The 288,358-nt window shown below is 39.8% G+C and overlaps 2 protein-coding genes across 2 annotated transcripts; one reads left to right on the top strand and one right to left on the bottom strand.

Moving 5' to 3' along the window:
• Positions 1-2,245: 2,245 nt before the first annotated feature.
• On the bottom strand, positions 2,246-182,083 carry LOC124155935 (histamine H3 receptor). Its single transcript, XM_046530166.1, has 3 exons — positions 181,442-182,083; positions 21,336-21,639; positions 2,246-6,177 (listed from the first exon to the last, which is right to left on the bottom strand). Exons 2-3 carry the CDS (start codon positions 21,482-21,484, stop codon positions 4,491-4,493), a joined length of 1,836 nt encoding a protein of 611 aa, XP_046386122.1. The 5' UTR covers positions 21,485-21,639; positions 181,442-182,083; the 3' UTR covers positions 2,246-4,490.
• Positions 182,084-183,017: 934 nt separating this feature from the next.
• LOC124155936 (piggyBac transposable element-derived protein 4-like) lies at positions 183,018-185,698 on the top strand. The gene is made up of 3 exons (XM_046530167.1): positions 183,018-183,264; positions 183,341-183,424; positions 183,527-185,698. The coding sequence occupies exons 1-3, from the start codon at positions 183,204-183,206 to the stop codon at positions 185,275-185,277; spliced, it is 1,896 nt and encodes a 631-aa protein (XP_046386123.1). The 5' UTR covers positions 183,018-183,203; the 3' UTR covers positions 185,278-185,698.
• The last annotated feature ends 102,660 nt before the right edge of the window (positions 185,699-288,358 follow it).

Here is a 288,358-nt window from a genome sequence, read left to right on the forward strand (position 1 = left end):
TACAGATGTTGTGAATTGAATTCTATAATTTATTACCTCGAAACGACTCGTTTATTTCACTTGCACGTTTAATGCTAAGATCATTGCTAGCTAATTTAGGTTGTTTTGATAACTACGAGCGTTTTATTGGTGGTTTTTCTGTCGTTGAAATATTGGTTGCGGAAATGGAATAAGCAGCGTAAGATGGAGGACACACAATCCTATAAGTTTACTTAATTTAAAATCATGAGAGTTCGAAAACAAATAATAGAATTTATTAATTAATCACGAAATCAATTAATATCAAAATTTAACTAATTAATAACTTGAACATGATGAAATTTGACCAATGATGCCCAAAAAGATGATGAAGAAAAAATGTGACCTCTGAAATCAACCCATGTTCTCGCAAATCGAATGATATAACGCGTTTTGATTTTGGTTTAAATGTACATTCCTTGCACTTGTCACTTGAATGTAACCTGTATAGGTGTATTTGATGATCAAGAGGAATCTAAGCAGCCTATGATACTAACAGTATAGAACGTTGATATTTCAATTGGCCCAGCTTATACCTCGGTGACTTTTGCCCGAGAAACCCCTTGGAGGTCATCCAGTTTACGTTAACCAGCGATGGACCTCACCTTTAAATTAGAAGTCCTAAAAATAGCCATTGTGCGGAATGTTGGCTGTCACCTTGGTTTTGCTCAATCTTCAACAACCTTCGGCATCTGCGTAAACATTGAAGGTCAAATAGTGGGAAAATGGAAGCAATTACATCGTCATTGTCTTTGGCACCTTCAAAAGCCAATGACTGACCATATTTAGTTGCCTACGTAGCCGAATGCATACCTCAATCACGTTTGACCACCACACAACCCCTGGTGGTCAATTGTTACCTTAAGTTATCTAATAACATCGCCATTTACTTTTTCAATCTTCCACACCTAGGGATTGTACCTTGGTTGTCCAGAAACCGTCTCATATTTCGGTGACTTTTAACCTCTGTCTAGCCCTTGAGGTCCATTGGTAGAGAAGGACCTTGCCAATGTCTTTTAAAACCTTAAAACCCAATGGTATGGTATGCTGGTGGTCCAGATGACGCGGAACAAACTCAGAGATATTCGACCCTTGCATTATCCTGAAGGTCAACAAGTTGACAATACGGGTATGCGGATTGTACCAGTGAATTGAGCACCCTTGGTAAATCAGGGTTCGACACTTTGGTACCCAAGCTTCTCTTTTTTCACCCATTTAACCTCGGTGGTGACTACTCATGTGACATTACAAGTGCCACGGTGGAATACGAAAAAAGGATTCTTAAGACTACTGGCAGAGAATTTTTGTCATTAATTTCATAGCTTTTCTCGAGGTCAATTATTTACTGATACATCCCTGTAAACTGCAAATGTATACTGGCACTACTAAGGGATTATTCATTTTGATTATATATCTTGCAAATGATGGAAAAAATGAAAATAAAACTGTATCGTCACTTAAAGAGGAATTCTGGCAAACCTTTATCACAGCATTTTTATACAAAGGTTCTTTTGAATTAAACCGGCTTCGATTGCATGATAAACTTTCAATTAGCTTGCCATTTTAAAATGCTAAAATTTCAGTAGGTTAAGCTATAGATTCCAAGCTGAAGAACTTTAAACGGTTCAAAATATTTTCTCTAACAACATACACAATGATTATAAAATTAAATCTAATAATAATGTAAGAGGGAAAGAATAGAAATAAATAGTATACAGGTTTTATTTGGAATTATTAGTTTATTAAAAACACAGGATGAATTGCAGTTATGAATCATTGAATAAACATCAATTATTTTAAAAATAACGGTTCCTCAAAGGAATGCGTTAGACATAAAACAATTGAAGCATAGTATCTCATGATACAAAAGCAGTTTTAATGAGTCTCAAATAAACTAAGACAATTAAAATAATCACAGCGTAGCCAAAAGGCTTATTAATTCACGCAACAACTGCGTAAAATAGCACAGAATTAAAATTGTACCCTCTGAGTTGAAAAGTACATACAACTTTTATACTGAAACACATATCATATCAATCTATTACACAAAATGTCACTCACTCAGATTTGTTTACATGCACGCAAATGTAAGAGAGACTCCATCGGTCGACGAATCCGGCAAGAAATCAAAACAACTAGGGGGAAAAAAGCCTTCCTCGAGGCTTTTTAAACCATTTCATTATTCATCACCAGCCAGCGGAAGCGCCTGCTTTTTTTTAACGAGTCATGCCCTCTTATATTCTCAGTCATACGCTCACATTAAAACTCTCTTTAAACTCCAATTTAATATAAAGAGGAGGAGAAAAGACTAGCAAGTGATCGTTGCAATGAGACGCGGCTCATGGTTCATTTAAAGGGGCGGGCGCGGCGGGAAATGTAGTAATAACTTAATCGAACATATGAGTTCTTAATTCTAAGGGAATGATTAGGAATGCCTGCGTTGCAACTCAATGATGAAGGAGTTTGATGATAGTGAAATTGTTATTACATTTACGGTTGACGGTCAAGTATTTCCCGGTGGTTGCTCGTGTCTGAATGACATAGACGCTAAAATGCACGAGAGATTTTAATAATTGAGAGGTTCAGTGGGGAAATGATTTGACAGTTTGAAGACCAGATATATATGCATTGTACTTATTTTAACCTCAGGTACGAAGTTTAGTCCATCCTAAAACTTTTGGGAGTTACTTCGTAATGAAATGAATTGATTACAAATATTGATTTTTTGAAAAAGCTTAGTTCATTCGGGTACATATGGTCCATCAAAACATAATACTCAGAAAGGAATCAACCACTAGGGAAGAGTGAACTAGGTGGGAAAATTCAATGATAACAGAATAGTGTAGGCTTCTAATTCGTGACAAGTTTCCAAAGATTTCGCTTCAAGTTAACTTCTGTTCATCATTTGGTTTGCAAAACAAATTCCGGACATAATGTACGTGGGATACATATAACATGTTGGGGTGTACGATAAACGGTGTATTTTTCTCGATAAAACCTGGAAAACATTAACTGATTTTGGACAAAAGTCGCGATATAATTGAAGAAAGCTTCAAACGTTACTTGCGATTGGAAAACATTCAACTTACTTTAAAAAAAGGCACTTATTCGAGAAAGACGAATTCACTTGTAGAGATGAGACTCTTACGAAATTTTCCTCCAACCCCGGAAGATTTTCGAAAGCTCCTAACCATCTCAAAGCGATTCTTTGTCGAAAAAGGAAGACTTGCTGGAGGCCGTCACATGAAGAGGGATGAGGTGAGAAATTCACCACGAATACTCGACCAACACAGCATTTATTATACATGGCCCGAAAATTTGAGACTCGTCACGAAAACATTCTGTCTCTAATCAGTCTCACTATTACTGGCGTCCACATAATATAGAATAAAGACATCCCTCAAACGTGGAATTAATTATGGAAGGATACAGTGATTAAACATTTGAACATTTATCTTTAAAATACACAAAAAATACTTTCGCGGTTGTTCGACAACTAGGAACCAATGATTTAAAGGCCTGAGCCCATTTAATTTTTCACAGTTCACTTCCAAAAAATATATGTCTACCTATATTTATATATATTTTTAACCACTCCGGGCAACAGCACCACTTATCACAAAAACCTCAAAATGGTTCTCACTATAAGCCGGTTAATAACGTCATCATCACCGGAGCACAAGTCAAAGACAAGTTTTCCTCTCCCTTCCAAAGTCCAATGGAGATCACGAAGAGGACGAACAGCATTGTTCTTTAGGTGGGTAATGCATCCTTATTGAGTTCACACGCACAATTTCGGCACCCCCCGAAGGAAATATTCAGATAAAATCACCCGCAGCCGACGAAAACAGCAAGAACGTCAAACTTTCCTACATTTCTCGGGAGACTTTTTGGTCGAAAAAACTCATCCACTTGGAAGATGCACAAAAAGTCTAACTGGAGTAACTGGTTCGAGCAGGGAACCTGCTTTCGGAGGGAGCGATTGGCTACGGAGTCCTCGGATGAGAGAGCGAATTGACTACATAAAAAAATTCCGCACACATGATTTGATGTCCGGATGTCGGACTCCGTATAACCACAGGTGGAAGAATTAATAAACGCAGCATTTTCAGTCAAGTATCGGCATGCCAACCGTTTATTTCCCTTCACTTTTTTTCCTTTGAGCGCGGCTACGAAGAGAGAAATCAGAGAAGATGAAGAGGAGGAGGAGGTGGGTTGGGCACAGATTGAAAGAGACTTAGAGTGGTAGGTACTCATTAGTTCATCCGCTTGGACAGTCCTCAATTTAACATCCAGCAAATGCGGGCGTTCAACACATTAGGTCGCTTTCCACTCGAGGTGTTGAATTTAGCGCAGGAAAAATCAGCGCACCCTTGATGAGAGCCTCGAGGGACAATCCCACGTTTAAAAAAATAAAAAAATATAAAAACACGCGTTTAAGGCTCACTGGCCCTCCTCCTCGGTAGTTTTCCTCACTCCTCCACGTTATCGGTGGAAGACGTTCCCTGCGTCGTACCACTCGAGAACGAAGAACGACAAGTGTCCACGTTCAGCGCACTCTCGGGCACGAACTCGCAAGTGGCCTTCTCCGAAGACTTGCTGCTCCACCTCGACCTTCCGTAAACCGTCACCAAAAACTTCTTTCCGGTGCACTGGCCACCCGAGGGCGGGGGCATCGTGGGAAGCGGCAGACAGCCGTCCTTCCTCTTCTTCGTCTCGGGCAAGTCGACGCCGATATGCGACTCGGCCGCCGACACCGCCACCGCCTTGCTCTCCGTCAGACTCGAGAAGAGCTCCAGCGCCGTGTTGCTGTAATTGGCGGGGAGGCGGTTGGCGTTGTGCATGGAAGCACCCCCGTTCAGAAAGGTGCCGTTGTGGTGGGTTGTGTTCGATTGGCGGGTTCCGGCCCTCTGCTTGATCCCTCGCCTCAGCCCCAGAAGCTTCCTCACTTCCCGCTGAAGCCTTCGGTTGCGGTAGGCGAAGAGGCAAGGCGAGACCAGGGAGCCCGCGGAGAGCAGCGTCAGGCTGACTGCGTCCATGTAATGCGGGGACGAGGTCTCCGGTGGGACTGGCAGACTCCTGTTCGAGGAGAAGATGCCAGAGTGCAGCACCAGAGCGGCCGTGTAAGGGAACCAGCACACCAGGGCCATAACAACGACCAGAGCCGAGACCCTGGCCGCTCTGGCTTCCTCCCTGTACCTGAACAGGCTCGCGTTGGATATGCGATACTTGAGCGAGTTGACGAACTGCGAGGAGGTGCTCCGCACGCTTGCCGCCCGGGACGGGGTCCTGGAGGGAGCCCTGGACGCCTGCGGGGGCGTCGGCGGGGTGACCTTCACCGATTCGTTCTGCGGGGTGGACGGAAGGGAGGGCGGCGTGGACGGCGGGGAGCAGGGGGATGGGGACAGCGTGGGGGGAGTGGCGGCCGCGCCCGTCGGCGTGGGCGGCGTTATCGAGATGGTGGTGGTCGGGTGCGGAGGCAAGAGCGGCTGGGCGACGGCCTGTGCGCTCGGTGCCGACGATTCGGCTTCGAAGTGCGACTGTGGGATGGGACAGAGGGGACCGGATCCGGTCCTCCGAGTCCTCTGGCTGTTCCGGTGGGCGGCCGCGTATATGCGGAGGTATATGCAGCAGAGGGCGACCACTGGGATGGCGAAGACCAAGATGGCGTAGACGCCAGCGAAGACGGCGCGGTAAGTCGAGATCGGGGCCGCCGGAGACTTCAACGCCTGGCCGCTGGCGACCGCCTCGCCTCCGAAGACATGCTCCAGCGGGTGGGAAGTGTCGGTAGCCGCCCCCGCGCCGCAGGAGTGCCACAGGGAGCCCCCGGCGTCTCCCCGCGCGAGGAGCAGGGGCGTGCCGGCTCCGAGGAGGCCCAGGAACGTCGCCGATATCCAGGCGGTGGCTATCATGGCGGCGGACCGGGGAGCGTTGATCCGCATGTGGTAGTGCAGCGGGTCGACGACGGCCAGGAACTGGTCGACGGCGACGAGAAGCACGGCGAGGACGGAGGCGGCGCAGATGGCGGCGGCCACCCCCTCGCTGACGGCGCACAGCGCTGGGGAAGTGTCTCCATGGCCTCGGACGTTGTCCGCGAAAACGAGCGGAAGAAGTATGCAGCAGGCCAGTAGGTTGGTGGCCAACAGATTGATGACGAACCTGAGTAAAAGTGAAGAGAAAAAGAGTAAAGATTAATGATTGCGACAGGGATATCAGAAAAGGACAACAGATATGAAGAATTTATGACTAATATAATATGAAAAAGGAAACGACCAGGAAAAATAGCAAATTAAAGAGCATAGCGTATTTTTAGGGTGAGTTAATAAGTAAAACTATCAATGAGAGAGGACATCAATCTGCTGCTATAAACATGTAATTTTGTGAAAGGATAATTGGATTAATTAAAAAACTTTATGGTTTTATTTGCAATTATTAGATTAGGTACCATAACGCAAGCTGAATTGCACTAATCGGTCGTAGAGTAAAAATCAATTATTTAAAACATAACGGTTCATCAAAAGATAACGTCAAATATGAAGCATAGAAATCATGAAATCTAATACAAGTATCATAGCTAAGCCAAAAGTAGTTGTTCACAATGGAAAAAGCAGACTCAGTGGATACCCTGAATGTGGGTCGAGAGAAGAATCCGGAAATATTTCGATCGTGTTAGATAAAAAGACAGAAGTAAAAATAAGTGGACGCAGTACAATCATGTATAATTGATGAATATCAAAAGATAAATCCGCCAATGCATGTAAGGCAGTGCTCAAAAATAGCTCGTTAAATGGTTATTGCTATAAATAACCGGCACGATAAAACAGGGCCATTCATGAAAGCAATAGGCATAAACTCATTTCAAGATTCACAAAAGCACACGTAAAATCACGTCAGAGAAAAAATACAAAAGAACTCCCCAACCTGTCCTCATTTTTGCAGGGGAGGCAATTTTACTTTACTCCTCTGAGTCACGAAAGGATACCCTGGCAGCGCACAAACAATTTATGGGCACAAATAGCCCTACGCCTGTTGATGTTATTCTCAGAATTCTTTGGAGAGATCAAAAAGTTCATAGCTAAATTTACCGTATGTTTTTGACTTTACTAGATCAACGAAAATCTTCTCTCCCTCGAGGGCTCAACACAAAATCGACGCTATTATCAAATATTACTCTAACAAACAGTCACCTGTTTTATAAGTTTCTCCTTCAATTTTGAAGGCTCAACACTAAATCGGAGCTATTATCAAATATTACTCTAACAAACAGTCACCTGTTTTATATGTTTCTCCTTCAAGTTTGAAGGCTCAACACTAAATCGACGCTATTATCAAATATTACTCTAACAAACAGTCACCTGTTTTATATGTTTCTCCTTCAGGTCGTAAAGCCTGAGAAAAGCTACATCATAAAACCTTTTCCGTCACTTAGGTTTATTGAGGTACCTTAATTCCAAGCCATAAGACGACAAACCATAAATCCATAACCGTAATGTATTCAAAGGCACGGGTCTTTAACCGGGGGAGAGAATGCTAAAATCACCAAATTTAGTCATGATATTGCTAACGTTCCGCCCACTTTAAAAACGCGGGCGTGAAGAAAATCCATTTCTGTAGAATATAATCGAAAATAAAATGAATAAACTCGATACGAGCTGCGTGTGAAGAGAAGACACGCAAGTCCGTTGGGAGAACCACAAAAACACGAGTGGTTTTCAAAACGGAAGGAATTGAGACATAGCGGGGTCTTTATTTCGGAAAGAATCCTAATCGTTGAAATTAAAATAACATGAAGGTTACGACCCGCAAGGCCACAATAATAGCTTTGATACGTCAAAATCGGAAATCGTTGACACTTTGACGTAAAGGAAATAAACAAACTCACGACTGAGAATCCCGCCGTATCATTACCAAACGAAGTCTATTCAGCCATATTGGGAAGGGCCAAGAGCCTCATTTCATTGAAGGACTTATTAGGTAAATGAAAACTAGTCGCATAATCAGCAGAAAAAACATCATAGTTAGTAAGCATTTCCCATTTATTCATACAAATGTTTCGTCTCGTTTTCGGCGGTTCTATGTAAGATGTCCAGATGCGAAAATTTCTATATTTACTAACGGAAAGGGTGTCGTCATTCCATTGGGCGGAGTCTGTATATGTTTTCTTCATGATATCATTGCTAAAGCAGAAAATTTCGCTGTATTTAGAGTGTGGAACGGAAGCTCGAGTAAAATTGCTTTGAAAAAAATCTGCTTCCTGGGATACAATGGTTTCAATGGAGAATTAAATATCCACGCATAAAGTTACGAATGCTCATAACTGTTAAGAGTCATTTAAGTAGCTCTTCCGTCATTAAGTACTGCGTTGGATAATTTTATTGCATGGAGCCCCAGATTTTCACAAATTTTGAAGCTTCCCAATCGGTTGCCCTTAGTTACGATGGCCTAAGTGATCGGGTAATAAGATCGAGTATTCTATTCAAAGGGTAGGCAAGCAAAAGCGGCACGCGTGGTGGATTCGCATCGAACTGCAATTGGTCGAATCCACGCCAAGGCGGCGGGAGGGGTGGACATCTTGCTGCCAGGGGTCAACAACATGGGAAGGCCATTAACGCCCGTCTCCGCGTCAATTTCCATACTTCCCTCTTGTCCCTCCCACGCGACCCGCGATCTTCCCATTTCATCCTCCATTCTCCCCATCATACAGCCAAAGTTCCCATCCTTCCATCACTTCCTTCTCACTTTTTCGGTGTCGCGGAAAAAGAGATAAGCGAAGAAAGCGCACATTTAACCCTTTTGGAGTTACAAACGGAATCCAGCCCCAATCTCCCAATAGATAAGGAATGTACTCAGAAAATAAAAGGTTTATATTATTTGTGGTAACGCCTCTGGATATTTCAACAATTTATTAATCGTTGAGTTGCTTAGTTTCTCATTCCCATCACACTCTTACCAGGCTTCCGACTTAGCGCTGCCACTACAGTTAAAATATGAGAAATAGGTAGGGTACTGATCTTGATTTCGGATGGGTAACTTTTACGCTGCTACACTTGCCTTTGTGCGCTTTCTTAGATAGAAAGATTATTTATTATTCTAGGACTGATGTCCTCTAAGAACAAAACAATTTAGCACATATTTATACGTGCGCTTTATCTGCTGTGCGCTTTATTAGCATAATCTTTGTTTTGCAGTCCTTGACCTTTCCTCTCTCCACTCCTCTCCTTCCTCTTAACCCTTACTCCTTCGCCGTTCGACACCTCAAGCATTTTGCAATAGCCGCATACCCTGACATGAGACCGCAGGACGGCCCAATGCGATCGCGCTTTCGATTGGTTTGTATCCGGCGCTATGCGTTCCACGTACGCGGCCGCAGGCGGCATAAGCCACGTGCCCGGAGTGCTGATGCCAACGGAACTCGGGCATTAATGGAAGGGGCTTAAAAGAGTGAGAGACTCAACGGACAATCGCATCGCGCCGAGAGTTTAGAGAGATAAGAGCGCTAGATGGAGTGAGTGCTGACAATCCGGGAATTTTATGCAAACACTGCCACAGCTAAGGGTGAAGGGAGTTATGATTGCGTTTAGCGGTGGTCAGCAGCATCGGGTGTGGATTTGGAGGGTAGAAAATTCTTCTCATGACTCACTAATAGATAGAAATTCAGCAGACCGCTTGTATTCTGCAGCACGAAAACCAAACACTGCCCAGGCTATTTTTGATCGGAATAGCGGAGCCATAGGAATGAATTTGAATGCAAGGCGTTAAATATTGACTGGAAAGAAAGGTATCCCTTATACGAATCAAAGGTATCTCGTATTTTAATGCCTGATCTCGTTCGATATTCATATAATCTAAATCGATTCTAATTTTAGCATATTATGCTTCTTACTAAAGGAATGGCTTCTCTCTGCTATTGTGCAGATCAATTATTGTCCTATATTCCACAAAATTCACTGAAGGGAGAATAAAAACAGAAGTATGCATCCCTCGATGAGGATTTAATGATCATCAATTGCTGGCGATTATTTTATTATTAACCAATGAAGATAAAAGATACACAGTTACAATCTCAAGTTACAATAGTGCCTATCAGGAGGTTACCTACATATCACATTTTTCGAAGAGGATAGTTCAAATTCTGCCATTCTAAGAATTTTTGTAGACACTCCGTTACCATTAATAACACTTCGCCACCACGATATGGGAAGTCTTAGAATCACTCTGCTACTTCAGTTAAAAAGATTCTTTCCATAACCCAAAGTTGTGCTTTCAAATGTTACTGCACGAGAAAATATATAAGGGAAACGGTTTCTTGTTATCTGACGCGATATGAGTGTCAGACAATAAACTTCCTTAGCAAGCCAATCAGACCTTGAGGTTCGATGATCTCAACTCTCACCACTTTATCTTGCCTGTAAACTCCTCTCCATGGTACGTGGCTTCAATTGCTATGTTGCCATAATAAAAATATTTCGAGATAAGCTATAATAAGTTACTTCAATGACAATACTGACATAAGAAGCAATTAACTTTATGCTAGGAGTAATGTGATACGAATGGGTTCCACTAGCATCGAGTGGTTCCATCCTGTTGACTTCTTGTTCAAATAGTATATGTAAATATTTTTTTGCCCACAACTGGCATGAAAAACTTCTCCTTTTCACTGCTTAATTTCATGATTTTAAAAAATGATGAAGATGATGTTGATTTTAAAGTTACATTTTGTAACTCAAGGGATTGTGTTGTTCCTCAGCTACTCAAACTCAATGGATTTGTTTCAACCAAATTCATCAAAACCAAATAGGCGCAGAAAAATAGCTGTAAGCCAGATATATGGGCAACTAATTCGAAATATTTATATCGTTCAGACCGCACAGGGTAGTAATTGCAGAATAAGGGAGGTCAAGCATTGGCCGAGGGGTGAGACAAGTCTGTCCATGGTCGTCCATGCTATTTAACGTTTATGCTGAGAAGATGGTACGGAAAATGTGGGAAGAGCTAGGCGTCGGGATAAACTTGGGGAGATTAATGTGAAATCATTAAAGTTCGCGGATGATATGAAATTGATTAGCCAGTCGACGGAAGAATAACAGGCACACGCAGATGTGATAAGTACCTAAACAGCGCGAGGAATATGAAAATAAAGACATCACGAAATGACCAAGTCATCCAGTTTCGTAAACCTTTGTAAGAAATGAGGCTAAACATAAGGTCGCAAACTTGAAGAGGTGGAACAATCTCGCTGTTAGGACGGTAATTTCGGTGAAAAGAAAATTTGTCACTAAATAGGAAAATAATTTCTTATCCAAAACCCTAATATGAAGGCAAAATTAGCTGTGTGGGCTTACGGGAGATTAACAGGCCAGCAATCCTGGGAAGCAGTGGAGTCATGGCAAATTTAGCATTTCCGAAACGCACTTATAGTACAGCAATTCACCCAAGCACCCATTTTTTCATCAAATAAAGAATAAAAAAATCGAAAAAATGTTTTGGTTATGAATTTATACTTTTAAAATTTTGTGGAAGCAAAACTTTAAAAGTTTTATTTGACATTATATATTTTCTTAAACAGAGGTGGAGCGACAGCACTAAAAAATTTGTTTTGGTTCGCATAAGAAATTTTGTGGCACCAAAATTGATAAATGCTATTTGAATATTATGTCTTTTCTTAACCAGTGGCGGAACGGCGTTCCGGCACCATGACAGCACTGCTGGGAAGTGAATCTGCATCTCTTTTAAGCATCAAGCTCCGTGGATCATTCTCTATATCGGTTAGCAACAAAGGGACGGAGGAAAGGGGAGAGGGATAAGTCTAAGAATCCACGCACGAGGATCGAAGTGGATGCACGCAGGGAGGGGAGGGGCGTGCGTGGACACGTCCACACGCACGTGCTCGTCCACCAGTCCGCCCACGTCCCGGCATTCCACGCCCGTGCCTTTCCACCTGCCCCCGGATCACACGATCACTTTTCACGAGCAAGTCAAGGGATCATTGGGCATAAAATTTACAGCACTTCAGGCCTCACTTCGTGGAAGTCGTTCTCATTCATTATTGAACAAATGATAAAGTGATTTTCAACAATTTACTTAGTGATACCCAAAGACGATGAATGAGTAAGTGCAATTATGTTTTTAAGAAATACCTATCTTCCATATGATATCTTCAATTATGGGCAATTGGAGTCACTATTTCACCAATGACACAGTTATTTGACGTTGCTGGGCTCATTTCTGGACCCGTCACTCAATTTAATACATTTATTTTTTCATTAACGTGATCCGGTGTATTGCATATCACAGTCTTGAATTGATCGAACGCTCATATTTAGGGGTATACGCTCAGCGACATCAAGATGTTGGAGTCAGTTGTCCTGATGATGAGGCTAAGGCATAGAAACGCGCCGAAATAAATGTTAGATTTCGGAGGGCATGATATCTTACTCATTCTAATAACATGATGTTCCACCATACATCGTCAGATGCCATTGGATTCTTTTCGGGAGATGTCAATAAATCAAACATTTGGAGGGTAACTACACCATCATTTCCCAAGATCAATTTCAACACCGTGCTCACCAAGTCGCAAAAGATAGGATAATTATAGGCTTAGTAATAAATGAAAGTAAACCTGTAGCAATTAATAGAGTAGAAACAGAAATTTCGGGGGAAGCGAGATGAAAGTTTATTTAGAGTCAACTTAAAGAATGGAAGGAAAAGAGATGAGGAGCTATAAAAAATAGCAGCATCGTGGGCAAAGATAAATACTTGGGAAACGTCAAAGACACAAGCGGAGGCGAAACAGTGTGAAGAGGTTGGAGTTGGACAATTCAGCCATTATGTGCAGCTGAGACCGCTGAAGAATTGAAGAGGCAATCCAATATTCTCGCGAGAGTTTACTCCGTTCCAGACCCCGCCTCCGGTGCGCCGAAGCGGGTGAAAGGAGTTCGCTGGCTCTCATGACAGTCAAAAAGTCGTAGTCTGCGGGAAAAAATTGAATGTCTGGCTTTGCCACGACCCTAGGGTCACAGGAAGACATTTCAAATTCGTTTTTCTTTCTCTAACTTCCCTACCCCTAGGCGTTCCAGAGATCGGATTTCTTTATCATTATTTTATGCGCGAAGTATACGGGCAAGAATGACAAAAAATAGAAGGAATGTGGTTGTGGCGAAGAATGGAGAAGGTGAAGTGGACGGAGAGGACGAGGAACGACGAAGTGCTGGACATGGTGGGTGAGGAGAGGCAGCTTTTAGATGAGATACGGATGAGACAGAAGGTATGGACGGAGCGAGTACTTAGCGGGGAGGGGAAGTTGAAAACAGTGCTAGAGGGTAGAATGTCAGGTAAACGAGGAAATGATATGAAGAGAATAGGATTTTTTAGATTGAATAAAAGGGGGTAGGCCTTATTGAGAATTGAAGCGTGAAATACATGAAGGAGGGGGAGGCTCCCAGAATGCTTCTTAAGTACTCCATGGAAACCTAACTTAATTGGTAGAATACTTTAATAATAAGAAAAATAATCTGACTCTTAAAGAATACGCGAAGAAGCCCAGGCTAGAAAAAAAATTCTGAGCTTCGTGTAAGAATCACGACTTGGATAGAGAGAAAGAATTTACGTCTTACAGAGTGAGAGTTAGGGGTTGCTTTCGCCAGATAGGACTGGATACGAGTCAGCAGTTTTTATTTCAAGTGATTAAACGAGCGTAGCATCATCTGACACATCCGTCCGAAATTTTTACGGCGAGTGAAAATGGAATTATTTGATTTTGGAAAAAAGGATGTTTCTAAAATACAGATTACAGGCAAAAGAAACCTATTTTACCTTATTCTGTATGGCACTGCGTATCAGAAGTCATAAAGCACAAGAATATGTGGACCAAGCTTTTAGGACTTAATACATTCTATCGATGCAGATCCATAGGAATTCATACATTTCAGACAAAAATACCAAGCAGGATAACAGTTATGATATGATAGTTGAAAAAAATCCATATTGACCCTCATGAGACTAAGAAATTCTAATTAACTAGCTCCTTTTTTCAGGACACCCATGCATGCAAAAGCAAGTACATTGATTTATAAAAAGGGCTGGAAAAGATACCACGCTAATAGAGAGTTTTCCACTCGAGGATATAGGCATGCAAGAATTCAAAGTATCGGAGATGGGCTCATTTTGACCATAGAATTTTTACAGAAGACCAATTAGAAACATTGTTATTTTAATAAAAAGCGAACAAGTTAAAAAATAATTCTTTAAATGACAGGACAGTGCAGAAAGAGCAGGAAAATAGTGATGAAAATTCCAGGGTAAAATATACAGTGAATTGAAAAGTCAACGTGATGCGGTTGGAAAGGGAAAATAAAGTGAACCGATTGAGGATTAGGGAGGATTTCGGTGAGGGAGTCAAGAGGAGATTCGTAAGTTGCGCAAACAGAGCGAGGGGATGAATGAAGAGGGGCAATCAAGGAGACGATGTGTTGGGATAGGGTAAAAGCAACGGGGGAAAAATTTTTCCGAGGTCGAAAATGGACTGGGAAACTACTTAGCGGTTTGAATTGGGGATTTGGTAGTGAGTAAAGCCGTCTCCCGACTCTTAACTTCATGCCACAGAAGATGCGAAGAGGGAAAGGCTTGGGGTGACTTGTTGATAATAACACAGTTTCTATGGGTTCATTATTTGTTTTTATTCAAGCCGTTACGAAATATAAAATAAATTTGATCACGTTTTGAGTGGAATTTAAAACTACAAACATACCGATTACAGCTAGACATTGACTGCCTTAAAATGTAAAACGTGGAGAACCAGTTGGGTCAGACGTAAAAATTCTGAAATAAGCGTTTTTTGATTTATTTTGTGGTCGGTGCGATGAAAAACCAATGAATTAGGAAAAAAGATAAAATAAAACAAAGTGATTAAGAAGGTCTTTGAAATAATACATCAAAAATTCAACCAAATACCTGTATATTGAGGTTAATTTCATGTTAGCTGGTCAAGTCTATCACGTATAATTATGTCATTCAATTAGAATCATGAAATCGCGGTTTGTACTCACTAAAATAATGTGTGAAATATAATTTGTGCAATATTTTCTATCAAAACTATTTCACCAGGCAAACAAAGAATTGATTAGCCTAGAGGTCCAGACATGCTTTCCAGTAGACTTGATGGACCATATTTTTTAACGCTACGACATATAAACTTGTCACACTTAGACGTCATAACCACGTTTGTTTTTTTTTGTGACAAAATAATCTGTTGAATAAAATAATTGCAATAATTTCGATCAAAAATAAATATAAAAAACAAATATTTCAACATATCAAACGATTCATTAGTTCTGCAGCCGACTGCATACCTTCCGGTGAACTTACGAAACAAAAGATGTTAGATAACCAACACAAAGGAAGAGAGACATTCACTTCCCTTCATTGACGGCACTGGAAATGCTTTCCGCCCTGCCAATAGACTCGTGCCCGGACGCGCGGTCCTCCCACCCAATTAAGGTGTCAGGCACGCCAGCCCCGCGCTTCCAATTTGGACGGCGACGCAATCAGGAGATAAATATGATCCTAATTCGTTCCGGTGCGCCGGAGTGAGTAGGGGCGCTGCATGCAGATTGTGCAGGGAGGCCCAGGCTTAAGAGCAAACGGCTTGCTTTACCGACGACAGCGAAGGCAGGGGCTTGCTAGCTTTGCATGGCGGATGAATGTCAAAGCTATTCGAGCGGCGAGACTGCTGTCTCTCGCAATATTGGTTGGGATTCCACGAAAGGCCATCCCTCCCCGCTTGTGCTCGGATGGGATGGGGAGGCCGAAGGGGTTATATAGACGTCCTGGAGAGTGTTGTGCTTACTGTCGGCCGGCTGGAAGGGGTTCTCAGTCGGTGGTGGACCGGAGCACCTGATGTGCCCGTCGGGATCCGCATTGCGTCGGTGAGACCAACTTGCGAGCGCTGTGCAGGAGGCAGCTGTTTCAATTTGCGGGTGGGACCGAAGGACGCAAAATGGCTGGATCTAATAATAGCCGAGACTCGCACTTTGTGGCAAGAGCCTGTCGGATATAAATATTCCTCCCAGTTCGAAATTAAAATAAACGAAACAAAGCTAACAAAATTATCAGATATCAGATGGTCAATTAACATTTACTGCCTTTTTTTCCACAAATAATTTAATTTTCCTCTCACGACAGGCTTCAACACATTTCGTATAATCTTCAAGTGTTGATAGAAGTGAAGACCTGAGAGCAATAAAAATATTTGGTTGAAACCGGTTGCGAAAGGAAAGGTAAAGTATTTCATGAAAATTCCCAGTTACTTTCAATTTGCTAATATGTTAGCATTTCTCCTGATCAAACCTGAAACAACTCTACGCCAGCAGATCTCACTGACATGTTTCCTTTATCTATCGAGTTATTATAGGCCCATTTTTAGGCCCTACGAAAGACTTCAGATGGCATCAATTGATGAAAAATAGACGCAAATAAATGTAATTTAATTTGTCCATGCAAATAAAAAAATGGAAGAAAATCGTTACATGCGCGAAGGAAATATCAGAGCTATGCGAACGATTTGGTAGTACTTAAAAAATAAAGTGGAAGACAATTTCAAACTCAAGGTTGTAGCAATCGATACTGGGTGAGACCCATCGCATGAAATATAGAAGGGATGGGCACAATGGTGGAGATGTATTCAGAGCTTAAAAAGATTGAGTGCTATCGCATTAGGGTCGGAATAACAACGCTGGTGATTTTATCCACCATCCCTCGTCGCCGTGTGATGAGAGGGACGAGAAGAGCATAAAATTCGGATCGTCTCTCGAGGCATCGTGAGGCGCCATCGCACGAACAGGAAATGAACTTCTTGGTTATGCGAGGTGGCTTTTGTTGCGGGGTCGTTTTACACTAGCCTCAGAATTTCCGCGAAGGTATCCTTAGCTTAGAAATGAGTGGGAACAGAGGGAGGGCCTAGAGTAAAAGGGCAGAAAAAAATACGCATCAATGGCGTTTTATTTTCGTATCAGTCTTTGAGATGAAAAAAATTACCCGTACTTTAATATTTTTACGGGAACATGTGAAGATATTTGTGATGGCGTAATGTATCAATCTCATTAGAGTCCCCAAAAAATTAAAATTTCTAATTCCACAATATAATTACAGGAGCAATTAATTATGCATAGAGTGATAACGTACAAGTCCTCATCGTACTACTGCATTTATGAATGTCTCCTTACATCTTACTGGCGAAAAAAGCAGCCATTCCCCGGTGACGCAAGATAAAATGTCTAATCCTGATATATGATTCAAGAATAAATGTGATTCTTCAAAATAGGAGACATTTTGAAGTAAAGGCTCATCATTTACATGCCACTTTAAAACTGTATATGAAGATTAATGAGTCAAATATCTGACGAGAATCTCCAGACTTTATCTAGCAAAATTAAAATAAGGCTGTCAGGTTTTTAATTTACATTTAGAAACTTGTGGTGAAACTCTCAAAAAATGGTATTTTATAATGAAAATGAAAAAGCTGAATTCTTCCCAATGACTACCTAGGGCCCTTAGAAAAATGTGAGATAAATCCAGCTGTTTCATGGCAAGTTGAACGAATTGGCCTATTTAGAATTATAATCAGCGACAAAATGTAACGCTAAAATGAACAGGAATATTAAAGTTTTTCCATATCGGTTTGTTGATGCTTCGTTTCAGATTAAACATTAAGTGCGTAACTTAAACTTGCTGATAATTTTTGAGCGTTGCTTTCGTGGGTGCAAATATTTTTATTTAAAGCAGAACCTTTATTTCGTCCTACAAACATTTAATTTCCCAATGTAAATAAAAAAATAGTTGAAGGACAAAAAAACGGTTCTGCCAGGAACAAAAATATTTGCACCCACGAGAGCGACGCAAAAAAAAGCGGAAAGTATTAGTTATCTCTATTTGTCGACATTCCCTCTGTTAAGAGCTTTAAAAATGGAAATAAAGAATTTTTTGCGACAAAATAAATTTTCTTCCAAGAATATATACATTTTCACGCAGGAGGGCGACGCGCAAAAATTTTCAGTATGTATTAACTTTTGCACATTATCGATATTTCCACTGTTAAGTGCTTTTAAAATGGAAATGAAGAATTTTTTAACAAAATAATATTTCTTCCAATCATAAATGAATTTGCATCCCCGAAGGCGCCGCAAAAATCACACGCCAAGATCAAGCATTGCTGGGTAATGGATGCTGAAGAAGCCGAACCACTCAATGGCAATCATCGCCGATCACTTTCCACCACATTCTTTTCCGTCACATCTCCGTCCTACGAACCGAAGTGCTCTCATTTCTCCGCCATCGCGTAATAACGTCCGCCACCTCTTCTCAGACCCCTCTAACCCCATTACCCCCTCAACCAGGCCCATGAGTACGCCCACCTCTCGAGTATAGTGCACTCATCTTGAGTCCACATCATTCTCTTCTCCTTCAAACACACACCATCTTCTCCTCAAGATCCATCCATCCCTCTTCTCCAGGCGCAAACAGGAGCAATCGAGTGTCAAGGCATTCATTACCCACCTCCCGGCAAGGAGGAGAGGAGATATCTCTGTAAATGGGCCGCATGGCTTGACTTGCGACGAAAGAGAAGAGATCCATTTATAGTGGAGATGAAAGGGGATGATTGGGAGAAAGAGGGCAGGCCGTGGGGTTGGCGAAGGAGTATTAAGGTAGAGAGCTCGCGCTTGTTTAAAATCGGAAAAAGCTGGTCAAAATTACGAGGGTCACGTGAAAAGTAAGGTCTCCAAATTTTTAATAACGTCATCTTTGTTTCCCAACTTTGTAACTATGACGGTCATTTCATCACTTTCACGATTCCATTAATATGATTTTGAAATTAATTTTTCAGTATCTCTGGGCTTAAAAATTTCATCCGGCTAATATAATTGAAACAATTTTAGAAAATCTTACCAGGAAATTCGTAGGCATTATCCGATATTTCAGCCTTAATTTTTGAACCTAAAACAAAATTATTTTTATGAAATATAAACAAATTTAGGTTTGAAAAATCTATGGAAATGCTGTGAAAATGGAACGGACTAGATTCTCATCTCCGACTATCAACGTAGCTCCATAGCTACCCAAATTGGGCTGAAATTAAGGGTGATAGAAAGCAAGAAAGAATGAAGAAAATTAAGGGATCACAGAGGATATCAGCGAGTGGAAAAAATACACGCAAAAATTAAAGGGGTTTTCCAAGAGGTAATTGGGGAGGTAGGAGCGTAAGGAAAGTCATCGGAGAGGGCAGGATAAACGAAGCCATAGAAACGGGGTTGACTCAGGGGGAAGATGACGGTCTGCACGGGAGAGGGATGTCATCAAACGGACCAACAATGCCCGTTCCCTTGGTAAGGTCGAAGTGTCGACGGAGGCTTTATTGTTGGGAGGGCTAGTACGTACTTGGAGCTGAACCGAGAAAATGGACGTCTGTTTTTTTTTTTAGTTGCTCCTTACAGGTGGGCGTGGGGTACTTGGAAACACAATGGCCTCACGAGTTTAAGTGCCCGCCGTACATTAGCGGTCCCAAGGGTTTCCCGTGTAGCCGTGTAGCGCGTGCTTCCCAGCGTTTCATGAGAGGTTTCATGATACATTTCGAAGTTTGAAAATGGGATCCTTTCATGATGCGATGGTCAGTTTAATCAAGTCAAAGTTTAATCAGTCGCTTGGCTTCCCTCACGACGTATTCAAGAATGTACACAGGTCGAGAGTTTGAATATCGCTAAATTCGTCGTCTCTTAGAAAAGCATTATTTTGGCACAAGTCAAGCATTTTGGATTTTCTACGACCTTTCCATGCTTTTTGAGGGGTAACTATCAAAACATCATTTACGATTCATATTTACTTAATTTTGGCACGGTAACTTGATTCCATCACCCTGGTGGTACCAAAGGATTATATCTGTATATTTTTAATATTTCGAAATACATCGATATACAGATTTGCACATCTGTATATTATACCTATTTTATACATGGCTGATGATCCATAGTCCTTGATGTATACCAGAATCTTTAAAATATACAAATAATATCCTTACGGCGTAACCAGGGATCATCAGACATGCATAAGATATGTATAATATTTACAGATTTATGCAGATTTACGACGAGTTATACGTATTTAATCTATTAAAAATCCATATTATGGCAGCAGATATAATACGTATAATATCTGTATATTATCTGCGTGGTAGAGGACATTTGCATGTATTTTATACAGATATAATATGTATACTATGTATTTACGACGAGTTATACGTATTTCATATATATATAATCCATATTATGGCAGCAGATATAATACGTATAATATCTGTATATTATCTGCGTGGTAGAGGACATTTGTATGTATTTTATACAGATATAATATGTATAGTGTATACTACGATACGTATTAAATTTAGATATAATCCATTTGGTGCTACTAGGGCAACTTCTGTCACCGTTGTGAGACTCACATTTCCTCGGATCACATTCTTCGCAATGTTTTAAAATCAGGTAGCATTATGAAGTATCTACATTTTTGGTCCGTTTGAGCTCAATGAATAATCAAAATCTCACTCTGTACACATGGGAGTACCTTGCGAGGGGCAAAGGAGCAAAGGTTGGGGCAGCTGCTCCCCCAAAAAGCAAATAAATGAATTGTTATACAGATAAGGGCAACTTTTCTCCCAGCCAAAAAAGGGGATATTAGGGAAAAGCATTTAAATAGAATAAAAATAATTTTTTTAAATCAAATATTCGCAGTAATAAAAAAGCGCTTTTATGAATACGTTCACTTGTCTTTAAATTTATAATTTAATACTCTTTTTACGAGCTGAAATTTCGTAGCATGTATCAAAATTTAAAAGCTGTTAATTTCTCTCCCTAGTTTTCATCGTGGGTACGCCCGTGTCTGTGTACTTTATTTATTGAGTGTCTTCATCTCCCACTCACGGATCCATGGGCGTACCCAGCAAGGGGCAGGGTCAATAGAAGCAAAATTCGCAGAAGTCTTTAAGCAAAATCAGAACTGAATTGAAACGAAAGTATTCAACAAATTTTATTTAAACCCACGAAAAATGATATGCATTAGCATAAGATATGTACCTAAAATAAAACTATTTTTTCAAGGAAATAATCGAATAAACAAATAACGCGCTGTTATAATTTTCTTAAAATATTGGTTTCATTCAACTTTTCCATGCTAAAATGTCACAATTTGTCTTGCCCCCTCCCCTAGACCATGGCTTGCCCCCCTAGTTATGATCCTGGGTACGCCCTTGCGCGGATCAATGGTTTGCTTACCTGTTGGACAATGTTCTAAGGCCGGGTCTCCTGTAGAACACGAGCAGGACGATGAAGTTAGACGCTGTCCCCAAGAGGAAGACAATGACGAGGACGATGTCGCAGACGACTAGCACCGACGTCTCGACGATCTTCCCGTGTGGATCCATCTCTTGGCTGAGAGGCGGGGTCCAGGGGCGGTTGCGTCAACCCTCCCCTTTTCCCGGTCGGCGGCAGGGGCCAAGTCAGCGTCGATGTTCCAGCCAAAGCACGGAATACCAAAGAGGCTCACTCCGACTGCCAAAGGCAAGGCGGCGACAGAGATCTGAAACAAATCCAGAAAAAAAATATGGTCATAACTAATTGGAAGTGGCACATTTGAAAATCACTCATTAGCTAGAATGCATATACATACACCAAATGACGAGAATGTTATTTTTTTGGTATTGTTTCAGGGTAAACGTATGACAGAGGGCGCATCGGCTTTTGGGCTTGAGACTTAATTGAAACGGCAATAAAAACCTAGGTCTCGTGAAGGATTTCATTCGTCTGATTGGCTGACCACAACTGTGGCGTTGATTTTCATGTTGTTTATCTCGATTGGAAAGTCAATTTCCATTACATTTGACACTCACAAGGAAGTAAAAGTATTTGAATTTCAACAAAAGCGAAGAACTTGTCTTCTTTGGTAATCGTTTCTATTTCCCACAGTTCCAAAGTTGGCCTCAGCTTTTGGCTACCATGCAGCCATTATGTACGCTCATATACATATGTCATCTGATGTTGCAACACAGTGGCGAATCCACGAGAGGGGGGGGGGTTTACGGGTTACAACCCCTCCATGAGCCTTTAAAAGATTTTACTTCATAAAAGTTATGTACTTTATTTTAATAAATACTGGTGCAAAATTACCATTTCTTAAATCTAAAAATCACGTTTTCAACATCAAAAACCTCAAAATTTTCGGGGGAGGAACCCAGGTTCCCCTTTGCCCTGGGATGTTTTCCATACACCCCGGAAAGGCTCCGAAATCTCCGGTATTTCAAAATTCTGGCCACGCTACTGGTGCAACACAGTTTTCAACAATGTATAACCAAAATCGAAAGAAATTATTGGTAAATGTTTTAAACGTTTCAGTTTCCTTTCCATTCCAGGCGCCTGGCGGTGAGGTCGCAATAAAATTTAGGCTATCATAACTTTTCAGCCTTATTGAAAAAAGGATGCATTCCCATTTTTTCTCAGGCTCATCGGCCGAATCCACAACAAACTTTGGTACTAAAAATCCCAGAATTCCTTGCGCTGACAAAATTAAAGTCACCTCGGCGAGGAACGGAATGACCAGCCTCTGTGCATTTCGTCTCCGAGTAAACAGCATTCAAGACGATTCCAATTTCGCAAATCCAGGGCAAGTGAAAATCCAATACATTTTCGACGGGAGGACCGCCGCTCGTCGGTGGCCTCGTAATTTCCGCCTCACTGAGAGCCAATCAATCGAGAAAAAAGGAGAATAAAAAAATAACACCATAAAGTTCGAGGAAGTGAGTGGTTCCTTGCGACACGAGACATCCATCGGTCACGTCCTTCGACCGCTTCGATCTCTTCTCGCCTCCTCGTCCAAGACACGCTTTCTACGTCAATTTCACTTCCATCTGCTGGATGTAGATGGCAGGACCGGAGATTGTGGCCGAGGAAAAGGTTAAGGCGGTGGGGGAGAAAGACGTTTCCAAATGGAAGCGGGAGCAAACGAAAGTAAACATTAGGCATCGGGAACAAGAAATTACGCGCGAGATGTTCGGTGTTCCGACAGAGATGCTCATTGCCTAACGCAACGCAAGCTTTTTCGTCGGTCTATGAGGTAAAAACAAGACGAAATTTCCTGAGGCAGCCGTGAAAGAAATTCCAAAGGAATGGAAAATTTGATGAGAAACTAGCTAGAGTTATTTTTTTTCAAACGCCTTCTCCGTGATTAATATCCATTTTTTGTAATCAAAGGTCCATTAAGATGGCTCTGCATGCCGCTTAAGGATTATTAAGATGCATACTTGCATAATAATTAAGATGCATGCCGCTGAAGGATGGTTAAATTTTGTTTCACGGAATCGATTGTACTAAATATTGTTTAAAGAAGAATGTCTCGCTTTCAGCGAACGGCCAGAGATTGTAGTCTTTCTTGTACTAACAATTGCAATGGCTGGTATGTAAAGCAGTTCCCGTTTAGGACCATCTGGGACGCATGTTATGAGGAAAAATAATATCCGATAAATTTAAATTATAAGGTTAGTTTAAAAAAAAATTAACTTAAATGGCAAAAAATATTGCAATGCCATGGGTAAATGCAATTATTAATGACAGCTAAACTAGAAGCATCATTAAAATATGTACTAATTTATGAAGAAGTGTTTTTCTCTGAAGATGTATTTCCAATAAATCACATTAAAATCATACCAAAAGATGTAGGAAAAAAGGCATTATGTAAGGATTAAAAAAACTTATTTTTTAATAATGAGGAAATATAGCTCCTAGATGTGGCCACTGCGGTTGGAGATACTAGCTTTGTTACCATCGAGATTGACGGAAAGCTTTAATTCACTTCGGCGAGAACCCATTACACGTGGGTGGTCAAGACTGGCGATCGTTTGTGAAGTCATACAACTGCCCTCGCAGTCAAGAGTGACCCCGACGGCCCTTAATTTTTTTTACCTTTTCCATCGAACTGGAAGCGCCTCGACACCATGACCATTGTTGCGACGTCTCGCACACACGACTACGCAACAATTCATGTCGTCTGGCGTGACTGCGTTATTGATTGTCGAGATTCGAGTCGGATTGTTAAGGGCAGGAGGTGGAGGAGAAGACGAGGGAGAAATGTTTGGAGAGGATGGGGCAGCGGGTGGATTGTGTGACCGTCGCTCGGGCTCCGAGTCAGTCCGACCAGTGCATGCATTCCCAAACGGGGGAGGTTCAAGGGCAGGGTCGCGAGGGACGCAGCGGAGTGGCGAGAGATGACAATGAAACCGCTCGGAAAGGATAGGCTGATCGATGGAAGCGGAGACGGGAGACCCTCACGATTTCCACTGGGAATGGAAAGAGCTGCGCAAGGTCGATTTGCAGGTAAGTTGGAGGAGAAGAGAAACTCATTGTTGTGAGATCATCCAAATAAAAGATACACGCATACTAGGAAGGAAGAGTGAAAGGAGTTTCGGAACTCAAGCTGATGCTTGAAGCGTACCACGCAAATGGATTAGGGAGACGAGTTTCTGAAAGAGAGTAAATATATTTTTATAGCAAAATTTGCTGCGCGGAAGTATGTAAAATTACAGATATTTACATTTATATGCCATGATAATGATACAATTAGTGGTTAAAACCTTTTTTACCTGGGTAATTGAGTGAAAAGAAACTTTATTGTTCAAAAATTTCATACGTCATTTCACTGACAATGAGTGACACATTAATCATGAGCTTGAATTGTCAAAACATGAGTTTAAGAACTAATGTCGTCAAAAATCGTGCATACACTCTCGAGAATAATAGTCTTAATCTTAACTGGACAAAGAAACTTCGGGAGGGAATTTAAAAAAACAATAACTTCACATATTTTATTCTCAAGGTTCGAAACCTGTATAAAATTCTGCCCGCGTTGCTTGCGGGGATGATTTTTAAAAGCAAGGAAACAAAGGCTGGGATACACGTGCGACTGTTTCGAAGCACTTAAGATGCGGATAAGAGAAACGAAAAAAGCCACACGGTGATCGCGTAAAGCATAAATTTCAGTACATCGGCCTCTGAAGTACACCTAGGGTGCGAAACTGGAGTGAGGACGAAAAAAATAAGTAAAAAAACACTGAGCTAATCAAAGTTTTCAAATAATCTGTAGAAATGGGCCATATGAAATTACTGGAAATTGATTTATTGTTTCACCGTTTTACGTTAGAGTTCAGAGGTTAATTTCATGGGTTTAACGCTTGATGACGCGCGAAATCCGATCAATGAGGGAGCATTTTAAAGTGCGCCGTGCGTCTTTGACGCAAAACTAGCGGAACTTAAGGGTAAATAAACACTCATATGACGGGAGATTTATTCCTTTCGTATGCTATTCCTGGTTCATTGCTAAGCAACAGATTTAGGTGACGTGAATGACGATTATGTTCCAATATACTGATGTACTGAGAACTCCAGATGATAGGTGAGTCTGCCGCACGTATTCCACCAGCCATTATCTCGGAAACCGATAAGGAAATAAATATACATAAGCTTATTCGACAATGGGGGATAATGAGGGGAGTTGAGAAAGAAGACTGATCGAGGTGCTGCCGTCAGGGTGAACGACGTAAACCTCTAACTTCAGGAGATTAAGAGGATAAAAATTGCATTGATGACAACGACGGTCAGTAGTTTGTAAAACCGACTCCTCCGCAGGAAAATGCTTTGCGAGATTCACAAGGGTGGTTCGCAATTATCAGCAAGCTCTCGTTTCATTCTCCTTCCGCGATGAAAACTTCACTTCCTCCTCAAGTCAACGGGAAATATTTCTGAAGTCGGGGTAACGTGATAGATAAAAGCGTTTTGAATACGATATTTGCTTTCCGACTACGTCCGGTACGTTAAAGAGAGGATTTGCACTTGCAGGCATTTTTCATCACAGCATAATGTGAATCAGTACCTCCAACTTTCCTTTCACAATTCCCAAGGATTAGGAAAATATGGTCCGAAGGGACATTGGAATTTTATTCAATAATAAACAAACAATGAAAACATTATAATATATATGAAAATATTTCATGTGTTAACGCGAAATCAAATATTTTACGTTAATTGAAAGTGCACTACTATGCTTAAATCAGAATAGTCTGGAAGAAACTTGTCCTTTTTCATCGTGGCTACTCAAGGGTTGCGTGGATTTAAAAGGATTACCTCCTTTTTTAATCAATATGGATAGATGTCACACCTAGACAAACAGCACAGTTACTTTCGTTCCTTCTGGAACCAATTGACGAAAAAAGGCCGCAAGAAGCACCAAGAGTTAACGAAGTTTGACAAAACCTTTCATTCAAACGTTAACTCCCACTGAAAATTGACCCGAAAAGAACCGATAATTGAGGATGTAAGAATGATGGAGAGTAGGAGCACGATAAGAAAAGGCTAGAGGAACCCGGTCACTCGCAGCACCAAGAAAAAACATAATACACACCCCCTCTCAGTATTTCGTAACTCATTTTGTGAGAGACCGCGTGAAAGCCAGTTGAGGCGTTCTTGGCTCGCCGCGTGTCCAGAGAGAAGAGTCCCATTTTCGCACGCGAGCACGCGTCGTGTCATGGCCTCCGGTGACGGGAGTATGGAGGAAGAAGCGGCGAATGAAAAAAAATTGAAGGGTTTGTGGTATGGGGAACGCTGGGAAGCTGCATTGCGGAGTGGGATGGGCGTCAGGGAAGACGGGACGCGGAAAGAGACAATGGACGCGCGTCCGCGCGGCTTTCACTCGGTTTCGGTCGTTGAGAAATCGACCATCGGTGGTCAGATAGGAGCGCGACCCTTTTACCTAGACCGAGAGACTAAGATCTTCAGCCCAATGGGTTCCCTGCGGTGAAGCTCACGATATGCCCGCGGTAAAGTAGGTGGATGGATCAACAAGATAAACCTAAAGACGTCGGGGAGTAACACGAATGATAGCATTATTTTAGCCTTAAATTTATATTAAACTACAGATATATAAGTCAAAATCATAGAAAAATTTCGTACTTTACATTCGAAAATATATCATCAGTCTCTTTATCCAACGAAAGGAACCTAAGAAGATGTGTCGACGCGATAAAAAACGAGGGAGTCGGGTAATTTAGGAGTAACGCGTATTTTAGCATAATTAAAGCCTCACTAGCTCCTTTTCAAGGTGATATATATGATAAGAAATTTTTAATTCCAGCAGTGGAAAACTTGAAAATGATTACAAATAGACGAGTGGCGAAAACTCAGGCCACTTTTTCCTCTACTTCTGCCACGGAATCAGTCTTTCTCTTTTTCCAAGGAGGGAATATATCCTTCAACTTAGGTTGATGCGATAAAAACTCAGCAAGAGCTAAAAATAACGCTTCTGTTTTATTGGAGGGTGGAGTACATAATTTTATCTCGACTGATCTATTAGGGTGGGGCCATTACAGCTGTCAATTTCGAATAACTCAAAATCATTGAAGCTGTAGCATAAATTTGGGACTCGCTTTAATGTTGGCGCTCATGCCCGTGACAAGCTCAAGATGAACGAAGCGATTTGCCCCACTACGATTAAAAATACCTGCAGAAACCCGATGAGGCCAATGAGTCGGAATCGATGCGTAATTTGTGATGAGAATCAGACCAAATGCTTGGAAAAACCCAGGCTGTAAGAAAATTTTTAATAACCCCTTCACGACTGACGCGAGTTATCGATGGTATGATGTGTAGAAATAGAATTTTATGGGAAGTCATGGATAGGAAAAAAATTAATAAAGCCAAAAGATAGGCTTACCAGATGAAAAGTAAATTAAAAATGATACTTCTTACTTTGTCAAAAGGAACCCTTCCAGGAAGGAACGCCTTCTATTAGCCAAGACATAGAATATTTCGCTCTTTTCTTTGCTTTAACATTCACATACTAGAAGGATGACCAAGCAAAGATGAATTATTTGCTTATTCAGCAACTTCGTCAATTTACTCAGCGTTATCCACTCATTTCCATGTTTAAACATGTAATGAAAGATGAATGGCCATTTCTTGCTGATATGGCAATTTTCCTCGTATTGTAGTACCTCTATTTAGATAAAAGTGTCTTTGCTCGGCAGGTGGGAAGGAATCTGGGCATATAGCGAAAAAGAGACTTCACAATCTAAAACCACCCTCACGCTAATCAAGGAGTCATAAAACTTGGAGGGGGACAAAACATAATTATTTTTAAACTTTCGTGAGGGAAAACAATTTTTAGATTCTCAGAAAAGTTTCCTGGCAAATTTTTTCCCTGTTTTAGAGACTTTCCAGAAAGCTAAGAGATATAAAATTCTGAAGATAAGACACGTGTCCTCGTCTTTAACGTTCACTAAAATTAATTTGCACTTAGAGTTAAGGGCATAAAAATATTAATTATAAATATTAATTCCTCACTTCAACGGAGGACTTCACTTCACGTTCAAACAATATAGTGCTGCGATGGGTTGGACTGCCGTCTGAGTGTGGCGCCACATGAAGCATGCAACTGTTTTGAGCCCATTCCGCACCCCAGTTTTGGGTAAAATCAAGTGGGATGTGGCACACGTGACAATGTTTCCTTTTTAGGGGACGACGATCATCTGAGTTCCATCCTTGGCATTGGCCTCGAATGTAGATGGCCGAATAGATTGTCTCTAGCAGTGCGGTGGGGATGAGGTGGACGGGAGTTGGGCAGCGAAAAGGGTGCGGGCGTGGAGTACGCATTTAAATAATGAGAAAGAGAGAGACAGTCCATATTCCGCACAATTCCCATTGTGTCCGCCGGGTAGGTATCTCCTTCTATCTCCGACGCGGAGAACATTGAGTCGGGCAGGTCGTCCTCGATTGTGCGAATATTACGAAACAATAGCCTTATACGCTGAGTGCTTAGCTCGGTGGGACTAACGGGGCCCCATTTACATTTAGAAACCCTGACATTCGTGAAGAAAATAAGGGTACTCGTACAAAAGCGGGGACGGCCGCAAATTCATGCATGAAAATTATGTTGTGGGCATTACAGAAATTTGGGGAAGTATTCTGTCTCGCCAACCAACCTTAAGCAGTGGCGTGGACACCCTCCCCCTTTGAGCCTTTATCACTTTATTTCATACATTATATTTTATGTTTATTTTTATTATTTTTATATTTTTATTGTTTATGTTTATTTAATTAAAAAAAAATCCACCACAAAAAAACGACTGTCGATCTCTAAACTTAGGAATGTGCTTCTTATTCCCTGAGATATTCCTTCGTGTATTAGTATTCCTTGAAAATGCCATTATTTAATAAAAAATTAATAAAAAATAACTCAGGTGCAGATTATTTTAGTACAGAATGAAAATTTCCCGTGGAGTGACATAAATATATGAATGAGATAGATATAAGGACGAGGGTCATCATTTCGCCATCCTAGGTTTACGCTACTAATATCGCTCCACAAATCCTGTCTCTCAGCGCTGGGATACAGTTTCATGTTATGAAACACATTTCAGCGAAACGCAACTAATGAACACCAGAAGGGTTGCCAGATTAATGCCCTTCGGCACTCAATACGTTCGTTCCCTCGTAGCTTAAGTTCGACAGAGAAAGATGAATTGTCTCCCTGATAGAGATAATTCGTTATCCGAACATTTTCTTTAGGGAGATAAGCAGCATGGAAAATTTCCATAACAAGGGCAACGTCAGATAGTGTACAAAGAGCCAGTGACCATCCTTGCAACTCATTTCGCATGAGCCACTATAAACTCATTCACCATACGCTCAGAGATGTGATTACATACCGAAATTTTTGATAATTTCACTCCGTTGTTGTAGCCATAATCAAAGCGCATAGAAATAACTCGACGAAAACATTTATTTTTTTTTCTTCCATAAAAATAAATATCGTTTCTTTAGCTGCGCACGTGCATTCATTTACACATAAAAATTGCTGGAAAAAAATAAGTAGATGAACATTCAAAAGTGACATATAGAATAAACTTGGCAGTAGTAACTTTCTCTATTTGTACGTTGCGAGAGAAAAAAGACTATGAGGTATGGATGAAAAATTTATTTCATTCCAAGTTTGAAATATGAAATTAATCTCCGAGGTGCTCAAAGTTTGCCTTCGTCTAGCTTAGGGGAAACTAGAGAAAAACTAACTTGACATATTTTCCAAAGCAAAATAAATTTTTGGAACCACTGAAAAGTGAGGGGGAAATATTGGCTTCTCTAGCCCCGACGGTGAAGAAATATTCCGTTATACAAACAGAGAGAGTAAAGGAATGAAAGCAAACCAACAACGAAAAATGTTCCAACGACAACAAGCTCACGAATGAAGCATGGCTCAAGATCAAATTGAACTAATGACGTGGGCGGCTGAACAATAAATGGCGCAAATTTGACCGAATGATAAGGATAGGTCCTATCCTCTGGCGACGACAATACAATGGCCTCGGCTATCAAGGAATGTATTGACGGGTCATTAGGCCTCCATAGAAATTCCAGAGACTCCAGGTGACGGAAACATCAACCGCATGCTCCCAAGGATAACCACACGCCTTTATTTGGACACAAGTGGGCATCTAACATTATCGCGGCGATCAAATGAAGCGGAAGAATGCTGACGGAAGGGGGGGGGGGGGGAAGAGGCACTGGTTTCAGGGATGAAAACTATGGCAGGGATGAATGAGGAGGGTGAGCAGAGATTGGAGGAGTGAGTAAGGTTATGGCGAGTTGAAGCCACTGGATAAACATCAACAAGAGCGCTCGACTTGAATGCCCATTAACCTGAGGGCAGCGTTGATAACTCGTTACCTAGGGGACTGCATAGAGGAAGCCCAATTCTATCCCATAGAAGGCTGATTTCTATTGCCACTTAGGTCGCATTTTAATCGGCTTTCAAAAATTCCAACTTTCCGCGGTGATGAGTGCATTGCGATCCACATTTTTCCAATATTTTGCAGTAAGGTCTTTGAAAATGCGAGCAACAGTATTGGAGAGTATATTATATAGGTTATACAAATATATTACAAATACAAATATATTATATATTTTATAGGTTAGACAAATCATATTATAAATAATGAAAATTTCGGTACACACTCCTAATTGCACCTTATTTCGCCGTGAAACTCGGACCAATTTTTCCGTCAGCGACGGGAGTGGCAACTTCTGCAGACCCATTTAAAAGCGCGGTGGGTGACAACACAGAAAGAGGTCGACTTGAGGATCTTCTTTTATAATATTCATGCTCGTGACTTAGAAAAATGACTACATCATTACGAAAACTCGAATATGTAAGCAAATAAATTAACTGAAAATTATATTTAAGTGGAGTGAAAGTAATATTTAAGTAAAAATTCTCTTTTTTTTTAACTTTCCGTGTCCCTGAAAAAAGATAAAATTCATAGCCACTGACACCTCCTACGTTGAGTCATAAACTATATAGAAACTACTTAAACCCATTTATAAACAACCGAACTTGGCGAAAAATTGTGACGCAGACAACCCTATAGCATCTCCGATTATAATCATTCGATCACGGCACATAACGAGAATCAATATTGAAATTAATTTTGGAGGACTTGTAATAGTTTTTGCATCGTTCTATGGAGAGAAATATCTTCCTTCTAGTAGTTAATTTCAAGATGAAGTCAAGCTTTTCCTAATTAATGACTAACCAAGGTGAAAATTTCAGTTGGTGTTAATATACAGACGCTCTTTTTATAGTTTTAAACTACATAGTTTCATAAGTTTTTTTTTAAAAAAAGCTTACAATTATGAACTCACCGCAAATAAATCACCTCACCGATTTAACTGAAACAATGTTATGCACGGGATTAACAAATCAGCGGCTTTTCCTGTCACAAAACCGTCTGGGTAGCGGGTTTGGGGACCGCGTCAGTTCGTGAATATCCTTTCTCAACCTTGGCCAGACACTCCGAAGCCAAAAATCGCTCTTTCCTACCCTGATTCCGACGCGAGACCTGCTATCGTCACTATAATAGTGCAAAACAAATAACCCCGGAGTAGCGGTGTGCTGAAGGGACTGAGCGGCTACCATAAAATCTGGCGCGGCTCGGCGCTCTTTAACGACTAATTTATTTTCGGCTTATGGTCCCTTTGCGAAGTTAGAGCCTCTCAACGAGTTGTACGCTTATATAGCCGGCGCTCATTATAAATTTGAGAGTGACGGATTGAGTGAATGATGCTCGGCAAGAAAAATGGCTTCTTCTCTTTTCCTTGGGCACACTCCCCGACGGCGGCGCTCTCATCGCCTAATTTATAGTAACTGATTTAAACGCCTTTTCGGGGCCAACAGGATATGAATGGGAAATACAAGGTAAGAATCGACTCAGCGGCTATAAACGATTAAGGAACCTTGGAGGTAAACCCGGAAGGTCAATCAATGTCAAGTTAAAATGAGCATAATGAGTAGTAGTGATCAAAGGAAATTGAGTCAAAGGCGATGAAGTCAATTTATGCTTCGTAGGCAGGAAAAAATTAAGATTTTGGCTGATTTATCTCTTTATTGTCACTCGGTGCCATAGCGAAGGCATAGGACTTCTTGTCCGTCAAAAAACATCACTGAGAATCTTTTTTAACCTCATAGAAAAATAGGAAATGAAATAATAAACTTTGCTAGGTTCTCTAATATATTTGAAAAAGCATGACCAGGGTTTCATAACATAGTAACATCGTCAGGTGATATTTTAATAAACCTAACAAAGTTTATTAGTCCATTTACATAATGGAAAGGTTTCATACAGTTAAGCCTGCAGTAATCAGTTATTCTCATAAAAAAAGCTTATCCACAAAATTTTTACATGGTTGTTGATAATAAAAATCAGGGAGTGCGTCCATACAAATCACAGCGGAGGAAGAAGCTTTTCGATATAAAAATATATATAATCCCCTTAGAGAGCATTAAAAATACGAAACAATTCAGCGTAAATTTTATTTTTGGAGCTGTTCGTTACCGAATTCATTTCGGTGCCAAACTAAGTTCGCAAACTTCGGTGACGAGATTGGCGAGACTTCAGAGAGATGGGACGACGAATCATAAAAAGGAAGATATCGAGGCATAAAATAAAAAAAAATGAAGCGAGGATTTGCTGGATCGCATCTCTTGGACGTTGAAAACGGTTTAGTTTTTGCGGTCCGCGACGTAAATGGCCACATTTCTCCTCCCACGAGCTCGGCAAACGCCGACGGATAAAAGAGTTCTGGCGGAAAGTTCAACCTTTTTGGCTCTAATATATCTGGAGAAAAAGAAAGAAGGGGTGGGACAGAGAATGGCGAGGAAAAAAACTCCGCCGTCGAATAGCTTAAGGGATAACATGGTACGAGACAAAAGGATTGGGATAATTCACACGCGAAAGAAAAAAAATTGCGAACGTTTCACGAATGTGGAGAACAAAGAGTTGAGTGAGATATGACAAAAACTCAGCGTAAACCGATTGGAGCGAAAACAACGAAAAAAAAAACAATTTATACCGAGTTTCTTCGCAATGTTCAAAGCATCCTCGTACCTAATGCCCAGATTAACGCGTCACAAAATAGCCCGAGGGAGGAAACAAAATTCAGGCGTTAATTGAATCATCTACAATTCCAAGAGAATCCTCGGCAACGGTGAACACACGTAAAAAGTTCGTGAAACTAGAAAGATATCAGCCTTGCATGCGACACGTTCACGCCATGCTTGTAAATCTCAGTCTCTTTTTAAAGCAATTATTTTAGTACCTTCCCGGAGGAAGGACATCAAGATTTACCGCACCAAATGGCAAAAACGATTTGCAAACGACATCCGAAAAAAATTATTTGATTAAAGCAACAGGACGCATTCATTTTATGAAATACGACGATAAATTTTATGACATTTCTTGCCTTCAATTAATAGCACATGCACGTCTTATGTCACCTATTTATTTTACTCGTTGCATTATTGCTTATTGCATTACACCATAAAAAGTGTTGGGTATGAAGGCTCATGAACACGTAGCCAATGAGCTTTCTTTATGGGAGTTTAACATCACGATATAAACATAAAAACATTTTTAGCATTATAACGAATCTAGCGAATAATATAATACTAGGTTTAAAAGGAAAATATTACGTAAATTACGGTGAATTTTAACTACTGCTGTAACAGTCGCAGAACAAATGCCGCTCATTCACGTGTGTAATGGGATCAAAAAACGATTACCCAGCTTTGGCTCGTACCATTGATTCAAATTAACGCGCCAGCAATCCTTTTTTTCCGAATTGTTTTTCTCGGTGTAGAGCCAAGAAAGCTTAATTACACGCGCGTTTAACGCTTTCTTTGTTTTCTTTTTCATTCGTCCAAATGGCTCGAAAATTTACTTTCCTGAGCGATTTCTTATGTCCCTCGAGTCCAACCCGCTTGGCTTGATGTCCCGCGCTCGTTTTAACGACCACATTGCAGCTTGAGGTCACGGTTCGAGTTTGATTGAACACGTGTCGCATGAAGAACACGTGCTGTCATAAGGTTTCTCTCCACGACGATCAAACGATAACGTTGGGAAGGACTTGAAGGAAGTGGGGAACTGCATGATGTTCATGCCCACTCGTCTTAGAGCGTCGAAGGCTTTGCGATCGCACGAAAAAAAAGGACCCCATACCCTTACGGCGACGACGCGGAAGATGGGACCGATATTAGGTTACCGATTCAGGCCCTCTTACGCCGATACTCAAAGAGAGAGAGAGAGATCGTACAAATGAGATTATGCCCGAAGGTTGGGTAGGTAGGCAGGCATTTTCAGCCGATTGGATTTTCAGGGCAGGGGTTGGAGCTTGAGTACACACTTGCATGCGTTTTGATAATGGATAGGCGCGGTCCGTGTGGGTGGTCTGGTGTCGGCAGTTTGCACCCCTGTCGACGTATACTTAAAAAAAAAAGAGAGAAGGCTGCTCAAATAACGAATTATTTTTTTTACTCCCTCAAAGTAGTTCCAAAAGATGCGTAAAATGCGTTGTTAATGGCTACTGGCTTCGTTAATCGCGTCATAATATATTCACGAGATGGTAAAAATACCGAAAATACTGAATCAGACTCTCAGACGTTGAAAATAGCTTAGCTAAAACTAGTGGCTTTTAAAACTGTTGCTAGGGAGTATTTTTCGGACATCGCGGAAGGGTATGGTCATTCATCTTTAAAAAATATCACATCTACCGGAGCAATTCTTTCAGGAGCTGGTTTTTTCATTCATTAGATCGGAAGCCATTGATCCTTCCACTTAAAAGAGATATTGCCTCTCTTTTGTCGCATTGCTTGGAAAAATAGTAACTTAATTTCACTTCCCCCGTTCCATACTTATTTCAACTCCCACCTCACGGTTTTATATCCGAGGGTATAAATCGAGTAATCGGAAGCTATATCGGAGATAGGGTCGTTGTTCACAAACGACCTCTTTTCGACGGGAAAGCAAGATGCTGTTTCTAGGGAATTATCTCTGCAGATGAAACGACTTTTTGAGCCATTCCGCGGAGTACCACACCGATTCCGGTACTTTTGACGTACAAGACCATATCGGAAGAAGAATCGGAAAGATTATACACCTTTTTTTCCGATGGACTGAAGCTCTAAAGTGGCTTATAAAATAATAATGACATAAGTCATCCACGTTCCTCGTAATCCCTTCCCAGCGGCAAGTGACATGTTGTATGGTCAAGAAAAATGAGGCAAAGAATATTTTGCAAAATTCATCATTTAGTATAGCTATTTTTAGTTTCAAAATTATAAAAATTGGCAAAAAAGATTTAAGAAAAATACCATGTACCATAAACGGTTTTCGGCTAAAATACGGAGGTTCAGTTTGATCAAATACTGACAAAGAGAAATGACTGACAAAGGAAAATTTATGCGGTTAAAATGATCGATATTAGGTATATATATATATGATATCTAATATCGATTTATATATTAGACAAATAAAATATATTAACTCTAGGTATTATAATGTTAAATTTAGGTTTTTATGGTTTAATAATTTCGGGCTGTACTCGTTCTCAACACTAAATTTCCTTCTTCAGGAAAAAGAAAAGAAAAATGCATCTCACACGGATTTCCAACCGCGTGAGTTACTACCTAGCTCTTCGTTTTCAGGGTGAGATACATCCAGATAATGCATCACGCAAGAACAATCATAGACACCACGTAATAAACAAAGCATGATGTACCTTTAGGATGCTGAACTTTCATTCATTTGAACGTATGCTCCATGGCTTGTCACGCATGGACATTCCTACATCTCCTCTGACATTGGAAATGCAAGATGGAGCTTCTCGACTGCTTTGAGACGGTATCTCACGGCTCTTTGGATACTCCACTGTGGAGACGAGGCAGTGCTGAAGTAGAGATGTCGGAATTTCTTCGCGCGGCTTGGATCAATCCCTCGCACCGACGGATTCCCTGAAAATCCCCGCACACACTTTGCGAGCCGCAACCTAGTATGCAGCAGTTTCCTACTCTCGCGTAAGAACGAATAAATTATTCCTCAACGTGGGAATTGTTACTACTCGTGGGATATTGAGGAGCAGGAGGGGAAAGTGTGGGAAAAAATTCAATAGGGAAGTCTAATACGCCTTGAGCTGCACAATAAAAAAAAAGATTCTCCAATTTTGCCTCGAGAAAGTCAACTTTTTGCGGACAGGTATCGTGGAACAACATATCTAATGATCAAATAAGATATAGTATTTCCAACTAATTTTATTATAACAGCTTACTGCTCGTGTTTCGATTGTTACACAATCATCATCAGGTACCCCACAGTACAGGATGATTGTGTAACAATTGAAGTACCAGTAGTAACCTCTTATAATACAATTTGTTCACAGTACGATGTCTTAGTCGATCATGTGCCTCAAGAGTTTAACCCAATTAACCTACCCACACCACTCCCGAATGTCTATGAGTGAAGAAGTAAGATCCTGGTTCAAACTCGCGCGAAGGTAGATGATTTTTCCATCAGGAATTTCCGCACTGCATTCTTGGGTGAATCACAAAGAAACATTCATCTTTAATTTCCTTAAATATGCAAAATAACGCCTAGCCTGAAGGCTTGCCGCAAAGCTTCGCAACTATAAAAATTGGTATTGCTCTCATAAACATACAAAGATATAGAAAAAGAACCGAGCGGACATTTGCGCACAAGAGAATATACCAAAAAAGAATCCATAAAAAAGTTAAAAATGTTAAGAAATGAGTAAATATTCAGTCAATGAAACCACATGGGGTGAAATTTTGGGGATTTATATGGAATATTTGTACATAATGTGAGACAAAAAAGCAGGAAAATTTTGTGAATGAGAGCGGTAACTTGATGTAAAAAAATACGGCAAAGGAAGCCATGGTGCGAACCTGCTCCGAAATATCACCCCTACGGCCGTCAACCCCGTCCCTCTCGAAACGATAAAAAAAAGAACTTTGCCCGTAAGACACTATCCCCCTCACACCGATCCACACGAGGGAAGCCTCCTTGCTCTTCCACCCTTTAATAGCCCAAGTCACCCGATCCTTCCCTCAATCAGGACCCCTTTGTCTACCGGGCGATGGGAGAACAAAAGGCGACCGACACGCGGCATTAATTGCCCGTCTTCCAACGGGCGCCCCCCTTCATAACACCGCGTCTCACTCCGGCACAAACAAGAGAACGCGGATCCACGCAACACACTCTCCCACAGCTAAGCAAACGCCTCCAATTTCCAGTCGACGCTAATGCATTTGCTCTGCCCGCACCGATATATTAACCACGTACTGCCGACTCCAGCTATAGGTCAACGCTCAAAAAACTTGCCTTTCCTCTCGCGTATATCTCCCCACTCTATTTATGCACGGTATTTCCATTCTAATATCATTACGTGCATTACTTCCTCCCCGACGCGATGCTCAAGTGGAAGGAAGGGTGGGAACTTGTGGACAGAAGGGCCCGGACATTTCCATGCGTCGACTGCTCCTCTTGTAGCTAGAGGAGCGGCAGAGAGGAGGAATGGAGAGAGGCAGTTATAAATAGTCGTGGGGGGGGGGAGAAGTTGGAAGTAAATTAGGTTGAGTGTTTTCAGAAGAGTTCATCGACTGGTCCCCGTTAAGTTTCATCGTGGAAATCGTAACTTTTTATAGGCAACAACCCTAAAAAGCGTCAGAAAGCTCCTCGGCTTCAATGAAAGTAAACTTAATGGAGGCCTACACTAAAAACCTTAATTATCCTCACAATTCTCGTAAATGTACGCAGAAAAAAACATGATTTTGCTTGATTAAAAAATCTATTACGCAGCCTACAAACCATGGGCCATGCAAACGTATTAAAAAAAATATCATATCTAAAATTAACTTTTTCTCGCAACATAATTCAGACATGGAAATTTCAATTTTGGTGAGGGTTGGAGGATATTTAAATCCAGAATCTATTTAGAACCAATTAAGCATACAAACATATAGCTTCCTAATGCTGTTTGGATGAATATCATGGAGCAAAAATATCACCTTCTTCCGAAGTCGGTGTCTTAAATAACTCCCATTTCCTACTTACTGCTCCGAAATTAGTTTCAGGACCTATGAATGCTCGTCGGGAATTTCAGTTCCGCAATCAAAAGATAAAGCTATTCCAAACGCCTAATCTCATTCCCTTTCTAACCCACTTCATTCAGCAAATCCAGCCACTCTAACTCAATACGAGTCACAAGTTCCTAGACTGCCTCAACTCCTCCCATTTTTCCGAGAGAACGTCCGAAGTCATCGGTTCGCTCACCTTGCAACGAAGGTTGAAAGAATTCCTACGGAAAGAATTAAAGATCAAGATAAGAAAGATTTCGAGCTACCCTGAACTGATGAATAGGCTCTCGAATCAGTTCAAATCATTCGTTTTCTCTCATTACGCTTCAGTAATTTCTCCGTAATCCCGTTCCCCTTCACCGCGAGAAGGTCTTTTCGGATGATCAAAGATAAATTCGATTGAAAAATGCCCCCTCCACCTTTTCCCCTCAAGCCTTCCCGCATATAATTCCTCCTTCACTGACCTTGCGAATCTCCGATCACTTTAACCTCCCCTCCCCAAATCCCCTTTCACCATACCACTTCGCAGCCACCTCCGGCCGATAATTTAGACCCCTTGAAGCCCATCCCCAACAACTCTTTTCCGCCCCACCCGTCGCTTCAGCCATCCTCGCAGCTTCCTCCAGCAGTGGCGGCGGCAGCAGCGAAGATCAGAATTAACGCCCAAGTTCATTATCTCGTTTTGTCTCTTCCCTCCAAGGTTGGCTCCCTCCGGGAGCAAGAGGAGAAGCCGCCCCGGCAGCTGCAGGGCCAAGCGGAGAGTTCACCTCCGCGGGACACAGATTATCACACCCCTTAACCCTCCTAACCCCCCACAGAAAAGTCAATCCGCAACCTCCCCGCGGGGCATCTTGGGAGAAATTATCCCTCACGTAGGAAGGAAGTTGTAGGCAGGTTCTCCTAATGGTTGACACGACGTCGTCTCTCGCCAGTATCTCCTGGGGATGGATGGGGTTATTAATTAACAAGCAATCGCACACATGCTCCTTCGGTACGGCGTCTCCGTGGGGTCTCATGAGTACGCGAGATGACGGCGACATTTTTCGGGTCCTGGATAACTCGCTCCGAAGCGGTGAGTGGGTAGATGTGGGTCGGGTCAATTCTGAGACTGTGCGACAGCACCAAGGTGCCTAATTGATTGAGACGATGAGCGTCGGGGTTAAGAGGTGACGAGGTCATCATGTGTGCGAGCGCTCAAGATGACGGAGTAACATCAAACCTTGGGTCAAAATAATTACAATTACAAAATTTCTACACATTTCGATGATGATGTCGAGGGAGCTCGCGTGACTTCCTATCCCATTCGAATCATTTGAACTCCCTCGAGATCGTCATCAAAGAGTGTAGAAATTTTGAAGTTGTAAGGCGTAATTTTCCACGTAAGAATTTTTTCAATCAGGTTTTAACGTTACAACGTCATTTTCGGGGTACAAATGGTGATTAAAGTGGCTAGTTTCTACGAATTTCTCTCCACTACCATCTATTACTGTCGCCTTACTCGGACTTTCCCATTTTCTTATCATCCTCTCCTCCCGTAACCCTGCAATCCAGGTAGCATTAAAAGATACTTTTGTGACAAATTGCACATATTATTATTTCAATATGAACAAAGTCACTCGAATATTCTGATTAGATAATTTATTAAATTATTCTTTCAACACACCTGATATTTTCTCTGATATTCTTGTTATCAACTCATAGATAAGCATTTTACATGTACGAAAACATAATTGCATATACATATACAACTGCACGAATTGACACATTGGAATCGGCAGAGTATTTTTGGACATCAGCCATTTGGAAGAAAACGAGAGGAGAAAAAGTGAATGAAGTATTTTTATAAATCTCAACTTTTGCTATTCTCAACACGTGATGAAAAAATAGATTCTCGTGATCATCTGTTTGGCAGTATACCTGCCCATTTTGACACACATTTGTCCCGTTCAATATCCCTCCCCAAATCCCGAAAATGTATCGTGCTGTTATGTTCGCAGTCCGCCTCACGTAGTATTCGTGGAATACTATAGAATGCCCAGTCATTCCAAGTGGATGTATAAGTCATCCGATTGCTTTTCAATTCATTCTCGGGCTTTTGCTCTGAATTCGGTGATGCTATGGATATCAGAATTTGGGACGTGGTGATGCATGTATTTGACCTAAATCTCAGGTGAGCGAACTCAATGAACTCCTTTCGGAACTGTGAGTTATAGAAGCTACATTATTAAAATTCTACATTATTGGTTTAGTATAATTGGTTCAATACATTAAAATGAAACTTTCGTTTTGTTACCGCTGAACGATAAATGCGATATGACTTGGACGATATAATGGAAAAACATTACATTGGCGGGAAATCTAAGTCAGATCCCATGGTGATGTCAAAAGGTAAACAACGGTCTGCAGTTGAAGGCAAACAGGGGTTGGAGAGACACGTCAGCCAGCTTTCTTACGTATTTTCTTTGAACGACGTTTCCCTAATCCTTACTGGGACTCTTTCGCAACTCCATTCGCTGGACAGCTCTGATTGTACTGAAAAGCATTTTACCGGGCAAATGCTCATATAGCTTGATGATTATTTCCCGCAACTTGGAGAGAAACTACACTGCACGTATATAATCGGATTTGAAGGGAAAAATGTTTTTTGCTTAACACACTTTCTCCATTTCTGGGTGGCGTAAGTGTTTGTAATTGAGCTATCACGTTAGGATGCAATTAAAATTACATTCCGAGTGAGAATTTCCTAGGCTACGTCGATGCATTCCTAAAAGCATGTATAATATAAGTCACAGAATTAATTCATTGTCTCACTTCAACATTAAAATGTGTTTACTACCACCCAGAGGCACATTATAGATCAACTTTCTCAGTAAAGTTGCCGCAAGAATTCTTTATAATTCCCACTTAGATGTCTTTATATAATTTTGTGCATGTACATCGGCTTGCATGGATTTATGCATGTTTATATCTGCATTAGCGCTAATTACTGCATTATGCAACCTCTAGGAATGCGGAATGGAATTCTGCTGAGATTCACCATTTAAGTTCCTGTCATTGCGAAACTCGCTATATAACGCTAAGATGTATGGAACACAAATCATTCTTACGTGCGGTCCTGAGTCACGAGACCGGCGAATCCAAAGCCTAAATTTTAAATCGTAACGACCTTGTGTGAGTTATTGATGGCAGCAGTCAACAAGGCAGTGAAGGATAATGTCGACGGAAAAATGAAAGCTCAATCATTGCCTCCTTACGGCAGCTGAAAGACACGCCTAGATGTCACCGATATATCTCAGCAACTCTTTTAAGGAAGTGTGACATTGATTTGAACCACAAAATATTTTCCGGCAATCACAAAGAGGAAAGCAATGCCATTTATCTTCCAATTATATCTCATTGACTGACGGCCGACGGTTACAAAAAATAGGGATTCTTTAACTGGAAATTTGATTGAAAAAATATATTGTTTCACAGATTTTTATGCCAACTTGTCAATGACATTTGTCAAAACAAAGAATAATGTTGATCACAGCTAGAACACATGCACCAATTAACAAAAAACTATTATCATAATCGTTATACCACAAGAACCTAAATGAAAATAAAATGTAATCAAATAATTGCACTCGTACATGAATTATTCGCAAATGAAAGATAGCTGTTAAGACTGGCGCTTAAGTTGGATCTAATACGGGCAAGATATATTACTATACAGCCAAAAAAGGATTGAAATATATGAATTCCTAATCTCTCGCTATTTAACCTCATGTTTGTCGTCTATTATGGCTTAAATTTTTTCAAATAACATGCGCGAAAAGAATTTGTTCTTTGATCCCTCCAATCGCGACGGTAGTTAGTACATGAAACTAGCGCTCGGGTTGGCTATAACGAACGGAAAAACCACGACTGGAAAAAATAAGGGTCCTATTATCCACATCCTCAGATGCCGAATCCGGAATTTTTTTACCTCGATGTTTGATGTATATGGTGGCTTAAATTTTTGATAAATAGCACGGACGAAAAAATGTTTGCATCGAATGGCGCAGTTGCGATCCTTAAGACGCGATTAGGAAGAGAGCTGTGTCAATCGAAAAGCCACATTACGTATATTAAATGCGTGGAGAGGCGAGAGGCTACGATAACGAGAGCGCTAAGCTCGCGCGGGACATAAGTGAGGCGGATCGACGAGCGGAAAGTGGAACACTTCCGGTTCGTAGTGTATGCGGGCACGCAGAGGGGCGTTTATATGGGATGTCGTGTTACGCTCCAAGAGACGGCGGGCGGCCGCCGCCACTGGGGAAATCGCGGACCACTGGGATGAGGGACTGGGGGAGTGGGGAACTGAAGGGAAAGGTTGGGGGTATCGGGAGAGAAAGGAGCGAGTGGATTAATTAATCCATAATGGGAAGGTGGCTTCCCCGTTGTTACCTTATTCGCATAGTGCATCGGATCGGAGTGCACATGCTGCGGCTAGAGTAATCCCGACCTCCTATCCATAGTCCCCGGTTCGAATCCCGGAAGTGGGGTACGTACGGGGTTCAGGAGAGAAAGGGGGTGAGTGGATTAATTAATCCATAATGGGAAGGTGGCTTCCCCTTTGATTCCTTATTCGCCCAGTGCATCGGATTGGAGTGCACACACTGCGGCTAGAGTAATCGCGACCTCCTGTCTATAGTCCCCGGTTCGACTCCCGGAAGTGCAGTACGTTTTCCATTGGATTTGTGTTCGATTTGAACGATTCAAACTCGACTGAGTGAAATTTGACGGTTTATTCGTGTTTTATATTGAATAAAAACGTAGACACAAAGGCTAGTGCCTGGGACAATTGAGATTTAACTGAACATCGATAAGAAACAAACTGGCTTATTCTCTATTTTGAGTCAGATGTGACTAAAAATATACTACGAGTTGATATTCTATGCATTTCGATGAAGCTAATAAATAACCTAACGTGATGCTAAACTTGGGGAAACGAGAAAAAAGTTCAGATCCAACGTGACAACAGCATTGAGTCAAAAAAAATCCAAAGAGTCCAACAGGACACCCAAATTATTGAAATATCCAACCTCTATTTTCAATTCATCTTATGGAATAACATTGAAGAGGCTCGGTTAATTTTCATTTTAGAAAGATGACTATTCGGAGAGTCATCTAGATTGCCTAACAATAACTTTTAGTGAGGGAGTAGTTTTGAGAACGACCATCCAGTGGACTCTTGATTATTGGTTTCTCTCGATTAACTGGTTACCGTTATTGGTAACTCCGACTAATTCCTCTTAATTTTTGTCACATGATTTTGGATGTCTGAACTCTGAAATTTTTTTATATGTTCGCAATGGTGTCCGGAGCAAATGACCACCGTTTTCGGTCAATCTTCAGCCACAACAAAGTAACCTGTCGACTTGCTTCTTTGGTCAGGGAATATGCTTTTGAGACGATCGTGACGAGAAAGCGAAGAGATCACCGAACTCGGATGGGTAGATTAGAGCGAGGGAGAAATAATTCATGAAGATAAAAGGACACGCGCATGAGCAAGGGAGTGAGTGATCCCGTCTCTCGAAAAGATTATCCGCGACCGCCGCGTCGGGAAGCGAACAATTTTGTAAGTCGTCCTTGGAGAAAGCCGTGTGAGCCACCGTCGATACCGCAGTCACTGAATATGAGCGAGGGTACGTGGATAATGATCGCATTATGCATTCAGTCTCTATATTTATCCGAGTACAAGTCTCAAGAGTTCCGTAACGCAGGATCGGAGTGAATAGGAAAGATAATTGGCAATAAAACCTTTTCTTAATGCTATTTTACAAACACTCTTAGAAAATGATTTAAAAGTTACAACAATATGAGCATAATAACGTAAATCGGTTTAATTTAGGAAAAATTTGAATTCAACGCAAGTTTACACCGTAAGAAAAAATATACACAGCAAGTCACCTCAACAAGGATCATGGACACCGATTTGATATTCGTCTCTTCAGGTTCAGGATAGCTGAGCCAATTTAAATTTTTTGGTTTTTATTTTCATGAATACTAAAGTTAAAAAATAAAGTAAAATTCATGATGATTGGAAAAAAATGGTGCAGTGAAGAGGCGTAATTTATGTTAAATGATTTAATGCATTTACATTAATTTTTAACGATTTTTAGAAATTTTAAAAATGTGTTCTTAATAAATATATAAAACGTTGAAAAGTAAAGTCCTAAGCTTTTATAGCTTTGCTTTCATATTCATCACATTGAATAAATTAATCGATTCATTAAAAACAGCAGTTAGTGAAGTTAACTAGGTTCAATCTTCATCCAAGGTGTTAGGTACGCATCAGTTAAAATTAATTGACTGCGGTCTAATAAAATCGATTGATGGATAAAAACTCGGAGAATTTGTGAGGTTTGCCTGAGTTTGATGGTGCGCGATCAGTTCTATAACTCCAGGCTACGTCATGGAGAAGAGTAATTAAATTTTAAGTGGAAGTAATTAACGTTTCATCAGATCGCTATTGATGATGTTTACGTTCGGACTTAATTGATACTAGGATAATAGTTATCAAGCGCTGCATTAAATGAATTTAACTGTATAAATCGTGTTTTCAGGAAAGTTTTTCCTAAAAACACTTTGACCTTTGTGACTCATTGGAGTATGAATACTATTTATCAAACTCGTAAGCGTCGAAAAATTTTATGAGGCATAAATCATAAACTGTTTAGCGAGAGCAAGTGCATTCAGAACATCACCTTGAATTTTAAGAAGCCAGAGCGAAGTTCCTTAATGGTTTAAAAAATTTTTTACTCGCAATTAATCCTAAAGCTTCGGTTTATGTTCACCACCAGTAAAACCACACTTTTCATGACCAAATGAGCTGGACACTGATTAATGCGTCGGCATCCATTAATGATTTTCAAATTCACTGCGCCAGTTGACGTAAACGGATTTCTCTAATGAAGATTGTAATAGTATAATGTAATAACACATTTAATAATATTTTTCGAGATTGATTGTTTATAAAATTGCTATTGAATATAAAAATATGCAAAAATATAGCAATACTATTATATTATTGTAAAATACTATTATAAAATTATTATATTTTCGAAAAAAGATATTAAAAAGCTATCGAAAAAAACGTTCGAGAAGATTTATTGTACTTGGTTTTTAATTGTGCATATTTTATGCTGTTTATATTGCATAAATAATTGTTGCATTTAGCAAATTGTGTCTCAAAGTATTTCTTTAATTTTAATTGTAAAAAATATCATTCTTTGTTAAGCATTTGGACACATGAAATTATACTGAAGTGTTTTGCAGGGACTGCAACTTGCAAATATGAGGATTAAGTCTAACTCTATTAATATAATTGGATAACCCCAAAAAAATATAATTTCTTAAGGGGAATCAAGTTCCGATTTGGACTTGTAAATTGTAATAATCGTTTCATTTGTGCAACAAAATGGTTGAATAAAGTATGAATAATTAAAAAAATTCAAACTGTCTGCCAAGCACAAACTTGACACCTTTTCAGCAGATTTAATCTTTTTGGATTCGATTCCGGAGAAGAATCAGGTACCAAAAATCGTCGCCGATTTCTTTTTCGTACTCTTGAACAAGAACGTTTTTCATTCGACAGTAGACAACATTCCCATTCAAGCTCGGCGTCGCTCAGCCAGTAAACACGCATGATTTCGAGGAGGGAAGGAGAGACTGGACTACTCCCAAGGACGACTACGGAGGCCTGCAAACCATATCGAATAGGTGGTAGCGAGCAATTGATCTCGGGGCCCACCCATAACGCGCGCGGGGCTCTCGGATTCAAAGAGGAGGACGGGAACAGACGTGGGAGAGAGAGGGAGAGTGGGGGCAAAGCAGTTTTCCTTAATTGACCCGGTTTACACACGATATCACGAGGCGACGTTAGAGAATCTCCTTAAACAGCGATATGCGCACGGTTCTTGTCTCCTTTGTCGCGCAAGAGACAAACGAGATTGACGTGCACTGGCAACTGCGAGACTTGCCACGCGTTTTCGCTCGCGATCACCCACGGGGCTGAAACAATTAGATTCGCAGTCGTGTCCCCAACGCGACGAACGGAAACGATATCCGAGAACACAAAGAGTGTCACTCAACGTTTACCGCTTGATGCGTATCGAACGAGAGACGGCGTCGGTCGGAAGCGAGTCCCAAGGATGATGCATGCGGTCTTGTCAAACATCGATTCACGGTCGAAAGATCGCGATCAGTGGATTGAGAGGAATGGGATTTAATCGAATGATGCGGTGATAATAAACAGTTGATAAACAAAATTTAACGCTTTCACGCATAAATTTCATTTCATAAACAGATTTACGAAGCGTTGCCGCTCATAAGTTCATTAAGCGTTGCCGCCAACTGGGGGAAAAGATATAAAAAGAATTTTACCGGGAAATACGAAGTGTATTGGAGAAATTTATCTGTACAAATATTTATGGATAAAAATGATAAAGATAGATTACAGAAAGACACCCATAAGAAAGTCACAGTTCATTATTCCATAGCTAAACTAAGGATGTAACTTAAAGACTGGATAAGAAGGTGCATATCTTTTACACATTGAACGAAGAATTACATTGAGCGCACATACCGGGAAGCAAATATAAAGTGACTTAAATGGTTATGCTAGCTAGGAATAATTATAAATTACTTTAAATGCCAAATATGACCGACTTGCAATACCATGTAAAAAAATCACTTCAGAAACGTTGCGTAACTTGGGAAAAAACAGCGTTAAGTTTCGCGAGAGTGAGAAACTAAGAGTTGTTGGTATATTGGTCATGCAAATTCGCGTCTTCTGTGCTATTTGTGTTTAGTTCTCTCCCTTCTGACGCAATATTTTGTTTCTACTGAAGGAACCGTTTCCTTTAGGATTCCACCCGAGCCATTTTCTGCTTTACGTGCACAAATGTTGATGGAAATCCCGGAAGGATTTCGAGAATTCCAAGAGGTACGGCTACACGGGAACGAAGCTTTGTTTATTTTTCGGAAGAGGAAACAAAAATATTTCAGCGCTAAAGGAGACGCTGCCCTTTTATGAGAAAGCTGGTGCCAGTGCCTCGCTTTAACTGCGCGCCTGGTTTCGTGGGTTCAAACATGGGAGTATTTTGAGTGAATTTTCACACACCCGTTCCTAAGACGGAGGGGAAGGAGAATAACCTGATATGGATGTGTAAATACCTCCGTTGTGGAGTAGATATTGCAATAATGAGAAATAAAAGCTAAGTAGATTTCTTCACATTAAAAGCTGTGAAGAGAGGGTTAATTAGGCAATGATTGCCGGTATGATTTGTCCCAGAAAATACGCCGATAGGCGTAGAAATATTTCCGCTTGCAGGGAAAAAAGAGATAACTACTTTCAATCTTCAGAAAATGTAGAAGTATTACTCTTAACTGTTCCTCAACACAATTGAATTTAAACTATATTAGCAGGATAAGTACAAGAAAAGAAACCACTTTGAAAACGGAAGAAACAATGAAATAGCAAAAGAAAATAACAACAACTTGATGTTAAAAATATTATAAGTGGGGTGAAACATTATGACATACTGAATTTACATATAATTGAGGACAAAATGCGAGCTCAATTATTTAATGCCATGAATTTTGTACGCCACACTTTAAATAGCTACGTGAGCATTGGAGGTACATTTACGGTAGGATAATTGTAGCCGGTTCAGATATCACCACTCAGTCATTATAAAAATCAATCCCACGAAAGCATGCCCAATGCAAGGTGAAGGGAATGTTACAGACGGCCAAATATAGTAACATTATATTAGTTTCGGGGTCGTAAATTATCATCTTGGTAGGTATTTTCCGGCGACTGCCGAAAAGTAGGGCTTAAGATAATCGAAATTGGCTCAATCTAAAGAAGATGGCCTTTTAGAGGCATTAACGTACAGAAATGGAGAATCTTAAAGAATGAGACTACCAAAACGTTCATGCATCACTCTGTATTTCTTCGCCAATCAAATCGTTTACGAGGACTGGGGAGAATTTCCTACGAAAAGATATAATTTAAGATCCTAAACGAGACTCTTATTATTTAAAAACTTATTTCCTGCAGCCGACTTTTATTCCGTGCGGCGCAATCGCTTGGCTTCATCCTCAAACATTCTTCATTGGAGACGTTAAATGCCACCAATTTTGGAACAAAATTTGGAATAATAAGACTTGATGGCGAGGAAGAAATATGCTTAAACGGTGGAGAGCATCCACTCTACATAATTACGGGCCCTTAAATATGAGTGAAAAATTCACCACGACCGCTGAATGATGCAAAATGCAAACGATGAACCATTACGTTGCGACGTAATAGATCACGATAACCATATTAATGTAGATTTCTAATCAATATTAGAAGTCATTCAAGGCTACATCAGGATCACTGTTCCAACATGTCATCTCCATAAACAAGATCTCTAATCCTGCAAGCCTACAGTAATTCAAAATATTTTTATAAATTTAGTATACCTAAATAAAATAAATAATCCTCCAACCGTGGCTATGTATCGTATGGCTCACTCACTCTGATATATTGATATATATCTTGCTTCTTCTTTAAATATTTGGTGAGGAACATGATACCAAATATTTGTTACGCCGTCTCTAGCATCGACAGGAAAATGCTCTGCATCTACGTGACAGAGATGGGCGCACACGCGAATCAAGTTTGCACTGAACAAAAGAACTCCCTGATTGCCCTTCAGAACATACGTACATTTTAAAATCGAATCCTTCACGAGTCGAATGCGAGCATGATCAGAATTGCAGAATGACGCACTTTGACGTCATTCCATGGGTACCGTCATTAAGAGGGAGGAGTTGAGGAAAGGGTCAGAGGTCAACACTGGGTCACACTCCGTCATGGTCCTTTAAACGGGCAATGAGGTTACAACGGACCAACCAATTATGCTCTCTGTCTTAAATAAATATGTCTACTGTGAGAATTGTGCAAAAGGCAGCCGCGCTAAAATTGGTAACTTTGCTGATTCCGTCAAGCTAAGACCGTTTCGTTGCTAACATTTTGATTAGGCCCAGCACTCTTCATCAAATAGTCGTTATTAGTCCTAATCGATATTCATGATTCAGTACCAGTGTAAGGACCCGAATGTAAAGATAAAAGGGTACATGAATTTACGAGTGAACGGAGCCGAAAGTCTACCGTCCAGTGTATACAAATGTCTTTCCTAGCCTCAAGAGGGTAAGTTATTATAAGTATTGTTCATATAATTGTTTTTTTTTCCATTAAGCTGGAATTGGTAACCGGTGTAAAAAATAGTTCCGATTGCATACACGATGAAACTATTTCTTTTCTACTGGCTTAGTCGGTAATTCAATATTCCCTTATCGCGTTAATTAGGATATTATATTTTAGAAAGTATATCAGATTAATTTTTACCATTCCAAATACCTTAGGACCTTATTGCATTCCTAAGGATTGAATTAGGCAAAGGACAATGCCATCTATTTAATGATCAGAGAAACTACCTTAGTTGGAAATCAGCCATGAAATAATCATTTAAATTATTTAGACCAGTATTAAATTGCAGATATTAGAATTGGTGGTACAGGGCAGAAATTACCTATTATTTATCAACTGCCAACTTTTTCAGAGTAATATTTATTAGGGTCCACATTTACTAAGGTTAAAGTGGATTAGATTAACAAGGTACGAGAACCGAGATTCCTGGACCGTTCGTATGGTTTTATAAACCAAATTTCTTCCTTCGTTAACGCTAATAAAGCAAAAAAAGGCAAAATCAAAACATTATAACAACCAGTACCACAAACCATAGAGAAATGGATACATCATAGAAAGTAGAACGGAATACGTGAAATCAGTGGCGTAAAAAAAGCAATGCGGATGATTAAAAAGCGAGGATATTCAAAGGAGTCAACTAATCCCACTTCGGAAATGGAAGTCAAAAGAGATACGGTCTAAATACTCTGTCGACTTGATTCACGGCCAAGAGGATTCGCAGCCGATGTGGGCGTGGACGTTAAAATTAATACCCAGTCGTTTTTGACAGGCGATTTTTTTTAAAAGGCGTTCAAAGACCGATATCGGATACTCGGCTCCCCATCCAATGACGCTTCATGCGCGGAATTATCGACACTAATCATCGAGGAATAGAGCATGTTTGACATAAAGGCTAACAGCTCCTCGCCACAGAATTTGGCGCGGGGTTCAATCTGCTTTAACCAATGGATGTGGAGGTTCTAGAGAGATTCATTGCGAGAGATTCTGTGCCCTTGGCGTCCATCAACGGGGGCAACGCATGAGAGATAGGACTTCCTTGAAAGCATAACCATGACTGAACCGTTAATGCTGCGCTTACGGTAATTTTAACGCGCATTTTTTTAAAATAACGTCAACCTTCTGCACGAAATGCCGTGAATCTCGATTAAAAAATTATTTAAACGAGGAACAATTCACCAGAACCGGGATTCACAGCAAGGATTTCTACTTTAAACAACTTTCAACAACTACAACTGCGCAATCGAGAATGTCAAATTCTCTGGCAATTTTACTGAGGTTTATAATTAATTTATTTTGAGTATTTATTCCCATACCTCAGGAAACAACTCAATTCGGCTTTTACATCGGGATTTTTCAACAAGTTAACAATTACACGGGCACATACAACCATGCCAACGAAAACCTACACAGACTTGACCGTGGTTTGCCCGAACGCGCGACGTCTTGTTTGGCAGGCGAGGACTTTATCCTGCCGCCACCCAGGCCGGCAAATAGTAATAATTGTAGTTTTCATGCCCTTTAGATAATCCAGGTTTTCAATGCAGGGGAGTAGAACATGAAATAGATCTTTCGAAGAAGTATTTAATAAAAATTCGAATCCTGTAACACCAGCTAATAGGATGGCGTTTTATAAGTATCCCTCATCAATGAGGGATTTCGAGATAGCACGCACAAACGCAACTTTCCGCAAGCACACGCATACTTACGCGTACGATGCAATGTGATTTACGCTTCAACTTGATGAGGCATCCAAGTTGAAAAAAATAAACAATATCCCGCATGACCAAATTCGAACGTTATCCACCGTTTAAGGAAGTGGAGAGCCCGAAAGCATACAGCCTTGAAACGACAGGTGAGTTTTATTTTTTTTTATTTTTTTTAGCGAATGCGCCCGCCCCAACGCCCTTCGATGTGGGCTCCGACTCTCCAAAACACATCATTCTCTCTCTTTCTTCCTCCTCTAACACACTCTCGTAGAGTCATTTCGTCATTCTTTTTTTTTCTCGCTGCCAACTCGAACAGCACCTCCCGGAGGGGTCGCGTGTGTCGTCCAGCATATAGGAGGCGCACACATAAATCCACTCCGAGATCAGCAGCGCTGTGCGTGTGTGTGTGTGTGTTGTTGTTGGGAGAAGAACATGCCACACGGAAACGGTGCCGAACGGCGTCGTCTCAATTATGCTTAATAGTGTTCGTATTAGGAGAGAGTGGTTTTCGGGAACTTTCCGGCGAGGCGGAAATTAAGTCGACGCAGAAAAATGAAACTCCAGCAAAAGATAAAATTGAATGCTCGACAAGCCAACTACATGGAATACTATTGTAGAGAATGGATTATCCCAAAACATATATTAGTAGTCAATTCTTTCCTCCTTTCTAGGCCACTACCAATGGATAGAACGCAATAATCTTTTTTTTACTTTTCACGCATAATATTTCGTCAATGTTATCAAGAGCTGCATTATTCTACACATTGATAAAAAGAGATCTTAACAAGGACACTTTTTCTACATTGCCCGTATAGTTTCATAAAATAACATTGGCATTCAGATCCCAAACATAACTCTCGCGATGTCTCTTTGGGAGCATTTTGAAAATCTCCTCGCCTGACCCCCTCCCACAATGAACTTCTTTCTTCAATTCCCAGTTAAGCCTAATTCCCTTTAATTTTAACTATAACTAGTAGCTCTATTAAGGGGGCCCAGGTTAAATAGCATATGCAAGAAGCAAGCACATAAGACTTCGAAAAGGTTAAAGTGCACGTAATTAGAAATACTCCTTGGATTCTTTCATTTATTTACTTTTTATGTACCATACCAGCGATAGCAGCACATTCATGTCGGAGTTTTTGTAAAAACACAACATTTAATGGTTCACTTACATTCGTGTCGAGGATAAGGGCAACCTACCGAGGCGGTACTCGAACCCGCGATATTCGGTTTGGCAGGCGAAGACTTTATCCCTGAGCCCTGGCATTCATATAATGTAACGCAAATGCCCCAGGAACTTTTCACCTTTGACCTCCATGCTACAAAGGGCGAGAAGCACTGGGACACCGATCGCCCTTATGTGCCGATTCCGATAATAATCCGTCCCATCACCTTTTCGGTAAACTTTCCCGCGCATAATCCCCCCGCCAAAGCCAATGCTCTAAAAATAGCTCCACCGGAATGGCTCGCCAGAGATGTGTCTCAGATCCATCAACCTACGTCACTAACGTCACAACTGCTGTCGTCCCCTGTCGCTCTCCGGGAATTTCATCCGCTGTCCCCGAGCTTTCCGCAGTTTTGACTTCTTCCCACTCACTTTGAGCCTTTCCCAAGTTCCCTGAGTCCATGACTCTTGAGTTTATTTCTGCTGTGGGAAGAGCTGGTCATTCTGAAGGTTACGTTGAATGATTTTTGATCGTTGAGCGCCTACTTGGAGTTGTACTGTAGTATCTCTAAAATTTAATAAACTCAGCTGTGTTCGCGGAGCACAAAGTTTTTTTCACATTTTCCTGCATAAGCACGTCGTGTCATTTTATCTCTCATTCCGTGTCTAAAATTCGTGCCTTTTTTCTATCAATGAAATATGATCATTTCCCAAGTTCCCCAAGAAGAAACGACTCCGGGTTTATTTCTGCTGAGGGGAGAGCTGGTGATCCTGAAAGTTAGAATGATTTTTCGCTGAGCTGAGCGCCTACTTGGATCCATTATTGGATCCATGCCGTAGTATCTCTAAAATTTAATAAACTCAGCTGTATCAATTCTTCTTGCATTGGGACAGCGTTCCATTTTATCCATCATTCCGTACCTAAAATTCGTGTCTTATTCCGAAAAAAAATATGATCAACGACATAAAATCAACTACTTTGCAACTACTGTATCCCGCGTATTTCTCTGAAATGATAATGGTCATGAGGTTATAAACTTCCATATAAATGTGAAGGTAGTATTACGGTTCTCGTCCAGCGGTTTATAGTCGGTCAGAATAAGAACACGAAGGAAACGTAACGAAGCTGCTGTCTCCACGGATAACTTTTCGAATGTCCCCTCTTCCTTCCTCTCCCGAACGTCAACGGTCCCATCTATCTCCGATGGCTCCACAAATGCCCCATCCCGTCGCATATACTGCTTGCCGTTTTTTTTCGGTCGTTAATCTAGGGCCCTTTCAGTGCTGTTTCGGCATGTTTTTCACTCGTTTCCAGCCATCCATGCCTCCTTTCACTCACCCAGCGGCCAGAAATAAAATTCAATATCGTTTCCCTTGTCATGGCTCAGCCATTAAAAGATTTAGCTACCCCTTTATACGGCTCCATTACCTTCCTTTATACGGATCCCTTAAAAAATCCCTCATCAAAGCACCCGAACAGCCCTGACCCTCGGAAAAAGGCGATGTCCTACTTCAACGAAATTTTTCTTGCCGTCATTTCGGATATATACCCTAGGCACATACCATCTGTTCAGTGATTCGCATACGAAGGTCTAGCTGGTTCCTGATGCTCCTATTTACTTTGATCCCGAACGGATATCATAATAACCAATCGTTTAAATTATAACCTCGGATTACCCTTGAAACATGATATACGTCACACACTATCGCTCATACTTTCTTTCCTTTCACTTTCCACTCTCCATAGCAAACCTCAATCATATCTGTGGCTACTTAGATTCTTAAGGGAGAAGAGCGTGTTTAATCTATTTACACAAAATTTCTCAATGTTTTCAAATTCATTCATGCTCAAGTTTTCCATTTCAGTACATTAGACATAGCTTATTGCACAAACCGCTACGCCGTGACTGTCAGAGCTTCCGTAGCTGTATTGTTTTCGGCAGCACATACTCGATTTCAGCCACATGTCTTTTGAAGCACAACAGGCATGTTTTGAAATCATGAAAATAGGACAATGGTCGCAGTTGACTTTTTTTCTTTTCCGAATTGTGGTCGCGTTTTTTCTTGTCGCTTTATTCGCTTTTCTACCAGTCGCATTGGATTATTTCAACGTGAATAGAGGCTTTTGCGTCCAGGGAAAGACTTAGTTTTTATTCATAATCTTAATAGGAAAGTGATAATTCTTTTACTTTCAGAAAAACAATTTTCAATTTTCGCATTTCTAAAGACGGCGCTTCAAGCACTTATTTTTCAATTATTTTTATTTATACGTAGGTGTTGGCGCATATAGGTTTAGGGACACTTAGGATTGATTTGTGAAAGAGATTATCCGATGTGATCACGGAAGTCCAAAGGAAGCTTTTTAAAAATTCATTACCACGGAGAGAAGATTCAAGAATTTGTCCTAATAGCCAATTTTTAATCAAGGTCCAGTAAACAGCAAAAAAACCTACTGGCCACGCAAATACAACACGATTTTCCATTTTACAGCTGAATTGTTTTGAATTCGAACCAAAAACTTGCACTTTTTAGTGAAATCAAGATAAACTTAAATTACACAAAATGAACATATACATTAATTTAGTAATTTTTCTTTGTTAACTACCAAGGTATTCACAATCCTGCAGTTTCTACGCTAAACTACGCATTTGAAGTTATAATTTCATAATGGACCTACTAAAAACTCAAAAATCGAAAAAAATGCCTTTTTTGGAGTTTCTGTAGTAAGCGATTCAAGTGAACACATTAATCCCCGTATTTTTCAACCCATAACCCTCCCCTTTCGTTTCCCTTTACCATGGTAACTATCCTCTGGCCGGAATCCCTTCCGACTAATTCTCTCGCACGAACGCTGCTCCTTGCCTCCGCGGGCTCGCACCTTGGAGAAAGGTCCCATTTGCAAAGCGTCTGACACCCTTCACGCCACCCATATCTCATGTCTCCCTCTTCACCCCTCCTTTTCACTTTCCTCCTCGCCGAAATTCCACCTCCTTCTTACTCCCTCCAACGGTAGCACCCCCGCAAAACGAACGAAGATCGGAATGCGTCCTAAGGCAGAAAATCCATACAGTCCCTTCCGCAACTGGTGAGAACTGGCGTAATAATGCAGTGAAAGTGAACGACGAAAGACCATTGATTAACTTATCTATATTAATTTATTTATGTAGTAACATTCACTAGATTCAACCAATTCTTGCTGTATATATTATATAAATTGTAAACATCGTCATATCCTTGGTATGTTGATACTTTAAATAGTTTATTATACCGTGGTGACCTAACGGTGGTTTTACGCGTTTCCTTCCGACCTCGGGAAGGAATATTGCCTCCGCACAGGTTTTTTGATTGTCGGAGCACTCTTGCTTAGCCTAGCCCTCTGTGGGTTCACACCTGTTCTCCTCCCCATTGACAACTTCATAAGACAATAGAAAACAGGTTAGGTAGATATTTTTTCCGTCTAATTTTAATTGGCGGTTGGGTTTCCTCTCTTTGGACGTATTCACTCATACCAATTAGTGCCCCTGCTTCATTTTTCCAAAGAGATGCAACATCTTCCGCAGGCCACACCTTTCACCCAACGAGGATGGATGAAACATAGATCCCACATCGTTCATCGTAAACGAGGTCTAATGCTCTATCTGTGTTTCATAGAGCTTTCGACCGCGTAATTAAGGACTTTCATGACAGTCGTGGTCTCGAAAAAATCTTCTAACATATCGTATTTATCGACTTCGTTTCCCTGACAAACATTTTACCCAACACACTTTGAGTGATCTCTCGCATATACATGCTCGAAGAACGAAAAATAAGTCTTCTAGCGAGGCGAAAATGAGCAGGCTTGGTGCTGACGACGGAATGCAAATGACACTGCCAAAGAAACGCTATTCTCGATTTTGGACCCGTTCCATTTCCCCCAGTTTGCCTAATTAATGTCTCTGTCCGATCTTCGAGGCTAAGAATTCAACTAGTTGCTCACTATATTTTTTCACTTAGAACTTTATGTTGTCACGCTAATCGCTTCACTTTTAGCCAACAACAACGGCGGGAAATACCAACGAGAAGGTGAAGGTGATCGCGTGATACTGCGAATAAATACTTGCATGGAGTTTTCCAACCTTCGCTCAAGGGTGGGGGATACACCTCGCTTCCTCCACCATTCCGGCGCCTCCTTCTTTTCTCTCGTCGTCTGGACCCGTGGTGTCTCGTTACGGCCTCGCCACGTCCCTGCAGCACAGTCCGCGTATCTCACTCTCTCATCCCATCCGCCCACGCGACGTGTATCCTATTCTGTTTCCTGTTTCATATACTCACGTATATTAATTTTCTCCACTTCAGACTCACTCTCGGTCTCGGGGCAAGCTGCGAGGAGGCGCGGCGCTTAGCAATTGTTTTCATCTCCAGTGTTGGTAAAAGTACTGAGAAAAGGTAACCAGTGGCGAATTCATGGGGAGCGGGGCCACAGGGGCCATGACCCCTCCCAAAATGTAATCAAACATGTTTATTTTTTATCAGTTTAATAGTGTTTGTATCCTTGCGAAGGAGTGCAGGGAGTGTATCTGCAAATGCATGGCCACAAGTTCCAGAGGAAGTGAGAGAAATTAGAGTAGTGTTTATCGTAGAGAGTAGAATTCCCTGCAAAAAAAATACACGAGAGATCGTCTCTCTCTGGAATACTCCCCGGACCCAGCTCATGACCCCACGTCCCCAATTTGACGCTGAATCCGCCCCTGAAAGTAACTGGGCTAAATTACAGTTACTTCGCAAAAAATAGTAGCCAATTACGACTACAAATTACTAATTTCAAACACAAGGGGTGTCAAAGTTACTTCTCATCATAAGTGGGCAACAACACAACGGTGGCTGAACCTAAAAAAGCTAATAATGGTACTCAGGGACTCGACGTTATCTTTAGGCCTAGGTGGATAAATCAGTGAAATAATCGTCGATTACAAGCAAGTAACTTTTAAAACGAAAGTAACGATTACTCTTTCGCCGTAAGGAGTAAATTACAAATACAAATTACATTTCATAAAAAGTATCGTTAAAAGTACAAATTACTGCAAAAGTAATAGTTACAAGCAATACGATTACTTTTGCTCGATTACTTACCAACACTGTTTATCCCATTTCCCTCTGCCTATTCCCCGCATTCCTCCCACGTGTCTTCGCAAAAAGAGCTTATTATTTCGCGTCTGGAAGAAGCCGCGTCGTAAGCACAGTCCACGATTACACCTGCCCTCCGGTCGGGATACGAGACCTCTGTGTAGCGTTTGTGGAGCATCATGTGTTGTTTACCTTTTTGTGCATTTGCCGAAGTGGCACCATTGTCCTTCGTCCGTGGAAGGAGGAGGTAGCAGATATGGGGGAGAGGTGGCGGCTGAGAATTCGGAGAACAGAAAAAATAATACAATGGTGCTCCGAGAAAAGAAATGCGGGGAAGTGCGACGAAAGACCAGAAACGAGGTGCACGAAATTCTATTTGCCATTTCGCAAGGACGCTTTTTTTGACCGTAAGTCATCAACCCTCGAGTTTCACGTATAGTACTTCAAAACCCTCAATCCTTTGTCAGGAAACGTTCCTGGATATTCTAAACTTTAAACAGCAATACAACGGATCGAGGAGAGCATAAACAGATGGCTTTGATGCGTGGTTCACGAAATCATTTCTCAAAAACGAGAAGGAAGACAAGCGCTTTTGCGACACTTATGCGAATGTACAGCTTGGGTTATACATCGAACTTAATGAGCCGCTTATATCTTCTATATTTTTTTCTCTGCACAGGCATTCCGTAGAAATTATTCATAGGCAATAAATGATAAACCCCTTCCAGCCTCTGCGAAAATATCAGTATTTTTTTCTAAAATTACATTTTTATACCTTTGCTTAAGGCCGATACTATTGATACTTTATCATAACTATGAAGAACTCGATTTTGGCTTCTTAGATGATAAATTGAAACGTATTTAATCTTTAGGACCTGCGTAATTTAACCATTCATTTATCGGATGACTAAGTCCTTGATATTTTGCACGATGAATACCTCGTAATGAATAACTCTGACGCGTGGGCGTTATTTCCATTTTTTATGCCTCCTCTTTGTCTAGAATAGTGACGCGGCCATTGAATTACTACCTTCCATGCGGTGGAAACACAATAGAATTAACTTCGTTTGCATTAAAAGGGAACGAAAAAGATGCATGAGAAGTACTCAGGTGAGCAGATTAACAACACCTACGATGAAAAAAAACGCGTCAACCCATAGTCTATTTCAGAGTATAAATTTACACGCTGGAGTAAAGTCACGGAAAAAAATATTGAAATGAATTCAATCACTACAACCCATAAGCTGACTGTAAATTCAAATGCCACAATTATTATTCTTTTGTTTCCAACCTTGAAACAGGTTGCATACAGGTTACTAGAGAAAAAAAAAACAAAAAGAAAATACGGTAAAGACAGAGAAAGTATCATTTCCTTGCAGAAAAAATACGGAGAGGCCATTAAAAACCTCTTGGTCTTCCGAGTCAGCGAGTAAACAGTCGCATCTTTGGAGTGGGGAAAAGATCACGCAAATTTATTCCCCCGAAATGCGCCTCTAAAAACCGTCGGCTGACCTTACAACCCCAACCGCTTCCCTCATCTCCACAACATGAATGAAAAAAATACCCCCCTCCACCTTATGCGTCCCGCTTTGAAACCTGTTCAATCGCCTTGCGTCTCCTCCCACTAGCAACGTTTCTCCAACCACTCCTTAGTAATTCAACTATTGCCGTGGACTTTCTCCATCGTCCGAAACTTATAGATATATCTGTGACAAAGGATTTCATTAAGAAGAGACTGAATTTCAGCCTACATCAATTTACTTCACTGGTACACTTTATAAATTTACCCTGGTGCGCGGACAAAGCAGATAGTAGATGGCATAAGTAATGCTGAGTTCCCTAGTTTGAATGTGCTGCCGTTCATGCGATGCTGTATGTTTATTAAAGTTATCCTCAATAAAAGGCGATAAAGATTGTGCTTGTTTCCAATCAAAGGTACTACCCTATATTGAGGATCTTTGCTGAAGTGCAGCAATAGTTTTCAGAACAAGGCCAGATTTGAGCTCTTTCTCACACACACCACAACAATCATCACTTAATACTTTAATTTTGATCATATAAAAGTGTATCATTACAGCCGATAGAATAGATTCTATTTAAATCACCTAACAAACCATTATATTAAGGACACGCTTCATTATATTTTGGGCCATTTTTATTCATTCATAATCATAATAGGAAATATTCAAAGATGCACGAAGTACCTGCAACGCATGGAGAACTCGCTTACACACAAAGCTCGACCTCCGGTTTCTCCGGAAAATTCATCTTGGCTGCGTTACTCAAGATTCAAAGGTTGAGCGAAACCAAAACTTTGCTGTATTCTGATGAAGCATTTCCGTTCAAATTTGCAAACCAACAGTCATTGGCACACACATAACATGCTCTCGAAGTATTCAGCTAAGTCCTCTCAGTGGACAGGCCGCATAGCATTCACCGTCCAAATAAGCCAATTCATGATAAAACGGGCACAAAGAGTACCTCTGCTCATCCTGTATCGTAATTTTTATAAAAAAAAGTATTGAAACGAATCCTGAGATATTTTGCAATCCGAGTAATATGAGATTCACAGGATAGTATGAAGATAAATAGCCACAAGGAGACAGAGTTATGTTTATTTTAAGCAAGCGATTTCATAGAGTGCGCTCTTCGCAGCTTCGCAGGACCACCCGCCGTATTCTCCCCCGCCCTCAATTCGCGCCTCCGAGGACACTTACTATTCCCAAGGGCACTCACGCAGGGAGTGGGGCTTTCGGAGAGAGACTCAACGGAATGGCAAAGAGAGCGGCCCCCTTCCAATCCCACCGCACTTACCACGGCCTCATTCACTTCCTTTCATTCTTATTATCACACGAATGACCAAAGCGAGGAGTGCTACGCTCTCTGTGCCGGTGATTTTATTGTTACGTGAGATCCAAGCAGTGTACCAGCTCACCGATTTAAACTAATTAACATGATAAAGGAGAAAAAAACTAATTTTTCACCTTTATCATGTCTCTACTACTGCCTTAGAGAGTTATTTCAAACTTAATCCGGTGGAAATATAGCGTATTAGTAAATTAAAATTTTCCGAATTCCTTGCATATTAGTAAATTAACAGTTTCCGGCAAATTTCAATTTCAAAAAAATCAAAATTTCAGCCTTGATTTTACTTCACAACCAGTTTCAATACGTTTTGTAATACCGTCAGATGTTGATGAAGAAAATAATCAATACGTTTTGTTTCACCTTCTCCTGAAATAAAGAAATCACTTGAAGTAAAGTAATGTATTTGAGGAAAATTACTAGTATCTTTTAGGTGACTGTACATAATCAAAAGTTTGTCTATAGCGATGATCTGAGGTGAAAAGTTAATCATTACGACCGATATAGTTCCTACACACTAGTGGAAGGTATGTTGTTAGGTTTATTCTTGCAACCCTTGCTCAATAAATGAGTATTTGTTCGAAGTAGAGAAATCGAGGGGAATTTCCTCTAAAATGAGTTTGCGTATGAAAAATATGAAGAATGTCGATGCAAAATAAGGATTGACCGGATTTTCGACACCATTACGAAAGACGGTGGTTCGTTGTCAAATACGAATCTTACCAAAGATCCCCGAATTTCGTGACTGCCGGCAATGTAAAACCCTAAAATGACTCTTAAAACTGTTTTTTGCATATTCATCACAATAGAACTTTCATTCAAGCGCTGTTCACACTACCCCAGATTTCTATCGTGATAACGAGATGACCTATTAATCTTATATCCTTGTACTTCTATTATTTAACCTAACATCCTATCCATCTCAGCATCACCTAGGTTAGTCGGTCGCTCGTTCCAAAAGAACTGGCTTCGATTCCCCTCGCGTGTTGAGTGTCCATCTACCAAGGGCTTTCTCTCCGAGTTTAACTAGGAATGGCGGTGGTGAGCTTATGGCGATCGGATTACCACGGTGGTTTTCGTCGTCCTCGCACACCGAGGTTTCGAGCTCGATTACCGGCAGAATGAGATTATCTCAGGAGGGATCGCAAAACCTTGGTTTATTTCGTTGCGTATAAAGTATGGAGAGCAGAGCATGCCCAAGAGGCCTAGTGAACTCCCGGAGAGACCTCGTAAGAGAGACACGGAACGGCGCGGCGGTTTTGGACTCGGTGGCGCCTTCCGCTGTTTATATGCGGGATAAAGCTTCTCCTTCTCGAAAGGCCTCGACACTTGATAAGGTATCAGTTGGCCCATCCGAAATGGCGCACGTGACCTCTGTAACGGGCGCTTTTACTTGCGGTCAATGCGGAAGTCTTCCTCCACATCCTCCACCAAAATGATCCCCATCTCCAGTTACATAAAGAAGTCACAGCCTTCCCGTATTGTTGTTGTTCTCAACAACCTCGGCAAATAGGGGATCACGATTTCTCGAGCTTGATCCGCGGAGTTGGGATGAAAGAAAGAACATGCACCCGAATGAGTATTTGTAACTATCATTGTAATTGCTGAATTTATGGGTGGAAGTGCAATACCACAGAAAACAGCACATCCTGACCTTTTATATCCGGGTTTTTTCAAAAAGCTAACAATTACACGGGCACTGGCTGTATAGGAACAACTTTTTTTACATGAGTTCGATAGAATTTAGATACCTTCCACGATAGAATGCTTTGCAATAAGGTATTGACTGAAAATTAATTAAGACAGAAAGAGAAACAAGTTTTTAAAGCTGAAATTCTCTCTAGGCACCGTCGGGATTTAAAAAAAAAACATTAAACCATGCATAATCCAAAATGAGTGTTTTGGGAGATGACCATTGATTTCCGAAGATACAAATACACTTGCAGCAAAATTAAGAAAAAAATCACATTATATCATATAGATTCTTCAGTCACGACTCCCCTTTTTCCTCTCTCGTCATATGACAGAAACATCGCCTTTGTCTCAGCGACATGCCACCCCCCACAGGTCGCGAGCAAGGGCCGGAATTGGGCCCCGTCTCGCCGCGACACCTGCTGGCTGCGCCCGAAAGTTTTGAAAGATTCATGGTGTACGCTGCGCATTCTCATTCCGCCGATTGTCGACCCGAGTGACACCCGACAAACAAGACGGTGTTATTGAACTCCCCGCCCAGCTGGCAGCCTGAAATCTCAAATGATCTCTCCCTTGGAGTCACTTTTTTGGACAGCAACCTCAGGGCAGGAACTGCTCGAGAGAAGTCGACCGGCATGTAAACAATCTCATGAGCTGGATGGCTTGAGAACACACTTACGTCGAAAAGAGATAAGTGAGGATTTATGAAGACGGACTTAAACCATTTTTTAAAAGAGAGATAGGAATAGTCACTTAGAGAAATCGCAGGAAAAGAAAAAGTACTCGAAATAAAATGTGTGGCGACCGTAGGTGTTGCCATCATATTTCGTATTGCTGGCAAGGAGGTCGGGATGTACGTTTACGTATCTAAGTCAGGGACTGTGAATGTATAAGGTTCTTAATCAATAAGCACCATTAAATTAATGGTGGTACCATCAACCGTAAGTGGTGCCATTAATATATTTAGGAAATAAGGGCATATTCCTGGAATTTAAAAAATATTAATTTCTCATGATTATATCTACTTTCCAAATCCCAAGGATGCGAAATTTCTTTTTAAAAATCATTGAACAGCGAGAATTTTGGGTTTTTATTAATTTCAGTAAAGCCTCAGCCAAATGTCCTCAAACTTCACGAAAAATCAGTATGAACAAGGGGATATGACAAATTTTTCCGTTCCGGGAACCTTACCGTTGGAAAAAAGAAAATAATTCTAAGAAACGGAAGTGATTGCAACTTTTCTCCGGTGTTGATGAGAACTTAATGAAAGTTTGCTACCGGATTTTTGAAAAATTAGAGAACAGGGTGAACTTTATTTTTAGCAAAAGTTCGAAATAAGAAGACCCAAAAAATTTAGAAGATTATTCTCTTCTTAAAAAATACACTCGGAGCTCGAAAATATGAACGCTTATTTCTATCGTGAAAGAAGTATTACTTTCATCTTAATATTTCACATGAAGTTAGTCCAAGAATTTGACAAGAACATTTATGATGCATTAAAATAAAAGGCATTTGCACTTTTCCACAATTATTGTGATGAGTACGACGCCATTCAGCTCACAGAGGCATTACCTGGTAGAAGACCTTGTTACCAGATGATGGCTCTGTGAGCCGAAACGAGTCGTACACATTAAATCAATTGTGGAAATGTGCAAACACCTTTCATTTCAATAAGCCGAACTTCCACTTTATCACGCCTGAATCAGTAGAATTTATTAACGATGCAATAAGATGACGTGTATGGTCACTAGTCAATACTTTTATTTACTTTTCGGCAGTATGTCGCTAGTTCTTTCCGGTTGAGACCAGAGCTTACAGATTAAGCGTGGTGCAGTGATTTATTGGGTGAGAGAGAGAAAATAAGTTCACGGTCGCTTAATGAGTCGCGTGAACGTTTACTGGACGGGATAATCGCTCCGTCCTTCCATTACACGCAGTCACGACGCCGCCTTCGTCTCATTTTCTTTCTTTTCCGCTTGAGCGGATTATTATTCACTCTTGAGCCACTCGATAGAGTCTAAACGATCTAAATGTGACAAACTCTCATATTTCATCTAAGAATGGTGATGAATATCCATACACGGTAGCATTAGAACTGCCAGAGACCAGTTTTGCTAGCCTGCTCCCGCGGTTACCCAATTACACAGCACACAGTCCCCCGTAGATATCGTATAACTGGCGTACCAGCAGTGAAAGTAGCCCGCATGGCTGTCCACCATATTTTTGACATCAGATTTATTTTAATAGTGCGCCTAATTTCTATTGAAAATGATATAATAGAGACTTCAATTTAAGCATGTAGCATGTAAGCATAAAGTTGATCGAAGGAAAGGCAACGTATTCAAGGCTAGAGCGTAAAGAAAATAAGGATTAACCTTATTCACTTCAATTTGGAGAGAGCGAGTTGATTCCTCATTAGCCAATTTAATTCCAAATGGTACAAAATTAAACATTATCAAATATTCGTGGAGATTCCATCGATTTGAACACGTCTGGAACAGTCTTCCTGGTTAGTCTTCCTGGTTTTAGTGTTTAAATTTCATATGAAAAGCACAAATGACTGAGTTGAAAATAAGACTATATTCAAACCATATAGAGACTTTTATAAATACTTTTCTATTTTAGCGACACGCTGGTATGTTATCACCAACGCTGATAACGCGATATAAACAATCCCTTCTGAAACGTCAAGTCAACAGAGAACACCACGGCGTTGATGTAGTTTCAGCGAGTTTTGTCACCGATCCAAAATTATTTTAAGCGAAGACAACTGTGATTAATTTAGCCGCAAAGTTTGAGCGGTACAGAAAAAAAAGAAACAAATTCTTCGTATGAAAGAGGAATGGGCAGAGCGGGAATCGTACTGTGAATGGCACGGACCAATTCCTCCGTCATTGTTTTGGAAGAGGACAAGAAATGAAACCGCAACTCGGAAGGGTAGACGATGATTTCATTCCCTGTCCATCACACGGCATCCAGACAGACTAAACTGCCAGCCGTATCAACTTTCTACGGTAAACTGGCTTCATTGCTGTCGCGCGGAAGACATACGAGCGGCTGCAATAAACGACCTCCGCCTCGTGCCCCGCGAGGAGGACCATCACCAGCTAGCACATGACACCGCGGACTAATTACTTTCAAGCGAGAGACGACGACATAGAATCGGCTGAAGCTGGAGATTTTTTTAGAGGAGCAAGAGAGTTAATTTGGATTTTCTCCCCTCAAGTTGTTTCTACCCGAGAATTTACTGAATTAAAAGCCAACTTATCAAAATTTGAAAATTCTCTGGGCGTAACCAAAATTAGTACCATCGCAGATCTCTGACATCTCACCTAGTAAAAAACAAATGTTGAAGTGGGATATCCCCAGGTTAAGAGGGAAAAATATTTATCAATCGCAGGAGGAGATTGAAATTTCGCCTGAATACTATATTTCAATGATCCGTAAAATCTCGGCACTTGAATTTATTTTCTATTCCTCTAATTTATAACAAGTGCCCTTCAATACTCAGACCTACTGAGACACGGACGGAGGAAAACTATCATTACCTTCCCTCGGTGAAACTTTTCTCTCCAGCCCTTACGTTTCCACCAGTCTAATATCGCGAGGAGGGATAACATTATCAGTACAGTACAAACCCCCAATTCATCCCTGTGCCTTACCGTTTTATTCGTATGCAAAAACGTCTAACCTCTTTGCCAACCCAAGATTTACTACCAATCCTACCCAGAGACCGGGCCCTCACGTAACTTCAGCAGTCCCTCATTGCAGCAAAGGGTCTCATGCGTGTCCTTCCCTTATGCCTTTCCACCGTATTCATGCACAGGGGGCGACGGAAACCCCTTTTCATAGGCATACCGCCTTACAAGGTTTACGGTCCAAATTGGAAGGTCGAGGAGAAAGGTGCGGGTTAAATGGAGACTGAAATGAAGGGTGGAAGAGAATGCAAAGGAGAGGGAACGTGGGCGATATAACGACTTGAAGGCCTGTCGCGGACGAATAATAAAGAAAGGGTATGGTGAAAGGGAGAAGCTGGATGGGGATAAAGGGAAGCAATAAAGTAGAGGGACTAGTGGGACATCTGCATCTTTTTGGATAGTCCGGGCGACATTTATCCCTCTCGATAGGGGGTGGAGGCAGCTCGGCCAACGGGGTGCAAAGAAAGTTAAGGAGTCGGAAGTGACGGGCAAGACCGCCTTGTAAAACTGCAGTGGATTCGAGGGTTCGGGATAAGGGGTCTTCATAGAGGAGGCCCAATTCCCTCCCTTTGAAAGGCTGATTTCTGCTGCCACTTCGGTCGAATTTTAATCTGTTTTCAAAAATATCCGCGGCGCGTGAAGAGTGCAATGCGATCCAATTTTTTTTCCAACATTTTTCAGTTTAACGAAAGCAATTACGAGGAATAGCATTGAACTTTTATGAATTTGATGGATGAAATCATCATGTACATAAATTTTGGTTAACATCCGTAATTATACCTTAGGGCACAGCGGTAACTTTAGACCCAATATTCCTTAATGGGCTCACGCAAGTTCCTGGGGAAAAATACCAATAAATCCCAGAATGAGGTTAGACGTAAGCCTCCATACCGTAGTTCTGTACTCAGACAAACTTACGACCTCAGTATAGGTTCTTTACCTCTTTTGCTTCAATCGAAGCCCGAAACCCATTACTATCCGGTGATCTCATATGAGATCACTTAAAAATTAATATATTTCGTAATTATCTGCGTGCATATTTGCTTATCTAACCTCCATGCTATATTTATAAGGTCTATTTCACTGATTTCCACATGGGATTTTAAAAATGTTCGCTTTAAATTAAGTGATACATAAGCTTTCATATGAAATCTGTTAATTTTTAAGTGATTTCATATGATATCACCAGAAGGTAATGAGATAAATACGTAGATCTACTTTTATAAAAGTTTCTCCTTTTCAATTACTACGGAACCATTTTCCTACTTTAGTCAAAGACAAATTTTGGAATCATATAAATATTGGCTTGATGTTAATCTCTGTAAAAAAAAGGTTACGAAAATATTTTGAATTCATAACATTTTAATAAAATCTTCATTTCATATTTTGGCAAATTCACTCTCAATTGACATCCAATCTATTTTCGAGTAAAAATTGCAGTTAATAATAATATTAATTATAATTGCACCTTCTGGATGTCAAATATACATTCTGTATTTTTCAGGCCCGCTTAATCATCCTTTCCATTGCGTAGCAGGAGGACGAAAAGGGAGAAAGGCAATCCCAAAGTTACGGCTTGCATAATGAAAGCTTACCGGAAAATCTGGGGCCCGGTTTCCCCTCTCCAACAAGAGAGGTAACTCATTCATCGGGGATTTAATACCGCAAAATATGAGGGCCACGGCGATGCCCACGTACATCCACAGGTAAGACCAAGGATTTTACGGTTGCAAAGAAGGTAAAAAGGTTTTCTACATGATACCTACCAAAAATTAATTAGATATTATTATTTGACAACAAGTAAATAGTGCCACGGTAGAATATCAATTATGCGAATACCTACTATACTATATGACTATATTAGTTACAGTGAATTAATGTCACCGAAGACCTAGAAGGAATTTGTTTTATCGTACTGACAGTGACTTTGTACGCTGTCACACGCACGGGTGGCAATTTATCCTTGGTGTTTATAAATTCGTTTTTTCGTCTAAGTACAAATTCGTTACCAAGACTGCTATTGGAAAAAGGAATATTTTGTATGTCAGTATTCGGAGAAGTATATCAAGTTTAAAAATATTACAATTCTTCCTGTAAATTTCCATCACAATTTTTTCACAATTTAGATTTTAGAAATATTATGCACCTGTGACAAACGATCCGCAGAGGGATGATTTGTCGGATGTCTTTCTTATTTGCTCACTCAATGTGATAAGTGTTCACCAGTTTGGACTGGACCAATGGGATCGGAGAGGCAGGCTGCAGAGTCTTCTGTCCACAGAATTTTATGTATGATTTATAAAATAAAATCGCATGCATAAATATTTGGCAGTTATTTGCAAGTCTGGGTTGAACCATGTGTTATGGAAACTTAAACAGGGCACAGTATGGCAAAGATGTTCTCATTTTTCCGGGTCGACTGGACTCAAAAAGAGCTATTGATTCACAAAACCAACTTGGAAATTAATTTTTTAATAGTAGCACGAAAATAGCACAATATAGCCATTTTATTTCCACGAAAGAAACATATTATACTTCATCATGAAGGCTCTTTCGACGATCATAACAGGTAAACACGATTTGTCCTCCACAGCTTTCTGCTCAGAATGTGTTTATTATTATGAAACTCAGAGAGATAAACTACCAAATTTTGGCGGATATCACTCAAAAGATGGTAAAGGAGAGCCACAAGGCGTAGGCATAAAACTCGCTTGACAAGCAAGAAAGACACATTTAGGCCAAGGCAAGGACAAATGATCTTTTGGGAAGCCCCCCCCCCAAGGACCGAAACTTCCTAATCATCCTACATTTGAAGCTGCACCGGATGGAATACCGAAGAAATAAACACGTTTAAAGATGGTTTACTCTCGAGATTCCCAAGACACACAAAGTCCGGGGAGATTCTTTTCTAGGAGAACGCGTCACCATTAGCACTTCTCAAAACAAGGCGGCAGAAAGTGGGGCAATGCCACGGCTAAAATTTTGGTCACACATGCGACTCAACACAGGTCAGCTACTGCGCCGATTTGGCGGTCAAATTTCCTATCCTCAAAATATAATCTCCTCAACCAGCAGCGCTTAAGAGCATAATTTAAATTAAGCTTTTACTTTTATCTTACTTCAATAAGTTTAGTAGTCAGCAACAAGAAGTTTACCGTACTGTAAATTTCCACTTAACTACTGTCATTTTCATTTTAATTTAGTTGTAATATCTGCACAATAGGTTAAAAATCGCGATTAACCATTAATTTAGATGAGAAAAATTACCAATTCAATCTAATCGTCAAATAATTGATGACGAAGCGTTGAGGAAATTATATTTACTTCGAGCTCTCTTTTCGGGTTTCGTTAGAAGGATTATCATGCTGACGAATTATATCCATCATCATCATCATCTTGTGCTAATGTGCCCACATTTTCACAAGATGATGATGATACCTTATTGTCATCCCCTGCAAATCTAGCATACGGCAAGCCCTCGTATTATTGTCAAAAAGGGGTGATTTTGCTTTGTAAAATAATTCTATTTGGTATCAATCAGAATATCAATAAAGATTTTGCCATGCACACAGCATGTTGCGTATTCTCATCAGGATGCCGGCCAAATGGAGAATTGGACGTATGTTTGAACACTCCAAGCCCGGCTTAAAAGTGTGGGAAGGAGTGTACCGCGAGAGAAAAATATTTTCCGCTTCATTTCCCGCGGTAGTGCAACAAATAGCCGTTCTATGAATACCAATGCCCTTGAAAGTACCCCATTTCCGCGAATTCTTCCCGAGCCTTCGATCACGTATTCTGTTTAGACGAGAGTCACATCTTCGTCGGTGGATGCCTCCCAACCACCCACCCCTCTCTCCCACGCCGAACCACCACCCCTCGCTTCTTCTGGACTGACTCGTCGCCACCCCGTCTCCAGGGGCAACATAATTGGATCCCTGTGACGCGAAATGAGGCACGTCGCCCAACCAAGGCGAGGCGCCCACCGCTCCAAGGAGTGCGTCCCTGCACCACGCACGGAATGCGTGCGGCTACGCGTAGAGGACATTCGCAGTCTCTGAGACCCGAATGAATGAGGACATCCCAAATGGCTTCGCGAAAACGATGCAGATATTGCAGAGTGAAAAGGAGGTGGACGGCTGATATTTAGATGCATGATTTTGTAAGTATATTCAACTGAATTTCGCGATATATTGTGTAACATGCCAAAACAATGGAGTGTGAGAGTGTGTTATCACGCATGATCTAGTGGAAGTCATAAAAAAGCACGGTCTACAGATAATTTCTTAAAACTTAAACGCGTAGCCTATTCTACGCATAAGCATAGTCTTCAGGTTACGGGGAGTTCTATCTTATGATAGAAAATTAGGATACGAGTGAGCGACGCATTGCGATAGTATTATCAGCGAACCTTAAAATATCTGATGCTCACTCATATTTCAAGCAATGATTTTCTTTTACATTTTACGATGTGTTTCGTAGAAAGTTCTAAATAATCTGCCAATTCAATGCAGAGTCATTCTTTTCAATCTTAGAACCAAGTTTTAGTCCAGTATTTTCCTTTCGAGGAACCGTGAAAAATATCTCACGTGCGGGCTAAAATAAACTTTTCACGCAAAATACCTGGAAGCATTAATTTGGAGCAGCCAATAGAAAAGAGGCGAAAAGCGGAGAATGTTCTTGAGGCCGAGAAGTTAGAAGAAGAATATGATTGATGCGGTTAGTATCAAAGAAATGCACACATGAGATAACTTGTCATTGGATGAAAACTAAAAAGATGAGAATTACTCGAGAAGAAATTTTTTTGTCAAATTAGTAGAACACTATGTTAGGTTGATCGCTCTCAATGGAGAATCCAAAATAAAGCGAAAGTCTTTCAAAGTTTAATTTCAAAAGTAATATCCTAGGATCGAGAATTTGCATACGAAAATAGTTTTGCGTTTGAATACCAAAATGATGAATAAGAAAACTAAATGGGATAAACACATCAGCTTCTCGGAATATCGAGCTGCCCTTAAAAAGTGTAATTGTTACCTTCTTAACAAGATTGTGAATCTCTCAGTTGCCGATTTCACCGAAGTTTCATGCCTCAATCCCACAAAAACGATTTTTACAATCGTTTCTGTGAAGATTAAGTCCGCTAAAATTAATATCATGGCGACAAAGGGAATAAATATATAATAGGAAAAACATGGAAGCTACATATGCGGCCAGTCGGTTGATTCAAATCCTTGAAAAATTGAAGTAAGCAAAACTTGTATCGACCCCCAACTGCGGAGATCGCGACGTGTGAAGTTAGAAAACAAAATACGCTAGAGAAAAAATAAAATGCTTTCGAATGGAGATAGAGACATTTCGTCCACTTATCCATTCGATCGGCAGATGCACAATAAAAGGCTAACGGTTGTGCAATTCAAGTCACGTCGTATCAAATTCTTATTTTTTTTCTTTTGGATCGGAGTCTTCGCGACGGTGGATATACGGAGCCTGCGGATCGATCACGTACCGTTAAAATTGTTCACTCTCGAGATGGGAGGAGACGTCGCGAAGGAGTTGGCGAATACACCCGAGGGGTTCCAGAGAGAGTAGAGAGGGGAGAGAGTAATCGACAGGATTCGCTGCAAGTGGATTCGGGTCCGACCATTTCCCGACGACCACTGTTTGGACGAATGCCGGAGATGGAGATAGAGTGGATAAGGGAGTCTAGGGAACAGTAAGAGACTCAAGCCAGTGACAATGGGGATCACAATTTTAGCGAAGGAAGGGCGCGCACAGGAATGTCGATGTCCACGCTGAAATAATTGGAACCGGGAAAACGACCGAAAGAGAAGCGATAAAGGTCACTCAGAACTTCCGGTAATGGCCGTATTTTTTTTTAACTGAGGAAACGACAAAGTTTGACTTTTATGGCATTAAGCACTTGACCCAGTGTGATGACTGAAATAGCAATGAAAATAGCTTGGAAATGAAAGATTCAACATCGATGAAATAAATTATCGGGATAGTGTTAAATTTTCGCCAAGTGAGATGGAAGTCAATAGCTTTTTCGTATAAGTTTAACCATGAATTAACACGATATAAAACCTATTAAAGTCATAAATCTACTAATTGAGAAAACTTCGTGTAAAACAGCGTGCATAATCGAGTAATATTCACCAATGGAGACGTATTGCGAAAAAGGGAACAGGAAATACTTTTCCGCTTCCGATTTTTAAAAAATTAATGGTTGAAATAAAACTATTTGGTCGTGTCAGGAAGAAAGATACGCTTGAAATGAGGAAAGCCGCGCATTTCCGCAGAAATAAAATTCCGCGTCAGCTTCCTGGTGGCCGCGAGTGCGCTTAACGCTTCGCGGCTGTCTGTCAATATTCAGCTGCGCGTGAATCATCGCGGACTTGCTCATTAAAGGCCTTTCATCACGCCGTGAGTGACATAAGAAAGACTCTCCCTATCTTGAGGCATTGGAAGCGGACGACCATCGCCCCAGTTATAGGATTTGCGCACGCTCCGATTTCAGAGATAGGTATCTCCACTCGGCTGAATCAACGTCAGCGAGAACTGGATGCGACAGATTCGAACTGAAACTTGCAAGGGTGGAGAACTGCTGATGTCTGAAAAGTCGTGCAACTCTCAATAGGGATCGGGATTCTTGGCAACATTCAAGCATTGGAACTATTCCAAAAGATAGAGAGAGGATAGAAGCGCGAATGCCATGAGTAGAGAGAAATGACTTTTACTCTCATTGGCTGCGAGGGTGATAGAAGGCAATTTGTTCTCATTCCGCTAGGATAAAAATCCAGGCACATATGCTTCGTACGTTTCGTCGACAGCACCGATAGCATTGAGAGAATTAATTAGTTTGACAACATCAACTAGTTTTGCATCAATCCTAAGTGGAAGATGGAAAAAATGTGAGTAAATTAATACCGGCTGCCTATAAACTGGTTGGCATACACTGTTATCCAGCCTGGTACAAAGGATTCCAAAGCGGCATTATCGGTCTTTAAATGTATAGTGTCGTTTAAATACACCTGAGAAATTTATTCCAAAAGTTCCCATTTTCTCGTAGGTATCTAAAAATAACACGACTACGCTATATTAATTAATTATTTGAGTGTTTTCCCCTTCACCGCAGAAAGAAAAATTGAAAACTCACTCAGAGCACGCTAACCACTCAATTAAGAAATTTGCATACGAATACACTTCACTTCCTGGGCGCAACTCAATGACTAATGAATGTTGCCTACAAGCGGTATGGAAAAGTAGGACAATGCTATAGTAAGAATTGCCCAAGAAATGAAATACTATGGGGATAGATAGAAAGGAATTGTCTATTGTGATATTGCTTAAGTTAACAGCCACGTCCATCGAATTCTCTCCCTCTCTCATAACAGCAATAGAATTAATATGCACTTTATGTCTCACAATTTCTTTATTTTAATATGTACGTTGAGAATGAATCATATTTTGGATCAATTCATAATTACAGGAACGTTGCAAAATTCCGCAAACAAGCTTAACGAAGCTGTGAAGACAATCAAAAATTGCATTAGGCTATACAGATATATGTAAGGTAATATATGATTGTATTTATAGTCCTATTAATATCTGCTACGATATGCAAACTTGCTTCTTGCGTCTCGTATTTCATGCATAGCGTTCTGTGTTTCTTTATCGAAATTCATTTTATATCTTAGCACGGAAATTCTGATGCAGAATGGTCTCATGGAAAAATGCGAGCCGAAGATAAACGTAAGCCTCTGTCATCTCCCTTTCGGCATTTTTTTCCCGAACCAATCCGAAACTTTTTTTCTCGATTCGTTAGTAAGAATTTTCCCAGCAAGATAAATCCTTCCTGCTTTGTTGTCCTCGCGGTGGATTTCTCTTTCCTCCCCTCAGCACGAGGCAACAGCCCCATCTCCTCCCACCACCCTTACTAAAGCCACCAGCATTCCTTTCCAAGAATGCTCCTCTTATTTTTTTTTCTTTTTTGTTAAGAACACCCCCGAGCTCACATAATCCTCGTCTCCATCCTTCAACCCTACTTCCTTGTCTTCCGATATAATCCCGGACGCTCCGATTTTTTCTTAAAACCTGTTAATTCTTCTTCGAAATGGGTCATGGACTCCTTAACCCTCTCTTTTTGGGCCCTATTCCCGTGTCTTCTACCCGTTGGTGACAGAACCTTTTTTTTTACGAACACCTTTATTTTCATATGATCCGGAGAAAGAAAACCTATCGTTACTGGAGCATGACTCCTTCATATGAGCGATTCCCTCTCCAATCGATATAAAAGATTATTTTTTCATGGTTGAGAGACTTAAAGGCCAATTCTTTTTGTAACTTCAGTGATAATCACCTTATTTTCGCTTGGAAGGGCTTCAATGCCTCCTTGGGTATTAAATCTTAACTATACTCGAGAAAGATTACTATTTTGAGGCAGTGAATAATGCATTCACTAAATTAATTTAATGAAATATGAAATGGAACCAATTATTGAATAGGAAAAAAACAAGAGTAGTTCCGCGACTATATTATTATAGTGAATATATTACGGGACAAAGAGTTTCTCGCACAGCGATGAATTGAAAGAAATATCCATAAAATAACTACGGTGGGCGCGTCGTAACAAACCAAATCGCCACTCTGGATATCACTGATAGTGGAGCTGCGGGAGTGTTTCTATACTTGACACGCTTTGACTCATATTTCATTAGAGCTCCTATTCGCACTGGCTGAGACGGAACTTCAAAAGACTGCTTACGCAAGCATTCTTTTTGAAGCACCAAATTAGTTATTGCTCTAAATTTAGGGAGTAGTGCGTCAGAGAAAAAATAATGACATGAAGGAATGATTTATTGCAGAAAAATCATAGTATTGAGGCCAAAAACTCACATCTCAAAAAACACAAAAAATCACATACAGTCATAAGGTGTACTCAGCGAATTAGTATCTATTCTTTGTAATCTGTTTTCATAAAATTTCATGTGAAATGAATCTAGTGTCGGAAGTTTATTCTCAAAAATTTTCTTCTATCTATCCTGTTACACATATCCTATGACAATTTTCAATTTGACCGGCTAGCTTAATTATTAGTCCATTGAGGCATAGATTTTCAGGGAGCCAACTAAAAATTGCCGTTTGTTACAACGAAAGCTACAGGCTTAACTAACAGAATAGGCTATCCGAAATATTTTTAAAATATAAAGGCTGGTCAGAATTAAATAAAGTATGATCAACGTTAACTATAAAAATAAAGTTTATAGCTGAGCTATGATCACTGAGGATCGATAACTGTCTCAAATTGAGAAAACCAATATTTTTCATCGATACAGGCAACGCTATGTGCTAAATGTTTTTATACCCACAAAAACTTACAATCATTTAGTTGCAATTAATGAGCAGTGACATTGGAAATACATACAGCCAACAAGTACTTGAGGTTATTTCAAATAAGGCTAATTGAACCTTATATATAAATCATCCGTGTTGGATAGAACGCAATGATATCATTTAGAGAATACTATAATGAACATAAGAGCACACATTTCTTCGGAGAACAACCAAACAACGATCGGATAATCGTGGAAACATCTCTCATTCTTCGCGATCCTTACCCGTCGTGTGAGGAAACAAAAAAAAACGATCTCGGTCGGAAAAAAGAAGGGACGGCAGCTTACGTTTGCGAACATCTGGAATGGAGAGTAATGTAGATCCTCGCCCCGATAGCCATAAAGGAAACCCATCCAAGACGCACGACCTTCGCGGGCTGAGGCTGTCTTGATGCTCGCAATTCAAAGATGAGCATTGAAAAAGCTGGGTCGCAATGAGGATAGTAGGCAGCGATAGCGAAAGCTACGCAAATGCGAATGCATTGAGAAGAAGTAAAAACTTACACAGGGAAAGTCACATAAGCCCTTCGCGAATGAGTCGCGAGATAACGAGCGTTATGAGCTCCGTGACAATCGACTCATTGAAGTGAGACAGGATTACAGTCATGAATACTGTCGACGAGACGCGAAGATTGCAATCGTAATAAAAGTCATAATCGGAGAGGAGAGCTTCAGGGAGTACAGATGTGGGAATTAAAAAGGGTTAAGAGGAGCTTGAAGAGAGGTGAGGGTGACTCATGTGTAACTCAATGGCGGGGAACGCATTGTAGCAATTCATGCACTATTACACTAGCTTCGATTATGAAGTAAGTACTTACGGTGAGGAGGCTAGTAAATCAAATTGATTGAGAAAATCTGAGCGCAAGTGCAAAGTGTGAGGTGGCAGAGAACTCGAATAGACTAGAGCAACATCATACGCCATGAAAACTCTTAACGAATTGTTTAAAACTTGTTTGTCAGCGAAGCTTTTATTATAGAGAAGAACAAAAGTGGTATTAAATATGATATTACGTAATTAGTACAAGAAATTTACGCTTAAAATAAGAAGCGAAATAAAGATGCTGTATAAAATTAAGTATTTATCTATTTATTCCATACCACCGAAAACAGCATTTATTAGCCTTTTACATTGGAGCATATTAGGCATTTCGACACTTACAAATGCACCAACAACCTCGATGGAGGCAACTTACCCTGGCGGGACTCGAACCCGCGACCTGTGGATTGGCATGCGAGGACTTTACCCCACCGCCACCGAGGCCGAAAATATTTTAAATAAAGCATGAATAATATTATTCAAAAGAAAATTTATAGTTTAGACACGAAAAAAAACAGTATCATTGGGGAGTGTCCTTTGAAACGAAAACGGGTGTCCACCGACAAAGAGAACAGAGTGAAGCGATCGCCCTTTCACGAAAAAAAAGACGGGTGTGGGCGAGGTAGAAGAGCCTTCCTGACACGAGCAGAGGCTTCCGAGTGGGGATCGGGGGCGGACATGGGATGCTATTCGCAGGGAGAGATGTTTGAGGAGCGGCTGCAGCAGCGGCGAGATAGGAGAGCGTCGGGAAACCAATCACGAGGTTAGAGGACGACGGGGGAGAGAGGAAAAAAAAGACGATCGATCGAACATGGTCAGACATATGAATGGGGTACTGGCGATCCAAGGGCGGCCAAATTTTCATTGGGAGCGGAAAAGTGAGGGAGGTAGAGCTGTAGAGTGGCATACATGAAGGAGAAGGTGCAATAACCGCCATCTATCCATCAAGCTGTTAGGCTGTTGGCAATCACCAAGGAGGCTGCATAGAAAACGCCCAGTTCCATCCTACAGAAGGTTGATCTCTGTTGCCACTTCGGTCACATTTTAATCAATTTCCAAAAATGTCCGCAGCGCGGAGATGAGTGCACTGCGATTCACTTTTTTTTCCAATATTTTGCGGTGTAATGTTAGCATTTGCGAGGAATAGCATTGAAAAGTTACGAATTTGATAATTAACATCACCGTGATCGTAAATTTCGGTGGACACCTCTAATTATACCTTATTTGCTTCCCCGTGAGACACGGATAATTTGTCCGTCAGCGTCGTGGGTAAACCCATTTAAATGCGCGCTAAACGACAACACATTATAAGGCCGACTTGAGGACCCTCCATTGTAATATTCGCGGCCATCCTTATCAATATTTGCACTTTTGAGGCGGATTTCATTTTTAATGAAAATTAAATCACTCAAAATAATATCCAATTCCCGAAATAATTTTTAAGCCGTCAAAAAGGAGGAGAGAAACCCTGAGTTTAAGACAATAGACAGGAAGTGAAAGGCTGCAAAGAGCTAACAGTAGAAATTCCCATCCGAGAAATTATTGTATGAGGAACTGGTATTCACTATCAGAAAAAAACAACCCTCGGTCAATGGTGAAGAGAATAGGTATATGACCTCAGGAAACTACAAATAATAAAATACCCCCATACAGGTGTAAATACTGTTTTTCTCTTGCCTCATTAATATTATGAGGAAGAGAAACGTCTAATCTTGAGCATTTACCACGAGCACTGAACTACGAATCTTTTTATTATTGCCAAAAATCAACATATTGAATTTGAGTCTCATAAAATTTGAAAGTCGAGGTGAAAAATATTGATGGAGAGGAGTGCGACGATGGCTAAACATTTACAAAGCGTAATTTGTAATAAAAAGAGGAAGATGGGATTCGAATCCATTAAAAGACAAAAAAGCTAGGATGAATATATTTGATTTCCAAAGCCAAAGGATTGATGAAGTGAGAGTTTTCTCTAAAAATAAAACCATCATAACGAAGATTTGAAACAGGTAATCAGAAATGGAGAGCAAACAGATCACCAAAATATCACCATATCTCAGGAGGATCTCAGTATAGCCAATATTTTCAACGGAAAAGCTGAGGCAGAACATGTCTACGCCACAGATAGAAATAAGGCATACTAATATTAGTCCAAATGCATGCGTCACATGGGTTATTCTGTGCTCGAGGCGAGGAAATGAATTTAAGAAGACTTTCAAGCCGAGGGAAGCAAAGGGGAGGATTTTGCGTCTGTGGCTTTGCCTTAGACGCTAGAGATCGATGTCAAAGGGACTGCAGGGGGCCGAGTATTAGTACACTCACATATTGAACCTGCCTGTCTGCGCGAGAAAACAAGCTCTTTGTGCCAGGACACGATCCTAAACCGAAACCGTCGACACAAAAATGCAGGTGCTACGTGAAATATATCCCAGCGTCATAGACGTAAGCATCTTATACTTGCGTGAACAGTTATACCCATTAGCTCCTTTGATTTAAATGAATATTTCTCAATGCTCCCGCTCTCACTCACTCAGTCGTTCAACCTGAAGGTCAGTTTGGATTGGCGAGGGTAGGAATCACCCCGAAGTAAGCCAAATGCAACTGAATAGCACATATTCAGGGTAGGAGGGCCAGTTATTTTCCCCGGGCCATCTCGCACAGACGATTTTGTTTCAATGGCTACACCAAGGATTTGAACCCGGGTCCAATGGATCAGCAGCCAAGCGCTCAACACACAGGGCGACCGCGATTCCCCACTTGATCGTTAAATTTAATCTCATAATAACTGATTATCTATTGGATAATTGATACTCCTAATAATAGTAGTTCTCCCTTTGATTTTTGAGATACCTAACTACCACAAGCTACTGATCATGTATTTTATTATTTTTACTCGTCTTACGTCTGATGTATTTGGAAAGAAAGATTTTACAGGATCAAGTGAAACTTTCTTAAGGGGATTATGTTGTAGTTCGCAAGGGGATAATAACAATCAAATCGATGATATTGAATCGTTTGAACGTACTCTGCAGGGCTTTTATTCTTGATTTATTCACAATTATTTTTCTTAGGGGGAACTTACTATTGTGGGGCTGTAAAAAAAATTTAAATTGAAATTTCATAACCCTTTTCTTGATAAAAACAACCCCGTGGAAAAAATACCTCTCAAAAAATTGGGTAACGCGAAAAGAAGCCACCAAAAAACTTATGTTTTTCATTTACTGGTGGCTTCGAAAAATCTGCGCATCACCCTGCATGAATGAGGGACCAACACATTTTTTTTTTCGAGAGCAAAGGAAGCAATCGCAAAAAAAAACATTTTCCTACGCATCGTTCCCTCAGATCCGCATCTTCAATCACGACAACCGTGTAGACACACCACTACCTAGGGTGCGGGAAGGTCAGGGTGCGGGAAGACGAGAAATGAAGACGAAGCCGGGGAAGTGGTTTACTTTCTCACCCCCCCCCCCACCGACCCCCACTCCGTCCGACCGCCGCTCCCAGGAATGGCGGAGATATATTGCGACTCAAGAATTCTGATCTCACTCCTGTTCCTCTCGGCTCTCTCCCTTACCTCTGCAACCAATATGCGCGCAGCCGGGAGAAGAAACACGCCGCACCGCACAGCCCGTATCTTCCAGCGGGGAAAAATAACCTTCCACAGAGCCGTTCCCTTCCGCCAAAATCCTCCCTCCCCAAAAAAAAACTTCCCCTTGCCCCATCAACCCGCATCCGCTCCTGGGAAAGCCACAAGCTCGTCTCACGTGCTCCAGAGAACCGCATCGAGCCTTACCCCGATGCATATGTGAGATGCCCTCTCCAGTGTTCACTGTTACGAAGGGAAATGGGGAGAGCAGGTACTTTTTGCAAACCCTTTGCATTGTAATGCGAGCGTAGTGGAGAGAATCGAGAGCTCGAGATAGGAAGGCTACCCTTACTTTGGCATGGGTATCGTCATCACAGAATATTTAATTCGGCAACAAGTATTCAATATTAGATGAAATAAACTGCTTGCAATTTATATTTCAGTTCAAATTCATGTAACACTCTCATATCCTCCCTCACACATACATACCTGAAACGGACTTGTTTGGATTAATGGAAAACTGTGGCATGTGTAAGATGTTCCAATAAAGCTGTAACATTAAATACTACCAAATTTTCTTCGGCCTTACATAATAATATTACATTCTTCTATGCATAGTATTCTTCGGCCTAAGCTCGGCTCATAATGATAAACTTGAAAACTTATCAAAAAAAGAAAAAGAAATCGTAGAAATAATTTTTTTTGGCAATTAAAATGAACATAACTTCGCATTTCAAATAGGGTGAAACTAGAACATGAAGTTATATTCTTCGGAAAATGCTAATGTTTCAGGTGAAAAGGTAAGATTACAGAAGCGATAAAGCATTAATTATTATTAATTTCAAATATGCAATTGATTTCGATAAACGTAGAGGTAACCCCATGGTTAAAAATTTTCAAAAGAGATCCAAAACATAACTGAAATGCCAATGTTATCTCACAAACACCGAGAGGCGCGGCCAGGAATTAAGGCTAGGGGGGTTTTTAGGCGCAACTAATACTTACGGGTGTGGGGGTGTTGCATACCAACCAGGGTAAGCAGGAGTTGCGGGGGCCCTCCTCCAGAAAAAGTTTAAGAATAATGGTTCAAAATGGCGAGTTTTACGGCTTCCTGAGGGATATTTGATTAATCCTAACACTATTCTATAAGTAATACTGATCCAAAAAAGTAAAATGGATTAAATTTAAAAAATTCTCTGAGCTCTGAGGGGGGTTTTATTCCCCCTCGCTGCGCCACTGTAAACACCTACCATAAAATTTTTAAATTTGACAAAAGACAAAGGTAGCACATTTATGTCATCTACACGTTCTAACATAACACCATCTCATCATACTTCCGTAATATCTTGCATGATGCTGGGAACGATATGGTGGAAGTTCTAAATATTATTAAAATTAGGCATTGCAATATTTCCACTGAGTTTCATTATAACACAACACGTGTCGTCGTTACAAACAACACTTGATAATGTTGTTTGTAACGACGAAGTGTCATAATAAAACTCAGTGAAAATGTTTCAATGTCTAATTTTAATAATACTTCCGCAAGCTGTCTCAGCAGGCGTTGGTGACTGGGATATTTCATGATGATATTTATTGCCGAGAATACAACACTAAGTTCATGAGAAAAGTTCTAAAAAATACATCAAGAGATCTTCAGGAGAATGTCACCGGGATATCTAAGACTTCTTAGGCAAAGCTATGTTCAAGTTTTTTTTTCCTGGATAACCCACTCACTCGTATCAACACGTCTTTTTTTTAGAAGGCAATCTCATCCCCTCAATTCTTTCACAGGTCACCTTTCGCAGCCCACGCGAGGGACAAGAAACTCCGTACGGATGAGCCCGGATTGGAAAACTTCCGACCATCCTGCGACATTAAAAAGCTATGAGCTTTTAATACTTGACGGAGCGGAAGGAAGGAAGGAAACCCTTTCCTTCACCTCTCTAGGCCATATCATCTTCCTTCCTCTTCCTTCCTTGAAAGCCGCCTCCTCTTGACGGAATTCCGGCTTCTTTTGTTTCTGGCGAAACCCGACGTCACTTCGAAGGATACGCGGTGTGTGAAAGAAAAAGAAGAGTACCCTTTTCCTTCATTTCCCCCAGCCTCAATACCCCTCCCCTCTGGACCTTTCCTTTCTAATACGAGACTGTAAGAATGCTTAATCCTTGGCTACTTGAACTCCGCGGGGTAACGCGAGAGTAACTTGAAAGCGGAAAAGAACAACTTGCCGTCAAATTCCTTACACGGAGGCTAATAAGGGCTCGGGAGGTAATCTCTCGAGGTGACGGAGGATATTTTCCGCTCGCAACTCATTGCCAAGCCGCGATCTTATGATATGATGAAAATTCCTTAAGATTCCGAGAAGGGCAGAGCTATTACAAGAGGAGCCGTGAAAATAAAAGATAAAAACGGGCCTGTAAAGGTGGAGAGATTAAAAGCTCTAGGACACTTCAGAAAATAGCAAACGCGAAGATTCTCTGAAGCATCATTAGAGTACCATGAACTGGATTTTGTGCAAATGTTTTTAAGCATGTGTGAAGGGATAAAGGAAATTAAAGAAAGGATATTGAAAATGTAAGATACATTGGCGTGGTGTTTGGCGTGGAAAAGAAAGTTGTCAAATGGGAAAAGAAGTGATGGTATTGAAACGGTGAGCGATAGTGGAAGAATAAATGAAAAATTTCCGTGAGTATATAAGAGAAATGGACGCGGAAAATATAATGGTCAGATAATGCATAATTTAAGGGAGATACAGACAAGGACACGGATTGGATGTCGCTGAAGAATAAATAATGTTTAATACAAATAAAATGAGTGTAAAAATTGATTCAAATGATTTGGATAATAATCAAATAACATCCGTAAAAGTCGACCACAAACTGCTCTAATGATATGAATTCACTGTATGTATGTGATAGGGATTTATCATCATTGTAGTCCAACTACCAAAGTCCAACTGGCAAACTAAAGCTTCAGTGAGGGAAGACCCGCTATGAAATGGCCCACGGAGTGGTAGGCACAGAGGCTGGGGGCGTGAGATTCATCCACTGAACGGTAAATATGCTGGTTTAGGGTGGAACTCCGACGCAGGAATGGATAGCGCGATATCAAATTCATCCTCGGTTAAGTGAAACGAGGTCACAGAGGAACTCCCAAGGATTCCTATTAAATTAACATCCTCCTATGTCCGAAACTTCTGTCAGACTACTACCACCCTCTTCGTAGCCACCCACGTGTGTTCTAAGGTCTGATCCTAATTCAAGTGCAGCTGAAATTAAGATGGCATTATTGAATTGAACGGAAGCACTCACCGAGATACCATTAAATATATGATTTGTAAATGTGCTTATACGAAAAACGTCCATTAATGGCCGACGAAAAGAGCCTTTTTCCGGCTCCCTGATGCTAAATTATGAAAATGTCACGCAAAAGGAACAGGGACTTTCTTTCTATGTAGCTGAAGACTTTTCCTCTAACTACTTGGCCCTTAGCAGAGAAAATGGAAAATGATAACGCAGGCGGATAGTTTACAATAGCTTCAGTCTCAAGCAAACACTTGAAGAGTATTTAATTTTTAACCAACTGAATTCCGAAGCTAAAAAACACCATGAACTAGAATTTCCACAATTACAGATTTTGATTTTCATATTGAATCCATAACAAGATTTATCAGAATTGCATAAAAATTATCTAAAAACTCGAAAAAAATATCTTCAAGATGAAAGATGGTGCATTAAAAAGAACTCCAGGATTTTATCGAGTCGTAATATTATATTAGCGCTTTCCCGAAGTCCAAAAGGGAGACTAAACTATGAAAATACTAGCCGAGGTATGAATTGACTCGAAGACAAATATTTGAACACTCAATAGGCAAGTGATACCATTTAAGAAGAGCTCAGGAGGTAGGAGTGAATTTTTTTTGCAGTAAACTTTATGTCACAAGTCCCGCTTTCTCTGGAAAACAAAGCAAAAAGAGTGATAAAGTCAGAGAGGATTAAAGCACAGGTGGGACTTTCGAAACTTTTTAGAGTTGGAGAGCAGAGGACGAGAAAGAGCCAAGATTCAAAAGTAATCTTTCTCTCTCCGATCCACGGCAACGGCCCCGTTTTTCCAAGCCGCGAGAAACGCTACCTCAAATCACGCAGACACTTCGCGGAGTGGGCATTATTAATCTCAAAATGGATGCTCCAACTTGGAGACTCACGCAGAAATGAAAAGGCGTGAAGACGGTCAACTTTTTACCTCTCCGGGTGTCTTTCTACAATTGTAAGATTACGTTTCCCCCAAGAAAAATAGACGCTGATCGCTTTGACGTCTATGAAAATATGGTGGAATATCATAGTACTCAAATAACTAATTTTAACCCAGAGTAGTAGAAAGCAGTGTCTTTATTTTCAGAGAAGATTAAATATAGGCGCCCTTTCTTTCCTAAATCAATCTTACGTCTACACAGTCACAGTAATGCAATTGCAGTTGAAAAACATTCAACTAAATTGGGATAATTCCCGAGCAGTTCTATTAATTCCCGTATTCTGTCGAAATTTAAAAAAAATATAGCAACACCAAATATAATCCAAAAACAATTGAAAATAGAAAGGCTTTCAATTTTTCTATTAACGAAAAAAAAGGATTCAACAAAATCGGACAATGATAATGTTGGAACAGTTATATAAAAACAGAGAGGGATTCTATCATTTTTAACGGTCATAATTTTCCCATCTCGCGTCCATAATAAGACGCGAAGAAAAATGTACCCATTCGTTGATCTCTAGATATCTTTGCTAGAATGGAGAATCAAAACGATATCTTGGCTGGTTGACAAAAATGAGCGAAAAAAATATTCCTACCACGAGATGCCAACATCATCGTCGTCAATCTCGCTGGAGAATGCAAAAAATAAATCAATATGGGTTCCTAAAAACAGAAAAAAACGCAAGTTGACGCGAAAGTACAGCACTTCAACGCGCTCAAGGAGCATAACTGAGTGCTGACGCTGTAACCTTGTCTGAGGTCGAAAATGGCCTTTTAAAGTGAAGTAGACTTGTAGAGTAAACAGATAGAGGATCTGCAGAAAGGAAGAGAAAAATTTACGGGGAGGTGGCCGGAGGAAAGCAAATCACGGTAGTGGATACGGGCACGCACAACGCAATAGATTAAGTATCCCACATGATTTTCTCTTCTGATAGAGATGCTGTTTTAAGTTGCCGCAGTATGAATGCGTGGGAATGCAAGGATAAATTCTTTCAATTCCCACCACGCCACAGCCAAATGGAAAAAGTATTCCAATGGGAAAAACATATTCATATTGATCCCATTAGTGACTTCGTTTGCAGTTCAAAAGGAGTAATTTATCGCCATAATTTTTCCCTCTCAAAACCTCTTAGTGGGATTCTCTTTCACTACCTAAACCACAAAACCTAAGCCTCTAAACCTCTGTCTCTGCCTAGACAATAGCATCTATTTTCTCTCCGTGCACCGCATTCAAAACGTTGCATCACTTTGGACTAGTTTGGATAGGAATAACTAGAAAAATTTCGCAACAATTGTGGAATTATTACCTCATGCAGTTGTTTTAAAGGAAGTGATGTCGTATTGAGTGTTTCTTCCAAGATTTATAGATAGTCGTTCTTCAATTATAGTACGCGTCAGAAGGAAGGCTGCACTTCCGAAACGGAAACAAAAATCTTCTTTATACTTTTCAATACTTCTCTCCGCTTTATTGCTCTGCATGCTCCACCCATATCCCTGCGTCAGATTTTCATGAAGCAGCTGCTTTGATATGGATCGGCAGAATGCCTACAAAAACATGAGTAAAAGGTGTGTTCATTCGTGATCCATGAGAGAAACCGAGTGGATGACAAGAAAACGTTCCATAAAATTTTCGTCTTGGAGAGGATTAGAGTTCTTGTTGAGAAAGCAAAATATAAGGAGACGCACATCAAGGGAGGACGAACAGACAGGCAAGATAAAAATAAAAAGCGTAATTAGTTCGAGATTACGAGAGTAAGGATGGTAGGAAAACTTTCGTAGGACAGCTGAAGAGGCAAATTTTTAATAACTTACGAGATTACTTTTCTGAGAGCTTAATCTTAAAAGATAGCTTCGAGTTTTTTTGCTAGAGGCAAAGTAAGGGAAAATAAAAATGAAATATTTGTCTTCATTTCGGGAATGTCAGCTTGAAAAGAATATTAACTTATGATACAACCAGAGATATGAAAGCTCGCTGTTATACCACTACTACTTATAGTATCTCAGTGACGGTGAAGGAACCATTAGTTGGATAATAAGGTATAATTTCGAGTAAGAATTGAACATCTTATTTCCTGAAAGAAGAGTATTTCGATTAAACTCAGGGAAATAAACATAACAATATATTTCTCATGAGCTAGTATCAAGCTTAAGTGTCCCTCTCTACTGTGTTTAAGCTAAAATTTTTCTCATTAAGATGAAGTAACTATGGAATGCAATAAATGTTTCAATCGAAGGAAATGTGACATTTATATAAAAGTAAGTCGCATAACATCCCAACACAAAAATACTAGAGGTGGCTCAGGGCCCCACCTGAAGAAGGAATTGGCCCCCCTGCCCTGTGGAATTTTTATTTTAATGAAAGTTCACAGGCTGATGGGACTTGCTTAATTAAATTAGGGATAAGAAAATATTTAGATTGTTGACTTAATCATTATGAACATTTGATGACTGAACTGATAGTCTTAGGAAAGAAAAATATTTAGCTCAATCATTAAAGAGACGTAATACAACATTTCGTGATGCCTTGCAGGATCAACCACATATTCGTAATCTCAAATTTCTAGGAGCCATTTCAAAGGTGTGAGCCCTAACCGCATCTTTCCCAATCAAACTACCGGTTAAATGACTGACTCATTGAAATAAAACTGACAAATTGAAATAATTATAAAAACACTTGAAAATTTCCACGATTACATTCACGAGATCTAGGAATTTGCCATTCCTGTTTTTGTAGCATGTGAAAAATCCGCTGATTCCCCTCTAACTTATATTTACTTTGACAATTCGACTAGTAAATTACATGGGATGAGGGGGAGTGGATTGCCTCGGCAACACTGGCTGATGTTATTGCCGCGTTGAGCCGTCTCGGAGACGATCGCAGAGGGGGAGGAAGTCGGGCGCGTGAGAGCTAAAACGACATAATGAGAGCAGAGAAGGATGAGGAGATGACAAAACAATAGCGGGATGCGTCATCACCTGATCGCTCAAACGTTGAAACTGGGCGATGGCGGCGTTTCCAAGTTTTAGGCTGCTCGGCGACAACGCGTGATACCCGCTTTCACTTCACTGCTCTTTCGAATTCGATTTCGTAAGGGATAACATTCTCTTCTTCAACAGCGGTGGAGCATGGAAATACCATTGGAAAATGACTTATATTGACCATTTAGAATGCATTAAATATCCAATCACCAAAATCTGCGACATCAACCTTGGCACGATTTTAAATTAATTTAAAGTAAGTATAACCTGATGATGCCTCTAAAATTTCATCGATATTCTATACATGATAAAGCGTGGAGAACGTGGGATTCACTTTAGTAGAGGATACATTTAGCTTTTGATAAAAATTCAGATTCCTAGAATTGCAAAAATAATTCTTTTAACTCTTGGATCTGGGAACCGATGCAATTAGTTTCCCAATTTACACAGTATATTAAAACTTCTTTTAATTAATGCATTAACACAGAGATTGGTTGGAGAGAATACATTCAAATAAATAAATGCATTAAAAACGGAAATAGCAATATGTTGTCGGAATGGCCAACAATCACACTACTGTTATGTAATACCTTTATACTATTTTTGGCCATAATACGCTTTTTACACTGTTTTATATCCAGCCTGGTTTTATTGCGCATAGCTCTCAAAGAGACCATTGTTCTCGTATCATCGCATCACACATAAAATTGACTTTTGCCAGAGTAGTTCATGGTGCATTACATAAGTCTGATATACGATGGCTAAAATACCACTAAGGCTAAAAATAATTCATTTATCGACTGAATCTACGTAAACATAGTCTAGACGCGACACGAGGTGTGCGAAGGTCAATTGTGAAAAGAGATAATTAAGAGCCTTTCAAAGGCCGTCGTGTTATGCAAATTTTACGTATTTTTAAATTGCGAAGTACTTGGAAGGCACTTTATCCCCGAACTGTTTTTCCACGAGACTGAATTTTCCTCGTTATTGCCCCTCGGTAATGAACTCTGTCCAAACCCACCCCCCCCCTTCTTCGCTCATCATATTCTATAAATAGATAACAGTATCGATGAACACACTGCGTCTGATGCACCCAGGAATGATGAAGAGGAAATTGGTTTTCAAGCACTTTCCTTTTTAATGAAAAACAGTGGTCAGAAATATTATGAATCTATTACTTTCAATATTCGATGTCTGTTGTATGTGACGCCTCTTTGATGAAGTTACCATGAAGCGAAAACATAATCGGGAAAGAGAAATACACCAGTGGATTCAACCAAGTTGATTTGATTTTCTTATATTAGTAGTGCCGAATATCTGCTTCTTTAACAGATTTTGAAGGAATGGGGTGCTTGACTTACTGTCATCAAACCTTCAAGACACGACAGAAAGTAATTCGGCTGCATGGAAAAAGAAAAAGGATGCCTGTAAAAAAATTTGAATTCACTTCAGTTAACACGAAGAAATAAACTTTTTTCGGAATAATACACGGAGAGAGCTCAAAGAATGTGCGTGACTGGTTCGAAACACTATGAGCGAACTCATGTGCAGTTTGTGGGGAGGCGGAGAGGAGGGTTAATATTTGAAAAACAGGGTACTAATTAGAGGGTTTTAAACTAACTCCAACACTTATCATAATAAAAAAATATTTATTTTTTCAAAGAAATCTTTCGTAAATTCACGATTTTTTCAATATTTTGTTTTCTCTTATGACGAAGCAAAGTAATTGTATAAAAGCGGACCCATCGGACCCCCTCCCTTCGCTTCGCCACTGCTCATGTGAGCCCGACATCTCTTCCCTCTTTCTCTCTCGCGGTCGTCATCTTGAAGGGGGAGTCGTGCATGTCTTGAGTTGGACTTCGAGACTCCTTCCAGCGAGAGTTCTCAACACACGGCACGGCACGCCCACTACGAATCTCCACCCGACGCACGGCGAGTGTCTCTCCGCGCGGTAAAAATAAAGCAGTCCCGCGTTTCCCCGCCCACCTCACGAAGTAGGGAGTACCACTTTGAGCGCTTGTCTCTACCGCTACGCTTTTTTTCGGAGTAAGCTAGTGGACATAATGGAGCTCACGGATAATTTGATCTCCCCCACGTACTGCGCCATCATCCCCGCTGAGCAGAATGCACATGGGTAGTGACGTTTGCTCAACCGCTCAAGCGTGAAATCTTCGGACCGAGACGGGATAATTGTGTTAAGACCCCGTTCCCTTGGTTACGAAAAAACTAACGCATCCCCTCCAAAGGACAATTAAAGCCTTGGTAGTCAGGAGCTCAATTAATATCACATACATATGCGACCTGCTGGTAACGTAAGCACAAAAAATATTACGGGTTAAAATCTAATTAGCATCAGTTCGAAAAGGTTGAGTTTACGCATATGAAGTGAATCCAACTCAAATTAGGCTCAACTTGGATTATTACAAAATGTTCCATTAAACGAATCGAAGTCATGATAAGGGAATCATCGAATGTGGAACACCAAAGCTTTTAGACTGTAACTGTCAGTCAAATAATCTCATGAAAGGTTCATACTTTTACCACCACAATTGGACTAAATCTTCTTTCCATTAGCTATGCGGCAAAATATATCCGGAGAAAATTTTGATCCTGAGCAATTCTCATTGGACGACTGTTAAACAGAGTGGTCAGTCACTTCCGCCATAAACGTATCTCAGACGTCAGATGGCTTCCTCATCATGATGGATTAAATATATTTTGAGATAATCGGGTGTAGCAAAATTGCAAGTATGACTATTATCGTCGTTTTTCCAGGTCATGTTAAAAAAGAAACTCGGGTGGAGGAACATAATCCAGAAAAATAGATCAATAACATTTGGAGGGAGGATATGATATCAACATAGAAATACGAATCCACTTCTGAGATGGGGCCAGAAATAATTCTCTACGCTGGTGAAATGCGCTCTAGCTGAACAGATTATCAAGTCACCGGGCTATATTACCATGAATAATTTTTTTTGCGGTTTCAGGAGTAAAAATATCTAAAACTAAAAAATACTACCAAGATAGAAACAATAAATCATCAGGCAAAATAATCTGATCGCTAACGGTTTTGAATATATTTTATTCAAGGAGCAAATACACCATTACCACAGAAAATAACCGCAAACATATCACTCACATCATTACGAGCACTGAATATCGCAGCTGGGCAGCTATTTGCGAGGACATTACAAGAGAGATACGGCGTCGCGCACTACGGCTTCGAATTCACCAACCGGCCATCCAGACGAAAACCCGATAACAATCGATCTGGAATCCTTGGTGAACGACGAAGAGGTCTGTCCATCAAATAAAAAAAGCGCAGGTAGAGCAGAGAAAGAGAGAGATAGGTCCCGAAAAGTGGTCTCCGTGGCACAAATGGTTGGGGAAGGGAGACCAACCCGACCACCCTCAACCCATTTAGCTTTATCTACCCACTCCCACGCAGGCGATCCATACGCTCATGTCCCGACCGACCCAACATCCATCCCTTCGCCCGCCCTCGGAGCCAGAAAGTCATTCCAGTATCCTCCTCCCATCGCTTTTCCAGCTTGCTCCAGCCCCAAAAAAGCCTTCCACGCTCCCTTTGATCCGCCAAAGCATTAATCATCATATTCTTTCTTCTCTTCCCTTCACCCTCGTTCGATCCAACCTCATCCTCCAAAAATCCTGGCTAGGAGAGAGAGAGAGAGAACTCTGGGATCCCATGCGACCTCCAGCCCAGAGAGCCCCAGGAGCTAGCTAACCCCTTCCGGGTTCGTGGACCCATTTTCGGGGACTAACTTTTTATTCTTTCTCTCACCCACCCCATTCGTTCCTGTCTCCTTCCTTTTGTCACCCGTTTGGCTCCGGAAAATGTTCCGTATTATCCACTCTCCCTACACCTGACTCTCTCTCTCTACCTCTCTTGGGGCTGGCAATATATAATGGGCGATTTTCTTTGCTGCGATTGTCATGTAAGTACCAATTACATTGTGGTAAATTGTAATTCAATTGCAGAAAGGTTTCTCGGATTTTCCACGTGGTAATTTGCTCCATGCCTCCCGACGTTTCGATAAGCGACATTCTCTTCAGCCTCAGGGTATCTTTCGACGATCTTCTGGAGATCTACTATCTAGATCTATCTTCCGAAGGTTCACTGAGGATGAAGAGCAAGTCGCTTTTCGAAACGTCGGGAGACATGGAGCAAATTACCTGTGGAAAACCCGAGAAACCTTTCTGCACTTTATACGCCGGGAGAATCTAAGATATTACATTGTAATTTAATTGATTTATTTCATTCCTTTCCAGAATATTTCTTGCGTCTTTGGCCATTCATTCCTCCAGTCACTGCCTTTGCAGTAAAAAATTACTCTTGCTACCAGAATAATTTTATAAAATTTTACGTGCATGTTTAAAGGTTGCTTTCCAGTATTTATTATATAATGCTAAAGTGAATTGAATCATGAAGAATCTTGCTTTAATCACGCGTATATTCCCTTTTTTTTCACAGACTTTAATTTCCACCACATTACATTTTTTTATCTTTTTAAACTATCAATTACACTTTCCCATGTCATGGATATTTTCCCTTTGAATATCCTCTTAATAATAGTAGTTCACACCCGTTAAAAACTTTCGAAACGATCATTAAAATAATACCCTTTGATTTCCTGAAATTCCATTGAAAATTCTGATAAATAATCTAATAAACATTTCCTCCGCCAGTCATATTTGTAAGTAATTTTTCATGCGACGCGCATTCACAAGAACACATACAAACGGCACGTATGGAATAATAAGAACCAACGCTGTCATCCCATACCTATATGGCGGCGCTCAAATAATATGGAAATGGTGTTTTCGCACTGAATGAGAAAAAGGGAAGAGCTCAAGAGCAGTGCGTGGTCAAAGGGTTAAAAGTGGAGTGGGCGGAGGTATTCGGGCTGCCGCGGGTGGGATCTCGAGATAAAATGGGTAAGTGGGCTGTGGAATGAATAATGGACGGATGAAGGACGAGGGTAATGCCGCTTTTGTTGGCATAAAAATCCTAACAGCCGGAGCGCTTTTTTTATGACGTTCTCATTTTTTAGCATTTATTCGTATCATTGTTCAAAAGTCTAAAGTAAAAAAAAATAAGGCAATTTGTGGTGAGAAGTCAATTTTCAAATATCGTGATTCGCACACGTTGCAGTTATAGGAAATAAGGACGTACCTACATTTTAAAAAAATCCCAAACGTTTTCCAAAAGAAAAAAATATTTTTCGAGCTTTTCATCCCGTGCTATTTTCTGATGACGTTGACGTTTCGAAAGACGACTTATTTTTTCATTTTCTGGACTTGTTCTCACTGCTTTGTAAGATTTTGATGCGGTAATTCATTGAAAATCGTGATACAGCAGTGAAATAAACGCCTAGAACATGAAAGACAAGTTGTCCATCGAAATGTCGGCGTTACCATAAAATATCACCCGAGTAACGCCTCAGATTTCAAATTCAGCGCTAAAAAATGATAAAGCACTAGGAGGGAGAAATTAGTTGACAATTTTCCCGGTGAATTACGAGGGTAAACGTCTCTCAGGATTCCCACCGAGTTAGAAAGTCCATTTCGAGCCCCAAATTGGGGCTGGAAACGTCACCAGAAATGTAGTTCCTAACTCGGTGGGAATCCCGAGAGAAGTTTACCCACATAATACGCCGAGAAAGCATCAACTACTTTTTCTCCGTGATAATATATTTTCACTAATATCACAAAGCTCTATTGCCCACTCAGTCCCGGCATATATGCCGTTAGTTTTGGTCTGGATTTCATGTTTTCTGGTTAATTAGATGTTAATGAACAACATTAGTGATTTATGTGCTTCTGCATGATGCTGTCAGGAAGCACTGAGCAAGTTGCAATGAAGACATATCACTTAGCCAAACGGTAAGAAAAAATCAAACGTCGATGTATTGTAAACAGTACGCCAGGACCAAGGAGGATAATTGAGAACGCTGGTAGCGTTACGCTTATTAAGGGGTTAAAAAAGAAGAACTGAGGAATATAACGATCAAAGAAGAGTCTTGGATGCACGAGGATCAGTATCGCAAGAGAGGAGTGGAACACGAAGGGGGAAGGAGAACGCGGCGGGTCCTTGCGTGCCATTTTGAAGCCACGGGCAATTTCCCACTCAAATCTCTCCACCAACCCTTCATTTCGCTTCCCTATCCTTTCCACTGTCAATCCCTCACCCCTGTCTCTTGCTCACCCCATGCTACACTCCTTCAGTGGGGTTGTTCTCTCAAACTCAGAAGTACCGATTCAGCAAAAGAATACGGTAAATGGAGAGGAAATATTTCGATATAAAGTGGGAAAAGTTACAACGAAAATCAAATTTTCCCATTTCGGCCATTTTTTCAATAGGCTTAATAACAAAACGCAAAATTTTCCACCCACTTTTCATAAGTTGGTGACGTCATTAGAGTGCTACTGAAATCTATGAAAATGATCATTAAAACTGGCCACAAGTGTGTAATGCTATTTTTATAATTATTATCTCTTTTTATAAAATATTATCTCATATCAATTTTGCATAAATCCCGAGTTATACAAAATGAGAATACAATTTCAGTCAGGTAAGAAAAAATATTATCACGTCCTTTTCGTGGATTTAATATGATATTTAACAAAGTCGATAAAAAATAAGGCATAGACAATGATCACAAAAAGATTGTTGATTTAACAGTACTGACTAATAAAACAAATACTGTTTATCTCAGCCACAAAAAATCAATGTATCAATATTTGAATTCATATTTAAACATGCCCGGTATATTATTCAGAGAAATATTTTCCTCTCTCCTCTTATTGTTCTTTCTCTCTGTTTGTTTTCGTGTTATCGAATATTTACCTTGAATTGAATTCGTAACTTTTTATCATTTCGTTCCCATTCTAACCCCAAACAGACGATGAATTCGAAAATTATTCATCCCATAGCTTCACCAATCTCACCGCCACTGCATTATTTATCAGCAAATCCCACAGATTCATCAAGCCTTTGCCTGGTTGGATACAATGGACGCGTTTTCCGCGTTATATTATGCATTATCCGCAGGATGGAAGATTTGTATTGAGTTGCCACTCGCACAAATCTCGACGCATTTAACATTTCTCAAGTTTTTGGCCCTTGGTCACTCGTGTTCCAGCTCCTTCAATATCACCCTCGCTTCGTGGAACTCCAACCTTCCCCATTTTCCCTTACAGTTGATCAATGCATACGGCAGCCCATTCTGGAAATCAAATGACACTGTCGCGATGAAGTGTTGTTTCTCGTCACAGACACGCACATATCATCTTTTAAGGCAGGCTCATAGGAAATGCATGACAAACATTAAATTAAAAACTTCGTAAAAAAATTAGTTTTCCAGGTTTCTAGGAATTTTATTTTTAAGAATTAACGCGTACTAAACGTCATCAATCACCGTTCTAAGAACTAACAGCTAACTTGCACATGCTATCAAAATTTAGCCGACTTGGGCCTTCTCATCTTTTACATCGCGATACTCCTAAATGCGCTCCGCGCAAGCGACGCCGCGTAAATTCAATTCGCTACCTTTTTGCCTATATATGGCTCAATTTCTAATCAATGTATTTAAAAGAATTAGAAATGGTTAAATTAATTATTTATATGAAAAAGGAGGAAGTAAGAAGAAGATAGCGGATTTATGTTGGATAAAAAATTGAATTACGAAAAAAAATTAGAGATGAAGAGATCAAAAAATTAACAGATTTTAAAGTCTAGTTTTAGTCACCGATGAATACAAAATAAAATTCACAAAATGAAACATCAATCCGGATGGCACGCTGCATTCGATGACAATTTTATTTTTTCCCCTCCTTTAGCCTTTGTGATCCATCGCCTTTGGTTGCGCTCCCTCTCATCTTACCCCCGCCGTCTTTTAAGCATGGAGGAGTAGGCGGCTAATTAAAAGTGTCCTCTTCACTTTGCGCGCTGAGTGATTCTACGGTTCGGTTTCAAAGGCTAGAGAGGCAGAAGGTAAGAAATTTCGTTTGCAGCCACATCCGCTGACGGGAGTACGCGGAAATGGCACCTCTTCCTTTAAGGCTTAAAGCGCCCGCAGAAAGAGGATTATTCACCTGTGGCAGATTCGAACGGCATTTAGCTTCAGGGCGCTAATGGCCTTATCAGTCGAAAGAGATGATTGGAAAAGGGCTACCAGTGTGCTCCTTTTGAGTGAAATACGATTTTGTTGCGGCGCGGCGCACCAACGTTAAGTGGCGCGACGATGCAATTTTCGCGAATTTAGAAGGGTAGGTAAGTGTTAACGTCTCCATCGCAGTGAAGGAAGGAACGCCTACGCTGAGTAAGAAGATATGGTTCCGTTTTTAAGCCGTGAATTTAAAAGAATTAGAAAAGCTAAAGTAAATTATATTGGAGGAGGAAGGAAGGACAAAATTGCGGACATGCAATGCATATAAAAATTAAATATTGAACTTTAGCTCTGATGAAATCTACATTTTTCAGATTTTTACGTCAAGTTTTAGGCATCAATAAACAGAATGTATGATATATATACATCTAAAATTTCTGTAGTGACCGTTGAATGTATTTCGCAGCTAATGAATTTTTCTCGGGCTTCTCATCGTGTGATAGGTAGCATTTTCGACAATTTAGAAAAATAAACACGGAACTCGTTTTCAAGGGAGTAAAGACTACTTAAAAGCTCATACATTCAAACTAACAGACCTTAAGAATAATAAAGCTGTTTTCTTCCGAAACGTTGGAAAAATTACGGCATGTTTTATCAGGGGGGGATCCACGATTTTTTTCTGGGGAGGGGGGGGGGGTGGCAAAAGGTTCAAAGGGTTGACAGATAGTCTCATATTTAAGATTAAAAACAGAATACAACAATTACTGTAGAAAATATTCTTTCTTTTTATATGAAAGTTCTTAATATTAAATAAAATGATTGAGGCTCCATAATCACATAATAAAATGAACGTAATGATAACCGTGTTAAAAATCTTGCCTATTTTTTAGCGTTTCTGGGAGGGGCACGTGCCCCCGTGTTCCCTCCCCTAAAAATCCGCCAATGTATTTTATATTAGAGCGAAGACCGAGAAAAATTCACATTTATAAAAGGCTGGAAGAGAATGATTTTTTGCCGTTATTCATGATGTCCGCAGGAAATAAAAGCATTGAAACAGTTTTTGTTCTGTCGCACCTATTATCACTATAAACCTTTCCTTCGGGATATTTTCAGCAGTGTTGCGGTCGTGCGCGTTAAAAACACTGAAGGAAACCAGGAAGATAGCCTGAAAAAACATCAGACGAGGCAATGGCATTTGATCCGGCGTGAGTGGGTGAGCAGGGACCGAAAGGATCTATGTCCTTAAGGACACAGTTGACCCTTGGTCACCCCTTCCCTCGAACACTCGTCCTCCAATCCCAGCGTCTTCCTACCTTCCCGCCTCCACTCCCTATTCCCACATGGCACAGTGGACACCAACCGCAAAGTCCACGCCCACTCCGCCCCAGGGTGAATTTGCAAAGAAAGGTCGCGGCCTTAATCCCGTGCCCTTGCAGAAGTCCGCCCGCTCGCTCGCCGCGAGATATCACCGATCGCCTCACCCTGAATCCACAATCGTCGTCCCAAGGGTGCTTCCGCAGCCCAGACCTCTCAAATGACCAAGGAAAATAAAAGGAGAGCCCTTCTCCGGAATACGAATTGGAGACATAACTTACGGGATTCGAACAAGATCAGGTACTCTTTCTGTTCGTCCTCCATTTACCACAAGGTAAGAGGATTGATAAGTCCGGATTAAAAATAATAAGTGGACTTTACGAATGTTATAGCCAGCGGCAAAAGGGAGAGACAGACGGAAGCAAACGGGAAAAAGAAAATGGCAGTCTCAGGCCAATGCATAATATCAGGTCATCCACCGCTTCGATTTCCTCATCGTGCATCATTCATTATGGCCGCCGTTGAATAACGCTACTTCGTAATGTTACTATTGATATCGCAGTCTAAGACCTCTTTATCGATATAAAAACCACCATTCCACTGCAGACTCATTCGGCATAAAAACCCGAAATGAATTCTTGGACCGGAAGAGCTCGAAGAAGTCGGAATGGATGGCGACCCTACCCAATGCGTCCCACTCCGTCTCCGCCACGAACTCCAACTTCTCCCCAAATTCTGCGGAACTCCCAAGGGTTAACTACCTATATACATCCCGGAGGCTCCTTATCCTTGGATATCTGCCCGGTCTCGGACCGTTTACCCCTTAAAGCGAAGGTTTAGACCTCCATCCACTGCTGAGGTCATTAAGAAAATGGAGCTTTTTTAGACGGTGCGTTATCGCTCGAGGCGATGAATCCAACCGCAGATGATGCAGAGAGAAGACTCTTAGCATTGGAAATGGGCAGAAGCAATATGAGAATTTTGCTTTTCGTATTTTTTCTCATGGGTGAAAAGTATCCAAGCTCAATCTTGTCGCTATAATAATTAATACATTATGATGTGTTAAAGAAAACTTACGGAGTTAAATTGATTATAACTTTGATTTATTAAATATTGAGCATTGATTATTTATTTTAAATTTTTGTTAAGATACTAGGAATTTCTTCCGTGTTTTATACAAGTATTTTCTATTAACGCAGGCTTCTTAATGACTCTAATATATATAATGTAAGCCTCATGTAAGAGATTTAACCTACAGCGGTCAAAATAAATATTATTCGGTGGTGCTTAAGGCTTTATTTCCTCCTCAATATAAACACATGTCACGTAAGCGTATACTAAATTCTTCCGATTAGTCCATTTAGAGAATTATTTTACAAATTAATGAAAACATACCAGCAGAAAATGGATTAAAAATAGATTTTTAAAAATGTTTCAATAACCTTTAGGGTATGAAGCTTCAGCATTCTTTACACTCCATCGGAAAACTGAACTTACCTGAAAAGAGAAAAAATACAAAAATTAAATTTCATTCCATATTAATGTTTTGCAGTTAAAATAACTCTGTCACAAATAATATTAAAAACGATGAAAAAATATTAAAAAGTAGCACAAATTTAATTTAAAATATTACTGATAAGAGCCCGTGGAAGATACATGTATGTACGCACCTATTTTACAAGTATAAAAATTACATTCCAAAAAACCAAAGTTAGATGGCAGATTACTCTGATGAGGAAAAACTTTCAGAATTGTCTACTTGGTATTGAGGGACATACTTCGAGCAGCAACTGTATTGGTCGCTTATCCATCATTTCAAGCTATTTCAACACTTTTCAAAGGAGTGAAACAAGTACTACCCATCATCTTTATGAAGAGACGATTTGGATGATGGGTGAGGTTGACGATTTATACCATACGTTTGCCCGACGTTTTCGGGCGATTTCACTCAGGTTCGCTGAGGGGCTAGATACTACCTGGGAAGGCTATGCAGCTCTTACGCTTTGCCGTGAGGTTTATGCGAACGAGGAGTGCTGTTTATAGTCCATTTATTTCGCATGGGAAAGGGGAAAAGCGACTGCCAGTGGCTCCAAAACGATTCTCCGCTTTCTCTTCCGATCGTTAGGCCCTGTTCGACCAATTCCCTTCCCGCATCGGAGGTAGAGACACCGTAGCCACATCTGGTCATTGGTACGTGTAAACCCACGTGGCGGAAAGTTCGCGTATGGCAGGCGGCATTAGGGCAAACCTTTGACGATGGAAAATAACTATTCGGAAAGCAATATGATCGTCATATAGGGCGATTAAGTGTATTTAAACACCGAATTATAATCATTACGGCCAATAAATACCAATAATTTTCCAGGCTTCTCGTCTTATAGGGTTTTAGGTTTAGGGAAATCGAAAAGTATTTTTTGCTTAGTATGATGTTTAAAAAAGTTTTTATTTTTTTAAATAGAATTTTAATCGCAACTTAAAAAAATTAGTTTTATTGTGCACTGACCTGTAATAAGATATGAGCACCCAATGATAGAAAATATGAGTATGATATAAAAATGTAGCTCAGTCAATATTGATAACACAATGGTGCGGCACGCCATTCAACCAAAAAACACCGAAAAGTAAAAGGATAACACGCGAAAGTGAGATGAAGGTCAGGAAAGCGTCCATGAAGAGAGAAAGAGGGGCAGAGAAGGAAGCATAGACAGATGGTGCGAAACGTGGAGAGAGAGAAAAATAATGGGCCGAAGTGGTGTCCGTCCCGACAAGTATGATAAGATTTGGTCGAGGGGCCCTCCACCACCGAGTGCGGTCGACGGCCGTTCCATCACCGACACTGTTTCCCCCGAGCCCCCCACTCCCAGAAACTATCCCATTCCATTCGCCAGCCGTTCAAACCCCCCCCGGAACACGACGAGCGCAGCAAAAGGGTGGCGCGGCTCCTACCGTCGAAATCCGGGTCCGCATCCCCAGTTATCCGCCGTCGCAAATCCACGCCATCTACTTCAATCCCGCATCGCAGAATCCTTCCTCTAACCCTCCCCTACAGCCCCATAAACCGACATTCACCTACGCTCGTTATCTCTAATTTTCCATTTACCCTCTACACATTCTACCCAAAACCCCTCCTCCACCAAAATCACGGCTTAAGAGCCACCATCGACGAAAGTATCACTATGCCATTGCCCTAAACATGGTTATCCTCCTTCTTCATAACTACCTATTTCACCTACATTATAACTATATACCCACGTAGATGTCATTATATCATTTTTGTTCTCAGTCATGTTTAAATGACGAATGAACAAAATGAACAATTTATGGTTAATGGTGCTAGATTTTCCATTGTGAAAATATAACCTGTATAATTTTCAGTACAAATAATAACCTGTACAACTTCGGAAGTTATTTATTATTGACGTTTCGAATATTTGGTCATCTGATGACGAATCGTCGACGCCGGCGTCGTCGGCAAAACATATGCAGTGAAATTCTTAGGAATTACAATTTCCTCCAACGAATGTAAATTTTAAAGAGCAAATGAAATTCGCAACGTAATTTATTTTAGATTCACATCGATAAGTATGAATTTGCTAATGTAATAAAAAAGTTAACATTCAAAGACGCCTCTTTTTTAATTTTTTTCCATGAGTGTCAGGTAATGCCTGATGATTAGCAGAAATGTTAAGGTGAAACGTAAGGAAAAGAGAGGTTGGCTAAAGGACAGGATACGGACTGGGCTAGTAATATAGAGCTAATAATTATTTTGAAAATTTCCCCTTCATTTTATTAGTTAATACCACATAGTGTCAATGCTCGACACATGAATTACCGAAAATGTTATCAGCCAAACCATGTGAAAGTAAATACGCAACAGGAATCAGGGGCTATTTCGTCAGGATCCTTATCATTTCGACCCTCCGCCGAACGAATTGTACGAGCTTGGCCTTATAGCTTTTCGCCCTTCCGATCGGTTGACTTAGCCTCACGGAACTATCATCAACTCCCGTGAATCACCGAAGACCTTTTATTCCTCTCCAATATCCTCCATCCATCTCGAAATCCGATTTTAGCACACCCGGAAATTCCCGACCGTTGCCCAGCGACATCCGAACCAAGCCAAGCCCGCCGAGAGAAGTCACGCAGAACGAAATGTGCTTACCGCGAGCCACAAGTTTGAGTACACCCACGCACTGTGTGGGAGGCCGGCCGAATGGCTTTTTAATCATGTCAATGCAGAGATAAAGGAGGGTAAAGGGCGTGAAAATGACTTGTGCCTCGCGCATTTCGGATAAATAGAATTCCGTTACCATTACTTCCGCTTGCCTTCACAATCTTTTTTCACTTTCCCTCTCCTCTTCAGTGAACTTCCGGCATCACTCAGTCACAGTTATTGTTCATCATCATACGCTACACTAGATACCATATGAAAAAAGTATTACGATGATTGCTTTATAATTTCGACGGCATATATGGCAAAATGTAACCGTATAATTGTCATGCATGTATAAAGGCAATATAGCGAAAAAGTGTGTGCATGAATGAAAAGAAAACACGGAGGATGTGAAGGAACGGAAAGATATGACAAGATGATTACAAGAAACAGCAAAACTAAGAGTATTTCTTCTGAAAACCAATTCAACTTCTGTGTATCTTGATCCAAACATCTCAAAAACTACGATGAACAAGCCATAAAAAAAGAATGGTAAGCAATAATCTCCACCATATCACACAGGACATCGGTTAACGACGATGAAGGTAATTTTGGACAAGGGGTCTGCGTAGGTAAGGCCCAATTCCATCCCTTAGAAGGCTGATTTCTGTTGCCATTTCGATCGTATTTTAATCCGTTTTCAAAAATGTCCGCGGCGCGGTGACGAGTACAATGCGATCACTTTTTTTCCGATATTTTGCATTATAATGATTGCAATTTCGAGGAATAGCAAAGAAAAATTATAAATTTGATAGATCACATTATCAAGTATTACCTTTGATTAATTACACTGCGTCCATCAGCGACGCCAGCGGCGACTTTTGTAAAACCATTTAAATGCGTGGTGCGTGACAACACATTTAGATGCCGACTTGAGGATCCTCTTTTGTAATATTCGTGCTTTTGGATGTGGTGGATTAACTGTGCTGCTGTGATTAACTTTTGGAGGAAACCTCAAGCAAAAATTTGGAAGGAGGCATCCATAGGGGGGTAAGACCCTATAGAGCTCGGAGCTCAAGCGGGGGGGATCAAAGGGATATTAGAGGGCGCGTTCTGACGGAAATGAGGAGGAGGGACGTCAGATAAGGAAGGGAAAAATAAAGCAAGGGGTCGATGGAGAATGAAGGAAGGAAATCGGAGAACGGAGGCAGGAGGCGAGATTGGAGGAGAGATTCTGCGTCTTTAAGGATTTGAGACGGAGGGCCGTCATGGCGAGGCCAGACCACGTGGAAGAAGAGGAAGAAAATTACTCCGGCTGTTAATTCAATTACAGCTCGGGCCGCCCGCCCCGAGGAAATTGGCCGGGGAGGAAAGAGATTTGTGATATATTGCTAGAGGAAGGAAGGGGTGGATGGAAAAAAAATCCTGAGGGATTGGTTTCAGAGGGTGGTTTTGGCTTCCGAAACACACAGGTGGCGCTTTGAGGGGAGGAGGCCGCAAGAAACAAGACGACCGAGACTTCCAAGGCATTATCTCCAGCGGAGTTAAGGCAGACTTTGGGCACACATTTTAAAGTCTCATTTGATGATATTAAAATCCATACATTACAAACCTTAAATGTTTTTGCATTCATTTATTATATTCATTTTGATCAGATTGTTAAAAAAACAACGACAGAGGTAAGGCACCAAGATTTTAACCACTTCATAATTATTTCAGACCTGTCATAAGAGAGCACGGTAGAATTCCATATTGTACATTTTACAATAATAGTGCTTGGGATATTATACAAACTTAAACTCGATATCTATAAGTATTTATTCAGCCTCCCTTTAATTTAAGAACTTTGAACCTAACAATATTTCATATATGAACATGGACAGTAGATTGTATTTTATGCATATTAAATCGTAGTCATAGTTAAAATCGATCCCTTTCATCACTCTCCGACAATATGTGCGATGAAGTAATGAGTAAAAAAGATTTAGTATTTCTTACAGATCTAAAGCATATACAGAGTACTCCTTATGGCGACTAAGATCAGAGTGCCTTATGAAATATTATAAACTTCATACCATACAAGACATATTATGACCTGATTCTTAAATATGATGTATACATGTTTGTGTGCTAATTTAAAATCTGAGTGTCAAACCTATGAATATAAGCTGTCTCACTTTTGACATCCAAACTTTTTAATCTTGAAAAATGTCGTCTTCCATCAACCATGATATTTCGCGAAGCAGCGAAAGAATTGGCGACGACAGCATCTTATTATGGATCACTCTTTTAAATTGAGATCTAGAAGGGACGAAGAAAGATAGCTTTGATAATTTTATATCCTCGTCCGTATAGACTTGGACGGATGAAAGGTAAGATATTGTAACACCTAATTTTGAGTGGTTTGTTTTGGTTGTTGGTGTGACGAAATAAAAGCAATAATAAGCAGCAGAGGTGGAGTGAGGTAATTGTTGGGATTGTTGATGGCGCGGGAGGAGAGGAAAAGAGAGGACTCGGATTGTGATAGTTATGGTGGACGGGTGTTTCCCTGCTCCCGAGTTTGTATTATTTTAAAGTGAAATAAAATGTTTGAAAGTAACGTGAAAACGAAGTGAAATTAATTGAAACGTTACATTTTGGCGCCGCAACGTGTAGGGCACGACTTCTCGAGAGGATCGAGACCACGGAACGCCTGAGAAACGAGTCGCGTCGTAGAGAGCGGGAATTCAAGATGGCGGGAGTGAAAAAATTTTACGAACTGAAAAAGGTGGATTTACAAAGTTTGTTGAGGGATCGGGGATCGACGACCCAAGGGGCGAAATTTGAGTTGCAGGAACGTTTAAAACCGCTTTTGATAAAAGAAGGGGTAGATATAGAGACACATGAGTTTGAGATGGAGACGCAGGACCAAGGATACAATGACCTACGGGTGCTACTAAGACAGATGCTAGAAGAACAGAAGAGTCGAAATAGAAAATGGGAAGAAGAACGGGAGAGTCGAGATAGAAAATGGAAAGACGAACTGGAGAGGCGAGAAAGCAAACAAGAAGAAAGAGACAAAAAGTTGGAGGAGACAATGAAAAGCATCAACGAAGGGCTAGCGGCGTTTCGGCGAGAATGTAAGGGGAGAAAGGAAAAACAAGTGGAGGAAGTGCCCGGGAAGATGGCGGACGAGATAGGACAAGAATCCACCACAAAGGCAGCTGGGCTAGATGAGGAAGCAGTCCAACGCATCGTGCGTGAGAAAGACGCGAGACCCGGCGTCACAATGACATCCGCGGTACAGTTGAAGGCCCCGACGTTTGATGGGAGGCATACATCAGGACCCCGTGAGGAGCGTGCGTGGAGGACGTCGGGAGGCGCGTTCCAGCACAGCCAGCAGCACGGATGGAAGTCGCAGCAGCGGGAGTGGCAGGCGTCGAGCCAGCAGAGAGAGGGACGACGAGACAAAAACTTTCGCGGCGATGGATACGTTCACCGGCCGGGAGAGAGATCAGCTGATCAGCGGCCTGCACTAAACAATGTAGCGGAGGCGCGCCAACCGGAACGACAGCACCTTGTCAATTCCATGATGGCGGAAGGAAGCAGTCACATAACCGAGCTTGGATCGGCGGGAGAAGGTGACTCTGACAATGAGAGGATCGCGAGAATATTTAGGATACGTGAAGGTAACGTAAGAAGGGACGAAGGTCGGGTGGAGAGAAGAAGGAGGAAGGAGAAAAGGAGGAGAGTAAAATTTAAAATGGGGCAATTAGATAGGTGGCGAGAGTGGTTACACCCTGGAGAGACGGTGGAAGGGTGATGTGACAGGAGAAAAGTGAGGGTAAATACATGTGTAATAATTTGATATGGATGATTGCAGGAGTGTTTGTTGATTGTTTATTAAGTGCATGGTTGGTATTTATATGCTTGGAATGAATGATGACAGTGATGAATGAATGAGTAAAGTGAACGGAGAAGGGGAGTGATAAGTAAGAGAAGTGTGACAGATGGAATAATGAAATGCCGGTGTGTGAAGTGGAGTGAACTGTGTTTGTGTGATGGAAAGGGGGAAGTTCAAAACTGAAGGCGTTGGGGCCACGCCCGTAACCCATAATACTTTGTTTTTGAAGGCTTTGAAAAAGAAAATTGCATGTCATTCCATTTTCTTTTCCAATGGGGCAAATGTAACACCTAATTTTGAGTGGTTTGTTTTGGTTGTTGGTGTGACGAAATAAAAGCAATAATAAGCAGCAGAGGTGGAGTGAGGTAATTGTTGGGATTGTTGATGGCGCGGGAGGAGAGGAAAAGAGAGGACTCGGATTGTGATAGTTATGGTGGACGGGTGTTTCCCTGCTCCCGAGTTTGTATTATTTTAAAGTGAAATAAAATGTTTGAAAGTAACGTGAAAACGAAGTGAAATTAATTGAAACGTTACAATATGAATGAATGAACTTCTTTGCCCAAGAATCCGACTTTTCTCCCAGTCCAAACATTTTTTTTCCAACGTAATCGCGAATACACGTTTCATACGACAGACGACGACGAAGGAGCTGCGATCCTATCGGTTGGGATATTAGAAGTGGCGTAACCTGGGGGGGCGTACAGGGGGCAAGTGCCTCCCAAAAACAATTAATTTCAGCAGAAAAATAATAACAAATAAATCTATAAAACAAATTTATTATACTCCACCAATGTGTTTTAGCAAAATAGCTTCCCTACGACGCATCAATTGTGAAATTTTAAGTGGCTAAATAGCATTAAATGCGATTTCTAGAGATTAGAATGTTCACATTTTCCCCAGGATGGAGTTCACCCCCGTGACCCCCCGAATCGTTTCCCTCCAACACATTGTCCTGGCTACACCCCTGGATATTGGCGAGATCCAACTCCAGTTTCCAACACTGCCCGCCCAAGGTCTATGAAACATTATTCTATAGGATTGTAGACTTGATCTTGTATTACTGTTCCCATGAAAAATTAAAACATTCATTGTCCTCTTCATTCTTTGATTCCTCTGAGAACGATAAATTCAAATACGATTGGCAGCATAAAATAGTTTTATTTAAAAAGTATTAATCCAACGCAATTAAATTAGTTCAATCAATCATATCATTAATGGTGTATGTAAGCACTGAGTCACGATTTAAGTTGTGGAATCTAACAAAAAGAGGCATTGCTCAGAGGGCACTGAAATGAGAGTCTTGACTACAGAATACGCTACCAGGATAGTTTAAAATATTATATATTTTATAATAGGATAAGGCTGCTTAAACAGGGAAAAGGAATGAAATAAAATGAGAGAATGGGAAAAAACTCGACAGAATAGCGTACCCTGACACAGCCGGTGGCTCGGAGAGTGAAACGAGGGAGGATATCGCAAATTGCTCTCGGACGGGTGGGAGTACGAAAATAAACGCATTGATCGGCGGCGGCTTGCGCGACAACACCTCCACAGCATCCCCTCTAATAAGAAGCCAGTTGTGGTTGCTCCATGGGCAAAAAGGCATCGCCCAATATGTGTAAGGGGCTCGATTGGGAGAGAAAAGAGGGCTGCGATGCAAGGAAGTTGTTTTTCTTCTATTTTAGCCAAGGACTAGGATCTGAGAAGTTCTAATTTTCAAGTTTTTCTTCCTCCTCACATGAGGACAATTAATTATCGCGGAAGAAAACTTCAAATACCTCTTTTCAGAGCATTGGAAATTTAGTTAAATATACAAAAAATGTGAATAGTATATCCAAGATGAATTCGAGAGAAGATATTACTTTAGAAGTTGAGGAGATAAATACTTATATAAAAGAGGACAGTAAATAAAATCATTACAAAACATAAAATAGATGTAAAGCGTGAGATTAACGTAATTATCTTTTAAGTATTATTAGCTTCTATTGTACGATAAAAACTAAAAATAATAAATGTACTATTGTAGCAGCTGCTATCATAAAAGGTAATACAAAATTGAATGTAAAAAATCGTGTTAATGTAGCATTATCTACTGCTAATCTACCTCATACAAAGGTGAAAATGGTTATCCCATCTAAATAAAAGACCAAGCACCAAGTAGACTACTGGACACAATAGCGGACGGGACCAGTCATCGAAGTCCATCGACCACAGCATAAGCGAATTAAATTCAAATTAGACATTCAAACAGGAATTCCGGCGGTACGAAGTATTCTACTCGAAATAAAATAACGTGTGTAGCCTACAAAAGCAATCTTTGAATTTATGACTGACGATAATGATTTCTGTGAAAACCTAAAGTAGCATTGTGACATCCTAGACAAGAAGAACTTTTAATAGTGTTAATAAGAAGTTTGAATGGTGTTCGAGGTTTCGGAGAATAATAGACTAACGAACTCAATTTTGACCTTCTCCGCAGAGTTGAGCTTTTTAGCAGGCAAGATTCCTTCCCGTTGTCTCCGGTGGGATCAAGGGTAGACAGACGGAAGAAAATGTACTCATACGAGCGAGAGGACGGGGAAGCAAGAGATGGGAGAGTTTTAATGGAACACGAGACGAACTCGGAATCCTCCAGCGATGTGAGTTTAGTCAAACTCGTCGTTAGGACCGAGATCCGGAGAGGCTACTGGATGGACACCCACGGGTCGGCGACGCGACGCAAGTAATCTTATGCAAATTGGTAATCCGAGGCACTCACCACCACCACTTGTTCCTATGCGCGGTCTAGGAAGTAATCGAGTCAACCCACGCGTATATTTGTGAAAACGGCGGAAATTTCAGCGCTTCGATATCTATAGAGTTAGCGTCGTAAATATGTTTGTCAATAGAGTAACTTCATTATTAGTCTGTATATAAAATGTATCACAGGAAGCTAATTATGATTAAGATAATTCCAACAGTAAATGGGATTTTAAATGAACAATTTATTTCGACTGGCCGAAAACTCTAATTATATCCTGCAAAGTGTGATGATAATGATAAGTTATCGAAAGCTTACACCAAGGGTGAATTCCGTGGTGGAAACATCATTTGGCGCAAGTGATATTCAAAATAAAAATAAAATAAATACACTTTATAAAAATGTTAATATTTAGCGACCGGTTTCGACGTGTTCTACGTCATTTTCAAGCTAGACTGCCACTAAGTACTAAAATCGCCTGAGAAAAATGTTTTTTTTAAAATGCGAATTACATCAATGCAGAAAGATTTAAATAACATTGCAGTGAATAATGCATAACTTGCTTCATGCAGTACTCACTGAGATTTTATTTGACACCAATGATCGTAAAAATAAGGAACGAGGGGTTAGGAGTGACGCTCTTCTCTTTGTGCATCGCTGAATCTGTTGAAAAATATTTACAGCGCGGGGGGGGGGGGGGGGGGGGGTCACGAGCTGACTTGGCATATTTTTAGAAATTTATATGGCAGGGAGGGATAAAAATATTTCGGGGTCACCAAAATAAAATTGTCCCGTGAGGCGTGTCGGATGGGGATGCGTCAGAGGAAAACGAGGAATCACCGTCAGTCACGACGGCGATTGGGGGTATTATCGTGGTCGATGGGGAAGGAAATCGCACGGGGTTAGGCGTATATAAATAGGAAAGCGAAAAATACCAAGAAAAAGGCCGTCTCCGGCGGCGGGGTATGTATGTACCGGTGAACAGTGCTGGCAAAAGAACTGAGAAAAAGTGACTGGGCTCGATTACAGCTATTTCGTAAAAATAGTAATCAATTACGAGTACAAATTATCGAATTTAAAAAGTAAAAAAATCAGTCAAATTACAGCGACAATTACTTCTAAAGCGATTGTCCACTCTAGAGACCATTTGGCAACTGTCAAATAGAGCATTCAGATACGCTCCCAGGCGTGGTGGTGCAACTGGTAACATATCTGACCAGCAATCGGTAGATTCGGGTTCGAATTCCGGCTAAAACAAATAATTTTTTCATCACGAATTTTATCCTTGGGTGTACAGAATTTTCTGGGCACTTAAAATAGACTCATTCCAAACTTTTGCCAGTTTCTCAAATTAGAAAAAACTCAAAATAAATAAGGTTCTACTTTTGATCTAGGTAAATACTTAGATGGACTGGCAATAAGTACCTTACCATTGATGAGATTAAAATAAAGAAATTTCCGCAATTAGTGGTGTGGTGAGCAGGAAATATATCAAGAAACAATCGGTTCTGATTATGACCTTGCAAGAACTGGAAAGAACCTCAAAAATATTGGTGTACATAGTCAGGCTCCTTAAATGAAAACAGCTGATACAGAAATTGACACTGAGAATACAATCTTCTATTTTTATTTCCTCTTCTTATTCAAGGAGCGGGTAAAAGTGGATATACGGGTGGGAAAAAGGAATGGAAATGGTAGGAGAAGAAAGATACAATGTGATCGGAGTAAAGTCGGAGGAAGTTGGACGTGGAAGGAGACGTGCAGAGGGGGACTCAGTCGAATTCCTGGAGAAGTGACGGATCGGATGGTAGATTGGCACTGGGGGAAGTTGCGCCGGTGTGCAGATCGGCGAGGGAAGGTTATTTTTGTATCGACGGATTTCTTTCGATCAAAATAAAACATTTCACGCACCAGTTCAACGATTCCCTTGGAAAAATGCCATTGGAATAATCTCACCACCCCGTTGCGGTCTTATTCATTTCCTGCCATGATACAAAAGAATTCCGACTGCCAAACGGTTCAAAAATAGGCGATTGTCATTCAATAATTTGCACATAGAGAATAAGAGCCAGTTAAGAAAGAAAAATTAGTAATGAACAGGAAACAGAAGATAGAATGATGAAATGTGGTAATGAAAATATCTTGCAGTTAGCGAGTTAGCCGATGAAGTAAAAAAATACTAAAAAACACTAATGACGCACGAAGTGCATGCTACAACTTTTCCGGCTCAATTCTACGTAGCAGAGCTAACCAGTGGCGCAGCGAGGAGGGGTTTTGGGGGATAACCCCCCCCCCCCCAGAGCTCAGAGAAATTTTTAAGTTTAATCTATTATAATTAATTCGATTAATAATTCTTATAGATTAGTGTAAAGATTAATAAAATCTCTCAAAATGCCGTAAAACTCACCATTTAGAACAATTTGTCTTTATTTTTTATGGCGGAGGGCCCTCGCACCTCCCGCTTACCCTGGCGGGTATGCCACACCACCAGACCTTTCCAGTATTAGTTGCGCCAGAAACCCCCCCTTGCCTTTATTCCTAGCTGCTCCCCTGGGGCTAACTACCTCTCATAATTACCGGTTAGCATATTACTATCCATTGCAATATCTCTGATAATCATGAGGATAGAGAAGAATGACTTTGCAGTATTTTCCAGTGAATTTCGCGATGAAGCATGGATAATGGACGCTAATAATGCGGAGGCAGCAGCAGGAGAGGGGCCGGACGGCTGATAGTCAGGTTTGCCATTAATAACCGCGGCAGATTGTGCTCAAGAGTTTAAACAAGAGCGTAAGGAGTGGTTAAATCGATTCGGAGAAGGCTTAGCTAAGAGAAAAGCCACCATCAGCCAAGCCTAGTAAACATCAACTGAACATGACTTAACTTCGCGTAATTAACAGGCAAAAATCTTCAGGAAAGCGTCCGATGATTGACAAAAACTTAAATTAAAACAACATAACCAGAATAATAACCACAACACCAACATAAACAGACCATAACCACATATTTAGAATAGTAATTAGATGAGACAAAAATAAGTTTAACTAAAAATTGCCACCAGCAACGAAGGCAGTAACGTCCATCGGTAGCCATATAAACCAGTTGAGTTTTTAAAAATGAATCTCACAATTGATACATGATCCGAGTTGAATTTTCGTGAAATTAAGCTTTAACCGGGATTTTCTGTTGATAAGCATCAAACCCATTCCTTCTCCTTTTATATTGGCGTGTATGTGACTCCGGGAATCCAAAGCAACACCCTGGAATATTTCAAACATTTCAGAGACCTGAACTCGGCATCCAAGATCTGGCAGTCCGAAATAAGGATTCCCAAATCTATTCGATTCGGAGTGAAAAAGAATGTAAGGGGAAGTGAGAATAAAAAGGAGAGAAAACAAGAATAATGCGAGGAAAATATTCAGAGAGAGAGAGACGGAGATGGAGGGCCGCTTCTTCGAGGGTAGAGGGAGCAGGTGCAAGAGCCTGTCGCCTTGCGAAGGAAAAATATATTCGGCCGCATAAAAGACTTCAGGTTTTCATTCAAGTTTTCCCCCGAGCGCGCTTCATTTCCTTTTACACAGAGCTGGAGCGAGATAAAAAAAATACGAGGGAGGAGAGGACGAGACGGAACCAAGCGAAGCGAGGGAGGGAGCAAGAGAAAAGAAACAAAGAGAAGAAGGGAAGAGAAAATACAGCCTGAATCGCACGATCATTTTTTTCCGTCCCTTACGAGCGATAGCTTCAATGATGGAGGGAAAATGACCGCTTCACGCCATCATTTCCCGCGATCACTCCAGGGATAGAAATAACATCCCTTTTTCCATAGTTCTGCACGTATTTTTATGCCTGAAACCATCGTAACCTGGTACCGTCTTGCAGCCAATCAGAACGCACGGCCGTTGACAGCGATGGCAAAGCCACGCTTTGCATTTAATTGAATGGCAGTCGTAATTACAGAAAGTGACGTAATAAGCGATGGTAAAAGGTGGGAATGACCGTGTGATTGGGAAAATAAAGGATCGTACGACCACTCATTAGGTCCCTGGAAAACCTATCGCTTGAGCTATCATTCTGAGGGCTGTGAAAAATGATCGTGTGGTTCATGCTTAAATATGGGGAGTGCACAGGGGGCACTAAGGGATGGCGACCAGTTCAGATGATAGTTTCGAGGATCCTTACGTTTTGCGGCCGAGGAATATTCGAGCGACGAATGATATCTGGCCTCTTAAAAACTCGCGCCGTCATTTGGGCCAGCGATAGCGGGACAAAAGGCTCAGGCATGGACCAAAGAAGGTCGCAGTCCCCTTTCCTTATCTAATCTTTCACAGGATTCGTTTACTGCCTACTGGCAGCGCTCGCTTCTATCTCAAATGACCTCCGCTCCAGAATCTCCATCGCCTTAATGCTGTATTGTGGTATCAAAGAAGTTCTAAACTCGAAAAGGAGGAATGCCTTTCATCTCAAAAAATATCTCTATCAGTACTCACCATCAAAAACCGAGTCGTTTACACCCTGAATCATATGTGAATGACACATGGTTGAAAATAATAATATATATACAAAGACTATTAAACCAGCAATGTCTAAGTAAGTGGTTTATTTCAAACCTGCCGCATGAACGGCGGTAAATTCACATTAATTACCATGAGAAAAAAACTTTCCCGGGCTGAGAATACCGGAAAGCTTAAGGTCTGTGATTCGATTCCCGCTCGAGGGGAATTTTTTTTTCATGGCAACCAATGAGAATGTCTTCGTAGGCAAATCTCAGAGGCCATTCTCATATCTTTCAGGCACTTCTGCATTCACGTTTAGCGATAACAAGGTAGTGCTTTCTTGAAACGCGACATTTCAAAAAGTGAAAAAATCCAATTTAGGGGACTCGAATTTCAATATCTCCCACCCGGCAAAAATAAATTAGGCTTCTGCCTTTACTTCCTCCCCCCGGACGATTTCCCATCGATATCAAATTATCGGTTTCAACCAAAGAGGCGCCTATGCTCGGATTAATTTTCAACAGAGAGCGCGTGGGCGCCGTGAATGTAGCGAAACATGTGGGAGAAGGAGTGGATAAACTCGTTGGCCGTTGAAACATGAATTATTAAGAACGCGCGTAACACGAGAGAAGACCGTCCAGTGCAAGATTGGGTGGATTTCCCTCTGATACAATAAAAACAGGAGAATGGAAACCCCAACTTTCGTGTTACGTACCACGAGAAATGGAAGCATCAAAGGAAATACTTGAAGATCAAAGTTATTCAATCCTGATATTTCTCCATTTTCGTGGGTGTTCAATTTAATCGAAATCTAAATTATTAACAAAGTAGACAACGTAAGAAAACACGCTATTGTCGTAGCCGTAGAATAAAAACTACGCGAGACATGGAAAAAATGTTGTGAAAGGTGACTTCGGTCACAATCTCAGCGCTGGAATTTTGAGGTCAATAGTAGAATACAATGAATTGTACCCGCCACGTGATCTTCGATTTTGTCATTTCAATCTTCGTTGCGTAAACAGAAGCCGATGAGCACTCTTGTTAATATTTCCTCCGAAGGAATTCCATTATGTATAATGATAAATTGCGAGCATGCAGGACGGGTTGAGAACTGCCAAGTGATTAAGCAATGAGTGAGTTGAAAACGGAAGTCAACGGGACGTCTTTGTGTATGCTTCGTTGCGGAGAGGAAATCAGAGATAAGAATTATGTTTACCCATAAAAGCCCTGATCTACGTGTGCGCACAGCAAAGATGGAGTGATGAACAAAAGATGGGAGGAATGAATCTTTTGTTCGCGACGGGGAACTCGAGAGAAATTTATGCCTCTCGTCGGCAACTTCGCTCTTTGCATGCGGGACTACGCGAGGACGCGAAACCACAGGAATTGCGCTCCCATTGATTGTGTCGCGATGCAAATGCTCGAAAAAAATGCGACATGCGAGCAAATGGTGGTGATGTCGAAGATAGAGAGAAGAATGGAGGAGAAAGGTACCAGTTTGTATCTGAAAAAAAAACAAGTGAGTGACGGTGGGCGAGGCATCGGTTGTTAAGGGCGTGAGAGAAGAGCGACACCTGGGCGCTGGATGTGGAAACACCTGATAGTCCTGAGAGGAAGAGATGCAACAGTGTTAAGTGGGTGTTGGTGGTTGTGAAGTGATTCAAGAAAGCCAATCGCTCGGGAAGGAGAGTAAAGGAGAGGGAGGGAAAAAAATAGAATTCATCGAGATGCTAGATGGAGAATCCGAGGCGGGGATTCTCGTCTTAAAACGATTCGGTCGCTCTTTTCAATTGTCGCGCCAATGAGAGGGAATGCTACACACGATCCAGTGCTCGAGAGGTTTTCTAAGACCCTTCTTAGCATAAGAACTCCACTCCTTCTTCGAATCGCACGATAGGAACGCAGAACGTTCCCAGAGTTCGGGTCTAGATTGACGATAACTTTCTTTGTCGTTTCATGGCGGAGAATGCATGGAAATTTTCGCTGAAAGTCAGAAGAAATATAAGAAAGATTTAACCCTCTCCCGGCGAATGGGTGACGTAAATAGTTCTTCGAGTTCTTTGAACGGTCAACGGAATAAGTCATTCGTCGAAACGTCGGCAACGATAGAGATGGATTAACTAACCTGGATGGAAACCCGGGAACTGTTTACATCCAAAGAAATATAATTTTGCGGAAGGAGAACAAAAGGCGACTAGTATGATTACAGAGAGCTGGTGGATGCTGAAGAGAGCTCTAATGATGGAAACAAAAATATTTTAAGGGGTATTATTTATTTCAAGTTAAAAACAGCTTATTACACGTGATCTAATTTCGATGAATCTAATTTTACGATAAATGGTTTCAATTCTGAGATCACGATCGACTTAAATTGGATGTTTGCATATTTCTCTTGAATTTCCGAATGGTCTTAGCCCTAGAAATAAGAAATGTCACATACCCCATCGAATAGTATTGAAGAAAAGTACTACGCTCAAATCCAAATCAGGACCTAAATAAATAATTAGGTTAAAATAAAATTATTCTTAGCATAAGTATAATGAAAGACTGCGAGATATTATCAAAAGATGATGAAAAAGTCAACGAAATAGAATTTAACATAAATTTGACGATTCAGAACCAGATTTCGAGTTGATCGCCCAGCTACCGTGAGTGGAAAAACCTCGAGTCTGAAATCTATTAATTGAAGATTTTTAACTTCCTTAAACTAAACTCAATTACGCACAATAACATGTGAATGCCATACTCGAGATGTGAGGTAAAACAACTCAAATTGACTCACGAAAATACTCGTGTCTCGCTCATTATTACAGATATTTCTCCCGATACTCCTTCAAGACACGTAGGATTTAAAGAACACTGATAAATTTCATCAGGCAAAATAAAATCATTACTCCAAGGTGCGGCAACCAAGGATTAAATGATACAAGGGGAAAATGAAAAAAAGAAACAAGTCCGATGCGGAATCCTATGAATAGGTGTCCGTCTATTTCCACTTTCACTCCCTTAAATACTGCCCAGTAACGAGTCTGAGTCACGAAACATGGGAGAGAGAGCACCTTCACAGCTCTTGAAATCTCAATCATTAGATGCGGGTGTGGCAGGAGAGAAGCCAAGGGAAGATGGCCTTGGGAGATAAACACGGCCGGAAATATATGACTCGATTATGAAACCGTAATTTAGGAGCCGTTTGTCACATTAGCGAGCAGGGTTCCAGCCTTTGGCATAGGAAGCAGTTTAAAGAAGCTGCGGGCCAAGTTATACGACTGAATGCTCGTTGGAGCAAACTGGAGTCACGCTCGATTACATTGAAGATCTTGCCGCAATTCTCCTTTGGCGACCTCAAATGAGTCACTTTCAATGAGGGAATTACATTTTGAGCATGACTTTCTATCATCGGCCAACATGAACAAAACCAAATCCCAGAAAATATTATTATTCTGAGAAGGAAAAAAATAGCAAGCTACTTGAGCACAAAATTGTGTAATGTATCAAAGGAACGACAAACGAATCCAATTTGACGGTTTCATTCAACCGGAGGCCAAAATTTTCAAAAGGCTGAAACACATCGACATTTTTTTTTCAAAAAGCGATGAAATCAAGAGGAGACCATGCATGCTATAAACGCTTGAATATTGACAAATGAGCCATCCTGAAATTCTATGAATATTCATTGGAAAAAATACGGAACCGTTTAAATGTGAACGTTAGGAAAAGTATGGCACGTAAAAAAAACCATGCCGACCATAAAAACAAAAAGTTGCCCAGTTTGGAAACGCCACAATGGGACAAAACGAATTGGCGCGTTAGTAGGAAATATTTCGTTAAATTCCCAACTAATTGTTAATGAAGAATGATTTTATAACTAAAAAGAATATGCGAGGACGGACATAATAACTTTTGATGCTATAGAGTTCCCAGTTTTTTAAATTTTATTATTTAGTACTGTCACAAATGTTCATGAGGTGTGGTCGTTTGTGACACTTTCCCCCCCTTTTTTTAACTTGCTCCTATGAGCTAGCCATTCAGTACCGGGATACTAACTCAATATTTATACGTACAATAAAGTACAAATTATATTAAAAACACTCTTTTATCAGATTAGAAACTCATTTACAGAAATAAGCCCGATCAAATAAAAATTGTAACAACTTTACCCAGTCTCCCCTAAATTCTTAATATCTATAAGTATGCCAATGTACAAATTACCTTAAGAAACACTCTTTGTTCAGCTAAGTATCCTATTTACAGGACTAAGGATGATCAAATGAAAATTGCCACAACCGTACCCAGTCTCAACTATGTCATGCACGGAGCACCCGACGTCCGCCGGTGATTAAAAAAAAGAACAACACCCATGCTTCCGAACACGACAAAATGAAGCGACAACGTTCACACCTGGCGAGATAAAAAAGAAAAAAAATGAACCCAACAGCATGAAAGGGGTGTGGGGGCGATGCTGTTTCCTGGTGACCTTCCGTGTCTTCCGAATGCTGAATTGGGCGACGAATGAGAGATGGCCTGAATCGCATTATACACACGTTTGAAAAGGAGAACGAAAATAACTCGCTCCGCATGGGTCCACGGGAGTAGACGGTATTGTGTTTGGACCCACGATGTATTTTTATCTATTGAAATTCATCCTTCGGTTTGTATTACGAATCGAAGAGAATGAAAACCGGTCGAACCACTATTCAGGTGTGACAAAGAATCCTCACGTGTAGGCAGGCATGCCTGTATCGACACACGCTCAACAGTGATCGCTTAAGTGTGTTCATTCCCAAAGGCGATGAAAAAAACAACACTCCATGAATATATCTCCGATTGTTGTTGAGATAATCACACAAAGTTGCTCTCGTACAAAAGACAAGAGAGGAGAGGTGAATTATCGAATATCCTTTCCTGCAACTCATTTGTTTAAGAGGAGACAATTTTGAGCTACCAAATGTAGGATTAAGTACTGCCTAAATATGGTTTGTTTTTTATTTTTCCTCCCATTCAGTTGCCTTGCATAAGGAGCTTCCAGGTACATTGACGTATAACGGAGTGCGCAAAAAGGTAACGCTAACCGAATGTCGCCGACCGGTCACATCCAACCGAGACCCTAAACCCCAGGTGAAGAAGAGGAAGAACATATTATTCTACATTTAAAATGTGTATTTTGAGTTTTTTTCGAATGTATAATAAACATATTCTCGTAAAACTGTATTTTAAAAAGAACCGTCGATTTTTTCGAGTAATCGATCTTTTGATTCAAATATCGATTTCTGTTAAAAATTCGCGCTTTTCATTTCGATTTACAATCGATTGCTCGAAACCGATTTTGACTGACATTTTCTCATCACTATACCGGTGATTGAAACACGGATGGCCCATGAGCACGATGCCACTACGCTTTCTTGGAGCAGAGATTCAATGGGCATTGGACCCGGTTTTTCTGAATTTTAAATAACTCTGGCGGAAAGAAAAGTATGGAGGTCGCCGATGAAGATTAATGGTTCTGGGAGCTTCATAGGCAGAAACCATCAAAGGCTCGAATGCATGTCCGTGTGGGGATTCTAACGATAGTGCGCCATGAGAGACGGAGGAAATTGGGGACACTGGATTGTGAGCACAGATCCGTTCTAAATAACGAACGGTGCAATCCCGGATGGAATTAACGTAGCTTACGGGAGCACGGCAGGCATTTCAGGAGTCACCCTATGCTCGACCTCTTTAAAATCTAAACGGCATGGGACGCGAAGCAAGCTATTTTTTTGAGGTCGAAGTAAGATCTCTTACGTTAAGACGAGGAAACTCTTAGTCATGCTTTGTTTATTCAGGAGTTGAAGTCCTACAAACGTTACTTTAAACAAACTAACATGCAGACTTCTCCGAAAAAATAATATATATATATATTATACACACAATATATTATTACACATTGAAACGAGGAAACTCGAAGTCAAGGTTGTTTATGTTTGTGTATTCAGGTGTTAAGGCCCGACAGAAATGACTTCAAACAAACTTATATGCAGACGTCTCCGAAAATGTAAATTTACCCGTTGTTCGGGGCGTAAAAGAATAAAACAAGAATAAATTCCAAAAAATGGCTAGCATAACATTACCTCTAACATAACTATCGCTTCCAAATAAAAAAATTATAAAAAGAGGTCATGAAATCAGCAAAGCAAATTTTTTCTCCGACTGTACCGAAAAGTATTAAGTAAAAAAAAAGCATTAAAGCATTCTCTCTAGGACTCCATAGTTCTTCATTTATTCAATCTTCCTTCGCATACAAGTACTATGATCTTTCCCCACGCTTCTTTCATCCACCGCTTGACAGCCGGTCGCTAATATGACGTCACGCCTCCTTCTGCTCAATAGGGGATAGCGCCCATGCATTAAAAAAATGCAACTTTGCTGGTGCTCAATGAATCTCAATAGACAAGATAGGCTGTCATCCCCAAGAAATGAGCTAAGCGTTTTCGCGCCATAAAAATTCCTGAGAAATGAAGTCAACAATGATTGCTTTCTGTGGAAAGTTATCTAAAAATTCCAAATGCCGAGGCAGGTACTTTGTTTATGGATTAAAGCAAAGATGATAAAACTGGGTAATGAAAGTGGAATGGTAGTGAATAAGTATTTGGGGAACAAATCACTTTCTTGATGGATTTTTGAAGAAAGTCGTTTAAAAGTAATTAAGTCGGAAAGCGTATTGATTTTTATAGGAAAAAATGACGGTCGATAAAATACCGAAGAATGGGCGGATATTGCTTCGTAGGCTTAGAGTCACATATAATTAATAGACTACCCCGCAAAAAATACTCAAGTAATTAACTTGCTACTATGATGCAAGTATCATGCGAATAATTTGGACTGATCTTTCTTGGCCCAAGTCCTCACATTACTTACCAGAACGCGACAGCGATTTTTTCCCCCTAGGCAGCCGCATATTTTTTTTTAGTGTTGTAAAAGATTTTCTGATGCAGATTCTGCATGGTTCCCGTAGCTTCTGATCTCCTACGATCCCAAAGGTATTTTTCACGCGAACCATCTGTTTCTCGAAATACGCTTCACACCCGGAAGCTAGTTTTGATGCGAGTGGATAGAGTGGTAACCTCTTTTTACGATCGAAAAAGAGCAAAACACACTTTTCGCGTAGAAGCGCGTCTGGCTCTCTTGTCTCTCCTCGCCACTCCAGAGTTTTCCGACTGAATTTTCCTCTTTTCACCCTCACACGAACCGGCACATTCTGGCCTCCGATAATGGTGTTTGAGGATAGCTAAACTGTTTGGTGTGTCGAAACTAACACAAACACGCCCTCTAGAGATATACTCAAACGTGTTTCATTAATTGAACGCCGAAAGTACAAAAGAGGCCAGTCAGCTGAAATGTGGAGCAAAAAAACTACGTGTTTAACGACCTCCTCGCCTCCAAACGGTTGCACCGAATCCGTTAAAATTTGCAGAGCGAGGCACCCACGCAAAAGAACTCGCAGAAACAAGCTCGCTTCATCGTGTTTCCGTGACCGGGCAAAAGCTGTGCGAACGAATCTTTCATCTGTCACACACGCGAGGGCTTCGGGATTGATGATATTACGAAGCCGGCAGTACAGCACACCGCATAAGAGGAGCCTAATTTCAGAGTGCAATGCAAAAATGACGGCGGCCACACACAAGCGCTAAGGGTAGGGGGCCGTGAAACGAACGGCAAAAATCGATAAGGCTCTCCCCCTCCCCTGCTGCTTGATTATTATGATACACGCAGCATCCATCCACCCACCCACGACTGCGACGGACGCACCCACGTATGTACCATCACCCGTCCTATTGTGCACATCGAATGAAAAATCCCACAATTCCATAGCTAATCATCCTTTGCACTGCGAAGTCAGGGTTTTCAGCCTCAGTCCGCCCCTCGCCATGGACAGCAATGATCCAAACAAATCCAGTTCCATATTGTAAGGTTGAAATCAAAGTCAACACAGCAATAAGTACGTGTAATTTATGTTTTTATTTTATTCATCATTTTAGAAAAAATCTCCCTATAAATGTTTGTGATCGTAGTAAAAAAAATTCATTCGTTTAATCTCATGGTAATCCTGAGCCGTTTCCTGGAAGTCTTAATGATAAAAGCATCAAAATAAATTCGAGGCATTCCAAAATATTTTTATTTTGCTAATTGTTCTTGTGTTTCAGTATAGGTTGATGTGAGTGAATTTTATTTTCCCGGCGTGAAATCCGAGGAGTTACTTAAACATGACTATCATGGCAACTCATTAAATTAGGCCTGAAACTTTTATAATGTAACATATACTGCAACAGGAGATTCCCATTCTTAAACTTTGATTTTTACACGCCAAAGTGCAGAATTCTATGATACCTAGGTTCCTTAAGTTTCTAGCTAGGAAATTTACAAGCATCCTACGGATAACCGCCGCGAAATCTTGGGTAGATCCCACCATTTCAAAATCCTGATTACGCTACTGACCTGGGCCCTCGGTTAAAGAAACCAAACACTGCAGCCCAAAAATAAACCCGATTCCTCGACCACCACTCCCCATTGGGGCCTATAGAGGGAGGAAAAAGCCTAGCTCAGTTCCGCAATACCTCCGATCATGGTTATGGCGACAGACACGCTGCCCACACTCCCACCTTTCTGCATTGACCCTCTCCTGGCCAGAAGCCGCCCACGATGTAATCAGCGACCATTCATCCCACGGTGCCCGGACCCCACCCAATGGTCTGACCTCCCCCTCGCAACACTTTGCCCTCCCCCACACTTGTGGATGAGGGGCCAACAACAAAAAACCCTCGGAACTCTCGTACCTTTCACGATATTTGTCACCATCGGATTCCGATCCCTCACACTATCAGTGATTCCACCCCAAGGTTGGTTCGGATAGGTAAGGGTAGGGCTCACCCCGGACTAAGCCACAGGCAAGTAAAATTCACGCATTCAGAGGAAGGGGACCTTCTCCTTTCCCGAGCCACCACGAGCTTCGACGTTAGAGGTGTCCAAAGGATTCACTCGGAATCTTTCATTCAGTAGCCTTACCACTAAACCCAGTGGAATACCACACTCTCCCTTCGAATTCCGATACTTATCAAAAAGAGGAGAGAAATAAACACTGGAAACGTTCCCTCACACGTATAAATATTGTTTCACGTTTATAAAGGTACAATTAGTACAATAGTAATTTAAATCGATTGATTCACAGAAGAGCAATCGTTTCAGTTCTTTAAGATATTCGACGTCCGCAACTTATCATTATAATTTCTTTTCAAGCAATGAAGTTAAGCTAGGTTCTTTACGTTATACTCATTTATCACAATGCCAGGAAAAAATATTTTCATTTACTTTCTTTAATCATTATCCGAAAAAATTGGGATTTAAATATGGTACACTACATTAAGTTATAAATGTCGTTTAACATGGGGTACGTCATTGCGTAATCTGATGTATGTACCTACGAAGGCGCAATCAAAATTGCATCATGTAAAGCAGGTTGCTAGAACATATGCGAGAATGCGTGGATTCGAGACAGGAAAATAGCCCCTGCTCTAATTCCAAGCTCGCATTCTCGCAATTTCAACATGTTTGAAGTGCTAACCTGCGCATTGACGTTGCCCGGGTAAAACGGCATGAAGTCTTTACATGACATTACGATGCAAAGGAATACATTTTTGGTTAAATTTATATTTTTTTGTGAATTCAGGATCAAGGAGTTAAGTTTATTCGGGAGGTAGAGACGGGGAGATCGTTTCCAACTGCCGTTACGAACCTTCTCCAGGCCTTATCGTTTCCGCTTCGTATCAATCCGCTCCGACTCATGAAGTAGATCCCAAATCCACTGCTTTAAATCGAGCACGTACCTCCCATTCCTCTTTATCGGCCAACTCCGTAATCCTAACCCCGAACTGCTTACGTTCCTGCTTTCCCTTCTACTAATTTCACTCACTTAGTTCCTCTTCCTTGCTTTGCATTTAGTTCTATGAACTTCCCCAAGTTACTCACTGAGGTTAAGGGAACTTAAGTAATTATCGACTCTTTCAGCTATCTTCCAGACGATGATACCAACATTATCCGAGATGAAAGATAAAATTTCCTTTTTTTTCTTTTTTTTTTAAAGATTTTGGGTTATTCTGGAATTTCCTTTGCCAACGCATCGGTTAATCCTTCGTTTAAGGTATGCTGTTGTTCTAATGAGTTCATGAACATCGATGATGATGTTAAGAGTGCTTACAAAGATACAAGAAGTACAAGTACCAACTCATGTATATTCAATTATCAGGAATATAACCTTGTCTTGACAATGATTACAAATTAAGGAATGCGTTCATGAAAGCAATCCTTGAAAGTTACTTAAATTGAAACCTCGATTGTATTATAAAAAGATTAATAAAATAACTCATACGAGGCTGATAAGCGACGCACAATACTATTTCATCAGGTATACTTTAATTTATATATAATTACATATTATTATTTTCACAGCCATTGTGCGATACAAAATCAATTTATATTCTCAATTGAAAAAAAATCATGCTAAAACTTAAAAACTAACATTTCCTTCAAGTTGCCTCTTTTTTTTAGATAGGTAACAAAAGTTAGGTTGTGCAGTCACACGCGTTCTTTTGTCGCATAGTCTTGCTGGATTCTTTTGGTGTGATTCCTTTCCAGCGGAAGTGGTTCATACTAAATCGAAACGTTCCATCAATTAATCACGTCTTGCACAAAAGGACCAGTTGGTCGCTATGTTTGCCTTCGCCTTGCTTAGAAATATGAGCCCATCGTGGCGACCTGAAGCTTCCGGTCAGGCCGGCCAAATAGCTTGCGAGAGAGTGGGCTAAATGTATTGCGACGCGGAACGTGTAATGTCCCCGGGGTGATGGATTATAATGGCAGGAAGTCCAACGACTGGAATTGGCCTATGAACGGTCGCTGAAAACTATTATACATCTTCGCAGGCGTCAAAAGCATCTCTCCTATACAGAAACGCCATTAACCTTCACTGTCTCCTTCATCCATTGGTAATTCACTAGATAAAATACGCACAAACATTTTTATAAACTTTTTGCAATAATTTTCGTTTTCTTAGAAGCTGTTTGCGGTCTCGAGTTTGATGGAATTCATAGATGCAACGCATCTCCTCTCAATGCGCTGGATTTAGTCTTCTGAGAAGTTGGCTGTGACACAACCAGAATGAGCAATGTCTTCTCTTTATTAAAGTTGGGGGGGTGACGCTGTGGCCTTGTTTGCCAGAGCAATTTATGCATTTCCCAAACAATCATTAGGTACCTTACAGTTCAAGGCATCTTTCAAGTATGGCGCTGAATAAGCAACAATTTGATTGCTCTCTTAGGAAACTAAACGATCTCGTGTTCTCGCCATATCTCGATATTAGTGATTTCAGTTTTGTGTAAACCAAAACCTTAGTATTTAGTGTGAACGTAAATATAATTTGCTCACTATTTCCCGTTTTTTCAAAGAAAGATCTTCATCACATAAAAGCTCTCTTTAGAGACCAATGACCATTATTGCTCCGATACGACCAATAGTAAAATAGAAGAAAAACCTACGCGGCAAAGTGTCCAAATATAGGCTTCAAAATTTACAGTGGAATAATGTCTATATGTTTACAAGCATTCCAAGTTTTTTCGAAAGAAAAATCTCGATTAAAATTGATCACAATGACCGAGGAAAATTTTTCTTCATTCCTCCGTAATTCCTTCCCTCCTCTGATGACCGGTAATTTATCCACAAAACTGTTGCCTTCACGAGACATTTTCGAAAAACATCATTCGACTTGAAACTGGAAATTCATTTGTAGGGCACGGCGTGAGCTCGAGCAAAATAATGCATGCCTCGGATTCAGGCATGATAAAGAGGAGTGTACACAACGAAGTATACAAAAACTGGGATTGCATGACTTTATCATTCAGTAGTGTTAGAATGCTATTTTATCTGAGGACGGGGCTCCATGACTTATCTTCATTACGCAGCATCGGAATGCATCATAGCCTTTTTATTCCTTAACCCAGCTCATCTCACGCCAGAAAACTAGGACAATCCTCCCGATATTCCCAACCTCCATTGTCATTGCACCGAATTCTGTAGGAACGCGTTCCCTTGTGACGACTCGCGTACCTCCGAATTAATCGAACCGTCATCTCCAGGCTGTTGGCGGCGAAAGAGCGGAGGGTCCCGGCCTATCCGTACGTGCGGCGGCAGCAGTAGTGGAGTGAGTACTGCGAAGAAATGAAGGATGGGAAATTGAACCTAAGGATGAGCGCATCCCCGGATTTCATGATGGTCACCGAGTTTATCATTCCTTCCGCAAGCAGTTCTGCATTCATGAGGATGTGATTTCCTAACCGAGTCATCCTGGAGCGGGAAGGACAGGAGAATACCGCCGAGAGTTTCTTCGACGCGTCGGAGCTGTGAACAAAGGCTCCCATTATAATTGTTGGGAACGGAAAAATTCATGAAGGTGGGTTCATTTTCCCTCTCTTTATTGAGGATTACGATGCAAATAGCATTAGAATAATGATTGTAACGCTGTAAATAGTTCTAAAACTTTTAAGACATTGGCAACAAAAATAATTAGGTACACAAAGTATTAATTTAATTTAAGTTCAAAATTCACTTAACGATTAATAAAACTATGACGTCCGGGTTGATATATGGGTCTATATCGAGGGTCATTATGCGAAAATTCAGGCGATCGTACACTGTGAACAGATAAAATTGAAGATAATGCTGTGATAATGCTCTCTCTAAAACTTTGGTCCACCTAATTTCGCTCATTACAGAATCATTGGGTACAGAGCAAGCTACACACAGATCCAGGGAATTTACTCTGATACTTTAGTCTAAAATGGTTATCTACGGCCAAAATTAGCCATCTATACGATGATAGAAAAGCAACCGCAGCGAGGGTCGCTAATTTATTCGCAATCTTGAATATAGGAGCGCTAATAATAGATAGTAATAAAAGGCCATAGGATTCTGACGATGTAGAGGTTGAATACGATGCAAAATGAGAAGCCGTAAAGACAGGATAGACTAAAGGAGAGGGGAGCTTATGCAGGGAAAAATTCACGAAAAACAAAGATTTTATGCAAACAGTTTACCTTCCCCGTAAATCTTGGGAATTGGTTAGATGGAGTAGAGTTAACTGAAGATGAGGCAAATTAGTCCTTTCAACAAATCACGAGTGAGACAGACGCCATTGAGATGCGAGAGTGTCTCCAAGATTGGATGAGAAGGAAAGTGCGGAGCCCAAGCTAATCTCCGGAATGAACATCTACCGGTGATGAGGAGGCACACATCAAGAGAAGACGCTCCTCTTGAGTTGCAAATCCAAGTCGAAGCGAAGCGGACCTCGCACCAAACGACCGCGCCAAATGGCTGGGAAATATTTCCCCCGTCCTGGATGCTAATCCATCCGCGTCCGAGGGCATCCGTCCTCACTCGATGGTCATTTCCAGAACGCCCATGCGCCGCCACCTGTCGCCCGCCTGACGCTACGCGCGGAAATCGCGCGCCACCTTGCCTCCGGTCCGCAGCGCACCGAGTCCTTTACTACAAAGCGAACGGAAATGTTACAGCGGAAGCCCGCAGAGAATCCACATTGTGACTACGCAGGAAGCTGGTGTATGCTGGAAGGCTGGCAGGAAGGTGGTATAATAAAAAATAAATCCATTAATTAATTACTGTATACCGCCAACTTATTAATGGTGTGTAAAAACTGAAGATCTTATTAAAGAGACTGACAGTAGCTTTTTTTAATTATATTATTACGTGTCTTTTTTGACGACAGAATGTTCTCGAATAATGCAAGTGAATCATAATTTTTGCAATGATACTTTCGTCGCAAGCTGTGACGTAGAATAAAATCTAAGATATCCTCCCTTAAATAGGGAAATATTTTAAGCGCAATGCTTTTTCAATAATAAATAATAAAGTTCAGAAAGTATTTGTGTACGACGAGCGCCGGTCGCAACGTATCCCTTGGGCTAATTTGCATCGTTACACGAATGGATTCTGTTCGCTGCGGGACAAATTAAGATGTACTCTATCAGCAGTAAATTCTTCCCGGGATTTCATCCGGATAATCTCCTCAATCTCCAACACTGCCGAAGTTTCGATGAAATCCTTTTCGAACGTCATAAGGAAAAATCGGCCCTGATGACGACAGAAAAGGATTTCGTCGAAACGTCGGTAGTTTAACCAGTAATTACTAGAATGTTATGTTACTAACTATGTAACAGTGGCATTGTGATATAAAAATGCTTTAACTTGTAACCTAATCTTCTAGTAATTACTAGTTAAATTTAAAAAAATCTAAAAACTCCTCGCCTGAATAATTACGGAAACGGACATAGTGTCCTTCACCTACGAGATGCACATGTATACTTAATCGTTTGGTATATTTCAGGTCGCGTAGATCGGACTAGACTTATCGCTTAAAATCGCACTTGAGAGTGTGGCTGTCTTCATGGGCGAGGTAAGGAGGGGGTGAGGTCGCGGAGCAAACCGCTTTGACAACTATCTCATTACGCCTCCGCTGCCCACCTGCACCGGCGCGACGGAACTCCGGTGCGCTCGGGCGTTCGTTTGTGCCCGTGCTTGCGTGCTAGCTATCGGCGATGTGCGTGTGAGTGTTCCGCGAGTGTTTGAATGTCACCGGCAGGACGGATAACGGCACACACACATATCCTCTCCTTCCCCCTCTCCACCCCTCCCTCTCTCTCTCTTGATTTACATCCGCACCTGAGAACGGGGTTCCGCGACTTCCACGGGTGCCAACCACCCACACGAACGATATCCGCCCTCTTCGGGCGGGGAGGCGGGAGAGGAATACGAGCCTTTACAGCTAACTCGTTCAAGGGGTTAATTTTAAAGTATTCTAACGATTAAGGTAAGTTTCCATAGAGTATTTAAGAAGTTTTCTGGCAGTGTCCCCTATCTACATGGACTTCCCTCTTCAATTCACAATAAGGCCTGCTCCCTTTCATTCCGTCTAAAAATTCTAACCTCTTCCTTCCTCTCCCTCGTTTACCCAACATTCTACCCACTAATACCGTTTTCAACATCCCCTCCCCGATGTACTCGGTCCATCTTTTTCACGAATTCACGTATTTTGAATGAGTAATGCTTTTTTATCAGCTCAGAATGAGGTACACTGAGGCTCATGCGTATTATTTTTAAATAAAACCGTACGTAGTGACAAAATGATCTTTATCTTTACTGGGAAATATTAGATTCTCAAGTACTCGGTCCATCCGCACCTTCGGTCTCCTTCGTATACCTTATAGACGCTGCCTATCCTCAGCCATCACGTCCAGCACTTCGGCGTTCCTCCTCTACTTCACCTTCTCCGCTCGTATTCAGTTCACGTATTTTGAATGAGTAATGCTTTTTCATCAGCTCAGAATGAGGTACACTGAGGCTCATGCGTATTATTTTTAAAGAATACCGTACGCAGTGATAAAATGATCTTTATCTTTACTGGGAAATATTAGATTCTCATGGGAGACGTTCGCGAGAGAAGAGTCTGCCTGAGAGGGAAAGTCTCCTTCTTTTTTTAATGGTGCCACGGAATAGTGAAATGCGGGTCACTTGTATCACATGTTGCGACTCATTCTGTGTGTTATGACAGCTGGGAATTCAATCGCCACCGCAAATGAGGCTAACCAATCAACCTCAGCCTAAACACGACGGAAACAGTAGTCTAAATAAGGTATCAGTACTTCCCTGCAAGTAATGAAGAAGTTCTAATTACTAAACCTTTCACGACCCACGTGAGTCAATATTGCTGGTTTTTCCATTTAACCTCCTAAAACCAAAAAGCCGTGAATATTGTTACTTAAAAAGGATAGGAATGACTTCAAAGAAACTAACGGACAGAATATTAGCGATACGTGACTACCAATAATTTCTAGAGAGAAATACATCCATAAAACTCACTGTAAGCACCCATCACCTAGAAATTGATGCTCAATAAAGGCGGCACGGCCATTAGCCATTATGAGTTTCCCTGCATAGGAAAGGAAACGTTGACCATTTTCAAGTTTTGACGCTGAAAGTTTGCCCCAAAAGCCAGTAATATTGAACGAAAAACTTACCGATACAAATGTTAGAATCTCTCACATTTTACCCAATTTATGGAATTGGACGTTATTCACTTAAGACTTAATTGTTACTTACCAATGGGATAAATATTTTCACTCGCTACAACGCAAAATTATGAAGAATGGTAGTCCACTTGTAAAGGTAGATACCTGTAATATTTCTTCCTCCTACTATTCTTTCCTTTGACTTGACAGCAGAACCCCATGTTCAGCAGTAATATAATGCGTTCCAAAGAAATTTAAAGATATTCCATTGAACAAGGGTAAAATATCTGATAGTATTATGCCTACTTAGGTGTCGTCCGTTAGCATAACAAAATGTGGGAAACGCTCTTGTGGGAATAGGTGCTATAGGTACGATACGGTGCGGGGATGACATTTCCAGGGAGGTGATAAATTTGCCTTTCGCCGTCAGATTCCGCGAAAAAAAATGTAGAAGACACCGCCTTCGGTGCTGAAATAAAAAAAACTCATTCGAGGCCGTGTCCATCAACCCGGCGTCAGATCAGACTCGGGTTTCAAAAAGCCGAAAAAGAATGGAGCGGCTTTCGATCGACGTGTGATGCTCGGATCCGTAATGCTCCCGTCACTTCCAGAAAATACCGTCCGCCGCAGGTACGCGTGGGATGATAATAAATCAGGGGTAAGAAAAATGGAATAGGACGACATTATGGAGGCGAACACGAGGTAGTAGGAATAATAAAATGATGAAAATTGCCGATGATTTGATAATTAAGTTACTTTTAGCGTATAACAGCGACACATAACGTATGTTTATCATATACATTCACAATAAATATTTAATAAAATCGGCGTTCAATTCTTTTAGATTGCACTTTATGGAATAACTCTAAAATTGAGTTAAATTAGTTTAGTTTAGTTAGTGTTCTTTCCCTAGATCATAAAGGTAACGTATGAAAAAGGATTAGACTCATTCATTAGTCACAGAATTTTAGTATTTCAAAGAGAGAAAAATCTATAAACACCTGCCAGTTTTCACTGAAAAACTTACTCTTAAAGTAGGAAAATACTAAGAAATGGAATCCTCAGATGATCCAAAAAGAGATAAGAAAGACAGCAGAGGAAATAACAGCCACACTAACATTTAAGCACACATTCAATTATACATATTCGCATATTATTCTAATATTAGACATAAAACATGCATTTGAAGAACCACTCCCTTTCCAACTACTCCAGCGTCACCGGTTTTCAACATCACCGTGTAATTTAAATTCAGCGGAACAGTGAATTAATTATATTTCCACACGTGCGCATAATGAATCTAAAAGCAGAGCAGCACAAAAGGTCTTCGGCGGTATGAAATTTCAGCCGGCTAATATTCTGCGGCTTCCCTCAAATCCGGGAATAATTAATAGATGAACGAGAAAAAACTTTAAAGACTAAAGCTCATTCATTTCTCCCCAGGCACCCTTCTTATAGATAGGAAGAAGGACAGATTATAACTTTTCAAAATGTGAGTTAAGGTTTCTCAACAAAAAATGTACTCATTCACTTATATTTGTAGTTATGGTATAAAAAATAGCCCTTTTGTTCCCTCGCTTCAGATGTGTGCCCCTACGAAAATAATGAGAGACATAATACCTTTTGGGAAAGAAAATTTCGAAATATCTTTACCGTATTCTTGAAGAAATCACGGCTAAATAACATGAAAAGCTTAAAAAAATAATCGTAGAATTTGATTTTCATGGAAAAAATATAATCACCTTCCGAGAAATAATTAAATGAAAATTTCTTAAACTGTTTTTCCTTCGCCAACAATTGATATTTACGTTTTCATAATTATTTCCCTGTCCGAAACCATTTTGTTCTAAGCTCAAGATTTTCAACCGGCGCTAGTCACTCTGGAAATTGCAGGAGGAGGAGAAGCAGCGGAACCCGAATAAGGGAACGAGAGCAAGGAAGCGGATAGAATAAAGTGATGGAGGGACCACGGATAAAGGGATTGAGGAGGAAAACCTTTTGTTTACGTGATTCCCCCGACCGCCTTTTCCATCCCGGCCTAACCCTGCAATCTGCATAGCAGAGGGAACTGTCAGCCGACCGTGTCTTCGAGCAAAGCCATGGGTCCACGACGGCGGCAAGGGTCGCAAGGTCGGGTAAGGGATCTCAGGCATGAGCAGGGGAGTGTAAATGGTCCTTTATGCACGGGGTGGTGGGGGAAGGATAACGTTGTCTAAGGAGACCAGCACGGTATACTGGTGGGAGGGTAACATACGACATTTACGCAAGACCAATTCGTAGGCGATATTAAACATACCATTTTAAACTCGAAATAAACTACAGAAAAGATGGAAATTCAAAATATTTGAGAAACTGAGAGAATTAATAGGTAAGATCCTGTGGGGGAATTTCGTTCGGGGAAGGGGGGTCCAAAACCGGCGGGAAAATTGTTTTCAAAAACAGGGTGCTAAGTAGAGGGTTTTAAACCGATTTTTAAAAATTTTTATAATTGAAAAAACTTTATTTTTCAAAGATTTATTTAGTAAATTCATGATTTTCAATGCTTTGTTTTCTTTCATGAAGCAAAGTAACTGTGTTTTTATTGTAACAGTTATATAAATATAAAAATTATCTTTTTTTCTAAATTATGATAGCCATCTTATTAACATGATTTAATAGAATTATCCTCTAACGTGCGTTCCTATACTGATTCGTAATTTGTATTTGAGATGTTACCTTGTAACTTTTTAAATGTGTTACTTTTATTGCAATTTCCTTGCTTGATTTTTTGTAAATTGGGGTTACTCCCGTGAAATAATAATAATTCGGGCGGGGAGGGAGGAACACCCCGGACCCTCCCCTTTGGCTATGCCACTGGTAATATCACGATATTTGCGAAAAATGAGGAGAAATTTTTACGCATGAAGTTCTATCCTTCTCTATATTATTTAAAAGATTCCTGGTCCCTAAAGAGAAAGGGATTTGCTATGATCATAATATTCGAGCATAAATTAGAATTAAAAACGGGAAACTGGAGGGTGAAGATGGATTCAGAACTGAATCATTTATAGTCTGCAGGATTGATGCTTAGGAATCCGGGTGAATGCTGCTGGCAGATTGAAAAGGAAAAGTGAAAGGGGAACGTTATAACGGCATGCTTTTCAAGCTATGTGAATGATGCGTTTAGCGGACGTGGAAGAAAGCTATGACTAAAAGATAAAGGGTGTGAGGAACAAAAAACCAGGGAGATGACTTTTAACAATAGAAATGGCAAAAATGATTAATGCTGACATACGCTATCAATCAATCTGGGATAGTAAGTTCATCATGTTTTCCACGCAATGAGTAAATAGTTTACTAAAGAAAATTAATCGAAAAGTATCACAGAGAAATGAATTATGAAACTGAAATGTATAGCTGAATGTAGCGCAAGTAAATATATTGGTTGGTTAAATATTTGTGTTTTCCTTAGTCGTTCCTTTCACAACAATACAATGTCCACGTTTCAAGCAAAATTAAAACATAGACGTAGTACTAAAATTTAGAGGAGGTTAATACCGCAGTTGGGAGTTTTAATGTTGCCCTAGCTTTTTATTACTGCGCACCCAGCTTGAGCGCTTTGGTATTCACTTACTTAATACTGTGCCTGGGACAACGTGGAATAAACTTAAGCGCCAACCCGCCAACCTTGAGTTTTGTCTTGGGTGCGATCCAAGCGGAAAGCACCTGATGAGCGCGAGGTCAATATTTCCGAGAGTGCAATGAAAGACGATGTTACGGGGACGAAAGCGAGAGAGAACACAACTCACGTGATACTCCAAGTAGAACTGTATTTTATGTAAGCATATGATGTATACTGCTATCAAAGGTCTCATTGGCGTAGCCAGGAATTTCGTTCGGGAGGGGAGGTCCGAAACCAGGGGGGAAATTTTTGATAAACAGGGTACCAAGTAATGGGCTTAAAACTAATTTTAACACTCTTCATAATCGAAAAAACTTCATTTGTTAAAGAAATATTTTGCAAATTCATGATTTTTCAATATTTCTTTACGAAGGAAAATGATTGTTTTTATATTTTGGGGGGGTGGGGAAGGGCCCGGGACCCCAGGACCTCCCCCCTGACTACGCCACTGACTGTACTATATTCGTACAATGAATGAAGAAGAAATATCGCAACAAGGACCAATGCCATTGCGACAACGCAACAAATATTTCAAGCGCGAAATATATAAGGGGGTATGGGTGCCAACTTTCATATATGTGAACGAGATGACTACTTCAAGAAGTCTTAGTATGAGATAACGAGAATTGGTCAATCGAAAGTGCATCACCATGAAGGACTAATGTAAAGCCCAAATATTTGTAGAAGAAATAACTCCAAGGCTTTTAAAGATATCGTTGACAAGTATTTCAATTTATACCGCTACGTTCATGATACAAGTTGTAACCTAAGTCGGTTACTCTAAAATAATCATGACTGTACTAAGCTACTATCGTGTTGCCATCATAAATTTACACACGAAATTTTTTTAAATAAATTCTGCGTTCGACGCCTTTAATGGTGTGGAGCGGTGGCCTTGGTTCGAACGAGTTGATTTTTAAGAGGCGAGAGATAACTTGGCTCGAAGCTATCATCATCGTCGCATCCGGATCTGAGTATGGTCACCTGAGTGGGTGTGTATGGGATGCGAGAAAATTGACCCGACGCTATCTTCAATGCCGCGTGGGAAGAGTCATAAGCGAGACAAAAATATGAGCTATAATTGGTTACGAGGATAGAAATCGGAAAGAAGAACTAAACCGTCAATAGTTGATGGGATATTGGCAGAAAATGTCTTTAGAGGCGATTACTACGGAGCGAATTCGAGGAATGTGCTCATGCGAAAGGTTAAAGTGTAAAAAAGACAATTGAGGCCCAGAAAATTTCTTTTATTCAGTTCCAGGTTCAGATCAGGCTTTCCATCCAACATATCTACTCAACAGTTTGGAGAATAGAGTATAAAACAAAGCTTAACAAACTCTTCAGAATCCTTCAATGAAAAATGAGATTTGAATTTAAAATATTCAAAAATACTCAGAATAATTTCTGAGACTGTCGTTCTAGGCATTCAAAAGCTGTTAAAAAATGGGTGGAACATCTTAACCGACGTCGGCCTGCTACTGGAAGCACCCGAGCCTTCAATTGCCTAGAAATCTATCTTTTTAGGGAAAGTAATTTACAGTTGCTCAAGAAAAAAATTATCACAATGACTTTTTGTAGTCGGCGGTGAATGATTAAGGAGGGTATACGCGTCTTTAAGCTTGCCATAGCAGTAATGACTGATAATGCCTACTATAGTCATTGTTTGAGCAAGCCTTCGCGATAAAGGTCACCTAGACCTTAGGGTGATAAATAGACGTGATGGCCGGAACCTCAAGATATATGGATTCAATTGCACAGTTGCTAGTCTCCGTGGGAGAATCTCGTTCACATTAAATACAGGCTTGAGATAAATGGAATTCAAGGATCATGGGACCTCGAAACATTCCATTATCAACGATGTTTGAAATAAAGTATATGAAACGATAAAACGTATTAGATATACGATCGAATTAACCCCTACTTCCCTCGGAAAAAATGAACTATTCCACCAAGAAATATAGACATACTTGGCATTTATCAGATGCTAAACTAGGTCATTAACCCATGTTCTACGGCGAAGAGATATTTTTTTTAGAAATGGAAAAAGAATATTAATGTCAAGAATGAAAAACATTCGGAAATTGATTCATATGAATTGAAGTGACGATTGCGAAAGTGTGTTTGTAAGTCTGGTGATAAACACCTTTTAACTACAATCGTTAGCGACACAACAAAATTGCATCAATTTTGTGCAATGGAGATAGAGGGAAGAGAAAATATTTTTGTTTTCGCCATCAAGCTCAGTCATTACATTCTCATCCAGCTGTTAATGAGATGGGGGATGATTGAAAGAGTTCGCGTAGGAAGTCAAGCGTCAAGAATGCGGTTGGAATGCTTTTTTCCTTCCGTTGGAAAGACAACTCCGGGGTCAAGAGGACGAGAAGTGATGACCTTTGTTGACGTTGCGACGGAACATTCGCACGCTTTCCCTTGCGATGAAATGAGATATTTTGGTGAGGGCAGGAGCGTGTTCAAGGAAGTCTTGCGTCGGAAACGCCTAAAACTGATAATAACCAAAATGTAATTCTGGGAAACAGTCAGAAGATAGCAATTAATTATTTAAACTATTTCATCTACGAACGATGACTATTTATCAAAATCTACAATGAAGAAACAATGCTTTCATTTTTTGTAACAAATTTTATTTTTTGGAGTAAATTTTAATTATTAGTGGCAAATTTTCAAATTTACTGTATTTCTGTAGTACGGTACGCAGTTAACTTAAATAATTGATTATCTGTGTATGATATGCGATTTAGGAAAAAAAACTGTGTCGCCAGAATGCCCATTTTGCATTAATCTTAGGGAAATTCCAAATTCATTCGATCAAGGCTTGTAAAATGGTAACTGTTGTATGATTCCTTCTCCATGAAGAGAAGAAAGTATACTCCCTATGGCAAATTGTTAATGAAACAAATTCATCTCGTTTCATTCACCTAGGAAATCCGTTAACTAAAAACTAAATAACCAACGCAATGTTGAGAAACAAAATATTTTGCGTTGCGGCCTTATCGATGAAGTGAAGAGAGAAGCGATGAACCAAATGAGGACATTCGTAAAGAAAATTTCCTTGATATCGAAAGAAAGTGAAAAACGCGACTGGAGTTGAAAATATTTCCTCCACTAAACATGTGGTATTCACATGTTTAGGCTGAAGAGAGAAGGTGTTATTATGTTGAGCTAATTTCGCATGGTTTGAGTAATACTGTAAATATGACTCCATGGCTGTATCAGTAAGGCATGAATGCGTCAAGCAGCTAGGAGAAAAAAAACTTGTGTCACCCGTTCCTTTTCATAAAAGCAATCACCCAGACATGAGGTCAGTGTTCTCCCACAAAGATTCCTCACGGCCGTGCTGAATACTCCAAGTAAACAAGATAAATTTTGAGCCAATTATAAAAGAAGAAACCCAATGTCTAAGTTTTAGCTACTAATCATCTAGGAGCAATTTTTTGAGCCCATCATAATTAAAACCTTTTCATGCATAAATTTGGCCTATCGATCGACTTAACAACTTACATTACTTTATCCTCATACATGAGGACATTTTAACGACATAAAATATCAATGAGATTCTACTTTTCGGAGGGTAATTGAGAAATTGAAGTGCATCACGAACAGTGTATAGATTGGTACGACTTTCTGTATCAGCCGGAATCAGAGTTCTTAATCGCATCTTTATAAAATGAATCTCAGTAAAGGCATACCAAATTCAATACAGTGTTATGATAAATTAAATTTCAATTCTAAAATGCATCCAAAATAGTATGGTAGATTGAAAGATATCAATCAGTATCGAAGAGGCGAAATAATAAGATACGTATTAATGTAGTATATTCCAAATGCCTTCCAGCAGAACTGGAAGGAAGAGGAAATGAGGCCGAGGCATATATACGTCAGAGATAAGTGGAAGACAAGATAAACCCGGGAATTTCTCTTAAAAATGGCTGCTGACTCAGTAACATTGAGAGAATAGGAAAACGAGCTACTGCGCGACAAGAAAGGAGGAGCTCATCCTTTCACGCTGTTTAATACGCACAATAAAGTTGACGCTAGCATAAATTCCGTTTGTGGTCAATTTTAGATGATTACGCTTTTGAAATATATGCTGATATACAAAGTTTTAGCTCAAACTAATTGAGCGATCCATCGACGGCGACAGCTAAATCTTAATCGCCATTGTATTGAGGGCCAAAGACAGACTTTTCATTGAGTGATTCACAACTTGTCGAGTGAGGTTATTTACGATGTTAGTAACGACTGATTTCGTTGCGATGCCAGAGACGGCATTTGTTTTGCATCTGAACTCGCACCATTCTCGAGGTTCCGCTGACACAAAAACCTATGAACCGTTACGATAACAAGAACACACTGACGTCATCACACAATCTAAGGGACCTGTAATCAAAATAGTTTTTTTTTCTTCAGATAACAGCGCGGAAGAAACAAACCTATGATCAAGATTTATTCCAAAGCATGTAAGGGAATTTTTCGCATTACAGTAGTTTTTGATGATTACGATGCGAGAAGCAGAAAGCTTGGAGCTAATGCCACCCAATTGCAAAAATTTCGAATAAATCTTAAATGCAGAAAATTAAATGTAACGAAAAACAAATAATCATTCAACTATCTATAATATTCAGGGACTCGTTCAAACATATTCAGCAGTCAGCTAACATTCACAGACTGTCATTAACTGCAAAGTGTCAGTCGGGTAAAACGAATGTGTGTCAACAAAACTTGGCTGGGATAGTATGAGTATGTGAACGTTGTAAAGAAATAACCATGTATTAATTCATTTGGAGATATCGATGAGACAGCTTATGAAAGTAATGATGAATCGATGATCGTTTGATCAGCTCTACATTTGAAAAAGGAAGTTATTTCATATATAAGCATAAACCAAAGCAAAAACACGTTGAGCAATATCAATATAAGCTTCATTCAAAGTGCGAGTGAATGGTAGGCTCAGGAAAAAAGTAGAGATGAAGCCGAGGGAATTCTGTCAATAATTCTGATTTTCTCAGTGAAGATGAACATTTTCGGAAGAAGAGAAACTTATTACGATAAAATCTGAAACTGAAAGGTAATGTCATCTTAAAAAACCATCTTGTCAGCGGAGAGAAATGCAAATTTTTAAATTGTGCATGCATGAATATAATTCGATTCACTGATAGCCGATGTTGTTGAAAATAGGATAGCCAAGATGAAAACAGAATTAGAAGGTAGAATGTTGGGAAAACGAGGGGAAGTAAGAAACAGAGTAGGATATTCTTAGATAGAATGAAAGTGAGATGGCCTAATTGTGAATGGAAGAGGTTCCTCCATGAAAGAAGGGGAGACTGCCTGAATGCTTCTTGAGTACTATATAGAACCTACCGTAATCGGTATAATACTTAAATTGGTTCTTGCCTGTAAAAAAACTTGAAAAAATTTACCTCAGTTTTATCTCAGGTGCAATTATTTTAAATACATTAGATGCCGGAAAAAGATGTAAAAAAGTCTAGTCCAAGAAGCGTTAAATTTACAAGATGAAAAGGTAAGTTTTGAATGAGTGATTCGTTGCGGAAAAAAATTACGACCGGTCATCTTTCATCTCCCTTCATCCATTTTTATCCCTTTCGTTCACAATTCCATATTCAAATTCCTCCCTTTTTTAATGAACAGCGCTTAGGCTCCGCTGATGAGACCACGATTGGGTATCATGTGGGCGTGGATGAGGTCTATGAAAGGTTTTGGAGAAAACCCCTCTATCCTCAAAATCGACCTCTCTTGGACCAGCCCCTTTCGTTCCCCTAAACCAAATGACGGCGAAATTAGCGGGACAACCGTTTCCGTTTCATGGAGAAAGGAATGGGGGGAGGGATGGCAAAGGGGTGACGGGGAAGAGCTTAACAAACTTTCCGATATCCCATTAACGAACAAGTTCAGCAGTTCGGCTGGGATCGAAGGACTAGAGGCACAACAAAAATTCTCCCCGACGTTCGATCATTCCCTTTCTGATTCCCTCTTTCGGGAGATGTTTAAATCAGGGATTTCCATTTCAAATCGGAATTAAAATTAAGAAAAAATAGCTTAAAAATTTCAAGTCAAATAAAGCTAATATAGTACGAGTTAAAGCGAGCCGTATCAAGCAAAAAAATCGATATAAAAAATACTTGAAACTACATACATAAAGACGCTTAAGCGAACTCAAAGTCAAGAAAATATTAACTGCAAATAAATGAAATATTTTATTGCTTAGTGGTAATGTTTTAATGGAACAATAAATATATATGCATGGAAAACGTTTATTATAATCACAAATATAAAGACTTATTTCATCCAATTAATTAGAAGAAACTAATAAATATTTCATGCAAGTAGCATTTCAGGAAAATTATTTAAACGAAGAAGCGAACATTTCTCGGGTTGGAAATATACTCGATCGTACATCTAATATTGCGGGGATGGAGAACGATCGCAGGAAATTCTAGTATCGCACATATTTCGGTACTTATCGAAGCATTTCTATTCACTACAAGTTGAGTGCCCAGCTGAAGTGGATTGGACTCAATATCGACGAATCCTATCATTCCCATAACTCATTCCATCCATCCACCCCTTCTTCTCGTCCTCCCTCCTCAAGCCAACGATACACAGAGAGAGAGAGAGAGAGAACAAAAAGAGAATTACCGTTCCTTTTTCCCTTCCACGACCGCTTTTCCATTTCGTTCGCCCTCGAGGAGGTACGGAGGGTGGGGCACGCGCGCGCGGGTCGTACGTATCTTCAGCGTCCTCCCTGGTCTGTGCGTGCTCGCTCCATTTGGAGAGGAACTGTGAGGTCACCCCGATCGGGATCAACAACCCTCCTCCACCCCAACGTGCCACCCCCACCGCCTCCAATGGCAAGGTCGTCCATTTAATCAGAGGCCCCGCAGGCAGGCACGCGGGCAACACTGCGTGCACAAAGCGCTTTTCCAATAACACTCTTTCGTTTCGCATCTGAGACACAAATAATAAAAATTAGTTTACGGGTCGAAGTTGACTGCCATACTCTACATCAGATTAATAATACATACACCATACACATTTCTCCACACGATATCTCGCTCTTACTATCGACAGACGTGTCAAGAAAGGCAAAATGCTTCAATAGTTCCCAATAATTCAACTCTGAACGCAATGGAAATCGATGGTTATGCATGCGCTGCAAGCGGAAAACGTTTATTTAGTTTATGAGGCAAAGAATATATATAGCTCTATTTCAATTTGTCACTAATCAGGGATCAATTAAAGGTCAAAGTTTAATGGAATACTTCTTTAATACATACTTGTGAAGCAGGCTTTAGTTTAAAGAAGGGGGAAGGTTGGCCCCTGCGCATGCGACGAGGACTGAAATGGCAAGCCTGAAAAAATCAATCCTGGCGACAGTTCAAAATGTTTTTCGTAACATCGTCATTTTTTCCTGGATTGGAATTCCTTCCACGTCTTTAAATTCGGGAAATCGAAGACATGCCATAAATTAATTCACTTCAATCAACGAGGGAAAAAGGAAAAATATGTCTCTACTTCACATGATGCCAACTGAGCACCATAAAATGAAATATGCAGTCAGTGAGCGAAATGGCAAACATCGTTCTACCCACTCACTCGCATTGCGAACTTCCCTTACAAAACCATTTAACTTACATCGCCCAACGACATGATTTCTACCGACATAACCTCAGCGAGTTGGCGGAGAAAATTGTTCAAATGCGTGGCATGTTGAGGGAAACAGACAACGTCAGACAAGATAGTTTGCGACATTCACGCTACCAGAGGCAGAATCGAGATCGTGTTTCGAAAAATAATGCCTTTCCATCACCAAGGCAACCGAGTAAATCCGCATTAATGAATGGACTTACATGGGTTTCTTTCGATAAAAAAAACGCGAAGAAACGTTCTCGATGCATGCAGCCAGCCGGGAGGGATTTTTGTCAAATGTTGAAAGGAGGAGGCGCAAGGCTCTCGATCCGCGACTAGTCTTCCGCGGACAGAGCCGCTACACCTTCACCCGCATCGAGACACATTGATTGAGAGGAGCTCGCTCGAGAAAAGTCGGTGGCCATATTCGGCCTATATAAATCACTAAGAGAGTCGTAGGAGTACCGCGTCGGGGAGAGAGAGTTAAGGCCTTCTCAAGGCATCCGGGTATTGGGAGGGGGTCGCCGATTTCGCTTCACAGCATCGAAACCGTTTTAAAGGCTATTGCCCCTAACCCCGAGTATTTTTCCCAGTTCGGGGACTTCTCACTCGCAGTTTCCAAATCGATATCGGCGCATTAGCAAATGTGCGCGAAGGAATAATTTTCGGGTTTCCCTCCGGGTGTGGTTTTTGGGTAACTGGTCCCAACGTTTCGAAGGCTGAGTCTGCCATCGTCTTCAGGGGTAGAATCATAAGGGGGCCATTTTACTCATATAGACAATGGCTCAATCAGCCTTCGATACGTTTGGACTAGTTAACCAAATCCATTTCCAGTGAGAAACCCGATAATAATTCCTGCGGACTGCAAGCCGGGAAAAACTCATATTCTTCAGTATGCACAAAATTTCGATTGATAAGCAATAACTTTGCAATTCATCCAAAACTCTGATAAAACCTAAAGGTACCTAAACTAATCAATTACGTACCTGTTTAAGTTAACTATAAAATAAAGTATGTATAGTTTTGAGTGTTTGTACGTTCCAATGACGAGAAACGTCGAAAACCAGGGTGTTCATATAATATACTGAATCACTAACCACGCATGAGATAACAGAATTCATAAAATGGGATGTATTTCTACACAATTGGTCAAATTAAAATTGTCATGAGCGCGAGTTTATCGATGATGCCTACTAACCAAAATGATTTCACCGAAATGAGAAACGTGTGATGCTAGTTCCCACATTTAATTATTCGAAGCCACATTCTAAGTGATTACAGTTAAAATGTTATTATCATCCGTGGATGGATTCTACGAAATGGTGGGCTTTAATTTGGTATACACTTCATACATCTATGTTGCGATAAATTATAGTTATCAGGCCAAAAAAAACCCTGTGCATACTTTTTTCTCATACACAACTTCATTTTTGGTAATACATCTCGATATCTAAAAATACTCCCGCAGTCGTCTCTCAGGTTTACTCTCTGCTTTTGAAAATAAGAGAACAACATCATATCCGCGGAAATGTTGAAATTTAATTTGAAGCGTGTTTACCGAAAGGTAGTAGAATGCCGCTCACTCTAGGCCCATGTTGGGAGGATCCATGAAAATCCATCCATCCATGAGGATCCACAGCACCTTCAATTTGTTTCATTCAGCCGGGATAAAAGAGAAGAAATAAACTAAAGGGCTAGTCGTCTGCCACCCTATAAAATTAATTTGTTTTACATATTGCGCGACCCTTCAAAGAGCTTGTAAATGGCTTGAGGCATAGAATTCGACTGTTATCCTGAAGTAAAGGAAATGACGTCGGGCATAAAATGGAAGGCTTAGGGACTGGAATGAAAAACGGAATGCGCCGCCAATATGGAGAGGCTAAACACTGCGTTGTCCTTCGGTGGCAAGGTATACGCGAGTCTTTCGGAGAGGTCAAAGTTTTAATCCAATGACGCCCTTCCATCGGAAGAGTCATAAAACGTTAAATTGGCAACTCAGGGGACTTGGAGGAACGGGTGACCAGTCCGTCAGAAATAACGTGTTCTCCTTTTCTCCTTTAAGAAATAGGTCTTTTTTATCTTGCTTCAAAGAAAAATAACAGGACAAAGAGAAAGAATTTTCTAGGACATACATGAACAATCGAGGAATTTCAATTACATGCCCGGAGAAAACGCAGCGGAAAAGTAGTACGAGAAGCATGAATCAAAATATCTCTCTATAACAACGTACTTCACGAAGGCATATAGGATTGCCGCAAAGCATACAACGAAATTTCCAACGAACTTGATTGCAATAAATTTAGGAACTGATTAGAAGGTAAATATGAGAAAAACAATGAAATATGTTACCTAAAATGGAGTAAAACGAAAATATATTGACGATGAAACGATTCATAAGCGTTCGACTCTCCATCACGATAAAACTATGATATTAATAAGCTTAAAATTGGTTGCTGGACTACCAAAATAGCAAAACGGCTGCAATTAATACAACGCTTTATATTTATCACTGGCGCGATAAACTTCCAATAAATCTTATCTATAACCATTCCCCCAATCTGCATCGGTCTAAAGTATACATTCAGCTTATTGATAAAATAGATCCCATCGTTTCACGTCCTCGAGAAAAAAAAGCAATAATAAGAAAATTTGATATCTCACTTCTATAAATAGGCAATAAACAATGGGGATTGTCGTATGTAGCGATTAACATTTTTTTTACAATTTGCGCGACTCTTCAAGCTACTTGTAAATGATGCATCGTAGAAAGAAATGAAATATACAAGAGTGCCTTCATCGGTGATACTATAGAATTATTTTGCCAATTTAACTGTGGAATGACTGACGATTTTCCTTTCTCCAACAACAGAACCTGCACATGCGGCTAGAAGCAATACAAACCTAAATACCGCAATGGGTCGCAGAGGAAGGCGGGAATTGGAGTCACAGCGGAGGCGGACCGAAGTCCGATTCCTCAAATACCGCCGCTCTGAGTCATCCATTCATATCGAAAACAGACGCGGGGATTGTCTAGCCGTGCACAGCTGAGGTAGGGAGGGGAGGAAAATTGGTGGCATGTCGGACAACAAGGAGAGCGGAACGCGGCCGGAACGAATGCAGGGGAAGCACTCGTGGAATGGTAAACATTACTCCCTAGTGCACTCTGTAACACCAACGGCCGGAGACGGATTTCATAGAGTACTCCCTCGGCGAATTTCGTGCAAGATCTGGCACTGGCAACTCCTCTCTTGCAGTGGCTTGGCATGGTACACGAATATTGTAAAAGAGGATTCTCGATTAGGTCTCTAGATGTGTTATCCACAGCCACTGCGCATATCAAAGGGTGTTAAAAAAAAGTCGCCGCTTGTGCCGCTGACAGGTAAAGCGAACCGAATTTCAAGGAGAAATAAGCTATGCTTAGCGCTGTAAACCATAGTTTAAGTTCCTGATGATTTGATCAGTGGAATTCATTACTTTTCAATGCTATTCATAGTAACCCAATCACCAAACCAACCAATCATAACTACTGTTAATAATATGGATATTATTCACTAAAAATTTAAAAAATGTGAAAATAGTAGTAACTGGAATGCTAATAATTTCTATGCTATGAAATATCTGACGACTCAAGGCTAATTTAATAACATTCGTGTAGGTCTGGCCTACAAAATTCAATTGAACTTATTTTGCTTCGCGATTTAAAACAACACGACAGCTAAGCTTCACAATCATTTTCAAAGTGTACCTTATGTTGTACCGAACTCGAATAATTATACGAAAGCAGCCACAAAGAGATGTTCAAACCGAAGATCTAGCTATCCCAGTCCTTGGAGAAAAAGGAAGTGCACTCCCTTGGCCTTCAAGCCCACGACCGAAACCGTCAATAGCCGCCCAATCGCCCATCATATTGCTACAGCGGCTGATGCTCCTCGACTCTTACTTTCGACCTTCCGAGCATCATCCCCGCCCAATGACACTACCCAGCCCTCCTCTCAAATGTGCCGCCCTTCCATTAATCCGCTTTCCGTTGCCATACCCTGACGCGACTTCAAATGATTCAGCAAGGTGAGAACCACGTCGGAGGTCGGTCTAATTTTAGCATCTCGCTGGAGAATGGCGAAAAAAACGTCGGCTTTAATATCAACTTCAGAGGACGCGTCACTCCCTTTCGATCGATCTTTTTTTTCTCTTATACCTAAAAATCATTAGCTTCAAACTTAAATGTTATCTTGAAAATTTCAGGCTATGTAGAGTAGATAATTATCAATACTTGCAGGTATCTCAAGTACCTATAATTTTTTGAAATTGTTAAATATTGGTTAAATATTTCATAATTTCAGATACAGACAAATGTTGACAAGAGTAATCAGTAATGAAAGAATTTGGCAGAAGATTTTATTAGGTGTATATTTTGAACGATGGTCTACTTTCCCATGATGCTGCAAGTCTGCCAAAATTCACAAAAGAGTTTCGTGTGAACGGAAGTCTTCCGCTTTCCCTTAAAATTTCCTTGGATAATCAGGATACAATGACCTCAAAGTTGTAAAGGATTTGACTGAGACCAAATATCCTTTTGCTGTCAGAAAATAAGGACGTCGACCACTCCGATGGAATATACCGGCGTTACACCTGGAAAGCATCTACAACTTCAAGAGCCGCTAAGGCCACTGACTTAGCTTCGCTGAGTGAACCGATTAAGTTGCTGACGGAATTTGATCTATTTTTAGAAGAGTGCTCTTTAATCCACCGCAAGATCCTATAAATACATTCAAGAATAGATTTCTCTCTGAACAAAGACCGCAGAGAGCTAAGAATATCATTGGAGAGGGCACAAATTATGTAGTTTGAGTTACTCAGTGGCAGAGTCTTGGAGACGTTTATTCAAGAATTGCTGGCATAGTCTCAACAATACCAAACCCAAGGATGAAGCAAAAGAATCAATGGGTACGAGATGAATAGTACCAAATGCGTATTAAAATGCATCGACAGTGGAAATATTCGAAGAACTTCTGAGAAAACAGCGAAGTTTTCCGATTTCAAAAGGTTATAGAAATAAGGTTTCATAAAAAAACTCCAGGAGTGAATTGTTTACCAATCACTTAGAATTTACACTTTTAATGCAATAGAAGGCTTATCTGAAGTTAGAGCCACGGATACAAAAAAAATGTCTAAAAAATAAACGACTCTCGCAAATTTTTAAACGCGAAAATAAAGGAGCACGATGGGGTAATTAGTCTAGGTAATTATTTTTATTTTTTTCACTATTACAGTTAAATTAGGGAATATTCAAGATATTTATATATTATGCCTACTGCGCAGCTATTTAAAGAGCTCTATGTACTTTTTCTGAGGGAGCCGCTCGGCTGTAAGAGTTGAGCTGTCGCCGAGGGCGACCGCCGTGACCGAGGACTCGTTGACGCAATGGAAGCAAGGCGACAAAAGGGAGAATGGGGGCGAACGAGGAGAAAAGCCGTTTGTGGCGAAGAATCGGAAAGAGAGAATAGGAACGGGCAGTTGCTGGTTAGGAATGCGGGGGTGACAGAGTGGGTGGACAGGCGGGCACGCCGGTGGTAGTCAAAATATTCCATTGGTACTTCATGACCGCCATTCATCCAAATCCGCAGACAACCGAGCTTTCAAAAAGATCTTAGAAAATTTAATTTCAAATAATTTCGAGTCGAATTTACCGAACACTTGATTTATCAAAACCAGATCGAATCTGGCAGAAAAATCACTGACAACGCGTGCGTAAAAATTCTTTTTTTTTTTGCATCCCCCAGCATGCTAAACGGCTTATGCCCTAAAACCTACCGTCAAAGACCACCTATTGAGACGGCGTGTGAGGTTATACGTAGATATAGTTGAAATGGTCTGATCAAAGTAAAGAAATTCCCTGCAGAGTAATTAGAAGGAATTCAATAACAGTTCAAGCGATCACTGCGTTTTTATGAAGGGAGTTAGTAAAATAAATGATTGGTAAGCGCATTGACGGGGTTCACGATAGCTCACGCATGACGTGAAGAACTTGTATCGCTCCATCGGGTTCTGTCCAGAAGATGCGGAATTGATTTGAAAAAAAAATGAATCGGGTAAAAAAAAAGAAGAAGGGATGAAGAAGATACCTATGCTGACAAAAACAATCAATCGCATGTACCTTCCAAATGAAACAGCAACGAATACCACTACGCGAGCGAAGAGTCAATCATAAGATATAAATATCCCTCTTATAAACGATTTAAAAAAATTAAGAGAGAGAAAATAGTGCATCTATAAAATTAAGGGAGGCGTTCAATGATCGAAACAATCACTGCGATCGCATCGAGGAAAGAATTAACACAACTCGGCCCACACAAAGAATAGGCAGAATGATACGATCACGGGCAGACAACAACGAGCCAAAAGTAGGAGAAGAACGCGGGGGTTGAATTGGAAATTGGATAAGTGCACCAGGAAGTGGGCGTGAGGAGGGTGGTGGAGAAGTATGCGCGTAAGTATTTACTACGTGGGTAGACGCGGGAGGAGATGCCGGGACTTCCTTCGGCCTGTAGGGGAAGTTCCCAGCGTCTCCGGCGCCGACACTACACTCTTATTCGCTTATCTCCTCTGCGGTCACGAACGTGATTGGGACCCGGATGACGACAAGACGAACTAGGGGGAAGTATTTTTTTTTTATATTCCACTCCTTATCGGAGTACGTTACCGAGTTTTCCTGGAACACCTCAGGCCGCCTAATTCCCCCACAGGTGAGGGAAATACCAATTGGTTTGGCGGAGGCTGTAGAAGAGGCGTCTGAACTTTTCGGAGAACGTCACTCTAATGTGTTATTTGACTGCTCTCGGCGAAGACGAGGAGGGCCCTCTCGTGGAGTGATTAGCTGGAGGAGGACGTGAGCTCTTATCTCTCCGCTACAGTGACGAAGGAAATAAACATTGACGAGCAGACGATGTCTCACTTGAGCTTCAAAGTGAGCGGCCTTCTAATAGAAAATTGAGGTAAGTATATGAATGTGATGAATAAAGAAACTGAATAAATACCGTATAATATGGTGAGATTTTAACTAGAAAGAGTAGACAAATTCATGAGTCTATTTTATCTTGAATGACTGTTACTTAGAGGCAAAATGAGACATTCAGAGCGCTGATTAAATAAAGAAAAGCATTTTCACCGGCAACTAATGAGGAAAACCAGTACGTAAAATCATTTGGTAAAGTCACGCCGCATTTGGTCATCATTTTTTACAATTCCGTATTTAAGGATATTTTTTTCTCGAAATGCGGATCATGAAGTATCATGAAGTAGCGAAGTTTTTTGGTAAGAGAGTGCAATCCACGAAAATTAAGATTTTTTCGAGCTAATAGTCACCGTCGACATACATCAAATTTGAGCATTCGCGATCCGAAAATGGTACAATTTAGAACCCTTTTTTGTCGATTGAAAATGCCAGTCACGTTTATCACGACGGACTGAAACATCATGATGGCCTTGAAATTTCGTGCTCACTTATACGAGAGTAACAAATGTAGCTAAACTATTTGTATCGCGACTAACTGAGCCATCAACACGAATCGACTCTACACAAGCCTATTTTTCTTCTTCACACTTTTGCTTGCCAAAAATAGTTTTTCCTCTAAAAACTACAAGTTAATAATAAGAATAACTTTAATATATGACAGATAATTAGACCAAAATCATCAATAACTAGGAATGAAATATTTACAGCCACATTGTGTAACCACACCACAAACGATCGGGCATAAATTCTATCAATATTTGAAATTTAACGCCAAAAATTGGCAAAAATCATTTTGATACTGAATAATCAAGAAAGCACTAAAATTTCGAAATAGTACGAAAATTTCAAATTGATGAAAACATAGCGAATTTTAAACGCCAAGAAGTTTCAGAAAAAAATCAGCAACCACTTATTAAAAAAATAAACTCTGAATTAAGAAACGGAAATGATGGAATAAGATATATATTATTACAATAGTGTAATATTCAAAGAGACTTAGCAGGCGCGTTTATTTTTATACTACACGCAATACATTCGAACTCATCTCTGGAAACTAATATCAACGATTAAATGAGCGATTCCGTTTGCCTGTAGTCGCAGCAACGCGGTACGTCCTGCACTAGGGAAAAGGAAGCGAACTCATTTTATGGTATGCCAGGAGGTCGCGCGAATAGGTCAGAAAAATCATAAAGATACTCGGTATCAGCTATCATTTTTGCATTATAAAGTCGCATGTTTCAAATCGAGACCGTTAGCTATTTTTTTGCATATTGGTACAAAATAAATGCTATCAATATAGATGGTTGAACATGGGTTAAGAACATGACGACTCTCAGTCATTGATTCCACTAAAAGGTCGGATTGGTGGAGCTAAAGCTCACCCGGACTAAAATGTATTTTATTTCAAGCGGCTTCAAATGGTAGAGAGGCAAGTTTATTTCCCTAGTGGGTTTCTTCAAGTGGATCATCTCACACTGCATATCGGTGAGGGGTACAAAAAGGCTTCCCCCGAGATTTGAGCCCAGGACCCTTCAAGCAGGCACCCCAACGCTCTACCTACTGGGCCACCTTCAGACAATCTATGGAATTCACAACTTTTCAATGATATTATCCGTGAGTGAAAAAAACTCTTTGGCAAATATTGATATTACACGGATCGCTTCTACACTCGCCTAGCGGAAATTTTTGAAAACCGATTAAACTACGACGCACGAAGCGACATAAATCAAGTTGCTACGGGAGAGCATCGGGCCTCCTCCGAGTATTCCCCTTGAAAAAGAGATTTGAAAAACAAAACTGAGCTCGCTGAGACGCCTTCTCAACCATGGTGTCCGATGCGAGAGATAGAAATCGTCCTCTCTCAGTGGGGGACCTTGAGGCAAGTGCCAAAGTGCGTGCCATCACGCTGACCATCTCCTTTATAGGATACTGAAAGAGGAGTGTTTACACGCTTCCGAACCGCAGTCATATTCCGTAGTTGAGAGCTGTGTTTACCTCTCGAAGCATGTGAGGTATTCAGCCACGAGTTAATTGGAAAATACTTGCATAAAATGGACTATTGAAGAGATAATGGCAAGGGAAAAAGTGTCCAACCATGAACTTATGCGTGTTTACTTCGAGTCGAATGACATTTCCGCATATCCTTTACGGAGCATTTTTGAAATCGTTCAATAGTACGCATATCATTGAAAATCTGGGCAGGCACTTCATGGTAAATACACATGAAAAATATAACACGGCGCAGAGTCACATCTTATTACGAGCTTGCTGTAATAAGATGTGACTCTGCGCCGTGACTATGTGATGCGAACGAACTCACTAGGGGATGCATTACAGTCGTGAACAAAAACGCAGATACAGAGCCTGAGATGTTGATTGAGAACTTCAAAAAGTCTCTAATCATCAATCAGTAAGTTCACACTACTGTTGTATTTGTATCATAATCCACTGGAATGAGCTGTACTGGCAAAACAATTATTGCTCCAAGGCTTTTGGACGCCTGGAAGCTGATTTAACACCATTCATCACCACATAACGAAGTTTCCACCAAAATTCCTTGGTTTCAATAGCCCAAAAAATTTTAAAATAAAAATAAAAAATTGCTCTAAAATTTTAAAGCATAATTTCAATTTGCCAAGCAGCATAACTCACCGCCGCAAAATTTATATCAACCGGTGAATTCAACCAGATATACGAAAAGCCGGCATCCCAAGGGTTCGACGGGAATTTATTACCGCACAGCTAGACGCACGTGCAAGTTATTTATTACATCAAATCACTCGGATGGCAACAAACCGTCCGATCACGGATCGCGTGAATGCGAAAAATATGCATGCGAAAAGAACCAGTTTATCAATATAACGTAGCTGTATACTTGGAACTCTTACGCTAGCGTTTTTAACCTTGGAGCGTTTCTGCGAGATCGCCGCAAGTCAGAAAGAGAAAACGGGTGCGTGCACTTTAATCAGCATCATTAAAATATTCTGACTCGTTTTAATTTTTTTCATGACATTTCGAGGAAGATGAAAACCGGAGGACTTCGATGCGCATTTCTACACTGCACACTTCCTAGCTGAACTACCAGTCACCCTTAGCGAAAAATTCCACGTTCTCCTCGCGGATTAGCACTAACCTGCCCAAGATAACCACTTCCATCACCGTGTCTTGATAATTGCATTTTCATTTTATGCAATACCATGTGGTAAAAAGGTACCTGAACTTAAAGTCAAACAAGAGAGGTTTATTGTCATCAGGGAGAGGGAATTAGTTTGAGTTAATTAAAACCGTTGACATGTATCCATAAATAGTTACAATAATCAGGTTATTCCTGATTGGCCGGAAAGGTCTTGGGGTTGAAAAGATGATCCAAAACCTTTATATAGTAAAATATTATAGTAATATATACTAGGTATATTTTTATTGCTCTTTAAACATTTTAAAATATCATGGAAACAAATCCAGATTGGAGCTTCAGGTTACCCAGAAGCTTTTGCCTATTTGTGGCAACACCTTCAGAAAACAGTCGTAATACTTTATACACTTTAACAGCAAAAAGTCTTCTATATACGTAAATAGACTTTTTGATACATAAATAATTATATTGCGATGGACGAGTCGTCCGAAGAAACGTTTGCGATATATTAATTAAACCCGTTGGAAATCCCGAGAAGATTCTACCAAAACGATTCGCCGAGAAAGAATTACACCCCCTCTACCTCGCCACCCTTTGCACGAGACGAAAGCTACCACGTTTTTTTTATCTGGTGAAATAAAATTGGCACCCGGTCAAGGGTCGAAAGAATTCGTTAGCGTCACGTGGATGTCCTTTTTGGTGGTTTCGCTAGTTGGATGAGCAGTTTCATCCCACGATTTCGGGAGGAGCACCAAGCGACTGGATCGTTGATTCGCACGACCCGGAGATAGACGAGCGACCTCGGTGGTAGGACCCCTCGACGACGGCGACGGAATGCAAACGAGGCGCCTCGAGAGATAAGCCCCTCCCGGGGAGGAATTGGCAGACTAGGCGCATTTCGGGAACCGTCCAAGATCCAAAACGTACTGGCGAGGGCAGTCCAGTAATCACTACGATCCATCCATCATGATCATCGTTATTAATTCTTCAAACGACCACTGGTCTACTCCCACTTTCTGTCTCTTACCCTCAGAGATAATTCGCTGACGCATCATGGGAGTTTCTTTCTTTCATTTTATGCCTGTCTTATTTAACTACTTTTGAACAAGCAAGTATTAAGCTATTATCTGTCCGTCTTTTCTCATACAGAATCAATACTCCAGTTTAAGTATCTTGCCTATGTGAAAGTTCTAATTACCACTATCCATACATCATGGTCATCATTATTAATTATTTAAACGACCACCGCTCCACTGCCATTTTCTGTCTCTTCCCCTCCGAGATAATTCGCCATCGCACCATGGAGGCTTCTTTCTTTCACTTTATGTCTGCTTTGTTCAACTACTTTTGAGCTAGTAAGTATTAAGCCAGATGATGACGTGCCGCGTCAAAACCTTGGTCATACTTTAATAAATTCGAGAGGAATTACAGTTTTTTTCTTACTTTTTGTCATGTTAAGTCAATTCCATGAAGTCACTCCCGAGACAACGAATTAAGCTGTTGTTATCTGTCCGTCTTTCCTCATGCGGAAAAAATACTCCAGTATCAGTACCTATCTTGGCAATTTGAACGTTCATTAACCGCGATTTTCAATATTTCATGCCAAATGCTTCCCGTTCAATGAGTAGGTGTGAAGTGGTATGAAAATGCTAAATCCGCATCTGATACTAAAATGTCTTTCACGTACACTTGACATACTTATTCTATTTGCTATTTTTTTTAAGAGCGTTGCGACAAAAAAATAATAAATTTTAATAGCCTCCATCTAGAGAGGTGTAACCCAGATAGGTATTTGTTTATATGATTAACAAAATACTAGACAAAGTATGACCTTTGGAAACTCCCTTCAAGTGGGATTCATCTTTCCATCGTTAACTAGAATTTATGATGCACGAATAACAGTAATGTTCACGGCTTTAAAGAACATTCTCTCTTTAAAAATCATATCTCCTACTAAAAAAAATTTTTTATACAAATGCATCATTTTCCTGATTTGAAAATATTTGTCACCAAGTAATTCTAGATTTGAATTAGATTGAAATTCCTTAAAAGCATTCAAAAGTGTGTCTAGAAAGTTTAAACTGGGGGTACTCAGATTTTTATCATGCTATAAAGAGCTTGAAACCATCGTCCAATATTAGCGGAGAAGGGCGGTTGCCAGTGACTGAGCATAGAGGCCTTGTGCGTCTAAATATAAAACGCTTTTAACCAGAGCCATCGATGATCATTCTACCTTCAACACATTCACAGAAAGCACTTCCGCGATCTCATGCATGAGAGGCGACTCAGTAGAGTCACCGGTTTGCATGCCTGAAATAAGGCCAATAAGATTAAGACTTGCATGCATCTACGCTCAGCATTTGTTATAAAAAATAATTCGACGTTAGTACTCCTAGAACCTGCAAAAATGTCCTCCCGCGTTATGGCTCTGTGTGTTCGTCCACACATTTAATTCCAATTAATTGGGCTTCGACAGTTTGAATATAAAAAAATAATAACTTTTATCATAATTACGGGGCCCTAATAGGAGTGGGAGAGAAGAGAAGCCTCATGAAAACCTTGATGAGAAGACCTTATAGGCCATATCTTGAGACATGATGACCTGATGAAGACGGTAGTCGAGGGACAAGTAGATGGCAAGAACGGAAAAGGAAGACCTCGAATGAATTATATGACGCAGGTAAAGAAGGATAAGAAAGAGAAGAAATACGTAGGTGTGAAAAGATTGGCTGATAGAATAATTGAGTGGAGAGCTGCGTCAAACCAATCTTAGGATTGTTGACCCTTGATGATGATGAATTTCGGGGCTATTTGAAAACACTCGGCATACGTTATTGTGCATGCACTCGGATGAAAAACTAGAATGGGCGGTAAAAAGATCTTTAGGCGGAGGGAAGGGTGATCAAAGGGGAAGGAATTGACGGGAGGGAGACGGACGCTTAGGTCACTCAACCGTGACCATCGTATGAGTCACCAGACGTAGTAGTAGGGGCAGTAAATGCACGAGGCACGGCCGGAGGGGAAGTAGTGGAGGAGCAGGGGAGGTACGCGATGGCCACCCTGGAAGAGGGTACGTAGGGAGAAGAGGAGCAGGAGAAGATTCAGAATGGGTCCAACGAAGTTTGGGGCGAAGAAAGGCAGGCAAGAAAGCGAAGATCGAGAATAATGAAATGAGACAAAGAATGCCATTTTTACCAATCAAATAACAAAAGAAAGCGAACTGCAGTTGGAAAACATATCACATATGAAATTTGCTATGAGGTTTCCACGCCCGTCCATTTTTCATTTCATTTTCTTCCGAATACGTCACGAAGAAAAGTTAAAAATATTCTGAAAGTTGTACATCAACTCTAATTTTTGTCTGGCCGAAATCAAAACTTGTATAAAAAACTTTTAAAAACTTTAAAATATTGAGTTTTTGCAAAAGTATGAGAGGAAAAGATACCTTTTCTAACTTTTAAGTTGACGTTAGCTTAATATTTTGAATTTTATAAAAAAATAATTTTAAAAATGAAGTTGTTTTCAAAATATTAAATTTATAAAATAGGAAGAAATTTTTTTCTGATTGGGCGTTTGGTCGCATCTGTTACCCCGGGCAGTCGCCCGGATTTTCTGACCTTTACGCCGGCCCTGGTCACAGGCAAGTACACATTAAGGCCGTCACATACCGCGACGAAAGCATGCGCAGGATAAGAGAAGGAAAATTTATGAACGGACTTCCTTGGGACTACACATTAAAACCGTTACCTCAAGGATCGCACTGAAAACTAAAAAATATCCAATTCAATGCTTTCATTGCTAGTTCATCTTGTAGAGATCAATTCCTTCCTCAGCGAAACGCATTTAATCCGATTAACTCAGTTTTTCTGGCGATAGAGTACCTCTACGTTTTTCCATTAAAAAGAATCTCCCTTATACATTATTTTCTCCTCTAGGTCATTGTCCCTTATCTCTTATCCATTCTTGCACAACAGGCTGGGCCGTATTTCTTTCACCCTCCCGTGGGAGAATGGGAAAGACCTTTTTAGTACACCGTGGGGCATTGTACCTATAAAGAATAAAAGGACAAAAAAAGCTTCCAAGGTAACCGTTCCACCCAGGTAGTAAAACGGGTACTGGATGTTTCTTCGGGATGGCACTCCTAAAATGAGGAAATAGTTATCGTTACTGTGCGGGTACGATGGATGTAATGAGATTCCTCGCTGTGTGAGTACCTGACCTTCACCTGAATCGTTGCTCGCACGGCATACGACAGCCCGTGATAGATTGAAAATGGCAATGATTCAATTTCCGGAAGCTAGTGGGTAAAACAGCGAGCACTTAGAATTAGCGGTAGCTATGAACATCACACCCATGATTTATCGCAAAAGAAAGTTATGTTGATATAGGAAACAGCAGGTAGGATTTAATGAAATAAATTACGGAGACTGATTGGGGAGCAAACGGTACAAAATTGAGATTTATGCATAAAAGACTAGGATATAAGAAAGACATCTACCTTTTGGCATTAAAGGTTCGATTGGGCTCTCTTGTGCTTAGCGATAAAATTTACAAGATCAATCAAAAAGAAAAATGACTGATGCTTTTTAACAATCTATACAATTGGAATCATAATCCAAAACACTTCATTTCATTGCAGAAGAGTATACACTAAAGTATTTGCAATAAAAAGTGAAGACAAAACAGTGCACAAAAAAATTCATGGTGCACGATTAGGTGATACCCCTCAACTCCTAATGGATACATCAACATAGATGATGTCTCCATGTTCCTGGGCTTCACCGCGTGGATTTTTCTTTATGACGACAGTTTCTCCGGTATTCCAACCGGCGTCTTCAGATCGACCTGAAGACGCCGGTTGGAATACCGGAGAAACTGTCGTCATAAAGAAAAATCCACGCGGTGAAGCCCAGGAACATGGAGACATCATCTAGACAACGCCGCGGAAAACTACGCATCAACATCAACATAGTTTTCAAGTTGTAGTCCAGTTAGGATAAAAAGGTGGGTTCATTTCATAAATGTCATAGAATATCGTCTACTAGTTATAAAAAATCGATTAAAAGATGAAGTCTGAATGAATTATCAACATGCAATAAATAATATTTTACATATACCAAAAATTGATAAACCATTGTCTACACGGCAGTGATGAGATCTTCCTTCACACACCTACGTCTACATAACACCCTGCGTGCCACCTCTAGGATGTATGGCAGGGGGTAAAACCTAAGGGGTAACCGGAGGATTACTGCATAGATTAACGGATACGTGATGGGGAACCTTTGGCGATCAGTTGACAATTTTACGAAAAATAATAGGCCTCGCGTCATTTCGCTAGCAGGAGGCAAGAACATGTGTGGAGGCAGCCGCGGCTTCACTTGTCGATTCCCAGGTGCACGCACGATAGTGCGGTGACAAATTTCTCACCCCGCCGACATTGATTCCCACTGAGCTCCACCTGAGCAGCGGCCGCGACGCACGACACACCCGTAGGAATACGCTGGTGATTAACTCTTGTAAAAGCAAGTAACCTCAAATTAAGACGAAGGTGCAGTCGAAAATTCCATTCGGATAGTGAACATAGAAAATTTTGCTCGCGATTTTTCAGACAAGATTAAACTGTAGGAGGAGAGACAGTAGAAACAGTCGTCTCTAAAAGTGTAATGTTTATTAATGAATACATTGAAAAAAATTCACCTTTCAACTGTTTATTATGCACCATGGTTATGTAAACAGTATTTATGCTGATAGTATTCAATATTGGTCCAAGCTAGACAGGTACAATTACCATTCTGAATCTCGATCCTAGCATCAACATTTTTTCATGAGGAGCTTTGTACCGCTGGCATCACGCGCCTCATTAGTCACGCTTCGCATGGGCAATCGTGATTAACTACGTCATACAGGAGCCATTACGATGAAAATATGACAGCCTGATGTCAGATTTCTGAGTTATAAATTACATTAATTTCTTATTCATAAACGGGCATATCTCTTAAAGCGCATCGATAGCAGATTTTGCATGAGAAAATGCGTATTTAAATGTAAAAATTATTCCAGATATTGTGATGGGTTCTCATAATTAAGAACAGTTTGACTGAAATGAAAATGTAAAGCTTAGTTTTGTCAGATTTATGGTACTTACGTGGCGATCACAAAACAGCAGAAGCATATCAAAAAAGCATGTTTAAAAAAAATAATTTAAGGAATGAAATGATAAGATTCTTGTGAATGATATCAAAATCTATATTTTCCCGCTTCTCAACGCGTTTTCCGTATTTGTACGGCGACAGTAACGTTCGAGTTCCACGTAACATCCTAAGACCCTCGAGCCTATACTTGATCAGATGATAAATGATAGACATTAAGTGAAATTGATATCACCGAAATGCGTTGGAAAAGGAAGGAGACCACAAAATAGGGAAGCCAGACTCTGTGCTGCAACATCTGATGAAAGATAGGTAGAGTATATCGTCTAAAAACGGTTTCGGGTGTATGTGTTTCGAATTTCAAGTTTACATTGAGTGGAAAGTCTGCTGAATTTATGACTATATTGTAAATGGTACTAGGTTTATTTGCAAACCTGCTGAGGTTCATGGTAAGGCTTGGAGGCATTGGTGATATCCTGCTGCACCTTGATTCCGCTATTTACACACTCTTAATTACTCTGCCTTACAGAGGAGCGGCATGAGAATACAAGATCAGCTCTCTTTCTCCGTAAGGTTATCCGTCGGCCAAGGATGATGAAGCCGGCAGTACCTGACTGGAAATCCCGGCAGTAACGTGAGAGCCATGGGTGCACAAAAGCGTGGCTAATCGAAGGACCCGAAGCTCACCGAGGAGGAAAGAATTTCTGGGGAAGGGGAGGTTTACTCACAGTCGAAGTCGAGAGCACCGCGGCGCCGTCGATGTGACTTCAGAGCACGGAGAGAGTTGTACCATAGACTAAGTATATTCTTACTATTAGTAAGAATATATTTTTAGATTTGTGGAACGAGCAAATTTAAAAAATTGCCAAAATTGTTCATAGCCATCTGGTTAATTGTTCTAGAACCACACCAAAAACGTATACGATTTTTGTACGTGTGGTGAGCTCTCTATATATACTTACTCTATGGTTGTACGCTCGCGAGTTGGCTTATTCGATGGCTCGAACAATCGATATCGTTTACGATCGTTATGACCAGGCATTAGGTTAAGCCTGGTGAAAACGTAGCATTTCAAGTCAATTGCGGCGTGTAAACCAAGCTTTATTATCAAGAACCAGCCATGAAAAACTATTTTTGAGTGTCGATAGTTGTGCATGCAGTTGGTTGTCAATGTTCGATTCGTGCCAATTTTTCGGTTATCCATGGCCATTCCATTAATGATGACTAATAGGCACCGAACTTGAACACTAGTCCTCAGTCTCAAATATGTCATTATTGGACTACTGATAATCGCCGATCATTAAAAACCATCGCCGACTGCCGATGATTACAGTGAAATGGACATGATAGACATCCAATACCAAATTAAAATTTACTGCCAAAATAAAATATGCAGTACCCAACATGGGAACACATAGATTACTATAAACCAACTAAACTCAATGGAAAAAAAGTCTCCTTCCGATGCAGCCCTTTCGAGTGCACTTGTGCGTGCATGCCCGGGCACGCAAAACGAAAATGCGAGCGACGTAACCGAGTCACTGCATGGCAAAAGAGAGGGAGCGAAGGGCGCATGCAGTCCACCGTGCCACCGCAATGAGTGTCTGCTTGTGCGGGCCTACCAACACCGCGTACGGGGGCCAGCGGAGACAGGTGAGTGCCGCGATTCCAGTCAACCTCCACCCGTCACCCGCGGCTGCACCGCAGTCATTTGGGCGCGGGAAACGACAGATTGGCGGTGGGAGGCTCAAAGGATGACGGAGAAGAACATGGAAAAACAGCCATTCGCATGCCACCCAGCCGTTCGCCATGGAGGGAGGGGGTAGTGCCAGGGGTACTGGGACTACAGCACCCAAAACTCGATGAATAAAGAACGATTAGCACAGATGTAAGGAGAGGAATTGTGGATGAATCGAGGTGTTATTCAGAAACGTTTAAGTCAATTATAACTGATGAAAGATGGTATCAGTCTCGGTCATAATGACGATGAAAGATTCACACGTCGAAACGTTCACCTTTAACACCCTTACCTGGTCGCAAACCCGAAAAAAATTACGAATGTATTATCAACATTTGAGACTGCCATATTTAGGTAGGGTTATAAATGATGTGCAATGTGCATGTAACGGGATATGTGCAGGACATTTTGAGTACACTAACCACGACCACAGAAGGGAAAAAAATTTAAAAGGAAAATAAACAAAATAAATGTTTTAAGATTACTTTTTTCCGCAATATAACGGTCCTTGGTCATGGCTTACATTTTAAAATTGTCCCTTACTGAAATCAGTCATTAGAAAATGTGGCTCGCATTTATTTCATGCGTGATAGCGAACGATCATCGAATTGTGTGCAGATTACCTCTGAAACTCAATTCTCGTTTGAAGGTAGTTAAAGAGGAATAATATAAAAAAAGGTGCCCACCTTAACGCTGATACAACTTAAGACATATACTAGAATTGTTGTAAATGAGTCCAAATCTCGCCAGCCATCAGTTAAAGTTATGTGTGGTCCGAAGACTCAAATTTTCAGTGCGGATTTCAGTTCCAGAATTTTCATGTCTAACTGCACGCATTTAGCACGAGGAGAATGCAGTAATGTTGCGCTAAAATACTAACACGCCCTTGTAATTCACCGCAAGGTGGCTACGACCTCAGAACAAGCGAAGGCATCGAACAGCAGTAGCCCCATATTTCTCCCTCGATCCGAGAAATCTAACTCCCAGTGTTGAAAAAAAGGAAAGCTGTTGACACAACGAGGTGCCAAATTTTTATGTGCGACTTAAAAAGGCTTCTTTGGACACCTGATGATACCTTACAATAACGAAAATCCGTACGCGTGAGTAGCATAAAAAATCTAAAAGAAGCGTACGTGAGGCTTGGAAAGGATAGGTATACGGAATATGATCCATTTTTTTGGGCGCCAATCACAAAAGTGGCGGAGGAAAGTTACCAGACCGGCGAAACAGAAAAATCGTATAAAAACCAATTGATTGACTTAAAATCGTAGAATGGGTTGGAGTAGGTAAAAAAATGGAGATGTTGATTAAAATATACGCGCGGCGTACCACTCAAGTCTGTATGACGCGTCATAACGCTAGGATATTCCAATGTATGCGAGACCTAAAACCTGTTAGAAAAGTTTTCAAAGTCTTAGAACATGAGCGCGGACTTCCCGATGAAGCATATTATGAATTGATGAAATATCCTTGGGATTTCCCTTCAGTGAGATAGATACCAAGAATTATCATTATCTTTCCGGTCTAAAACATAGATACAGGGTCAATTATCAGAACAATCACGGCTCCAAATGGCAGGGGACCATTGCGCGTAATAATTCTTTTGGGCTAGATAAAAACTAATTCTTAGCAGGAGAGTTTAACAAATGTAGAGATACACGAAAAATAATGCTAATTCAGATTTACAAGCGTCAATGACGTTTCTGTTACATCATACTCACAAGAGTAATCCCACCAATCAGACACGTCCGGTAATAGAAATTCTACTGCCGCAACGCTCAAGGGCCTCAATCCAAAGATAAATTCCTAGATATGCGTATTCGTGGGGAAAATTAGCAGATTCTCACATAAAACACTTCACTTGGAAGGTAAATTCCATTAAATCAATGGAGATTCATAGTGAATGTAATACAGGCGACGCGGCATGAGGACAAAAAACGACAGGTTACAAATGAAAGTCATTACGTCGTATCAAACCAGTCACTTCCTCGCAGATGAGAATAATTTCCACTCGCTGAACGCACTCCCGCATCACTGTTACGCCTGCGCTTAATTGCATGTTTATGTAAAGGAGTCAACAGGGGATTTCAAACGAAGAGAATTCTCGAGCGATAAAATTTGTGTAATCTTACTCAAAACGCAGTTATTGTATTACGACTCTCAAAATAAATATACCCTAATTCTAGTCGTATTAGGTACGAGTCTGGTACATACATGCTTTCAAAGTCCTTGACTACAAAAGATCTCACTTTTTTTTACCAACTCTTCCCCAAATCCATTTTCCGTCATGCCCGAGCAACCAGTATCGATTGTTCTTGTGGTATATACCCAGGGATTTTTACAAGTGAAGAAACGGTATTAGAGAGAAGAGAACGTAAGTCATCAAGGTGAACTTCAACGGAACATAACATTGAAATCTAGATGAAATTTTCATTGCGATAAAAACACCTGAGGTATCGCACATCATCAAGCCCCCAAATAGTATGGTATATTTGCAGGAATACCACATTTGTGGTCCAATTTATTTGGTCCCGGCTCTGCTAGTAGATCACTTTACCTAAGAAATATCACCATCTCCGCCGGTACCCTAACATGGATCCACGAACTATATTATATTGGCCGCTCCCCTTTCAGAAACGAAATGGTCGAAACAGCGCCGTCTGTAGTTATACGCACGCTCGGAAGGTTTCGCGTGTTTTGATGTTGCGCGGAATGAACGAATAGTCCTTTTTCCCATGGGTGTGCCGTGGGGTGAGGTGTATTTGGGAATCCCTCTATCTCCCTGTTTGCTACGCCGAAGCACTTGCGGGAACCCCCGACTCCCTCCCCCCCCCCACCTCCGGCGCCCTCCCCCAACTTCCGGCGCCCATGTAAATCCGCACCTCAATAACTTAGCGCCGAGCTTGCGCGAGCCTCTGAATCATAATCGAGTCATTGAGTGTCTGCACACAGATACACAGCCCGTAAAGCTCTGAGCAACCAATCAACCCCACCCCTCGTCGTATCACCCGCCGCGCCTTCTTCGTCGCGACGGTATCTCACCGCGATGCCTGTAAATATATATGCACTCCGGTGCTGGGTGCCTGTTTAAAAGGAAGGGTTCCCCACCCGCTTGACGCGAAAAAAATTACCCAATTTGGAAGTTGATGCTACATGTTCTGCAAAAGTGCGGGAAGTATATGTAAAAATAATGTAAGATCTTAGATTTTCCCGGCGTATCAAGTATTCTCGGGTTTTCCACCGGGTGATTGCTCCATGTCTCCCGTGTTGGGAGCCAATCCCCCGTGGTGGAAAGCCCGAGGACCCTTTTGGCATATGTAAAAATATATTTACATTCATGACCTGTTTATTCCATTACAACCAATCGAGTAGTTACCGTGATACAGCACTACATTATAGGATATCTCGACTTTTTACGTTTTCGTCCGATGCAAGACTTCTTGGAAAAACTCTTTGGAGATCCCAATGGAAAATATCGCGGAAAATGAATGATTACGGAAAATCCGGAGCGGCATAAAACTGAATGATAGTCAATACGCGGCTAAAAACTCAAGAATGCGTCGGATACCTATCTCCAATTATGGAAATTACAAACACAAAAACGTTTTCATGAAGATTTTGGTATGGATCACCACCACACGCTTCGTGAATCGCCATTTCCATGTGCAATCCCAAACAACTAGCTGAAAGCAATGTTATGGATGAGCTCCTCAGGTAAAAATGTAGAGTGTGACACCATTGGTTGGGGTTGATGCACGGGACAAACTGCCTCAACGGTGCCAAGCTGGCCACAAAAAGATAAGCTATCAAGTCCGCATTAGTCACTATTGTTTTTCGTGTATAAAGGTTGCAAATGATAACGCATCGCCATACCATTGTGCACCATTATCTTGTATCGAAAAATTATCCTCTGAATGTTCAGAATAATACGAGGAACAAATGACAACTAATTAAGCGAGGGTGTTGGAGTTAAATTACTACCAACTTGAAACTGCAGGACATGCAAGCCTTTTTTATTCACAATTCAAAAACTATCACAGCTTATTTGGACAGCTATAAGAGTATGTATCGGCCAGCCGGCATTCTAAAAGTATTCGTCGAAAAACAAGACGAATTCTAGAAAGGCGCTATTATCGATAGATTTTTAGTCTAATATTATTCCGCTGGATAATACCGGGTAGGCGCCTCAGTTCTAAGATACGGACACATTTCCATCCGCTAAACTTAGCGGGAAGTTAGTTAATCACACACACGATCGGATGCCTAAGCCGAACAAAGAGCTGGCTTACCCTTCCTCGAAATGACACTGGCGATCACGGCCCAAGTCTCGCCTTTAGGGTTCGACTCATATTGGGCTGGTGGGACGCACGGGGAAAATTGGCGCGAAATTAACTCCCACTCGCCAAACCCTCCGGGGATAACAATGCGAATAACTCACTCGCACCTAGCAACCGATGTTTTCATTTTTTCCTCCGCCGATGGCCCACGAGGAAATCGGAGTGAGGACTCCACTTCCCCAGAACGTACCTCACGGGAAATGAGCGGACGATTCCGAGGACAAACAGTGCACCATCTCGATAGCTCTGGCGCCATCCGCACTTAAAACAATGGGCCGCGAGCAGGATCGTAAATAATAGATGAAATAAGAAATCGTTTCAGGCGTTACTTTATGAAAGTTATAAATCTTCATAATAAATCACAATTGTAAACTAGTTGCAATATCCTGCGGCCACAGGATATTGTACCAAGAAAATGCCTTGTTAGTAAATTATGCTTGGAATTTACTATAACACTTCATCATGAAAACATAGACGAGATATTAAAAAATGGAATGAATCGAAGGCATGTAACTGCATTTACAGCTTTAAGAAAGCTTTTAATCATTAAAGCATTAAAGTATCTTTCATTTAAATGGGAATTCACCTCATGAATTAAATGGCCCACCCTATTTCCGTGATCTATGATATTTTATTTAAAAGGCAGGAATCATATAACAGGACGTATCACTCCCTCTCGAGCGAACGTAGTTTGCCTTAAGCGGCTAATTACTCGCTTCAAATTAAAATTATCATCTTAAAATCATTGCGATAAATAATTTTTTTTAAATCATCATTTGTCTGTGCGTCCAATATAAAAATAATTCATGTATACAATAATAACGAGGGAAAAATTTCACATTTCAGCTAGAAGAAAATGTTAGCAAGGATCTACTCTATATGCCCTGAACATTTCAAGATAATAGCTTATCTTGAAGTTATCAGGATAAATAGATTTGAAAATTCAAAACTTGCATGTGTTTAAAATATTAATAGCATACATGCATGCAATAATAATGAGGAAAACTTTTCACATTTCAGGTAAGAGAAAATGGTGGAAAGGATGTACCTTACACGTCCTCAAAGTTTCAAGAGAATAGCTTCAGTTTCAAACGAGTAGGTAATTCATCGCGGAAAAAAAACGTTCGAGAGAGAATGAAACGTCCTCCTTTAAGGGATGAGAAAATTTTTCCAAAACATCCGTGTCGAAATATTTGATAACTCCCATCATACGCGCAAAACCTCATATCGGACAAGACAATATTTTCGCACAGCCTTCATGATAATAATCGGGCACGGCGATAAGAAATTGGCACGATGGGGGGCGCGGCGTTGGAGAAGAGGAGAGGTACAAAGAAGCAAGATAACAATCATGACTACCGCGTTTGGAACTTTTGAGGATAGTCCCAGTAGAGTGGCCAACGAAGGCATAGTGGCTGATGATTCTTTAATAATGAAACCGATAATTTTGCAAATGGTTGTTTCCTGCAGTTTTCATATGCATTTAATCATCGCTTTCACACCATCTCCCCTCCAATAATGTCAATTTATATCCGGTGTGGTGTTATCTAAGAAACCAGCAACAATAGCAACGGATAGTTGATTAAATGCTCTAGTTAACGGCTTTTCTAAATTACTCCATTGCAACCTACCTTAATCGGTAGATTACTTTAACAATAATAATTGATCCACATCATTCACTTTCGTGAATTGTTCAATAGACGGTGGTGCGGCGTGAGATAAGAGGAGAGGTACAAAGGAGCAAGATTACAATCGCTAACACCGCGCTCGTAACTTTTGAGGATAGTCCCCCACTGGAGTAGTGGCGGCTGCAATTAGAGCGAGCCGTGAGCCGAGAGACTAATAACTCGCCCGTCACACAATGCACGCCCGCACGTGTACGCTTCCGCGACGAAAAATAGTGCCCAGCGCAAAGAGAGAGACGGGAAACCCCTACGCAAGCGCCCACGCTGTTCTGTCCCCCCAAAAGTGCGAAGGACAATTGGGATTGGAGGTGGGTGGGATGAAAAAAAAAATTGGATGCAGCAAATCGCGGGAGCAAATTTCGCGGACGCCTCAATCGAGCTAGCAGCGAATGCATTTTTTAAAATTCCTTTTTTTTGTATTTTTGGGATGAGGATTTAAACCAGGATGGACGAGGTATCGCATTCTTCAATTGATGCGGAATAACACGGTGGTTGCCCCTGCATCGAGTTTTTTCCAAAGGGATTCCAATACTACACCACATCTTCAGAGACTGTGTAGTGGTCGGCATAATATCAAACTAAAGTGGGTATTTACAAATTTGATACCACCATGCAAATAACAGTCAAAATTATCTAGTGATTGTATAATAAAAGGGATAAATACTAAATTTGTATTTATGACCTCGCAACAATTACATCGCACCAGAATTTTATATTTATTTTGATTGCTCAAAAACAGCAAGGGATTCGCTTTCGCACTTTATTTATTCATAAAATAAAAAATACGAGAAAGTATGTTGTCAAAGTAACAGTTGAAAATAAACTGAAAAAAATAAAAGCAGAGTGTGACCGTCATCCGTGACGGTGATCGTCATAAATGATACAGCTACCGTTTTTCAGCTTGTCTAATATAAAAAATGGCTGTTCGGGAGCCAGTAAAAGCAAGATTAAGGAAGAAATAGGTCTATCATCTCCAAAATCCAATCTTTTCTCCCCCACCAGGTACTATGGCCAAGTTAGGTGGTAAGCCAATCGGTAGAGTGGGATCACAAAGGATTTCGGGAAGGCCAGTATATGGATTCATGGTCGCAGCAAGAAAACACAAACATGATCCCGAACGAACCGTCAGAGGTTATTTCCTCGCGGGGATTCATAAAAACCGCTTTCTGCCTTACATCGTGGCGAGGATCCTTTGGTGGAACGAGAGAAAGGACGCTCAATCTACAAATGTTGTTGCGAGATGAAAAGAGTGAGAAAAGCAGGTAATAACTTAACTTCGCTCTCGTTACGTCCGGACCACTAGTTCAACGGCCTCGAAGGCTGGAATGATTTAACAAAGCTCTGTTTCCTGAAATTAGATTTTGTGCCCCTAAAAAGTAAATGCAACCCAACTGGAGAAAAATTTGCCGAACCAACTGTGGTGGTTTGCGGGATAATTGCTTCCCTGCGACGGATATGATCACAGAAATTACTCGTTCGACCCGGATGATTACGTCGACGGGGTGAAATTTCCCGTTTCTGGATGCCGGGGTTATAACTAAAGCACACTTGGTGAGTTCATCTTCTCTTATGGTAGTGACTCCGCGATCAGAGACAGAAAGCAATCACACCACATATCAGCGGCACTCAGCTGTAAAAAATACTTCAGGACAACGAACCTCCACCATAATTTTTAACCTTACTATATTTCCAAGTCCGACAGAAAATGTGAGAAATACTTTGCTGAAGGGATAATAATAAAAATTTCGTCTTCGTCTATTTATCAACAAAACTAATGACTATACAGTCCTTACTTACAATTTAGTTGATGTACACGCACATACACCCATGCATTGAACGATAGAAAATCCTCCCGGGTGGGATTCGAACCCGCGATCTCTGGATTAGTAGGCAAAGACTTTTATCCCGCCGTCACTTAGGCCGGCATTGGTAATATAGATATAGGAAATCGTATTTCGCCGCCACCGTATATGTATTGGAATAGGATTTCGTTTTTCCCTGAATAATAAAGGACTTCAATAAAAATGGTGCTCTAACACCTACCGCCACACGCCAATTGAGGTTGTTTGCGGGGAAGTATGTGTATTCAGATGAGAGCTATGGGCCTTATGCTAACAGTCGGCCTCCCCGAGAATTCGTTCCATTTGCCTTTGACGCGGAGTAAAATAACTGATCGTGGCCGGCGAAACGTTGTAGGTACTTGTTCAACCCTTCTCCCTTATTACGCCTTAAACGAGGCTTTTGGAGGGGGATATTGCGTCCGTTTTACGGTCTTACTCTCTTTCCTTCCTACGTCCTTTCAACGTATGCTTGCCCAACCTCAAAGCTTGAAACACCATTGGTCTGCACTCGCGCACATACAAGGCGACTCATTCGGAGTGATTACTTAATTGCTAGCCTCAGAAATGCACGCGTAGCTTGACAAACTGAGTATTCTCAATGCCAGAACGTAGCGCTCACAATATTTGCATTCGAACCCTCTCTTTTCGAGTTAAGTGCCTATAGATAGCATGTTCGCTAATGAACTGAAGGCGAAAAAAGGCCACAGGATTACTTCATCCTAACGAGAGGCTCTATCTCAGCTTCGAGGTTAATGGTTTCGTAAATATTTACATTCAAGATAAGGAATTATATTTCGAAAATACACAAAATTTGAATAAATGTATAGATAATAAATAAAAATTCTTTTCCTTAATCTTCCATTCTTCACTTTCACGACTTCGGTCCTCAATATATTCATTGATACCTAAGTTAGCAAAGGTGCGCAAGGACTAACTTGTTTTCACTAACTTATACAACGCTTTTTGCCTCGTGCTTTGGGACGGGGGAAATGCCATTAGATTTTTTTGAATCTCCCATTTGAACGTACATGCGGTTTATTAAGCTTAAGAAATTTATTTGAGCTAAAAGGCAACTCAACATTTTGGCCATACAACTCAATTTACAGAGGTTTTGAAAAATAAATGTTTTCCAACGGGCAGAATTGAAATCAAAGGGGACTTTTAGTTCAGGAAGTGTCAACCCATATTGACTCTGGAATACTTATAACTGCTTGCTGTAGAGTAAGTACCTCTCAAGGGACCTCAGGCTTTCAGTAGGAAAAAGTCAAGCAGGATACACGTAAGTAAGGCATAAAATCAAAAATAAAATTTTAAGACCCATAGATTCGAATGACGCCTCATGTTGCTATGCCTCCGTTATTCCATGAGTTCATACACCTTATTTATTTAGCACCAGCTTCCAATCCGTGAGGTATTTTCCCCATAATTTCAGTCGCATTACCATACCATCAACGCCAAGCCCATGAATTGAGCTTAAGGTAGGCCGAGAATCACCAACGCTGGCCATTTCAAACCAATCGAAATCCCTTGGGACGCTCCGGAACCCAGTAATCAAGTGGACATGACCCGAGGGTACACAGGCAGTTACACATACATTTGCGGTTTCATCGAACAGGCACTAATCATCATTACCCTGCCACGGTAACGCCACCTCGTTCTGGCAGAAGCGAATGCGCCCTACAGATGAGATGGCCCCAGGGGGAAATACATTGAGTCAGGAAGAGTAAACACTCGCCGAGTCTAAAGTAATGAGAAAAAGCAATTTACAAAACTTCAGCATTCAGGCGGCAGGCTGTTCGAGTTCCTTCCAGTAGCGAAAAATCGAAACTAACACCGAGGAAGCACTGAATCTTATTTTTAACATGGAAATTGTAAACCAAATAATGGCAGCGGCGTTCCAGAAGATCGCGATGACTGTAAATAATCTACGAATTTAGATACCTAGACACATATTAAATAGAAATTGGCGAATCATTGGCCTAAAAAATACTCAAAAAAAGCTACGTCGATTAAAAAAAAAATTCTACGAGAAAATTACACGGATCACATTTTCATAAAACAACTCGTGTTCGGTATTTTGTTGACAAAATCAGAAAATTAAACATTGAAAACGGTACAATTAATTCAGGACTGATAAAGCTTAACGGAGTAATTTTCAATTCATTTCCTCTTCTCAACATACATCAAATTTTTAATCCAGCCACAAACGGCTGCCTACTAGCTTTAGGTGCGACTGAAGGCACTGGACTGATGTGGAGGACATCAAAGCAGCTGAGCACACTTTGGATTGAAAGAGGAGATGGCGGGAGAGAAATGTATAGGAAGGAGATAGAGAAGTGGCAGAGGGAGTTCTAGCGAAAATGAGAAAAAATAAAAGCGAGGAGTGCGAGGCGGAGAAAGTGGGCAAGGTTCCGACTCCTCAACCCACTCCACTTCGGCGAGCCAAGAAGAAGACCCGTAGTACTCTCCCGTCGGCAATATACAGAGAGAAGACTGGACTCAAAAAGTGGGAGGCACGCAAAAGTACGGGGTGTACGATTCACGGTCACGACCGAGCGATCCATCGCGATGATAGTCAGCGGAAAAAAAACAAGCGAAAGAAGTTAAGCGATACCTCCATTTATTTACTTTATTTACCCCTCTCCTCCTTGCTGAACACGTTGGTAAACCGCAGTCATCGCGCGGTGTGGCGGTAAAGGAAAGCGATTTTTATTAGAAAGGAGAAGCGAAAGGATTCACGCAGGCCTCCACGGAAGTCGACCTGTAAATTTAGGGAGTTTACATGAGTGGTCAGTTTAGAGCAGTTTATTGAGAGATGTGCTGTGCTTAAACATTGGATCTGCGAATTCAATTAATAAAATAGTTCTGCTAATATGTCTGATATTCAGGTAAAAGAGATACATTGACTATAATATCATTTAAGACTGTATGAACATATACCTACATACGATAAAAGATAAGGGTCATTCGAACAAAAATGTTGATAATAGGTTTAACCCTCTCTAACTCAAAGCTGCTTCTAAGAGCAATGAAATTTCAAGACTTCTCATTTTAAAAATGTGAATATTTTCTGCCCAATCATAATTATTGTGGCAGCTACGCATTTCGCCATTAAACTTTACAACAGAAAAGAACACGTATTTTAAATCTTTCCTGAAGAGAGCTGAAAATGTATACATTTTTGATGTTACTTGGAAGCGACATAATGAAATAACGATATTTTATTCAAATGAAAACCAATTTTCCATTACATGCAAGAGCAATACTTTAAATTACGGGGAATAAATAAAATTTCATTCACCAAGGGCTTCAAATAACTGAATTCATCCGTTTTGCTCGCTCAAAGGAATAACTTGGTGAGCCAAATACAGGCCTATAATTAAATTTTATTTCAAATAAATGATCATTTTCGTACTTAACCGAACCTTTCAGAGGGTTAACGGGAGTAGGAATCCGGAAAACGAATGACCCGTGGCTGGGAAAACACCCGTGTACTAAGGGCTAAAGTGCTGGGTCAGCATATAGAAGTCATCAAATCTACTAAAAGCTCGATATCTATAAACGATAAAAACATTAATTGGGAGAAGCTGTTAAACTGGTTCGACGAGCAAATTCATATATTTTTTTAACGAGCATTCCGAGAAATCTACAGAATTCCCGCGCATGAATAGTCAAAATACCACAGAAAAAAAACATCTTTAATTTATTTCCGGGATTTTTGAACTTCATCTCAGCCGTCTGACGGTAGCCGTTTGTCGGTTGCGACTTCAGCTCAATTTGCCTTTCGGCTAACGTGATTCATTCTCTCCATCATTCCCAAATATTCACAGTAGCACTCGCCCAAAGCGATAAAAAAATTCAAAACAGCCGGAAAAATTGCCGTGAGAAAGTGAACGAAATATATTCAACCTTCCGCGAATACCAATTGAAAGTAACGGATCGCATCGCATTTGTTTGGAGATATCACACTCCTCTCTTGGCCATTCCAAGCATCATGATCCGCTATTCCAAATGCCACGGTAGCATCTTAGAGGGACTCAGAGGCTCAAAGGGTGGTAAAGTGCAGAGAAGAGGTGCTCTACGTGTACCCCCTCTGATTTACCAGGGAGTCACAGGAAAGACAAAGGTTATGATTTAAATAAGAATTGTACGATTAAACATCTTCAAACCAATCAATAGCTGATAACTATAGGTTGATCAATGTAATATTTGTGAACCAGCGAAACTCGTTCAGATAGGAAGGCAATATGTGAATTATGATGGAATGATAATTACGGAGCGGAGGTATTTTCCACCTCATAATAGGAAGGATAGGTAAAACGATAAGGTCGACAGTACTGTCAAATGGTTCATTTTTACAGGTAAAATCAAAGAAAACAAAACAAAGATTATGACGGGATCATCAGTGCAGCTAATTTAAATAACTGGAATTGTGAAATATTTTTGGGTCAAAACAAGCCATTGGGAATAAAGGCAGATATACTTCCATTTAGCAAAATTGTGGCACTAATATGATATCATAATACATTATCACAGTATATTTTTCCTTGCGATGCGTCTTGGATTATACAGTCTCACGAATCACTACGAACGGAGCTTTCTTCTTATAAAAGTCGAGATGGAACTCACGACGAGGTGGAAAAATCTCTTCCTAAAACTCCTTGAACTTTGTCGACGAAATAACGGCCTGAATCCAGTAAAAAGAGCAAAACGAAGCGATAGAGAGCTTCAAAAGTCCCTCCGGGCCCCATAAATGTTACTGATAGATCAGCCGTAGAAAAATCCTTGGACCGGAAATGGATATCCGCGTGGTGCATTGAATGGGTAAATGGATAATGATGTATTCTGTTGATAAAATCTTCTTGATGGGATAAATAAAATATCAATAAAGTACGAAAAAAATCTCTCTCTTCAATATCAGGAACGTTTAGAAACACGTCAAAAACACATCGGGGTTCTCCCGCGCCGCCGTCGTCAAAGGTTATGACGACAGTAAACTTGCAGGGACGTCGAGAGACGCCACGAACACAGAGAGGTCGCTCTCGCAGTCAGTCGGGATTGAGTGGCATTAGCGATTCCGGTCATCCTCGTCCTCCTTTTATAGATCCACAGATCCCCGCCGAGAAAACTCCCACGACGAGTCATTCGTTGTCTTTCGTTTGTCGCAGTCGTCTTTCGAGCGAGGAGGAAGAAGACCTCGACCTTTGCTGGAGGTACCTACATGTTGGAGGGGAGGGAAGCATGGGAAAGGGTGAAAGGGAGAAGAGGAGAGGGTTGAGATCGATGAGGCTGGAGGTCCATGAGGTGGCGTCCTGCCTCAATGGGCGCCATGGGGATGCGGTCCACGGGAAGGAACAACCCCTGACCTGACCGCCTGCGCCGACCCTTGCACCTCATTGGCCATTCGGAACGTGCGGACTGTGAGCCGAAATGGGGTCCGAGGGATCGCATCAGGTCGCTGGGTGATTGGGAGCACGGAGGTAGTGGACATTGAACTATGTGGGGTGGAACAATTTTAGGACAATGCGTGAGCCCGTCAGCATTGGCTTCAGCATTCACTAGTGACAGTAGAGATACCGTGACACAGGAAACTAGTTGGAGGTGGGCTACATACATTAGTTAGAGGTGGGCTAAACGATTACTTTCCGATATCAATTACAAATAACCCAGGTGCATTTAGGTATCAAGCTCTGATTAACGAATAATTTGTACTACTGAATTCTGCGGTATTTCTCGATATTATGAATGTTTTGATATCGTTATCCACATAATCCACGCCACGTACAGGTTTCATACAAAGAACTGTGGTGGGTAGAGTGGATTTTTGATTTTGCTGATTCCTACTACAATTGAGTACAGTGTGTGCGAATAGCTAAGCCAATGCGTTTAATAAAATATTTATCATATTATGTGCTGGTATTTTCCGTTGGTGCATTTATCAAAATTCTGACTAAGTTCATTTCTATAGCTTTATAAGGCACTTAAACTAACAATACCCACCATGAAGATTTAAAAAATAAATGGCATGACGTTGAACGGGAGAACACTCCATGAAATATTTATTTGGCTTATAATCACCCAAATACTTCTAGCGTTGTGTATCGTTGATCTTCGACATCTATGGAAAATTCACATAGTAAAAGTAGGAAACCCGGAAACAATATAATTCTATCTATGCTCTGTATGAGAGAATTATTTTTTCGTTTATCGATTTCATGACTTCTATGATACTGAAAGAAAGCATACTATACCCAGCTCGTCCCATTGCACTGCATGTGAATATTAAACGCACCAATAGCTTCGCTTATTTATTAAATCAGATTTAACAACCGAGTAAGCGAGTGAATCGTATGGAAACAATAAAAGATTGTTTCATTATTTTGCGAGAAATTCCACACATGAAGTACAGGAGAAATTCTCTTCGACGTTAACCTTGTTTTGACTCTGAGAGAACCAGAGAGAGAGAGAGAGAGCTAAGTTCATAAGAGCTCACTCCTGCCATGGTCTCTAATCGTGAGGCAGCTGGGAGCTATAAAATCTGACACCCCCCGTTGGATATCCTCACATTCTCCCGCTTGTGTGTCTAATTAGTTGATGCCGCGCTGCGCCCTTGTGATCTCGGCGTCAAAGGCAAAATCGGACCTTTCTAAACGTCTCACATTTCCACGGTTACTCCCTTTGCAACGAAAGAGACCACCAACCAACCCCCATTCGGTCGGTGAGCAAACATTTCATCAATCATGTGGTAAAAATAGACAAGCAATTATTACGTAAAACGAGATTATGCATCTAGAAAAAATATAATTATGGATAAAATTAAAGTGAAAGTATATCGGCGGAGGTTCCTTTTGCTACTTAATTCCCTGTAGATGATAAAATGGCCCGTTTATTGTAATTAAGGGGAAGGGTGGTGGACAATTTGGAATTTAGAGCTTTGGGATGCTAATCGAAGATCTTGGGTACAAATATATCGGATGAGTCCTTTCCCACATCACCATAAAACTCCTGTCAATGGCCATGGTGAGAACCCGTACTCTTTAAAAAAAGCATGAAGCTGAAAAATACTGAAACTGGTGAAAACTAAAGACAAATTAAAACAATAATAAAGATAAAAATAATATTTATGAATGAATCAAGCATAAAATAAGTTGCCATTTTAGGTTTCTTTTACGCTCTCAAAACCCGAACTGCGAGATGTCAAACTCCTCCAAAAGTATTCGAGCACGCTTCCCTCAAGAGACTACCCGCAACAACTCCTCCCCGTGCATGTCAGCAGTGAGCGCTCTCCTCCCGTTTCATCTTCCTCGGGGACTTCCCGCGCAACAGCGCCGACGGAAGGTACCGTTGCGTTCCAATAGTAGTGAATAAGGGGAGGGGAGGAAAGAGGCAATGGAGCAGCGGAGGTGGGGAGGAGGGAAGGATGGTCGTGTTTATACGACGGCCGCGGATCACACGCACACACCATCTTTCTCACCTTCTACGCAAAACGCAACAAAAATATCAGGCTAATTTCCAATATTAATTTCAGACGTATAAAATCGTTTCCGGCTTAATTTTTAAAACTTTGAAAATGACACCAAGTGTCGAAACCATGGTCGGTTAAGTGATAAATAAAATAGTGTGGATATTACCATTTGTGCTTTCAACATGGATTACTTTCGGAATAAAGGCACTAGACTATGATTTATGTACCACGTTTTTCGACGGAGTAGGGTCAATATCAGTTACCCTGCATAGATGATGTAGTGTCTGGTTATTTCCCGGCGAACAATATCAGTGAAGATTTCTCGGGTTTTGCACCTGGTTAGGTCCTCCACATCTCCTTTCAAGGAAGACGGGGACCTCGGGGTGTGCACCGGGTAGAGTCCTCCATATCTCCAAGGAACTCGTCGTGAAAACCCCGAGAAATCTTCACTACCGACCTTATATAAATATTCCAGTCATCGACCCGAAGATTTGAATGACGTAACACTACATTCAGTTCTCCTATCAGCTTAATAAAGCTTAATCTCCATCAACAATTATTTTCACCGGACCATCGTTTCTCATGATGGGGCCGGTTGAATTGTCTCATCTTCTATCCAAGGCTTTCAAAACACTTCTCTACTACTCTTTTAGAATCTATATTCCAAAACTGATCTTCATCATTCTCCTGTATCACCACTTTTCAAAACCTTCAAAAAATACTACCAAATTATATTTTTCACCCGTTCATTAAGATCACCCAACAGATCTTATCAAGTATTCACCTTACTAATTAAATATTATCCTCGCCAAGAAGCGTTTTAGGATCCGCGGATAGTCCTGTCCATTCCAAACCCAATATAACCCAATGTTGCTTATGAGTAGCATCAAAAATGAATACATTTTTAGTTCTATTCAGGAAAGATTTGAACGACGTTCTCTTTTGTGCTGTAAAGTTTAATGGCGTAATGTGTAGCAGCCAAAATAATTATGATTGAGCTGAAATTTTTAACTTCTTTAACATGAGAAGTCTTGAAATTTAATTTCTCCCAGAAACAGGCGTGGGTTACAAAGAGTTAATAACGATCTTTTGTCAAACGGACCATTAATCGTATGGCTGCCGGTATCTGCCTCGCAGAATCAACCAACCAACCGAACCAAGAGGACAGAGGGTGTAAAGAAAAGACATAGAACGCGTTGCGTGAGGGATTCCCTTGAAATGGAGAAGATGGATGCGAGGGAGGCGGTGAAACACAAAGAGGCATGGAGAGTGGTTGGTGGTGAGGGAGCAACCGCATCGCGGCAAGGGGACTAAAAGTGGTTTCGCGCCGTCAACGCCCGCGGACCGAGCAAGCAAGAACATGAGGAAGGAAGAAAACGACAACGCTTATTTAAAAAAGGTAGAAAATTTTACGAAGGGGAAGGTCGCGATGATGACTAATATGGACTGACTGATTTCGGGAGAAACGATAAATATCCTGATGCCTCTGTGGCCGCAACCTCAAGGGGACCCCTCAACCTCGCTCAAGAGGACTTTTCGCAACTACGCAATTTAATTCTTCCTTTCTTATCTACTTTCATTCCAATTTAGCAGCACATTTCCCTAACGAAACAACATATTCATCTTACCAAATAAGAAGTGCTGTATATCCCCCACAAGTTCATCACCCGATACCCATTCTCCACCCATTCCCAACAAATACCTCTCCTACATATGACCCTCTCACAATCATTTTCTACCTTACTATTTTAAAACCATGACTTCTTGCGTCTTCGAAACTAATGATATATCCTGAAATGCTCTGAGTATACAAAGTCAACATTTTCTGTAACTCAGATCGAAAAATTTTACCTCAGCATGTTCTCTGATGTCATTTTTTTTTATATTTGCGATGCAGAAAAATGTTACACCGTTTGACTCTGTACAACCAGAAACGTTCAAATTATAAAAGGTAAAAATGGTTGCACGGGATTCATACGAGTTATACGCCAAGAAAAAATGCAAGATTAGACCGGTGGAGGAGGAATGAAGCGATACCCGGATCATACCCCAAATTTGCATGAAATCTAGGGGGGACGCAAATCTGAATTCAAAATGAACAATCTTCTGACCAAATAAATATATGAACTGCAGAGCCTTACGAAAGAGTCACTTGTTATCGAATCCAACCGTAGAGACTGAGATAATTTGTTTGACGTCCTTAGAAAAAATACGTCACGCCTCAAATTTTGCGACCGTGAAAAATCTAAAGCGCGACTTTCCTCTTAAAATATCTGTTGTTGCAGACTTGTTGCGGATGCAACTTTCTATCAGAAACGCTAGAATATTTTGATCTTCCGCTGAGCGGTACCATGACCTATAGGGCAAGTCACGGGACCGGAGCGCTTCAATCCGCTCTTCTTGATAGTTTTCCTTGATGTGACTGAGGTCGCACATTCCCGTCAACCCTTCCCTCAATATCTCCATTCTCATATCCGTCCTCGTAGAATTGCAAGCGCAAGAAGCGGAAATGGCATCCTATATTTCTTCTCTTTTACATCCTCAACAACCTGTCACATATAATTGATTCGGGGCCATTTATTGCCCTTATTCCCTTCCACCTGTCCTTCTACGATTATTTTCATCTGGCTATCATGCCTCGTGTCCCCAACAAAGTTGTCCCGTATTCTCCTTCAGGTTTAAAAAAGATCTAAGCACTTGATAAAGCTTCTGTAACGTTTGATATGAATGTTTATGTTCAATTAATATTGTTATTGATTTTCTTTTTATGATGAATTTGATGTTTAAGTGTAATGAAGAGGGATGAGAGGTTATAAAGGAGTTATTGGGGGATGAGAGGGAAGCCATTAAGGAAAGATCTTGAAGGGAGGAGGTGAGGAAAGAAATTGTAAATTCATAGGAATAAAAATGCTCTGGAAGGAAAATTTGTCTGATGTGTGATGTGAGTTTAGAATTCACCGGTCGAAGGGGCGATTTTCTTCCAACGCCAGTTTAAATAATATACAGTAGATTCCGGTTAATTGGGACACATCGGGACAGGCACACTTTGCCCCAATTAAGCGGCTGCCCCAATTAAGCGAACTATCCTATACATGTACATAAAAAAAACTTTGAAATGATAGAATTCTAGAATTCTTTAAAGAAGACTAAGGAATGGTTAATATACAAACAACGTTTATTAAACAATTAATTTGTATAATAAATCAGCGAGATTAGTTAATTTATTAACATTTTAAAGAATGATATTAATCTTAGTTGAAAATATTTTTCACAGTCTCAGGCAATGGTGGATGAATGTCATTTACTTACTCCTATTGAAGAAAAGTTCACGGTTAATTAGTTAATAATATGTGATTCCTTAAATTCCTAAACATGCAATTACTTTCATTTCAAATCGTATCTCCTCGTCCAAGGAATTTGTCTTATGTTCTCTGCAGCATTCTCGTCGTCCTCGTCGTACGACCCAAGTCGGCATGGAAATCCAATGACGACCGTGGGATATCTTCATTGCCTTTTACATGAAGAAGAGTCGTAAACCTTTAATGAACCTCCTTGCATCCAGAGTTATCACTTAGCTACGTTCAGGTGCGATTTCATCTCCATCACCATCCTCACCTTCAGCTTCACTGTTGCCTGTGTAATATGGTTTCAGCAATATCAAGTTCACAGTTTTCATTGGTCCAATATTGCAGTGAATATTATCGAGCTCTTCATGGCTTGCTATGTGGCACAGTTTGGAGTTGAATACATTTACAGATTCTGCTGTAATGTTGAACACTGCACTGAAACTTTAGAAATCGCAATGAAAAAACAATTTTGAATTATTTGACCACGGGCCAGCTTTAAGCCAGAAACAATAATGCTTGTTGAATGTTCACCCTTGAGCTTAGCGCGTTGGCGGTGGATGATGATATCCGAAGGTTATCTTCTATAGATTCTAGAATATTATCTACTTATTTCCTATGTCAAAGTGTTCTCAAATTTTTAATGATCCCCATATCCATTGGTTACTCCAAGGACGTTGTTTCCAAGCAGAAATTCCAACTGAAAATTTTTTAACACACATTTTGGCAATTAGCATGTGCCGTACAGTTGTCAAGTACAAGAAGAACCTTTCTTGATTTCCATGCTAATTCTATACCCCCACTGGTCAATCATTGCGTAAAGAGACTCACTGTCATCGCTACCTTGCTATCGGCTTGGTACTCGGATGGTAAACTGCTTATTCTTAACCCTTTACAGCATTGAGGCTTAGCACTTTCCAGAATTGCCAGAAGAGTTTTTTTTATCAGTTCCCGAAACATTTAAACAATACTAAACAGTGATGCGATCCATCGATTTTTTGAACCCCGTTGGTCCTACATGACTGTAATAAGAAGAGCCATTAGGTGTTGCTCGGTATTACAGTCCCGTTTCATTGGCATTGTAAATGCCATCGGCGCAAAAATTCAGGAGTAACTTGGGCAGTTCGTTCAATTTTCACTCCTCAGCACTCACAACATCAGCACTTTTTTCTCCGTTAGCTCTCTTGAATTTTATTTCGTTTCTGGTCTTCCATCGAGATGCCAACCATCTGTTACCTTAAAATGGTCATGACCAAGTTTCAAACCTAGTTCCTCTGACTTCTTATTTAAAATTGGACCGCTTACACAAATCCCTCGATCGCTTACAATGGATTACCATTGATTTAAAGCGTCCTCAACATCTGGATCCTTACGTTGACGCTTGCGTTTCATAGACGATGCTTGCTTTCCTTTGTGACTCCATTCCTCTCTTAGTTTATCCTGTTGCTTCAATAACTGAGCTATCGCCAATTTCGGCACCCCGGTAATATCAGCCAAACGGAGATGACTGAATTAGGATAATCTTTATTTTTGTCGAGTATAGCAAATTTCAGCGAATAAAAGGTCTAAACATGGCATATAATTCAAGAAATGGAGCGTCACTAAACTCTCAGAACTAAAACAATACCACTTATCCTAGGTTCACTTAGATCGTAGAGCACGAGATAAATCCCACCAAATATGCGCACCATTGAAACTGGTTTTAGACTGTTAGTTCACAGATGACTAGGTAGAAGTGAAGAGAAAAATGACTTTTGTGCATGCATAGACTACTGGGAGAGTAATGGGAAAAATAGAAAGGAACGAAGATTCGTAGTTTTCCAATAGTGACTACTCAGTTGTATAGAGGAAAAGGAATTAAAAGGATAGATTTCATGAGTAAGTTGAATTTTGTTCAAGATGCTGCAAACAAAAAGCTCTTTGTAAGCGAAATTGTTCGCCTCGAACTGTCTCCTCTGCTCAAAATCAGCCTGTAATTCCTAGAAATTGGCCCGCACTCGCTCTTACACCCTCACCACGGGTGTCATCAGCTCTTTCTAACTATCCCGGACTCATTCTATCACCTATAGCCTGCCACAGTAGTCCTCTCCTCTTGAACACATCACTACATTGAATGAGGTCTCATGGTCGGGAAACGGAATCCTATTCCTCACACGGATGGTATAAGAACAAGAGTTTTAAGATTAAGGCAAGAATAGGTACACTTGAGAAAAATAAGACTAAATTAACGAAGGAAGATATAAAAAACGGTATTCTGATACGAAAAAATTTTAATTTCGTCGCGAGCATAGAGTCAATATCGCCGACTCATGGCCCAATAAAGCGGCATGCTGTCCCAATTAAGCGGAGAAAACTCTGGGATATTCTTGAATTGGATTCGGTTCTTCAAGATTTGCCCCAATTAAGCGGCTGCCCCAAGTAACCGGTGGACCCATTAACCGGAATCTACTGTACTTCAATCTCACTGAGGGAGATTATAAGGATGGTCTATGTGATTTTGAGGTCCAGATGATAATTCTTCCAAATTTGGACTTCACCGGTCGAAGGGAAGATTTTCTCCCAACGTCAGTTTCCTAAGATATTTCAACCTCATTCAGGGAGATCGTAAGGAGGTGTCCCTGGGAATTAAGAGGTCCAGGTGGTCAAGAGCGTTGGCGGTCCTTTTGCCCGCCTTGTCGTGCGAGAGGAGGATGAAGGGTGTGGGCACCGCGGCGCGCGAACATTCCGTTCTCAACCTAACTGACCTATTGCAGGCGTAGTGACGCAAACCGATGGAAAACACCCGCGCCAAAACACTACTCCGTGAGCCCTGCCTCCGCGGCGGAGCGCGAGTGAAAGTCCACCGCACTCTTCGGAGAGCCTTGTCCACTCCCAAGAGCGGCACGCAGAACGCTCGTCAAACCTCAGAAGTAAACAGACGTTTTTTTTTATCGGGAAGACGGACGAGAATTCTGGCGGTTAAACGGAAAAAGAAGAGGGCATGGAAGGGGAAGAGTACTGTGAGAAAGTTCGAGGCCCTCCTCAGATAACTTATTCTTTGCCAGCAAACCGATGGAAGAAATAAATTCCAAAAGAAAGCACAAGATCTTTCCGCAAATTTTTGTGACATGCTTGTAGTAGCATTGAAGATGTGCAGAAAGTGGCATCACTTTAAATTCTCTATAGTTATAGATAGGCTACACTATGAAATACCCACTCATTGAAAAAAAAATCCATCATGTACGATTTGACACTTTCCCGGCGAACAGAGTGAAAACAATTCACTCGGGTTTGCAAGCGGGAAAGAAAATCTTAGGCAGCCGAATATATTGCTGCCTTTATGAAAGCCAAAATAGGTTGTCTTAGATTTTCTCATTCGCGCTCAAACCTGAGAGAAGTTTAATGAATATAATGTAATTTAATGAAAAAAATTCTCTCGGGTTAGCGCGCCGCTGAGAAAATCTGAGGATTCCAAAGAAGTTGCTGCTTTTCCGAAAGCTAAAATAGGTTGCCTCAGATTTCCTTACCCGCGCGTAAACACGAGAGTTTATTCAACCAATTGATCCTCATCCGTCATGAGCTGGAAAGACGATGGAGGAAGAGAAACGGCTCCGTTGGACAGGTAGGCACAACCCGAAAGCGCTTGTCTGGGGCGGCCATCAGCTGAGAGGTGTATAGAGAGGCGGCCGAAGGAGGGAAAGGAGTGTGTCACCATGACGGCCGAGCCAGGACCTGCACCGGCCACCGTCCGAAGAGAGGCTGTGCGACTTCGGGGAAGGGAGAGGGACGCAAGGAGGATTCCAGGCCGGACGGAGGATGAGGAGGGTCCGTGAACCGTTTTCACCGAGTGCGAGCGAACGCAGCGAGGAGAGACGCCGTTCTTGGCGGAGGAAACTCCGAGGAGGCTCGGTGGCGGCGGCGGTGCGACAGCGTTGAGACGGGGAGCGAAAACTATGAAGTAGAGCACTGAGACACGCACTTTGCGTTAAAAAGCTTCTACGTGATATTGTATGCGAGGTACTACGAGTCTCCGACGCTACGTACTGGGGTTAGATTGCTTGAGAAACTAAGAACAGAGAGCTACCTTTCAGAGTTACATGGAAAACATATTTGGATATATCATATCAAACCGCACTTCATTTTCACGTCTGAGAAAAACGATAGAATGAGAGAGATGGTTTGCCTAGCGGATAGGTAAAGGTATTAGATCTTCTTATAACAACAAATGGACAATAAATTTCGGCCGCAGTGAAATCGCCCTACCAACGCAAATATCATTCTTTTTTGTAATTTTACAGGTAAATGGCTAGTGTCCATGCACCTCCCGCTACACGTCTACTTAGGTGGCTTGCGGGGTAGCATGTAGATGAATTGGGTTTTTCGTTTCGACGACCGCGATGTTTGGCTTGCAAGCAAAAATAGAAAACATTGATATTTATGTCAAAGTATATTGCACATAAACAGAGCTTCATAATTATTCTTTACGGGTGAATTCCATCGTTTCTGTATTACAGCAAAGCTATAAATATCTATAAGGCTACCACTTTCAATAGAGAGATGGGCAATTAAATCAAACATATGACCTAATTGGATCAATAACATTAACTTTACGGAGAAAAACAATCAAAAAACAACACATTCGCCAAATGAACTACGTCCATTAAAATTAAACACTAAGACTGATTCCACTGATTCAACTTTTTCTGGCCACTTCCGCTCGAATGAACATTTTCAACACAATATCTTCCAAAGGTTTCAAGAATAAAGACTGCAAAATAAATGCGCGGGAAAATTGTTTTCAACAGAATACAATGGAAAAGTACCATCATTACTTTTAAAAAGTGCACTTACTCGGCCAATATCAAAATAAATGTACGCGCATTTTACACGAAAATAAATGCAAGCACTGATTAAAAATAACCATGTGCAATTGCTAAATTAAAAGGCGAGAAAAATTAATGGGAAGCGTGTATCATATTAATAACCTACTTCCACATGCAAAAGAAGCTATAATTTCGTTTTTATGGAAACTTTACATAGCGTTTAAACGGTCGTGTCCATGTTATGTTGATCAGCAGCCAAACCTCCATGCAGTCCTTCATCGTTCAAGATATCGCACACAAACCTTTTAGGATAGAACATAGTCGTTTATGAAAACCCAATCAGACTAAAACAAATATTTTTAAATCCTGAGAGTGCAAAAATCAATTTCTAACAAAAATATCCTTGTTGTATTAATAATATCACTAGGACTGCTAGAACAGTCGCTCCACATTACATTCTAAGAACCACAAACACTAGTCGATAACACGGCACAGTTATATCCTCCTGATTCACCACTCCTCGGCACATGAAAACGAGCAAGGGCTATCGTCACAATAAAAACACTGGAAACGCTCTAGAGAAAACGTTACGGAACATTGGGAACTGAAGTTGGGCGAGGAAGGAATAGGGGATTCCTCTGGAAGAGATTTTGAAGTTTCGACTCACCGCTCACGCCTCTGTCCTTCGTCCTAATCCTCTGGATAGCAGCAGGTCCTCGGGAAGACACTTGGGAGGACTCCTCTTTGGCGGGTTAAAAATCTCTCGTGCGGCGCGCTGGGAAACTTTTTGACGGTGGGTGAAGATGTTCTCCGATGCGGGGAAGAGGGAAACCGAAGACTAAGTTGGCGGCGAGAGAGTTTGAGGGCGGGAGAGCATAACCAAAAGGCAGAGGGCGCTTTTTTCTGAGAGCGACTCTCAGTATTGGGGATGAAGAAGAAGACGAAATCTATTTTCCTTTCCCTTTTTCCCTATCTCCAAAAATAATAACAACACCTTCTCTTCGTAAACTTTTCTTCGGGGAACGTTCAATTTCCCTCCGTTCCAACTATTTGCCAGGGCAACAGAAAGGAAACGGACACAGAAAACACACACACTATTTTTTTTGGAGAAAATGGAAAACAATTAGAACAACTGAACTGGTCTTTCGACCCCCTATTTCTTCAAAGCTCTCTCTCTCTTCTTGGCCCTCTCGCTTTTGCTATGCGTGCCTACTCTCTTTATCTCTCTCCTTCGCCCTTCTCCAATCAGAAACCCTCTTTCTCTCTCCTCTCTTGCTGTCAACGGCAGTGACCTACCGCCGGCACAACAGCCAAGCGACTGACTCTGCCCGCCGCAGCCGGACGGTCTCCTCTTAGCCGTACCTCCCCTACTCCCCCTCCGACCGCGGAGTAGCCGCCCCTCCCCCGCCGAATGAGTCCCACGTGACCGCCCTCCCTCCCACCGGAGGTTAAAATCATCCCCCACTCCTTCCCTCTCTCTCTTTTCCTCCCTCTCAACCTCGATACCCTTCCCAGTGCATATGTATCCCTCCCTCATCGCAAATTCCCTCAACAGTTTTCCATCTCATCTTTTTCAACCAACCCTAGCCTTTCAAAGTCTTTCCGCGCATCTCAAGCATCTCTTAACACGTTCCATGCGGGTGGCATCATAAGATGTCACGAATGTCTTCACTGGGTGGCGGGTGACATCATAAGATGTCATCAGTAGTACGTCGTTTCATTATTTTTTTTCGCGCCCGGTTTTATTCCAGAATGTCTTTTTTCGACGCAATTAAGTAAATTAAGATTCCTTCTTTTCAATGGTATTGTCCGTTTCTGAATTCTTATATATCCACTACATCTTATCTTTGTTTTTTTTTCGCAATTTTTCAAAATTTTGGGTCATGCTCTTCGTCACCTCATATATTTTTTTCTTATTTCTTTGTTATCATTGCGTAAAATTTGTGTATTGATATAACGACGGGCAGGGAGGAACTCATAGGTGTTTCACTTGGTCAATATAAGTTTCATGGTGAGTTTTTTTCCTCGCTCCAAAATTGCTACATATCCTCGCTCCTCCGCTCCAATGCAGCACACAATTACCGACCCGGTGTTTATAAAACGCTAGCAGCACATGATAATTTGAGCTTCCTACGCAGGAGGTCTTACATTGTTTCTTATACCTCGCTCACCTGTCCCCTTCCGTCCATTCGAATGAAGAGTCCATTTTACAAACTGTCTGGAAAATTCTCTATTCAGGGGCTTACTCCCGGAGGTTGAAACATTGTTTCATTACTACCGTCACTCCACGCATGCTTCCTTCAAATGTTAGTCGCGAATGGTGCTCTGTCCTACCACACGGCATTCTGATTCTGCACCTCAGCTCAAGAGTTCAGCTTACATACGTGCTGCCGTGAGATATATTGCGTTTTCGACTGTAGGCGTTCGAAATGCACAGGAAGAAATATATCTCCCATTCAGAAGATACCACCACAACCGTACTCAATTCTGGTAAGTGTTCAACACTCATTCTTTCATGTTCAGTAGGATAAATATCTTAATAATGTATTTATATTCGTATAATAAGGAGCAGGAAATAGGAGAAAGAGAAAGTTGGAAGAAGATGAAAATGGCAAGAAAACTGAAGCAGAAACAGGACCATCTGTCTCCGGTGAGTTTCAGTATCTGCGAGTGCAGTTTGGAAAATTTATTCAATTTAAAACATCTTTTTATTTTTTGCAATAATTAAATAATTTTTGTAATCAATAACTAGGATGTTCAAAGAATGATCCTTCGCGAGCCCTAACACAGAGATTGACCGAAGACGACTTGAGGAGGCTACTATCTGAGACAGATTCTTCGGGAGAAGATGAGGATTTATGGGAGGAAAGCGCGGAAGACTTCCACCCTGAAATCAGCGACAGCGAAGATGAGAGCGAGGACGAGGACCTTGGAGATTCTGAGCTTGACAGGACCAATATTTCTGCAACTGATACCATCATTGAAACCATGGCACCAAACCCCTCAGGTACCGATAGATTTTGTGAAATGTGGAAAAATGAGCAGCCTGCTATCACACGGATGCCATTTGCTGGTTGTCCCGGGTTGAAGGAATCCCCTGCTGGCAATCACCCACGCAATTATTTTGACCTCATAGCCAATGAGGCATTTTACGACCTCTTGGTTTCAGAAACCAACAGGCAGGCTGAGACCCTTCAATCGGCAAATGTATCGCCACATTCCAGAATAGCCGACTGGAAACATATGTCGAGAGACGAATTTCAAAAGTTCCTTGGGTTATTGTTCCACATGGGAACAATTAGGCTTAATAGAATCCAGGATTATTGGAAAAAGGACGATTTATTCAATTTAACGTGCTTTTCACGGTACATGCCTCGGGATAGGTTTCTTGGCATTTTGCAAACGCTTCATTTCGCTGCAAATCCTACGGAAAATGAGCCTCTACCAGAAGACAAATTGTTCAAAATCAGGCCATTGATTAATCATTTTCAAGGTAGAATGCATGCCATTTATTCACCCGCTAAAGATTTATCGTTGGATGAATCAATGGTTTTATGGAGAGGCCGTCTGATTTTTCGACAGTACATGAAAGGAAAACGTCATAAATATGGCATTAAAATTTATTTGTTAACGGAATCATCCGGAATAGTAATTCGAATGCTGGTATACACTGGGTCTGCAGACAAGGAAGTAGGAGGGCAGGGGCACGTAAGAAATGTAGTACATAAACTACTTCAGGGCCGAGAGGGTTTTGGCCATTCTGTTTATTTAGATAATTACTACAACAGTGTGCAATTGTCTAGAGAACTTCTGGGAAAGGAAATATATTGCACAGGCACATTGCGGGTAAACAGAGCAGGGAATCCCAAGGAAATTGTGTCCCAAAAAATTAAGAAGGGTGAAATAGTAAAGCAGTGGAGTCATGATGGCATCTGCGTCTTGAAATGGAGGGACAAACGAGACGTTTTGGTCATCACCTCCGAGTATGGGAGCCAGTTGCTTGAGGTCCCGAACAGAAAAGGAATATTGAAATTAAAACCGGAGGCGATAGTTATGTATAACAAATTTATGAGAGGCATTGATCACGGCGACCAAATGCTAGCATATTACCCCTGTGAGCATAAATCGGTCAAGTGGTATAAGAAATTAGGAATACACATCTTTCAGTTGATCATTATAAATAGTTACTTATTGTATCAAAAATACAGTGGACACAAAAAAACGCTGTACGAGTTCCGCATAGAGCTAATACGATCCCTGGTAGGAGCACAAACAGGCCCTACCTCACGTCCATCCACACCCAAGCCCCCCGAATCTCATTTTCCCGATTTCTTTCCTGCCGACGGGGGGAATAGACGGAAACAAAAGCGATGCCGCGTTTGTCACACCAAAGGAGTCAGGAAGACCGTCACCACTTTCTGCCCAGATTGTCCGGATGAGCCCGGATTATGTCTCCGTCCCTGTTTCATTGAATATCATGGGAAGATGCCAGAGAAATATTGAATATGTATTTTTAAGTGTAATGAAAAAGTAACTCTTTATTTTGTATACTATTTTTTGATAAGTGCTATATTTATTTTTACAACAATGTATTTTACTTTAAACTAAAATAAAACATTAAATATGTATAATAGTAATGGTTTACTTTCAAAAAAAGCATTGTATTAGTCATGCAGAGAAAGCTTACAGCAAATTTTTGGAATAAAAAAAATGAAGAAAAATGTGTATTCTTCTTCATCGACTTATATTGCTTCCTAGCTAAGGCTTCCTCGGCGTATTACTTTGGAAGGACCTAGCCAATCGGGTTCTATACTGTGAATTGCCAAATGTGCGGAAAAAATGTAAGTTTGCTGTAGAGAACCCAATAGACCATTGCCCGGACCATTGCAGTGTTTCTAATCATTTGTTTTGTTTTCGATATGCAGGAAGCTAAAAATACTTCACAAAATATTGCAGTTTTACTGTCAAAATTATATCCAGTACTTATTATTATTTAATGTTAGCAACTAAAATTGAAATGAACTTTAGAATTAGAAGGGGTTTGTTGCAATTTCAAAAATAGAATTTGCGGGTATTGGTGTATTGCCGGTTGCATACGTTCATTGTTTCGCCATGGCGGACGACATCATAAGATGTCACGAAAAAAAAGTTTAAAAATAAATATTTCCCGTATGTTATCGGCAACTTTAGATATCAAGGTAATCATTTTAAACCGAAATCTATTGGAAATTAAAATAAAAAAATTCCGTCACCCGGAACACCCAAGATTTTTTTGGCCGCATGGAATGTGTTAACTGAATAGTTCAGGGAAAGATAACCCAAACATAGGTCCCAAATTAAATAGTTGTTTACCTATTATCAGTGGCGGCGATAAGGGCTACGCGGTGTAGCCCCGGCCCGAAGGGGCTCCCGCGACGAGAACATGAAGAAACTATGAAAATCGATATCAACGAAGTGGTTGAAAAGTTTTTTGCTGTGAAAAAGAGGAGATTGGCCTTTGGCAAACTCAAAGAATAAACTTTGTTTGATAGATAAGTTTAGTATTATGATAACTTTCTGTAAAATATTTTACGAACTCATCATTAATTGAAAACAAATTTATTAATATGAGTTGAAAAATTGTAAAAGTGGAGCGAACTGTCAACTCTGCGAACTATGAGAAAACCTCTTCTACAGTTAAATTTTGTGGTGTTTGGAAAATGTGTGAGTTCGCTAGTATATATTTTTAATTTTTCATCATATAAGTCGTGTGATCTTTCAAAAAATTTGAAAACTCCCAAAAAATACAATATTTCATTTATACGATGGAATTAAACACATTCAACTATTATGATGCCGTAAACCACACTCTCATAATCACAAAATCATACGTAGGTTTTTACATAGAATAGGAAGCATTTAATTCATTTCCATTTAATTATACAAAATAGCATATATTTGGGCCCCACGAAAATTTTCGCGGGGGGGATGGCGAATCCTTTGCGCCGCCGCTGCCTATTATTATACGATCCCTGAAAATTTACCTTTTATAAAAATTTATACCGCGTCCATCAGCAGTGATTTAAACTTCATGCAGTCCTTCATCTTTCAAGCTATCGCACTCAATCATGTCGGATAGAACATCGTCGTTTATGAAAACCCGATCAGATTAAAACATTTTTTAAATATAATTTTTAAAAATATTAACTTCTAAAAAATATCCTTGCTGCATTAATTATATCACCAGTCGCTCCACGTTATAGCCTAGGAACCACAGACACTCGTCGGAAACACGGCACAATCATAACTGTTGAACATACTATCTCACAAGCCACCTCAATAAATAATGCGAACGTGAATCGATGGGTCCCTGGTACCAACCAAGAGTGAAGTATTTGGACGCTGTAAAATAAAATCATCAGAGAAGGTGTTGGCTTAGGGAAAGGAACTGGCTCCCCTACCTTAAATTTGTAATTATCATACGCCAGTGGCTAAGTTGGGGTGTACTATCCCTCACCTATCCAAACCAACCGTCTGGTTGAAATAATAAGTGAGTAAAATACAAGGTCAAGACTATTTGCCCAAGCTGGGATCAGAAATTTAAACACATACTATATTGACCATCCATCCCATCACCAACCGAGGGAGAAGCCACATAAGTTATCGTTATGTACGAAGAAAAAAATGTTCAATGAATGATTAGAATTTCCCGTGAAATGGATTACCCACATGAAATGAGTGTTAGCGCAAGCTGGCGGTTTAAAGCAGGCTAAATATAGAAGCTAAAAGTAGTTAACTTTAGGAAGGCATGCTGGGTTATCATGTTGCAGCTTTCTTGGCATTAATTTCCACCCCTGTCTCTCATAAAAGCCAAAAACCGCGAGAGCAACAGTCGACGTCCGCCAAGCACAATTCGCATTAAAAATCTGCAAAATCCTTGCCGACAACAATATCTGGTTAAACGAGGAAATAATTCGTCTCGTTCTCCATTCCAGTTCAGAGCTTTTTGAAAACTGAAACGCATACCACCAATGTATCCTCAATAATGGTCGAAGAGAAAAAAACACTCAATACCTATCCACCGTGCGCTCAAGCTACCGACCATTCACTTTCCTTTCAAAAAATATCTTTCGGTATGTACAAAAAATACAACTAAAATTTATCCATAATTAATAACTGGAATGGATCATAATATCATTATTTCAACTACAAATTCAGTTCATAAACGAATGACTAACCATTAAATTTACCCCGCTCTTGTTGTAATTTAATAGCCCTCTTATCGTTGTAAACAAATTTTGAGATTTTAACAGATATTTAAAAAATTACAAAAATAAAAAATGTACTAAACATTTCAGAACAAATTAAAATATTCTTTCAAATATGTACTGGCAGCTTCACCAACCAGTAATGCACGCAACTTCGGCGCTTCAGGATTTGAATACGACTCCGCTATCAGGTCGCTCGTGAATTCGTCCCAATTCCCCACCACCTAAAACTAACACTCACTCACTCACGCCTCTCCAATGCTACCCTTTCATCTCTGAGCGAAGCAAATGCTCAAGTTGCGCACACGTGCCTAGTCAAATCGACGCCTCCATCTCCAGTAACAAACAGAGAGTAAGTAACGGTCAGGTCTCACGACGGAGAGTACCAAGGATGACCTCGGAATAGTTTGACACGCACTCATCTCCATGAAAGTTCGATGAAGTTCGATTACTATTGAAAGCGTATTTTTTTATGATATTGTACCATATCCGCTTATGAATTTTACTGTTAAATATTCTCAAAAATAATAGACAAAAACCAACAATAATAAATGATATGGAAATAAATTGAAATGAAATAAAATTCACAAACGCTACTACTCCTACGCTGAATATACTTAGCTGTTTTTTTACATGAACTCAAGATCCCTGCTTTGCAGATGTCTACTGAATATGTCAGTGAATCTTGGTTTCAAAATAATAAAAAATTAAGGTGACGTCATGGCATAATTTCAAATTCAATTAGGTAGGAGTGGGAATGTGGTGAGGGTTAAGGGAAATTTCAGGAACTTCATGTTTATCTGACGGTGATGAGCTGTATTCCCAAAGGGAAGTCAGCATTACGTTGTTCGTCGAATGAAATGATTTTAAAAAAGATAGAAGAAGAGATTTAAGTTGATTAATAGTGGAGTTAAATTAAAGCCCTTTCTAATAATTTTGTTGCTCATAAACCATGGAGCTTGGAGCCGGGCGGGGATGCGTAAGATAGGATACGTTTAATTAAACTGTGGTAAAGCAGCAGCTTTGTTTTCAGATTCATAGGGGAGGTAGATTTTAGCTGCGGGCGTATAGCAGAGCTGAGTCCTTTGCTCTTTGTTATGGATTCACTAGCGCTAAGATGATATTAAAGAAAAATGGAGACAGCTTGGATCGTGGCGAGCGACTGAAGGATTTGATTATTTGTGTCAGTGGTGGACAAAAGGGAAATAAGGCTAGGGAAACTCGACGTCCGAATACCTCATTACAATGAAGGCCAAGGGCCTCGTGACATGACGTTCCACAGACGTATGGAGGTCTGTATAAGAAGTGCCATACAGAAATACATGCAGGTATCAGCGGCGCGATACCAGTACTTAACCTCTACTTTCCGGTATAATCATCCAAGCTGACGTCTTCAAATGAAGGGATTAACCCATTATAACCCAATGTTGCTTCTAAGCAACATCAAAATTATGTACATTTTCAGCTCTATTAAGGAAATATCTAAACTACGCATTATTTTGTGGTGTAGATTTTAATGACGAAATGTTTAGCTGCCAAGATAATTATGATTGAGTGCAAAAGTTTCAAGTTTTCAAAACGAAAAATCGTGAAATTTGATTTCTTCCAGAAGTAGCTCTGGGTTAGAAAGGCTTAATGGAATCAGGCGGTAGTTCATTGTAAATTTTAGGAGACGTAATTAAGTCCAGCTACTTCGAGGCCACCGTCGGCATCAGCGAGAATGAGATATCTTATGAAATTCCTGAAAAATCGACCGAATTACCTTATTGACACACTGCAACCTTTCATACGCATGGTGAACATTATCGCCATTTATTTAGCATCAATATCCTTGACTGCCATAGAGCAGAATGTTCAAGCCGCCCATAAATTTAGCAAAATTGTTTTTGGTTTATTTACCCGATGATTCCAAATTTGTTCTATGGCATTATGAGAGGCCTAAAGAAATTGCGTCAAGAAAATACCGGTAATAAACAGTAGTTATTCTGCGAATTTACCTTAAAGGCGCGGTCCTAATTTTGATGTGTTAAAATATGTTTGTTTGAATCATACTGCACTACTGCAATAGTATACTGCATACGGCAATAATTTTATGGTCAGTTGAGAATATTGCGATGTTGTTGGCAGTATAATGGCATAAGCAGCTAATAGTATATATTAAAATTGAAATCATGCGAGAGATACAAGTATCAGATTAATTTATTTTCAATATACCGTCCTCCTTCATCACCACGCCATTAACTTGGGTTGACTCAGAACTTCATTTTCGCACGCGTAGGAACAAGGACGATGATTTATGGTGAAAAGATAGCGTTATCTCCATCATTGAGGTCCCCAAAACTAAACAGCTTCTCGTCGTACAAGGTTTAGAGAAATTTTCCGCTGGGAACGTCTCGCAAGCCTCCGGCCCTCCTAAATAATATTTGCGCTTCCAGTTGCTCTTGGAAAACATTTTACAGACAGTCAAATATTCATTAGCCTGTTGCGTTTAAATGATGCATCGCAAAGTCTTGAGATTTTTGAGTAAACAGATATTTCCAGACGACGACGTGACGCAGAAGAGATGGACAGACAAATGGTGAGACAAAAATGTGGCTAGGATAGGATTCACAACCAAAAGACTATGTCATTTTGGTTTCAGAATGGAGAAACATACTTTGGGCTACCGGATTCTTCCAGAATAAGTAAAACTTCGAGTAGTCACTATTAGAAAGTATAATAATTATCATTGAAAAATGATAGAAATTTAACATGCCTGGGATCTCAGAAAAATAATATCTTTAATAGCATCTTATCGCATCTTCTGAAAATATACTTATTACGTCGTTTAACAGGGTCTCACGAAGGGCTGAAGAATTTAAATTTTAAGGATGTATTTCAAACCACTGCGATCCTATTTCATTTCTTGAATTTGATCTTAGCTATTAAACTCATCCGAATATTTATTAAAAATGTTAGATCTAATGTTTCAATAAATAAATCTCCATATAAGGTGACGAATCATGAACTCATGGATTACGACTAATTACTGGAAATCGATGTCTTCAGCTGTTTGAATATTTGGATTTATTACCTTTTAAATTACCTGGGCACCTGAATCATTTTTTTGGTTAGAAATGCACTTAATGCCAAAAACAGATTATGCATTCTCTAAGCGCAAGCGCTATATTTTTTCCCGTACAGTTGCTATGGACCCCGCTTTTATTTAGCTGTCGTCATATCTGTCTGAAATTTTTTCACTTCGTGTTTACCACGCATGTTCCGGAATAATCAGAATACTATGCGTCACTTACTATTCACGAAAACGAGTTCACTCTGGATGTAAATTTAAGCTCAATTTTGCGTGTATTTTGATCGCATGGCGTCGCATGCAAATCTCATCCCATTTCTTTTCGTCTAATCTTTGACGTCTATCGCTCATTCTACCAGAACCCATCACAGCCATCCTCTCATAGATTTACAGTTACCATTTCCGAACCGCGTTATCCATGAGCTTCTATCGAGGATTTTTAATCCCTTTCCTAACGCCACCCAGTGTCGGAACCCCTTCTTAGTGAAAATGAAAAAGCAGGAGCAATTTCCACAATTTTACATTTATCGTAGCGCGTAGCGCACTATATTTTTGTACCTGATGATGCTGAAAAGCGAAACCGGTAGTATTTATAAATGTAAAATTGTGGAAATTGCTCCTGCTTTTTCATTTTCATTATGTCACGTTTCCACTCCATCTCGCCTGAAACCCCAGACTATATTCCCCTTCTTAGTGTCCCATGGCAACATGTCCTTTGGATCTTGAAAGAAGAGAGTAGAGAGGACGACTTGAGGATAATTCTTTACTAATTGATATACATTTCCGAGCATTTATCACCATCAAAAGACTCTTTTCTTATCATAAGGAGGTATTTCATGAATAAAGCGGTTGCATCGCTAAAGCATTACTTTAGAGATGCAAGCTCGATCCAATTCAATTCAAAATATCTTTTTTGTTAAAAATGAGTGAAACCTTCAAATTTATACCAATTTATATAATATTATTAAGTTTTTCAGGATGAGGATGTAAATGTAGCTTATGTTCTATGTTTTTCTCCGGATTGCTTCTCAAAGATTTCTTTCAAAAACATGAAAGATGTATTTTTTCTTTTGTTTTTTTTCGTGCAGATGATAAAATCGCAATCAAATATACGCATGACGGTGTGCTTCTGAGTCTTCGGTTAGTTCTCTACACACAGATTGAGTCGCACGAACTTTCCAGTTTCAAATAAACGCTACATCATGGTCTCAATATCAGTAAATGAAGAAAAATGTGGAACCACATGATATCTTCATGTTTCATTCTTGCAAATACAGATAACCCCTAAGAAGAAGCCATGGAATTGACTGTTGACACCGGCGTCATTTTTAGCATGAGACATTCAAATTGATGAATATAAAAGTCAGCGTTCACATAAGCTTTTGATTCAGAAAGTCAGCATTAAACCATAATCATGTACATATACGCTAACCAAATGAAACTGAATCTTTCAACTTCTTTTTTATAGGCACTTTAATTAACCTTTCACAATGAGTCAAAGAATACCAAGTGAGCAAGAACTCAAAGACTATATAATAATTCCTAGGTGCTACACCAGGCATAAATGTGTTCCTCGCTTAATTTGACTCCCCTCTCTTCTCTTCACAACAACAGTTGGCGATAATGTTAATAATAATAATGATAACAGTAATGATAATGATGATGATAATAATAATAATAACAACAACAGACAGTTACAAAGGTAATTTCACCATTTTAAGCCCCTGATTCAAGAAATTAGTAAACTATGTAATCGACATCACGTGCTACGGCGACAAAAACGAGAGATATTGCAACAGAAATTTCCCACGCCTATTTCTTAGAGGTAAAGAGTTCATGCATGCATGCAAGTATGGATGACTATAAAAAAATAATACTTCCCTGGTTTATGTTGCTATGGTGTGGATCCATAAAAATAAATTTTGTAAGAATTTACCACTAACAACCAAAGAATCTTCCGTTTTTTATTTTGATGCTCTGAATAACATTTGTACCACCAAGAAACATTTTGATGGCAATGAAATGTATGAACAAACGCAGGTAACATCACGAACATGAGGGAGGAAATTAATCAGGAGTTTTGTGCATTACCTAACATGGTGAAGCAAGCGAAACACTCAGAGGAGAGATAATGTATTAAAGACCGGCCCAAAAGGGGAGTTGATGCGGCCTTGGTAGATTCATATCAAGTTTAGAAGAATTGCTACCGCGAGAGTTCAAACGGATCCCCACAAAAGACACATGAATGAAAAAGTGATGAAAGGGAAAAGTAAAGAAGCCGGCAGGCTTTTGTTCGAACGGTGGATCTGCTTAATATTGTTCCGAGTCTCCTTTCCCGCGAGACCCCGTGTTTTCCGTCCCTCTCGCTGAACAACACAACATCCAGTTTCCCTTTGCATGGCCCTTTCCTTCCTCATCCGCCCATTCTCTTTCCCCGCATCTTAATCATTGCCACAAAGGGATTGTCCCACGGCAAACACACCTGCAAAAGATCCCTGTGTTTTTTACCTCTACCTTTCCTAGAACAAACGCTAGTTTTAATGCTTTCTTAAAAGGCGCACGTGACCTTGACCTTAAGAAATTAAATTTCAAGACTTTCCATTTTTAAAAAGTGAAAATTTTCTAATACATTTTTATGTTACTTAGAAGCAAAAGCGGGTTATAGTGAGTTACACACGAATTAGACATTCCTGTAGTAGTATCCTTATTTACTATAGCTTTGATCTCCATTATCTGGATGCCTATTATAACCGTTGATCAATTATTTCATCGTTCTTTCCTCCTACTCTGAGCGTGTTATCATTCTGCTCACCCTAATTTTCATCCATAATAATCAAACAAGCACATTATCCAAAAATTATTTTCATGTAATGGAGGGTTATATTTGGAGGCGATTCTTCCACTGATATTTTTGCAGTAAATAATAAGTAAGGCAATAACATGATCATGATTCTATCGTCTTTTGGGAGTAAAATTATCCCGACATACCTTATCGTAGTTCAAAATTACGTCATAAGGGAGAATCACAGTTAAGAGTCCACATCGTCGTATACGTCAATAATAATCGGTCACAAAAATATTAAGACGGAATAAAAACAATTCAATAGGCTTAATGCTATCAGTTTTCGACATTTTACGTCACAAATTTTCATCGCCTGGTTTACTCTAAGCTCTGGCTGGTACATTTATCTCCTTCACGTAATTTATGAGCCAAGTTTCTGTTTTTACATTTAAAATTTAAAGAAATTTTTATTTAGTCTCAAATTACCGAGCACTTCACTTGATGATACCATACATATTACTTTTCATAATGATGTTAAACATCAAGGTCCCTCACCCCCTTTATACCTACATCACACGCTGTGAATTCCATCGATGATTGTACGCCGTTATATTCGTCACATATTGGAGATTAACTATTATCATTGTTTAACTCTTGACTTGATCAGTAACAACAAACTCCAGCACAAACTGAGAGACATTTCAGTCACGAGAATCAAGTTCTAAAAAAGTCGCGACATCATATAAGCATTATTTTCCACAATGATGTCAAATATCAAGGTTTATACCTCCCACCCCACTATATACCTACATCACACGTTGTGAATGCCACTGCTAGGGGTGCGTCGTTAGATATTCGATATTTTGAAGATTGAGCGATTAACTATTGACTGAATAAATATCACGACAATCCATCTCAAACTGAGAGATGCTTAAATCGCGTGAAGCAAGCTCGAAAAAAGTCGCGGCAAAAGAAAAACCACCGAAAATGTTGGCTTAGAAACCGACACCCACGCTCCACATCAGTCCCCCTCGGCTCTGATCCCGACCTTTCGCTTTAATTTCTATCGTCGGGCTCTCTCCATATCCCTGAATTCGGTATTTTCCGGAGGAGTATCCCTCCCTCTATCTCTCAGTCTCCCATCCACTCACTGTTTACCAAACCTCCGCCTTCCTCCCTCCCACACTGCCCCGCAAACCCCAATCTCACGCCAAACCCCCGGAGACATCCCTTTCCAATCGCTCCACCATTCAGTACGCCTCATAAATACCTTAACCGCATTCGGTGTCCCTGCTGGGGCTGGGGATTCGTTATGCCTCTTCATCTCCTCCAACTAATGCTCTGCGATGAAATTCCAAAGTCCACCTGAGAGCCCACGCATGACGAGTAATTTATTTTTTTATACCAGACAGTATTTCCGATGATATGCGACATGCCTGTTTCGGGTGTGGAAAGCGGAAGAGTAGAGAAAGGTTATTGTCCAATCGGATTTAACCATGACGATGATGAGTAATTGAATGCTGATCTACAAGGATACTGACTGTATCAAGCGAAAGTAAAATGTAACCTACCATCTGAATATAAGTATTAGAGCTCTACGGTCTTGAATAGAAATTGTAAGATGAAATTCTCCAACAGCCATAACGTAATACCTACCATCTATCAAAAACCTACCATCCTTCTCAAATTGCAACGCAAGTCAATGCAAAAGACATACCACGAAATATTACTATTATTGCACTAAATATTGAGCCAGCCCATACAAAATAGGATGTTTTTAAAAAGTGTATTCATATATTTGCCTTCTCGTTAAATATTTTGTCAAATATTATGTCGGATTCTGTGATATCTACACATCATGTAAATCTCCCTGTTGGATGTGCTATTTGTTGACTGTAAGATATTCATCATTATGTATGTTCCTAACGACACATTTCTCCCGGAATAATAAATTTCATTTCCTAATTCTTTTTCCCTCCCATATAAAAATAATGAAATATCAGAAAGTATTAATAGAATAAATGATAAAAATGGAAAACAAAGGCCTTAACATGGAAAAAGGGCTTCACATTTGCAGTAAAAAGGTGCAATTAATTACGTATAAATATAATCGGTATTTATTAACCTCAGTTTAAGTACATTGATGAAAACTTAGCAGGACGAAGCTTTCGAAGCCTGCCAACAATTCATTCAGGAAAATAAAAAAAATAATAAAATGTATCTTAGAGAAATCGTGGAGAGAAAATAACAGAACAAATATACGCACATAATGAATTAAACGTCATTTTTTAATCAGGTTTGACATACCACTGAATAGATTAGGATAGGATGAAACATTGCAAGAAATATGAGATGGTTTGACGGGAAAATATTGATCGTCAAATCTTCATCCAACACTGCGAAATGATTCTCCAACACAACAGACACTAATTGTGGTGAAGTATAGTAATGTAAATAAAAACCTATACCGAGTATCTTGGTGGTCATGGTATAGGACAACTTGCAAGAAAAGAGGAAACCCTTTTAAGACAAATGATAATCTCCAAACCTTCATCGTTTGGTGACAAGTAATTATCCCAGAGCGTGGTACGCCAACTTCTTAACATGTGAACCTCGTCAATGAAATTAAAAATCTATAATGCTGGGGAAGAGGGATGGAAACTTTATAAAAAAAAAAAAATAGTTGAGTCGTCGACGAAATGTACCTACATGAAATTAAAGCTTTTTTTAAGTCGAGCTTTTATCAATCCAACTTAACGTTTAAATCGGGTGCTCTCTTTTCCTCAAGTTTCATTGAAATGAACACACTAATTTTTAGATACTCCGAGATTGATTTTCGAGAAAATAAATACTCTAGTTACTGACGCCATTTCAATATAAAAATATAAATGTTTAGAGTAAATAGAGAAAATTTTCCCGTTAATTCTTCGGATATACCGGTGATTCCACGAGAAGCTAATTTGCATCATGCACAGCATTGTTCGAGAATTTCACATCCCACCAGTACAGTGGAAGGCGATAAATGATCATGGACCACCAATTTTGCAATACGCCGAGGCAATACGAACGATGTTATCCGATGATTGTTAGATGGTGCGCACTTCTCCCTCGTCGTGTACGTACACAAAAATTTACCATTCCATCGCAGACGTACAATACATCCGCTTTAGGCTCATCAAGCTACCCAGACACATTTTTCTTCCACGAGGAATTTGTCGCACCACCGTCACGCTCCTGGAGGACTGTGCGCTTCCACCTAACTCATCCATTCCCCCTTCATTGCTATCTTTTTTTCCTCGCTCTCTCTCCCGAAGCCTTCCTTTGTAAACAACTCCATCCATTTCTCCTCAACTCACCCATGCCTCTTCCACCTTCCCTTCGCCTATCCTGCTTCGCTTCCCCCCTTTCCATCCCATCCGACTCGAATGCGCCATTTTTTTTTAGCATTCCTCTCGCACCGCGTTTCTTTTTTATTCTCCCTTCCGCACGGACTGCTGCTACTCTTCTTCTTCAGACAATCACTTTCATGTTCTCCTTTTCCTCCTTATTCTCAGGAAAGTGGTGGATGTTATTGGAAAAATCGATTTCGATAAAGATGGAAAATCGAGTCATAATACTGAAATAAAGCCCATTTGCAATGACAGACGCTTCGTTACTTCCACAATTAATTTAAAAATTACAAACGGTTCCGGCTGTTACGCCATTACCAAGCACATAAATACCATACAATAATATGGTATTTATTCACCTTACCATTATCAAGAATATAAATATCCTATTATTATTGTATTTATGCGCTTGATAATGGCCAAACAGCCGAAATCGGTTGTAACTTAAAATAAATTGTGGAAGTTACGAAGTGTCTTCCATTGCTAACATGGAACCATTCTACCACGAACAAGCTTCAAATTTGCATAAAATTGAAATAAAGTCTTGCAATTTTCGCGGTAATTGCAAGTGTTTATTTCAAAATGGAAAAATTCCACTCCATCACCCTTGGATCTTCGGTTTTTATTCGAGTAATAATTTCGATTTTATTCGAGTAATAATTGTCAGAGATCGAGGAGATCGAGTTATGATCATCGAGTTTCGATTAAAACTCGTTTATTCAACTTTGATCTTCAACATTTCGTTTGATCTCAGCAGCGCCACTACCGACCTATTATAACGCCATTCGTCCCATGTGAAAGACATTTGAGGCCGGTAAAATTGAAAAGGCACGCCCTCGATCATCAAGTAAGAATCTCCATCCGTTGATCTTTCTAAAAAAATTTAGTTAGGCAGAATGATTTCAAGCAGTGACTTCCAAAATTTTATGAGTGCTTTTGTAAATTTTTAACGCTAAAAATTCAGGAATGAATCCTAAGCAGATCTTTTGTGATTTGTTTCACGGCTCAAATGTGTATTTTGAGTTTTTTCGATTAAATTATAAACATATTTTTCTTTACTATGCTTTATCAAAAAAGTCTATTTTTATTGAAAATTCGAGCTTTTCATTTCGATTAAAAATCGATTGATCGAAAAATCGATACCGGGTAGAGCGTTTGGCCACTCTAGTAGCAGGGCCCGGGTATTAAAAAAAATTCACGTAACATTTCCTGAATCAACATCGTTAACTATTACGGATAAACTGATAGAAAATGAATGTCCATTTTTGTTTCACTGAGTGATTGTCCAGAGGGTTGGGCACATGCCTTCTGAACGAAGAGCCCGTTTCAAATCTCAGATGAAGTCTTCGGACAACAAATCTCCTCGATGTGATAAGCAGCCACTCCACCCTAAATTTGTGATATTACCCACCTGAGGGGTGAACTCTACCCACACCTAACCAACCAACAATCGTATTGAATCACTGATTGAGTGATTTTCTTGTCATTTGCGCAACCGTTATTATCTGGTTACAGTTGAGGGAAATAGAGGTATAGTGCAAGCTGCATCATTTAATTGGTACGATGCTGATTCCGAGAAAGGAAGATGGTAAGAACTTCATGCTGGAGCCAGCCTGCTCATACACGATTTACGGAATATTAGCCGACAATACTTCGATTTATATATCAAAATCCTTTATTATATCCTTATATAACGATATCCCGTTTAAAACGAAATAGAACGACGGTCCCCTGAAATTCGTTATAAAAGAAGTTTACTTCATTATAACGAGGCTCTCGCACAGCACTAATTATAAAGCGTTAAGACCCCTCCATTAAATTTAAAAATCCCATTATTTGTATGATTAGCGCTTTATGGTGTTATATAATTCTACTTCATTAGGTGAAATCGTACAAATAATATCGCATGCCTGGAATATTTTATTTTGAAATTTGAAAGCCCATCTCCAAACCCTTCGTCACTCATCTCTACCCTAAAGGCCCCTCATTCCTTCCCACGCTCCTATCGCGCCCTCCTTCTCCTACCTCAATATAATTCATCCCTTCTCGCAACACCCCTTCGCATCCCTCCCCGTCCGACAGTCACAACACGCAGGCCCCTCCGTCCTCATTCACCCCTCCCCGCGCTCTTCTTCCCCGCCCTCCCCCTCCCGCCGGCGCCACCCGGCGCCGCAACCGCTTTTGTATTACGGACTCCGCGCATTCTGCTGCCGACTCCCGGGACGACAGCAACTCCAGATCCCAGGGCGATATCTTGGCCGTATCCATACAGCAGAACGTAATAGCGAAGCAAGGAAAAAGTGGATGATGCATCTACCCCTATATACTTCCCTGCAAGCCGCCTCAACAGCCGTGTGGCGGGGGGTGTTAGGGCGCCAGCCGTTAGCAAATAGGAGCCGCTAGCAAAAAAAGGAAATGCTCTAACGAAGCTATATACAAATACATCAAGGATGAAGTTTGCCATGAAAAAATATTTGACTTAACCAGGATTAATTAATGTTTCGCCTAGCATTTATTAAATTCCTCTATTGTTGGGAAAAAACGAATTCCCATACCTATCCGTTCGACAATATATCTCACTTAATTTATTGTATCTGTCGGACCTGGAAATATGGTGGGGTTCTAATATGATGTTCTGCGTATCGCTCTGAAATATATCTATTCCCAATCGCTCGAGCAATAGAAATAAGTCTAGCGCGCAGCCTTCGAGTCTCTAGCGGCTTATTTGTTTATATGCATGTATATGTAGCAATGCTCATTGTAGCATTGTCCACTTGATTATAATGTATGGTTAACCGCGTGTCAACGAGTATTGCGTAATAATCACAGCAAAAGATTAAAAAAGTACGAATATTTCACAAGTATAAATATCTGGTCTTTTTTCGAATTCACTAAGGAAAACTCCGCATACGAATAAGATACCGATGTACCTAAAGTTGTAAGAGCACCTGGCAGACCTTCGGGGAAATCGGGTTCATATTCCAGTCAAAGTAAGTGATTTTTACCACCCGGAATTTTCGCACTTAAGCCTTGGTTTCCTAAAACCTCCTCGTGACGCGTGGTAGCATGATAAATCATTGTGTACCGCGCCAGTTGCCTGGGAGCTCCGTGCTCCTGGTTTCCAAGCTTCGTCCCGCAGCAGTAGCCTCCCCAGCTACTTCTGCGTGATGTCACTGCGTGGCGTGGTGCCTGACGACGTAGTTTCCAACGTCGCGCAGTGGTTTTGACGCATCATTGAAAACAATTTCCCAGGATTCGTGATCACGCCGCTGGGCATCGCGCATCACGCATTCACGGATGTGTGGTTCTAGGAAACCAGTGATTTATGGGTGCCAACGGAAAGGTACGCCATTGTCTTTTCCATAGTTATTTTCATGAATTATGAAAAAAACTTGGATAAAATAAATTCTAACAAATGCGGAAATATTTCGGAAATTATATCTATCTCTGTAATTGCATATAAAAAAGACAGCCCCGCTAGAACAAGGAGGAAGAAGATACAAGTCTACCATTTTCTATGGCATGTACATGTATTATTTGTCGTGCGCTGAATAGTAATGCATAATAGACTCAGTAAATTCGAATGATAATTACGTTATATCGGTTACGATGCAAAGGTAGAACATTTTGTGGATCCGCCAGGCTTATCTCCTTCTCATACTGGTGTTCCCCTTTAAACTCCACATAAGGCCTGTTCCCTTTCATTCTATACATTTAATAATACTACTCTCTACCTCCCCAGTTTACCTAATATTCTTCCTTAAAGCACAATTTTCATCATTCCATTCCCACTCGCATTCATATTTATTTATATAATACTAGATTTTACGATACAAAAGGCATTCTACGAGAGCGCCAATTGTAAGGTATTCCACTGGTTAAGTTCGGTTGACATGGAGAAATTTGCGAATCACTCATACAGTCTCCCCATCCCCAAATTTATTTTCTCCTTTCCATTCACAGTAAGTCCTACTCACATTCATTTTAACCATAATTCCTGTTCTGTACTTCCCCTTCCTCGGTAACTAATCTTTCCTTCATAGTTTGTAACATTCCCTGCTTGCTTAGTACTTGCCTCCAACCAAACCCTCTCTCACCTACGCATCGGCTCATGAAATTTTCTCTCCTCTCCTACCATTTCTAACAACTCGACGTTCTTAATTACCTGCGTCCACTTCAATTTCTCCATTCTTTTCCACACCGGCATCTTAAACGCCTGATATACTTTCTCGTCCTACTATCCCATCATCTACGTTTCTCCGCCGCAAAGCTCAACACTCCTCATCAGACTCTTCCCTAGCCTTTTCTTTAAAATATTACATACGAGTGGAAATAGTGGATAACGATAAATGCAAGCTAATTAATTCTATTGGAGACTTTCTGTCTTTCCCTACTGTCTTCAAAACATCACCAGTGATACACCGTAGATTAACAACACCGCAGCAAGAAAAAGAGGATGAAGATACACGTTTAGCAGTGTGATTAACGTGGAATGTTTAGCGTCTGTCGATGAGTGCCGCGAAAAAATTCAGTAACTCACAGTAAAAACGGTGGAAGAAAATTAAGGGACACAAATTGTCATCCATATTTAAAAGTTTTAGCAGAAACAATCCTTCTACTTGAAGCTTTCGTGTTTTTTTCCTGGTAATGGAGCCAGATTTATGGGTTTTCTACCGAGCCATGTCTTGATGATGATGAAGACGTTCCAGAAACACTGCAGTAGGCCATGTAAATAATGGTCTTCACGCACAGATGGCGAATCTCGTGTGACGAAATCGTAAGCACCATCATTTGGAGAAAAATCGCAAAAAGCAGCTTAGAGACCTAAATAAACTAGGAGGTACATAAACGTAAATGGAAAAAAAGATCAATCCAAGTGCTCCGACACCACAGTATGAAAACTAAATTTAGAGAATCGAAATAATTCAGAGGAAGGTCTTTAAAGGAGGTCTAGCATTGAGTGAGATGTACATAGATGTTGAATTAATTGAATGAGGCCAATCATGCAATTAAAGGGAGATGAAAAGTAAGACGATCATTGAGTAAAAATTAGATGTTTTATTAATGCACAAGGAAGTCCACTCTTTTTGACATACTAAGAGCATTAAAGTCACGTTTTAACCGCACTGATAGCACCCTTTTCTGTACAGGGTAATTAACTGAATAACAGGAATTGTAAATGCTCCATTTAAAGTGGAGCAGTTGGAGAGCGATGTTAGTCAATGATGAAGTTTTTGATAAGCTAACTGAAATTATATATATTGATTGAAGAAGGTATACATAGGCGATATCTAAAAATTTGGAAAAAATATTGTAACTTGGCCATCTATAAAAATTTTAGAACTGGAATAAATATTTCATGCAAAATAATTGTGCCTCCGATAAATTTTGTAGCATTACGAGCGTTGGATAAGCAACAGGTTTTATAATTATTCATACCTAGGGGCAGTCATTCTATGATCGCATGAATTAAAAAAATCAGGATTAGCAAATATTTTGACAAAAGTATACAAATTATCATGAAAAATATTTATGCCATTATTAGGAAGGCAAATTTGAAGCAAAAATTATTGTCTAAAATGTCCCATACATATACGCAGACTTTGATGATGAATACATACAATAATAATAATACATACAGACTTGTATAATGATACATAGAGACTTTGATGATGATTTAAACCGTCGTTTCACAATGATAATCAAGACAATATCATTCGGGTTTTCTACTCATTCTGTTCAACTGTTGTGTTGTCTCTCAGAATACTTTCAATAGTAGCAGTTGCTGTTAGTTACCCCCGTTATGCCACGTTTGTGAGCATCACTTTGAGGAAATATGTTACATATGCCTAGGATGAAATGCCGCCTGAAGAGCAACATGCGTATAGGATGCGATTACCAATCATCTCCCATGTGTTTCTTTTATGTATCAAAGAGATTTTCACTCTCCATTAGAATGCATCTTGTAATTCAACAGATAGTAATCATGACCCAATTATCTGTACTCTGGAAGCAACTATTATCCATGCCGCGATATTACTAGCCACGTGATGAGGAGGACCAAAGTTATAATAGTGACATAGAGACATGCCATCCTCATATATTTTAGATAGTGTTATGCAATTAAAACTAACATAAGGGTTGAATCACCGGGGGAGTGAAAGACATAAAATTCAACAGCTCCAACTATGGAGTTCAACTGGATAAATGCCTCTTCCCTACCTATAATGGTTCCGGTTTCCAGCATTGCTAGTAAAGCCCATAGGTACCTGCGCACGCAAATATCCCAATTTAAGGAGATTAGGTACTAATTTGAAACGACTTCTGAACCCGGATCCCAGATTACGTGCATTAACGGAAACACATATGAACCAAATCAAAGCGCTTGCTGCATGATTTTACCACTCCAATCTACGCGATCAATAGTGCATGTAAATATTTCTCTCTCCTACCTGAATAACGCTATTTCCATTATGATTGGTTCTCCTTACATAATCTTTATTTCCCTTTATAGCTGTATTTACCGCATGCGATACGGATATAAAAATCAATTCATTAGGTCAAAAATTCAAGCTTTTCTATTTGAGTAACAGCACTTGAAGAATTTTCTAGCAAAGAAAGGTGATTAGCATTCGGCATTTTCTCAGAAACAGAGTTGGCTATACGAGGTGTGTTCAAAAAATATCGCGACTTTTGTGTTTTTTCAAAAATTATTTATTTATTCATGAATATCTATTTTGTCCCCTTCAAAGTAATCCCCATGAGATATTATACACTTGTGCCAACGGTTTTTCCAATCTTCGAAGCACTTCAAAAAATCATTTTTTTAAATCTTGTTCAGCTCCTCCTTCGATGCCGTCTTTATCTCGTCAATCGTAGCGTAACGTCGTCCTTTCATGGGTCTCTTCAGTTTAGGGAACAAGAAAAAGTCACAGGGGGCCAGATCTGGGGAATACGGTGGCTGCGGCATCATTAGTGTGTTGTTTTTGGCCAAAAAGTCGCGCACAAGCAACGATGTGTGAGCAGGGGCGTTATCGTGGTGCAAAAGCCAATTTTTCTTCTTCCACAATTCCGGGCGTTTCTGGCGGATTGCTTCGCGCAAATTGCGCATAACTTGCAGGTAATATTCCTTATTGACCGTTCTACCCTGTGGCAAGAACTCATAGATATTCATGAATAAATAAATTATTTTTGAAAAAACACAAAAGTCGCGATATTTTTTGAACACACCTCGTACAAAGGTGTGACCCATAGTGTTGGTAAATTACGGAGAAAAGGTAACCAGGCTCAATTGCAGCCACTTCGTAATAAAAGTAATCAATTACGAGTACAAATTACAGATTTTAAAAAGTAATCAGTAAAAGTACATTTGTAATTACTTCTTGTAAGATTGCGCACTCTAGAAACCACCTAGCAGCTGTCAAAGCGTCCAGTAAAAATTTGAAATAATTGAGTCAATGAAATGTTTTAAGCTGCAATTTCACTTGCAATGGATACAATTAAAACTGCTTTAAAAACGCAAGGGGCGTCATATTTTGTACACATTTGCTCCCAAGTACATCAGCAACAGAAGGTGGCTGAACCTAAACAAGCAAATAATGATACTAAGGGATTCGAAGTTATCTGTAGGCCCAGGAAAAACAGTGAAATCATTTCAGTTATCGTCGATCACGAGCAAGTAACTATAGCAACAAAAGTAACGATTCCTCTTTCACCGTAAGGAGTAAATTACAAGTAAAAATTACAATTCGTAAAAGGTAATCATTACACGCCCTAATTGCAGAAAAAGTAATTGTTACAAATAATCAGCTTAATTTTACTCGATTACATGCCAACACTGGAGACCCATTTTTGGGAATTGGTGTCTGCGTGGAAAAGAGACGAGAGAGAGAATTTCTGTCGCATTGATTAATGCGCATAAACGACTCCCCTATTATGGAACATCTGATGAATATCCGGGAATGTATTATATCCCCCTGAAATAATACTTATTTTTATTCGATGATTGAAACGTTTCTCTGCGAGATAATGACTTTTATCCTTAAATACATTACATTTAAAAAGCCATAATTTCTCTCACCAAATCAGAATGCCAGCAACACACTTCTTAAACTGATGACGATTAACTCAGCGATGATAGGGTCATAAAATTGATGGATGATTCAGAAAGTTGTCAATTGATCGCGATTTCGTAGCTACTTCAATCAGAGAGAAATCGATTTCCAGAGGGCAAAAAATATTTATATCCGTACAGACCTTTCATTGGCTAACTAACGTCAATGACGTTACATTTTAACTTTGGAAATATATAATGGCTCGAGTCATCAGTATAAACGCAAATATTACTGCGTTACTCGCAATGGTCATGATCAACGAATCAATTATTTTTTCATTTATCTATTGAATGTAACTAGAGTGAGATGCGTCTATCAGCATCGAATAGTTGGTTCCAATCATTGTACAAAGTAAAATACGAGTCGTAAACAGTAAGAACATACTCGCAAACGCTGGTAATCCAAGTGACTCCATCCCTAGGTCTTGCTTAGTTATTCATATCGTATGTTTTGCATTGGTGGAAAGTTGAGTAAGACATTACCAGGTCTGGTAATTTGCAGGTCTCCAATCACCGATAATACCTATTTCTTTCCTCATTTTGAAATGCGACCAACATTCTCGGTGGCTGAATTACCATTTTGAAATGGAAAATTTTGCACTTAATAATGCGTTGATATATTACTAACAATAAGTACACCGGAATTTGCATTGCTAATGGAGTAATTGATTGAATTATTTCTAAATACATGCATGTTATCAGTAAAGATCTGAAAGTTATCCATAAAAAAATACTTTTAATATTCATAAAGTAGGTAGTTATATTTCATGTAATCGACGGAAAAATAAACAGTCCTTATAGAAAAAATTATGAGAAGCTCTCTCCCGAACATAAGTATTTAAAAATAAGTATTTGGACAACATGTGACAAATACCAGTATTTAATATTTGAATCACAGAACTGATGACATACGATATCAAATTCCAGTTATGTGTCAAATTTGATACATTTTACAAGAATTTAAACCTTTAAAAGATATACTTTTTCCAAAATTCCACAAATTAAATCATGCTTCACTACTATGTGCTCAAATACCTTCCCACCGTCATCGAGAGCAAAAAATATTTGAACTTTCGGAGAAAAAATAAGCACCGTGTGCGTTCACAGTAGTGTTGTTTGCCAATGATATTTTCATTCACGTTTTAATCACACAATGCTAGGAACAAAGATAAAATTAAAGTTAACTAGAATGCAGACTCACATGAAGTCAAGGAGTGTGTGTAGCAGTGATAATCCTCTCGGGTCATCTCATCGTCCACGGGTAGCATATTAGACGGTTGCCCCAGGAAAGAGGACATGCTACCAAGCGTATGCCTTAATACCAAAAGAAAATAAAACAAATTTAGTCAGTGGAAAAGAATTATATGCTCCAATTGAATTTCACATTACGCTATTTATTGAGAAAATATGCCTTAAAATTGAAATATTTTCCATTCTTTCGAATGTTTTCCCAACATGCCCAGCACATGTCATCAACTAAAAGATATCGAATGAAATAATGCCCATACAATGCAACGATTCCGTTCCTGGATATTTTAAAGATATATTGATAAGTATTTTCAAATTAGGCTGTCGGAAAGTGTAATTACTTCTATAAAAATCAATCAATGTTTGTATTCTGGTACTCAGGCAGTAGTACTCAATTTGGGGGGCTGAATTTTAGAGAAATTTGTTGGTGTAACCATTTCAACTCGTATGAATCCATAGATGCTTAGGTGAAGTATCCTGCTATAGGACGAGAAATAGGTGAAAATCGCTTGTAGTGTGTTATTGTTGCGGGTACCGCTACGCGTCCGCTGGTGACCAAATCTCTGTACATATTGGAGAGTATTCTCAGTCTCCGAGAGAACTCCGAGACTCCAGTCTCCGAGATTTATCTAAAAAAGTGATTCCACTGAGGGTGATAAAGAGTCTCAGAAACTAGTAATAGATATTATGAAACAGCACCAAGATACACGGATACCACCGATCACAAGCTCTCAAATAAAAGTAAATTACGAAACAAGGAGTAATTTTTGATAGAAACTGGGCTGAGAAAAATTATTCATTGGATGTCTGCGAATTGAGTTTATAAGACGCTCATCAACATGAGATTTTAGAATGTAACATATTGTAATGGAAGCTTGACTTCAGTAAAGGAATTAAGATATCACATTGAAGGATTGTAATTTTGCCTCCGGTAGTTTGGAACTTAAATGCTTGACAATTGTTTTGCCATTATGTAATTTTTTTTAATCCGTGAAAGGAGTTGCGAAAGCTTTCACAACATGTAGATGCTCGGACATATTCTTTTTACAACCTGATAATCACGCACGTCGCAAAAATTGAAGTGCCATTCAGAAAGTACGCGAAGCTCTCGCGAAAAAATTCGATGGACTTTAGAAAACATGACTCAATACTGTAAATCATCAATGATTTTGCAGGGCCTGTTTTGTATACGGCTACGCCATTTTGGCAGAGTTGTGGATGAAGTAATGCAAAGCCGTTCAATGAAATTTAAGAGTGGATTATTTAATAGTGAGTGACTCGATATGGGTTTAATTTATTAATTACAAAAAGAAATTTAACCTTTTTCCGTAATAAACTTCGTTCTTATTTCCGCAATAAACTTCGTCAGATGTGATTACATCCGTAATTGTGGCCTTGTATATTCAGGAAAATAAGATACTGGAAAATATGCGCTACTTGTTGGTTGTAGTTTGATAGCAACGAGAATTGAAAATGCTAAAAGTCATTTTAAAAGTATAGGAGGAAGAAAAAAGTATTGTACGAAAAGAACAACCAACCTAAATAAAATACCAAAATATATCATAAAAACGGGTTCCTTATATTCCCTGAAATTTCCCTTAGCAAACATAAGTTGGTAAATTGCACAGGAATTCCATTTCTGTAAGCGTGATTACAATATTGCGCCGCAATTAGTACTCTGAGACCTATTAGGGACACGTAACTATATTTCATAGTGGACACTTAGCTTAAGACGATTGCTGCACAACCGTTTTACCTTAACGGCTTGAAAAAAATCAATTCCATCCCACCGGTGATAATCCGTCAGGTTTGACAATGGGTAAAAATGGTGTAAGGAGGAAGTTTATTCCACCCCATAACCCATGAACCATATGCTCGTTTTTCCCTCGTCAACTGCTTCGTAACTTCGTAATAGACGCTTTCCGGGTAACTGAAAAACGTCCAATGCTTGAGCGAATAGGCTAATGCGTCGAACGTGCCTGCTTCCTTTTTCATCCTCTGAGGCAGTTTCTTTCCTGGTCCCATTCCTGATTCTCTGAATGTAGTGTGGGGAGAGTGCGTGAGGGGCAGTGTCACTGCCCCTTTTCTCACAATGGCGAAGAAAAAGTATGTCACGAAATTTTATTCCTGGGATGATGCCAAAGTAGGAACCAAAATTACTGCTGGTGTTCAGGTCGAAAACGCACTCTTTTTAAACCACAGAATATTTGAGTCTGGCGCTCCGATTGGCCGCGAGTTTGCCCTGTTGCCGGATGCTCCGGACAATTCACGACTTCTAATGCTTTGCCTGCTAGAGATCGCGATGCATCCAAGGCCTCCTGCAACAGCGCAAACTCGCGGCGAATCGGAGCGCTTGGCTCAAATTTTATGTAGTAAAAATGGTGCGTTTTCGGCCCTAAAGCATTATTAGTAATTTTGTTTCCTACTGGCATCAGCTATCCAGGGTTAAAATTTTGTGATCTCCACTCGTACAAAAGGTAATGATCATCGCAGTTAGCTTAGTGACGAAGCCAAGAAGTTTGGCTGATCAGATTTAAAATGTTCATGCACCTGTATTCTAGTACGAACAATTATAGAACATCGGAGAGTTGTACCCCTCATTAGGATTTCTCGTAATATGTTCATTACGCGTTATTAAAAATATTATGCAGTTCAAACGCGAAAAATTAGCTTATCTACCATATAAAACAGGCGTGGTTAGTAAATTAAAGTCACAATTTATCTGATTTTTCAACATAAGATCGACTAAATCCCTTCATACAGGAATACGCACAGAAATTCTATTCCTCCTTCCCATTACGCCCTTCAATTATATAAATTTGTATGTGAGCAAGCCACAGTATTGTTTAATGTCTCATAATTGTGCCTAGATATTAATTACCCAAAATTTAATGGAGTGGTAATAAGGAGAATAATAAATAATATGTTCCGCTATTATGCTTGGAGGGTTGTACTAAGAGGGTCGGGGCCACGTCTAACTTCAATAGGGATAAGATGCTATTCCTTGCATGAATAACACAAATTAGACAGCGTGAACGGTTTCCATTTAGACCAGATGCATTTCAGCTCTGAAATTCACGGTCATGAATAGAGAATTCCCAAACGGATCTACCGACATATATGGGGAAAACGTACTTATAATTTTTTTATCACTCTCCCACTAGCACTAGTTTACACATCACATCTCGTAACCTCAGAGTCAAAAGTTTGACAGTCAAAAAACCAACCTTTTCAACCAAAATTCAAGAGGTATTACCTCAACATTACTTTTCATGCTAATTCCTCCTTCTTAAATTTTGCAACACAAGGCAGTGATAAAGTTTATCGTTTACAGTCCAATGTTCCCATTTGGGAACAGATTTTTTTAAATTCATAAAAATTATATTTCATATCTCTGATTAATTTTATAGCTTAGGTTATATTAATTAAGTATGGAAGTATTTTTTAAAGTTAATTGCATGACTTATTCATACATTTGTCGATAATTATACATTTTTAAAGTTGGTTATTTTCATTACCTCTGAAGTGAGTATGCGGTTTATCCAATATTTTTCTCTACACTACCTCTCAAGTAACAAATACTCATTTATTAAAAAGATCAATATACATTACATTGTTAAACTCAGTTTTTTGGTCAAGTTTGTATTTATTTTCCAAGCAATAACAAAATTTTGAGGTGTGTTCCCATTTGGGAACATTGGACTGTTGGCATATCTAAGTCAGTTGCTGTTTTTTTCCTCCGATGAGTTATCCCTAAACTCTTATTGTTTTATTTTTTTCGTCCAATACAAAGGAGTTTTGAAATATTATCGCTTCTTTGGCCTAATTATATCTGAATTCGCCGCCTCAGACTGCTTGCAGCTATGTAAACACATTGTAGTTTCTTGTTGGACATTGTGGTATGAAATATACCCGGTCAACTCATTCTATCGAATCTCTATTTAGTCATTCTGAGAGTCGGTTTTGTGATCACTATCTTTGAAGAACATACTTTTTTTAGAAACTTCGTTAAAATGAGCTCATAGGAGTTTCTTAGTTTGGAAGAAGTAGTCGAATATTTAGACGTTCTAAGTGACGATGAACTGTCGGAATACGAGTTGTGCCAGCTTCCTCCTGAAGAAGACCCCCGTTTGACGGATGAAGAAGATGTAAATGAAAATGATCTAGTGGAAATAATTCCGGCTGACAAATTAGGGAAAATTAGCCTCACTCTACCAAACAGAGATGATGATGGAGAGAAAGAGAAAGACAGTGTAATTAGAAGGAAAGGAGTAAAACAGAAAAGAAGTATTTTGGGAGAAGGTCAGTAAAATAAATTGTCCTCTTACTTCGTTTCGGAGTTATGTTCTTTTTAAAATTACAATTCAGCATCTTTTAAGAATTCAAAACTTTTAATTTTTCAACTTATATATTTCTAAGCCATGACGTAATTCAATGATTGTATAATTCACAGGCAATGTTTGGAAAAACAGAATCAATTTGAAAAAGAAATTCCGTCAGAACCAATGCGGGGGCTAGATAATCATCTGGAGGAACTGGTTGCCATGGAGCCGATTGAAATCTTCTTCTAGTATTTACCACAGCAGTACCTGAATCATGTTGCAAACATGTCCTCTCTTTATGCTCAACAAAAAGGCTCATCTCTTGATGTTACGTGGGGAGAGATTGGTCAGTTCTTCGGAATACTTTTGTTTAGTGGATACCACACGGTCCCCCAAGAAAATTTGTATTGGTGTTCTGAAGAGAATATGTCGATTCATATCATTCCATCAGTGATGATCAGGAATCGTTTCAAATAAATAAAAAGATACTTTCACTTGTCTCATAACAACATGTTGCAAAAGGGTGACAAATTGGGAAAAATATCTCCTTTGTATAGAGAGTTGGGAAAAACGTCGTGCAATTTGGAATCTTCCATAAGGAACTAAGCCTTGACGAATCTATGGTTCCATACTACGACCATCACTCGAGCATAATGTTTTTCAAAGGAAAACCAATTCGTTTTGGGTACAAAATCTAGATGCTATGTTCATCATCAGGATATCCCTATGCGATGCAAATATACGCTGGGAAAGAAAAAAATTCTACTGGACCGCTGGGAGGCAGGGTAGTATGCAATCTTTTGGCTGTTGTAGAGCACCCTAAGCAAATTGAGTTATACTTCAATAATTTCTTTTCATCCCACTCACTGCTAGTAGAACTGGCAGATAGAAGCATGAAGGCAACAAGTACAATTAGTGAAGGTAGGATAGCCAAATACCCGCTAAAACCATCAAAAGTGAAAAATTTCTCCGAGGGGATTTTGATTTCATATGTGATGGAGTGGTATTTTCCTGTCGATGGAATGATAATTCAGTGGTTACATTAGGGTCCAACTGCTTCACTAATGAGCCATTGGGTTCTGTAAAGAGATTTTCTAGGAAGGAAGGGAATGGGATAGAAATTACACAACCGCAATTGATAAAAAAAATATAATTTGGGAATGGGGGGAGTTGATGTATTGGACAAACTTCTGAGTAGCTACAGGTCAAAACTTCGAAGCAAGAAATGGAGGTGAAATCTGTTAACAAATGCTTTGAATATGAGTGTTGCCAGTGCATGGCTTTTGCATAGGGAAATCCACGGAAAAGGGTCGAAAACGCACTTGGAGTTTCTCCGCGACGTAGCCACAAGTCTCACGTGACTGCACCCAAAAATTATCTCTCATCCTGGACCTAAGACGCACTCTTAAGTGAAACGAAGAACAACTGGGGGGCATATTCTAAATATATCTTCACAGGGAAGATGCGTAGTCTGAAAAAAAAACACTCGCCTCTAATGCACCGAATGTGGAAAAAATGCATCTTCACTGTTTTTCAATGTATAATGAGTAATCCATAAATGCAATTTATACACTGTATAATGAGAATGATATCATTATTACATGCATTTTCTACCAAACTTATGATATTTTCGAAAAATATACATGCTCAAAAAAAAGTAAAACTTCGAAATTTTATTCACTTGAGTGTCCAATGTTCCCATTTGGGAACATGCTTGAAAACGCATTTAAAAATTTTCGTTCGGGTTTTCTTTCACAATATCTCTTAATAAGCTGTAAAATAAATAGAATATGCAAAAAAAATAATAAAAATCAGTTGGTAAGTTAGTTTGGTCTTTAAAGGGTTAATGCATTACGGATATTTAGATGGATAAGAACTTAATCGTTCGTATATAACTGTGCAGCGACAAATAATACACTCTGGATCCCTACTACACAAATAATGGCATAAACAGATAAAACATTTTGCTCAAATTTTGTATGGTTAATGCATCATTAACGCCTACTCCCCCGTCCCCTGATAACAATAAATACTCCGCGGAATATACCAGTGCAAATTGGCTGAAACAATCTGATGGGTGGATGGTTAACGAATATGGTCTCCACATATATTTTTTTAAACGCTTGTAACGCGTCTTATAAATGCTTTCAATATGGAGGTCAGTGCTTTCGTGCCACGGCAGTCTTCAGAGCATGAGGTAACTGCGTACATCGCTCTGAAAGCTGACACTTACTGCATCTCCAAGAGCTCAAAAAAAATTCCATTCAACGGTCGCGGTCCGAGTTGTTGACGGTAGCGTAGGTAAGGAACTATTCGTCTCGCTTTTCACCTCCGTGTCACACTCCCCCTCCCCGTGTTTTGATCAACAAGTTCGTTAGGCTTAGACGCTTTGGAAGGAGAGGTCGGGACGGCATTGGGTTTGCTGAATCATTTCCGCGTTCTTGGGCCACCTAAGCATCCCTACTCCGGGTTGCGGAATGTAATGCTCATGTTTCAGGCAAAATTCTCCGCGGGGAGGAGGGGGAACAAAAAAAGGAAGAAAATCGCGTAAAATAGGTTTTGCGCGAGCTGCACGAGGTTCGCTTTGTCATTGATAACGCAAATTTCAGGAGTGCTGCCCTTATACTGGCTCCACCGTCGTAATACCTCGTGCCCAATCAAACGGCATATTATGGCTTGCTGTCTAGCGTCTGTTTTCCGGTTTCACGCTATTTTGCCATTATTTATGAGTAGAATTTGAGTGAAAATGGGCCATTTCAAAGGTACTCAGTTATAGAAACTGGACGTTCATGGCAGTTCCAGGTCTAATTATAGTACATACGTCTTCATAAGCACGCCTGAAAAAAAACTAAAAATGTAATCAATTATTTTTTTATTATTTATGCGGTCAGCAAATAAAAGTTATTTTACACTCGATATCGAGTGGGTAACGTGAAAAAATGCAATTTAATTGCGATTATAACAGTAGAATGATTGACTTAAGTGAATAATTGAGGTTTATATTTATGAATTATTAGCTTGGACCTTTCTTATCTTATTTCCTCAACGGATTGGCCACAAAAATTATTCGACATTGTAAAACCTAAAAACGAACTAGTCAAATAAATGAAATTGAAATCCAGGGCCATGAAAAATGCATGCATGGAGTACCACCACAGTACCTACCACCTATCTCTCTATGTCATACCTATAAATAACGTGCGTAACTAGCATTCATCCTACAATACGGATATTTTGAAATCTGTTGCTCTTCTTCATTACTTTATTCAATATCTCCACCTCTTTCAATTGTTTTCTCTCGTTGTTTATATCGAGCGTATCCTCTTTTGATTTTTCTCATCCGCCACACCTTCCTCGTTCTCTTTCTAACCCAAATTCTGATTACCTGAAGTCTATTCTTATCATAATTTCACAGGACTCTCGGTTATACAAGTAGATCACCGCACCACAATAAATCAGGATTCCCATTATCTCCAGCATTTAGTTGATAAGGTTTCCGCTCGTCGCCGAGTTGACCTATTTTTTCCTTCAAAACTTGCCTCTGCGTTTATCTACAAGTGCAAATTTTTCTGATTCTTTCTTGATAATGAATCTTCACCTGAGGCCTTTATTTTTATTGCCATCAAGCCTACGCTGTTCACGAATGACAAAATTCATGTTATTACTCCTATCGACTAAGGAATTATGTGTACTCTACTATGATTACTAAAATAATGGTAGAATAACGGCTTACAAAACAATTTATTCTGCGATGAACCATATCAGCCTTCAGTTTAATTGGCAGTAATTGCATTTTTCCAGGTTTAACATCAGATATGAATGAAATAGAGCTGATTATTATGTCTTCGTTGCCAATCGTTGACCTGAGTATTTCATGACTGTTAGCAATATTTATCTCCACCAAATTTCAGCAGTTTTAAGGTAAATAATATAATATTTTTATCAATAATTTTATATTTTTGAATAAATACCGAAAGGTTTTGTCGACAATCATATAAAAATTTGGCAATACGTAGCTGGGAATTCGTAACATTTCTTTCGTGGAGCGATGAATCCTCTTGCCCTCAGCGTTTATATTATTTAAGTGTTTGTCCAACTAGCGAATTCGTGCTTGATTGTTCAAAATGTGATTTCAAAACTAACCATAAAAAAGTTCAAATTTTATAGTGAACTTTTTCCAAGCAAACTACCGGGACCGACGGTAAATATGGTGTTCACTTTTGCCGCAATAAACCCGCGATAATTGGGTACATTGGGATAAAGCTGCACTTCCGCAGATCACGCTTTGGCGGAAAATAAAAGGAAAATGATAGTTGCAGAGACTGTAATGCATTATTATTCAGAAAGAAGTAGTTTTTGTAACAAAAAGGAATTAAAGTCTATTTACCGTAAGTTTTCCAAAAAATGTATTGCTCATTAAAATTGTAAGTAGTTTCAAAAAGCGGTAGAGGAAACCCTTGCAAGGATGTTGATTATATTATATAGAGAAGTTGACCATGTTCGGCTAAAAACTTCCCAGAAATTATTTTTTACAATAAATTTTCTTAGTACTTCTTTGCATGACGAAAAAGATTTATCCTGAATATGTGATGGCTACACGGTCAGTAGTCCGTACTGTGTCTAAATGAGTGAATTAATAAGTCAGTCATTCAATCGACCATTCAGGTCATCGCATGTTAAATATAGAGATGTGAGACCAATTGGAAGGATGGGTACCTATCTCGTAATCCCTGGAAACTGATCATACAAATAATTTACGTTAATTTTTCAGGGCGTTTCTCTCACTGAAAGGCAACCAGAACCAGTTATGTGAGACTGTTTTTAGCTTATTAAGAGATGAAACGGAACTGTGGTAGGAAGAAGGACGGGAGGGGAGTGGATACTGCCACATGAGTTAGATAAGGTTTTAAGCCAGGCTTCCTTTAGATTTGATGCTGACTAAGATATTGGCTTACTCAACGGTCTCCTGTAAAATGAATGGAAGAACTGTTAAAACTTTACAGACGCCAACGCTAGAGAAGTAAACATAAGCGAGGTGATTACTGTAGTATGGACTGATAATTCATTTCTCTGCTCAGTATCTATAATTTACTATGATCCGTTACTGAATAAACCAGTAGAAAAAAATGAGCAGTAAAAGATTACTTCTAAACCTGGTTACCAAGTGATCAGTAAAAAAAAGCTCCCCAAAGCTAGAATATGATATGGATGCTGAGGAAGAGTGAGAGGCAACTGGGGTTCAAAGAAGAAATAGCGAAGAAAGGTGTTGAAAGATTTTTTATATAGACTGCGTGACTTTGCGTTCATCGACGTGACACAAGCGGAAAAGAGAAACAGTCAACCTTCGAGAACACCAACTTATTTATTTTGGTTACCAGCCAAACTATTCCGACAATTAACAATCGATAGTATCGATACACCCAGTATCAAAAATACATATGTAATATATACATTACCAAATTTATGTATTCATATTTTCCAACAAAAGGAGACATCGGAAGAAGCATGTGCCAAAGAAATTTATTATGGTATCTCGTAAATTATGTGCAATACGGCGTTACCCCTCGCAATCTTACGGTAAAGGATAGAGGTGTGTCTTAGTGCTTCAACTGTGTGTCCCAAACGGACCACGCAATCTTCCCAAGGAATTCCATGCCACAGGAATGGCTAAGTGCATCGGCAACGCTCTCCATTGTAAAGAAGATGGTCTCCACAACGAAGGGATACATTGGCAAATCGGTGATTGGCAAATTATGCAGCAGGAAGGAACGTTGCATGGAGAATAATTTTCTCCAATGAGTTAGTCGTTACATTTCCACGCATCTCATCGTGGGGGTCGGTATGAGGAGGGTGCAAAGGAAGGGGGGGATGAATGGGTTGGCAGCACGTTGGGGGGCGTCCATAAATTACGTGAGGTTATTTTGGCGATTATGTGGACCCCCCCCCCACCTTAGTGAGATATCGTGAGTTTTGGCTCGACCTCCCTCTCCCTCCCTCTAATCTCACTAGAGAATGTTCTAAATGTGTGTGTTCGGTGTAAATATGTTAATCTATATTTTATTGCGTCGGATTTATTAAAAAGAAAAACAATTGGAAGAAGTGTATTGGGTAGCATTAACTCACATTTTAAAAGAAAGGAATGTGTTGTTCAACCATAGAGAACCCTCCCCCCTAAACGTCTCACGTAATTAAAGCACGCTCCCTTGGTGATCTTCAGCAACCACTGAGCCGAGGATTGGTCTGTTAGTCTGGGAGATACAGGAATGAGGAGACAGAGAGACTGGGAGAGGCGCTTGGGAAGTGGCGGTATGAGCAGAAGGCCGTTTCCGAAGGCGAAAGGAGGGTGGGGAAAAGGGTAATACAGGACCGCAGCAGCAGATAGGAGAGCGCGACCTTGAAAATCCAGCCTCTTCGGCCGCGCCGTCGCAATCGCCCCAGGGGTCTTCTCTTTTTTTTCTCTCTCTCTCTCTTCCCCGCAGATTGGAGAGGAGGAATGGGCTGAGGGTGGTATAAGGCTGGGGAGAACGGAAGAGACGGGAAAGGAGGCATGCGATAAATAAAAAAAAAAGACATGAATCTCGGAGGCAGACTGCCGTGCAGAAACTTGTCGCGGGGAATCGGTCACGCCTAATCAGCCGGGAGGAACGGAGCCGGGACAGCTAAAAGAGAGCAGCCCTTTCGGATTCTACTTCTTCATTTATCAAAGGACTGCATTATAGCGGGGAGGGAACTCACAGGATACGGGCCGAATCGCTAGAAAAGAAATGGAGTTGACGCATCTCATTTGAAACTGTACAGAGTTAGGAGGGGTTAACTCACGGTTGGGCCTTGAAGCTCGTCCCCACTCCTTTAGTCACATTAAAAAAAATATTTTCATTGCTTGATCGCTATAATAGGGTGGTCTCCTATTATTTTTTCATTGCCTAAATCGAAAGATTATTACTCCTGGAGTACGTAATTCACGCTTTTCGATTTTTAAATGACGATTTCTATTTTTCGCGATTAAATGAAAAGTAAACATTTTCAAACGCACGAAAACGCGACGGCTAAGTTGAATGCTGGGAAAACTCCGTGTGACGTCGCACAGTGGGCTAGAATCGAAAAAAGCTGGCCAAAACCTCAAAATCGATTTTTTTGAGCTAGGAAGTTGAAACTTCGCATACACATTCTCAAATAAATTGTGCATAACAACCCAGATTATTTTGGTCCTGTGTTTTCACTTTAACAATATATGTGAGGTCAAAGTTGAGCAAATTTAGCGAAAAACGACCACCCTCGATTTTTTCTGAAAATTGCCAACTTTATCCTCGTGCAGTGGTTTTATAAATAGTTTTATCGACAAATCTTTTACACCATCTTAATTGACACTTCTTATTCTTTCATTTGAAGGGTTTTTAAAGATTTTGTTTCATCAATAGCCATAGTTACATAGCAAAATGGCGGAGCCTGTTTTCAACCCATTTTTTTACATAAACGTAGAAAAAAAGTAGACATTGTCACCGGCTTACACTAAGTAACTTATATCATGTCGTTCTTTGAAGCTTCTATATTGTGAATCTAAAGTCAAACCTTGCACCAATTTGCAACCCCGAATTTTAAATCGTTTTTTCGAACGCACGGACGACTCCGGTTCTGGCCGGCGGCGGCGGAGAGTACGGCGACGCGGCAAGCGGGAGGATGCAATACGGTCTCATTCACTTTTACGTGTGGATAACAGATATATTAGTGACAGAAAATAATCACCAGAAAGTAAAATTAATAAATATTGCTACGAATGACTCTCATTATGCGATCGCTGGGCACTGCAAGAGGTGCACTGAAAGGTTTCTTTCTTTGAGTGCATTCCATGGAGAATGGACTTAAATCGCGTTCTTTAAGTGGGGAAGCGGACTCTTTTACTAACTAATAAACTTTTTAACAATAAAAATTAATATATTCCTTAAACGTGATGGAAAATGGCTCAATACAGTACTTGATTTTGCCGAATTTTCCCTAATCAAGTACTGTCTTGGTGCTTGAAGAGTTCATTATTTTTATCCAGTAAGGTTATTTAGTTTATATTCTTGAATTAAAGCAATTAATAATTATTCCTTATGCAGAACAATTTACATGTTGATCTAGTTTAGCCAGTGCAGATGGACGTCAATTCATGTTTTCAGGGGTGTATCGAGAGAACGAATAGGATGAAAACGAATGCAAAAGGAAGATACAGTGACCATCCTCGGAGGCAAGAAGAACTCTTGCCAAGTGGATAAAATGCAACCCCGAGTATTATGTTATGTCAGATTAAAAGGCCCTCTCACTAAGTAATTGTGTCCATGCAGCTCACAAAATTTCGGTGCAAGGGTGTTCGAAAATCTGAAATGCCAGGGATATAATATTAACCCCAGCGATGAGAGAGTGACGCGAGCATATGATTTCATTTACCCGAGAGAAATTATTGTAGCAGAGGTTATATAAGAAGTTTCCAAAAATGGTTCTGCATCTTACTGCGACTCGAATCTTAACGTGCATTTCCACAGATCCAAGTTTCGCGTCGCATATAAAGTGCACTTTAATTTGCAAACACGGCTTTGACAGCAGGTAGGACATGCGCAATATCATCGCACGTGGGAACGAGGGCCTATGTCTCATGAATTATTGCTCGTGAGCACCTTTGTGCCTTCTTGTTTAGGTAAAAAATGCTGTTCGTTAGGCGAAGCATGAAACAGGCACGAGTATTCAAAAGTCATCACAATTATTCTAGATTTCCTCTCCAAATAATTTAATTTTCTCTCTCTCTCTCACTGACGCTTTAAATACAATTATGGTATATCACCAACCGTACATAAGGTCTTCATTGAAGGAGCTGACATTGCAAAAGAGTCCATTCTTAATTGCGATATAGGCACGGTATAAGGACGTGAGAAAGTTCCGTGAACGGTTGACTAGAAATATGGCACGAGTGGCCACAAATAGGGATTTATTCCGAAGACAACTCCTGATGTAATAACAGATAATGACAAAAATTACGCCAATTAAACTGGAGGAAACACACACCTTGCCGAAAAATGTAATGGATCTGTTTTTGAAAAAGGAAAGCAATGCTTTAGCTCAGACAGTGAAAGTGATAAAAACTCGTCAGATAGTGAATGAAAAACAGTAACCTTTTATTGCTGACAGTGCTAATTGCAGTATGTTAGTTGGGAAAAGTGTAAATTGTGTTGCTTTTGTTTATGTTATGTTTGTATGGTAAAATATTTCTGAAAAATAACCATTTTGTCAGCAGCGCAGTTTATTAAGAATAATGACGTTGATATATAGGTAAGAGATTTAAATCAATACTTTAAATTGAGCACAAGGCATAGTTCAAAATGAACTGTATGTCTTAGAAAGAATATATATTATTCGATGTGAGTAATATGCCTTCCGAAACTTTTAAAGCTAGCAGGAGTTCAAACCAAAAACAAGTTCGAAGGGATCGGTACACTACAACAATACTATAAAACGACTGTTGTCAGAAGGTCTTTAAATATGTATGGCAGGTTAGGAAGAGGAGGCCATGGATCATCGAGGGCTCTTGCCTAGAAATTGAGCTTGTTTGTTAATAAAAGAGTCCGTTTCCCCACTTTAAGCACGCGATTTAAGTCCATTCTCCATGGAATGCACTCAAAGAAAGAAACCTTTCAGTGCACCTCTTGCAGTGCCCAGCGATCGCATAATGAGAGTCATTCGTAGCAATATTTATTAATTTTACTTTCTGGTGATTATTTTCTGTCACTAATATATCTGTTATCCACACGTAAAAGTGAATGAGACCGTATTGCATCCTCCCGCTTGCCGCGTCGCCGTACTCTCCGCCGCCGCCGGCCAGAACCGGAGTCGTCCGTGCGTTCGAAAAAACGATTTAAAATTCGGGGTTGCAAATTGGTGCAAGGTTTGACTTTAGATTCACAATATAGAAGCTTCAAAGAACGACATGATATAAGTTACTTAGTGTAAGCCGGTGACAATGTCTACTTTTTTTCTACGTTTATGTAAAAAAATGGGTTGAAAACAGGCTCCGCCATTTTGCTATGTAACTATGGCTATTGATGAAACAAAATCTTTAAAAACCCTTCAAATGAAAGAATAAGAAGTGTCAATTAAGATGGTGTAAAAGATTTGTCGATAAAACTATTTATAAAACCACTGCACGAGGATAAAGTTGGCAATTTTCAGAAAAAATCGAGGGTGGTCGTTTTTCGCTAAATTTGCTCAACTTTGACCTCACATATATTGTTAAAGTGAAAACACAGGACCAAAATAATCTGGGTTGTTATGCACAATTTATTTGAGAATGTGTATGCGAAGTTTCAACTTCCTAGCTCAAAAAAATCGATTTTGAGGTTTTGGCCAGCTTTTTTCGATTCTAGCCCACTGTGCGTCGTTCTGGTTCCCGCTGGCGCAAGTGAGGTGACCTTGGGGCGAGGCTTTGAGTGCTGATACGACGCAGGATGCTAGCAGGTAGCAGAGTACCCTGATAGCAGGTAGCGCTTGGCTTAAATAAGGATTATTAATATCTTATCAAAGAAAGAAAACTTTCCGACCTTACGCAGCTTTAATAGGTGATTATTAAGACATGTTCCCTGAGCTATGTGCCTCATGGATCCATTGGTAATCTCAGACGGGCGCCAATATATGGCCTTTTTCAAGTGAGGATAAAATTGACCATTGCCATTCGTCTAAACCGGTATTTCTAAAACCAAATAATTTGTATATTATGAATACACTAATGGTGGGTAACGAATCGCAGTCAATGCCTTTCGTTTTCTTTGTTGAAGGAAACTACCCTATTATGGATGAGAAATGAAGTCCTATATCCGCTTTGGTAGAGAATTTTCACCTTAATACTCATTGCATTTGAATCAATTTGAGGATGAAGAGGCCAATGCAACACTATTTCTCGTGCCATAAATCTAGTAGTAAAAGATACAAATATGTGGGTTAAGCACATTCAAATGTTTCCTGATCCATCCGCTGTAGAATGAATTATTTTTGAGAGGCTTTGCTCCACGGAAGTAAGATTATATTTAAAATAGTGGTCGTGAGTTTATGCCAAAAGGATAAAGTTTACTCTGGCAAAGGAATGAGCATTGGTCATAAGAAAAGATTAAATATGCGCACTGAGAAAACACCATTGAAATATGAAAATATGAGAGACGAGTGGCATGGCATAGAAAAATGTTTTTTAATGAAAGGATATTATGATGGATGAAATGGATAATGTGATGGCATTAGAGGCTGCTTGTAAATAGAAGCAGATGAGGAAATTTTATGGGGGGAGTACTATAAGTTTAACGCAGGAGGGAAAGAAATTTGGCGCTGAAAATGTCTTTCAATTTACCAATAAAAAGTTTGGAAATGTAGGTATTTAGGGAAAACTAAGGTATCAGCCCGGTGGATATTACCAGGAAATCCAGGAAAACATGGCAAGACCAGGAAAGCTATTACTATACAGGATATGGGTAATGCCATATAAAGCCACAAGGCTGTATAGACTCTAGGAAAGGCTATATCGGCTGGGCTTTAAGGACAGGTTCGGAGTATATCCCAAAATCTAAAGACTATGGTATTTATTCAATATTTATATGGATTGGGTTGCCATGATGAGTTGAATGCTCAAGTAACACATTAGGAATTCAAAAGCCATGCCAAGATTAAGTACGTTCAACAACAATGAAAAATTTTTCGATCGTTATTCAAATTTCCATGTAACCCAATGCAAGTGTACATACGTGATACCATCGCCTTTTAGTAAATATCAACCCAACTAAAATGCATTATTCCAATGCTTCCTCTTCTTGCCACCCTATTCAATGATAGAATTTTTTTTGCGGTAGATATTTTCAATGTGCAAAAAATTCTCTTTTCCATTTTTTTTCACTAACCCGAAAAGTCATTCCATTCGCTCTCGGAAAACAGCATTATTCTGTCTCAATTGCCGCTATTTTTATATGAAACCAATGCATATATTATTAAGCTTACCCAAAATCTAGAAATCGTTGACGAATTTATGGAATGATAAAACAAGCATTCGTCACCAGTCACACTTGGGTGGTTTCCTATTATTTTTTTGCCTAAATAGAAAGATTATACTCCTGGAGAACGTATTTCACGCTTTAAGATTTTTAAATGACGATATCTATTTTTCGCGATTAAATTAAAAGTGAAAATTCTCAAGCGCGCGAAAACACGACGGCTAAGTATGAATGCTGGGAAAAGCCCGCGTGACGACATTCTGGTTCCCGCTGCCGCCTTGTGAGGTGACCTTGGGGCGAGGATATATGCGCCGCTGCGATGCAGGCTGCTAGCAGGTAGCAGAGTACCCAGCTAGCAAGTAGTGCTTGGCTCAAGTAAGGATTATTACCCCATCAAACGAAGGAAACTTTCCGACCATAGCCAAATGTAATAGGTGATTATTAGAATATGTTTCCCTGAGCTCTGTGCCTCATGCATGCATTGGTAATCTCAGACGATGTAAAACTCCTGACCACTCGTACAGCATCTAGGTCCCTGTGACGTCACGTGGAGTGGCATCGCATGGGCGCTAATCTGGCCTATTTTAAATGAGGCTAAAATTGGCAATTAACATTCGTCTTAACTGGGATTTCTAAACCAAATAATTTGTATATTATGAATACACTGATGGTGGTAACGAATCGCAATCAATCCCTTTCGTTTTCTTTGATGAAGGAAACTACCCTATTCGTTAGAACATGAAGCAAACAGTGTTATCCATCACGGAGGATTTGACTGAGTTAAAGATTAAGGGCTAGTTTTTATAATGTCTAGTCGGTGTTAACCGGAAAATGATGTTACCGTAACCTTAACCTCAAAACATTAAAGGTGACAGAAAAGCAGAGAGTTTCAGAATGACTTTCAGTTAAACTTGGTACCTTAAATGGAAAAATTCGTAAACTCCACCTTTAGTGCTCCGCAGAATTTTAACTAGACCTTGTAAAACTGGCCATTAATCTCTCCTTATACGGAAAATATGACAGACAAAGAGAACCACAGTGGACAAAGATTTAGCCGAAGGCCAGCCACCTAACGGGAAACAATGTTAGTATTTTTTGACACGTGTAAAAGGTACGTGAAACCGCAATTTCATTCCACGAAATGATGGTCGCAAATTTAATTGCTAAGCGGAAAGCGTCACTGACGCTCCTACCAGTTTCCCTACGAAATAGCAGCGGAATAAAACTGTCGGCAGACCCTTCAGCGGTGGTTTCAACCATTCGTCGCAGGCAGGAGTTATTTACTACTTATTTGTCTCGTAAGTGGAGTGATCACCTTAAGGAGTTCGTGATACGTGCACGCTATACACGTGCTTGCCGAGCGATACTCGAGGTTACATCGCTAGGGAAGAATATTGAACTGCTGCTCAAACGTCACATCCAAACACGGCTGCAGCTATGGATAAGCTTGCAGGTATAATCGCTGAAACACTAAGACAGTTTTTCTCAGTATACGAGCTATTGTTCGACAGATAAAGTGCAGCACTAACGGAGAGGCTAAGAAACGGTGGAAACCTTGAATCCCCAGGGATTTTGTACACTCGCTTACTTCCTCATAGCCCCCTGCCCTTCTATGAAAGTAAGGTTTGTAGAGTGTATTACGTGATAGCTTTCTCCGATGTGAGAACGGAACCTTGGCCTAGCTGGTATGGAACTAAAATGCGCCACAGTTATTTTAATAATGTCGCCCAAATCGATTTTATTCGCATGATTTGCACCCCCATCAAAACCCAACAACGGAGCGTAAAAAATTCAAGGTTGAACTTGAGAGCTGGAATAAAATAGGAATGTTCACGCTGTTTTGGCAGGTATCGAAGTGAGAAGGTCAAACGATGAAATTACGCAACAGTTTCCAGTTAAAATTCCTCTTCGATATATGCGCGTCTGACACTCAACTAATTCCATTAATGGACTCCAATTTCGTAATTAATTAGCGCAGCTCACTCCCTGTGTTAAGATAAATTTGTAGAAACTGTAATGCTACGTGTTCCCCACAGTTTGGCTACCATGAAAACTTTTGCAGCCTCACATACATAAGAAGGCTCGTTAGATTGAGGTACTTCAACTTTTCTGGTTAGAATGGAGTTTCTTTCTTCCACACGACGATTACAAAATATAGCTTTAATTGAGAGCTCCCGACAATATACCCGCTTGATACCCTACAGCGAACCTGGCACCAGTTTATAATGCACAAGGGAAAAATTGTTTTAGGAATAGCCAAAGGCATTAAGGAGAGAAACTTCTTTCAATAGAGGAAAAGACATACATATCAAATGATTTGGGCACAGATCTATTTTTTCCGCTGAACTAGAAGCTGGAGAATAGATAGATATTCGGGGGTGAAAATAACTTCAAATTAAAATTAACAGCGATTTATCTCTACCAAGCAAGGGCGTTTGATAAATTGTTACATCAAATGTTCCAAACTTCTGCCGTTGTTCGAATAATTTCGTGTTAGGTTTTTCTTTAAAGTTATAACTAGCTACGTATGCATATGTGTCCTTAGGCAAACGATGCATCTGGATGGCGAAATGTTTTTTCATGCTGAATGAAGGGTATGAATTTTATCGTCATACAATACTTTATAAAGCTAGCTTTTAGGTATTTATATAGTGCCGAAAGCTTTATTCAGAATGTGGGTCTGAATATAAAATAATACAATGATAGCAGAATAGATTCCACAAGGTCCACAACCACATTTATTATTATTAATGATTTTTCATACCAAATTATCTTATTTTTAACTTCTATGAACAACTCAGTACTTATTTAGCAGAAGAAACTTCTCAATGATTCATAAATATGTAATAGAAATGTAAAAGCACTACATGAAACAAGTGACTTTGTACGCAGTCACGCGCACTGGTGGAAATTTATAAACAAGGATGAAGTTTGCCATGAAAAATAGCTTGGCTTATCCGGGATTCGAACCCGGATTTCTTGATCCCAGCTGAGCGAAATATTTTTTCATGGCGAGCTTCGTCCTTGGTGTTCATTAACAGAAATGCAGTTAAAATATACTTATAAAATGTAAGTGAATCAAAATATTTTCTGAAGGAATGTTATGCAAATCTCAGCATGTATTTATTTTCGTCAAAGATTATGAAAGCCTTGATTATCAAGAGATTTATCACTTTTTAGGATGGAAAAATAGAAAAAGTACACGTGTTGGGAAAAAAATCATGCACAAAGGATCTGTGCGTCATGAAAACTGAGCATACTCGATAAAATGACCGCGAAAGGGTGTGTGCAAAGTGGAAAATTGTCGGAAACGCTGCGCGAGCAAGCCGCGTCCATAAAAGTCCGTCACGGATCAGTAAGCACTTTGCGAATGGAAAAGGAAGTTATTAATTTTTTTCTCCCCTGAAACAGTTTCTCTTCGCTTAAAAGTCACATTGAATGAGACGGACGCGCAATAAGAAGTGTGTGCGGAGGGATATCGTGCGCGTTGTCGCACGTCGTCCTGATATCAATCGGGGAGCGCCGCGGGTATCACGGAGGTCATGGATGCTACATATCGAGCATTCCCGACATTTTTTAAGGCCGTTTTAGACGGTACACGGAATTGCGCAGTCTGACGTACGTGTGAAGACGCAATCAAAATTGCGTCGTGTAAAGCGGTGAATTGCTAGAACACATGCGAGAATGCGTGGATGCGAGACGGCAAAATAGCCCCTGTGCTAATTTCGTTCATGCATTCGCGCAATTCCACGCCATTTTAGAAATTAATGCAGCTCTAACCTGCGCAATTCCGTGTACCGTGTAAAACGGCCATTACACGCTTTTTCTCCTTTTGCTTCGTTTCTCTGTTTTATTCAATCTTGTAATTGATTTTTAACCTACTTCACACTTACTTAGCGTCAATTGTAAAAGATTCCTCTTCTCTATCCATTCCTAAAGAAAAGCTTTTTAATTATTACCTCACACAGAATTTACGACAGTAAATTATATTTATTTTTACGTTTTGCTAGCACAAGTTATCTGAAGTTTTTTTTTTCATATTTTCTCTTCCTTTTGTTCTCACCTTCTCGTCCTCCATTCTTTTTGTTCTCATTATTGGGAGGAGGGAACTTTTTTGTCTCAACCTCTACCGAATAAAGGCATCTATTACTATCATTATCATTATTGTTTACCTATATCTAGTTTTGCATTAGATGTATTGTTTTTTTATTTTTCTTGCAAATTATTTTGCATGCGTATTTATTTTTATGGCGTCAATCATATTTCTATGTTGTATATATTTTTTTATCTTTGTTAACAATGTAATATTCAATAATTAGACATTTAAAATTTTGTTCCATTTTGCACCACTTAATTATGTAAATTTCATATGGAATAATGGTTTTGAATTTTCTCAAAACGTATTTTTTATAACTTTATATTTTTCTTATTCTTCCCACGATGCCAAAGTTATCCTCGTTCCGATAGATATCAAGATAACACAAATATGAGTCATTTTTTATATTTATTGTTCTGAGGTTCAGAGGCTGTTTTCTGAAGTCATAAAGGATTCGAGTTAAATGTCAGTGATGGATGGCTGTTATAATTTTATTTTCCGCACATGGCCATATGTTGCCAAGTGTTAAAAGTTTTTTGAAATAATATGAACGATCCAAAGTTAACAGGCACATAGATGGCGAAAGTTACCCTCAAGAGGAAAAAAGTTTTATTGTTGCCATTATTTTGTGTCTTAAAGGTGCATTTTTCCCATTATAGATAGCAAGAATGCCAGAGTAAACAACATGTAGGACCCATAATTTATAAGCCAAAATGAAGATACAATATTTCTTGGGTCAAAATGTATATAAGCAAAATCTTTCACCATTCAATTGAGAGGTTGTCCGCCACTATTACCGCTGTTATCAACAAATAGCCCTTTATCAAAAAATCTACAGGAAGATCAAGCACTGCAAGTAATTTAAAAATGGATAGACGATCAGAATATTAATGTCCAAATACTACAAATTCGTGGAATAATAAACGAAATAAATCTCGTTTTACGCTTAACCCCACACATCTTTCCATACTTGTGACGGGATAAGCCGAACATTTTATATCAAAGACCAGGATTGTACTAATTTACACGTATGTCACGTAGTGGAAAAAGGAACTTCACCCATCAAGTCTTTTAATAAAAAATGAAAGAAAAAAAGAAGACTATGGAGTTGGAAAAGACAGATTTATAAGAAAATAAATTAAGCATATTTGACCTTAAAGAATGCAATTACAACAGCCACTTAATGAAGCTATAATAAGTTTCCCGTAATGAAGTAGATGATAATTAAAAATCAACGATAGGAAAAATGTACTAATGATAACGTAAAAATAGGATCATTAATTTTTCCAAGAAAACGGCGTTGACCATAATGTATTCCAGAAAACTTTCCGAGAAATGACAAGAATGTTTTAGGGGTCCCAGGAGAAGTTTTACGAACTTATATTATCCAGGAGTAAGGATTTTACAGTATTTTTTTTTTTAATACGACAGAGTTCGCCATTAGCATACGAGAAGGGTTGGCCGCGTAATGGTGCATAAACGTACATGATAAATTACAAAACTAGCAATTAATCGCGAAAGATACTGACACCAATATTATTACTCTCGCTTCTGAGGAAGAGTTGTAAAAAACGATGTACAATGAAATTACCTGGATTCAATTCATGGCTAAAAAAACACGTTTCAATGCACATGGTGCATTATTTCTGCTAATTCCCAAAATTTATCTTTATTGGGTAAGATATTATCCCGGAGCGTTTGATGAGCCGCTGATAAAAATTTCAGGCGGGCGGCGGAAGGCAGACAAAGGAATTTTTGCGTTGGTATTAAATGATCCTTGACAGAGGCTTAGTAGACTCAATGAAGCTGCTATGACTAAATGCTTCATCTGAAGGATGGAGTACTTATTATGACTTACATTTCAAGCGCAAATGGATTGACTACACACTATACGCTGACAAAACACGCATAATGGTCGTACTCTCGACATTAAAAGCCGACACATAGGCCAAACTAAATTTGGAGAATGTACTTGGGATACTTATTGGTGAGCTATTTTTATTGCATATGTATGAGCTGGATTTTAAGATAAAAACTTAATATCTGAGCACTGCAATTACAAAAAAATTATTCATGCCTGAAAAATAAAGGAAAGAAATGCCACAGAAAACAAATAATATTTTATTTCAGCAGATAATGAGGTCAAAGAATATTGACAGTGAGAATAAAATAAATTTTTATGAATCTTTACGGAACGGTAGTTTGCAAATTAAAAAGAATGGGAAAGACTAGTAAAGAAAGTTTAGGAGGCGGGGAAAAGAGATTTAAACGAAAGATCATTATAGACCTAATTGAGTATGACTCATGTAATTTTCGAGCAAACGATGAATTGAACAACTTTTACCGCTATTACCGTAAAAAGAAGACGGATCGGATGGTTGGGGTATCGCAAGCGAATTAAAGCAAGTACTGTCTTCAAGAAGTATTCGAATGTGACTACGAGACTGATAGAGGTGAAGAAAACCAATAAAAAAGTGACTACTAGTTGTACGAGTAGAGGCAGTCTTGTGTAAGACTCATCAAATGCTTTTAAGGCATTAGGAGCGAGGGGATCGATATTTAAGAAAAAAAGAGGCAAGAAAAATTATTCGAGAAGCCTGATCCCTTCTGGTGGGCTCTTAAATTCTTACGGAGTTTCGATAGAAGGACACCATCAATATAGAAAATTATTATAGTTTAATATGACTTCTATATTATTAGGCTTTACTAAAATTACTTTAGAATTACTTTAAATTTATTCAAGTTTAATTTAATGTAGGCGTAGCTGCTTTGGAGCCTAGGGTGGAGCGCGGGGCTGCGGACTCCTATGTTCCAGGTACTTCTCCGGGATACGCCTCCTATATAGTTGGGCCACTCTTAATCACTAACATCTTCCCATTCAATTTAAATCCTGGAAACATAATGAAGATACACTTTTGTATGTTCTACAGGAGTTTTAATAACCAACCCAGGTTTCGACAGTACACTATGTCATTATCAAGGTACCTCGGTTATTAAAACTCCTGTGGAACATACAAAAGTGTATCTTCATTATGTTTCCTGTCACCAAGTTCCACCAAGTATTGCCTTCCAGCCTTAAGCTTAATGTAAATTCTGGTTACAACTTGGTACAATAGCATTAGTAGGCCAGGGTAATGTTTTATTCCGTCTTTATTGAATACGTAATATTTACACGCCAACGGCCTTGTATGGACAGATTTCTAGCCTCGTCTATCAAAACCCAAATTTCTCGTCGGAACGTTGAGCATGTGATTAAAGTATCCAAGAAGTCCTCGGCGGCATTCAATCGTTATTCTAGTCCAAGATCATATTTAACCTGTAGATTACCGATAATAACTGAGGGAAACGCACGACGGAGCCGGAAAATGGATAGGGAGAGGTAAGACGGGGAAACAGGTGGGGTAAGGAATTAGAGCTTGTGGGGTTAGGAGGGGGGGATTTATTTATACCGGGAGAATGAGGTGGAATGAAGGACGAACAGGTGGTGGATATTTTTTGTGGTAGAATGGAAGCCGCTCAATCGAATGGCTTCAGGGGAGCAGATAGATGGTCCGGAACGTGCGCTGCCGATGGACCCTCAGGTAAGAAGGTAAGGAGGCAAGTGGAGCTAGAGGGGTATAACCAACTCGGCAAAAAGCACCCGAGAAGACCATAAAGATTTCTCATTTCGTTACTTAGTAATCATGGTGCACCAACAATTTTTCCAATACAATCGAAGGAAGAATTTGTGCTGTCATTACGAGATATTGTTCATTTTAGCGGTGAAGCTGGGGATAAAATTGGCTTAAAACTAACGTTTTTCCCCTGTCATACAACGTAACATATATGAATTCTCTGCATATTTCTATGTATAGTCTCTGTCTATGTATAGTCTATGCATATACTCAAGTTATTCCCGTAAATATTGAAGCGTCATCGTCGAACGTAAAAAGCACACTTCTTCTTCACAACAGCAACTTCATTTATGAATAAAAGGTAACATTATTAAAAAATCTTTGTGATATTTTGATATTTTGCCTCAACTTCGTTCCGGTGTTATATACAAAATTAAAAATGAGCAATTATACATTCTATTATTATATTGCGCATGCATATTCTACTTTGTACACTAATATATATAAATACAGAGCTGCAAAGAGTTTTCATGCATAATTCGAGGGCCATACGTTGCTATTACTTTTCAAGTATTACACTTTCCGCCGAGGTCATGTGCTTCCTTAAGTCTCTTGTCCATCTTTTCAAACCTCCAATCTTTTTATTTTAAGATAATAAATATTAATCTTTCCTATTGCAATAATTTTCCGTGAGGACTGGTGTTTCTTCCACAGGTGTTTATTGTCTTCTTTGTTGAGCAGCGGGTCCGGGAAATCAGTACTGACAGCAGTTGCCAAGTGTTGGACCGCTGGGTTTTCCCTTTCCTTATTCCAGCAGTTGATTTCAAAGAAACCGAAGAGGAAACATATCTTTTGTCATCCATGAGATAATTTTTCCATTGTGATTTCATGACTACTAGTTTTTAGAAAGCCCTTTATAATGTTAATCAGATCTATTCAATCACTGAAAAGAATTCCGAGAACCTGTTCATTTTCTGATTGAAATCCATAGTATATCATTAAGGAGCAACTTTTCCATTGGTATAACTAACAATGAATTGAAAATATACTAAGAAAAAATACAAAACCCTATTGTCATGGTAACGAGAATTAGCAATTGAATAGTTAAATTTCACGTGTTTAATTTCTAAAGAATTATAGGGAAATCGGCGAACCAAGGTAACATCTGGTGTTTCAATTGTCTGTGCTTTTGAATCTTAGATATTTGCATATATTAAGAGGATGCATCACTCCTGCTCTTTCAGTATTTGTTGTGTCGCATTTATTATTAAAACTTAAGTCATCATCTTGAAATTTTCAGAGCAAACAAAATGGACCACTTCCGATGTTTATCTTCTCCGACATTTTTTCAGGAATATCTTAACTTTAAAAATTGTACACCTGAGTCAATAATGAGCTAAATTTTATAGTTTGTGATACATATGAATGTAAAAAATAGCGTGAACAATATTACCAGAAAATTTCAATACAACACCATAAGTTTTAAATGAGTAATCTATCAATTGCCTTACTATTAGGACAAAATGCGACCGGTCAAGCTGGAGCACGGACTAGGATAAGACGGACTTGACATGCTACGATTAGTTGAGCTAGTAGTTCAGCTATGTGTTCGAGTAAGATTTGCAGTAAAATTCTGCTACCTTCGTCACTTTCATGGTTATTATTCAATAATAAGTTTTAGTACTAAGCAATTATGGTATTTTCGTAATATTTAATTTTACCTTCGAAAAAAGCATATGGGTGTTCGTACTGTCTACCTGGGTAACAGAATGTACCAAGTAACTAAAATAGCTTCGGTATGGAATTCGATATTGAAATTGCTAAAGTAACAAGATTAAGCATGAAGGAGAATGTGATATTCATTTCGCTTGTGAAAATAGAAAATCAACAGGAAAATGCATTTTACAGTTGAATTCCCTTTCGAGCAATGTTTTCAGCTAGACTGTAAGTTCTGCGATTTAGCGAACGATCTTTGCAGAGGCGACGATTAAAAATACAATTACATCTTGGTGAGAATTCCTGAATTTAGGATGATACACAACCGCATGCATGATAAGTGAAATTAAGAAATGGAGACCTCACTAAAGGTGCGCAGCTTAAGGTACCTCTGAATTTCCCTTCGAATTCGTTATGTCATGATCAAGCAGTGGGCAAACGAAACGAGGTGTAATTTCGGCTCGCCCTTGAGCAATAGCGAGTAAATGATATTACCCAGTTGACTTGGTGTAATATTTCACGGTGCTTAACGGAAACTCGCCAGTAATTAGACCCCTGAATTTCGAGGAGAAAATTTCGCGGCACGTGTGGATCCATATCCTGTTTTGTGACGTTAGCGTCCTCTGAGCGTTGAAATCCACCGTTTTTGCGAGCGAAGGAGAGATAAACAGCCGTGGGGACGCATCCTCAGACTGTTTGGTGTCTCTCCGGGTTGGCACGTTGGTGGGAAAGCGAGACGCATGTTTACTCAAGAGCATTTCATTCAAACGTCCCGACGGCTGCTTTTAAGCGTTATTCATGGCTGTTTTCCGACCGAAATACCGACGTTTCATTTTGAAGGATTCGCCAAGGATACCGAAGGCTCGGAGGACATGCCCGAGTATTCCAAACGTAAGAATAAATATCATTTTATAGTAAAAAGGATAAAATTTTCTCCTGCTCAGCCAACCAGCCAGGGGGAAGGTTTTGGGGACTTCAGCTCTCCCCTCCCCTCCATTTCTTTTCACTTGTGGCTACTAACCAATACACACTATACATCTTCTGAGGAGATTACTAGCCAGGGGGCACCAATCCTGTGGAACTCCATTTGTCCATACATTTACATTTCTGCAGCTAGGCGATGATGAATTTAACCACGATAAAATATAAATATCAAATATGTATCAAGTATTTGGGCTTTATTTGGTAGAAACACATATTTATTGTGCGAAATAAGTCATTTCGCAATGTTCCACAAAAATACATTGTACCGACCCTGGAAAGCAAGGATAGAGGCCTTTGAAATGTGGTGCTACAGAAGAATGATGAAAATCAAATGGATCGACCGAGTTAGTAACGAGGAAGTCCTAAGAAGGGTAGGAGAGAAGAGAAGCCTCATGAAAACCTTAATAAGAAGACGGAACAACCTTATAGGCCAGATCCTGAGACATGATGGCCTGATGAAGACAATCGTCGAAGGACAAGTGGAAGGCAAGAATGGAAAAGGAGGACCCCGAACAAAATATATGGAACAAGTAAAGAGAGATGTGAAAGAAAAGAAATACGTAGGAGTGAAAAGATTAGCTGATAGGAGAACTGAGTGGAGAGCTGCGTCAAACCAATCCTAGGATTGTTGACCAGTGATGATGATGACCGACCCTGGGTTTCAACTACTAGGTAGTCATTATTGGGGCGATCAAATGGTTCACCGCGAACCCCTTACATAGAAAGTGATAGTAAGGCGAGGGAAGGCATAAGGTCCTCCCGGTGAAACATTTGATCACTTTTATAAGTAGGTACTATCTAGAAGTTGAAACTCAGAGTCGGAATAATGAAATTTTGCAGAACATCACAGGGTGAGTTATTTCGCATTATAAATAGCAAGTACGTAATTTGCACACTTCAATCTATAAATCCACTACCGACTATGGTTTCGACACTCTTTTGTCATTATCAAGGTGTAAATGTCGACAGTAAAGAAACATATTTGTGCTTTATTGGTTTGACGCAGCTCTCCACTCAGTTCTCCTATCAGCTAATCTTTTCACTCCTACGTATTTCTTTTCTTTCACATCTCTCTTTACTTGTTCCATATATTTTGTTCGGGGTCCTCCTTTTCCATTCTTGCCTTCCACTTGTCCTTCGACGATTGTCTTCATCAGGCCATCATGTCTCAGGATCTGGCCTATAAGGTTGTTCCGTCTTCTTATTAAGGTTTTCATGAGGCTTCTCTTCTCTCCTACCCTTCTTAGGACTTCCTCGTTACTAACTCGGTCGATCCATTTGATTTTCATCATTCTTCTGTAGCACCACATTTCAAAGGCCTCTATCCTTGCTTTCCAGGGTCGGTACAATGTATTTTTGTGGAACATTGCGAAATGACTTATTTCGCACAATAAATATGTGTTTCTACCAAATAAAGCCCAAATACAGAAACATAACCATGGTCGGGACTGAAGTTATGCATTAAAGTGAGGAAATTACCATTTTTTATTCACATTTTATCAGGAATATATCGCATTTCCACCAAGTCAAGCCTGAAACGATTTCATATGAATTCAACGTTCGGCATTATTTAAACGAAATATACAGCACATTTAATGAAATATATGGTTTTCCTTTGCGAGGGAATTGACAACTAAATACTTATCAGTAAATGCATACAACCCTAGCTTCCCCCGAAGCAAATATTTGGTCTGGTGCCTATTCCTCGGGGCATAAAAACTTACGTACATGTATTCGAGAAAGAAGTCGTGGCATACACGTTTTCTCATTCTTTCGAAATTCATCGACAAATTAAAGCAAAAGTTTGGCCTCGCAATGAATAGGAACCTTTGGAAACTTCCTCAGTTTCATAGTTTTACATTAATCAACTCAAAAGACAAGTAATGGAAAGCAGCTCGTGGTTTTCGCTTCCGAGGCGTTTGGATAAATACTTAATAAATGTTCACACAGCCTACATTTATTCACGATGGACTCAACTTCTTTCTGTTTCGTTTTTCAAGGCTATGGAAAAATTAACGATCAAAATTTATATTTGTATCCTGTGCATTAAATATGACTACTGTTGGAGATACAACGGAGTTCATTTTAATCTGCGATTCCTTTACCTGAACAGAGCACAAAATGTGTTCAATTATCAAAAATTTGTCTTTACTTAAAAATGTGATCGATTATGTAGAAAAAAAAAATAAAAGACTCATCAAATCAACCGGAAATCGGCATAGCGAAGCATTTGGCTGCCGGAAAAAACTTGCCCTAAAATTACATATTTGCAAACACTCATCAAAGATATCGAATAGACGCAATCATTACTCCTGAAAATAAATTAAATTTAACGTGGACTGTATCCTGTTTGCATAGGTATGTCGCTGTGCATACGATTGTGGCCGATTTCACAGGGGGGAAGAGTATACTGAGTCGGCTCACAATAGAGCTCGCGAGTAAATATTACGTATTCATTCATCAAATACTCCTTACTACCATAGACTCTATTAATTTTTTCTACGCTTTTTTTACATGCTACGGTATTGTTTAGCATTTTACATAGCCTTCCCTTATCGTTTCAAAACATTGATTTTTTGAGAAATATTTAACTTTATTTTTCTCCTCGTTTTGTTTACTAGTTGCCTTTTGAACAAACACTTTGAATTCCCAGGATGCCTGACGAACACTATTGCAATCATGATTAATAAGTATGAGTAAACTGCTGTCTATCTATTTTCCATCAGTCAAATGAATAACATTATTGACATTTAAGTGCATTTCAGAATGTATTCATAAATACCAGTTCTCGGAAAACATAGACGCTAAAATAACAAGGAGCACTTTATCGTAAGATTACCATATCCTCTAGCGTAAATTAATTTTTATAGAAAACAATTAGCGCGAAGTTGGGGTCAATGTTTAAGAAAATAATCCTAGGGTTGAATACATTTTGAAGTACGAGAATTTTCCGAGTGCAAACGTTTACAGTAATTTGTTAAACGGATTATTTCCTGGTTTTCTAAACTCAATCTGTCGATATAGAAAGAAGACCTCTTTAGGTGAAAATAGCACGGATATTATGAAAATTGGCTCCTACGTAGGCATCAAGTGAGCTAAGGTACAAATCTAATCAATACAGTGTGTGCGGTAGTTGCCGTTATTTTTGAGAAGGAGTGCGTGCTTTATATTTTATTTTCTTGATTAAGCTGTGGAGCTAGTTGTTTTTAAAGTATGTAATAGCCTCCTAGCGGTAGTGCTGCTCCGGGAGGTTACGAAAAATTTGAGAATTTCGGGGCTTGTAACAGCGCCTTAAGGTTGTCTCATTAATGATTTTCAAAAGAATTAAGACTTTAAAACAAGCATTTCCGTACAGTTTTAATAATTTTATCTCATGGCATGTTTGTATTGGCTTAAGAAAAATAACTATGTAACTTTTTCGTCTGATAACAAAACTTATAAGGAACGCGATTTCAAGGAAGTATCTTAGTGGTATTAAAAACTTTTACTTCATGTCATGCACAACTAACTCTATCAACGACCACAGGTAGTCTGAGACTGAATAACCACCGAGCAAGCACATAATATTACCATTCTATCTAGTATAAACTGGATCCTCTACTGAATTAGCTTCCCTTCCATATTCTCCTTGGTTTGATAACCTTTATCCATTTAATTCTTGAGTTATTTATGGTGAGAAGCTTATTTCTCATTTATAAGAAATAATATAAGTTTTCCTCTTTCAAGCCCGAAGTCTACTCGGCCTTCTTGATTTCTTTCAATAACAAATGAGAACTACTCTCTGCCAATTGAGCGTGTGAAAAGACATTGACCCACTCAATTTCTGTCTCCTTCGACGACATTTCGTAACTTCCGCGCTCGGCCTCTGCGGAGGAAAAAAATAAGCTCAGCACTGTCAGAGGAGCAAGAGTGAAGGTTCTCGCATCAGCCCAAGGATAAGTTGTAGGAAAAGGAAATAAGATCATTGGAGAAAGAGATAAAGCCACCGACGAAGGTGATATTTTTTGCGACGGGGAGCCGAGTTCGTTGACTGATGAGGCGAGGAAAAAGGTGGAAGGAAAAGTGAGAGCACGAAATGACGATCAGAGTGTAAAGGTAAAGAGGTAATTTCTAAAAGAAAAAAATTCCGTTGCCAAAGGCGTGGAATCCGTGGGGTGATGATAAATAGATAGAATTTTTACTGCCAAATATTACGCATAAATACATCGGTAACGAATGAAATCGGGCACCTCAGAAGATTCAATCTTTTTTAGGGGTCCCATTCAACTAAAATAAGACAGTGCTCGGCAGTTCATCACAAAATAGTATAAAACACAAGCTGCACGTTAGCGATCTCGCTTAAAACTAAATTACTACTTTAATCCAGCACCATCAAAACGCTGCTCCCATATGCATCTTCAGTTTGGCTCCACGCTGCGGCATCGCATTTAAAACGACGGCAAACCACCGAAAAAGTCATCATTAGTAAAATAGTCGGCGCTCCGTGGTTCATCAGCAACCGAAACCAACGTCACTCCATTGCTGCGCTGTCTAAAGAGCTCTCTATACAAATTTGCCGAATCACTGCCTCTGACTAATTATGAACTAATCGCTCATCTCTGAGATTACAACCTTCCTGACAAAACTAAGCACAAACTCCCCAAAATATTCACTAACGGAATTGCCATGACTCACATCTAGCCGGAAACTAAAAATCTTGAAACGAGTAGTAGGCAGCCATTGGCTGGGAACTACTGAAAACATAAAGAAGTGAAATACGTTGCGTGCGTGCGTGCGATTTGTCATAGAAACAAGTGTTCTTACACAATAATAAAATGAATAACAAGCATGAGAACAAAAAAGCATTACAAAATACAACAAGAATACAATTATGGGAAATTATTATTTTTAAATTGTACTCTAATTTAATTTAAAAATAAATTTTCTTTTTACAAAAAGATTTCCTGCGGCTTATTGCAATTCATGGCATTGCATGCTATTCATTTGAAGGAGGCGGTCAACAGCTAAGCTCATTAGCGCCGTAAGGAAGGATAGGTGAGGAAGGACGGAGGGAAACCCGGCGTCGGCATTAGTTTGCTCTTATAGCGAAAGGTGTCACGGCTTTACGTCTCACCCAACGAACGGAGTACTGTAATTCGAGCTGAACTATTTTCTGGAGGAAGCTCATCTATCAGTATATTCAGAAGAAATTTTTGTTTCCAATTCATTCACTAACGCTTCATTGTGACATTTTATGCTGTCGTTTCTTCGGCCAAAAAACAGGTACCTAACCAGGGGAGGATTTTTGGGGTTCGGGGTCACAGGGTTCATGACCCCCCAAATTTTATCAAAAATGTTTACTTCTTATTAGCTTAATATTTTTTGTACCCTTGCAAAGAAGTAAAGAAAACAACTACCAAACGTGAGAGAATTTTCAGTTGTATATGTATCGTAGAGTGTAGCACTCCCTACAGTTAAAAACACCCTTCTCACCCATATTTCCCCCACCCCTCCCTAAATTTGATGCTGAATCCGCCCCTGGACCTAACTACGATAAGAGAGCTTCGCCTCGAGTGGGTAAGCCAAAGAGTTTTGGGTGGGACTGAGACTTTTTCTCTCCTCAACGCCTCCACAGAATAATTCGTCGCGCCCGTATTATTTTTTCTGAGCACCATGGGAGGGAAGGAGATTCGTTCCGCAGTCGACAAATTTTTCAGGCGATTACCGAGGTTGAGAGAACAGAGGAAGAGACGCAAAGAGTTTATCAACCTCGGAGCAACTTTTAATTATTCCGACATTAAACTGTCGCGCGGTCCCGCATCAAACCCCCCCGCCCACCGAGTCCTACATTAAAAAGGAGCCCATTCAACGAGGAGGTGCACCTCTCTATTCTTTCCCCGGGGGAGGAGGCATAGGAAGGACAAGGGAAAGCTCGGCCGAAAAAAAATCCTTCCTCCCGTTTCGAGGACCCGTCGAGGAAAAGTTTCTCGTCGAGTCACACGGACGAGTTTTCGTGGTTTTCAGTTCAGGATCGCAGAACGCAAAACACGTCGCCCGCCTCGTACTTTGGCCTCTGTCACAAATATGGCTCTCTCGGGGATTCATTTATTTGTTTCATCAGGATTCCACTCCCTCTTGGAAATGTAGAATCAGCGCTCCGAGCTTTAGTTGGAATACAGAAATAGAATACGTCTCTTTAGCCCTTTCACCGACGGACTGTGTGGTTTGCTAATTGTAACTGGCCCCTGGCCCGTTAATTCCCACAAAGGGACCTATTTCGGTGAGGCAGATGTATTTTGTTTCTGGAAATCCATACGAGAGGGGTGAATAAAATTTCTTTGACCGTCATTAAAGACAAGGGTAGAACGAAAAGATCGTGTACTCTATCATGGACAATAAACTCAGGGATATAAAAAGGTATTAAACAGAAGAAAAGCGAATCTTACAACAACAAAAACACAAAAGAGAGTATTCCCATCTCCAAATTCAATGCCGCTTCCATACTCTTTCCTCATCACAAGATGGTATTGTAGTCATAGATCACCATGAAAATATATATGCCTATATTTTTCAGTTGTGCTAAAAACTTTTGCTTTTGTAGAAGAGCAGTAAACTTGCACGGAATTGATTGTATGCCATTATATAAAATCTGCATAGCCACAGAACTTAAGAAAAGTAGCACTCATACTTTACTTTGGTATACTTATCATCCGTATTACCAATAAATAGAAAAAATCTTAAGTGAATGACAAAAACCTAAGGTATATTACTACCTTATCGGACTTCCAATCCCTTCGTGGACTCCAAACTCAAAGGACTTAGTTCCTTTGTGAACTCGGTAATAGTTGGAGCTCAATCACCACAATAATTAAGATTACTGAGTGACGTGATGGCCTGCACATACCATTGGTAAGACAAAGTATCGTCAATTTATTTCAAGATCATGCTCATTAATCATAGGAACCATCTGTATTGAATTCATAATAGGAATTTTGGGCCTCATAGCCACACCGAAATTTTAAAACTTACCACTTCAACTTTCCTTAGATCGCATTGGAATGCGAGTGTAGACTTTGCGTGATAACTGCGTGATAACTCATGGTGCATTTGGAAGTTTATTGAGAAATTAAAATCAAATGACTATTCATTTAATGTAACATCTTACCAGCCAGAAAATTCGATTCCGGAAATGCAAATAATCACACTAATAAGGACCATTTTACCGCCAAAGATACTGATTATATGGCATTTACATAACTGTATCAACAAAAAACACAGTTTATCATAAATAAACTTGGATTTTAATAGAAAAAGGCAACTATCCATACTTATGAACGTAGAGTATTGTATCTCTTGAGCCATTGAGAATATGGAGTTGCTGACGCTGTCATTTCCAGCTGCCATTTGAACAGTAATCCTAAAGGTCCTCCTCCCTCACTAACTTCCTAGGAGACCTAAAAGGCGCGATTGACCTCATTTATACCTATTGCAGATCTTTGAGAGATAGATCCACCAACTTTGAAACGACTAACAAAGCACAGGTGCAGCAAAAAATTCTAGAGCGAACTGAGCCCGGTGGTGAACATAGATGGGAGTGCACAAAGAAAATTGGAGACCCTATGACTGTACTTTCCGCACCAAAAGAACATTTATCGCCATCTTCATATCATGGTGATCCACATCGCTATCAGCGCTGCGATTAGTGACACAAAATACCCAAGTAGTTATCAAATAGGTAAATAATAAAAATTCACGAATACCCGAAATTTAAAACTTACTCGATGGTGATTGCATATAATGGACAAATTCGTGAAATTTACTAAGAGGATAGATAAGGGTTATACAATAAAGGATTTTAAGATTTCATCCATGAACCTACATTCATTCATGAATATTCGTGTACCGGAGGACGTTTTCTTGAATATCATTCCTAGATTCATCAATTAGCCCGACAATCATCAGTTTAAAACATCTATCAAATAAAAAAATCTAATTGCCAGTACTGAAATCTAAAAATCATTAATATTAGATGTCACCCATTTCTTTTAAAAATATATAGGTAACTACAGCTTCATAAAAAAATCCGGCTTTAAATTCTTTTCGTCTTAATAGCACATATTCTACAGTTTTGTACAAGTCTATCTTTGTGACTGAAGAGAGCTCACCAATATATGATGTAAGGAAGAGTTTTAATGGTAAAATTAGACCAAGCATAGTGAAATTCGGTGCTATTGGAATAATGTATACATGACTAAACGTGAACTTGGCAATAGTTGGAGCTCAATCACCACGATAATTAAGAATACTGAGTGGCGGGATGGCCTGCACAGTGCACATATATATTGATCCAATATCCACATACATTGATTGTGTATACATTATTCCAAGATCAAGGAGGTCTATTATTCTCTTATAGTATTTTTTTCATATTAAAAAAAGAACGCATTACCTTTCTCGGTTGGCACAGTAATCATTTTCACGTTTGATGCTTTGACGATAAGGGGTGGGCATATTGTGAATTGAAGAGGGGGCAAAAGAAAGGAGGGGAGACAGCCAGAATACTTCGTAAATACTCCACGCAAACCCATCTTAATCGGTGGAATACTTCAAAAGTAATATTAATAAATGACCGATCAATTATCATCCATAAAGCTATCTATAGCAAAAGACCTCACCTGGTGCACGATAAAAATCACAATACAACATACTTGATAGATATTGCTGTACATAATACACACAGAATTTTTAAGAACTCTAAAAGGAAATAAAGAGATTATGGAAATTAGAGAAAGAACACGTCATACCAATTATTATCTCTGCCACAAGTGTAGTGCCTCACTCAATGCATCAAGGTCTCAAAAATATCGGATTACCGAAAAACTTGTTCCTTCCATACAAAGAGCAGCAATTTTAATACTTGTCGGAAAGTCAGAAAATTTTCGAACTCGGAATAATAAGAAGAGACTGATTGGTGTAAGCCGTAACTATTCTAAAACCAGCAAAAAATGCTGGGCAAAATAATAATGTTAATAACACAACTAAAACCATCCTTGAAAACGACCACTGTAAGATTTATTATGACCGTTCAATTATTACCGATAAAACAGTCCATAGCAATAGACCTGATCTAGTAGTGCAAGATAAAACTAACAATGAAACGTACTTGATAGACATTGCCGTACCTAATTCGCATAATATCACTACAGCCTACACCGACAAAATGGAAAAGTATGAAGAACTTAAGAATGAAATTAAGAGATTGTGGAAATCAGATAAAGTACACACAATACCTATCATTATCCCTACCACAGGAGTAGTGCCTCATTTAATCCATCAAGGTCTTCCAACTATTGGACTGCCGAAAAACTTGTTTATTACAATACAAAAAGCAGCAATTTTAAATACTTGCCGAATTGTCAGAAAAGTTTTCAACACAGAGTAAAAAGACGACAGTACTTGGTGATACCCGTACCTCGCCTAAAACCAGCAAAAATGCTGTGAAAATATATTTATAAAAAATAATAATAATAATAATGATAATAATTAATCCTTATCTAAGACTACTATATGCCAACGTTCCGCGGGAGGAACATAGGTAAGGGAATGTGGGAGGAGGAGGATATATTGGAGGCGTTTGTGTGTGCGAGCGAGAGGCAGCACGTTGCGCGTAAATATCTCAAAAGGCCCCACTTCATGTTTTCCCTTTCGTGCGAGAGGAGTTTCCAGATGCGAATTGCAAGTGGGCGGACTCTCATGGGGGCGATGCCAGCCAGCGCCCGCCTCCTCATCCGGAGGAGAAGACAGACAGACCGGCCGACGTCAACTCCACGAAAAGCGAAAACGGGAAGGTGACGTCAGTCGTTATAGGAGGGATCAAGGGGGTAGGAATGAGATAAGGAGGAGGCGCGAGCGACGGGGAGGTCACGGTGCGAGATGCGAGCGATGTGCAACAAATCATATCGGCGCCAAATTAGCACTCGGCAATAGCTCGGTCAAGTTTGTAATTCATCCCGCTATGTTTGGATTTTATCTACTTCCTTCGAGAACAAGCTCGTCTTTTCGATGAAAGCGATCAGAATAAGGTCGTGTTATTGGACCATGCTTCGTATTAGTTCTCCTCGCACGGATTGGAGGGTTGTCGATTGGCAGGTAATAGTTGAAGCCAGCTCAACGAAAAGCGAAAACGGGAAGGTGACGTCAGTCGTTAAAGAAGGGATCAAAGGGGGCAGGAATGATAGAAGGAGAAGACTCAAGCGACAAGGAGATCAAGGTAAGAAATGCGTGCTGTGCCACCATTCATATCGACGCCAAATTGGCTCTTTATAGTAGTCCATTCAAAATGTAATTCGTACCGCAAAGTTTTGCTTTTATCTAGTAATGGTTCCTTCCAGAAAAAGCAGGTATTTTCCATGAAATTGGTCAGAAAAAGGTCGTATGAATGAACCTCACTTAGTATTAGTTCTCCTCGCACGGAATGGAGGAGTTTTCTATCGGCAGGTAATAGTTGAAGTCAGCTCTACGAAAAGAAAAAACGAGAAGGTAACGTCACGTCGCGTGGTGGTAGGCGTCAACTTGTAAAGAGGTGGGAGGAGAGAAGGAGGAGGCTTCAAGGAGGACACGGTATGAGATATGAGCGGTTCAAAATATCGCAACTCCCTCAGCGATTCAACACAAATGATAGTTTAGACAGGCCAGGTCAAAGCTCACACCGGGCTACAGAGAGGTCAATTTCATACATTCAGGGTATGAGGATATTTTCCTTACCTTAGGACACTTCGCTCTTCGAGGATTACAGCTTGGGGTTGTCCGTTGGCTTCACCCGGGATATGAATCCCGGACCCATCGTTCAGCAGCCTAGTGTTCTATCCTAACTTAAGTGACGCTAGCTTGGCACGCTATTCAAATCGGTAGTGGCCAAATTTCAAAGCTCATTTTATGGGGTTGAAATTTCAGGGATCAATGCTGGAATAGTATTTTTCGCCTTCAAGATCAAATTTTAATTTTCTTCGTACTTATTTGATGGAGTAATAATAAACCTAATACTCAAGTTTAAATTGACGAGTTCTTTTTGGATAAAACTGAAGCCTTTTTGAAGGTTGGTCAAACTTCTTCATTAGGTGAGCGACGGAAACCCTTGCGTTAAGCATCGCCTGCGCAGTGCCCCAACGTAAGCGATTTGGACACCCAAAATTCTAAGCCTTGCAAAGCCCTAAACATTCGAGATTCGGTGCCATTTCATTTGAAGCCTTGCAAAAATTTGTCATTTGAAATTCCATCAGCGGTGAAAATTATATTGAAAAATGTTATGATGCTTCAGTTACGCTTTTTAATTTTTATCATACAGATTTAATTGAGTGCGGAGGGAGAGTGGAAGGAACGACTAAGTGCGGGACATGATGGGTGAAGAGGGGATCTTCTGGATTAGATAAAGAGGAGACTGCGGGTGTGGATCGAGCGAGTACTTAGCTGACAGTGGACGTTGAAAACAGTGTTAGAGGGTAGATGGATAAACGAGGGAGAGGAAGGAAAACAATAGGATTTTCTTTAGATAAAATGAAAAGCAGTAGGCCTCAAAGTTAATTGAAGAGGGAGGTACGTGAAGGAAGGAGAAACTGCCAGGATACTACTTAGGCACTCCATGGAAACCTACCTTAATCGGTAGAATACTTTAATAATGATAATTATTCACATTAAACCCGATCAACTCGCCACTGGTGTTTGCTACAGGCGTTTATTGAGATGAGTTAAGATATTGAGAGAGATTGAGCAGTGCGGGCGTCTAGAGAAACGCTATCTTCATGTCTTCGACCGTGGGACGCTGAGTAGGCGTATACATGCACTAGAGGACCACGCACGTGTAGGTGCAGTACGTGAAGGGCAATCTGTTAGCATTTGGGAAGCTAATCGCCCTCTAACGACGATCTAATTTCATGCCTAGCGGAATAATGTGTCAGGAGTCACAAAATTAATCTTAAGGCGGAAAACTTTTCTATTGAACGAGACGGACTATCCATGTAACAATGACAATAGTGCCATTAGTATATGTGAAAAATACATCAAGTTCAAAGAAAAATACCAAGAGGTACCTTTAACTGAACACAGTTTACTCAGAAATATTAATCAGGCTAATTTTCGAAGTTCACGTTCACACATGCCAGCATGTCTACTTATGCTCATTCTTTGACTCTATTACCCATACGCTTAATGGGTATCTGAACACATTTCCTATTTTAGTCTCATACTAATTCAGCCACTAACCCCATGGATATAGTATAAAGCCTTTGTAATCAATCGATTATTTATCATTGGAAATACTTTGTCGCCCGAGGCCAATAGGTTTTTTATCCTTATACAAGGGTGCGAAAAATCAATCGTATGCATTTGAATACATAATTTTACCAAAATAGTCGTCGAAGATAAATCCGAGCTGAAAATTTGAATTCTATTAATATAAAGGAAGTATATTCGATGCTTGTGAAACGAAAACTGGATACTATGAATACTTGGGTTTGGATACTCGTGCAACTGACACGAATCAAGATAACATGTGCAGCATTTTCACCAGAAAGAAAACGTGCTTTTTCTTCTGAAATCCTCACAGCTTTAGAGGTCATTTTTATGCAAAGGATCTTTTCTTAGCGATAAACGTTCATTCATAAATGATAGGTGCCAAAGCTGTGGAGAAAGGAGGTAAAAACTACTAGGGGTTAAAATTATTTTGTTTCGCTCATCAGTTTCCAAACTTGTTTCTTGCTTATCAATTTACGGAATAGCTAGATCTGACTGTGCTTTCCTTCACCTTCGAACATTGTCATCGCATATTATTTAAATTTCTTTCGGGTACATGGTGAAAAAACTGTTTGGACCCAGTCTCAGTCTCCAAACCAGTCGTAAAAAATAGATAGAACCAAGCATTTACTTTCCACCAACGTTATAACGGAAAGCAAAAAAACATTGATACACAGAAGAAAGCAGCAGAGGAATAGTGCTATTATAATCCTCATCGGAGCCGAAACAGGATGACCAAAATATCAACATCTGGTGCGAGCGTTACATAACACGGGTCTTGTAGGCGTGAAAAGGTCGCACCTATATACATACATAATGCAAGGGAAATCTAGGAAATATAATGCAGCTAATTCATTTGTGTCACAGGTGTGTTAGAAAGCATGGTGGGTTGAATATTAATGCCAGCGAGTTCCTAAAGGCCCGGATCCGAAAACAGGCGGTCCACGATCCGGGACAAGGCTATGAAATACTGTGGTCACAGATTGTGCTTCTGGAATAGATACAACATCGTGGGTCATAGATCTGTTTGCGTAACCCAAGTTACATCACTAGCCGATAAATGGAGGAAACTCCGTTCGGAGAAAAATCATGCCTAAAATGACTCTTTGGGTAAACGATCAACAAGCAGATATATTGAATCTCGATATTTTAAAAAATCGTATTTTTTGCTCCTGACTCCTTATGCATTGGAATTTCTATTTTAATCCTTCCAACGCCTTAGATCATTTGAGCACTTTAAACATACGACAAATGGGAAACGCTGGTTCATGAGCCACTTCGGTTGAGGCAGAGTGTGATGGGTAGCTCCTAAGGATTTTCTCTTTTCAGATAATCTCTTGTTTTTCATAATTTTATGAAATAACCGAAAAGCTAAAATAGTAGTTATACATCATTTTGGAGAATTTTCTTACAGTTGTTACTGCATTAATTACTCTCCGCTCTTTGAATATATAATTTAAATCATGATATTGGTTACCTATTCATTGAGGCTTTCGCGGTCCATGGTGGATAAAAATAATGAATTTTTTCGGGTCTTACTGCGTAACTCAGGCTTCATCCCGACGTTTCCCAACCCATGCTGGTCGCTTCTTCCGAGGTGATTGGGCTGCCGTTCATCGTTACCGTTCATCGATTACCGTTCATCAACAAAAGCTAAAGTTCGGTGAGGTGCGGCTCCGAAATCCGGCCCTGATGTTTTAGGAGATAAAATATGACTGCAAACTGATGTACAACCAATACAATGAATTAAGCGCATTATAGCATACATGACACAGTAAAATTTATAATGTATATACGGGTAGTACGCTGTTATCATCTTCAAATAATGGCCATCAGCTGAGGGTTACGCTGCTATCGAAACTTACGAATTATGACAAAAGGTTATTTCCCGTAGAAGTGATTGTTGTTCATCCTTTATAAAAAAATTTACTGAGATATTCTATGAAATTTTCAATGATATGATGATGAATCCATCAGCTATGTTTCTCATGAAACATGCATCAGCTATGTTTCTTTATATCAACGTAAATCGCATCCACGAACTACTTAGGAAATAGGTTCGGATTGGCTGGACTCCACCGTACATTGGGCAGGTGAAGAAGGGTACACTGAAGAAGAACATAAGGGGAATGATGGAACAAGCTAGAAATTGGAAGAAATAGAGATTTGCCCTACACAAACCTTGGGATCGAAATTTTGTAAATACATGAATTTAAAGCTAAGGTTTTTTCCACTTCAGCTTGTTAGCAATATACCTATTACTTAGGGAGTTAATTTTACTACAAGAAGGATTTCAACGACCAACATCCATAGAATTAACACTCGTAGGTGGAAAGAATGAGGAACCATGTCGTGTGTGCTGTGCTTTACGTTTGTCCTTAAGCAAATGAATGAAAACACGCCTCCGATTTTCGTTCTTCATTTTTCTGCCTCACACCCCATGACAATGCCATTTGTCTCCCGAGCTCCTCTTAATGACTTCTTCATTCTTTTCCTAGCCAGCCTCCCACACGAAGTCCTTCCTCGCCTGTGTAACTGTTAACACGGCGACCAAGCTCGTCAAGCAGGCTATTCGTTCCTTTCACCTCATATTAAGTAGGATTAGAAAAAAGGGGAAAACTTAATTTTAAGTTATTTCTTCACCATAAGACACGACTAAACAAAGCGTTACAGGTTCCACGCCAAGTAATTTAAGGCCACATTAAAGGTAAAGGGATATAATTTCTCAAAATAAATAAGATAATTATACTTTTTCAAAATACGGAACTGTCTGTCATGTTTAGCAACTCTTTTGTTGAGCAAAAGTCATTATATTCATAGAAATAAGCGACTGTAATAATTATTAACTGAGTAAGTTACGGAAATAACAGATTTCTAACATTAAGTAAAGGAAAACTCATACATAGATAAAAATATTGTACGTGGGTCTTCTATTTCATTGTACGTATGGTTTCAGAAGGCAGAGATTGAATACCGAACGGGAATGGGAGGTGAAAAAACTAAGATAAGGGAAGAGTGTAATGAAAGGAAATAAACGTGGAAAAGAGTGGAAGATAAAAGGGTTTATGGACATGATGAAAAGGAAAGGGCCTTATAGCTGGTTAAAATTGAAATATGGGGAGAGAGGGCGGGGTGATTAAGAGAATGCACCATACAACCTACCAAAACCAACGGAATATCTTTGAGTATACCTGTTATAGGAGACACAAGCATAATTGGAATCCTTAATCGGAACTAAATTTATCAAATCATAGTTCAATATGAAAACATACCTACCTTGTATTCGTTATACTATCCTCGTCATTTTTAAAAATTGATTACAGCATTATAAGTAAACGTTAAACAAGAGGATTTTTGTTGACATAAAGATCGTCATGCTTTGTATCAAAGACACCCAAATTTTACAGCCACGAAACAGCTGGCATTGAAATAGCGGTCCACATAGGGCTCTATTTCCAAAAAAAGTTCCATAATTTACATCATTTTGTTTGAGATCAGTGGAAACATGATATGCGAATTCCATCAAAATCTAAGATGGTCGATGTAAGTACTAAATAAGTCACTTTAAATGCTATAAGCAAAAAGAGTAATAATTTTCTGTTGGTAGCAGGCGAATGGTAGTTCATTGAAATAACATTTTGACGGTTTTAAATCGGATTAACTGAAATTCGTTCCTCTGCTCCCTTGAACTCTCGACTCTTTGGTGGCATTCGGGTCCAATTAACACCGAGTGGCGCACATAACCCCCTATATGGCTGTCCCCAAAACTCTAAACTTCACGCGCTTACGCTCTAAACTCCGCGGCTTTCCTCGCCAAACTACCCACCGCTCTTTAATGGCCCGAACGACCTCACCTGTCGGTCGCTTCCTCCCAAAAAAAATAAAATAAAAGCACTCGGGGGTCCTTCCGCGAGACAGTCGTTCATCCGGGCAAATTCACTCATTCGCTTCCGCCTCTGAAAATCATCCCACGGATCATCGGAACAGACACTTTCCTCGCAAGCCTGACTGAATGATTGAGAACGTCCGCGTCCCTGACCTCGGACGACGGGATTTGAACTCGTGACTGCCGGGGAACGGAGAGACCCAGGCCACAACCTCTCGGCCGTGCCTGCCCATTTTCGTATTCACACGCGGACGCATTAATCCTCTCTCCACCTGGATGAAGGATCTCCGTGTCATACATCCGTCACGGACTCGAGAGTATAGACGTGTTTTCGCTTCGGTGACGATGCGCCCACCATGGCAGTGCCATGCGGAGCGGGAAAGGAATCGAGTTGAAATTGATTGATTCGGAACCCATTGAGGAAACCATCATTCACATCTCCATAAAACACTTAACGACCCTAAGTAGTCTCGTAGGGAAAGGGATTTTTAGCCTGCGGAAATGTAAGTGCATACGAATGGCTAGTAGAGGGAAATCTTGTAAACGAATTTTAGGTGTCGTTATTGCCCTAGCTGCAATTATAGCAAGATAACAACAAACATCGAATGAAACGACTCGATGCTTGACAATTTCCCAGGCTCCGGTACTGCATAAAGTAGGAATAGCCAGTAGAAGGATTTTTTTTACCGATTTTAGCCGTAGGTGTTGCCGTAGCTACAATTTTAGCAAGGTAAACACAATAATCGAATGAAACAATGCTTGACAATATCCAAGACTTCGTTACTATAGAAAATAGGAGTAGCGAGTAGAGGAAAAATTTGTGGATGAATTTTAGTTGCCGGTATCGCTATAGCAGCAATTTCAGCAAGAAAAGTACAACGATCGAATGAAAAGACTCGATGCTTGAAAATATCTAAGACATCGGTACTGTAAAAAATGCATAAGTAATTTTAATATTAAAATAAAAAAATTGTAGGTGGCGTATTAGGAATATGGTGTACTATCGGTGGTTAAAGTAGCAAAAGAAGCATAAATAACCAAAGTATTCAATCAATCTTTGAGTGAACGGAAAGCAACACTGCCAAAATTTCTCCCATTTAGCAAACAATTGTGTATGAAAACCGTGAGTTTGCTCATCCTAAAGTGTATATTGTGCCTCTGTTATTATTAAACATCAGATAGATTGCTTTAAATACGTGTTATCAATGGCTGCAGTGTGACTCGTACGAACGGAAGGTCTTCCTGTTGATGCTCAAAAATCTTCAAATGGATAAGGACAGTATCAATACGGGAGCATGAACTGAGGATTACAGGTGACTTATAATGACGGGAGGGATTTATTTTGTCGTCGCGTTGGAATGAAAGGTGTGGGCAAAGCTCGACGATTACGCGGGCATAATAAACTAAAACACGCGCTCTTTCAACTCTTACTGGTCGGATTAGGTACCCAGGCAAGGTCACACTCGGACGCCCTTGAAAAAAATGGGGTTCCTGTGCACTACCAGTTAAAAAATTATATTCATAGTATTCAATTCGGATTAAATTCTCACGAGAGAACAACACGTGCGTCGGCAGTGCCCGGATGAACGGAAAATCGAGTTTTAAATGCATCAATCGGAAATGTCCATGATGCGAGGATTATGACATGAGATCGTCTAAAAAACCATATAAAAGATTAAAAATTTTAAGGAACAACATTTTATTGAGCATATAAAAAGTTATATCTCTACCTTAAAATTGCCATTCCTGCATGCTGAAGGGTGGGTGGGGACCAATTGTAAAACTGATATACAAGCGCAAACATACAAATAAACTCCTAGAGAAGGAAAGAAAGGGATAGGAAAATATAACGGATAAAATACGAGGACAACGGTGCTCCGGTAGATGGACAAAGCCAGAAAATCAGAGGGTTAAAATGTGGCATGACAGGGACTCAAACCCAGAACCTCCCGCTTGCCAAAATAAATCCATGAAAACAAAATCGATACTTTGCATACTTTGTATGCATATGCTTTTGAACTTCATTCCTCATTCCAGAAAGAGTTGAATACTTTATGATTTATGATTCAATCTCTACGCCTTTACGCAAGTCCAAAAGGAATTTCATTTTGTTTAAATTTCTCATTATAGAGTTGAGAGAGTGATATATTTAGACATATAAATTATTCTATGAAAAGAGATGAGCGATAAAAATGTCAAAACTGTCTGATGCTCTGATCAAAAGCGCTCTGAACTTAAGGGAAGACGGCAATTTAAGATATCAACAAAAATAATGTTACAGGTTATGAAAACATGGGGTAAGACGATTCTCATGATAAAATACAAGGTGTTTCATCATGACCTCCAACGATTAAAATTTTACCCTAGTCTATTGAGCTTTCTGAACGTATAACTTAAAGACATTTATATCGTAGAAGATAGCTTCAGACAGAAGAGAAGGTCAATCCTTCCAGGAAGTTACTAAGAGCCAAGCAATAAAATGTCACTTTATTATCTTCTTGCGTATTCCTGCACTCAACTTGCCTTGGTTTCAGTTACTTAGCGCGGAACAATTAACCTTGCAGCAGTATCAACACGACAATAGTGTCGAGGAGCTTCCTAGATGATTGTTGACAACAAGATGAAAAGTGTTAAAGGGACATTTTCATTCAATAACGCTACAAAAGTACGTACAATATATAGGTTGGCATTATTGTGTTATATTAACGAGAAATAATACACAATAGCAATAGAAATTTGAACATAACTTTCCAAATCAATGACCCAGAGAGTTTTCCAATAATTTACCAGATTAATATTCGTCTTTGCTTTTCAGATCAATGGGGCAGGAAAACGCGTCACATGCAAGCGGTAATAATTCCTTTGATAAACATTCATCAAAATTTTCGAGCTCTGCATTATTTATAGTTAATGATCCACGAGTTTTTACCTGTGATTTTTGACATAAAACTCTATTTTATGAAATAATTATGTCGATAAAAAAATAGTTAAACGAAGAAATATCACAGAATTAAGGGAAAGGTGTTTTTTTAATACTCAAAGCAGCTAGGCTAGGGCAGTTGGGGCGTTTACCAATGAGATAAATATAATTTTAATTAACTTCTTTGGGCCACATTGACATTTGGATGGAAGTTGATAAAATATGTAGGTGTCGTGACCGTAAATGGAGCCATTATATATTGTATTGTTGCAAGGAGGCTTGTTTTTTTCATGTATCTAATTGTAAGTCAGAGACTGTGATTGTAAAGGACCTTGCTTAATAAGCACTAATAAATTAATTAGATAAACTTGGAAATCTTCTGACTTATTCATCTTCACATTGGTGACCCCGACGTTACAGTCTCTACTTTAGACACATAAAACATCCAGTCCTCCCTGGCGACAATACAAAATATCCTATGATACCACCATTTACGGCGGCCAGATAGGTAACCATAAAAAAGGCTGAGTTTGAGAAGATCTCTCTAAAATGAAATGAAATACTGCATGGATGTGAAATAGGCTTGCTTGCTATTTAGCACTCTTGAAACTCGGATGCGGACAGATAAAAAACGAATCAGGAAGATAGAGACAAACTCTACTGACTGCAACGTACGACGTTGTTTCAACTGATAATTTTAAGTGATTAATTTCCGTTCAAAATATAAATGTTCGCATTTGACAAAGGTCACTCCTTTTAATTTTTAAAGGCGGGTATATTCAATTAAAAAATATATACATACACGTGTTGCAGCTTCCTGTTTAGAGAGTATGAAAAGTTAATCATTAACTCTGGGACTACCATCGATCGAGGGAAGATAAATAGATTTGAGGCATGAAATAACTCGCTATCCCACCGTGAACGCACAACCCACAGAGCGTTCTATATTAATGAGGAATAATAAAACATTAGCTTTCAATTTGTGGATATTTATCTGCTTTGAAATTATGGAATTAACTAGGGAATTATGGAGGCGGATTATTGGATAAAAACAATGGTGTGCTAAAGGCAATATAATCTCCTATATATATTCAATCAAACAATGTATCATCCCATGGCGATGAATATTTACTGATCCTTCCAATGGTTCCGTACCTCGGTGGTGGGAGAATTAAGAGTCGGAGCGACAGATTATGAAGCGACGGAAGAGACTTTGAGGTGGGATGAGTGAGAATTGCGTTTGGAGATAGAGTACAAGCGACAGATATCACCAAAAAAGAGCTTCAAGGAATCAATCTCTTACGAACTAAGGATCATTCCGACGTCAAGGGATTTTCCAGTTTATTCTGCCCCGTTTGGCTGACAGATTTTGGGTCGAAGATCCCCATAAATGTCAAAATGTACACTGAATCTCATCTCTTACATTCACGAATGACTGGCACGTTGGACATTGAGATTTGCACGAGACATTTAGTACAGAAAGAACCGCAGTAATCCAAGGGGACTCAAAGACTTAGTGCGTTAAGTTGGTTTCTTTTCGTGAGCTTGACAAACAACTGAGGTCATTTCGTCTCAAAGGACGAGTGGTTGGCGTGCAACGATAGATTATTTTGGGGGAGTGGAAGGAGCGTATAAAATGACACTATGTGTCGGTCGTTGAGTGTTGAATTATGAAGTGTGGAAATAGGGTGGTTTCCTATTATTTTTTTATTGCCTAAATCGAAAGATTATTACTCCTGGAGTACGTATTTCACGCTTTTAGATTTTTAAATGACGATATCTATTTTTCGCGATTAAATGAAAAGTGAAAATTTTCAAGCGCGTGGAAACGCGACGGGTAAGTATGAACGCCGGGAAAAGCTCCGTGTTACGTCGTTCTGGTTCCCGCTGCCGCAACTGAGGCGACCTTGGGGCGAGGCTCTGAGCGCTGATACGACGCAGGATGCTAGCAGGTAGCAGAGTACCATGCTAGCTGGTAGCGCTTGGCTTAAATAAGGATTATCAATACCTTATCAAACGAGGAAAACTTTCCGACCTTTAATTTCCGCCAGTTTTCATAGGTGGTTATTAAGACATGTTTCCCTGAGCTCTGTGCCTCATGCATGCATTGGTAAGCTCAGACGATGTAAAACTCCTATCCACTCGCATAGAAACTAGGTCCCTGTGACGTCACGTGGAGTGGCATCGCATGGGCGCCAATCTGGCCTATTTCAAGTGAGGATAAAATTGACCCTTGCCATTCGTCTAAACCGGTATTTCTAAAACCAAATAATTTGTATATTATGAATACACTAACGGTGGGTAACGAATTGCAATCAATACCTTTCGTTTTCTTTGATGAAGGAAACTACCCTATTACCATTTGTGTTCTTCATCGTGGAGTGGAAGGAGGTCGAAAGCAATAGGAATACAATGTAATTCACTGAAGGCAATCAAGAGATGACAGGTCTATAGCATGCAATGCAACAAATAGAGTTAAGTTCTTATCATTCTTTAAGCTGATTGTAGAATTTAAGACAAGGCTTTCGCAAAATTCTTAGCTGATCTCTTCAGAAAATAAAACCATATCTTCATATTGAAATCACCTTCAATATAGCCACTACATTGGCCCGATTTTCGCAGTATGAGCAGAGGTTTACCTAGCGCTGCATTTTAAATGAATGACATAACATCAAAAGAGAGAATTTTAATCAAGAAAAAAAAGTTAACTTACCTGAGCTTTCATAATAATTGTTTTTATAGTTCAAGGAAAATCACGGGAAGTATCTTAAACCATTTCCGCGCTTATAACACAAAGGAAAAAGTTTCCATTTCCTTGATTAATAAGCACAAGGCTTTGTTTAAGATTGTCTAGAGAGCGCTACTGAAGCAGAATTAACCCTTCCGACTATGGGAATGGCCTCAGCGCATGTTTAATGAAGTGGAGTGATTTATGTGTCATTTTACACCGCATCGAAAAGCGAGAAATACGCATGAAGAACAAATGAAAACGGAAAAGCGCTTTTAATCACGAGAAGCACACTAGTCTTACCATTGTCCACACATGATGTCACGAATTACTCGGACGCGCACGACGGAATGAATCACTTGGTCGAGGAAGTGAAAACTATCCCTGCCATCTAAAAAAAATCAAAAGTTCTTAAAAATATATCCTCGGGTAAGAACAAGGATGCAAGCTTAAAATGGCCTGATTGACAACCTTAAAAGTCTGCCCTTCCGTCTTAAATATATTCAATGTCCAAGGGCAGCCAACAACAGCGCTCCACCACCTCCTTGTCTCCCTCGCAGTACGGGCTTCCTTTCCATTCCCGCAACTCATTCTAACCCCGAGGATTCATCACCATTCACCTCCATTCCCGAGACCGCACGTTAATGTATTCACATTTATAAGCGTCCCGTCAATATGTTCTTCCTCGCCCGTCCGAAACGTTTTAAGCCCTGTCATTGGGCATGGATGGACCGCGAGGGGATCGGATTAGAGCGCTTACCTGAGAGTTTGCTTCCCACCTTCGGAATCAAACTGCACGGACATTTATTTGGCTTTCCGACCCAATCAGTGGCGTAGCCAGGAATTCCGTTCGGGGGTGGTCCAAAACCAGGGGGGGAATTTTTTGAAAAAATGGTACTAAGTAGGCTATTTAAACTAATTTGAACACTTTTCACAGTCGAAAAACCTTCATTTGTTGAAGAAATATTTAGTAAATTCATGATTTTTCAATATTTCTTTCTTTTATGAGGGAAAAAATTGTGTTTTTATATTTCGGGGGGGAGGGGGTCCGGATCTTCCCCTTGCCTACGCCACTGGACCCAATGCGCGAGTAACTGTAGATACCCGAGTCATTTGGTTCTCCAGGCAATTGTGCTGTGTCTCATCGTGACAGGTGTTGCGCATTTGTCGGTTTCCACCCAGTGGGTCCGGATTCACAGCCCGGCCGTGGCGGAGATGCTTCAGATCGCTTCATCACTCCTCTCGTACCCCTAGGCCACGATAGAATAAAGTAAAAGCACTTAGTACTTTCTGCACAATTTTAATATTTTGCAACCGGTTTCGACGCGTTCTACGTCATTTTCAAGTTACACTGCCTGAAAATGAGGTGGGACACGTCGAAACCAGTTGTTAAAATTCTGTGGAAATTATAAAGTGGTTTTAACCTAAGAAAAGTTTTGCCTCATTCACAGTTGAATTATTCCAATCCATCTATTTAGTTTATCTATCGACGAACCCGCACATTTGCTGCAATTGCTATTGCAGAAATTTCGTTTTAAGAATATGAAACTAATATAAAAGTCCGGCAATATGCTTCTCGAGGTGTGACTAAATGTTTTATGGCAGGTAGGTAATTTAGCTCTCAAGTGAGTATCTGCGCGCAGAGTGCACAGACATTTTAAGCTAGCTGTATCCATTCATCTCACCTAAGCGTTTCAGATTCATCAATTTTTTTTTAAATGACCCGTTAATCTCATTCTCCGGCTTCAATCAGACTCTCCTTCCAAATAATTTTAAAAAATCACTAACAGGACGAGGTAGTGAAAACTATTGACCTCCAAAATATCGAACAGGGCCATTCAACGCGGAAGGTCACAAGGCAAACAGACCGCCTCGATGCATTTTCGTTCAATTTCCACCTTGAGCTTATTCTCTCTCTTGAATTTTCGGCCCCGAGAGTACGCACAACTTCCCTGTTTCTCTCTCATGCCGTCTTCTTATCGCTCAACTCCACCTCATTCGTACCTTATGCCCTTATTGTGGAGATAAAAACTCGAATTGAAGAGGAGATGATCTGGAAAAGCGGCATTCCGCCTCGTTACCTTCGAAATGAGTATGGGTCCTTAAAATAAACACTCGCAAAAAGGATGTTCTTGGAATTTTTGTGTTTGAACATCATTCCCCATCACTGAACTTCTATGAGGTTTGTAAACATACATCTCTGCCGTTTTTGAGGCTATTATGAAGGGTATTTAAGCATTGTAATTCATAATTCAGCAATTAACTCCGCAGATAATTTAAGTGAAATACCTCTTTTAGATGGACTTCTACAACGACAAACATTTCCAACGAGTGAACAGCTTTTCCTCAAAAAATACTCTTGAGGTATCAATAAAATTCGGTAAGAACATCAGCACAGGAATCCGCTCACAATAACGTATTCCAATTCAGCTTCCTGCGAATGACTATTTTTAGTGCTTCACGATAAATACAGTGAAGAAAAAGGCTCTACGGTAACGAAATACTGGAAGTTTTATAGCTAATTTTATTTAAAAGCTAAAATAAGACAAAGATTTACCATATTTTTCTTTGCAAAAAAACCAATAATTACCTTTACGCTTCACAAAATTTATCCAGAGTCATTTTTGCAGTTCAGGTTCAGAAAAAAAGCTGTTTTAAAATGAAAGTTCGCATAAAAATATTTCTCCTTTAACTTTCAGTCGAGCAAAGATTACCATATAAATATTTTTTTGTTTTTGAATGGATAATCTGCAAATACTTTGACCCTGCTCAATTTCTCCTTCAAATTGAAAAGTACTCAGCCTCCAAAATATTTAACTCAAGACACAAATTCGGCTCGAACTCAACATCAATCTCATCCTTGTCGATATACACCCATTGCCATTGGGAGTATAAATTGCAGATACGTAAAAGAGAAAATTTATTTGGATTCATCTATATACGTATATAAAAGAGGATGTCTATTTCTCTGTTCGCTATGCGTTTTCATTCGGCTGCACGGATTGCGACCAAAGTTAGTACACTGGTGCATCTCATGCTCACAAACCCCGTAGTGCTTCTTTTGGATGCGTCCTTTACGTCGTTTCCTCATTATCGTTTGTTACGTCTCGTCATAATACTTCTGCGGTTGAACCTCCTGCTGGGTAGCCACACCTCTGCCTACCGGGTTCTCCAAATTCCGGGTTCTTCAGCCGCTTTTGTCGTTTTTAATGGACTAGAATTCCGAAAGTCATCCTGCTTCATAATCAAAAAGCATCCTTTTGAAACTATAGTCAATCGAAAACGACAAACACAGGTGGAGAACCCGGAATTAGGGCAGTCATCGTGAACATCGCCGCGGAAACCTACGCACTAAAATCCTATAACACCATGGAGTCCAAGTTCCAAGTTTCCCACATCTTTGGGTACTGTCTCCCCTGAGCAACGCCGGGTGGCCTGCAGGTACTAAATAAAAAACCAAAACCATCTGCGAGAAAATAATGAACCGCAAAAACCAAACAATAAGACATGGTTCGTACAACATCATGAAGAAATGGGTATCAATTTAGAGTGAAATTTAGTGGAATTAAAAAAATTAATACATTCTTTCATATCATTATTCCTAACAGGAGAAGCCTGAAGAATAAATCTATATCAAGGACCATAAGTATCATAGTAGTACAACGGTCAGCAACTCCTAAAGCGCTAGGTTTTATTTTTAATACATGCGTACTTTCTCTCAATACAACTTATCAGTTTGCTCGCTCGAATTTTCATGTCTTTTTCCACTTGGTAAATGTCAATTTGTTCACTTTGAATTTAGTTTGTTGTTTCTTAAAAGCGTACTTCTATGCCTCTTTTACCAAAATTGACTGCATTTAATTTCAAGAGTAACTTGGCAAAGTATTAAACTGCAAATATTTAATGTATGACGAGGCGTTAGATGGAAGATGAGACTTTCTTGTTCCAATCTTGCTCAATAAATTCGAATTATTATTATTGCTATGAGCACAGTGCGCCTACTTAAAATTAGATCACAGAGCTCATGGACATTACTCCTATAAGGTCCGAAAATTCGATCGATTACTGTACCTAAGCGAATGAATCTTTTCAAGGAAAAATATTTTTAAACCCACTTAAAGATAAATATATACAAAAGTGGACTCCCATCGAGCAATACGACTTAAGCATCACGTGAGCTCGGTGATGTCTCAGTGGGATTCGCGGAGATATAGGAAGGAACGACGCAAGCGGACGACGTGAAGCGAGATAAGAGCTCCCTAGGGGAAGGAAGAGAGAACACATCATTGAGGCGCGCGGATAAAAACAAAAAACAACCGCGAGGCGTCATATATCGCATCTCTTCTCGGTCAGAAAGGACGGAGAGCGTTCGCGGAGGCGGGCAACGCGTGGGAGACAAATGGTCAAGTAAACAAAACGGTGGATCCAAACAAAGGAGGAGCCGGATATACAAAAAACTGAGATCCAAAACACAGAGCACGCTTGGTAGAGAAACACATATAATCCTTATCATGTATTTTAAACGGAGTGTGCATGTCCAGGAGGTGTCAATAGGTCGGCTAACTTTTTTCAAGTGCGACCAACCTTCGGAGACATATAGTGAGAGTTTATTTCAAATCGTCTGAATGACGCTGATATGAATCATATCAGACATCAGGTGGTGACATCAGTTTATTACCATAAAGAAAATTCTACTCGAGTGTGTCAAGGGTACAACACTCAATACGATGGACCACCAAAATTGCCTATCAGATTTTACTCTATCAATTATAGTCCCTAATAATTTTTATAGTAAAATTCTTAGCTTCATCTATAAAACCTTGATGAGTATAAATACACTCATTATGCCCTTATTTAAAATAGTGAATTTTTACTGGAACTTCGAATTTCATTTGTTTTTCTTTATTTTTTTTCCATTGGACGAAAATCCTCGATTATCGTATTGATTCGTAAAATTTAGATGGCAACATATGATGGTGAGACTGTACTAAGCGATACTATTGAATTGAATTGCGATGCATCATATGTACGACTTATAGATGTCCCTTAAGAGTCATTTAAAAATTCCGGGGACTACTTCGCGAAAAAAAAAACAAAACGGCTTTAGCATAAAAAAAACGCAAGTACTCCATAACTTAATGATTCCTCACTGGAAATACACAATTATAAATAAGGAAATAAAATATGAAAGATTCCAGCTCCAGCTTTGATTTCCTTGTTTTTTCTGAGATGGCTTATTACCATAAGATGAGGTTTCGTAATCATCCTTGGGTGTAGGTAACTCTCAGCTGTTCATGTATTTCCACTGCTGATCTCATACGCGTATCTTTCACGATTTTCCTTCACCCTTTAAGTAAAAAGTTGTATGCTACCTTACCTTCGCTATTTACCTATATCATACAACCCTACCGTGTCTTCATTAACTTTCCGTATTTGTTTTGTCCTCAGCGTTAATGAAAAAACAACACTCCTATATTAAAATGACCTACATTCGTAAAATTTCTAATTATCTCCTTCTCAAGCTCTGCTGTATTTTTCTCCCCTTCTCTCTATCTGGTACTTCCTACTTCTTTGCTATATTATAGAATTTCTTCTTTTATAGAGTTGAAAAATTCCAAAATATTTCGCATATTTCACATGGTACCAAGCCTATAGATAAGCATACTACAGTTTTTTAAATTATCAAAGTGGATATTAATTAGTTTCTTCGAGCACTGTATCTTGATTTCTACATTTAAACTGATATTCTTTAATCCGCAACCTTTATATTTGAAACCTACGAAGGTTCTTATAACTCTGTAGCCTTCACAATGAGTGTAACATGGAAAATCTGTGTATAGAAAATATATTTCCGACAGTTATTGTTAAAACGGTATTATCATAGGAACAATTGGACTAGGAAAGAGTATAATACAATTATTTTCCTGTCTCTACAAAGTGGAACGCATTTTTTTCCATGACTAATGGCGGAATAAGTTTTCAAATGGTATGGCACATCTTGAGACGCTGTAAACAGAAGGCTGAAGGTTATTTTTAAGCCAAGGTTATAAGCAGAGAGTGAAGACTAAAATTTTCATGGCCATCCAAAAGCAGCTTAAAACGCGAATTTCTGTTGACAGTGACGTAGCGCTGATGTATTCAAATAAGGTAAAACTGGAATGACGGGATGAATGAAAACGTGAATAGTCTTCGGGGTGCTAAAAACAATAATTTTTCGTGTCGACGCTTGAAATTCGAACGTCGCATAACCGTCAAATTTTCATCCATTGATAAATGAGCAAATAAAATTCAATGGGTGGGAAAGGACATAAAAAAAGAGTAAAAAGCGAAAGTTCTGAGTTTGAAACAGTGTATTATTTGTTCAGCCTCAAAATCCAAGCTCATTTAAAGGAAAAATCTATAAACAATTCTCTTACACCAGTGGTTCTTTATAGATTCATGCTGGTTCTTCGCATTAAGATCAGTGCCCACCAAACTTTGTTTTTTGTCGACTTCTCATGCTCTCATTGAAAAAATAATATACATATATTTATTCCACATTATGGTACATGAAATTTTAATAGGTTACTCAAACATGAGTTTTTACAAAGGTGTATAGGCACCCCTGTGGTAAGAACCAGTGTTGGGGTTGCCATCTCTTAAATTAAACATACAGCTGGCTGGTGGAAGCTCATGGAAGTTCCCTCAAGAAAATCCATGTCATTTGTGTGCAAACTTCAATAAAGTTTTCGACCTGTCATTTTAGTAGAATTTTATCGAATGTCGTCCAAAAGTTGCACACTCTGAATTAGGAATGGTTTCATGAAAATACGTTTTACAAATCCAAAATCTCCTATTGTTTTCTACAGCAAGGCCACGAGTAAAATATACTGAAACCGAGAGAAAAACTTTATGCAAAGCACTTATAAATAAATGATATAAAAATAATTCGTATGTTTCATAATTTTTGGACAATTTCATCATTATAAGTCTACAATCCGATGATTGGTTTAACGCAACTCTTCACTCCGCTCTCCTATCGGCTTTTCTATTCATTCTTATGTATTAATTCTCTTAAGCATCCTTAATTACTTTACACATGTAACACACATGCGATAATCTATGAAACCAATTTTTAGGAGACGTAAAGTTGAAAACAAGGTTTTTTTAAATCATAGCTGCAGCGAAATCAACATTATTTGCTCTTGTTTTAGTATATTATTTAGCTAGATGATGTATTTAATCTTATTATTGTACTCCAAATAAAAAGCGTAAAATAAATCAAAGTCACGGATAATTTTCAAACGTTCAATGGTATCGGGTCAATATATGGATTGAAATACAAAGACAGTTGCAGCAATAATAATTTTGACTTTTTTTGTATGGAGCACAGAGGCGATTTGCTTTTCTACGTGGAAGGTGAGCTGTTCGAAGGGGGAAAATTCAATGACTCGTGGCGATGACGCTATACGTCGGGGTCAGCTATTACATATTGAAAGGTTGTATAAAACCCTTATTATCCTCTGTCAGAACATAAGACTTGAATACTTAAGTACCCCCCACAAAATGCTGAATTATCGATAACGATTTCAATAAAACATCATGAACCTGCTGAGATTCGGACGGTCACGCTTGGAAAGGGATGATAGTGCAACCGCCACCGCATTAACGAAATGGGAATGCTGTCCTGATTAATGAAGCGAAGTGAAAGTTTCCAAATATGGATTTAGGGAAACTTATTCATTGATGGAACCAAAAACCATAAGCCGTCAACTCCACGAAGGATAACTTTCAAGACGCATCACTTTAAAGACTCGACGAACAGAAAGCCGACGCAGATGGTAGAGAAAGGACAAAAGAGGCATATAACTGTGATTTCCGACTCTTCCGTAAATGCTAAGCGGTGTCACTTACTCCGCAAGCACCAGGAAGGAAATTTGCAAAGGATTTGAGGCTTTTTGTAATATTTCGAGCTTACCGCGTGAACGGCTGTGAGGTTCACATAAATTGCCACGAGAATAAAATTACCCTGGACCGAGAATCGAGCCAAGAACCTTTGACTTTCGAAGTCAGTTTTTTCTTATTGGAATCCATATAAATTTCACCGACATTCACGTGACAGGCTCTAAATATGACACATTCATTGCTTCATTGAAGTCCTTTATCCCTCGCGTAGCCATCCATGATGGACCACGAGGGCCTGACATCAAGTACCATGAGCCTCGTTACAACTGCAATGGGACTTCAGGAACCCGGATAGCATGGTGGTCTGTGAAGTGGCTATGATTCGATTCGGGGAACCCTTTCTCATGGCAATTCATGTAAATATGAGGCTGTGCTGCTTCAATTCTGATTCAACCAATTAGTCGCTTCTATTAAGAGGAAACGCATGGCTGTGAGAATGGAAGATAAATTGTGAGGTCTAGTTCTATGAAATTGGAGCTATAACTCTCCGCACTCATTTATTCCATCATGACATTGGTATAAAATGCAACAGCCAAATTGAAAACTGGACAGCTGCCATTTTTTCAATACCATTTTCAATAAATTGCAGTTAACAATTCGAAAAATCACTGATCTAAGAGTCCATGAAAAACGGACATTCAAATTGAACTGAATCGGACGGAGATTTAAAAAAAGCGTATAACTAAGAGTATCTTCCTCCCTTTTACCATGTCACCCAGCGATAGAGTTAACAATGCGACGACAACTAAAACACGAAATTCAAGCCGTTTTTACTGTTACAGATGATACTTTGATTCAGATTTCTTTTATTTTTATGTGAGGGGATAAACCCTTTAGCTCGTTCAGTGAATACCAGGAATGGAAACTACTCCGAAAAAACGTACGTAAAGAGCATTTGGAAGACGGCCACTTAATGCCCACTATGTGACCTACTGTAACCTAAATCCAATGAAGGGTACAAATATGATTTCTTATAATCGAGATAAATCAATTTAGTTAAACTTCAACTGGAGGGATGAAATAGACGATTTTGTATCCACGAAATTATATTACATTTTTCCAATTAAGTCGAACTAAGAACAGAGTTGAAGTAATTAAACCCTCAGTAATCGAAATACGCGGCATCATAAATAAGATAATATGTAGAATTCTCAATTTCAAAACCTTTGCAATTTCCTTGAAATATAATCATTTGGATGCTCCTAATAATCATTAGTAGACAAAGGTTTCATATATTTTATCACGGTAGATAATAATAATTATTAGTTAATTACAACTTACCACAAATTTATGCATGATAAATTGCTTCGTACTTCATATAAACTTCCTGGAGATTTAGGTGGTGGTATAAAGTCAGTAGGAAACAATGAATGATGTAAAACAACCTGAAATAAGAAGACTAATATAACAAGATTGGCACAGAAAAAAATAAACATTTGCTTAAAAATCTTCCATAAAAATCAAGAAAAAATATATCGATACGTATTTCATGTGGGATTTCTTCTCTCTCCGCCCTACCCAGTCGTCCGCGTTGTCGCGTCTGATGTGCTGAATCGAACCTCCCGTGTCATTCCCATTATACATCAGACCTACGGGTTGTCAAGGATTTCAACTGCAACGTCATTTCAAAGCACGAGGGTAGAGTGCAGCCGATGTGCACCGCCGGGGTAGCAGTTTTCGTAGCAATCATCAATCTGCCGTAATAAGGACGGTGTTCTCACTCATGGCCCCTTACCCTTTGACTTGACCGTACATCAAAATGCCATTTCCTCGTTGACCTTCCCACGCCAATCATGTGGCGACCTTGTCCTTCCCAATTTTTGTCCTAGTTTCTTCAAATTCTTCCCTGCAGTCTTCCCTCTAAATGTTTTAAAATTTGGTATTTCTTCTTACCAAAGTGAGGTGTAACCTTTTTTCATTGTGCTGCCAAATATTGATCTCTTTTCTGAGGACGCCCGAATTTAAATTTCAATCGATTTAAATGAGCTTGCCTTTTTTTCAGATCACATTTTTATCAACAATTTCTATTTTTTTATTGTAGCATCTTTGCTATCTTTCAACCGCTACATCCTTTGAATTTTGAATGAACAATGAAGCATACATTTGTCAATTTTATATTAATTACATTTGCACTTCGGTTTCTAATTGTGGTAAAATCGTACCTACCGATATAAATAGTTCGACTTAATAAGTGATGATACTAGGATGAATTTCGAATGGTAAATAGAGTTCAATCGTTTGCAGCTTGAAATTGACGTCTTTTTGAATTCATTTACGTGTGATGTACCGGCAACGAACTTCAAATGTTTGTTGGAAAAAATATTTTTCTTCCACTGGTAAATTGAAGGGATCTAAGGATTCAATCTCATGCTAATATGGAGAAAATTGGGTGAATTAATGAGTTAACAGGTGGGAAAGATTCAATAATGGAATATAGACACAATCTTTACGACTTGAGTACTTCGCAAGGGAAAAGTTTGCTCTCTAATATTTACATATATTAGTACCAATTGACTATGTGATAACACGAGGACGCATTTAGAACAATAATTAAATGTTTCAATTTAAAAATTAACGTCGTTCGGAAGTGATTTATATTACCCGTTGAGGCATCAAGCCCTAAAAATATATGAATAGAATAAACTAATGCCTCCGCTCTTCACAAAAGTGAACTACTTTTTATAAATACATTGCTTAAGAACTCAAAATCTGCAGTAACTGTAAAATATGCCAACCATTACCAAAATGAGTAAACATATAAAGTGGCCTAGCACGTATAAAGTTTTTGAAGCACCGCATCAAGACAAGATGGGATCAAGCGCTGTTTCAAAATAGCATTCCAAAATTTGATCCCTAAATAAATCAGCTTTGTAAACAGCGCCATGTTTTTAGAAATCATACATTACCTGTAAAGGTGCGTAATTCCCGCATATATCATTGGTAAACACCGAGATTCTACATTAAGTTCAAATAGTATTAGACCCAACTATGTGCCAGTTAAATTTCATAAGCTTGATTTACTTCCACAGAGTAATTTAGTAGCTACTACATGTCCCGACGTATCGGTAGTATGATGAAGGAAGAAACTTTTAATATCACAATGAGTCGAAGCATGTCGTGCCGAATGAATATTCAGAGGAAAAATAAGCTAATGTTTCATTCGTGAGATTCCGAAATTTCTACATAAAATCACGTAAATTATATACTGCAGTATTTAACCGTGTTGATTTCCAGGTTATTTTCCCTGAGATATAAACTTGTAATAGATATAAACTTAAAATATCAGCTTGTTCTTGGCCAGTTTCTCGCTATTAGTCAGAGACGAAATGAGAGTAAGGCTTAGGGGACGAGGAGAGGGGGCGGGTCTGTTCCTTTGGTTCCACAACACCTAAATATAAGATTATCACTCAAATAAAAATTATTCACGCGTTCACCTTGGTAATTCCAGCGGAAATTCCTCTGAGGTATAAATAATTGGGCATTTCTCGTCACTACGAGAAAACCATGCGGTGGCTTCAGTCAGAGACTTATTGAGAAGAGTTAATTGTGACTGAAACGCCCTCCTCTGTAATAAGTTAAATAAATAGTTTGATAGGAGAGTTAACAAGACGGCGAGAGAACACGGGTAATTAATTATTATAGTGAGGTTCAACAATTTCAACATGTAATAGCTACGGTTATTCCGCAAATCATAATTCATTCAATCAAAATTCCTGGAGATTTGGCATGTGATATCACTTTAGGATGAAAAATGAAAGATTTAAACCTGAGATAAGAAGACTGATACGACAAGTTCTGCACTGTAAAAATGTGTTTTTGTTGAAAATCTTCCATACTCATAAAGTAAAACTTTAGCGAAGAGTAGGTGTTTCATGAGACATTCGCACTCTCTCTCTCTCTCTCTCTCTCTCTCTCTCTCTCTATCACTCTGTCCTATCTAGCCATCTCCTCTCTGATGTGCTCCTCGATCGAATTTCCAGCGTCATTCCCATTTTATAACGGAACTATGTTTATGCATCTAAACTAAGGTTAACTACCGCGATAATACTAATACCGAGGTTAAATACCGAGAAATAAATGTCCGGGTATCACCACGCACAAACCTTGGGGTGACTTTAAGCCGAGACGCATAGGGACGGAGACGGTTTACGGCGACTGAGGCGCCCTCCTCCATTATAAGTTCAATGAGTTCAACGCAATGACCGAGGTAAATTATTGCAGTAATACTTCTGAGATATAAATTTCTTCTAATTCTGTCCTCCAGCATGTTATATACTCAGCGTGTTGCACTATCTCGTTTGGAGCATCTTTTTAGTGCATTCTTTATGCTTCCGACTGCGGAAGTTTTTCTTGTAGTAATTTCAGCGAATTAGTTTATAGACTCCCTGTTTCAAATTTCTATCTTATTTCGTCAAGTCATTGATCCTGTCGAAATACCTGTATTATAAAATGTTGATACTTGAAATGCGCAAGCGGGGATTTTGGCATAGGGTAACCAGAGCGAATCGCCTCACGAATGGGAGTAATCTAGAAAAAATTTTACGTTTGTGAAAAAGATTCTCGATACAAGGGCTACAATGCATTTCTCCATCTGTTCGTAATTTTCTGTTAAATGTCATTTCATGGTCTTTGAAAGGCATCTAAATAATGCGATTTAAGCACATTGTGTTTGCGGTTCGAAATCATCGTAAAACCATGGTTATATCATATTTATATTAAGCAATATGTACACCATTCATTTCATGTCAGTAGTATGGGTGTCATACATTCATGAATATGGATTTTAGTTATATGCTAGGTCTGAATGTATGAGTTATTTTTGTGTTCCACTAACTTTAATGCTATTCAAAGCGTCGAAATCAACTTTTTTTTACGAATAAACGTAGCTAAATTTCTTTCTTGTTACCGCAAATAAAGTCTGAATAATTTTCACACAGTACAGAGTAATAAAAACATTATTTATAACCGTCTTTATTTTCGCGATTACGGGTTTCCGGATTCATTCATAATTGCATTTTATGTACTATTTTTATGTTGGTGGCCTTATTTCCCATTTTAATCACGCACGAGAGAGGCGTGCAGGTCTTACAGTCTCATATACATTATAGGTCTCACTTAAAAACTAAAAACGCAAATGGCATCGCGAATGTGCGCATTCGTGTAAATTAAGAGGCCGGAACAATTGGATACTAAGTAATACGTCGATTGACGGTTGAGTTGTTAAATGCTGATTGCAAATCTTCCTTTGTTAGATTTCAAGTTGGAAATTTAACAGTTATCCCAAATATAAATGTTTCGCTTCCTAAGAACTATAAGTATGCCATGATGAATGCAAATATTCATTGACAAAATGTGAATAAAATTACTACTACCCTTGCTGCTACGCTACTCGCTTTGCAAAGTCAACAAAATTTTTTAGTTATATTATGACCTTCTTTAAGACTGGGAATAGTCAATAGGATGGCAATTTTTTGTCCTTGCTCTCTGCGAAATCTAATCTTGCTGCTCTGCGAAAAAATAGTTCCCATTAGGAATAAGAATGGCACAACAGTAATAAATATATTATTTCATTGCATGAGCGATTTCGTAAGATATTGATTTTAGATTTTGGTATAGTTTTACCATTAAATCCTTTACTTTTACACGATCCTGTTTAAAAAAAAGTGAAATGATGCAATGGAAATCAAGAAAACCACCTGTTGCATTCTTGAAAAAAAAGTATCTTGATGTCCCCCCGAGTCGCGTAGCTTAGGGGGGGATGAAATTATTTATTGAAGCAATTTTTTTCGCGTGAGGTAGATCGCATCATTTTGTTTGCGCGCACACAGATGCACGTGGATGTCGGCGGAATGGAAGGGAGGATGGGGTTGGGCAGAGAGTGGAAATGGCGAAAGACGAGGGATGGATGAGACTTGAATAATTGAGAGGCCAATTAAATGGTGGAGGAGTGCGAGAACGGACAGATGATGAGGGGTCCGGAGGCTCTTCGGCGGCGACTCTTCATGCATTCGTCTCCGGCGGTGCCCCTTTCGGACGCGCCGGGAGGAGGAGGAGGCCGTTAGACAGGCAAGGGGATGAACGACGGTCGTGCGCGTGCCGGCGTCCACTCCCGAATCTGTTACTCCACCTGTCGTTGATTCATTGCGTATTCCGAGAAGCGAGCGCCCGGGTCGGAGCGGTCCATTACGGGACGTCCATCTCTCCCTTCTGTCGCCAGCACATTTCCGCCGACCCACACCCGCTCTGCACCCTCCCATTCCCATAAACCCTTCCTCTCAATCCGTCTCTGGCTTAAGTCAAACCCACGGTTTGCGCTTGGTGATGAGAAATGCCAGGTAATTTGTGTCTCGGAGGTATTACTGCAGGAATTAACTTTGGTTAATGCGTGAAAATGGTTATTTTCGTTATAACAATATTGGTGACGGGAAATTTCTGGGTATTTATATTGTATTTGTTGAAGTTAATAGTAATTGTTTTAACGAAATGTTAATTTAAATCAACAAGGGAAAGTGTTGAAGTTTATAAATAAGCAAAGGGTTGTCAAGGGTAAAAAGTTGCTGACAAGTTACCAGTGCAGATGATTAAATAAGTTTAAAGAGACAACAACGTCGTGTACAATTAAGAAGAATAATTTAGGTACAGTATTCGCGTATTTAAATGATGATTCGTCTGATAACAATTGTGACGATGAGAAATGCTCGGGTATTTATACCTCAGAGGTATTACCGCGGGAATTAACTTGGGTGAATAATATTTATTTGCGTCCTGACAATAGTGGTGATGGGAAATGCCCGAGTATTTATATCTCAGAAGTATTACTGCAATAATTTACCTCGGTCATTGCGTTGAACTCATTGAACTTATAATGGAGGAGGGCGCCTCAGTCGCCGTAAACCGTCTCCGTCCCTATGCGTCTCGGCTTAAAGTCACCCCAAGGTTTGTGCGTGGTGATACCCGGACATTTATTTCTCGGTATTTAACCTCGGTATTAGTATTATCGCGGTAGTTAACCTTAGTTTAGATGCATAAACATAGTTCCGTTATAAAATGGGAATGACGCTGGAAATTCGATCGAGGAGCACATCAGAGAGGAGATGGCTAGATAGGACAGAGTGATAGAGAGAGAGAGAGAGAGAGAGAGAGAGAGAGAGAGTGCGAATGTCTCATGAAACACCTACTCTTCGCTAAAGTTTTACTTTATGAGTATGGAAGATTTTCAACAAAAACACATTTTTACAGTGCAGAACTTGTCGTATCAGTCTTCTTATCTCAGGTTTAAATCTTTCATTTTTCATCCTAAAGTGATATCACATGCCAAATCTCCAGGAATTTTGATTGAATGAATTATGATTTGCGGAATAACCGTAGCTATTACATGTTGAAATTGTTGAACCTCACTATAATAATTAATTACCCGTGTTCTCTCGCCGTCTTGTTAACTCTCCTATCAAACTATTTATTTAACTTATTACAGAGGAGGGCGTTTCAGTCACAATTAACTCTTCTCAATAAGTCTCTGACTGAAGCCACCGCATGGTTTTCTCGTAGTGACGAGAAATGCCCAATTATTTATACCTCAGAGGAATTTCCGCTGGAATTACCAAGGTGAACGCGTGAATAATTTTTATTTGAGTGATAATCTTATATTTAGGTGTTGTGGAACCAAAGGAACAGACCCGCCCCCTCTCCTCGTCCCCTAAGCCTTACTCTCATTTCGTCTCTGACTAATGGCGAGAAGTCGAGTTACGCCATTTCAAGTTAAGACTCTCTTCCCAAGTTTATACTCGATAGTAATTGCGAGTCTAGTAACATTGCAGCAAACAAGGAATATAGCCTCCAATGTATCGGTGAATTCCTCAATTGAGGAATATATAATGTTTCTCGTCGGTTAGAATGGATCATAATAGGCTGCCCCAAGACACTGGACGAATATTTGGAGAGAGTGAAGTCACGTCGACAACAGCATTATATGGCGTAACTGGGTAACTCGAATTCTTATAATCAATATTAATTGATGACGATAATTAATTAATGAATGAGAATTGAGAATAATTATGATTAAAATTAATTGATGACTGGTTATTAATTAATGCTACTTTAATCATTGCACAAACTACGAATCAACGGACAAATCATTTTAGAGGACTTACGATGGTTTACTTATCTTTCTACAGACAAAGCAATCCTCCTTGTTACTGGTTAATTTCAAAATAAAATTGATCTCTTCTTTTGTACAGCAACTAATAATTATCCTAAGTCGGGTTACCCGATTTTTAAGTTGTTTTTCTCTCTTTTCGAGGATAAATAGTTACTTCGATATCCTCGATAGATAGTTTCGCCAGGTTTAGTAAATTGAAATTGCTCTGCACAATGCTATAACATTTTTCTGACGAATTATTCAATTGAGGAATGGTAACTGTGTATCATCGGTGAGAATATATCAAAATTGAGCAGCAGACATTTTGATTCGAATTTTTTTCTGGTGAATATGACTCTCACTTCGACGAAGCATATGGGAACAAAAGTCATTCCGATCCGCTCGTCTCTCCAGTTTTGCCACTTCGCACGTTACCCTCCGAGCTACTCATGGCGAAACCGTTAATGGATTCAATGCAGACAATGCCTTCGAAAAAGGTTCGGTATTTTTCGATGGAAAAATAACAAAAGTTATTACTATTTTTTTGCGCACTTTTCCGTCTCCTTCGCTCCGAGAATGGAGACGCGCGGGGAGTGGGAAAATTTTCGCGACGCGAAAGGCTGTGGAAGGACATGGAAGGGAAGAACAGTTGATGATGGGACGCAGGAAAGCGAAAGGAGAGGAGAAGACATTTCCAAAACGGGAGAACAAAGGGAACGGCTGGAAGAAAGAGAGAGGGAGAGGGGGGGATGCGTGGTGGTAGGGATGGAGGTCTTTCTCCTCGCCCATTGTTTGTAAGCATCCCACAGCCAATTTATCGTCGGCCGAGGTCTTAAGGGATGCGATCAGGCACTGAGAGAGCAAACGGTTCACTCGAGCTTAAGGCATGTACGTAACGAAACGAGAGTCAGTCGACCACCAATCGACAGTGTAACCAATTCAATCCAACATTTTGTTATAAATTAAACAGATTCGGGCGTCATATAAGGGAATTTTGACTTATTAAAATAAATTGTGGGAAAATGCAATTTTAATTTATTCCAATACCACCATTTTACGTTCGCAAAGAGAAAGCATTCATCAATTTGGCGACCTTGTTAACAAATTTGATAAAATTCAAATACCAGCTTATCTAATTACAGGTAGCTTGGCTTAAATAAGGATTATTAATGCCTTATCAAACGAAGGAAACCTTCCGGCCTCAAGCAATTTGAATAGTTGATTATTAAGAGATGTTTCCCTGAACTCTGTGCCTCATGCATGCATTGGTAATCTCAGACGATGTAAAACTCCTATCCTCTCGTGTAGAAACTAGGTCCCTGTGATGTAACGTGGAGTGGCATTGCATGGGCGCCAATCTCGTCTTTTTCAAATGCGGTTAAAATTGACCATTGCCATTCGCCTAAACTGGGATTTTTTAAACCAAATAATTTTTATATTATGAATACTCTAATGGTGGTAACGAATCGCAATCAATGCCTTCCGTTTTCTTTGATGAAGGAAACTACCCTATTGCTGCACATGCAATCAATTTTTAATCAATAATCTCAACTTCCGCCATTTCGCTCAATTCAAATTTCATTTCTGCCCCTTACTTGCGGAGAATCGAGTTAATTTTACTTAAAAGCTAGGATAACTGATAGAGACAGACTTTTTCCCAGAATTTCTCAGGTGCCTCCATTTTCTTTTTTAGACAGAGATCCCACTTCGTCGAAGTGAGAGTCATATTCACCAGAAAAAAATTCGAATCAAAATGTCTGCTGCTCAATTTTGATATATTCTCACCGATGATACACAGTTACCATTCCTCAATTGAATAATTCGTCAGAAAAATGTTATAGCATTGTGCAGAGCAATTTCAATTTACTAAACCTGGCGAAACTATCTATCGAGGATATCGAAGTAACTATTTATCCTCGAAAAGAGAGAAAAACAACTTAAAAATCGGGTAACCCGACTTAGGATAATTATTAGTTGCTGTACAAAAGAAGAGATCAATTTTATTTTGAAATTAACCAGTAACAAGGAGGATTGCTTTGTCTGTAGAAAGATAAGTAAACCATCGTAAGTCCTCTAAAATGATTTGTCCGTTGATTCGTAGTTTGTGCAATGATTAAAGTAGCATTAATTAATAACCAGTCATCAATTAATTTTAATCATAATTATTCTCAATTCTCATTCATTAATTAATTATCGTCATCAATTAATATTGATTATAAGAATTCGAGTTACCCAGTTACGCCATATAATGCTGTTGTCGACGTGACTTCACTCTCTCCAAATATTCGTCCAGTGTCTTGGGGCAGCCTATTATGATCCATTCTAACCGACGAGAAACATTATATATTCCTCAATTGAGGAATTCACCGATACATTGGAGGCTATATTCCTTGTTTGCTGCAATGTTACTAGACTCGCAATTACTATCGAGTATAAACTTGGGAAGAGAGTCTTAACTTGAAATGGCGTAACTCGACTTCGTAAAATAATCAGTCGAAACAAGCTAATTTTTTCAATAAACCAAATGCGAGGAGGATTATTTTTGCTTATCTAGAGGCATAAAAACTATGAAAAGCCCCCGAAAAAACGACTCTAATATTGATGTGTGGTTTGAACAATGATTAAACTAATATTTCGTTGATATCAGTGGCTCTTTTAGAGAGGGCCTAGAAGGCTATACCGGCTATGGTAAATTTGTTCGGATCCCCACAACTGCTGCGAGGTTACCCCAGGCGCACCATCTAACCCCCCTTATCCCTATCCTGGATCCGCCACTAGTTGATATGGTTTACAGTTAATGAATAAACGTAATGGTATGATTCTGTAAACAAAGTTTTACTCTCCTGAAGCAATCGTCTAAGTTGATGACTGAATTAACAAAAGCTGCATAAATGACAAATTTTACGGGCCATTGCCACAAATCTGCATCACACAAACTTACGTCGTAAGCGAAATGACTTCAATGCAAGGATAGAGTGTACGTCATTCCCTGTCTACAGCTGAACTCAATCTTCTCCTGAATCTCCTAAAGTCTTCTCAGATTCTTCGCCAGCGGGGATATTGAAAGCCCTATGAGTCAATACTGTTGAATTTGTAATCTAACAACTTTCAATATTCTATCTTTTCTCCAGTTTTTTGTTGTTGTTATGTTTACATGACAACTTGTATCATGAAATGTATTTACTTTTTTCACGTATTGTTGTAGCAGGACTAAGCTCTTAGAGTAAACTTATTCCACTTGTGTTAACTCCATTATTTTAACAAATACAGTGCCTTCTGGTCGTTGCCAATCCCTTAAAGACTACAAAATGGAGCATTCCCTCTTCAGAGTCGGGTTGAAAAAGAAGATTTCATTATTTTCTTTGCTCACGCGCTTTATTTCCATTCATATACATTTTCCTTTAATTGCTCTCATCTACTTTCTTTATGCCGTCCTCTTTCCTCCATGAAACATGAGATAAAAAAGCATGCGATATATATTCCGTGAAAAAATACGAAGCCAAAAAGGGAGAGCTCCTTCCTAGAAATAACGGCAAGTCTTGAACGAGACATATTTACGTACACAGAATTGGGGAAGAGAGCATCGAAGGCCGAGTTATAACAAAGTCAATATTTAATATATGAAATGATAAAACATTGAAGCACTCCACGGCTTCCAAATTCTACCATAGGTGCATTAATTAGCAAATGATTAACTAGAAGCTGTTCCAGTTACAACTGATAGAGCTTGAATTAATTCAATTAATTTTGTTGCTTTTTTCAAAATTTACACATGGTAAAAGCGCGAATTACTCAAATACTGATCTATAATGCAACCTGATTCTTTCTTCTTTTTCCATAATTATTTTCGCAAGATTTAGCATTTATGTTGGATGAATATTTGATCACTCATGTCGGTTATTCCAAATATCCTTCATATAAATTGCCTATTACATGAATTATACTCGAATGAAATGAGGGAAACACTATATTGTGAAGTATGACGTCAAGCATGAATAAAAACATCAATATGTAATGCCATCCATCAGCCATCATGAGCCAATATTGATTATTAATTTCCCCAAAAAGTATAACAAAATGTCTTTCCTTTGTAGGCACAGAATATGGAAATTCTTGCTGCGTCGTATTTAATCTTCCGACAAAATAAACAATTAAAAAGAATAATACATGATAAAATTGGACCAAAAGGAAAAGAGAAAAATTGTTATAATGACTCATATTTGCCTTGCAATAATTACCGAGCGCAGTAATGCAAAAGTTACAGTAAAGATTCTATATTTTATACCAAATGACGAGAAAAACACAGTGGTGGAAATTCTACGAAGGTGGAGTTCGTTGTTAATAATGTTTAAATTCCAAATCACTATGCGGGAAAGCCTTATCGCATTATACTTCCAGCGGAGGAAGTGAGTGCGTAGTGGCTTTATTCACTAATAGCGTTGACATAAAAGGAAATAGGTATTCGATGATTCTGATGGGTTGCCGTGACGACGCGATGTCGTTCCCCGTTACCACTTCCTGAGGAGAGCATCCGCTTCATGAAAATAAGACTGAAATATCCTTTGCAAAAGGAAACTGATAAAAGTCATTGGGTACGCGAGTTAAAGCAGAGGTGCAGTCTTAAAGAGAATTGAAATGAGTGTGCAATCTAGCTGTAAAACGAAAATTAATCATTTATATCATCACAATCAGATAAGGTCATAACATTACCATGGCCCGTGAAATTAGTTGGTACCGTGCAAAATAAAAACAATCAATATAGGTAAACAAGAATATCATATCAAGTCACTGATACCTGTAATGCAGTCACTGATATTCGTTTCATGAAACTAAGACTGAAATATCCATTGCAAAAGGAAACTGATAAAATACATTGGGTACACAAGTAAAAGCAAAGGGGCAGCCTTAAAGAGAATTAACATGAGTGTCCTAAATGAACATCCAGCTGTAAAACGAAAATAAATCATTTATATTATCATAAGCAAATAAGGTCATGACATTACCGTGGCCCGTGACGTTAGTTGGTATCGATCAAAAAAATAAAACGTATTAATACAAGTAAACAAGGTTAGTATATGAAGTCATTGATATCTAATTTCAAGTGGTCGAAGTCTCTTTCAATGAGGCGAAGTTGATTTACTGGTCGCCACTAGGTGCTAGTAGTTCTCAGGGATTAAGGAAACACATGAGTTACAAGAGTAAGAGTAGAATTTCAATATATACTTTCTTTTTAAATAATACGCCGTAATTATGGAATAAAATTTAAGCATTGAATTAATTTGAAGTTCGCCGATCTTACTTCAAAGACAGGGACTACTACATGCCATATCGATTGTGATTCTACGAAGCCGTTTATTTATTAAATCAACCTTCTTCGCTCGAAATGTCACAGAAATGGGAAAGGGAAGTTGGAAATGCATAAAATTGCCCTGGATGTTAGCGCCATTATGGGTGTAGAGAGGCAAAAAGAAATAATTTCCAGGGATAGAATATTATCCCACCGCAAAGTAATTAATTTTTAATGATGAGATAAAATTTTGGCTGATTAATATTTGAGAGCTCACGCAAGCATAGACAAGACAACCGTAAATATTTCCAATTAAGATAAACAGTATTTAAAAACACATTTCCAAAATTGGAAACAACAGGGGTACAATTAAACCTATCAAGGACTTTTTCCAATATTTTCCACTGGCCTATTTTAAACAAAAATATGCTCTTCAAGCGAAAAATCAATTATTATGCAGTCAAAAATATCCCAGTGCAGCTGTTGACATTTCATTGCTCTATATTAAAGTTCGTAAATGAAGCAAAATATCCCAGTCCCAGTGTAGTTGGTGATATTTCAGACTGCTGAGAAAAATATCCCAGTGTAGCTGCTGAGATTTCATTGCTCTATATTAAAGCTCGTAAATGGAGCATTGCGAGAATTTCAGGATATCTTTGCACTAAGATTTAGATCATAGATCATCATATAAAATCACGCGGAATTAAGCAGGTATTCCATGCAATTGGAACAATATTGAAGGCAAAAAATCCACACATTGCAGCGCGAACCGATGCACGAAAACTACATTTATCCTGTTACATACAGGCCATTTGAATCATTTTCCATTACCCTTCTCTTCGTTAAAAGAATTACCAAAGCTCTACGATCGATAGCTACCGGGGACATGGAACATTCAATTTTTTTTCAAGGGGTGAGCCCATCACTCGAAATGCTCAGCCGTAATTCAATTGGCTGCTGGCCTATACCAGAAGCAATCGAATCACAAACGACCCTTGATAGCCCTCAACGGCGATGGAAAACCGCACCGAACAAAAAAAAAAAGAATACGGCCGATTCTTTCACGGCCACCACTCTTCAAAACACTTGTTCGATGGGGTGAATTGCTCGTGAATTAATCGTAAATTGCGCTGGATCAGGCTTCAGCACTAACCGTCAAAACGTGACGGAGACGGCCAGTGCTGCTCTTCACTCGTGCTGCTCTTCAAGTAGACGCTTTTCTCGCAGTGCTGCTCTTCACGTATTTGCATAAATACCATCTAAAAATGTATTTAACGGAAAATTTTTCATTTTATTGTCATACTCAATGCTGCCAGCAACGTAATTTCGTGAGTACTATAGTAAAAATTGTTATTATATATTCTCATAACATGTTCTACGAAATGTGGGTAACTGTTTTCTTTCGTCGTCCTTGGTTACTCAGAAAATTTAAAATATTCCGAAAATCACCGAAAAGTTATGATTTCCAAAATATTAACACAAAATTTCGTAAACATTTTCCTGACCGATGTCTTTTAAACTCTTTAATTATAGACAACTATGCATAAGGTTTTAAAAAACGTAAACATTTATGAAAAACCGCACCGAACAAAAAAAAATACAGCCTATTCTTTCACGGCCACCACTCTTCAAAACACTTGTTAGATAGGGTGAATTGCTCATGAATTAATCGTAAATTGCGCTGGACCAGGCTTCAGCACTCACCGTCAACGTGACGAAGACGGCCAGTGCTGCTCTTCACTCGTTTACTTTTTTATTTTTGGCATTGGAGGATCAGAAATACCGTTCCACCGACCACTCAGCGATGATGGCTAGTTCCCTTGGCCCTGAGCAATCCACATTCCCCCAACCGATTGTTTCGGAATGCCTGGAAAGAGGGCCATAAAAACGGGCCAGCAGTACCCATTCTTCCATCTCCCTCACCCCCAAGGATTAAAACTCAATTCAATCGAGGTGAAGGGTTATGCGTGGAGATGCGCTCGATTCGAGGTCGTTCGGGTCGTAAAAGGGTTGATGAGTATTTCGCCAAAGTAGGAAGGATTCCGAGTGAGTGCGGACGGCGGATTGGAGAAGGTAGCGAGCGGTTGACGTGGACTCATGGGAATTCTGAACGACAGTCACCCATTGATCCACCAAATCGCACATAAGTTCCCACGCGCCAGATCAGAAGTAGTTCTGAACCCTTGACCTTCATATAAAAGGTAATACTTAAGAGGAAAAAGAACAGAATGTAGGAAAATCTGGGAAAATAGTTGAAAAAGGTGTTGTTATAAGATTACCAAAATCAAAATTATTGACTTTTCCCAAACAGTACTCACATATCGTCTAAAACGTTTTCACACACTCATTTTTTAGATCTTTGCATTACTTTATTTGGAGGTGAGAGTCAGTAAGATGCTATATTTTTTGATAAATACATCTTAATTCTTATTTAAAAAAATAATGCATTCCCAAAAAAGTAAAGCAACCATCCGTGACAAAGACGCGGGCCCTCTGTCAGCCGACGGAGCGGCGGTTCATTTGATTTGTGCGTCATTATCCTGGCCCCATGAACGAGTTTTCCTTTTATTTGTACTCCAGATTTATAAAAAATTATTAGGTTGCATCTTACCAACTAGAACGGTATGTTTTGTGATGAATAATTAATTAAATAACTTATACTGTTATCCTAAAATATGGAAAAATATACTGCAGGGCTTTGAAAATATTTGCCTCAAACCTTATTTGAATCATTCGAAATGTGGTGCTACCGAATGATGATGAAGATAAAATGAATCGATCGTGCATGTAATGAGGAAGTTCTGAAAAGAGTGGCAGAGAGGCGAGAGAGAGAAGAGAATTCTTCTAAAAACCTTAGAGAGAAGTTCGAACAACTTAATTGGCCACATTAGGAGACATAGTAAGATAAGTTGGATAAAAAAAGAAGTCTTCAAAAAACCCTTAAGACAAGACGGGACAACTTATTTGGCCACATTATGAAACATAATGCCCTGATGAAAACAATCGTAGAAGGACAGGTGGAAGGGAAGAAGAGTAAGGGACGGCCCCGAATGAGTCACATAGGGCAGGTTGTGAAGGATGAAAAAGAAAATAAATACGTAGCAATGAAAAGACTGGCAGATAGGCGAGAGTAATGGAGAGCTGCGTCAAACCAATCTGAGGATTTTTAACTAATGATGAAGATAACCTAAATTTTTAAAGTGTACATTGGTATTTTGTCAGATGTACAGTTGTCATGCTTAAGAAACACGAAAATGTTTCAAATGGTCAACAATATATACCTATACGTTTTTCGAGATGACACAGGAAGCTTAAAACGAGTGATAGGACGCTTAAAAAACAATAAATCTATAAAACGCTAATAAGACCAATCGAGGGCACATGCTTCCTCTTCGGACGGTATTTTCATTCCGTAAAAGTCTCAAAAGTGATAGCTCAATTCTCCTTCGCCTCTATTCGCTCGCTAAATTCGCCATGTTCTAACGTCAGGACTAAATTTAGCGTCTCCGCGCTCATCTCGAATTTCAAGCCTTGCTGTCGTCCTCCCCACAACACTCGATGGGAGAATCAGTTATCTTGCGGATATTCCAGCTCCGTTCCGCTCCCCGGCAACCTCCATTTCATTCCGACCGACTGGATTCGGGAGCCGAATTTCCCACTCTCCATTCATCTTCCTGCTTTGACCTTCAACCTCTCGGGTTGCGAACTGCCGCCGACGGAACGTGGCAGCGCGCTTTTGTGCTTTGAGCACATCAATTTCACCGACTCCAATCTGAGAGCATGATCTCAAAGTGAACGGTTCTTGTAGCAAACTCCTGCTATCCCTTGTCACAAGAGTGACTGGTTAATTATAGGAATTACCGCACGCTGCAATTATCTCGGCACTGAATTTCAAATCACTACCCACGTTCCAAGAGTCCATTCCGGGCGATGGCGTACACTATAGCGTTACCTCACGCTTTGTATTCTTGCAGACAGGAATCGAGCACATTATGCATTACTGTCATAGCACTAAGATGGATTCAATAATTTGCCTTAGGGTTCCCATTATAACAACCATTTTGAATACGACTGATGATTTTAGTGTCAAAGGGGTCAACAACTCTCCCAAATTTTATCAAACATTTTTCATTTTTTTTTAGTTTAATAGTTTTTGTATCCTTGTAAAGGAGTAAAGAGGCTGTAGGTATATGCAAATGCATGGCTACAAGTCCCAGAGGTGAGAGAAGTTTGAGGTGTATTTATCGTAGATCGTAGTACTCCCTACTGTAAAAAAAACCTCTCTCCTGTATTCCATAATCCATAATTCCATAATATCTGGACCCAAGTCGTGGGTCCCCTCCAAATTTGTTGAATCCTCCTCTGGCATTAGAATGGATTCGATAATTTCCTTTAAATTGCTACAACAACAAACGTTTTAAACATAACTGATGCGTGTGACTAAGAGACGACATATCCTTGTAGTATTAATTTTCAACTCAATAAAATAAAGGTATTGATACTACAAAAAACTTCAGGAGAGCGCACGGCTGGATTTAGGTGAAATAACTCCCAAGCTATTCAACTTCTTTTCCTCCCATATTTTTAAGTTTGTTTAATCTTATTCAATACACTTTTAAGTTCGTTTATTATTCATATATGTGCAATATTTCCTTGTTTTCGGTTGATTGTTTTGAGCTCAGTGTTTTTAGAATGGTTTAAATTTAGTGTTGCTGACAATTTTAATGTAGGCCCTTCTTGATCATGAGGCCCTAAGCTGAAACCTAGTAAGCCTAGAAGAAAATCTAGCTCTGAGTGAGCGGAAAACGTTAAATTCGATATATATAAATGATTTTTGTCACCAAAGAAGTCAAGTGATAGCTAGGTACTATAAATTACATATTGGACCAACGATAGAACAATACAGTCAATTCAAAAGTTTTCTGAATCAAGGAATTTCAACCAGCTCGAAGAGTGGAGATCGCTTGAGTAAACTCTGTATGTTATCTCTACATTTAAAATTGATTGAGAAAACAAAAGAAGGAAGAAAATTGGTCTCCAAGTGGGAAAATATCACTGAGTTGACTGGAAAACTGCACCTTTGGAATGAACACTACCACTACCTGAGAACTCTCAATCTATTTTCAAACTTGGAAAATGTGATCTTGAAACTAGCACATATGAGCCACGTCAGATAGATGGCATAACATATTAATCGAGTAATGGATAACTTGGAATTTCATAAAATTTTAATTTGAGTCAGTATCGTAACACACACATTTCTTCTAAGATTAGCATTAGCTTTTATTGAAACAAATGGTACCCACAGTGAACACGGAAATTCTTTCATAAGCAAAAAGTCTTAAGGTAAAATTTTGAATCCAGCACATGAAAATTTCATGGAAGTATTTAAAAAATACTTATGAATGTCAATAAGTGTCACACAAGTGTAATATTTTCTCAATAAATAACGTCCATTCCTTCATATTCCTAGTTTACCCTTAGATAATTGCTGAAAAATTAAAAACGTACTTGAAATCTTCTTACGAGGTCATATTCCGCTCACTGTTTTAGAGATTCTAAAGGGATCTCCAGACTGAAAATGACCACTTGGAACTAAAACTTAAATCTTAGTTTAAATAGAATTTAACTTCAACAACCATTGGTCAATTTAAGCAATAATCTAATTTACTAGTACATCAGCATTCATCCGTTATGCATAAATTGCTTTCACATATTCGTCTTATAAAGAGCAAAATTATGGGTGAAAAATATTCAGATTAGTCCCCACATGAATGCTTGAACAAAACATTAATCTAAACTTTTGAGCCACCAATACATTTGCATCACGAACTCATGAATAATGTTTTATTTCAATCTCAGCTATACTTTTAGTCATGAAAACTTTGTGATGAGGCACTTATGACAGGACTTTTATAATGCGGAGCACTAAATATCAGTTTCAAGCGAGGAAGGCATTTGTACTCTAATATCTTCTGTTTTTTTTTTGACAGATAAAAATTGATTTTTTTGAATGACAGTCCAAGCTTAGTCTAGAAATTAGGCCTTGAAAATTTACTAGGGTACAACCGTCTTCCTTATACAAGAATCTCGTTAAGACGTCAAATATCTACTAAATTAATCATTGACCATTTCACTATGGGCGATAAACTAAACAGGCACTCATAGGTTCATTTTTCCTATGTCTTCATTTTCCTCTGCATTTTCCTACGCATGTGAAGGCATTGGAAAGAGATCATTGAACTCGATAAAAGTTCGTATTTTCAAATACAGATAATAATGATGCGGAAATCTAATATTTTTGAGCGAAGCGCTAAAATACGATTTGAAAAGGTACTTCCCAACATTCCAGGGCACAAACAACATATTTGTGTAAGAATCTCGTCCGGGCGTTATAACATCTCCCACTTAATTTCCGAATGCGGCTTTTTCAGTGTACACACGAGAGGAAAATGCATGGAACGGTAGGATTTTAAGCTTCATATAACAGGAATCGTCAATGGGTTGGGCGGTGTTCTTCATTTCAGTTTGGAGTTGCTTAACTTCTTTCCTTTCCATTTTCATCATCGGGAACGCGTGCCCCAAGCCTTCATCGGTTCACGGTGCATCGGAGCGAGAAAATAGGCCTTCGGGGAGCGCACTGCGAGAACAGCTTCTAACGCTCCCCCCTCTCCCCCCCCTGCACGTCATCACCCATACAATCGACTTGTTAGCCCGTGTCCACGTATAAGAGGACCCAGTTCGTACCATTTAGGCCTTATTTACGATTTCACTTCTTTCGGTTTTTATTAAGTTGTCCGTTATAACCACAGCTCGGCGACGAGTGCAGTAGGATCCATTTATTCATTTATATTAGCAACAGACAGGCCCGTGCTGGAACTCTTCTTACGGCGGTGGACGGCCATTGCCGGAAGGCGTCAGCACTATAGAAGGGAAGGACTACCGGGGGTTCTGGGGGTGTGGAATATAATAAATAAGTTTTGAAATTTTAATCCTTACCCTCTTGAGATTGAATTGAATAGTACCAGACTGAATTATATTTATTTAAATTGTAATTTGGTTTACTCAATGCGGTATTAAATATTATGTTGCATGAGAAATCATTGAAATCAAGTTAACTGCTCAATTTTGGTATTCTGACTGTAAAATTTGTCAGTTTCGGAAGAGGAGGGCGCCAAAGATTTCCAGGCTGATGGACTCACCGGGATACGTCCCGGTGTCCCGGCGGCCCATTATTCTCGCAAGGAACAGCATTGAAAAGTTATGAATACGAGAGAATATATCGTCTAAAACATGCTTTTCTTTTTATGGCTCTCATAAGATCATTCTAACGTAAATCGCGTTAGTTAACCATTTATAACTCGAGAACTTCGGTGCGGATTTTAATGATGTTTCGTTTTTTGGATTCATCTCAGCCCCGGATAACGGAATAAACATTGCAATAATAGTAAAATTTCATTAAAAAAGGAATCTAGATCTCAAGGGTATTTTTTAAGGAGTTGGTAACACTGCAAACGCTGTGAAGTCGGTCAAAACTGGTAGATTTGTTTTGTATTAACTACTTTAATGACTAAGATTCTTTACAATATTGAAAACATTTTAATGGTAAAAACGATTTAAAATATTAAAATTATTAAATTCGAGCTATGCCCAGCTCGAGCTGAGTCGTCAACAAAGAAATCACTACCATGTGTGTAAACAAAGCTCCAAGAAATTGTTGACTATCGGTAATGGCCGTGTTCCGGTCAACGAATCGAGCGAATTGATTTCATTTCATCGGAATTTTTGCAATTTAGTTTCATTTAAAGGTGAGCTCATCAACAAAGCGTTCCCGGAAATGATTGATAACCAGAAAAATCACAAATTTTTGAGGGAGCGAGTAATTTTGGCAGCTAAAAACGAAGATGTGAATGACTTAAACTTCGTAATTTAGAATCAAATCGTTGGTTCTCTACATTCCCTCAAATCTATTGACTATGTAACAAACGAAGACAAAATAACCAACTATTCATATGCATTTTTCAACTTCTTGGAGGTACCTCGCCGACCACAGCACAAGTTACGGGGACAAAGACTTAAGAACGGGGCAGATTTAGACAACAGACTGGGAGCTAAAAATGTTTTTCCGATTGTAAGCATAAAAATACCAACAACTGAATGCATAAAATTGTGACTTAATTTACTTCTTTATAAAACCACAATGTCTAAAATTTCCTAAGTTAAAAAATTCATTCAAAAAAATACAAGCATACGTGCCCCGGTCTACCCCAAGAAGATTTAATATAGAAGATGTCTCTTTAACAAGCTATTGTAATACTTATTTTTGTAGTTGAATTTATTTTTTCTTATTTTATTATAATACGTCAAAATTTATTTAAATCAGTACAGCCGCTCTTGATTTATAAATGGTGTAACTAACCTGTTCGTTAATTACTAGGCGGTACGAAGTTCGCCGGGTCAGATAGTTAAGTATACAAATAAATAGTCCACTATGCCCACTTTTCGTGTGGATGACATTTCAAGCGCAACACTTCGTCCGCCGGATGGGACGTTAAGCCGTTGTCCCCTTGGCGCCTTTCGTCGAGAGAAGGCTAATACCGACGCCGGGTTTCTCTCCACCCTTCCTTCCCTACCCGTCCCTCATGGTGCAAATGACCTCAGCTGTCGGTTGCCTCCTACAAATACCATGCCAGAAATAATGTCGTCAATGCAACGCATCAACTGTTTACACGATCGAAGATTCGTCCCTTCCGTTGTTGCCTAACTCCGCCTGTTGTATTCGCCTCTTCTGGGCGATCACCTGTTCCACCTCTCAAAAGGACCTCTCCCCACGCGCGACGGCAACACGCTCTTTAATACCTTCCGACTTCCCGCCCTTCCCACGCTCCTCTCCCACTCATTTTCCTTTTAACCGAGTCGTTTCCCTCAATCGTCCCCCCCCCTCCCTTCGAATATGACGTCACATCCCCAGAGAACGCCAGACAGCTGATCGAAGAAGTCCGCGCGGAATATATTTCAGGAGTTTCCTCAGCGACTACGTGCTTCAAAACAGTTACCTGTTCCATAAATATCATAAAAAGGACACTGCTTTCACACAAGACAACCTGCGATGTCAAAAAGCTAAGTTAGATACGGTAGCAGAGGTTTCTTTCGTAGAAAATACAGATTTCCTTGACTAAGTGAGTGGGTAGAGCGCTTGGATGCTGATATAAGAATTCCAGGTTCATATCCCGGATAAAACCACAGAAAAGGAGAGAAACTGACACCCTTTCCCAGAACTTGTGAGCTGCAGTCGTCCGAGGAATTGCCCGGCGATTAACCTCTGCTTAGAGCCATTGGAAATTGAACATCTCTCAATCTTGGAACTTAATTAAACGAGAGCTTTGAGCGATTATCAACGTTATGATTGTGTGTGTGTCCTATTTTGAGATTGCTTCAGACAATTATAATATCAATTTTTCGTCCAATCTTATTAAATTTAATGTCCTTAAAAATCCAGAGTATTGAATAAAATATCGAAAATGCTCGATACCTATGAAAAACAGTTTTCATGGTAACTGCAAAGTGCATCCGAAAAAAGTTTAAGTTACCACAGCTCAGTAACTAAGGAATTGCAATCCCAGGTTTATGGAAAAATCATGCCAGTAATTTCCTCCCCAACTATTTCCTGATGTTTTGCAGATTCCTCCTGAAAAACCCTGTATACGTAATTATGCATCATTTACGTATTTTCATATATACGAAATTCTTCGCACTCAAGCCCTGATAACTAGTCATACACCCCATTCGGGGCATTTTTTTTGCCTTTATTCCCGTATACTTGTACGTAAGGCGCCTGAACACTACTCACCCTCCGTCCATGCCTAGTAACTTTCAAATTATTATGTTATTATTTTAAAGAATTATATTCATCAAGGATCATTTTATATCGTCATGAGTAATTCCAGGGATGGAGCAAGAAACGTGTGCACGGTCTCTTCAAAGCCTTCTCTCCTCGGTGCAAGCGTTACATCATAATACTTAAACGTTTCAACCCCCGCACCTCTATCTCCTCTTATCTGTTACACCCACAGTGCCGCTCCTCCCAGTTCAACGTTTAAGCGTTCAAACTCCCACCGCCCAGTTCCTTCCCACTTGCTATAACTCGCCTTCCGTCACTCCTCTGCAACTTCCAGCATCTCGTCATCTCATCTTCCTACTCGCATCATCCCAACCACTCGCGGCCGTGCCTTTCTCCGCTCAGCTGAACGGTATTTTGGGCAATTCACACGAAAAAAAGCACTTCTTTTGTATATTTTGAGGTGCACTCAATCAAATTTTTAACCATTTCTAACCCAGAGCAGCTGCTGGGTTTAAATCTTATAAGTCTGGACTTATAATTTTAAAAATGCGAAAATTTTATACTCAATTATAATAAATTATTGTTGGCAGCTACACATTTCGCCATTGAACTTAACAGCACAAAAAAGACGAAGTTTAAATCTTTCCTGAATAGAGCTGAAAATTTAAACATATTTGATGTTACTTAGAAGCAGCATTGGGTTATAAAGGGTTTCCTGCCAGCATCGACCAATCCAAATTTGATTTTCTTAATTACGTAGGCACGAAAAACAGTTTTATTCTAAATCGTCGTAAAGATTTTCCTCCTAGACGAATTCCCTCCTTATAGGGGAATAAAAATTTTGGACTCCTTTCCACTGCATCATCATTTACCGCAATTTTTTCACATTTCCTATCAAATCACCCGTCCCCAAGAAATAAAAAATTCCTAATATTGAGCGTTCTGTGACTGTTTAACGACACTAAAATCAACTTTGAGGTCATGCAAATGCATTAATTACCAACAGAGGATTGTGCCAATGCGCTAAAACTCACGGTGTAAAATACGTACCATAATTACAGACTGTAATTAAATATTTCGAAACAACTCCACTGAAATATAATGTAGAATTGTAAATTTAGGATTACGTGGATGTTATTTTTGTTATACTTTATCAGTAAGGATGAGCAATGGCCAAATGTATAACAATGTCGAGATAGCAAACGAAAATTGAATCTTGATGGGAACTGCGGCCACTCTTATTCAGCCAAACGCAATTAATGTTTAAACTCACTCTTGAGTGTACGGCACGGAAAACGAATTAAACAACGATGGGCTAACAATGGTACCCACCACCATATGATATTCAAGAGAAACAAAGCCTGCATTATGATCGCCTACTCAGACATGATTCTTCTATTCAAACTCATCTCAACTCTGTTCACAATCGTAGGGGAAAGGATGTCCAGCCTAAAGCACCTTCAAACCTACCGTGAGATTCACATTACAATGCATAATTCTCGTATTCTACCTACGTATTGAAGTATAGTAATTATTCTCACTTTTGGGACGATATTCAGCCCTTTATATGGCCTTTATCTGTCCCCGTTTACCCTCTAAACAAACATGCATTCGTATGAATTCCAAATTTTTAGCCTTTGTTCACAAAAAAGTGACTCCATAGCGTTAAGGTTATGTCGATTTTTCTGAATTGGGCCTTGTTAGGAAATAAACCCTCAGGCGAACGTACTTAATTCCAAAATTTCACGTTTTTTGTTCCTCCTGTCGGCACTTTGATAGTAGCTGTTTACCTACCCCTGCCGTCTATTCAAAAACCCATAAAGAAGCCCGATACGATTCTAGAGCCCCCAAAAATGGAGGACAATAGAATCAGAACGCATGTGATAATAAATACACGAGAGAGCGACGGAGCGAACGAGACTGGAGAGTATCCCGTTCGAGGAAGCCGAAGATGATGGGCCGAATGCAGAAGTGCGCTTGAAAGTGATACAAGC

Source organism: Ischnura elegans, chromosome 3, assembly GCF_921293095.1.
Source record: "Ischnura elegans chromosome 3, ioIscEleg1.1, whole genome shotgun sequence".
In the NCBI taxonomy this organism is placed as follows: domain Eukaryota; kingdom Metazoa; phylum Arthropoda; class Insecta; order Odonata; family Coenagrionidae; genus Ischnura; species Ischnura elegans.

Excerpts from the sequence above, each read along its gene's own strand:
- LOC124155935 (XM_046530166.1), bottom strand. The coding sequence starts at position 21,484 with ATGGATCCACACGGGAAGATCGTCGAGACGTCGGTGCTAGTCGTCTGC. Across the intron at positions 6,178-21,335 it reads CTTAGAACATTGTCCAACAG|GTTCGTCATCAATCTGTTGG; the intron begins GTAAGCAAACCA and ends ACTTTTACTCAG.
- LOC124155936 (XM_046530167.1), top strand. The coding sequence starts at position 183,204 with ATGCACAGGAAGAAATATATCTCCCATTCAGAAGATACCACCACAACC. Across the intron at positions 183,265-183,340 it reads CACAACCGTACTCAATTCTG|GAGCAGGAAATAGGAGAAAG; the intron begins GTAAGTGTTCAA and ends TCGTATAATAAG. Across the intron at positions 183,425-183,526 it reads AACAGGACCATCTGTCTCCG|GATGTTCAAAGAATGATCCT; the intron begins GTGAGTTTCAGT and ends ATCAATAACTAG.